Here is a 288,358-nt window from a genome sequence, read left to right as displayed (position 1 = left end):
TGGGGTTGTGATCCATGGCTTGACTGAACCTAGGTTTTGACTATGTATTTGCCAATTTCTTGCATTTCCCAGGGTGTCATGGTGTACAGTTTTGGTTTGAGTAATTTTACTTTGGGGATGATTTTGATAGCGCAGTTTGTCTCGCGATGGGAGGGTAGCACTTGGCTTTGCTGGACACTTCCGCAAGGTCTTGATATTCTCTGGGGATCTGCTCAGCGTCTGGGGTTTTGTCAGAGGTGGCTGCAAATTGTTCTGGTGTGGTCTTTGGGGGTTTTTCCTGCATGGGCGATGCTTCTATTTGCTGATGCAGAGTGGGTTGGGATCCTCATGCTATCATACAATTTGGCCTGTACCCAGGCTAAGCCATTTTGCATCATGTGTTCATTCTTATGGGCTTGGAACCATTTGTCTTTCTTTAGTGCCACTTTTAGTGCACCCTTTAAATCCTCTGCCACTTGGTTTTGGAGTTTAGCTTGTGCTCTAATTGTGACTGAAGCTGCCAGTCACCAGAATAGGATAACTGGTCTGATGACCTCTTTGCAACTGTTACATTGTGGTATCTGGATAGAGCATCTGCTAGGAAATTCTTCCCCCCAGAAGGGGGTTAAAGTACTGAGCTGAGCAAACTTATTTGGGTGATAACCTGGGGGGGGGGGGGGAGGTAGGACTTCTAAGTTTTTGTGGTCAGTCCACATCTCAAACAGGGTTTTGCTTCCCTTCAAAAAATGCCTGCAAGGTTGCCCAGTGCACTCCATACATCTCCTTTTGCCCAGCGCACTCCATACACCTTTTTCCCAAACCGCCCATCTGCACTCAGTTTCGATAATTTTTGGGAGGTATATGCACATGGCTGCAGGACCTCTTTGTTGTTTTTCTGCAGCAGCACTGCCCTCACCGGCACATCACTAATATCTGCTTGAAGAACCAAAGAAGCATTTGGGTCAGGGTGTTTAGCATCGGCTCTGCTGCAAACAGGCATTTGAGTTTTTTGAATGCCACTTGGAATTCCGTTGTCCATTTCAGTGGTTGGCTAGGTTTGGGCTTTCCCCTCCCCCTTTATCTTCAAGTTGATGATGGGGAGGGCTATCTGGGCAAAAGATAGGATGAATTGGTGATAAAAGTTTCCAAATCCCAGGAAGCTTTGAAGTTGCTTCTGGGTATACAGGAGGAGCCCACTCCAAAACTGCCTGCACTTGTTCAGGCTCTATTTCTATCCCTTAGTAGGAAATGCAGTACCCCAAATAGTCAATTTTGCTTTGATGAAATTCACACTTGGATAGCTTAGCATACAATTGAGTATTCCAGGGTTTTTTAGACCTGACCATTTAACTATGGTCTCGAATAAATCAAAATGTCATCTAAATAGACCAGGACTCCCTTATAGGTTCATGCAGTACTTTGTTTATCAGCTGCATAAATACAGCTGGGGGTCCCTGCAGCCAAAGGGGAAGAGTCAGAATTGGAAGCACCCCCAAGACAATTGAAAGCTGTCTTTCACTCATCTCCCTCCTTGATCCTAATGCAGTAATATGCTTCCCACAAGTCTGTTTGGTAAAAATTGGCTAGCATATCTTTCATTAGGGCCACTGGGTAGACATTTTCCACCCAAACAGTATTTAGCCCATGATAATCTACGCATAAACAAAGGAACCTATCCTTCTCCCTAAACAGCACCAGGGCAGCCACTTGCAGTATGAAACCATGCTCTAGGTTTTTGTCTACAGTTCCTCTAATGCTCTGGGGGTCATGGAATACAGTTTGGGCTTGGGCAATTTAGTCCAAAGAAAGATTTCTATGGAGCAATCAGTCGGGCAATGGGTGGGAGTGTGTCTGAGCCCTTTTCACTAAAAACATCTGGTAGGTTCCAATATTCTTTAGGAATCTGGGGCACTCAGATTCAGATCCTTGAAGCACTCCTTCATCGCACTCCTACCTCCCTTCTTGGCTTCGCCCTCAGAGTTTTAGGGATAGGGACCTCAAGTTCTTATTCACTTCCCCCCCATCTTCCTTCTCCAGTTATCCAATATAAGGGGGCTCTCCATGCCTGACACCACAGTAAAGTTCAATGTTTCCATATGAGCCCCTACTCCCATCTCTATGTCAGGTTCCGGGAGCTAGCAAGGAAAGAAAATGCCACAAAACTCAATTCTGGTTTGTAGTAAGTTTATCCTCTTTGCTCCGGTATGAACTGACCACCACCATCACCAAAAGCAATGTTGTGAAATGAAGTCAGGGCTATCTGCCCAGTGCTTCCATCATCATTTAACCCTTCCCTCACAGGTCCCACGTCACGACTGCCTCAGATGCCAAAGCATGCCCAGTCCGCACGCAGCTGTTTCACCTCCCAGATGCTCCAGATACCGAAGGCTGTCCAATGCACATGCGCCTCCCCACTGGTCAGTCATCCACAAAAGTGGCAGCGGCAATCAGGCCCATCTGGAATGTCGTAGCCTGCCCAGCGCGCATGCGCCCGTTCTGCCTCTCAGCTGTTCAGACATCCACGGAGGCAGCAGCAGTGTCGATGTACAAGATGGAGTCCAGAGCCGCAGGTATAGGGGTGTAGCTTGGCTGCGCAGTCCTCTATTCCCCGATGCCGCCATGTCCTGCCAGAATGGCAGCCCCGGGTCGCCAGGCATTCCCGGGCTGACATGCAGCCCCCCCACCATGGAGACAGCACCTGGAAAACAAAATAAGAAGCTGCCTGGACCCTGCACATCCCTCCCTTGGTTGGGTTCTTCCTGTGGAATTTAGCAATTAGGTGGGCTGCCCTCGCCTCTGTGCTATGCACCCAGGACACTTCCAATAGCGGATATCCTTTGCAGAGGATAAGGTATTGTCTATGCCACTTGGGTCCAATATATCATCTATTTCATAATGCTGTTCCCCTCCCCACAGTGACAGGGAGGGTTGGTGGAGGAGGATCCCCTCAAAAATAGACATCCAGACTGGACGTAGTAAGCTGCAGTGGAAGACTGGGTGGGTCTTCCTCAGTAACCGGGGGAGCTGAAGTTGTGGACAGGGTTTATGATCTTTATGATTGGGAATGGTCCAATGAATTTAGGTGCTAACGTCTTGCGGGAGACCCTTATTTCGAGATATTTTGTAGACAAGTAGACATGCTGGCCTATATGAAAGAGAGGTTGTGGGCTCCGTTTGCCTGTTGTTTATAGTCCATTTCAGACTTCTGTAAGGCCTCCCTGACCTCTGATCATACTCGATCATCATCTGTGCCACCCATTCTTGCAGCCCTAGCTCCTCAGGGGCCTCCCGGGACAGCCGGGGATTGGAACAAAATCTACTCCAGTAGCGACCTGGAAGTGGGGTGAACCCGGTGTTATTGTGGACTGCATTATTATATGCTTCTTCAGCAAAAAGGAGTAAGTCAGCCCAATCGAACTGTTAGTGCTTTACGTAGCAGCTTAATTATTGCTCCACCATTGCATTAGTTCTTTTGGCGGCTCCGTTGGTAGTGGGATGAAATGCCGAACTGAGGTTTTGGAAGGACCCTAGGTAAAAATATATGCCAGAACATAGCGGTGAATTGTACCCCTCGGTTGGAGACAATCCCCTGCAGTATGCCATGAAGGCAATATATGTGGGTGGCAAACAGTTTTGCCAGCTTTCTGGCTGACGTAAGACTGGGACAAGCCACAAAGTGAGCTTGCTTGGAAAAGAGGTCTATGACTATCCATATCACTGTATTGCCTTGGCTGTTCAGTAAATCTACAATGAAATCCTGGTCTCTGGCTGGTGTCACTTAACGTGGTACATAAGGCTCCCCTCATTTACGACCTCATACAAGAGGGTAGAGCGGACCTGGCATGCATTAGAGAGACCTGGTTGGACCCTGAGGGAGTGAACTATGCCCACCAGGCTTCCAGGTGTTTCACCAGCCGAGAGCCCAGGGCAGGGGCGGGTGGTGGTGGCGGTGGTTATTAGGGAAAGTCTCAGACCTCAGGAGGTCACACTCAGATAGGCAGGTGTGAGTCCCTTTTTGTGAAATGGGGCCTTGGAGTTCATGTGGGCCTTTTTGTTACATACCTGTCTCCCTGCTATGTTTCATCGGCCCTGCCGGAGCTGCTAAATGTGTTAGCGGGATTGGTGGTGATTTCCCCAGGCTTATGATCCTGGGGGATTTCAATCTGCATTCATTGGCGAGACATCCGAGTCAGCTTGGGAGTTCATGGCTTCCATGACGGCTATGGACTAACTCAGTTAATTCAAGACCCCACTCATAGTAGGGGACACACACTTGACCTGATTTTCATCTCTGGACAGTGGATGAATGATCTAGATTTAGGGGATATTTCTATCCAACCCTTGTCATGGTCTGATCATTTCCTCATCAGGCTTGACCTCCATACTGCTACCCCTTGCCGCAAGGAGGCGGAACCGACTAGATGGTTCCGCCCCAGGTGCCTGATGGACCCTGAAAGGTTCCTGATGGAACTTGGGACTTTTCCTGAATCCCTTGCTCACAACTTGACCGAAGCCCTATGGAAACCTGGGATAGGGCGGCCACTGGGGCCTTGGATCATGTTGTGCCTTTGCGGCCTCTGACCTGATGTCTGGCCAATTGATTAACACTATATGCAATATCTGGCCTTGACTAATTGCTAAGATAAGATAAACTACCAATTAGGGATTGATAAATACCTTTATCAAAAACTGGGCTTTTTATATCATCATGGCTAAGTTCTTGACTCATTGGAGTTTTAGCAGGTTTACATAGTTCCATTTTGAAAGTCCTGAGTAACTGATTGATCTTTTCAGTTTGTGATATTTTATATCCTCCCCTAGTCTTATCTATCTTTAAACCAAGATATTTCTTAATTTCACCATGGTGTTTTATTTTAAACTGCTTTTTTAATAGTGTAATAATCTCAATAGCCTTTTGCTCTGTTTTAGTAATTAATGCTATATCATCTGTAAACAATAGCAAAAATGAAATCATACCATCACTTTCTTGCTTAAATAAACAAGGATCAGCCATTCCAGCTTTAAAACCTATCCTTGCTAATTCCTTCACTATGCATTAATTCCATTTGTAGCCTGACTGTTTTAAACCATAAATACTCTTTTTTAACTTCCAACAATCAGTGTTGCTATCAATATTTAACCCTTCAGGTTTCTTTAAATATATAGTGTGCTGCAACGGTGCATGGAGATATGCTGTCTCAACATCTAAATGATTCAGTACATATCCATGCTTAGCTGCCCAAACTAATGATGCACGTAATGTTGTAGCTTTTAAACTAGGTGCAAATACCTCATCATAGTCATTTGCTGATTGATTGAAACCTTGTGCTACTAATCTGGCTTTATGGGTAACAGTCCCATCTACACTTGTTTTAATCTTGTAAATCCATTTACATCCTATTACATTTTTATCTGGTGGTAACCTCACATTCTCATATACCTCCAGATCTTGTAAAGATTTCAGTTCCCTGTTCATTGCTGTTTTCCAAACTATTTGCTCCTCTTTAGGATACGTGGATAGTTCATGATATGTAGCAGGAACTTTATCTACTTGACATGCTATACTAGCTTGATATCTGTCAGGTGGTCGTGTTACATGGTTAGAACGCCTAGGCAACTCAGGGCTCATCAGTGGACTCTCCTGTTGTGTCTGCTCCCGTTCTTCTAACTCCTCCTGACTTTGCACTTCCTCCTGACTTTGCACTTCCTCTTTAGTTTTTATAGCTGGTCTTTCTATTTCACCACTAGGAAATACCTGGGTGTCAATAACTACGTCATTGTTATATTCCAGTTTATCCCACTCAAAAAATTCAATAAATCGAGCACTAGCACCACCTTATTTAAAACATGGTTACTACACATCATAGCTTCACCCCACAGTGTTTCAGGCAATCCTGAATCAACTAACATGGTTCGAGCCATGGCTTGTAATGTTTGCCCCCTTCGTTCTATAAACGAGTTATGTTGTGGCCTATAAGGAGCAGAACATTTATGCTCAATACCAGTTGATCTCAACATTGTTTGAAATTTAAAGTTTGTAAACTCAGTTCCGTTATCAGTTACAACAGTAATCACCTTAGATTTCATTTTTCTTTCAGCAAATCTTAACCAATTAAAGAAATGTTGAAACTTTTCTGTCTTGTCCTTCAGTAAATAGCAGAAACCGTATCTTGAATAATGATCCATGATACTCAAAACATAACAGGCACCTCCCAAACTGGGTTTCATAGGTCCAATTAGATCAGCAAAAACAACTTCCAGAGGTTCCTTAGTTTTAAACCCATTTCGTCTGTTTGCTGGAGTAACCTTGCTTTTTTCCTGACTACACACATTACAATTTAAATATTTACTGCAAGGTTTTAACTTTACTCCTTCTGACAATTTAACAGTTTGTTGTAGCATCATGAAATTAATGTGCCCCATACGTCTGTGTAGTAGATGTATGCATTCATCATGTGGTTCCACATGATCATACACTGAGTTAGCTGTATGGGCATCAGATATTACATATAAACCATTTGTTAATTTGGCAGTAACCTTATTACCTTCCTTTTCAATGATACAGTTATCTCCCCTAAAGGTTACTACAAAGCCAATATTAACTAGAGCCCTTACTGATAATAAATTAAATTTCAGTGTAGGTATATGCAACATGGATAAACGTTCATTTACAAATGAACAATTTGCCATACCTTCACCAGATGCTTTCACCCTCCAGCCATTTGCCAAAGATACATGTTGCTTGCTGGTGGACAATTTTACAAAACAATTCTTATTTCTAGTAATGCGCTGTGATGCTCCACTATCAACAACCCATGAATCATGGCTTATTGGTGCATTTCTAGAGATAGTCAAAGTAGACATTCCTAAATAGCCATTAGCATTTTTCTTAGCTTTTCTAATATTCTAGTGTTTCGCATGTTTACAGAATCTAGCTATATGCCCCTTAGCCCCACAAGAAAAACATTTTCTAACAGTATAGGCAGTTGAAGATGACTCTTCATGTTGTGGTGGTTTCTCTCTCAGTTGTTCTTTTTCCAACCTTCTTCTCGACTCTTCCAACTGTCGTGCAGTTATGTCAGACAATGTTAGTTCATTTCGGGTTAGGACCTCAAGGGAAGATACAAAATCATCATAACTCTCATCCAGAGATCACAGAATGATGTAGACTTGATGTAACTCTGAGAAAATAAGTTCCTTTTCATGTAGCCCCTGGAAAACTCCTTTCATAAAGGTTAAATGAGCTAACATATCTCCACCCTTCAGAAGACACACCCTAAGCAGTTTACAGGTAAGATGCATATGTGCACCTACAGTATCACGTACATATATCTTCTTCAAATTCTCCCAACATCTTGCTGCAGAATTCTCCCCACGAATATGAACTAATTGTTGGTCAGTCAATGTTAAACCAATTATACATAATGCTCGTTCGTTGCATCGTTGAAACTCTGCTATCTTCTTGGCATCATCCTCGACATCTGGATTCCAAGAAGTTACGCCCGGTGGATTCTGTACAGCATCCCATAATCCCTCACTACGCAGGAGTAGGCTGCACTTCATAGACCAGGAAACATAGTTTGTTCCATCCAACCGGGTTATTAGTAATAGACTTGCTGATGGGGCGTGTGCCATCTTCTCCATAATAGTAACACTTACAAACTAAACAGCTGACTGTATACGGTATTGCATATCGACACCAACTCTCTCTTTAGCTATGTCTGGTACACTCTGGGCCCATAATCAGTGTTAAATAAGTAAGCTCCCCGTTAGGAGAGCGAGTGTGCAGAGAAGCGTAATGAGAGTGATATGGAAGAACATGCACAAACCAGCATACAGGGACACCAAATAGTATAAATAATAATAGTTTACTATGTGGAAATATAGAGGTATTCAGAGTTCAATTTACAGTCCAAGTCATACACGGTTCAGTCAGTCAGTTATCAATGTTCTCAGTTAAGGAATGATCCTTCGAACACAGTCCAGTATCAAATAATCAGTTTAGCACACAAAGCAGCTAACAGTAGCAAAAACACAGTACCTCACAATACACCGATCAGCGTCTAACAAACAGAGCTAACAGTCATTCTGGCTTCCTCTTATGGCTGCTTGAAGTAACAGCAACCAATCGCATTACAGTAGTACTTAAAGCTACAGTACTACCATCCTGGTTTATATTAAACAAGAACAATTAATCAGTGGAACAGCTTGCCTCCAGAAGTTGTGAATGCCCCAACACTGGAAGTCTTTAAGAAGATGTTGGATAGCCATTTGTCTGAAACGGTATAAGGTTTCCTGCCTAGGCAGGGGGTTGGACTAGAAGACTTCCAAGGTCCCTTCCAACTCTACTATTGTATTGTATTGTATATATTGCTAACCCAACTGTTAGCTTACATTCCTAACAGATCCCGGGTAGCTCCCTGGTTTACCAAGGAGCTCTGGGAGATGAAACGCCGGAAAAGACGCCTAGAGAGTGGTTGGAGGGCCAGCCGATCCGAATCTGATTGAACATTAGTAAGAATTCATATTAAATCCTACTTAGTGGCGATAAAAGCAGCAAAACAACAACATTTTTCCGCTCTTATCATGTCCACAGACAACTGCCCAGCCGCCCTGTTTAGGAACTGGGAAAGACCCCTTGCAGGGTAGGGCTGAAGAATTTGTTCAGTATCTGTAGGATAAAATCGCTCAGTTCCGGACAGGCTTGGACTCTGACTGGGTAGATTCGGCGAGTTGACGGGGATGAATCTTGTGGAGACAATCTAGGAAGAGTTTGACCCTGTGACCTCCGAGGGCATGGACAGGATTATGGGGAGACTTAGTGCTGCCACTTGTGTGCTGGACCCTTGTCCCTCTTGGTTAGTTTCGGCTTCTCGGGAGGTGACACGAGGCTGGCTCCAGGCTATTACCAACACTTCGTTGAGAGAGGGGTTCTTTCCCACCGCCTTGAAGGAGGCGGTAGTGAGGCCCCTCCTTAAGAAGCCTTCCCTGGACCCAGCTTCTTTAGCCAACTATCGTCCGTTCTCCAACCTTCACTTTGTAGTGAAGGTTGTCGAGAGTGTGGTAGCACATCAGCTTCCCCAGTACCTGGATGAAGCTGTCTACCTGGATCCATTTCAGTCGGGTTTCAGGCCCGGGTACAGCACGGAGACGGCATTGGTCACGTTGGTCGATGATCTCTGGCAGGCCCGGGACAGGGGCTGCTCCTCTGTCCTGGTCCTATTAGACCTCTCGGCAGCTTTCGATACCATTGACCATGGTATCTTACTGCGACGACTCGGGGGGTTGGGAGTGGGGGCACCGTTTTACGGTGGTTCTCCTCCTAACCTGGCAGATCGGTTACAGTTTGTGTTGACTGGAGGGCAGGGATCGAACCGAGGTGCGTCACTTGTGGGGTGCCCCAGGGGTCGGTTCTCTCACCCCTCCTGTTCAACATATATATGAAACCGCTGGGCGAGATCAATATGCTGATGATACCCAACTTTTCATCTCTACCCCAAACCACCCAAACGATGCCCTCGACGTGATGTCCCGATGCTTGGAGGCTGTGCGGATCTGGATGGGGAGGAACAGGCTCAAGCTCAATCCCTCCAAGACTGAGTGGCTGTGGTTTCCATCATCCCGATTTGTGCATCTTGTTCCATCTTTGATGATAGGGGGAGAAATGTTAGTCCCCTCAGAGAGGGCCTGCAATCTGGGAGTCCTCCTGGATATGCGGCTTAATTTAGAAGAACACCTGACGGCCGTGACTAGGGGGCCTTTTACCAGGTTCGCCTAGTACGTCAATTGCGCCCTTTCCTGGATCGGGATGCTCTGTGCACAGTCACTCATGCCCTCGTCCTTTCTTGCCTGGACTACTGCAACACTCTCTACATGGGGCTGCCCTTGAAAAGCACCCGGAGGCTTCAGCTGGTCCAGAATGTGGCCGCGCGGGTTGTCGTGGGTATCTAGGTGCTTCCATGTTACACCCCTTTTAGTCGGCCTGCACTGGTTTCCGGTTGTTTTCCAGGTGCGATTCAAGGTGTTAATTATGATCTTTAAACTGCTCCATGGCTTAGGCCCAAGGTACCTGCGAGACCACCTACTGCCACCAGTAGCCTCCCACCATCCAGTGCGATCCCACAGAGTTGGCCTCCTCAGGGTGCCGTCAGCCAGACAGTGTCGGCTAGCGACCTCCAGGGGGAGAGCCTTCTCTGTGGGAGCGCCTTCCCTCTGGAATGAGCTGCTCCTGGAGCTTCGCATAATCCCTGACCTCCGGTCCTTCCGACCCACCCTAAAAAGTTGGCTTGTCCAGCAAGCCGCCCTGGCCTGAACAAAATAAAATAAATGATTGATTTAATTGTTAATTTTAATCTAATTTTTAAAATGTTATTGTTAATATTAATTGATTTTGTTTTTGGATACTCTATCTAATTTCCTTTTTAACTTTTTAATATGTGGTTTTTTTAATGTTGTATGCCGCCCTGAGTCCTTTGAGAGAAGGGCGGCATATAAATCCAACAAACAAACAAACAAACAAACAAACAAATCCATGGCTACGTCCTCCCATGGTCTGACAGGAGTCGCCACTGACTGTAGGTGTCTGGGAGGTTTTCCTTATTGCTTTTTCATGGTGGCGCATATGATGCATACGATGTAACTATGCACGCAGTCCTCCATATCTTTTTTGATGCACGGCCACCAAAGCTGCTGATTCATTAGGTGTAAAGAAATCTGAAATGCCCGGCTGTCCAGGCATTATGGCAGCGTCGCAGCACTTCCAGCTGGAGAGTGCTGGGTACATAGATCTTGGACCCCTTCCAGGCAAGGCCCTCCTGTTGTGTGAGAGTGGGTCGGTTCTCCTGGAATCACTAATCGGTCGGAAGTGCGGCTTGGATGGAACAGAGTATGTCTTCCATCTGCACCTTCAGTTGACCTGTGGATGGTGCCTCTTTAGCTGGTCATGCCTGGGGTTGCAGGGTTGGTATCATAGCTTGAACTATCTCCTCCTGCCCGCTACCATGCTATGGTTTCCGAGACAGAGCATGTGCTAAAAGGTTCCTCTCACCGGATATGTACTTCAGCCTGAAATTGAAGTGTCTGAATTTCAATTTCAGCCTGAATTTCAATTTCAACCTGAAATTGAAGTGCCCACAGCACTTGTTTGGGTGACAGCCATCATGGGGTTTGGAAGGCTTCCAGGTTTTTATGGTCCATCCAGACACCCCCCCTCCCTTCCAGCAGGTGTCTCCAGGTCAGCAAGGCCCACTGGACTGCAAACGCCTCCTTTTCCCATATAGCCCATTTGTATTTGGTGTCATTCAGCTTGCGGATGTGTAGGGACATGGTTGTAGCCCCCCCCCCCCCTTTTGGTTTGCAAAAGAACAACGGCCACTGCCACATAACTAGTGTCCACATGCTACAAATGATTTGGTAGGATCTGTATGTTTCAATACTGGTTCCCTGCGAATAACGTTTTCAATTGTTCAAACGCTTGTTGACAAGGTAAAATCCATGGCACAGGATTACCTGGGCATGGCTTCCCTTTTAGATGTTTAGTCCTTAAGAGATCAATTAGCGGGAGAGCCATGTGGGCGAAGAATAGGATGAACTGGCGATAAAAACTAGAGAACCCCAGAAAACTTTGCAATTGTTTGCATGTTTTCAGAGCCTGCCAATCCAACACTGCTTTCACTTTAGTGGGCTCCATCTCCACTCCCACCTGGGAGATGCGGAATCCCAGATAGTCCAACTTTGACTTGTGAAGCTCACACTTGGACAATTTGATGTATAGGTCTGCAGCTAATAGTTTGCTAAGGACCTAATGCAAACTGAACAGGCTGACATGTTCATCCAGGGTCTTGGTGTATATCAGAATGTTGCCTAATGTCACAGAATGTCATTGCACCCCATGCAATTTTTCTGGGGTTTTCTTGATGCTTCCTGTCAGGTTCTGGTAGTTTGCAAGGAAAGAAGACACCACAAAACTCGGTTCTGGTTTGTAGTAAGTTTATCCTCTTCATTCTAGTATGAACTGACCACCATGTTCTCCATGTTGTGAAATGAAGTCAGGGCTATCCACCCAGTGCTCCTGTCACCATTTAAACCTTCCCACTGCCCTGCCCTAGCCACGCGCGCTCCACCTCTACGCAGCCGCCTCAGACACTGAAGCATGCCCAGTCCACATGTGCCCATTCCACCTCTCAGTATTAAGAGATCCTTGGAAGCAGCAGCAGCATCGGTGTACAAGACGGAGTCCAGAGCCGCAGGTATAGGGGCGTAGTTCGGTGACGCAGTCCTCCATTCTCCAGTGCCACCATCCCCCACCAGAATGGAAGCCCCAGGCCACCAGGTGTGCTAGGGCTGAGACTCTGCTCCATGATGGTGAACTTATGGCACGCATGCCACTGGTGGCACACTGAGCTATTTGTCAGGGCACACAAGGGGTTGCCCTGTCAGCTGGCCACCGCGCATGTGCATGCTTGCCAGATGATTTCGGCCTTCTTTTGAGGCCATTTTGTGAAAAACCGGCCCTATAGGCAAACCGGAAATTCAGGAACAGACTTCTGGTTTGTCTATAGGGCCGTTTTTTGCCCTCTGGAGTCTTTAGGGGCCTTCAGGGATGCCTCCTGAAAGGCTCTGGAGGTCAAAAATCAGACAAACCTATGGACAAACTGGAAGTCACCATTCCCGAACATCCGGATTCCCCGTAGATCCGTTTTTTATCCTCTGGAGGCTTCAGGGAAGCTCTGGAGGCCTCCGGAGGGCGTCGGGGGGGGGGGGGGGCTCTGGAGCCTGGGGTGGGTAAACAAACTGCACCAAAAGCAGGGGAGGTCGCACACATAGCATTCCCCCCGCTTTTGGCACGGGAGCCAAAAAAGGTTCACCATCACTGCTCTATTGGTTTGGTGACAAATGTTATGGGGGCTTCAAATGTTGGGGTTCCAATGGGAGAATATCACAGTGGAGGTGGTTGATCGATTAACAACAGATTCTACCTTCCCCCTATTCTGCTCCCATCGTCCCTATGTTTTAATTGGGCCACTGTATTTGTGTGTGTACTTAGGCTTTTTTCTTTGTACAGTTTTTGTTTTTAAGATTGCAAGCCTCCCACAGTTATCCTAAGGTAAGATGGGCAGCCAATAAATGTTATAAACAAAGAAACAAACAAACACAATATTATGAGCTTCACTCATATGAGATACTCAACTACAAAATGTACATTACAGTTTATGGTATGCAACTATTGCATCCATTTATGACAATTTTAAAACTCTACCTTTGCTATGGAGAAAAGCATAATTGATTTAAAATCACAACGTATTCTGAGATGCAATCCAAAGCATACCATGTTGGACTGTTTATTTCCATACTTCCATAATTGATCCATCTTAAGAGGTTTTAATATACAGAGCCACTTGTAAGTAATACTTCTGATGTATTGCAATGTCTGTCATTTTAGGATGTACATCATGGAAATGGTACGCAGCAAGCTTTCTACAGTGATCCCAATGTCCTTTATATTTCACTACATCGTTATGATGATGGAAACTTCTTCCCAGGCAGTGGAGCCCCTGATGAGGTAATAATATGATAAATATGTCTTTTCAGTTTCTTTTTATAATACATTCCTATAACTTTGAAATTTAGGTGATAAACTGCTCATTTTACTGATCTCAGAAAGATGGAAGGCTTGAGTCAGTTTCTAACTCTGTCAAAATCAAACTTCAGACTGTGAGCAGAGTTAGCCTGTAATACTACATTTTAACCACTGTGCCATCAAGGGCTCTTGATGATATATAGCTAGTCCTCAATTTATGACCACAAGTGAGGCCAGAATGTATATTGCTAAGTGGGAAATGTATTGGCTTTTGAATTTTGTCCCATCTTATGATTTTTCTTGCTACAGTTTTAAAGTGAATCACTTACCTATTGACTTTTGCTTGTCAGAAGGTTGCAAAAGGGGATCATAAGACCCTAGGATACTGCAAATGTCATAAATATGAACCAGTTGTCAAGCATATGAATGTAAATCATGTGACTGTGGGGATGCTGCAAGGGTTGTAAATGTGAAAAATGGTCATGTCACTTTTTTCAATGCTATTGTAACTTTGAACAGTCACTAAATGAACTGTTGTAAGTCAGGGACTACATGTTCACTGTATATATGAGAAAGAGAGAGAGGTCTGCAAGGTACAGACTATGCAGTCCACTATGTGTTGACTCGGAGACAGTCCAACATATAGTGGTAGGAAGTAAGGTGCATCAGGAACAGCATGTACTGAAAAACACAACCACATACCTGGCATAATGTACAGGAATATCTGTACAGAGTATGGGTTAGACTGTTCCAGATCCAGATGAGAAATTCTACAGAACATTGTGGAGAGTAATAGGACTAAGATCCTGTCAGGTGTCCAGATCCAGATGGACAGGCAGGTACTATCCAATCAACGAGACATTGTGGTAGTAGACAAGGACCAAGAAACAACAGTAGTGATAGATGTAGTGATGCTAAGTGACAGCAAATTCAGGAAGGAGTATGAAAGTATCAGGGCCTGAAGGGGGAACTAGAGAATATGTGACAAATAAAGGCCAAAATGGTTATAAGAGCACTCAGGGCTGTAACAGGAGTTAAGCTATATTAAGCATTTAAATGTTATAAAACTTAAAAAACAGTTTTCATCTTATTTATATCTCTAAGTATATTGTCTTAGTTTTTAGCTTTCTTCATTTCCAAACTCCTTTTTTATTCTCCAACCATTGGTAAAATACTTTCCAAATCATATAATATCCAGTTTGCTCTTTCTCCTTAATTGTTAACGTTAATCTGTTCATCTCTGCACATTCTAATATTTTCCTGATCACCTTCTCAACAATAGGAATCTCTACACTTTTCCAATGTTGTGCAAATGCATTCTCTTTATTATAAATTTCAGGTGGAATTACTAGCAGAAATGTTTCTGGCTTCAGCTCAATATGTTGTTGTATCATCTCTTCCAACCATGTCTTAATTTTGTCCAATATTTCTTTGCCTCTCCACATGTCCATGATAATAAGATCCAGGTATTTGGTGGCACTTCCAACATTTATCTGAGTTGTCTTTAAACATTTTGCCGGTGGTAAATGCCATCTGTAAAACACCTTGTACAAATTCTCTTTATATGCAGTTGGCATTGTTAATTTGTAATTGCTATCCCACAATTTCTGCCATTTATCCAATTCTATCGTATAGCCAAAAATTTTCATTGTTTCTTTTACTTATTCCTTTTCCAATTTTATGCCCAGTAAGTAATTATACAGTTTCTTTATTCACCTTTCTTCTGTTCCTGTTAGGATTTTATCTAACTCAGTTAATTCTTTGTAAAAATCCTGTAATTTAGCATCTTTCTCATATCTAGACTATATCTGCACATGAGAATACCATGTTATATCGATCCCTTGCTCACTCATTTCTTCTTTTGTTTTAAGTCCCCCTTCTTCATTCAAAATATCTTTATATCTGACAATGTTTCCCATATTAATAATATTTGGGTGAATCAATGCTTCCACTGTTGAAAGCCAAACTGGTATCCTCAAATAATGTTGTTTAATTTTCTCCTACACCAATAATAATGCATTAATGTCTCTGAAAATATCCATGTATATTATTTTTCCCACACCATGAGAATGCATGCCACCCCAATTGCAAATCATGTTTTTCAATAATGACACACATGCAAATCATGTAAGTCAATAATCTTATATTCCTCAGTACAATCCACTCTTTTATCCATGCTAGTACTTCCAGACCAATTCTTGCTTTTTTCCCTTGCCAGATATGCCATGGTGAGGAAAGGGGGAGAAAGGGAGGAGGACATTCTGCATATTTTTGGCTAGAGTCAGATCTCAGATTACTGCAGCAGACTTTGGAGGGGTGCACCTCATTGGGGAATGTGATTTATGACACAGACTGAAGGGAAGGAGGTAACAGGAGTAAAGTTCAGCTATAATTCAAAAAGGCTCAGCTCTGACTGCAAAAAAGTGTTGCCAAAATAAATGCTCCTAATAAATGACTAATTTTATTTTGAAATTTCGCTCGAGACTCATGAATCAATTAGGGTATTTTTTGGAAACCTGACAGACAGTCAGATCTATCAAGATTACCAGGTCTCCTGAATCCTGGACTCTCAAATCGCTCCCCTGATATCAGGGGTCCCTGGACTCAGGCAACCATGGCAGAAAGCCAGCTATCCAAAGAGAGTCTGATTGCAGCTTCAGACTTCAGACATCAAAGCCAAGATGCCTGTTCCAGTGGCCGAAGCAAAAGGAGATGAGTATTCAACCCCTAAAGTAGTTAAAGTTGAGCTCCACCATCCCAATGCCCAGAAAAAGGGAAGGGCCCTGAGCAAGCTGGAAAGAGTGAAATGGATGCTAGACTGGAACCAAGCCAGGCTTCCAAAGCCCCTGATGGAGCCCCTGGGGAGTTCCATAGAGCAACAGAGGGAGGAATGTGACTGGGCCACCCTCCATGAAGGGAGGCTATTATGCAGGACAAAAGAGAGGGGACGAGCAGTGGATCCTTTTGAAGTGCCAAGAAGCAGACAGGAACGCAGCCCCCCTTCTCCACCCATCAGCTGGAGGCTGAAACCAGTGCTTCTCCCACATAGCAGGCAGGCTATCCAGAGCAGACAACCCCTTCCCTCCCTCCGAACTAGAGTTGAGGAATATGGCCAGACATATCAAGCACAAGCATACAGATGCCAACAGGAGGAGGGAGGAACAGTGCTGAACGAACTGCCCCAGATCAGGGGAAAGTTTGATGGGGACTCAGACCAGTTAGCCCTAATCCTTGACTCAGCTGAGATCCACCTAGAATGCTATGGACACCTCTACTGATCCCCCAGAGCCATAGTGAATACTATCGCAGAAAGACTAGAAGGAGAAGCAAGGGAATGGCTAGAGCCCCCCCCCCCCCAACTGTAAGGCAGAGATGATTTCCTACGACTGCTAGAGGCCAGATTTGAGGAGGTGGAGGAGGACCTTTATGCGTAAGATAAGCTCAGCAACCTAAAACAGAGGGGCCGCTCCATCAAGGAGCACATCTGCAAATTTAGGAGAGTCATTGGAAGGCTACCCCCTTTACCAGAGTGTCTGTTAGTTCATTCTTTCAGAACAAGCCTGGACGGAGGAGGAGCCAACATCGCAATGATACAGACGCGCGGTCTCGATGCCCCGAGACCGCTGCTGATGTTTTTGCCGCTGGATGGTACAATCGGACCTAAACCGTCCTGTAGAGACGGTGAACAGGAAGAATACGTCTTGCTGATCTCAGGGACACCGCAAAGTCCCTGATCGATCCAAGAGAAGTTCTTCAAGCTGGCGACAAAAAGTTCAGTCCCAGACTGATGAAGTTGGGACGGTTCCAGAACGGAAGGGAAGCGGAAAGAGAAAGTGTGTCCATCTGGTGAGGAAACTTTACTGTTTTGGAAAAGACTGCCCAATTTTTTTTTTAAAGTTAAATTAAATCCAAAAGGAGAAGAAAACAAGCAGCAAAATTAACCTATATTGGATTGCTTTGGATAGTGTATTTCTCTTTGTAATTCTACTTTGTGGATTGAAGTGCTCGCAACTTTTTTTTTTATTAAAGAGAACGGATCAGTTTTTCTTCTATTTTTTTATTTTTAGTTTTTTAATCTATGGATTAAAGTCTTCTTTATTTCAACAAGGACTTTTATTTCTTACTATTAATTCCATTTAAGAACTTTGTTTCTTTTGAGTTTGAAATAATATTAGAGAGTGGGAAGTAATACTGCCACTTGGAGGCTGGAGGCTTGAGTTTTTGAAACAATGCACTTTCCCTTTTCCTTTCGATCTCACTGACTTTGTATCTCGAGGCTCTGCAACTTGTTTATAGAAAGTGATAAGAAGCAAGGGCATGGATTGTTTATACAGGTGTACTCTGAGAGTCGTACTGGCAATGGGAGAGAAAAAGAAATAGAACCTTCTTTTTTGAAGATCATAAATGAATTTGCGTTTAAGCTAATTTAATATAAGAAGCCTTGAAAGCAAGAGTGACAGTATCTACCAGCTTGCCAAAATGGCACAATATTCAAAAGAAATATTAACTTTGCAAAACATCCTGGCCGGAATTCAAAATTTATTAGAAGTAACAGAGAGAATCGAGAAGAAGATGGAAAAATTAGAGTTTATAACAGCAAAAAATGATGGAGTCAAAGTCCCAAAAATTGAAGAGGAAAATGATTACAAAGACAAGACAACTGATTACTTTACCAATAGAGTGAACGTGGTTGAAAGTGGGAAAAGGGGAGTATGGAAAAGGGAATTAGATCAACAGGAACTCTACCCCGGATTTCAAGGCATGGAAGAAGAAAAAAGAGAAAAAACAATGGATTTAAGGAGAGAAAACTTGTCAGAAGCACGATTGACAACCAAAGATAAGCTGATTAAAATAGCAGATGGAGGGCATTGAGATTACTAAAGTGATGCTACAAGCAACAAGGTGCGGAGAGAAGTCCACAAAAATTTTATTAAGGAAATAAATAGAAGATCAATTCCAAAAATGACAAAAGAAATAAGACTGCATTATTATTGGAAGGATACAGGCTGATATATGAAAGTTGATAATAAAAAATTAGTTAATTTTAGTAATTAGTGATTAGTAATTTAGTAATTTCTATAGTGCTATGTTAAATAAATAATTGATAAGGATAATAAGGTACATACATGTGTTGGTTTGATGAGAGGAAATATGATATAATTAGCAAATGAATTTCTGTTAATAAACAATAACTATAACAATAACAATGAAATGACAAGGGATATAGTTAACAATATATACTGTATATGTACTGGTTTAATAAAAGGAATTGGGATATAAATTGTAAACAGCGATTTGGAAAGGAGGATTAGAAATCTTGTTATCAAACATAATTAATTTTTACTTAGAACATGCTATAAAGGGGTAATGTTATTGGATAATATTAGAAATAATTAATGAAATGCTACTATGTGGTTGTATTTTTAATTTTGGACTATTTCATGCAAAAGGATGTTAAAACAACCACAGTCAAATGAGAAGCATGGTATGTTGATAGTAAGATATATAAAGATTTTTGTTTTAAAATATATAATGTGATTTGAATTATAAGTAATGACTGTGGAAGAGATGCATGAAAGTTATTTGTAACCAATTGACACACTTCTACAATATGATTAGTGATTAGTAATTTAGTAATATTTTAGAGTGATATGTTAAATAAATAATTGATAATGATAACAAGGTACACACATGTGTTGGTTTGATGAGAGGAAACCAGATATAATTAGTGAATGAATTTCTATTAATAAATAACAATTATAATAATAACAATGAAATGATAAGGAATATAGTTAACCGGCAAATACCTCCTCTGGCTGGCCCCCAGAGTGGGGGGGGAATGGAGATTTTGCAGTCCCTGCCACGCCCACCAAGCCATGCCCAGAGAACATACCGGAAAATGAATTTCACCACTGTTGTTGGTCCAGGAAAAGACATAATTGACACACAATCCACAGTTGTGCAGAGGCCCTTCTGGTCATGACTGCAATTTACACCCTGACCAAATCTAGGAGAACCTTAGCTTATGCACTGTATCCATCTGAGGCAGAGCAACTTAATTCAAGATAAAGTTGGCAATTCTTCATGGACCAAAGAGCCATTCTTTCATCTCAGGCTTAACAGCTTCCATGCACTGTGAGAGGGAGGTCATGGGCCGCGGCCCAGGGGTCGGGGACCCCTGAACTAGAAGGTCAGCTACACTGGACTTAATAATAGGGATGAAATGGCTGAGGGAATGGAAATTGTAGGAATTTGGGGGAGAGTGACCATGACATGCAGGTACAGGTAACTAAAGAAAGTTAGACTGGTGTTCTAGACTTTAAAAGAGCTGACTTCATCAAACTAAGAGATTAGGAAAGATTCCATGAATGGAAATCCTAGAGGGAAAAACAGTTCAAGATGGAAAAACAAGATAATAAAGAAAAAAAGAAAAATACCACAAAGAAAGAAAAACGAGATACCGGACGAAATAGTGTTCAATTTACGACCACAATTGAGCCCAAACTTTTCTTGCAAAGCAAGACATTTGTTAAGTGAGTTTGCTCCATTTGTGTAAATGTACAATGACAAATAAAGTATATATTTAATGACCTTTCTTGTACAGTTTTTAAGTGAATCACTGTAACTAGTAACATGGTTGTTAAGTGAATCTGTTTCACCATTCTTGCTTGTCAGAAGGTATACAAGGTGATCATGTGACCTTGGGACACTGCAACTATCATAAATATAACTAGTTGCCAAGTATCTGAATTTTGATCACATGACCATGGGGATGCTGCAAGTCTTGTTTTGCACTCTCAGATTTGCAAACCAGTAGGGAAGGTAGGGTATTCCCTGGTTGGAAGGCGTGGATCTCTTGGTGGAGACTTGAACAGGATTGCAAGGAGCAATCCTGTCCAAAGCCCCATTCAAGGCAGTGACTAGGAACTCAGCAGGCTTACAAAACAGATAGTGTCATGAATGTATTTAAAAGTTAAGATTGTTTATACCTTTACATTCCAATCACACTATCATAATAGTGAAGGAGGGGCATTCAAAGTTTCTACATTGGTTTGTATTTTCTCATATTATATTGTATAAGAGCTATTAAATGATTTGAAGTGCTACTAAAGAAATAATCTTATAGATATTTCCTAGATACACAACCTGTTTCATTCTTTTTCTTCATTTTCTATTTCTTAGGTTGGCATAGGATTGGGTGTTGGTTTTAACATAAATATAGCATTTACTGGGGGTCTTAATCCACCAATAGGAGACACAGAATACTTGACTGCTTTCAGGTAATTCTTAATTTTCAAATTTTTCTTAGCTTGGTGGGTCATTAGGAGTATCTGTATGTTGACAAACCACAATATTCAAATTTGTACACATGCTAAGCATAAGCCTTATGCTTATAAAAAAAGACATATGTTACATAAAGGCAAGTTTTAATGTATGAAATTTATCTCTTTATAACTTTTTTGTTTATGATATATTTCTCATGTGATATTATTCATGCTATTTATGTTAATAGTGGTTCTTTTCAAAATATATTTCTTATATGGCATTTTCACTTGTAAGTTTTGATGAGTAAGTCTCATTTTAATAAAATCAAGGCACTGGCACAGGCTTTATTTATAGAATCAGATTAAGGAAAATAATTGCTGGAACAACTGTAAAATTATCCTAAAATCCATTTTAGATAAATTCCAAGGGAAAATGTCCAGGCCTCTTGAGAATTCCTTGAGGCACCCTCCAGGAGTTTTGGGATCATACTTTTAAAAAACACTGGCCTAAAATATGCCATTATTAAAAAAAATTAAACAATTAGCAGTAATTCTAAACAAAAAGCTGCATGAGTCAGGTAGATAACACAATACAGATGTTTTTCACACACATATTTTTTTTCCAAAAAAACCCTACCCTTAATATAATGAGATAGGCAGTTTGTTTTATGTTAAGAGTTCAAAATCCCTCATTTCAAAAATTTCCGACTATTGTGCATATATCCTCTATATCTCCTCAATTCTAAACGTTATGGGACACATATAGGTAGTCCTCAACTTACAACCACAAGTGGATTGGAATCTCGGGCACTGAACAAAGCTATCACTAAACAAGGCAATCACTTGGTATCTTCACTCAATGACCACAATCCCAGCATCCCCAATAATCTCTGGGAGATAGTTAAAGAAACAGAGCGAAAGAGCTGCCTGCCAAGTTCACCTCCCCCTGTGCACAGAGCTGCAGGAAAGGAACTTGGATTTTCAGCTTCCCTCTGTAGTCAACCCTTGAAGACAAAAGGGAGTCCTCTCAGCAGGTGGCTTGCAAACTATCCACATTGATTTTCTGGGGAAACCAGCAAAGGAGATTGCAAATGATAATTGCATGCCAAGAACCCAAATAATGATCATATGACTGGAGGATAGGATTACATTTTACAAGAGCTGGAAGATAACACATTGTAACTTTGAACAGTTATTAAACTACCAATCATAAGTAAAGGTTCAAATGTACATTGATTAGAAGTCTCTCCATTATAGAAATGTATTCATTTGATTTGAGCACAGGAAACAAGGTGCGATAGCAATACCACTTCATAGTGCTCTCTAAGAGGTTTACAGAGTCAGCATATTGCCCCCAACAATTTGAGTTCTCATTTAACTGACCTCAGAAGGATGGAAGGCTGAGTCAACCTTAAGCCAGTGAGACTTGAACTGCCAAATTGCAGGCAGCCAGCAGGCAGCAGAAGTAGCCTGGAGTACTGCACTCTAATCACACAGTGAGGAATAAAAACTAGTATATTTGTTATCTTTCTCACAACATTTATTATATTCCAAAGCGAAACATTTGAATTAGGCTAGACAGCTATGCCTAAATATTCTTTGTCCAAAATAGTGTAATACTAATACTAATAGTGTAATATTAAGAATAAAAATCCACCACAAAGCCTAGGGGAGTTTTTTACCGTAGTTGGTTGCAGCCAGAGCACTTCCAAAACAATAGTAAATGCAACCAACAGGAACTAAAGAGTACTGTGTACTTTGTCCATTACAGAACTGACAACAGTGTTCCACATCCTTGAATTCACCATTAATCCTTTCAGCCCTGTACTCTCAGTGCACAATTTCATTTATTAATCATGCATCCTAATTAGATATATGCAGATGAAGCATGCATTTTAAACTTAATATTAATATTATGAAATGATTGACACTCAGCTGTACACTTTAATTTCTTAAGTGCCAATCATTTCAGTCAGGACTAAGCAAATTTAGTTGTATCTGGTTAGCGTTATATATGATCCATAGAATTTCACATGTACAATGAATAATTCATTGTTTTCTGTGCAACTATTCATAAATTTGTAGATCAATGTACATTTTTTCTATAGTTATGAAGGAAAATGGTAAACTTAAGAAGTTCTACTTTACAGTATAAGCTACAGTGTTCGTTTGTAGCTTTAGCATCTTCTCTAGTTCTTTTCTCATTCTTTCTTTATTTTTTATTTGTGTTAAAAATGCCAGTGAAGAAGAAAACCGAATAGTTCAGTATCTTGGTGAGGTACAGTAATCTGTTTTCTGCCTTTTTTTTTCTTTTGGGGATTGGCTATTCATGATGCAGAACAATAGTAATGCCTATTGCTCATGAATTTGCTCCAGATGTTGTACTGGTGTCATCAGGTTTTGATGCAGTAGAAGGTCATCCTGCACCTCTTGGGGGATATAATCTATCGGCAAAATGTAAGTTCTTTAAGGTTGTTAAATCTCACATACATTTGTTTCTGTATTTACAATTAGGACCTTTCAGCTTCAAATTTAGCAATCACTGTTCTCATCTCACTCTTTATGGAATTTGAATGGTATCAGAAAAGACAAAAATGGTACTGTTAGTACTCATTTTGCAACCACAATTGGGACCGGCAGCTCTTTTGTTAAGTGAAGTGGTTGGTAACTGGGGCTGTGACTGTGACATTTCCCCACTCCCCCACTCTTTGGAATGCTCACCTCAGCTCTAGGATAATTCTTTAAAAGTTTGTATTTACATTCTTGGAGAGGGAGGGATTATAAGAGAATAAGTAGACATACAGTGGAGAAATACGCATTGAAAACAATGAATCACCAGACCACTCTGTAAAGGGAGGGGGAGAAAAATGTGATTTCTGTGGGAAGTTTTTCCTATCCACAGATTAGAGCGTCAGAGATAGAACAGAATTGGCACATTGGATTAACTCATAAAAGTTTATTTTATCATGCATGCCACAAATTTATTAAATATCTCAGGCTACATACTTACAGAATTTCAGTATTATAATATTTCCAAATTTGCATTATTTTAGTGCATGCATTTTGTGATATACTTCCTTAATATACCCAAGTCTAAAAATTCTGGGCTGTAAACAAAGCACATCTTTTTTTAAAATGTTTTTAATATATGGGAGCACTCTGATTTTCATATAGATTCAAAAAATGAATTGATTACATCTGCATTAAAATTCAAATTAATTCTAGTCAATTTGAAGCAGACTATGTATATTATCATCATGGGAATAGGTTTGAAAATGGAGACAATGATTTGAAATATTTCTGATTTTTCAAATGAATTATTTTTTGTGCTTATTCTTATTCTGCACCAAAGGTGGGTTCCTACCAGTTCAGCCTGATTCGGCTGAACCGGTAGTGGTATGGCGGTGTGGGTCACTGGAACCAGCAGCAACCCAGGCCTGCCACACCCCTGAACCGGTTCTCCAGTCGGCATCATTGGCGCCGCCATCTTGTTTTTAAGTTCTGCGCATGTGCAGAACAATTTTAATTGAACTGCGCGCACAAGCGAACCCACAGTAAAGCTGCCAGTACCCATCCCTGTTCTGCACCTTATTCTTTTTTGCTTTTTCTCAGGCTTTGGGTACCTCACCAAACAGCTTATGGGGCTGGCTGGAGGACGAATCATTCTGGCTCTTGAAGGAGGTCATGACCTAACAGCCATTTGTGATGCATCTGAAGCATGTGTTTCTGCTTTGCTAGGAAATGAGGTAGACGTAAAATGCAATTTATGCTTTCTCATTAATTGACAGTTTATTTTTAAATATATCATGATGTAGATATATTTCTTCATTATAGTCTCTTTGAAATTACAAGAATTTTGCACCAAATCACAGTTCCCAAGCAAATCATTGTGGTGAGAGCCCTCTTTGGAAAGTAGTCCCTAAATAGATCCAGCTCCAGTTTTTCCCTTAGTTCTTTTTCCTACACCATACTAGGAGTAAATTGTCTTTTTTTTTCAAAACCTGACAGTTCAGGTTCTGTGGGTTTATTCTCACTTTACTTTTTTCCGTTTAGCATTCCTTCTTTCATCCTGTTTTCCACTGCTTCAGTTCTCCTATACTGTGAGAAACATTATGGGTCCCAAATGCTTCATTTAGGAAGTGCCAGAGAAAAAATAGGAAATATCACTACTGGATACAACTATTTGTTGTATCTTTGGCCAAAAGAGGTATTTTTGATATTCATAGCCACTTAAATTTTAACAAATAAGGCAAGCGAAACCGGTCTTCCAAATTTTGCTGTTTGGGAAATGAATAAGAGAATGTTCATTTCATACCTCAAACAGCACCTTGCTCCCTTCAAGGAAGTGCCTCCATGTTAAGAGCTCCCAGCACACAGTGTAATCTTCCTCCTCCCAAACTGCCCATCTACACTCCATCGCTAACAGTTACCTAGAGAGGTGTAGGTGCACAGCTGCAAATTCCCTTGCTCATTCCGCTGTAAGAGTACAGCCCCCACTGCCACATCTCTAGCATCTGCCTAGATGACAAATGGGACGGTCAGATCTGGGTATTTTAGGACAGGTTTGGGTGCAAACAAGCGTTTAAACTTTTCTTTTTTTATATAGTTTAACATTTGTATTGGGTTATAAGATAAAATAAGATACAAAATACAAAAGTATACAAAAGAAAACAGTAAGGAGGAAGAGGCGGAAAAGAAGCTTAGACAGCTTGCCATAGATCCAGCTAGCTAGCAGAACCCCACTGGGCCTTCAGCTGTTTTAATCATTTTCTCAACATTTCTACTAGGGCTGGGTTAACCAGGCAACTAGTGTAGTCTGAGGGCTGATAGATTGGCTTTCCAATTGGCCTGCCAATTGGATAATTAACTCTATGGGAACTCTATGGGGACCGTTACTGGCATAATTGGGCCACTTATCAAGTGGTCATCGTTGCTCAGTCCCTGGCCATTGGTTGGCAGGATCGGAGTTTCTTTGCCAATTTTGGGAGACGGGGAGAACTTGGTGACCTCCAGCCCCTTCAGCGTTGCTTCTCGGATCCATTCCTAAGGGACTGGAGATGACCATTCTCCTGGTCTTGCACTCTGCCACCTGATGCCCCTCCTGACTGCAATTGAAGCAAGCAGTTGAGTGTGGCTGCGGCGTCTGCAGTTTCGACAGCTCCCTCTTCTCCGGAGATGATTTCTTCCATCCTCACCTCAGGCGGTATTTGTTGTGCACCTGGGCAATCTCCACTTCTTCAGCCAAAACATACCAGCCATGAAGGGTTGGGGGAGGGTCTTGAAATGCAAGTGTTGTAAATGTCATTCAGCCCATCTTTGAAGCAGCTGATGATGATGTCTTGCAGCCAATCAATGAGCTGACATGTACGATCACAGAATTCTTCGGTGTACTCTGCTAACTCTCTAGGACCCTAGCTGATTGTTTTTATGCAATCACTTGCTTTGCAGTCAGCCCGGGGGTCTTGGAATCATTGGCAGAGCGCCACCATGAAGTGATTGAAGTTTCTCAGTTCCAGAGCATTTTCATTGTGAAGCATGACCATCCAATGCGTGGCAACTCCTTCTAGTACCAGGGTGACGCTCTTCATCTTAGTGCCTTCAGGGCCATACTCTGCCCTGAAGAGTATATAGGCCAAGACGTGGGCCAATTGTTAGTTAGTTTGTTAGTTTATTTTACTGTCATTGCATATGGTACAACAAAATTAAATACCGTCTTCAGTGTACATTATAACTATAAAAATAAAAACACAAACATCCATCCATTATATTCTATATAATTAAAATTGAAAACCCGATATTTCACTATACCATAGAATTCAATATAGTTACTGCCCTGGGATAGAAGCTGTTTTTCAGCCTATTTGTCCTTGTTTTTATTATCTTGTACCGTCTGCCAGATGGTAATAGTTCAAAAAAAGGGTGCCCAGGATGAGATGGATCTTTAAGAATGTTTTGAACTTTCTTAAGGCAGTGGGAGCTATAAAGCTCTTCCAAAAAGGGGAGAGGGCAACCAATGATCCTCTGGGCAATGACATAGACCCTCTGGAGTACTGTCCTATCTGCCACTGTGCAGTTGGCAAACCATACACAGATGCGGTAAGTTAAAATACCCTCTATGGTGACAGCGATAGAAGACCATCAGCAGTTTTTCATTCAGTTGTTTCCTAAGAAGTCTCAGATAGTATAATCTCTGCTCGGCCCTTTTGACCAGTGCTGCAATGTGAGTGCCCTAGGTCAGATCCTCTTTCATATAACACCCAGAAACTTAAAACTGGCCACTTGCTCCACTTGGTATCCATTGATAAGCAAGGGCTGGATGTCTGATCTATTCCTTCTATAGTCCACTATAAGCTCTTTGTTTTTATTTGTGTTAAGGACCAAGTTATTGTCTTCACACCATGAAAGCAACCATTCCACCTCATCTTGATAGGCAGACTCATCCCCTCTGGGAGATGAGTCCCACCACTGTTGTATCATCTGCAAATTTAGTAATAGTATTACTAGTGTGAGTGGAAATTCAGTCATGCACATAAAGAGTACAGTAAGGGACTCAATACGTAACCCTGTGGTTAAGAATAAGGGCTGAAGAGATATGATTACCTAATTGGATCCTCTGAGTGCAGCCAGATTAGAAATCCATAATCCAAAGGCAGATTGAATAAGACATTCCAAGATCCATAAATTTAGACAGTGGTCTATGTGGAATTATTGTGTTAAATGCAGAGCTAAAATCTACAAAAAGCATCCTCACATAGCCACCACCCACCCACCCACCCCGGTTCCAGATGAGTCAGAGCAGTGTGAAGAGTGATGGCTAGAGCATCCTCTGTAGATCTATTTCTTCTGTATGCAAACTGGTGTTTATCAAATGTATGTAAAAGACCAGAAATGATGTGACAGTAGACCATATTTCTCATCATGAAATATGATGATAGGAGTCAGTGCCTCACGCAAGATGCACTGGACTTCCCTGATCATCCAGGGCTTCTGATTGGGATAGAGCCTAATATGTTTATCCCCAGTAATAGTACCTGTGCAGTGTTTGATATAGCACAGAACAGTTGCAGTGTGTGCCTCTAAGTCAGGGTGGTAAAAGATGTCCCAATTTGTGTTTTCAAAACAATTCTGAAGTTGTTGGGAAGCATCTTCTAGACAAGATTTCACTGTCTTTATTATAGGCAGAGCCTGCCTCCTTAGAAGGATGTATGCTGGTGCTAAAAGCAGTGGTATATGGTCTGATTGTCCCAAATGTGGTAATTGTATAATCTTATAATCATGTTTAATGTTAGTATATACCAGTGGTGAAATTCAATTTTTTTTTGCTACTGGATCTGTGGGCATGGCTTGGTGGGCATGGCAGGGGAAGGGTACTGCAAAATCTCCATTCCCTCCCCATTCCTTGGAGAAGAATATTGCAAAATCTCCTTCCCACTCACTCTGGGGCCAGCCAGAGGTGGCATTTGCCGGTTGTCCGAACTACTCAAAATTTCTGCTTCCGGTTCTCCAGAACCTGTCAGAACCTGCTGAATTTCACCCCAATATGTTTGCTGATAGAATTTAGGGAGCACTGCTTTTAAATCAACCTGATTAAAGTCCCCCCACTATAATATGCACAGCATAAGAATACTTATTCTGCTGATTACTAACAATGTTGTACAAGAATCCCAAAGCTATGGTAGTATTGGCATCAGGTGGGATATAGACTGCAGTAATCAAAACCACGCTGAACTCCTGTGGAAGACATTTAACATCTGTGGTCTACATTTAAGAGTCATATATTCCAGATCCATGGAGCAGTGATTGTCTACATTCTTTATATCGATACACCAGCTTTTCACTGGCTCTTGCCAGATTCTCTACTCCTGCCGGTGAGCTATGTAGCCTTCCAGCTCAACAGCTGCATCCGGAATGAGTGAATGAAGCCAAGTTTCTGTGATTAGAAAAACACAGCAGTTCTTGATGAATTTAGTCTTTGCAATCTGTAGCCTTAATTCATCCATTTTGTTAGTAAGAGATCTTGCATTGGTAAGAAATATACTTGGAATTGAAAGCTTGTGTGGAAACTTTCTCAACTTAAAAAGAACGCCTACACGACAAACTCTCTTTCTCTTGCTGTCTCTCCGTTTTCTCCTCCTCCTCCTACTTCCTACAGGGATAGTAATCCATGGCTCCTCTAGGGGGCCTAGCTACCTGTTCAGGCATGTTATGAGAACATATAAAATCATCAGTAATAGCCTTTCACATTTTAGTCCAATTTGTAACAAGGCTTGCTGACTATAGATGTCCCTTGCCCCACAGGGTTCAACCAAGGAAAAAAATCCAAACCACACTATACACTGAAAAAAGGAGTGCCCAGCCGCATGTGTGTAGCAATCTTGAATTGCTGGTGGTCCCCATCAAACTTCACCCCAAATGATGGGGTCTTCCAATTATTTCTTCTGTTTGGGGCTACCCCTGCTGGTAAGGCAGTTCTGGTGGCCCCCCTCGGTGCTGGCCGTGCAGCTGGGGTTGTGAGGCACCCACCATGGTGGCTGTCGACATGGTGGCTATCGGCAACACTCTCCCATTGTTGTACTCTCCCTGAGTTTCCTGGGCCTCAATAGAAGTGGACTTGGCAAGGGACTCACACAACTTAAGGGTCTGGAATGCACTTCAAGGCTTGCTCCATCACCAGGTCAGCATGGTCAGTTTTTCGCCTGCCTTCTCATTGTTCTCGAACTCTTCCAGTTCCAGTTTCCACTTCTGATGCTGGACTCCACGGCTACCATGAGTGAGGGTCACTCCCTTGGAACCTCCTTCCCAGTCCTTTTTCCCAATCCCTATGGACCACCTGGATCTTGAATTACTAAGGCCTCCATCCTCTTCCACTCAGAGAGGTCCAGTCCTAGATGAGGGTTCTCCCCCAGTATTTGGCTTATTCCTGGACATTGTCTTAAACCAACATTGTGTGCATGGTCTCTATGGTAGAGTATGCACACAGGCTGCAGATTCCACTGAATGTCAGACCTGCCCCATTCGGCCCCTCAAAAAAGCAATCAAAAGAACTTTTAATGAAAGAAACTGGATGCAGTAAAGTAAAGTGGAATCTGAGGCAGATTGAGGGTGCAACTTATTTATTTACTGAGCGCTTATAGACCGCTTATAGATCCAAGGCAACGGCCTTGGAAACTGGCAAAAACTGGCTGGGAAGAAGTCTGTCCCTTTTCTGAAGACAGTCCCCCTCCCTAATTCCTAAGCAAACAGCACAAGCAGAAAAATTCCCAGCATGCCATCACCCTCTCTCCCCATAGAATAATGGCAGGACACCATAGAAGGCAATGGTAGATTTGACAATAGAAATCTTAATATCAAGCTTCAGGTCCAAGATATCTGTGATGATAGCTAAGATGAGATCGGCTGCCACCTTTGTCGCCTCCTGTAATGGCCTGAACACCTGGCTTTGATAAATGGCTTGGGGCCCAACAGTGGATCATCACACTGGAGGTGATTGATGAATCCCTCCTTCTCCCACACTTATTCAATTCCCTACCTCATTTTTTAACTATAATTTTTCTTTGAATGTAGCTCCATTTTTATTATTTTAAAAATATTTATGGATTTATGCTTTTAATGCTGTAAGCCACTCTCCTGCTACCTCACCCCGGGCAATTTTCTTGATACAAATTGCTCTGGGCAATTCACATGGGGAACAGTTAGCCACATGTTCTGGTGGCCAATCCATGTGCTGAGGGATGGGCCACTACCTTTCTATTGGATACAGCATGCAGAGAGGGTGCCAAGTGGGGCAGGCAGTGGTTTCAAGCACTAGACTTGTTCAAAAGATTGTCTGTTGTGAGGAAAGGAACGTGCTGATTCTACAGACCCATGCCATCCCCCCCCAAAAAAAAGGGAGGCCGCTGGGCTCCACCCTGCCTTGCGTGACTCCGATTTGCTTGGAGGGTCGTTTTGAGCGCTCCGAAGGCATCACTGAAGCCTCCTGACAGTCCCTGTAGCCTCCGGGGGCATCCGGGGGGGAGGCTGTTTTCGCCCTCCCCAGGCTCCTATAAAGCCTCTGGAGCCTGGGGAGGCGTCCGGGGAGGGAGGCTGTTTTCGCCCTCCCCAGGCTCCTATAAAGCCTCTGGAGCCTGGGGAGGGCGAAAAAAGCATGTAAAAATGGGGGGAGCGCCTGTAGTGCGCGCATGCGCACTGGGGGGTCGCACATTGCATTATGGGTGTGGCACGCCCGCACATGGGCCCCCTGCCCTCCCCCCACTTATGGCACGTGAGCCAAAACAGGTTCGCTATCGCTGAACTAGTAGGTCCAGAAGAGGAACAGAGCAGTAAAGAGGAGATGGAATATAGAAGCCAGGAAGAACGACAACAGAGAATAATGGAAGGAGAAAAGGGAGAAAGTAATAAGGAGGAGGAAAAGCAGCAGAGAGAGGAGGAAGTGAGCCCAAAAACAAGGAGCCAAAAAAGAAACTAGAGTTAATAAAAAAACAAAGACAGGTAGAGAATTAGGAGGATGGAAGAAGAAATTCAATTATTGTCAGTAAATATTAACGGTTTAAATTCACCAACAAAAAGAAAGTGTATCTGGACAAAATTAATAAAACAAAAGGCAGATATAATATGCTTACAGGAAACTCACATTAAAAAACAAGATATAAAATACCTGGAATGTCCTAAATTAGAAAAATTATATGCAGCATCAGCAGAAGAAAAGAGAAAAGGGATAGCAATATATGCTAAAGAGGTGATAAAGACAAATGTAATTTAATTTATGGAGACCCAAAGGGAAGAATATTAATGATAGAGATATGGATAAATCAAAAATCAGTACTACTGATAGCCATATATGCCCCAAATGAAAATCAGAAGGACTTTTATAAAAAATTACATGAAGAAATTAGAGAAATTGGAGTGAGGAATATCTGTATAATAGGAGATTATAATGCCATAGTAGGCAGTAAAAAAGATTACGTAAGTGACAAAAAAAAAAAAAAGAAAGTATAACCAACAACCTGTTTTGAGATGATGGAGGAGCTAAACTTAATAGATATTTGGAGAAAATTGGAACCAGAAAAAAAAATTACTTTTTATTCCAATCCACACCAATCCTGGTCACGGATCGATATGGCATGGATGGATGGGGAAATTGGGGCAGAAATACATACAATTAAAATATCACCAAATACATGGGCGGATCACAACCCCATTAAAATAATTTGGAAAGGGGAAAAAACTAGATGAAGCTTAAGACCCACCTTTTTCAATTATCTGGCCTGGCTCAACCATAGTTTTTTCTTATTCCTCCTGACAGTCCTTTTAAATTTTAAATTGTGTTATTATTAAGGGGTATTTTAATGGCTGATTTTTTAACATTCTTAATGTGATGTAATTGTTACCTCCTCCGTGCATGTATGTCTTTGTATATGTGTGGATTTGCTGTTTATGTGTTTGCACATATGTTTTTATGTTTTATATGTTTTATTGTACGCCGCCCCGAGTCCTTTTTGGAGAGGGAGCGGCTAATAAATTAAAAATTATTATTATTATTATAGATGGATGTTAAATTTGCAAATATTAAAAGAAAAAGAATTTATTCAAAAATGTAGAAACAAATTGGAGTTATTCCTTAAGGAAAACACAAAAGAACAGACATCTATACAAAATTTATGGGACACCATGAAAGCTTATTTCTGTGGAATTATTATACGTATTCAGCAAAAAGAAACAAAGAGAAATGGGCACAACAGAAGATATTAGAGGAGGAAACTAAAAATTTAGAAATAGAATTGCAAAATAAGCCACAAAGTGACAAAATTAGAAAGGATTGGATGTTAGCAAAACATAAATTAAATATATTAGACCAGGAAGAAATGGTAAAGGGCCTAAAACTAACAAAACAAAACTTATTTGAGCAAGCAAATAAACCGGGGAGGTGGTTGTCATACAGACTGAGAAAAGAAAGAGAAAAAAGATTAATAGATCAACTTCAAGAGGAAACTGTTGAACTACAACATACAATGGAAGATTTTTTTTCTTGTTTTCTAAGATACTTTGGTATATAGCCATGATGGCGAACCTATGGCACAGGTGGCATGCGGAGTCATATTTCCTGGCACACAAGCCATCAGCTGGCTGGCACTCAAGCATATGTGTGCCAACCAGCTGATTTTCAGCCTTTTGGAGAGCCAGAGGAGGCAGTTTTCACCCTCCCCAGGCTTCAGGAAAGCCTCCAGAGCCTGGGGAGGGCAAAAACTCCCCACCCTCTCACGGGAGGGTCGTGCGCACATGCTCAGAGCAGTGGTCATGTGCACATGTGCAGGTAGGCAAGGCGCATTGAATTGTGGGTGTGGGCATGCACGTGTGCGCGATAGCGCGTGCACGCATAGTTTTGGCACACCTTTACAAAAAGATTCGCTATCACTGGCATATAGTATAGCTATTGAGCACTAGGATTGTGCACACTTCAGAAATGTTCAAAACTTACTCATCATATACATGAATGTGGACTAAATTAGTGGATAAGCAAAATGTTATGGACATAGTAAACTGATTTTAGTAAGACATTTGACAAAGTAAACTACAACCTATTTCTTAGTAAGTTAGAAAAATCACCACCAGATGGATTCGTAAATGACAAACAGCACTCAACATATAGTCCTTAATCAAACTACATTTACATCTACATGGAAGGAAGGAAGCAGTGGGGTACCCCAAGTTTCTATCTTAGGCCCACTACTCTTCAATATAAGAATCAGAATAGACCTGGAAGGGACCTTATGTCAGGGTTCCAAGTAACATACCTATAGCAAACAAAACTCTGAAGCAAGTATATTCCTCAAAGAATAAGTCCCAAAATGGCTTCATCCAGGCCAGCTTCAAGGGCTGACACCTTGGAGGTCTTCTAATACCATCTCCTATACCATTTCAGACATCCAGTCCCTTCTTAAAAACCTCCAGTGATGAAGCACTCGCAACTTCTGAAGACAAGCTGTTTCACTGGTTAATTGCCCTCACTGTTAGGAAGTTTCCTCATTAATTACAGATTGCTTCTCTCCTTGATTAGTTTCCATCCATTGTTTCTTGTCCTGCCCTCTTTTGCATATCTTCATAAACAATTTAGATGAGGGAATAGAAAGGGAACATATCAAATTTGCAGACAACACCAAGCTGGCAGGAATAGCCAACCCCAGAAAATGGGCTCCAGAAGGTGGAGAACGCTCCAGAAAACATGACGAACGATTGCAGGAATAAGGTATATCTAGTCTAGTAAAAAGAAGAACTAGGGATAGCAGTATTCCAATATTTGAAGGGCTTAATATGCTAAGTGTTTGGTGCAGAATGCAATGCAAATGGGGAAGGTGCAGAGAGCCTGTGGGAAATTACTCCACTTTTCTAGTTTCTTATAAAAGTAGCTAAAAGTAGCTAAATCTACTTAAAATAATCATCTAAATGTTTTTAATTTTCTCAGTTACATCTCTAATAGCTGCATGCCATAAAGTCGTACATTACTTAGGTCCCATTCATTTCATTGGTCTGCCTTATATTACAGGGTTGAAAATGTCTTTATAACAGAAAGAGAGACGATTATCACAAATGGCAGTTGGATATAACTTCAAAGGATGTCAAATCACATATTTTTACTTAAATCTAAATTATTCAAACCATATGTTCATTATTTATTTTAAAAAGTGATATTCTAAATTGTATTTTTTATTATCTCAGCTTGATCCTATTCCTGAAAAAATATTACAGCAGACAGCAAATATTAATGCAGTGCATTCCATTGAGAAGGTCATTGAAATACACAGTGAGTACTTACAAACAATAGTTTTCCTTCTACATTTAGATCACGGCTTTATAGAATTCAAAACGCTGCAGGATATTCATATAACCCTTTGTGTCGTCCGTCTGTCCGTCCCCGAATTTTATCTAACCTCTGCTTGAATACATCCAGCAGAAATGTACTCAAGTAGCCAATCTGCCAATCTATGTTTACTTTTAATCTTTCCTTAACCTCAGTTGGAGCATGCCTTCCATTTTCTTTGAATAGTGTCCATTCTCTGACATGCGGTTGCAGAGGTACAAATCCAAATGTCTGAAAACTGAAAACAGTTTTCTTCTTTCAAGTCTACATTGATTCCATACGCAACTTGTGATGCAACTAAAAAATCAATTTAAAGTATATTTCTGCCAAGCCAGTAATTTCACAAAGCATACTTCTCATTTGTTTTGTCTTTCCTTTTCTTGTTCCTTTGTTCTGGTTTGATTCTGTTATTCATTCTATTGGGCAGAGTGGTGGCTCAGTGGTTAAGATGTTGGTTGGAAAGCCGGCAGCCCAGGTTTGAGACCTGAGGATCACATGATGGGGTGAGCTGAGTCCTTGACCCTGCTCCTGCCAATTTAGCAGTTTGAAAGCATGCAAATGCGAGTAGATGAAAATATATCACTTCATTGGGAAGGTAGTAGTGATCATTATGCTGGCCACATGACTGTGGAAATGTTTTTGAACAGTGCTGGCTCAATGGCCTTGAAATGGAAATGAGAACCCACCCTATTACTCGGCAACAACTAGCCAAGTAAAATCCACAGAGACACCTTATCTTTATTCATTCTATTATTTTGTCAACATTTGTGGAACTTAATAAATTCATCTTGAATTTTAGTTAATGACTTCTAGGTATTTTCTGCCCTGGGAAGCCTAATCTTTAATGAAATGTTGCAGAGGATCAAATCCTGTGGCAGTCTATCTGATAAAGAACTAAGAATTTCCTTTGAATATGATTTTTAAGACAGTTATGTTTCTATTTAATTACTCACTTTTTACTATTCTTAATCAGCCTGTCTTGGGGCACTTTATTCAATGTGGCACTTGTTGGAAACAGGTAGTCCTCAACTTACAGCCATTCATTTAGTGACCCTTTGAAGTTATGGCACTGGAAAAAAAAAAGATTTATGATTATTTTTCACACTTACAAATGTTGATCCCTAGGGTCAAATTTGGATGCTTAGCAAATGGTATTTATTTATGATGGTTGCAGTGTCCCAGGATCAAACAATTATCTTTTGTGACTTCTGACAAAGAAAGTTAACAACCTAACAACCATGTTACTAGCTTAAGAGCTTTTGATTCACTTAATATTTGTTTATTCAGTTCTGAATTTCTGTTGATCAGTTATTCCCTGACTCCTCCTTTCCAATGTTATATCTTAAATTGTCTGACAGAATATTTTTGTATACCGGATTTTTTGAGAGTATAAAATGCACTTTTTTCCCCCAAAAAAGAGAGTGAAAATCTGGGTGCGTCTTATACACTAAATTTTTGGCCTCCTAAAAGCCCACCCTGCGCATCCAGTTTTTCGCAAAAATGAACATGCAGAGGGCTTGGGAGGCCTGAAACGTGCTCCTGGGGTCTGGGGAGGGGAAAAAAGAGCAAAAAATGGGCCTGTTTTTCACAAAAGCTGGTATGTTTGCCACTTTTTTCTCATTTTTAGCCCTCCCCAGCCCCCAGGAGCACTCTACAGGCTTCCCACATCCTTGGCACGTCTCATTTTTGCGAAAAACAGGCCCGTTTTTCACCTCCCAAACACCCCCCCATGTCGCATTTTTGTCCTCCCCGGCCCCCAGGAGCACTTTGCAGGTCTTCAAACTCTCTTCCTGCCCCTTTTTCACAAAAAAGAGGGTTTGGGAGGCCTGCAGAGTGCTCTTGGGGGCCGGGGAGAGCAAAAATGTTTTTTTTTTACATTTACCTCTTCAAAATTTTGGTGCGTCTTATACTCCAGTATGTCTTATAGTCTGAAAAATACGGTAATCCGTATTCCTTATTTCTTTATTTTTTCAGGAAGTCCTTGGAACATTTCTCTAGTTCCAGTAAATTAAACAAAAATAAGTCTTCCTATTTTACTGCAGCTCTGTTTGCCCTCTTCTCTGTTATTTCCTTGTATCCCATTTATTCATTTATAAAAGGGATACAAGGAAATAGAGTAGAGGGCAAATGGAGCTGCTGTAAAATAGGGAAATATATTCTTACTTTATTTATATATATATATTGTAAAGCCCCTTAGAAGTAAGAATCTCCCTGATCTGTTTCATTTTGCCGTTTGATGATGCTTTTCTTTGTTTAATAGAAAAATAATAGTAATGATTCCATAATAGTTTTAATTTTCCTTTAGGTAAATATTGGCATTCGCTTCAACATTATTCTTCAACAGTCAGTTATTCTTTGATAGATGCACATAAGTGTGATAATGAAGAAGCAGAAACCGTAACAGCAATGGCATCTTTGTCAGTTGGAGTTAAACCACTTCCTGAAAAAAAGTAAGTTTTATTCTTCTAGTCCCTACAGTTTTCTTGGCAAGATTTTTCACAAGTGATTTACCATTGCCTTCCTAGGGCTGATTGGCTCAAGTTCATCCTATTGGCTTTGCATCTAAGGTGGAACTAGAACTCCCAACCCTAGCCTGATGCCTTTACTACATCAAACTATATCTTTGTTTTAATTCTCACTCTATTCTTTACCTCTGCCATGTCTAAAAGGCAGCCTCTAAATAGCATTATAAGTGAATATACATATATACAAACTTTTTTTTCTGATAAATCATTTTGAACACGTATTTTCATAAAACATTCCATTTCATGTATAAAAATCTAGATATGAAATGGGCTGCTTTGAATATTTGGGAAGTGTATGCACAAAATACTTCTAGAATGTTCAAAACAGCTAAATGTGTTAAGATGAACTTGAAACAATAGCAATAGCACTTAGACATAGCGGTAGCTTTACAGCACTCTTTAAGTAGTTTACAGTTCTGGGACCTCATTTTATTTTTTATTTTTTCATATATATATATATATATATATATCAGAGCAAAAATCTTATAATCTGCATTTAGCAGTGAAATTGGTCTGTAGTTTTCTACCGACATCTGATCTGAGTCCTCCTTAGGTAATGACAATGTTAACCTGCATCCATGATAGTGGGGTCTTCACCTCTTTCAACACAGCATTATAAACCTCCATCAGCATTGGAACAAGCATATCCTGGAATTCTTTATATATTTCCGCTGGCAGTCCATCCGGCCCTGCTGCTTTATTATTCTTTTGTCTTTGTACGGCCTCAATTATCTCTGATATTTTAATTCCTCATTGAGCATATCTTTTACTTCCTCTGGTATCTTTGGCAAATCTGACTTTTTCAGATATTGTAGTATTCCTTCCTTTGTATAGTCTCAGTTTTCTCTATATAATTGTTCATAGAACTTTTGGGTAATCCTTTTCTTTTCTTCTAGTTCAGTGGTGGGCAACCTTTTTTTTCAACTGAGCCAAATCTCACCAAAACCACGATTGAAATTTATTTTGAGAGCCACATTTTTAAAACCGAAAATACATAGGATGGTACACTGTTTTTAGTTTCAATAAACTCTGGCATTTGAAGCACGCAAGTCTTAAAGCTGTCAAGTTACAAGATCCTTGCATCCCTAACCCTTTAGGGAAAAAAACCCCAAGGGGTCTTCAAACCTGACAGCTTTAAGACTTGTGGACTTCAACTCCCAGAATTCCTCCTCCAGTCATGTTGGCTCAGAAACTCTGGCATTGAAGCATGCAAGTCTTAAAGCTGTCAAGTTGCAAGACCCTTGCACCCCTAACCCTTTAGAAAAAAAAACCCCAGGGTCTTCAAACCTGACAGCTTGAAGACTTGTGGACTTCAACTCCCAGAATTCTGAGAATTGAAGTCCACCAAGGGCATCAATCATATTAGCCCAGGGATCTGCAAAATTGGCTCTTAAGACTGGTGGACTTCAACTCCCAGAATTCTGAGAGTTGAAGTCCACCAAGGGCATCAATCATATTAGCCCAGGCAGGGATCTGCAAAATTGGCTCTTAAGACTGGTGGACTTCAACTCCCAGAATTCTGAGAATTGAAGTCCACCAGCCTTAAAACAGCCAACTTTGCAGACCTCTGTGTTAGCCCAAAGCCTGGCGCTGGGCAGGCCTTGCTCCCCCATTGGTGGAGCCCCAAGAAGCGAGGAGGGAGAAAAAGAGACGGAGGCCAAGGAGCTTCCCCCCCGCCCCCTCCCAGCAAAAATCTAACCGGGGAGCCGGGCGGGCAGTAGCAAATTAGCCGATCACGCCGCGTGGGCAGTAGCAAATTAACCAATCACGCGGCGTGATCGGCTAATTTGCTACAGCCCGCCCAGCTCCCCGGTTAGATTTTTGCTGGGAGGGGGCGGGGGGGAAGCTCCTTAGCCTCCGTTTCTTTTTCTGCCTCCTCGCTTCTCGTCCCCGCCCGACTTCAGGATCCTCCCTAATCATTGTGGGTCGAAAAGAAAAAAGGGAAAGGGGCGCTTGTTTTGAAGTGCCCGAGAGGAGGGAGGGGAGCGGGCGCCCGGCACACAGAAGAGCCGCATTAAAGTGAGTAAAGAGCCACATGTGGCTCGCGAGCCGCGGCTTGCCGACCACTGCTCTAGTTGATAGCAGATCTCGCCTTTTTCATCTTATAATTTATTGATCCAATTCTCTTGCACCACTCTGGTTTATTTGCATTCTCAAATAAATTTTGTTTTGCTTTTTTTATAGACTGTGCCAGTTTTGCTTTTTCAAATATAGCCAATTCATGTTTAATCAATTCCATACTTTCTTTTATACTTCTATTTTGTGGTTTCTTTTGAAGTTCACTCTCTAAATTTCTGTATCTTTCTTTCAACTCTCTTGTTTTTTGATTCTCAATTTTTTTCTTCCTAGCTGTAGCCGATATCATGACCCCTCTTATAAATGCCTTATTTTTATCTCATAGGTTTTATATGGATGTGTCTCCTGGCCACTTTTCTTTGTAGAAAAAATCTCAGTTCCTGATAGACTCTTTTAATATATTCCTGATCTTTTAGGATTGTTCTATTGAATGACCAATGATAACTGCCCTTTTGTTTTTTCCATGTAATTGAATTACATGGGATTGTGGTCAGCCCATAGATTGGGTTCTATGTCTATCTCCTTCACTTCTGAAATTAACTCCATCAACATCCAGACCATATCTATCCTTGACCAGGATTCATGTCTATTTGAGTAGAAGGTATATTGCTCTCCCTCTGGACATCTTTCTCGCCATATGTCATAGATATTTAACTCTTCGGCCATTTGGAAGAACAACCTGTGCAAAGTTCTCCTAACTCCTTTTCTCTTCTTTCCACTTTTATAGTCCAATTTCTGGTAAAACTATAGCGTTGAAATTTCCCATTAAGCAAACATTTTCGTTTCCCATCTCCTAGATAATGCTACATAATCTATAATAAAAATTTTCCTGACCTTCATTAGGTGCATATATTACAACCAGTAACAACTTTTTTTGGTTTAACATTATTTCTACAATTAATATTCACCCATTCTCATAATGATAGATTGGTTTAGTCTGGATCGTGTCTTTAACATATAACGCTATTCTTCTTTTCTTTTGATCAGCTAATGCTGTGTAAAGTTTACCCAATCTAGGATATTCCAAGGTCTGGTTCTGTTGCTTGGTTATATGGACCTCTTGCAATGCAATTATATCATAATTCAGACGTTTTAATTTATTGAAGGTTGTTTTTCTTTTCTGGGGTGAATTTAGACCATTAATGTTCAGTGATAGGATCTTGACTTCTCCTAACATGATTCTATGTGTATTTAGGTCATGTGCTTCTTGTTGCCCTTATTTCTCTCACTTCTTTTGGTTCTTCCTCTTTTTTCTCCTTCCCCTTTTTTCTCCTTTATTGTCTCCACTAGTTCCTTTTCTCTTCTTATCTGTGCCCTGAGTCCTTGCATCCTTGTTTCCAACAGTTCTCCTTCATCTTCCGCACCTCCTGACCAACAAGTTTATTGTAGAATTCTTCCGCTTGTTCCACTGTGTCTATTCTGAATTTCTATCTCTCCGATTTACCAGTATGCCCTCCGGCATCAACCATCTGAAGTTAATTTCCTATTTATTCAGCACTGATGTTAAAAATTGATAGGGCCTTCTTAGTTCTCTGATTCTCCTCGGTACCTGTTTTAGGACTGTTAGTTGTCGTATACTATTGGGTCGTCTTTTGTTCTATTCAGCGCCTCATTGCGTATTGATTTCTTAACGAACTTTACATGAACTTCCCTTGGGAGATTGTTCTTTTTTGTGTCGTTTGTCTGGATTCTATATGTCTCATCGATCTCACTGGCCATCTCATCCTTTCCTATTCCCAAAGCCTTTGCCATAAGATCTGCCATCGTATCCGGTAGATCCTCGCCTTTTTCTTTACATGCTGAAACCATAGAAATTGGGCCTCTTTCTCTGATTCTAATGTGAGCACTGTTAGCTCAAGTTCTTTGTTCACCTGGATCAACCTAGAACTCAGCTCCTCCATTCTTTACTCTTCCTTCTCAATCCTTCCTTCTATTGCATTTATTCTTTGTTCATTTTTATTAATCTGTTCCTGAAACATCAAATTTATCACCCATCTTCTGCATTTTTTCCTTTAGTTCCCCAGTGTCATTTCTTACTTCTCCGATATCCTTTTTTAATTCCTCATGTTTTCTAGCCATTGTTTCTTGCATAGCCTGTAATATCATCTCATGATCCTTCATTGAATTAGATCTTTCTCTCTGGAGCATATCCTCAGAGGATCTCTGGTTTGAGGGGCTGGTAGCCGCTAAAGACATCTGGGATGTTGGCTTCCTCCTTCTAATATAGTTTGATTTGTAATGTTTGTCATTTAAAAAAAAAAAAAGGATCCCTAATTTAGTTATTTTCCAGAACTCCCACTTTCTTCTCTCACTTGTAACTTTCTCCAGTCCTTCTTTCTTTCTTTCTTCCTTTCCCCCTCCCTCTCCTTCTCCCACTTCCTCTACTCAATAATCAATTTTAAGGAGAATTAAGGGATAGTATCATCTATATGTCAGTAGATTAATATACTACATATAAACAGCTATCAGAAGATAGAAAGAGAATGAGAGAGACTTATCAATTTATCACTAAGTGTGTGTGTGTGTTTGTGTGTATGTGTATATGTCACACTTGTAATATTACTATATTTCTATTAATCCTAGAGTAAATTCTAAGAGTGAATTCCTTATAATTATTAATTATGTTGCGATCAATCCATCTCCTTAATCAATAATGTTAATAATATCAAGAACAGTAGAGTTAATAATTTTATAGCAATAGCAATAACAATGTTTCTTTGATAGTAGTATTATAACATTAATTCCTAACCCTTAAGTTCAACCTTACATATGACCCTCCTATATTAAGTAGTTATATAAATATTCTGAATCCCCTTAGTCCATTTAATCTTCTTTCTCTCTCTCCAATCGTTTCTTTTAATAATGTCCAAAAGTTATCATCAATGTCCTCCAATAGTCAGGCCTCTGCTATCCAAGGGGTATAGCCACCAAATATTCTGCTTTCTCTTGAAGTATACGCTAGGGCCGTGATGGTGAACGTATGGCACACGTGCCACAGGTGGCACGCGGAGCCCTGTTTGCTGGCACACAAGCAGTTGCCCAGCTCAGACCCACTGCACATGCCCACTCCTCCCGCCAGCCAGCTGATTTTTGGGTCTCTGGTGTTGGCAGGAGACACGTGTGAATGTGTGGTGAGTAGGGGGAGGTCGCAGGTGCATGCGTGGGGGGAGGGGGGAGAGCGTGCATTCAGGGGGGTGGGGAGTGCGACACAGCTCTCCCATGCCCCATTTTTGGTGCTTCCCTATCCCACCCCACCCCCGGGCATGCACAGGTGATCCTTGTTTTGGTGCTAACTGACTTCCCTGTGAAGCCTCCTGGCACTAAAGATGGGGATCACTTTGGCTCTCTCCTAACAGGAGAAGGTCAGACCTCAACCTTGACTTGAAGTGGGGAGCCGCTCCAGATTTTCATTCTCCAAACGAGCTTGCCCCACTCAATGGGGAGGCTTCACAAAAAGAAAGCACCAAAGGCATCCCCAAGCTGAAATATTCCAAGCGCTATAATCACATGCTCTCGTTGGCTATTTTGAAAAAGAGATTGGGGGTTCTTCCTCCCATTCCATTGCAAGAGAAGTGGTCAGACAGGTGGGCTCTCTCAGCCACTGCCGGGTGAGGATAACTCTCTAAAAACCCTGCTTGCTCTTCTTCCCACTCCCGAGTGGGAATCACTGAGAAAGGGGCCAGGAAGATGACAGCGCTTTGCTGCAGGAGCATTTGCAAGCTACCTGAAGTTGAGCTGGCCTTTTGGCAATGCAGGTCCAGAAAAGAGCAAGAGGGGGGGCAGTTTTCTGAAAAGAAGGGAGGGGGGCCATCACTCCTTCATGCCTTTTTCCATCCAACCTTTTCCCTTCCTGGGTGTGCATGTGCCTCCTAAGTGCCTTTGGCTTGAAAAATGGAAGCAGGCGAAATTTCCACCAGCTTCTTTCAAGTGATTTTGGCCATTAAGATGGGCCACGATCAGCTTTTCTTGCCCATTTCCTCTGCCTTAAAGGGCGACATGGATGTGTACACTTGTGTGGGCTCACGCATGGATGCAGTTATTTGAGCTCAGCAGTAATAGCACACAGGGTGCACAACTTTCCAGAAACCCCCCCCCCTCCTTCTTGCTCTTCTCTAGACCTGCATTGCCAGATGGTTGGCTCAACTTCAGGCAGCTTGCAAATGCGCCTGCAACCAAGCGCCGCCACCTTCCTGGCCCCTTTCTTGGTGATTCCCACTTGGGCAAGGGAAGAAGAGGCAAGCGGGCTTTTTAGAGAGTTATCCTCACCAGCAGCAGCTGAGGGAGCCTGCGCATCTGGCTACCTCTCCTGCAATAGAATGGTAAGCTGCCTGAAGTTGAGCTGGCCTTCTGGCGATGCAGGTCCAGAGAAGAGCAAAAAGGAGGGGGGGCTGTTTTCTGGAAAGAGGGTAGGGGGGACAACAGCCATTGCTCCTTCACTGCTCCTCCACTGCTTCCCTCCCGCTGCTCCTTCCCCTAGCCATATTGGATTTGCTTGCCTCCAACCACGCTTTGTTACGCTGTTTGTTTTCATTTAGCTGCCACTTGAACTCTTCAAAGTCCAACATGGCTAGGGGAAGCAGCAGCTGGAGGGGCAGCTGGTCACCCAGGCAGCAAATGCTGACTTGCTCCCTTGAGTGACTGAGCCGGCAAGTCACTCTTGCCTTTCCCCCTGCCACTGCAGCTTCCCTTCTGGGGCAGCAAAGCTGTGCAGGAAGAACGCCGGAGAGAGAAAAGGAAGGATTAGGAATCCTTGTGCGAACGTCCGCCACCTCTTCTTTACCATCCCCCTCCCTCTGCCTAATTTGGAATGAGTCGGGGGGGGGGAGAGAAGCAAGTTCCTAGAATAACAGCAGCAGCAGCAAAAGCTGCAGACTGAAGGGCTGCTCGGGCGCACGGGGAGGCGGGGAGGGAGGCAGACACGACAGGCCAGCTATCCTCCTCCTGCCAGCCTCACTCTGGGCAGCATCTAGCATGGCAAATTTAAGGGATTTTCAAGGGCTGAATTTGCAAACTAGGGTGCATGATGTGGTACTGTGCGTGTGGTGAGGACACGGTCGAGCTTGGCTCAAACTGCTCTGAGATTGCAAGCCACCACGCCATTACTTGGGATGCTGCTTTCTTCACTGGCCCTACAAGGCAAGCCAGCTTGCGGTCCCCGAGAGGGGTGGGCTGCATTGGCAGAGCAGAGCATTTCTGTAAGGGCTGCATGAAAGCAGCAAGCTGGGCAGCTCGCTCCCCTGCAGTCCTGCCGGCTGGCATGGCTGGCTGTATGGACACTGCCTGGAGTGCAAGGTTGCCAGAAGGAGGAGCTTCTGCCGCCTCTGCAAAAGCAGGCCATTTGTGCTGGCCAAAGTTGGTCTGAAACCGGGGGGGGGAGGAAGCATGCGTGGTAGGTATGCGCATGCGCATGGGGAAAGATTCGTGGGGAGTCCGTCCATGCGCAGAGGCCGCACATTGCATTATGGGTGCTGGCACGCGGGAGTGTACTTTCAGCACGCAACAAGAAAAAGGTTAGCCATCACTGCCCTAGGGGAAAATCCAGTAGATGTCACTCTTCCATAAACTATCAAGATACAGACTAACAAAGTGCACAGTCAGTGTAAGCCATTTTAACTTCTTTCTCAGTTAAAGAAATAGTTCAATAGTTAACTTATTTCCCCCTGGAAGCTTCCATGTTATCAGAGTTATTCACAGCCAGCCCTTATTATATTAACTCCCCAGATAGTTCATAGAAGAAAAGAAAAGGTCTCCAGCCTCCGCTTCGACTCTCTGATCTTTGCTCGAACATTTTTCTCTCACCGCTACAGAGGGGGGATAGAAAGGAAAAATCCACCCCTAGTCCTAACTTCGAGCCCTCAGCCTCTTGGGCTATTTTGGAATAAAATATCTTCCACCAAGATTAGGAATCTGATAAGCCACTCGCAACTACTACAGCTTTCTCTGCTTAATCCCACTTGCTTCAGCACTCTGGGGCGGCCATTACAGATCTCCCTCTTCCACACCCAGGGTTATGAAGGAGATTTCAAGCCCAGACCACGAACTGTCCTAAGCCGTCCTAAGGTCACGCCAAACCACACTTCTTCAGTTTTCCCTTCAGGAAACCACTGGTTTACAAAAATCTTGCAAAAAAAACCTCCCAGACGCCAAACCAGGCTGCTCTTCACGGAGCTCTCTGTTCAAGCAGCCATTCATGCTGGCAGCTAGCCCCACCTCCCTGGGTCCTCATTTTACTGACCGCAGAAGGATGGAAGGCTGAGTCAAGCTTGAGCCAATGAGATTTGAACTGCCAAACTTCTGGCAGTCAGCAGTAGCCTATGGTACTGCATTCTAACCACTGCGCCACCATGGCTCATAGTGCAGAAATAGATTTGAAACAATATTTTAGAAAAATAATGCTATCTTATTCTCTGATCTAGCAAAATTCTCCACCATCAAAAGCAAAAACGCTGAAAAATTTTCACAGTTCACCCTTTGAGAGTTTGGAGGTATTTGAAGAGTTTGAGATGAATTGGTGGTAGCAGCAACATCTTGCTAGGTCTTTGTTGAACATCACCACACTTCCAGTTTGCTAAATCAAAGAGTAGTCCCTTATTCAAAAGTACACCAAATTAATACATTGCAATGTTAATGGCACTAATTGGACCTCAGCTTTAATTCATAAGTTTGAAGAAGGACAGTTTTAGCAGAACACAAATAACAGAACACAAACTGGTAAAGGTTTACAATTAAAAATCTAAAAGAGAAATAAAAAAACAAATGAAAAATCTAGGGAAAGGATTGTCCTTGTCTTATAACCCTTTGTTTAGTGACCATTCAAAGTTACCAAGGCATTGAAAACAGGGACTTATCCCTTTTATCCCCTGCAACACCATTGCAATATTGTGGTCCCATTGTGGTCCCATGGTCAAAATTTAGAGGCATGGCAACTGGCATATTTATTATGGTTGCAGTGTCCTGGAGTAATGTGATCACCTTTTGCAACCTTCTGACAAGCAAAGTCAGAGGGGGGGGACCACATTCACTTAACAACTATTTGGAGGGCCAGTTTAGTCTAAAGGTTAAGGCACCAGGCTAGAAAGTGGGAAACCATGAGTTCTAGTCCCACCTTAGCCATGAAAACCAGCTGAGTGACCTTGAGACAATCATTCTCTCTCAGCCCAACCTCCCAGGATTGTTGTTTGGAGAAAATAGAAGAAGGGAGGTTTGTAGGATATGTTTGCTGCCTTGAGTTATTTATAAAAATATTATTGGTAGGATACATAAAATAAATAAAATAATTGTGGCAAGAAAGGTTATAAAATTGGGCAGAATTCATTTAACAACTGCCTTGCTTAGCAATGGAAATAGGCTCAATTGTGGTCATAAGTCGAAGACTACCTGTATAGCATTCAGTTAGGAGAGAGGTCGAGTGATTTATAACTCACGTGAGAGATCTCAAAATGCTCATGTAGATTTAATCTTTCCACATAGAATAAATGTCTCTGTATTTGATCTGAGCCAAAAATATAAATAATGTTATTTAATAATTGACTGATCAAACCAATGACTCATCTGTATGGTTGATGTACTGTATATACAGAATTTGTAACATATGGATGATTCAGAATCTTCTAGAATTACAGCAGGAAATTTGGTCTCAAGTGCTTGTGTTTCATGGACATGACTCCCACTTTTCCAGTAGCACCTTCTGCCACCTTAGCAGCAGCATTTGGATAATTTTCTCCAATTTATTTTGTCCCCCAGTAGCCTGTTTTTTTCTTATCTCCATTAATATAGTTTCTCTTTTGTTTTTTCCCCTTTTCTTGCAAAAAGAAGCACAGCTGGTACACCCACTAGATTGTATGTCTTTTTCTTTTTTCTTTTATTTTTATGAGTGGGCAATTGTTCAACCACAACCACTCTCCCTCTACAAATGCTTGGCTTGGTTTGTTATTCCTGTTCACCATTATGTGTTCTTAGGAAACTGAGGGGAGGAGTTGTAATTTCTACTAAAATTGTTCAGCTCCAAAAGATTCTTAAAAGGAGCTGAAGGCACAGATGACCAAGTATAAGAACTTGTAAGTGAATGATAGTGTAAACAATCTATTCTTTCAAAGCAATTGTTCAGAATTTGGAATTCCAAATATGAAGCAATTTGTCTTAACAAAGTTCTCAGATCCAGACTCTAGATACTATTAATGACTATTTAGATTGCTTGGTAGAGTATTAGATAGCCCATCAAAATAATATTGCTTTGCATGCTTATTAACATTAATTAATAAATATAATTATCTAATTCTGGGCCATGCAGTTCTATTATTCTGACTCCTCTTAATGAATTACTTACAGGCTGGATGAGGAGCCTATGGAAGAGGATCCTCTTCTGTAGCATACTCCTGGTTTGAAGCGCTCCAGTGAAATTCATCTTGTCTTTGAAGGCCTGCCAAGAAGCTTTCTATTGTTATACCTGCACCCTGCCCTGATTTTCTTCCAGAAAGGCAGCCATGTTGATTACAGATTGTAATTGTATGGATTACGCTCATGGAAAACAAAACAAATTAAACGCAGGTGAAGAACAGCAATATGGATTACAGACACACTGAGTGATCTTCCTTTTTTCCTCAATGGAAGCTATAAGAAGCAAGATGCCAGGGAAGTATTTAGTTGTCAGCTTTTGCTGTTGTTTCAAAATCAAAGACTTAATATGTATGTAACAATTTTCATTTAAAACTGGTGCTTAACATTTAATTACATTCAGACTACTCAAAGTAAATTCTACTTTTGTTTCAGTATTTTTGTGGTTCTTGCGTATTTGTGAATAAGAGTTCTTCAAAACTCAGACCCTGAGGAGGGTTATTTTTCTTCTTGTGAAGGGTAAAAAGAAAACTAAGTTTTTATATATTCATTCAAATTATATAAATGTGAAGAGGGAGAGTGTAAAATAAGAAAGATAGCCAGAAAAGGGATTGGCATTGCCAAAGCCATTGGAAAAGTTTGTGCCTTTTAAAATAATAGACTGACTTGGGCAGCTATTTTTTCCTGACATTTTTGAGGAACTATGCCTTAAAGAAAAAAAACTTTGCAGCAGTACTTCTGGCAGAAAAAGCCAAGAACTGCATTCTGTAAGAAAGATTCTAGGATTTCTGCTAGCATGATTATTTAAAGCAAGCAAAGGCCAGAGCTTCTCCCAAACAGTCAACAACCTTATTTTGATTTTTCTTTCCTTGCTGTTTAATTTTTTAAAAATTAAGGTAATATGAGAAGTGTTGTTGGGTTTCTTAAGTTCATTGATTTTTTAAAAATCCAACATCATCTTCTATAGATTATGAATAACAAATTATCAATTTGGTTGTAAAGGCATGCACAAATACAATTGCAATTTTTTTAAAAAAATGGAATGCTTTTTATTAAAAGCAGATTGCATGGGATATTGCTTAATTTTTTAGGTATAAATATTTATGTACACTGTGTAATGAATAATATAAATATATTCCAAACTTAGGAAAATGACTCTTAGAAATTATTAATTAAATATTTATAATCCATTTATATTACCTATATGAATGGTGGCAACCATTGGAAATTCCTTCCAAAGTATTTGTGGATTGAAAGTTTAAGATCTAGTTAAAATGCCCATTTCCAAAGTGCAGTTTGGAACATTAAAATGCCCAACATTTTAGCCACTGGGCAGCTACTCTACATACTATTATTTAACTTTTAAGTTCTTCAGTGTTGACCCTCTTTTAACAAACAAAGTATTTCTGGTAAATATTTGTTTACTATTGCTTTATTTTTTCACAATAGTTTTCAAATAAAGCCAATTATTTGAATTGATTTTCATGTTTGGTTTGGTTTGAGAACTGTGTTTCCAGACATTATTTTCTGGACATACATAATTTTTCCTTGGACACTAAAGTTTTCTTATTTCCCGATTTTTGTACAGAAAACACTTCTTAATCTTGTGCATGTTGCAAACATATATGTATTATTTTCAGAATATTCTTTTCTCAAAAGGAAGGATTCCATAGTCACTTTTAAGATCAAAAATTGATTGTATAATTTGTCAGTTCTTCACTTGTAGTTGTTATGCTACCTAAAGTAAATGATAAACTTTCCTCTCTTGAAATTTGATTAGTATTATAAAGAGCAATGTATATTCTCAATGGCAAGGATTATTAAAGGCATTAATAATTTAAATAAATAAGTTGAAAGATCGCAATGTTCTATTGGTACAGTTAATGCTGAGCAAACACACATTACTGTGCTTGAATAATCCCTTTAAAGATTACTTCAAAATAAATAACAATAATAATAATTACATTAGGTTTTTGAGAGTGTGTTGATCTTCACCATGATCTCTTTTCTTCTACATATTTTTTAAAATGAGAGCATTTGCCCCTCTTGTGCAACTGCTTAAATTTTTAGCAGGGAAATTAGAAGAGATTTTTTTTTTCTAAAGAAACATTTTTTGGTTATATTAACTGACAGTCAATTTATAATTATGTAGTTTTGAAAAGGTTTTTTCTTTCATTCCATTATGATTGGAGTTGTGAGAATATAAACATAAATTTCAATGAGTACAGACAAGCTTTAGGAGTTTATTTAATGAAAAAGTTAATATGCAATTTTTAAAACAGACACTACATATATTAATGTTCATGCTAACCCAAATGTATTCAAAACCCAAATAGATTCTTTTTGGCATTAGAATTGCCAGGAGCATACTCAAAGACTAAAGACTTTGATGGTAAAGATAAAATGTATATTTTATAAAATGCTTTGCTGCTGTGTTCTAAAAAGATTTTTGCGTGAAATTACTTGGTTTTGTATTTTGTTAATTTACTATGTTTTACTACAATTGATAAAAATTGTTGAATTCTGTGATCACTGCAATTTCAAATCTATTTTATATTTGAACATAAAAATTGTCAGTAATTTTTTGTCACAAAACATATTAGTATGTATCAATGGTGTTAATATGATTGGTTTTAATGTTACTTTTAAGAGTATTCATTTGTTACTTTCAAATTGCTACATATTTGGAAGTGAAAAGCATTTCTAAAGTCAGAAAGAATTTTGGTATATGTAATTTGCCCCATAATTTATTAATTCCTTTTTAAAATAAATATACCATAATCTCACTGTAAGCCTAAAACTGAATTTCTTCTGCAGTTATTCTAGGAGAGAAAAGATATGCATGGTGGGAGGATGGAAATAATTTTATTTAATAAAAACATAGATAAGGGAGGGTTCTGGGCTCTGTGAATAAACAAAAAGCTCAGTCTGAGTAAGACAGTGTATCTCCAATTACAGTTTTTTTATATTCTATAAGGAAGAGGTACCTAAGTTCTACCAGCAGGATTCTATATGTTTTTTGATTAACGCAATTCTGAAGGTAAAAAGTGATTTCCTACAATTCTGTTACATGTTAAAAAGAATAATCTAAAAGTGAGTTCCATTGTATAATATAATAGATCATAATTATTTTACTTTTTACTTTCAGTACAAACAAACATTCCTTTTTATTAATCATGTACACATTCCAGTTTTCTTTTTCTAAAATTTTAGACTCACATTTTATGGGCATTGATAAATATATAAATATATTTTTTCAAGTTTCCAATAGTTTAAAAAATATGGTCTATTAGGTTGGCATGCCTTTGTATAGTAAACAGATTTTGCACGCTACACTTGGCAGCTGTGGGAAAAAGCTTTCTGATGGCATTAGCAAGATATACAAGTTGGGTAGCTTTGTGTCACACAAAAATAAGAGGCACGGACAAAGGAAGTTTCATTGATTCATCTGATTAAGGACCTATGTTTTTAATCTAACATTTAAAAATGACAAAGGACTACTTAAATATTTGTCATTTAAAAAATAATAATTGCATTTGTGACAAACCAATAATAGAATATATTGTATTTATGTGGAAATGTTCTGGAAAAAACAATGCTGAACATACAAATAAACTGCCTGTGTCAGTTTTTTTAAGAGAGGGAGGGAAAAGAATTGTGTTTTTGTTTGTAAGGGATAAGGAAGGTGCAAACCTATGCTAATTTCTGTTTATATTAAATATCATATGAAATTGGAAATAACTTTAAGAGGTAACTCTTCAGCTCAACTGTACTACTTTTTAAATTACTAGGAATTATATATAGATATTTTTACATTTAAGCAGTGATATTAAGCAGTAAAGGGACGTAGTGGCTAAGTTGCTAAGACACTGAGCTTGTCGATCAGAAAGGTCGGCGATTCGGCAGTTCGAATCCCTTGTGCCGCATAACAGAGTGAGCTCCCGTTACTTGTCCCAGCTTCTGCCAACCTAGCAGTTCGAAAGCATGTAAAAATGCAAGTAGAAAAAATAGGAACCACCTTTGGTGGGAGGGTAATAGCATTCCATGCGCCTTCAGCATTTAGTCATGCCAGCCACATGACCACGGAGACGTTTTTGGACAGCGCTGGCTCTTCAAAATGGGGATGAGCACCGCCCCCTAGAGTCGGGAACGACTAGCACATAGGTGCGAGGGGAACTTTTACCTTTACCTTATACTGTGCAAACACTATGGATTTGAACAAAACTTTACATCAGCACTAAATGAGGTTTCTTCATAGGGATAGTTGAGCTTGATTTCCTCCGAGCTTCATATTGTATTTGAGATAATTAAAAAGAATGGGCCAGGGAAAGTAATTTAACACTTGTGGTGCTTTATATTGCTGGCAACCCACATGTATGGGTTGAAAAACTATTAACCCAAGAATTTATTACAAATATGTAGTATGAAAAGTTGTAACATTATTATATTCTGCTTTATGCCTAAACATGCTCAATATATCATCAATAGCAGCTACCAGTTTACTCTGCAATTTATACAGTTTCATTTTTAATTGTATGAACCCTTTAAATTATAGTAGCATATTCTTTGTACTTAAATTTTGTTATGACTTTTTTCTTAGTAGATTTGAAATTTGGGTTATTTTTCCTATGTATCTCTCATTCCTGTTTTTTGTTATATTGTCTTACTTTTTTTAACCAGTGGTATTTTTCTCTAACCTATACCAACATCAATTTCAACTTTAATACAAGTTCAGTATTTTGTACCACATTATGACATCTTGTTATTACTGTGGTGTAAATAAAAAGATAAAATAAATTAAAAAAATTATCTGTATTGCGGTTAATAACAATTGTCTTCTCTCTTCCTTTGTCAATTTATTTTTGTATGTTTATGCTAAAATATATTCTGAAAAACTGCCAAATTTTGAGTATGTCTTGCAAACAGATGGCCCCAGAAGCAATTTCAGTTGAAGACGTTATAAAACAGGTTCCATCTTTTTCTTCATCGTGGATATTTTTTCTTGAAAACGGGATGAAAAAAATGACAGCAAAATATAGGAAGTTGATATTGTATAAAATCACAATTGAAGAAGTACAGTGCAACAGGGGGAAAATGTTGGCTCACAGAAATGAAATGTCTTCAGAAAAATGTTTACATATCCAAGTATCTATGTTAGTGAGGCTAAGTCCCTAGGAAATAAAGACCTTTGACTCCATTTGGTTGAAGTGATAGATTCTTTTACTAAGAGATAGTGGTTAGTGGTTTCAGCAAAAGCAAGGCAAGGTCTGAATATTCCCACCCAGAGGTACAAAGTTTTCACCTCGTTTGTGACCCTATCCCCTGACCGTGAGGCAATGGAATCTGGCTGCTTAGCACCTCTGGTTCCTGTCAGTATCCTCCCTCCACCCTTACACCCTTCTGACTACCCGTGTAAGGACCTGCCTCGCGCCCCCCCCCCCCTCAAAGAAGCATAGACTCTTGAAAACCTGGTATTTCAAAAGAAATTTTATTGAAAAGGAATGAAAGCACATCAACATCAAAAACAGGCTCTGGGATCCTTAGGCTATACAATCCATGATAAAGGGACTTAGGAACCCTTCCCAATGTGGGCAGCTAGCAACTTAGCTCTCAATGTCTTTTTTAAGGGATGGCCACCAGAATTGTCTTTTGATGAGGTGTAGAGTTTTCACAAAAATGTCCAGCTATCCTAGAGTTGTGGCATCACTTCATGAGATCCAATCTTTGGCTAGCAGGGACATGAAGTTTGTTTTCTACCCAGGCTAAGTTGTCTTTGAGCAAACAAATGTTTTGTGTGCTTGGAATCAGTCATCCTTAAGTAGAGCCTCCTTAAATTTGGAGACCATTGCATTGTCAGCAAGCGGTTCTTTTTTGGTTTGTGCTTGAGTAATTACTTTGGCGGCTAACTGGAGTGTTTGGAGTATAGGTTTAACAATTTCAGTCTTTTTGCTGTTATATTGGAGTTTTCTGGACAGGGCATCAGCTAAGAAGTTTTTTCCTCCTGAGAGATATTTGAGGGTGAAATTAAACCGTTCAAAGTATTGTGCCCAATGTACTTGTTTGGGGGGAGAGTTTTTGTGGGGTCTTCAGAGCTTCTAGGTTTTTATGATCAGTCCCAACGTCAAAGGGAATTTTTTCCCTTCTAAGAATTGTCTCTGTGTGAGGAGGGCCCATCATGCTGCATAAGCTTCTTTCTCCCATATAGTCCATCTTTGCTCAGTTTCTGTCAATTTTTTGGATGGGTATGCACACAGTTGCAATTGTCTCTGTTCATTGTTTTGCACTGTTCCTATTGCCATGTCACTGGCGTCTGCTTGGATGACAAATGGTTGTTCTGGATCTGGATGTTTTAGGATTGGTTCTGTTAAGAATAGTTGTTTACGTTTTTAAAATGCCACTTGGCATTCCATGGTCCAGTTAAGGGGTTGCTTTGGTTTCGGTTTCTCCCCCCCCTCCCCTTTCATCTTTAGCAAGTTTGTAATGGGGAGAATGATCCTTGCAAAGGCTGGAATGAATTGATGGTAAAAGTTAACAAACCCCAGGAAACTTTGTAGTTGTTTACAGGTTTGGGGTGGCTCCCAATCAATGACAGCTTTTACATTTTGTGGATCCATCTCTATTCCCTTGTGCGATAGCCCAGGTAGTCAGTTCTTTCTTGGTGGAACTCACATTTAGAGAGTTTTGCATAGAATTTGGCGGCTTGGAGTTTAGCGAGAACTGCTTGGACTAGTTTTATGTGTTCTGCTTTTGTTTCGGTGTAAATGAGAATGTCATCAAGATAAACCAGGTTTATCAAGATAAACCATTTATTTGTATAAATATTCATGGAGCACCTCTTTAATTAGTTCCATAAACATGGCAGGGGGCCCTTGTAGTCAAAAGGGGGGTACTTTAAATTAGTAGCACCCCAGCAGGTGTTAAAAGCAGTTTTCCATTCATCCCCTTTCCTAGTTCTGATGCAGTAGTACACCTCTCATAAATCCAGCTTTGAAAAGGTTTTTCCTTTAGTGAAGTGGGCCAGCATGTCTCTCATGAGGGGGAGTGGGTACATATTTTCCATGCTAATCATGTTGAGATTATGGTATTTGAAACAAAGGCGTAAGGAGCCATCTTTCTCTTCATGGAACAATACAGAGGCCATTATTTTTGGTCAGGTAGGTTCAATGAAACCTCTTTTAGATTTTTGTCAATAAGCACTGAGTTTGTCTAGTTCTCTGGGGGACATGCAGTACATCTTTGGTTTTGGAAGTTTAGCCCCCATTAAGATCTCAATGGCACAATCCGTGGTACGATGAGGTGGGTGTTCATCTGATACCTCCTCACGAAATACCTTGGCCAAATCCTGGTATTCTTTGGAGATGTTAGTTAGAATGTTAGCAGGGTGGCCAGCTATGGCCATTTCCCTGTTCCCTTTCTCTATCTCCCTTTCCTCTGGGAGGTTTGTTATGTGTCTCTGGAATTTTACGTTTCCACCCCTCCAGTTTACTTTAGGGTTCCACTTCCGTGGAATGGCTACATGAGCCCTAGGACTAGTGGCCATTCCATTCCTGGTGTTACTATGAACGTGAGGGTCTCACTATGGTCCCTCAGTTTTATTTGTAATGGTTCTGTGGCAAAAATGACGGGTCCCCCCCACCAGCTACCTTGCCATCTAGTTGGCAGAAAGTGATGGGGGTTTTCATTTTGCTTAGATGAATTCCCAATCTCTATGCCAGGATTGGGTAAATTAGGCATCAGGTGCACCCCGAGTCCAGTAATGCTGATACTTCCTCCCCTTTCCTTCAAGGGCTGAGGATAAATAGGCTTAGGGGTAGGGTGAGCGGTTCAATTGGGTTCCTTACCAGCGGGTCATCTTCTGGATCACTTTAGGACTGGCTCGAGTCTTCTCGGGATGCCGGAGCTCCTTCCTTTGGGTTTGGGGCAGACTGAAAGTCCAAGGCCTCCTGGCTTCCACTGCCATGCTGGCAGCTTCCACCCATCCCAGTCAGATGCAGAGGTGCAGAGACAAAGGATGACCTTGGCTTTCTAGAAATAATTTTGTTTTGGCTAGATATCATCTAACTCCATACAATCCCCCCTCCCATTTTCCCACAATAGAAAATGCATAATAGAATAATATAAAGTGTGGCAGGTCTGAGATCTGCAAGAAAATATAGCTGCAGGCCTGACAGGCAGCCTCCCCTCAGAAAAGAAACATGTCCTGTAAAAGAATAATGCAGGGGGTTAATATCTGCTAACTAACCACCTCTCCCACACCCCACCCTCAGGGGAACCCTTTGACTTATCTGGAAACTTCTCATGGAATTGTTTCACTAATTTATCACCTTCACATTCCAACTTTTCACCCATGTAGTTTCAGACAAAGGGTATCCCTTCCAATGCATTAAATATTGTAAACGATCTATATGCAGTCTAGACTCTAGAAATACATTATGAAGTAAAAAAGATATTAGATTCTAGACTCTAGAGCCGTGATGGCGAACCTATGGCACGCGTGCCACAAGTGGCACGCGGAGCCATTTGTCAGGGCATGCGAGGCGCTGCCCTGTCAGCTGGCCAGCACGCATGCGCGCGCTGGTCAGCTGAGTTCACCTTTTTAAAAGCTATTTTTCGCCTTCCCCAGGCTCCAGAGGCTTTATAGGAGCCTGGGGAGGGCGAAAAGAGCCTCCCCCGCCCCCCCCCCCGCCCCCGGAGGCTTCAGGGACCGTCCCTGAAGCCTTCGGAACGCTTAAAACCACCCTCTGAGCAAACCGGAAGTGACTTCCGGGTTGCTCAGAGGGTCGTTTTAAGCGTTCCGAAGGCTTCAGGGACCGTCCAAGGCTTCCCTGATGCCTTCGGAGCGTTTAAAACGACCCTCCGAGCAACCCGGAAGTGACTTCCGGTTTGCTCGGAGGGTGGTTTTAAGCGCTCCAAAGGCTTCAGGGACCGTCCGAGGCTTCCCTGATGCCTTCAGAGCGCTTAAAACGACCCTCTGAGCAACCCGGAAGTCACTTCCGGTTTGCTCGGAGGGTGGTTTTAAGCGCTCCGAAGGCTTCAGGGACCGTCCGAGGCTTTCCTGATGCCTTTGTAGCGCTTAAAACGACCCTCCGAGCAACCCGGAAGTCACTTCCGGTTTGCTCGGAGGGTGGTTTTAAGCGCTCCGAAGGTTTCAGGGAAGCCTCCGGACAGTCCCTGAAGCCTCTGGAGGGCCTCCGGGGGGTCGGGGGAGGCTCTTTTCGCCCTCCCCAGGCTCCTATAAAGCCCCTGGAGCCTGGGGAGGGCAAAAAAAATGTAAAAATGGGGGGTGCGCGTTGTGCGCGCATGCGCACTGGGGGGGGCGCGCGTTGCATTATGGGTGCGGCACGCCCGCACTCGACCCCCCTGCGCTCCCCCCACTTGTGGCACGCGAGCCAAAAAAGGTTCGCCATCACTGCTCTAGAGTCTAATATCTTTTTTACTTCATAATGTATTTTTCCTTGTATCACTATAGGAGGAGGTGGTTGTTGGGTCTGTGGTCTTAACTTGGACCCAGTCACAGGTTTTAGTAGGTTACAATGGAAAATGGGGTGTATTTTCCCTAGAATTCTGGGTAGACTGAGCTATACTGGTATCAAATTAATTATTTTTACTATTGGGAGAGGATCTAAAAACATTGGTCCTAATTTTTTGCTAGGCATCTTCAATCTTATATGTATATTTTGTAGAAAGAAAGACCCACACACGAAAGGGGGGTTGAAGTGAGCAGTGTTTGTCGGCTTGTTTCTTGTATTCTTCTGCTGCGGTTGCCAGAGCTTTTTTGTATCCTCCCATCCCTTTTTTAAAAGTATCTATCCATTCAGCCAAGGACATCGATGAGGGAGGTTCTCTGGGCAGTTCTGGCAAGGGTACAAATTCCATGCCACTGGTAACTTGAAAAGGAGTTAATCCAGTGCTGCTATGGACAGCGTTGTTATATGCCACTTCTGCAAATGGTTATAAGACTGACCAATTGTCCTCCTGGTAATTTACATAACAAAGGATGTATTGTTCCACCATTGCATTCCACCATTGCTGCCCCATTTGTACTTGGATGTACTGGGAAAGCTGAGCTAAGTCCTTGCGTGGATCCAATGGACTGTAGGAACTCTCTCCAGAACTTTGCGGTGAATTGGACTCCACGGTCCAAGGTGATTCTTCTGGGTACTCTGTGTAATTGGTAGATGGGTGACAAACATTTTCACTAGTTTCTTTGCTGAAGGTAATCCTGAGCAAGCGATGAAATGGGCTTGCTTGGAAAATAAGTTGCTGACTGTCCAAATTATTTTATTTCCACCGCTGTCTGGAAGTTCTATGATGAAATCCATTGCAATCTCTTCCCATGGTCAGCTGGGTTTGGCTACTTGTTGCAGTAATCCAGGAGGCTTCCCAGGTCATATTTTCATGGCTGCACAAGTGGCACAACTTTTTACGTAGTCTTCTACTTCTGATTTCATCTTAGGCCACCAAAATTGATGCCTGGCAATGTGGAGGGTCTTTAGGAATCCAAAGTGTCCTTCTAGCTTTGCATCATGGCTTCGTTGTAGTACCTCCAATCTTAAGGTGGCCGGCATGTATATTTTAGACCCTTTCTAGGCTAGTCTCTCATTGTTAAGATGTCTTTGTTTGCTGTAAGCCAAGAGTCAGTTGGCAGCACTGTTTTCATTGCAGCGGTCAGCTTGTCCTGTTTAGGATCTTTCGGCCATCTGGATTGGCCTTGGGTGGTGACTTCTGATGCCAACTGATGTGGGAGAATCACTGCATTAATTTTCTCTTCCCTTCGACTGTCGAACTGTGGCTTCCTTGATAGGGCATCTGCCAGCAAAAGTTAAAGTTCCCTGCAGGAATGTGTTTAAGTTCAAACTTGAATCTTCTCTGAAATATTGAGCCCAACAGACTTGCTTGGGAGACAGTTTTCTGGGGGGTCTTAAGGGCTTTGAGGTTTTTGTGATCAGTCCAGACCTCGAAAGACATTTTCCTCCCTTCTAGGAAGTGTCTCTAGGTGAGTAGAGGTGAGTAAAGCCCAACGGACTTCTTTCTCCCAGATGGCCCATCTTCTCTCGGTGCTGGTGAGTTTTTTGGAGACATAGGCACAAGGCAGAAATTGTCCTTTTTAATCTATTTGTAATAGCACTGCTGCTACAGCTACGTCATTGGCATCTCTGGGTGATGAATTGCTGTTCTGGATTTGGGCGTTGTAAAATGGGCTCCTGAGCAAAGAGCCACTTCAGTTTCTCAAATGCTTTTTGGCAATTCATTGTCCACCCAATTGACTGATTTGGCTTTGGCTTAGTCGGTGATGTCTACTTTGGTTTTTAGTAGTCCAGTTAAGGGCAATGCTACTTCTGCAAACACCGGAATGAATTGTCTGTAAAGGTTTGCAAATTGGTTGGTTAGGTAATCATCCCCATAGCGGTCAATGTGGGTCCAAACTCAGTTCAGATAGGCCAACTTGTCTGGACTTCCTCAAAGGCAGCCCTGAAGTGGGGTGGCGGTGGGACGCACAGGTGATGGAGGTGGCTGGGGTGTGGGAATGGGGGCAGGTGTCCACTGGAGCTGGGCCCAATCTTGACCCAGGTAGTATGTCCATCCAGGTGGCACCTGTCCTTCAGATGGCATTGGGGCTGCCCACTGGGCGGGCAGGCCTGTGATGTCTGGGAGGGCTCCTCGGTGGCCTGAGACTTGACCGAGCCAAATAATAATAATAATAATAATAATAATTTTATTTGATTAGCCGCAACCCTCTCCCGAAGGACTCGGGGCGGCGTACAATCAAACAGATAAAAAATACGCATAAGACAAACATATATACAAAAAACAGAGACATATACATATGTGCATGGAGGAGGATGGACTTAAGTGAAAGACAGTTAAAAATACAATTTAAAATCCCCTAATAAAATTACCAAATTAAAAAACCCATCAGGAGCGTTACTAAGTTATGGTCGAGCCAGGCCAGCTATTTGGAAAAGGTGGGTCTTGAGCTTGACACGGAAGGAGCGGAGGTCAGTAGTAGTCCTAATATCCGGGGGGAGGTCATTCCACAGGGCTGGGCCCACCACAGAGAAGGCTCTGCTCCTAGGCGCCGCCCCATGGCACTGTCTGGTAGACGGCACCTGGAGAAGTCCCTCTCTGTGCGAGCGGATGGGTCGTAGGGATGTATGGGGCAGAATACGATCCCGCAGGTAACTAGGTCCTGAGCCATGGAGCGCTTTAAAGATCGTAATCAAAACCTTGAAACGCACTCGATAGACCACAGGGAGCCAGTGCAGCTCGCGCAGGAGAGGTGTCACATGGGAGTACTTGGTACTCCCCATAATCACCCGCGCGGCCGCATTCTGGACCAACTGCAGTCTCCGAGTGCATTTCAAGGGGATCCCCATGTAGAGAGCGTTACAGTAGTCCAGGCGAGACGTCACCAGCGCATGGGTGACTGTGCGTAAGGCGTCCCGGTCCAATAGGGGGCGCAATTGGCGCACCAGGCGAACCTGGTGGAACGCCCCCCTGGCCACGGCTGTCACATGTTCATCCATGGACAGCCTGGCATCCAGGAGGACGCCCAAATTGCGCGCCCGCTCCACGGGGGCAAGTTGAATGCCCCCAATGGCCAGAGATGGAATTATCTGGTTGAACCGGGGGGCCGGAACCCACAGCCACTCCGTCTTGGAAGGGTTGAGCCTGAGTCGGTTGTCATCCATCCAGACCCGTACGGCTTCCACACACCGGGACATCACTTCGATGGCCTCGTTGGTGTGGTTCGGGGTGGAAATGTACAGCTGAGTATCATCAGCGTACAGATGATATCCCACCCCGAAACCACGGATGATCTCACCCAGCGGCTTCATGTATGTGTTGAACAGGAGCGGCGAGAGGACCGACCCCTGTGGCACCCCACAAGTAAGGGGGCTTAGGGTCGACCTCTGCCCCCCTGCCAACACACGTTGCGTCCGGCCGGAGAGGTAGGAGCCGAACCACCACAAAACGGTGCCCCGGACCCCCAACCCCTCCAGTCGGTGCAACAGGATACCATGGTCGATGGTATCAAAAGCCGCCGAGAGGTCTAATAGGACCAGGATAGAGGAGCAACCCCTATCTCTGGCCCTCCAGAGATCGTCTACCAACGCGACCAAGGCCGTCTCAGTGCTGTGCCCAGGGCGAAAGCCGGACTGGCGCGGGTCTAGATAATCATTCTCCTCCAGATGTCGTGGGAACTGAGAAGCCACCACACTCTCTACAACCTTCGCCAAAAAGGGAAGGTTGGAGACAGGACAATAATTGGCCAGCTCCGTAGGGTCCAGGGAAGGCTTCTTGAGCAAGGGTCTCACCACCGCCTCTTTCAAGGCGGCCGGGAGAGACCCCCTCACCCAACGAAGCGTTCACTAGGCCCAGGAGCCAGTCGCGTGTAACCTCCCAGGAAGCCAGTACAAGCCAGGAGGGACACAGGTCCAGCAAACATGTGGTAGGTCGCAGTCGTCCACGCAATCTGTCCAAATCCTCGATGGCAACCAAGTCAAACTCCTCCCAAAAAGGTTTCTCAAGACTCGCCACTGGCGTCTCGACTGGGCCACTGAAGGGGACCCAATCCTTCCGGATTTGAGCGACTTTATCCAGCAGATATTTCCCAAACTCCTCTGCTCTACCCTGTAGAGGGGCCTCCCGCGGCCTCTGAAACAGAAGGGAGCGGGACACCCGAAACAGGGCGGCAGGGCGGTTCTCTGCGGATGCAATGAGAGCGGCACAATATCGACGTTTGGCCGTTCTCAATGCCACTAGGTACGTCCTTAAATGGGCTCGTACCTGTGCTCGGTCCAATTCGGATCGGGAGGATCTCCAACGACTCTCTAGGCATCTCTTGCGGCGCTTCATCACCCTTAGCTCCTCGGTGAACCAAGGAGCCAGGGTGGATCGTTGCCGCCGGAGAGGCCGCAAAGGCGCCACCCGGTTCAAGGCCCCGGTAGTCGCATTATTCCACGCGGCCACCAGGTCCTCTACCCGAGGGCGGGTCAGGGCTGCAGGAGGTGGCCCAAGCTCCGTCTGGAACCTGTCTGGTTCCATCAAGCGCCTGGGGCGGAACCATCTAGTGTTTTCCGGTTCCGCCTCCCCGCAGCTAGGGGTAGCACCAGGGAAGTCAAGTCGGAGGAGTGAGTGATCTGACCATGATAGAGGAGTGATGGTTAAATTCACTCCTCCCAGATCACTGAACCACTGGCGAGAGACAAAAACGAGGTCCAAGGTGTGACCTCCCTCGTGTGTCGGGCCCTGAATCATTTGAGGAGGTGGTGGAGGCCTGACAGGTCAGGCTGTCAGGAAGGTAGCCCAAGACCCCCTGGGGAGACTTGGCTGCATGCTGGATTGTGCTAGTGGAAGCAGCACAGGGGTTGCTTCCTGGGTAGATTGGTCCCTCTGGGTTGGAAATGTGAAAGTTGGCTGACTGAGGTGCACCATCACCTGTCTGGATTTTTGATGCCGCCCCATGCTGCTGAGGCGTAGTTGGCCAAACTGCTCTGGCAATCCCTCCAGGGTCTGACTGTGGGTCTGGTACTTCCACTCCCCCAACTCGCTGAGGTCCAGGGATCTCATTGACCTCCTCTTGAGGATCCCCTCTTCTCTCATCAAGGCGATCGTGCACTTTCTCACTGGCTCCTGGAACACAGACCGGTAGCTGATGTCTTCCTCCACCTGGTAAAGCTCCTGGGTGGCCAATCACTTGGCATGAGCTTTGGGCCAAGCACCCACCTGGCACTCAATGTGTGACATGCCTGCTGCCACCCGCTAGGGCGAGGAGGGGAACGTTAGGCTTTCACGACACCTCCACAAGCCCCGTTGGTGGCTGCCATCTCCACCGTCCTCTTCTCCATCTTCCTTGAGTCTTCCCGCTGCCCATTAGACTGAGTAAATGGCCGGGGCTCAGGACCTCCGGATGGAGGTCTGGGTGGAGCAGGAAGTTTCCTTACGGTTTAATGGAGAGTTGGTTTAATATCAGGATTCCAAGAAATATATCCATTGCAAGCACTGTGGCAGCACTGAAGCAAGTGTGAGAATGTCCTTGGTTCCCAAGAGAGTTTTATTTTGACTACACAACCCCTGCTATCTCGAATCCCCCGCCCTATCTCTTGCTCCAGTGTGGCAGCACTGAAGGTCCAAGATGGCTTCAACCAGATCATCTTAAGGGTTGACACAAGGTTCCATTTCTAATATTTAAAATGAAAAATATTGACAGTTTTTTTTTAAATTTTTATGATTCAGTGAAATATCTTTGCATTGACTGAGCACAGGTTGTGAAAGAATTATTTGAGGGGTAGGGGGAAATTTCAGAATTTTAAATGTTTTCCCATTATAGCTACAGACAAATCTTATTCTGAATCTATTCAAATCAAATCAAATTTTGCCTGAGAATTTTAAAAAATCATGAATTCAAACAGTTGTAAACTTAAGTTGTAAACTTAAATATCAAATTCAAAACAGGTCTAGGCTGATCAACAGATTCTTGTTAAGGACATACCGACCTCCAGCTACAAGAAGCCTACCAAAACACATTCAGAAATAATTGGGCTATAGCTACACTATATTGCCAAAAGTATTCGCTCACCCATCCACATAATCAGACTCAGTTGTGAGCGAATACTTTTGGCAATATAGTGTATAAAATGTTAATTCCTGCATTTTTCAGAATTTATGTTAAAAGTATTTTTAAAAACTAAGATTATTTTATATGTGATCCTGCTAACTATTTGGAAACTCAGAAAAATCAGCATGGGTTATAATGTTCTTCTTCCATTAGTCCCTCCAGTATTATATTTACTACAGTAAGTTGTTCTCCCCTTCTAATTGAACATGTTCATTTACAATAGATTGCAATAGAAATTATGTTCATTATTATATACATATAAATAATTAAGTACATTTATGAGAATTTAACAGCTGATATCAAGCAATCAGATCCTTTGAAGAATCTTCTTTTCTGTTACACATTTTAATCCCATTTCATCCAAGACAACCGGGCTGTCAGATCTGATGAGAGAAAGGAGAAAACAATAAACATTTTTTTTAAAAAAAAAAACCCACAATGATTCAAATGTGTTTCAGGAAAAATTAACAAATCAAATACTGTTTTCTTCCTCAAAAGCCAGTTCATTAATCTCATTGCTCTTGAGCAAATTAGTGCAAAAAGCTCAACAAAAGTACTCATTTGAGGAAATACAGCATTTGATTTTAAAATTGTTAATGTACAGTTGCAATCCCATCTGTTGATTTATGCTTGATCAATCTAATAATGAAAGAAATTAATAACACAAAACATTGTTTTCTATTAAATAACTGATTTGTCTCCATTTTAAAGAGATTTCAGGCAGGACAATTCTGATTTGCACTGAAATTGACTATTCAAAGGCTGTGTCTCTGTTTTCAATAGTGTAGGAGAATATTTTCACTTGAACCTGCCTTTGATATAGTCTGAGATTTTAAAATTTGCTCAAATATATTTATTTTATAACTTTTTTGAATGATACTTATTTGAATTCAGTCAACTTAAAAATTGATGAAAATGTATGTACTTTACCAAAACAATTTCATCACCACCCTCTTGCCACCCTAGTTCCACTTTATTTAGTACCAATATGTTCTTCATGCACAACAAAAGAAACTCCTGGGATAATTTTATTACCAAGAGTAAAACTTTACTGATAAATCCATACAGGCACAGAAGAAGAAAAGCCAGTTCCGAAGTTTTGCCATGAAGTGCAGTATAATAAATGCTTTTCCTTTCCCCCAGGCTACCCAGTGTCCATTGTCCACCAATCCAGATCAAGCATTTTATTTTGGGAAAACAGTCTGCACATGAGCTAAAGTTTTCAGCTCATGAGATCATCAGCTTGTAAGATTTTCTCAAGCTGCAAATGGCTCATGTAAATTCATTTTCTCTTTCCCAGCTTCCCACACATTCCAATCATATCCCTCCCATATTTCTTTGTCAAGCTGCAAATAGAAAGAGATGTTTTGTGAGTCAACCTTGGCATTCTGACCCTCCAGAATAAAGATAAGCCTAGGAAAGAAAACATACACAAATTTACATAACACAGAGGTCCCTAACCTCCCGTTCTATTTGGGTCAGTTTGGATACCTATCATGGAACTTATGAACAAGTCTAGATTCCTTAACTTCTTTTGCCACTGCCCATTCTGCCTCTGTTAGAGGCTACCCTTTCCACAACACTAAATACTGTACCTTGTGCCTTCTTGAGTCCAGGATTTCCTGAATCTTGAAGTACTCCTTACCAGGAGTACTGACTAGGATGGGAGGAGGAGGGGGTTCAGTGGTTGGTTCCTGCTTGAACAGGGGGCTGAACTAGAAGACCTCCAAGGTCCCTTCCAGCTCATTCTATTTTCTACTCTACTCTACTCTATTCTACTCTACTCTACTCCTCTGACCTGGCCTGGCCTGGCCTAGCCTAGCCTAGCCTAGCCTAGCCAAGTCTATTCTTATTAAGTACCAAGCTACTGAAAGACTTTAACAGACTGCAATGAAATACTGGATGAAAAGCGTTTGAGGCTTTTGGGCAACTTCAGCTCTATTGTTTGCAATCTGAGTAATAGGGAAATGTCATATGTACATATCAACTTGTTTTTTGTGGGTTTCCCCGACTTTCTCTAGTGCCGTACTCACTGCAACCCATGTGGCTCTCAAAGTGTCCATCCACTCCACCAGCAATGCTGATGATGGCTTCTCTTGTGGGAGCTCTGGCATGGGGGTGAATTCCACCCCAGTACCCACCTTGAACAGGGTAAACCTGGTGGTGCTATATATGTAATTAATATATTCCACTTCTAATTGGTCTGCTAGTACTTTATATAACATCTCAGGTATTGAGTTCATGCATTCTAAGGCTTCATTTGTGTGAGGATGGTGGGTGGAGCTGTACTCCTCGGTCAGCGATAATATATTTCAAGACCCCATGTAACTGGTTTCTGTGTTGCACAAACAATTTAGTCAAAGTCTGGGCTGAAAGGATCCTGGAATATGGCACGAAGTGCTTAGAGAACAAATCAGTGATAATCTAAATCACAGTGTTTCCAGCTCTTTCTGGCAACTCTACAATAAAGTCCATAGAGGTCTCCTCCCACGGGCTGGTAGGGTCGGCTACTGGCTGTAGCAACCTGGAGGGCTTCCCAGTCTTTTCACTGAGGCACACCTAAGACAGCTAGCCACATATGCCTCTATGACCTTTTTCATCTTTGGCCACCAAAACTACCTTATCACCAGGTGGAGATTTTTTACAAACCCAAAATGCCCTCATGCCTTCGTGTGATGACTTCACTGTAGGATTGAAGCCCTTTCACTAGCTGGGATGTAGATTTTGCTCAGAAGCAGTGGACCAATAGAGAGAGGAAACATTTGTTACCAAACCAATAGAGATGAGGATAGAGTCCCTAAGCTTCATTGTAGCCACTGGAATGGAAAGGCCTTTGTGTTGGCTCCAGATTTGCAACTTGAATGGCATGCATTTTTATGGTATGAGAAGAATAAGCCACAGATATTTCTATATCACTATGTAAGAAATTCATTATTGTCTGTGCAGGATAAAACAAAAGCTAAAATCTACTTGAGAATCCCAGGATGGCTCTCAACAATCGAAGCATTTATTCATCCAAATCTGGTGAAATGTGACAAAATCTTGACATATAAAGATATTTTGAATACTGAAGGGAAACTAAAATCTAAAGAAGAGTTCAGACTGGTTTATCAGTATTGGTTTATCATGGTAGCCTCAACTGCAAATACAAGCTAGATAGGATAAAGATGCGAAAATGTATGGCTTTTATAAAGAACAGACAATCTTCGATCAGATACTGTTGAACTCCAATGAAAAATTGATTAAGAAATTATATAACTTTCTATTAAATTTGAAAATGGAAGATGAACAAGTAAAAGAAACAATGATACAGTGGGCAAAAAACTTTGGTTATAATATAGAACTGGAGAAATGGCAAAATATATGGCAAAGAAACTATAAGTTAACAATGACAACTTCTTATAAAAAAACTTATATAAAATATTTTATAGATGTCACCTACCACCTGCTAGATTAGCCAAATGTTCAAAAATATGTCTAGTAAATGTTGGAAATGTAACCAAAAACCTGGAACATATTACCATTTGTGGTGGACTTGTGTTAAAGAAAAAAAAACAACGGGAAAAATACACTTGGTTAGAAGAAATGGCAGGAAAAGATGTAGATCTTAAACCTGAACTTTTTTTCATTATGTGTATAGTACCAGAAAAAAATTGATAAACAAAGTGTATATTTAATATTGCATGTATTAACAGCAGCAAGGATTGTATTTGCTCAGCATGGGAAAAATGAAGAAATATCACTAACTAGATGGGATAATTAAGAAGATATTGGTCTGAGCAGAAATGGTCAGACTTACATTGAATATCAAACAGAAAGAAGATACAAAATACTATCATAAATATATTTATAAATATATATAAAACTAAAGTTCTTGTCAGCATCTTTCACTCCATTTGGACACCAGCTGTGCAATTCCCTGACATGTTATTGGTTTTTAAATCTGTGAATATGAATATTGAACAAAAACAAGTTTGCTATTCCAATATCTAGTTAACAAATGTAACATAATACATCAATCAGGAAACCTACATATTCTAGAATTATATGTTTACAAATTAATTATGACACTAGAACAGAACTTTATTTCAGCATTGACCAATAAAAATACAAATAAAAAGTGAATAACACAAAACTATCCCCTAATAAATTAAAACTATTAGCAACCATTTGTGGACAAAGTTTACACATAAAAGTAGCATACGTTTTGCTTCTTTTAAAATTAGGCACAAATAAATGCTATCAGAGTGCTCTGGAAATTTAAATAAAAGCAGTCATCACCTGGCACTGATTATCATTGTACAATTGACAATACAGAAAAACATAGGCTATGATTTCTTTAGCCTATGGGGGTCTATTGTAGGAAAGATTTAATGTCAGAATGATAGTTTTCTAATTGAACTAACTCTTTCACAAATGCAAAGACATGCTTTAAATATGACATTTTAAAAGGATTTTTTTCATAAATATTTATTCAAATCCATTTTAATATGCAGCAGTAGTAAATCTTTAAAAGACCCAGTTTGCTGTTGCAGATAAAGCACCACTGGAAGATGTTGAGTTCTAATGCAGCCTTAGGCACAAAACCAACTGGGTGACCTTGGGCCAGTCATTTTATCTCAGCCCAAGAAAGAGGCTAAGTCAGTCCGCTTCCAAAATATTCCTAGAAAAAATGCAGAGATTTGTCTAGGCAATCACTAGGAGGAAAGAAAGGGAAAGGGAAAAAAGAAGAGAGAGAAAGGAACGAAGATAGGAAGGAAGGAAAAGAGAGAAAAAAAGTAGGGAGGGAAAGGAAATGTACAAATACTTTCCCTAATTTCTCCAATGCTTGAACACTGATTAGATAAGCAAATCAAATAAACTAATATACAGTATTCTTTTCAGTGGAAACAAATTCATACTGCTCTCCAAAAAAAATCTTTTTGTACTTACCACTTGTATTCCAGATTGCATCTTGATGACCCTTATATTCATTTTTCATGCATTCTTGCACATAGATTTTAGGATCAGAACCTGATTTTAAGATATCACTAAGCAATGCAATGTATGCTATAGAGAGTCTGAGGGTGTCAATTTTGGAGAGACGTTTTTCATAAGGGAAAGTTGGTACATGGCCTCTGAGTTCTTCAAAAGCAGAGTTAATACTGAGCATCCTCTTCCGTTCTCTAATGTTGGCAGCATGCCTTTCTCTTTTGTGAGATTGATCTGGAATAATATTATGGGAGTTACATTGCCAATCACTTTCATCACATTGAATCAGTGAGGAATTGTCCAATTCAGCATTACCTTCAAATTGCAGAATATGGTTACCAAAGTCTGAAACTGGTGTTGGCATATCAGGAGAAAATGTTTTAAAAGGAGCAGGTAAGCCGGCAAAGGCTTCATTTGCAGTAGAATAATCAAATAGGGGATCTAGGTGAGAGAACTGGCTGAAAGAATTACCATTGACTCCAAATGGGCAATTGGATATTGAATCTTCTTCAAAATTAAAACAAGATAATTCCATTGTTGGACCTTTTAACAGCTTTAACAACTGAAAATTCATATATAATCTTCAAGTGCACAGAAAAAAATACGATAATCAAACTATACTTTTAAATAAAAACTCCAGAAAAAACTTCAAATTATGGCTCTAGCCAAGCACTTTACAGTTATACTCCAGTTTGATAAACGAAGTTGATGTGAAGCTTTAAATATCTGGAAGCTTCATAAGAAGCTGCTTTATTATTTCTTTGATATCGTGGAATAATAAGTAACTGGTTTTCATCTGACCCCTAGATTAAACATCTATTGATGTCATTATCAAGTTTGTCCTCATGTTCATTCATTCATTCATCCTTTATGTAGGACTCTACACTGAGTTGTTTTGCACCAAAAAAGGAGAATGAAATGCTGTCTTTTTAAGATGTTAGCAAAATGTTACACAGCTGATTTGTTTTTTTTTTAAATTTATCCCATTATAAAAGTGTCAGAAACATATGACTGCCTTCTTTGATCAACCAATAACACTCAGGCTTCCTTTATTTTATATGAAAAATATAAAAGGGAAAGTAATCAAGGCAAATCTCTATTCTGAACAGCTGTATATACACTATCTCTCTTGTAATAACTAGTGGAAAATCCTTATATTTTAGGGACTTTTACATTACTATTTTTTCTGAAGGTCTGCCATTTAAAAAAAATGATTTTCCCAAAATGGTCACTAATTTATTATATTCTGGGTAAAATATTAAGATGTTTGTCCAAGAAATGTGCAGTCAAGTTAGTGAAAATGGAAGATAGTTGGGAGTTTATCACAGAAACATAAAAAGGTAAGGATTGGAAAGACCATAGAACTCATGTAGTACAATTCCAACCTTTGTAGGAATCCACTATCAAATCCACTCCTCCCATTCTCCATACCAACATCCTATTATGTGGTCTGGAATCCTGATTCTTTCTCCAAATCACACGATGAGTCTTGACTCATGATCAGAATAAGGATTGGGAGAATCTGATGCTGGCATAGAGAGTAGTGTGAAGTGGAATCGAGCTCATTTGTCAGCAGCAGGAGAAAAATGGCTGAAGGTGAGCAGGATGTAACAGATCCTGTGAAATTCAGAAGGCAGGAGCAATTAGGGCTTAGTGGAATAGTGCTGGTGTAGTTGGGCTGAAATTGAGGCCTAGGGGCAATGGTAGACTAAAACTACTGAAGGTCCCAGGCAGTGGTGGGTTTCAAAAATTTTTGGAACCTACTCTGTGGGTGTGGCCTCCTTTGTGGGAGTGGCTTGCCGGCCATGTGACTGGGTGGGAGTGGCTTGCCAGCCATGTGACCGGGTGGGAGTGGCTTGTCGGCCAAGTTCAGAGAACACCAAAGGACCCCACAGTCCTCTCCCTCCTTATCTTTTTCCTTTTTGTCCTTCGACTTCTCCTCCTCCTTTCCCCACAACCTCACTCCCTTCTAGCAGTGATGATGTTACCTAGTTTGGTAATGAAATGTCTGTAAGAATACCACCAAGCTCAGAAAGCAGCAAGGATCCCACTATCCCCCACCTCCTCTTTCTCCCTTTCATTCTCCTTTTTGTCCTTTCTGCTCCTCCCCCCCCCCCCTTCTAGCACTGATGATGTTACCTAGTTTGGTAATGAAATGTCTGTAAGAAAACCACCAAGCTCAGAAAGCAGCAGGGTTCCCCTATCCCCCACCTCCTCTTTCTCCCTTTCTTTCTCCTTTTTGTCCTTTCTCCTCCTTCCCCCCCCCCCACCCATGTCTTCAGTGGAGCAGTGGCAGCCTGGCAGGCTGAGCCTGCGTCCCTTTCAGGAGCTCCACTGAGGAAAATTCTCTGGTCGCGCCCGAGCTGGTGGAGTGCCGGCAAGCGCCGTCCCGTTGCCAGGGAGACAGTGAGTGAGGTGAATCGCGTGGTTGCTCAGATCACATGGGTGCAGCACGACCGGAGAAGTTTCTATTCGGGGGACCGGAGAAGTTTCTCTTCTCAGAAATGTCTTCTCGGGCTGCGCCCGTGTGATCTGAGCAATCACGTGATTCACCTCACTCACTATCTCCCTGGCGACGGGACGGCACTTGCCTGCGCTCCACCAGCTTGGGCGCGACCAGAGAAGTTTCCTCAGTGGAGCTCCTGAAAGGGACGCAGGCTGCCACCACTCCACTAAAGACATTTCTGAGAAGAGAAACTTCTCCGGTCGCGCCCGAGCTGGTGGAGCACAGACAAGCGCCATCCCGTGACAGGGGCGGGGCAGGAACTTACTTCCGGGTTCATTGACCAACCGGATTGCGCGATCTGGTGCGATCCGGCAGAAACCCACCACTGGCCCCAGGTCTGTACTTCAGCCTAAATAACTTTATGCCCTTAAAAGAACCTGTCAGTCCTGGAGGCCATCTTTTCTTTTCGATCTTCAGGGCTGGGAAATCAGGAGAGGGGATTGTGAGCTGTTTGAAATATATAGCCATAACAACATTCTTTTCTCTGGGAGTCAAAGACATGAATAGTCGTGACTGTTGGGACAGTGGAGCAATTGAATTGTGCGATGGACATGTGGGTGCAGGGGATGGAACTTTGACTTTCTTTTAGGTGGGGAAAACTGGAAGCTTTCAGATTTGGGTTTTCCCAGATGTGCCAATATGACATCTTCAATAAATTGGAACTTTGAGGAATTGCCTGCCTTGGAGTCTTCATTGGTTGGGGGTTTTACTTGGAACCCTGACATTTAACCCAAATCTCCTTAAAAATTCTACCCAGCTCCCTGGCCTCCGGGGTGTTGTCCGGGGTCCACAGCCCCAAATGCTGACCCAATATCCAGGTGGTGTAAAGACTCATGGAAGATGGAGGAGAAAATGTCAATCATGGAGCAAGCTACTGGGACCGGTTCGAGAGTCTACCTTGAGACCATATGCTCCCCTTCTGGGTGTGTGGTGGGGGAAGCGGAGGGTGTCAAAGTGGATGGATCCTGGCTCAGCCTACATTTACCTTTATTTATTTATTTATTTATTATTTATTTATTTATTTATTTATTTAAACTTATTAGTCGCCCCCTCTCCCCACAGGGACTCGGGGCGACGTACACAAGCAACAGTTAGCACAGTGTCAGAGGAGGTAAAAAATAAATAAATAATTACAATAAATAACATTAATAGTTTAAAAACTAAAATTGACAATTAAAAATGACCTAGGGGTGGAAAAGTTGTCGAATTATGCCAGGCCGGCTAGCCGAAACAGGTGGGTCTTCAGTTTACTGCGGAAGGAGCGGAGATCGGTTGTTGTTCTAATGTCTGGGGGGAGGTCGTTCCAAAGGGTAGGGCCCGCCACAGAGAAGGACCTACTCCTGGGCACCGCCCTCTGACAATCTCTAGAGGACGGCACCCGGAGGAGACCCTCTCTGTGTGAGCGAATGGGTCGCAGGGATGTATGGGGCAGGACACGATCCCGCAGGTAACTAGGCCCTATGCCATGGAGCGCTTTGAAGATGGTAACTAACACCTTGAAGCGCACCCGGTAGGCCACAGGAAGCCAGTGCAGCTCGCGCAGGAGCGGTGTTATATGGGAGAACCTCGATCTCCCCATAATTACCCGCGCGGCTGCATTCTGGACCAACTGCAGTCTCCGGGTGCACCTCAAGGGGAGCCCCATGTAGAGAGCATTACAGTAGTCCAGGCGAGACATCACCAGCGCGTGAGTGACTGTGTGCAGGGCCTCCCGGTCCAAAAGGGGTCGCAATTGGCGCACCAGGCGAACCTGGTGGAATGTCCCCCTCGCCATGGCTGCCACATGATCTTCCATAGCCAGCCGGGCATCAAGGAGGACGCCCAAATTGCGTGCCCGTTCCACCGGGGCTAATTGTTCATCCCCGATGGCCAGCGATGGAATGTGCTGGTTGTACCGGGGTGCCGGAAGCCACAGCCACTCTGTCTTGGAGGGGTTGAGCTTGAGCCTGTTGTCACCCATCCAGACCCGCACGGCTTCCAGACAACGGGACATCACTTCAACAGCCTCGTTGGGGTGGTTTGGGGTGGAAAAATACAGCTGAGTGTCATCAGCGTACAGATGATATCTCACCCCAAAACCACGGATGATCTCGCCCAGCAGTTTCATATATGTGTTGAACAGGAGAGGCGAGAGGATCGACCCCTGTGGGACCCCACAAGTGAGGGGCCTCGGGGTCGACCTCTGCTCCCCTGTCAACACACATTGCGTCCGGCCAGAGAGGTAGGAGCGGAACCACCGCAATACGGTGCCCCCGATCCCCAACCCCTCCAGACGGCGCAATAGGATACCATGGTCGATGGTATCGAAAGCCGCCGAGAGGTCTAATAGGACAAGGATGGAGGAACAACCCCCATCCTTTGCCCTCCAGAGATCATCCACCAACGCGACCAAGGCCATCTCCGTGCTGTGACCGGGTCGGAAGCCGGACTGGCGCGGGTCTAGATAATCATCTTCCTCCAGGTGACGCGGGAACTGCTGAGCCACCACACTCTCAACAACCTTCGCTAAAAAAGGAAGGTTGGAGACAGGACGATAATTTGCTAGCTCCATTGGGTCCAGAGAAGGCTTCTTGAGCAGGGGTCTCACCACCGCCTCTTTCAAGGCGGTTGGTAAAAGGCCCTCACCCAACGAAGCGTTCACCAGTCCCCGTAGCCAGCCACGTGAACCCTCCCAGGAAGCCAGTACCAACCAGGAGGGGCACGGGTCCAATAAACATGTGGTGGTTCGCAGTCGCCCGCGCAACCTGTCCAAATCTTCGGTGACAACAGGGTCAAACTCCTCCCAGCGTGGAATCTCAAGACTAGCCTCGGACGCCCCCCCTGGAGCACTGGAGTGGGTCCACCCCCTCCGGATCTGATCAATTTTATCCTGCAGGTATTCCCCAAACTCCTCTGCCCTGCCCTGCAATGGGGGGTCCCGTTGTCCCTGCGACAGCAGGGAGCGGGTCACCCGAAACAGGGCGGCAGGGCGGTTCTCTGCGGACGCTATAAGGGTGGCACAATATTGACGTTTGGCCACACTTATTGCCACAAGGTAGGTCCTTAAGTAGGCTCTTACCTGTGTTCGATCGGATTCGGAGCGGGAGGATCTCCACTTGTTCTCTAGGCGTCTCCTGTGGCGTTTCATCGCCCTTAGCTCCCCGTTAAACCAGGGAGCCCGAGTCGATCGTTGCCATCGGAGAGGCCGCAAAGGCGCAACCCGGTCCAAGGCCCCGGCGGCCGCAGTGTTCCACGCGGCCACCAGGTCCTCTGCCCGGGAGCGGGACAGGTCTGCAGGAGGTGGCCCAAGCTCCGCCTGGAACCTATCTGGTTCCATCAGACGCCTGGGGCGGAACCATCTGGGACCAACTGGTTCCGCCTCCCCGCGGCGGGGGGTAGCGCCAGGGAAGTCCAGTTGGAGAAGTGAGTGATCTGACCATGACAAGGGCGTGATGACTAAATTCCCTCTTCCCAGATCACTCGTCCACTGGTCGGAGACAAACACAAGATCCAGTATGTGGCCTCTTTCGTGTGTGGGGTCCCGAACTACTTGAGTCAGATCCATGGCTGTCATGGAAGCCATGAATTCCCGGGCTGCCTCGGATGCCTCTCCCGTCGACGGCAGATTGAAATCCCCCATCACTAATAACTTGGGGGTCTCAACCGCCATCTCCGCGATCAGCTCGAGGAGTCCGGGCAGGGCCGTTGATGTATGGCGGGGAGCCAGGTATACTATCAACAGACCCAACTGACTCCCTGGGCCCCATTTCACGCCCAGAGACTCACAACCAGATGTCTGCGACACAGTGAATTCTCTTGGAGCCAAATCTTCCCGGATGATTATCGCTACCCCACCGCCCCTACCCTGGGCCCGCTACCCCACCGCCCCTACCCTGGGCCCTTTCCAGACCCAGGGCCCACAAGTGCTCAGAGTGCAGCGCTGGCTTCATTTCACGTGGCGCAGGATGAAGAGTGCACCTGACTCCCTTTCCAGGCCCAATCTACCAGGATGACAGCTCCTGCAGGACTCGATGCAGTGCAGTGAGTGGAACTGATGGGGCTGATGAGACCAGGCTCCCCCCACCTCACCAACCAGTCCTCAGGCTGCCACCCACCAAGCAAATCCCTCCTGTCTGGGCCTTCTACCCTGGCCGGGGGTGGGTGCAATATCAATGGATACCAGAGCTGGTGCTGCCACCAACCATGACACCACCACCTGCTCCACCAGCCACTCCCCCAGCTGCTCCACCACTGAGGTTCAGAGCAACTTTTGAAGGAACCCTGGAGAAGTTGGCTTACTTTCTCAATCGGGTCTGGTCCTACATTGACCATTATGGAGATCAATACCAGACCGACCACGATTTAATATCAGCCATTGCAGATAATAATAATAATAATAATAATAATAATAATAATAATAATAATAATAATAATAATACTTTAATTTATAGACCGCACCCTTTCCTAAACAGGACTCGGGGCGGTGTACAGTCATATTAAAAACAATGTGGATACAAAAATATAGATATACATAGATACATAGATAGACGGAGGAGGTAGGATATGTACTGTACAATAATAAATTAAAATTCGAATAAAAATTAAAAATTACCCTTAAAAACTACCCAAAATAAGATGTTTGCCAGGAGGTTGAAAGTGGGACTATAAATCAGCTAAGCCAGCTAATTGGAACAGGTGGGTCTTAAGTTTCTGTCGGAAGGAGCGGAGGTCGGTAGTAGTTCTAATATCGGGGGGGGGAGGTCATTCCAGAGGGTTGGGCCCATCACAGAGAAGGCTCTACTCCTGGGCGCCGCCCGTTGACACTGCTTAGTGGATGGTACCCGGAGGAGTCCCTCCCTGTGGGAGCGGATTGGTTGCAGGGATGTATGAGGTGAGATGCGATCCCGCAGGTAACTAGGTCCCGTGCCATGGAGCGCTTTGAAGATAGTAACCAACACCTTGAAACGCACCCAAAAAACCACAGGCAGCCAGTGCAGCTTGCGCAGGAGCCAGTGCAGCTCGCGCAGGAGTGGTGTTATATGGGAGTATCTGGCCCTCCCCATGATAGCCCACGCGGCCGCATTCTGAACTAGCTGTAGTCTTCGGGTGCATCTCAAGGGGAGCCCCATGTAGAGAGCATGTAGAGAGATGGAATGAACGAGGGGGATGCAGTGGACTGGATGGCCCAACTACATGACGAGGGTGTCCCTTGGCTGGAGGACACAGACAAGTTTGTCCAATTACTCTGGGTCCAGTTCGAAGACACAGCCAACAGGAAGGCAGCTGAAGCTCAGATCAAAATCCCGAAGCAAGCAGGCTGAGCCCCCCCCAAAAAATTGTCTGGGATTTCTGGAGGCTAACCAGGAAACTGAGGCATTGGCCTGAATCTCTTGTCATCCACTACTTCGAAGAGGCCATAGACCAGGACCTTAGGAAAGCTTGTGGCATCATGACCAGTTGCAGGACTGGTATACTATAAGCATGGTGATGGACTGAGAAATTAACCCCCAACAGAAATCCACTACAGAGAAGCCAGCCAGGAGAGTCCTAGGCCACTGAGCCCCATAGGAGCCGCCATGACTAGCACCAGTGGGGACAATCAAATGCTTCAGATGTGATCAAAAGGGGCACAGGGCATCCAAGTGCCTAGATCCCACCCCATGCCTCAACCTTGGACCTCAGCCACAGCCCAGGGAAGATGAACCCCGAGGACACCACCAGACTCAAGGAGATTCACAAGCTGTTGAGGTTCCTCCTCCTGCAGATGGAAGTGAAGAAACTCCGGCCAAAGAACCCCCTGCCGGTACCACCAGTGGTAGCAATGTTGAAAAGGACCTGATGGTAAGTGAAGCCATCCTCCCCTTTACCATCAAAACCAGAATAGGGGTGGCAGAGGCAGGAGTCCAGGGGGACATGGAAAAATAATAGACACTGGCTGCCTGATCATCCTCCCCATAGTCCAACAGCTAGGAATAGGCAAACGGCCTCTAGCCTTTGAGCAACTCGATGGAACACTAATAGGTGGAGCACCTGCCATCCTAGTCACAGAACTCATTAGACTGGAAATGGGATGGCACTAGGAATTTACTGATTCATGGTAGCCCCCAAGATGACTGAATCAATCATACTGATTAACCTGGTTAAATAAATGGGGCCCAACCATTACATGGGAGGATAGCTACTGGAAGATAAAAATAGGAATTGGTCCACTGCGACTGATTCCGCCAGACAACTGCCAACAAGTGGCTGGAAAGCGCAGAAGCCACCACAAGTGCAGAAGCCACCACAAGTCCCCAAGGAATATCAAGACGCATTTAGCGAGCAAGATTGCAACTTCCTCCCCCCTCATTGCCCAACCGATTACGCAATCAAATTTGTGCAGGGAGCCAAACTGCTGAAGTCAAAGATGTATTCCATGACACTAAAGGAAATTGCAGAATTGAGGAGGTACATTGACGCCAATCTAGAAAGGGGCTTCATCCAGCCTGCAAAATCCAAAGGGGAGGCCCCATACTAATAATTAAAGAGAAAAAAGACAGGGGGATGAGGCTTTGCATTGATTTCCATGGAATTAAGACCGTGTGCATAGAGAACACCTACTCCCTCCCCCTAATGAAAGATATGCTAACCATCTGTCAAAAGGCAAGTTGTTCACCAAGCTAGACTTAAGAAAAGCATATTATTGGATACAAATCCTGGAAGGGGACAAGTGGAAAACTGTCTTCAACTGTCCCCTAGGCAGCTTCCAGTTCAGAGTCATGCCATTAAGGAGCCCCCAAAGTTTTCATGCAGCTAATTAATGAAGTGCTGCATGAGCACCTAAACAAAGGGGTCCTAGTCTACCTGGTGACATTCTCATTTTTAGTGAGACACTGGAATATTAAATTAGTGCGGCAGGTATTGAAAAAACTACTAGCTGCAAAACACTATACAAAACTGTCTAAGTATGAATTCCATAAGTGTCAAGCAAAGGCCCCAGGGAAAGTGAAAGCAATGTTAGACTGGCAGACACCTCGCACGTGCAAGCAACTCCAGAGCTTTCTCAGGTTTGTGAACTTCTACAGGCAGTTCATCATAGCATTCACAGAGGTGGCTTTACCCCTAAAAAAACTACTAACTGGGCCTCCTCCAGTGAAGCCATGGGTGACCCAACCATTAGCCTGGACGCTGAATTGCCAGGCAGCATTCGAGAAATTGAAACAGCTCTTCACAAAAGAACCGATTCTCCAGTACCCAGACCCTGAGAGACATTTTGTGGTCCAAGTCAACTCCAGTAACATGGCTGTGGCAGAGATACTCCTTCAGAAAATCCCCCAGCTATTGCCCTGCACATACATGTCAAAAAAACTTACTGACACCAAGCGGAGTTGGGCAATCTGGGAGAAGGAAGCCTAAGCAGTCTGCTGGGCACTTCCTAGAGGGGGCAAAGGAGCCATTTGAGGTCTGGACTGATCACAAAAACCTCAAGCCTTGAAAACACCCTGGAAACTCCCCACCAAGCAAGTCCACTGGGCCCAGTATTTGACAATTCAACTGAGCTCAAATACATTCCAGGGGGAAAGAACCTGCTGGCTGACACACTATCAAGAAAACCCCATGTCAGTGTTCCAAACAGCATCCAAGAGTAAATCAAAGGCAAAGGCAAAGTATTGCTCAAAGTTCCAATTTATTAAGAGAGCCATGTTGGGACATCTGGGAAAACCCGAATCTGAAAGCTTCCCAGTTTCCCCCACCTAGTTGGAAGTTCAAGATCTTACCCCCATACCCACAGGTCCATCACATGGTCCAATCTCCCACTGCCATGCTGGCAGTTCCACCCATCCAATTATGGTTGGCTTTCTAGAAATAATTTTGTTATGGCTACAAAGTATGTAACTCCTTACAACTCCCTCCCATTTTTCCACAATAGAAAATGCATAGTAGAATAATAGAAAGTGTGGCATGCCAAGGATCCAAAAGAAAAGATGGCTGCAGGCCTGACAGGCGGCCTCTCCTGAGAAGAAAAGCATATCCTGAAAAGAGAATAATATGGGGGTTAACATTAACCACCTCTTTCCCCCCCAGGAGGGGCCTTTGGCTTATTGGGAAATTTATCATGCAATTGTTTCACTAACTTATCAGCTTTTACATTCCAACTTTTCACCCATGTGGCTCCAGACAAAGAATACCCCTTCCAATGCACTAAATATTGCAAACAACCTCTATACAATCTAGAGTCTAAAATTTTCTTCACTTCATAGCAAGTATATCCTTTCTTTACTACTGGAGGAGGGGGTGGCTGGGTCAATGGTCTTAGGTTCGACCCAATCACAAGTTTCAGCAAGCTACAATGAAAGACTGGGTTAATTTCCCCTAGAATTCTGGGCAAACTGAGCTGAACCGTAACTGGGTTAATTATTTTCACTATTGGGAAGGAACCAATTTTTGCCCTAATTTCTTGCTAGGCATCCTTAACCTTATATATTTAATAGACAAGAAAACTTTCTCTCCCACAAGGAAGGTGAGCTTGGAGTGAGCAGTGCTTATCAGCTTGTTTCTTGTACTCTTCTGCTGCCTCTGCCAGAGCTTTTTTTGTATTCTCCCACCCCTTTTTAAGAGCGTCCATCCATTCAGTCAGAGACATGGAGGAGGGGGGCTCTCAGGGCAGTTTAGCCATGAGAACAAATTCCATGCTGCTTGTAACTTGAAAAGGAGTTAATCCAGTGCTGCTGTGGACAGCATTGTTACAAGCAACTTTGGCAAAAGGTAGCAAATCTGACCTGATGGTAATCCACATAACAATGGATGTATTGTTACACCATTGCGTTCTGCTGTTCCATTCGTGCTTGGATGGAAAGCAGAACTAAGTCCTTGCATGGACCCAATGGACTTCAGGAACTCCCTCCAGAACTTGGCGGGGAATTGAACTCCACGTTCTGAGATGATTCTCCTGGGTACTCTGTGTAGGTGGTAAATGTGTTTGACAAACATCTTTGCTAGCTTCTTTGCGGATGGTAATCCTAAGCAAGTGATGAAATGAGCTTACTTGGAAAATAAGTCAATGACTATCCAAATTACTTTATTTCCCCCGCTGTCTGGGAGCTCTACAATGAAATCTATGTCAATATCTTCCTTGGCTAGGGCTGGCAACCTGTTGCAGTAATCCAGGGGGCTTGCCTGATCGTATTTTCATGGTTGCGCAAGTGGCACAGCTTTTCACATAGTCTTCCACTTCTGCTTTCATTTTAGGCCACCAAAATTGATGTCTGGTAAGGTGGAGCATTTTTAGGAATCCAAAGTGACCTCCCAATTTTGCTTCGTGGCTTCACTGGGGTACTTCCAGCCTCAAGTTCACAGGAACGTACAGTTTGGATTCTTTCCAGGCTAAGCCATCTCTTATCATCAGAATGTCTTTGTTGTCATTGAGCCAGGGGTCAGTTGGCAGTGCCGACTTCATTGCTGTGGTCAGCTTGTCCTGGCTGAGAGTAGGCTGCCATCTGGTCTGGCCTCTGGTGATGACTTTAGCCACCTTTTGGATGGGAGGAATGATGGAGTGAATCACTTCTTCCCTCCAACTGTCATACTGCAGTTTCCTCATTAAGGCATCCGCCAGCAAGTTCTTCCTGTCAGAGATGTGCTTCAGTTCGAATTTAAACCTTCTGAAGTATTGTACGCAGCAAACTTGATTTGGAGACAGTTTCTGGGGGCTTTTTATGGCTTTGAGGTTTTTATGGTCAGTCCAGACCACAAATGGCACTTCCATCCCCTCTAGGAAATGTCTCCAGGTGAGTAGTGACCACCATAGACTTCTTTCTCCAAAATGGCCCATGTTCTTTCCGTGGCAGTGAGTTTTTTGGAGACATAAGTGCACTGCAAGAGTTGTCCCTCTTTGTTCTTTTGCAAGAGCACTGCTGCTACAGCTACATTGCTGGCATCTGCCTGGATTATGAATTGCTGTTCTGGGTTGAGGTGTTGCAGAATGGCCTCCTTGGCAAAGAGACGTTATAATTTTTCAAATGCTTTTTAAAATAAATATATTAAAAATATTTTTAAAACAGACAAGGACAAACAATACATAAAGCATAAAATCATCATCAGTTATAAATACATATAGCATGTCATTTGGTTACAAATCGTTTGCGCATCACTGCTTTCAATTATATATAAAATCACAGATTGTCCATCAGGTATACATAGGTACATTATTGTCATTGTAAATCATATATTCAATTGCAATTGTTATTCCTTCATTTTAAACCAATGTTCTAAGGATTAGGTTCATGTATATACCAACATTCCATTGCATCATTGTTAGTCTATTTAGTAATATTATGTCTTTATAGTATCACCTATCTCATTCTATTGTTCTTACAATATAAAAAACTTCTCCAAAATTTTTCATTTCCAAGTTTTTTTTATCGAACCACTGATAGAACAAGTCCCATACCTTATAAAATTGTTCATCTTCTTGCCCTCTAATTTCAAATGTCAATTTACTAATTTCTGCACATTCCATTATTTTTTGAATAACTTCCTCCTGCGTTGGTATTTTCTCGTTCTTCCAATTTGTTGCAAATACAATTCTAGCTGCCGTTAAAACATTTACAATCAAATATTTCAAATATGTATGTTTCTGGTATAATTCCCAATTTAAAAAAAATCTCTGGTTTAAAGTCTATGTGTTTTTGTATCATTTTCTCCAACCACATGTGAATTTTAGTGCAGCATCTTTTAGCTTTTATGCAAGTCCACCACATATGGTAATATGAACCCGGTGTCTGATGACATTTCCAACACTTTTCCGACTTGTTCTTGGACATTCTTGTTATTCCCGTTGGGGGTAGATGCCACCTGTAAAACATCTTATACAAATTTTCCTTATATGCTGTTGACATTGTCATTTTATAATTTTGAGACCACAATTTCTGCCATTTCTCTGGTTTAATCCCATGACCAAAATTCCCCCCCCCAAAGCTATCATAGTTTCTTTAACTTGTTCTTTCTTCAACTTAACCTCTAGTAAGTTTCCATATAATGTTTAAATTTCTTTTTCATCAGTACCTATCAAAATTTTGTCTAATTCAGTCATTTTATCATTAAAAATCTTCTGTTTTATGGTCTTTGTCATGTCTAGATTGTATTTGCACATATGAAAATCAATTCATTCCTATTCCTTCCTGTTTCAGCTCTTGCATAGATTTAAGTTCACCCTCTGCATTCAGTATTTCACCATATCTAACTGTTTGTTCCTTTTTGTATATTATTGGATATGAAAAAGCTTCAATAGTTGATAGCCAGATTGGAATTTTTAAATAATACTGCCTTTTGATCTTCTCCCAGTTTAAAAACAAAGCCTCCTGTAAATAGTGTCTTCTAAAATAACCCTGTGCTTTAGTTCCCTTATATCATAAAAAAGCAAGCCATCCCAACAGTAAGTCATGTCCTTCTACAGTCAATAATCTGAAGTTCCTTAATTTATCCACTCCTTGATCCACATCAAACAGGCTGTTTTGGGGAGGTTTGCAGAGTGCAAAAACTTTTTCCCCCTTTCGGAAAGCTCTTTAACTGATTGATGAGAATTACATTAATCAAGTGCTGTGCCAGCAGAAACAAAGTCTTAGGTGCTGCAGCGATTTCCTTCTCCAGCAAATGGATAAATACACCTGGAAACATCTACCTACCTACTCTCTCTCCCTATCTATCTACTCTATTTCTCTCTCTCTATTTCTCTCTCTCTATCCCTCTACCTACCAACCTACCTACTCTCTCTCTATCCCTATCTACTGCATTTCTCTCTCTATCCCTCTACCTACCTGCCTACACACTCTCTCTCTCCCTCCCTCCCTACTGTATTTCTCTTTCTCTCTCCCCTTTATCTGCCTTCCTACCTAACTACCTAACTACTTTCTCTCTCTCCCTACCTACCTACTGTATTTCTCTCTCTTTCTCTCCCTCTCTATCCATCTATCTACCTACTTTTTTTAAAATTTGCCTCTTCAAAACCTTGGTGCATCTTACACTCCGGTGCGTCTTATACTCCGGTGCATCTTATACTCCGAAAAATATGGTACCTAGTTTTACCTGTTCCAAAAATTTCCTGTGTTTCTTTCTAATATGTACTTCCTGTAAGAATATAATGTCCAATTTCAATTTCTCGAATTTTTTGAATATTCTTCTTCTTTCTATTGCCAAGTTTAGTCCATTTATATTTATTGAGATTACTTTTATTTCTTCCTCCATGTCATTGGTTTATAGGTTTATTGATCTAGTCATTCTTAACTCCCTCTGCTCCTTTGTCTCTTTGGCCCTTGCTCCTTCTCTTAGCACTTTCTCTTCCTGTTCTTTCTCCAACTTCCCTTGCTATTTCCCATTAGCTTCTTGGCATTTGGCTCCTCCCTCTTCTCTTACCAACATTCCCTCTTGTGCTACTATATGTTGTTCATAAAATAATTCTGCTTTCTCTAGTGTATCTAGTCTGTGCCTTTGTTCTTGCCAGTTTACCAAAATCCCTTTTGGAACCAGCCATCTAAAGCTCACCCCTATCTTAATCAGACTCTGAGTCAGGAAGTGGTATTCTTTTCTTATTTCTCTAAACTTCCTTGGAATTTGCTTCAATACCACTATCTCTCTAGACTTGTATTTGATTGTGGTACTTTTTGTTGCTTGCAATATTTCATTTTTAAAAAGTTTTTTTAAATGAATCTTACATGTACCTCTCTGGGCAGGTTATTTCTCATTGCATATCTTGTATATACTCTAAATGTCTTGTCCATTCCACCTAAAATGTGTTCCTTACTCATTTCTGTGACCCCTGAGAAGATATCTCCAAATCTCTCTGCTACATTATCTCCTTTCTTCTCTTCAATGTTCTGAAATCTTAGGTAGAATTCAGATCGTTCCATTTCCCAAAATATGGTGGATTCATTTTGCTTTTTTATCAATCTATAATCCATCTCCTCTACTTTTTTCTCTGTTATTTCTGCTCTTTCTTCCACCTTCTGCAATCTCTGCTCATTTCCCCCCATCATTTCCTTGAAAATTCATCTTTCACCTTGCCTACTTTCTCTTCTACTTTATTTACTTGCTCCTTAAGAGCCTTAAGATCTGCATGCATGGCTTGCAACATACTTTTTAACTCCAAGGTAGCTTTATCTTATTGCGTTGGTACGCTTGATACTTTCTGTGTCACTGGACTGGGCAGTGTAGTTGTTGCAGATGCATATGTTATTTTTTTTCATCTTGGTGTTTGACATTGTTGTGTTTGAGGTATAATCAGATTTTATAATCCCAAAAGTAAATTAGTAGATTGATTGTAAACCTGAAGTTGCCCACAGAAGCTCAAACACCAACCTCCAATAAACCAACCCATTTTTGGAACAGTCTTCAGATTCTTGCTACCTTAATCCATTCACTTTATAATGCCAATGTGTGGTTTTAAAAAAGCAAGAAAATACAAGAAAAAGGGATTGGGGGAAAAGCACTCACCCCAACAAAAAGAAAGAAAAAATCCATAAAATTAATTCCACAATGGTAATCCACACTTCATTGCAAAAAGGCAAAAAGAAAAAAGAAAAAAAGAGAGGTGGGGGAAGAAAGAGGAAGGAGAAAGATAAAAAAATTGTGTAGAAAAAAGAACCAAAGTAGACAAGTGAAAAAAAAAAACTTTAGTCTAAATTGTCTGGTTTATCCAAGTTTCTTCTTCAGTAAAAAGAAAAAAAAGTGCACTGTCAGAAAAGTATTCTCAGCAGCCCATTATAATGTGGCAAGAGAGTGCAACACCATGCTTACGCAGCTGGTCTTAATTTTTTTCTTCTAGAAAGACTTTATCATCAGTTCAGTATTATCAGCCATAGTTCAAGGCCATTTCTTCTTAGCCAACTTTCTTGTTTCTTTTTTCTTTCCCAGCCAACTTTGTTCAGTCAACTTTTATTTACCACTAGATGGCAGTGCAAACAAATAATTCATCATATTTATCATATTTATCTTTTAAATTCACAGCTTCGAAAGCAAAGAGATTGTGAAAAGTTAGTAGAAAAACAAAAGCACAGAGTAAAAGTCTGTAAAGAGTAAAGTAAAAGTCAAAATTCCAATTTGCTTTCTAGCCCTTAAACAGTTAAACAGTTCTCAAGATCTATTGTTCCTTTTGTCTTGCTAATGGCTTCGTCTGTCTGTTCGCTCCTGGTCCAAGGGTGGGAGAGCTTTCTAATGTCTATCCCCCCATCTCCTGCCACTCTTTCTTTAAAAAAAAATCAACCAGAAGTTAAGGTTAATTACAGGAATGTTGTACTTTTAAGCAATCTTGTTATCTCACCCAGATGAACACTTTGCTGATTTTCCAAACTGCTCAGCTGTGGTAGCTCATAATAGCTACATTCCCTGATTTGGGTCCAGGAGCAATTTCAAGCAATTTGCAGGCATTTTATGGGTATTGCGGGTTCCCCAACCACACCCACTTGTGCTCCCCTCTTCACTGCCTCCCCAAGGCAGCTATGGTTAATCACCCCCTTAACACAGCAGGGAATCTGACAGTTCTTCGGAGAGCCCCCTTGGAGAACATGTCCTGTTGCTGAGATTCAGGCCACACCCTTCAAGTATATTTAATCTTGTGTGTCTTGATGTGTGCGTGCACATGTGTGTGCATATAATACCTCATAGTTCATCCTATCAAGATCATGGAAAAGGAAAATAACATATTTGTACAGTCAAATTAGTCTATACAATCTGAAAGAAATAGTGATTTGTAACATAAACCTCTATGGATATAGAGAAATTTACAGAGAATGCTAATATTATCTTCTTTAGAATCTGGCAAACCCAAATAATCTTTACAGATTAAATACAATTATTCTTAATTTCAAATTCTATATAGTGACACTAAAATGAATGATTAAGGGTTCTTGTAATTTCATGATATACGAAGAATGCGAAAAGCCCTAAATTCTTAGGTTGTGAATGGCTGTACCTTCTGTTTTACAATGACAACCTCCATCTCTCTCTCTCTATAGCAAAGTTATATATGTTAGTATATGTAGTATTTATTATATTTTATACTGTATTTTTCAGAGTATAAGACACACCGGAGTATAAGATGCACCAAGGTTTTGAAGAGGCAAATTTTTAAAAAGGTAGGCAGAGAGATAGATAGAGAGGGAGAGAAAGAGAGAGAAATACAATAGATAGGTGGGGGGAAGAGAGAGAGAGTAGTTAGGTAGGTAGGTAGATAAAAGGATAGAGAGAGAGAGAAATAGAGAGAGAAAAATAGTAGGGAGGGAGGGAGGGAGGGAGGGAGAGTGTGTGTGTAGGTAAGTTGGTAGGTAGGTAGGTAGGTAGAGGGATAAAGAGAGAGAAATAGAAAGAGAGAGAGAGAAATACAGTAGATAGGGAGGGAGAGAGAGTAGATAGGTTGGTAGAAATATAGGTAGGGAGAGAGAGGGGTAGGTTGGTAGGTAGAGGAATAGAGAGAGAGAAATAGAGAGAGAGAAATACAGTACATAGGGAGGGAGAGAGAGAGTAGATAGGTTGGTAGGAAGAGGGATAGAGAGAAATAGAGAGAGAGAGAGAAATACAGTAGATAGGTAGGAAGAGAGGGTAGGTATGTAGGTAGAAGTTTCCAGATGTATTTATCCATGTGCTGGAGAAGGAAATCACTGACTATCTGCAGCACCTAAGACTTTGTTTCTGCTGGCACAGCACTTGATTAATGTAATTCTCATCAATCAGTTAAAGAGCTTTCCGAAAGGGAAAAAAAGTTTTTGCACTCTGCAAACCTCCCCAAAACGGCCCTTTTTCCCACAAAAACGGGCCCCTTTTTCAAAAAAAGGAGGCATGAATAGCCTTGGGGAGGCTTGCAGAGTGCTCCCAGGAAGGGGGGGCAAAAACATGAGCAAAACCGGCCCGTTTTTCACGAAAACGGGCCCGGTTTTTGTCAAAAAAAACTGTATGCATAGCACTATGGAGGCTTATAGAGTGCTGCTGGGGGGGGGGGGGGAACAGCCCATTTTTTGCTTATTTCTGCCCTCCCACACCCCCAGAAGCTCTCTGAAAGCCTCCATAAGGGTATGCATGGCCATTTTAGTGAAGGAGCAGGGCTTCAGGAGGCAAAAATGCTGTATTCAATGTATAAGATGCACCCTATTTTCAGCCTCTTTTTTGAGGAAAAAAGGTTTGTCTTATACTCCGAAAAATATGGTAATCAGTTCAATTCCCCTTAATCTAGTTTAGTATAAGCTCTCTTTTGCCCTTTTTATGTTGGCTTAAAAGTCCAAATATAGGAAATTCCTGTCACTAAGTGCTTAAAGAAGAAAATGAGGTCTCAAATGAGAAGAATATTTGCAGTTCAAGATTGAAATTAGGGGTCCTTGATGCTCTCTGAGCTTGGTTATTTTCTTGCAGATGTTTCATTACCCAAATTAAGTAACACTATCAGTGGTAGTAGAGAGTTGGGTTTGCTATGTTTTACCTTCTGTCTTACTCTGACAGTATTAGTGGGAATGGCCATGGTGGTTCTTTGGTTGGGTTATTTACTGCTAGCTTGTTTGGCAATTCCTTGATTGTTGTATGGTTTAGTTCTTGATTATTGGTCTGAGGTTAATCTTGGAGTTAATCTCTGCCCCTCTGAGTACTGATTGCTAGGGGAGAGGTATTTTAACCTGTCTTTTTGTTCCCTTATTTACTTGTTAATTTTCTTTTTTGAACAGTATGTAGATGTTGCTTATGTCTATGTGCCTATATTTTGCCAATTTCTCAGAGTTTTCAGAATTTTCTAGAGTTTTGGGACTTCGCTTGGACTAGGAAGGTCATTTTCCCCGTTGAAATAATGGTTACGTTTGTCCATGTATTGTGAAATCAGATTTCATCATGGCTTCTGGCTACTAGTTGATGTTCATGGATGCATTCTAGGTTTACTATATGGCCATCTGTATTTGTTGCACCCTATATTATTTGGGATAAGCCCATAGTTGCCATAGAGCAGGAGTGTCAAACTTGATTTCATTGAGGGTCAGATCAGCATTGTTGGTTGTCTTCCGGGGACTGGAGGGGGAGAGGGGTGTGGCCAGGCTGGGCATGGCCGTCTTGACATTGCTCACATGGGTGATGCCTGTGGAGACTGGGTGGGGTTAGGGAGGGAATCCAGGGATCTCCAGTGACTGGGGTGGTGGGTGAGAGGTTCATCCAACAGCAGGAAAGGTGAGGCAAGGCAGGGGGAGGGGCAAGCAGGTGAGGCAAGGCAGGGGGAGGGGCAGATAAGATGAAAACTGTTGGCCATCACCTGCTTGCCACCCTTTGTATGCAGGTGGGATGGTTTCCAGCTGTAGCCACAGCCTGCCAGCTCCTCAGCTGGCCAACTAGAAAGGCTGTGGTGCCAAAGTGCATCGGGTGCATGAATCCAGCAAACTCTCCCACCCAGTTGGCGCATGGATTGGGGGCTGCTCCCAACCAACCCTGAAACCTGCAGTTAGAAAGAAAAACTCCTTCCCTTGGGGTGAAGTTTGATGGGAACCTGAAAAAATTGGGATTCTTTGTGGCACAAGAATGCAGGCATGATTTTCAAACCCAAGGATCCCGAGTGTGAGTGGTTACCCTAGCCCTGGAAGGAGCCACCGCCAGATGGATGGTGACCCTACATGATGCTGATGCGCCAAAACTGTGGGACTTCGACCATTTCATGATGGCCCTGTGACGATGTGTCGAGGACCTCCTCACAGACCGCAAAGCATGCAACTGCATTAAAGTTGTGAAGCAGGGATGCCGGCCAGTGGCAGAGTATACCGAAGAATTCCAAGACTTGGTGTGTCATGTGAACTGGCCATAAGATATCCTGGAAAGCTGCTTCAAGACTGGGCTGAGTGATGACCTCTACAATGCCTGTGTGACCCGAGGGACACCAAACCACGTACCTGAGTGGTATCTCACTGCTGAAGAGGCAGAGATCGACATGGCCAGGAACCAGTACCAAACGGGGTGAATGTGGAAGAAATTCCCATCCCAATGGAAGCAAGAGCCTTTCAATCCGCAAACGGCATCTTCTCCGAAACCCTCAGCCTGTTTCAAGTGTGGAAAGAAGGGGCATTGAGCTGCAGAATGCCGTTCTCAAGCACTGGCTGCGAAACCAGAGCACCCATTGGGGATTGGGGGGGGGGGGAACCTACAAAACCTGGCCAACGTGGGAAGGAAATGGCCCTGAAGAGCACGGAGATCGAAGAATCTCCACGCCCTCCCCTCTTTCAGGAGGAAACCCCAGCTTCTCAGGAAGAGGAACCATACTCATCCAGGAGCGATCCAGAGGATGAACCACTGGTAAGCACCAATTAAACTCCTTACCCTCCCCCTAAGACTGTTTATCCCCAACTGGGAGAGGGGGATAAAAATATCTGCTTTAGTGGACTCAGGGTGCACCCGCTGTTTGATCAGCCCAACCTTGGTAAGAACGTTGAGGATTAATGTAAGGAAGCAGAAAAGCCCCATAGCTTTTTGCCAACTAGATGGATCAATAGCAAGGGGGGGGGAGCCAGCTTCATTTGCCACTGAGCCTCTACAGATAGGCATCAGAAGCCACAATGAAACAGCAATGCCCGTTTACACTATGCCAGCTAAGGGAAGCTTACTACCGTATCAGAATTAAAGCGGGAGACGAATGGAAAACGGCATTTAACACCCCTCTTGGATGCTACCAATTCAAAGTGCTTCCATTTGGGCTACAAGGGGCCCCTGCAGTATTTATGCAATTAATAAACAAAGTGCTACATGAGCATTTATATAAGAGCTGTTTGGTATACTTAGATTACATTTTTCTATATACTGAGACCAAGGCAGAACATGTAAAACTAGTCCAGGCGGTTCTGAACAAACTCCGTTCTGCAAAACTTTATGCTAAACTCTCTAAATGTGAATTCCACCAAGAAAAAAATGATTATTTAGAGTACCGCAATTCACACCAGGGCATAGAAGTGGCTCCTTTAAAAGTGCAGACGGTACTTGATTGGGAACCACCCAGAACACGTAAAAAGTTACAAAGCTTCCTGGGATTCGCCAACTTTTACCGCCACTTTATCCCCGCTTTCGCCCAGATTGCTCTCCCCATCACCAAGCTTTTAGAAATAAAGGGGGAGGATAACCCAAAACCAAAGTAGCCTTTGAACTGGACAATGGAATGCCAAGCTGCATTTGAAAAACTTAAATGGCTGTTTTCAGCAGAGCCCATTCTAAAGCACCCAGACACAGAGAAACCATTTGTCATTCAAGCAGATGCCAACGATATGGCGATAGGAGGGGTCCTGGTTCAGAAAAAATGAGCAAGACCAATTACAACCATGCGCTTACACATCCAAAAAATTGAATGAATCTGAGCAAAGATGGGCCATTTGGGAGAAAGAGGCTTATGCAGTTCGATGGGCTCTTTTAACCTGGAGGCATTTCCTAGAGGGGAGCAAGATCCCTTTCAAAGTCTGGACAAATCATAAAAATTTAGAAGCCCTAAAGACCCCAAGGAAACTCTCCCCAAAACAAGTACGATGGGCTCAGTACTTTAAACAGTTTGAATTTACGCTCAGATATCTCCCGGGGGGGGTGGTAGTGATATTTTCTGGCAGATGCACTATCCAGAAAACCGCAATACAATAGTATGAAACCAGACATACGGAAACAAACCCGTGATACAAAACAATCAATTAGCTGCTAAAATAACCACCAGATCCCAGGCAAAACAAGAAACTTTAACAGACAATGACACCACCCAAACTTTTAAACAAGCTTTAGCCACCAAGGAATGGTTTTTGAGCCACAAATCCAGCTGCCTGATGAAAGATCAGGCAGCTTGGGTGGGAGGGAAGTTGTATGTTCCAGTTAGCCAAAGACTGCACTTAATGGCAAGGTGCCATGACTCCAAATTAGCTGGACACTTTGGTTTTGTGAAAACTTTACACCTAATTAAAAGACAATTTTGGTGGCCATCACTAAAAAATGACATAGAGAGCTTCCCTATTTGTGCGGGAGCTAAAAGATGCCAAGGGAAAATTCCAGGACTATTACAGAAGGTAGCTGAACCTTCAGCACCCTGGAAAGAGATTGCTATGGACTTTATTGTTGAACTATCAGAAAGTGTGGGGAATACTGTCATTTGGGTCGCAACAGACCTGTTTTCAAAACAGGCACATTTTATACATTGCCAAATGACCCCAACTGCCAAAAGTCTAGCAAAGTTATTCCTGATACACATTTATCCTCTTCATATAACTCCTCAGAGAATCATCTCCGACAGAGAGGTCCAATTCACCTCAAAATTTTGGAGGGCATTTTTAACTTTACTTGGCACCACCCAAGGATTGAGCTCGTCACACCACGCACAAACTAAAGGGCAAACTGAAAAATTGAACTTGGTTCTAGAACAATATCTAAGATATTTTATTAATTTTCAACAGGATAACTGGACTGATATTTTATCTTTTGCGGAAGTGACCTTTGTTAGATACCTGTTCTAACTACAGTGGTTTCCACAAAGGTCCTCTGTTCTGGCGGGAACAGAAGTTTAATCCTATTGGTCGAAGGGTCTGACAGCTTCCTATAAAAGGGCTGCTGTCAGACTCAACCTTCGCTGGATTGTTCTCACTTGTTGTAATTAATAAAGAGCTGTTTAAGTCTGTGTGCACCTAAGAGCCATTAAGTCTGTGTGCACCTATCCATTACCCAATCTAACAGCCTTCAATTACTCTGTGCACTCAAGCACTGGTTTCACCCCTTTTAGAGTAGCAACAGGCCAGGATTTCAGCCCCATGCCTGAACTATCCACAGAAGTACCCACTATCCTCTCACTTAAGGAGTGGATAGACACATTACAAAACACATGGCCAGTAGTTAGATTAGCTTTAGAGGAAGCTAGAGCGGCTTTTAAAATTCAAGCTGACAAGAAAAAAGTGGAAACCAAACCTTTCCATGTTGGAGATAGAGTATACTTATTTACAAATTTCCTGAAGTCATTGCAGCCATCAAAGAAATTAGGGTAAAATTTCATTGGACCTTTCCCTATCACTAGAGTCATCAACCCAGTAACAGTAGAATTACTCCTTCCAAAGACACTTGGGCAAGTCCACCCAGTATTTCACATTAGTTTACTCAAACGAGAAGTAATCTCACCACTCAGATCACCTGCACCTACACCACCTGTTCCTACCATGCTAGAAGGTGAACAACCCCTTGAAATTAAGGAAATTCTTGACTATAGGATCCACAGGGGGAAAACCCAATACTTAGTTGTTTGGAAGCATTTACCTTCGTCCCAAAATGAATGGGTAGCTAAACACCATTTCAATAGGCCCCCTACACTATTGAAAAAAATTCACTCCCAATACCCTGACAAACCTTGTTAAAATACTATGATGGAATTTCTGTTTCTATCTTTTCACAGGTGGATCTTTCCTTTTTCTAAAGAACGGCAGCATGTCAGATCCCTAGAAGTGATACTGCCATTCAATCGGGAGAAGGGGGGTCCTCAATTTATTAGCAGTGCCTGTGAAAACTGATATTTTACAACTAGTTTCCTGGAGCTAAAATGTCTGAGATCCCATCACCTTTGGGGGGAACATTTATGATGGCCATCTGGGACGTTGCACTATACTGTGTAATGGAAGATAGCCATGGTAATGTATGTTTATTCGGCTCTCAGGGCAGTTGATAAAGGAAACATCTTCACACTTGTGTATTGGCTAGAATCTGCATTCAAACAAATGGGAGGGGTCTCTACTGCTTTAATTCTACTTGCATTGCCTAAGAGAATTCAGATGTTGCTTTGACTTTAATGGCTTCCATTCTTCTTAATAAAAGGTTCCTTTTGAAATACTCTGTTTCAAGAGTCTTCACTTTCTTAAGTTAGGAGAGGAGCCCTTACACAAGACCTGGATGCAACTGTCCGAAGGTAAGTAGTAGGGTAGCTTCTCTCCCCCTATCCCCACCCTATCTTAATTTTTACCCATGCGCCTTGCCCCACCCTGTGCACCCCAGAGTGGGTGGGGTCTTAACTAGGGCTTATTTGGGGGGGCTTATATTGTGCGCATGTGTAAAAATGAACTTAGGACTTATTTTCAGGATGTCTTTTTTGGGGGGAAACACAGTAGGGGGTGAAAAATATTATGAGGTCAAATGGATCCTGTATTCTAGACAATATAAGGGTAAACTTAGTACAATGGAGGGGTTACCCAATTTCAGAAGTGAGGTCGGTAAAAGCACAGTACATGAAGGCAGAGTGATTGATAAACAGATTTCATGAAAAGTATCCCCACAAACTAGGGCTCGTAGTGAGGCAGGGAGCCCTAATGCCACTAACATGTCCTTACTGATTTCCAAGTATTGCCCATGTGTTAAGGGAAGGCACCTGTCAAACTTCGAAGTATATTCAGGCTGCTTTCACTTTTACTGCTTCACAGCTTGCCAACAGACCACGGAGGGGGGTGGGGAGGGAAAGATTGGAATGTGTATTCCACATGATAACAAGAAACTGTCTCATGGGAACCAAGAACATTCCAGTTGGTGTTCACCAACTCTTTCCACAGCAACACCTGGACATCTAATTGGACTATGTGATTTACACTAATTGGGGGGGGGGGGGAGAGAGAGAATTCTATACTTTAATTATACTGAATGGCCCGGAAATTACCCAGAGCTGGTTTTGCTTTCATTCTGTGCCTAAATGATATAATCAATAAAGTTTTGCATTAAGAGATTGGATCATCTCAACAGTGTTTGCTGGTTGGGTTCATCAGTTAGAACCTTGACAGCATTCCGCTTTTATCAATGGATACAAGTTTTTCATTCACAGGCACTTTGGCTTATTGAGAAAATTATTCTGGGCAATTTCCTATTAGTGGGAGTGTCATACCTGGAAGGCATCTTTTACATTTGGGCTTTCAGGCCTGCCATTTTTTACTACAGGAAAATGGGAAGAGGGATTACATGGCGTATGGGTGATATATAGTCAAAATAGCATTCTTTTCTCAGAGAATCAAGGCCACCTTACCCTGCACTGTGATGAGGTGACTGGGAGGCACCTCCAGTTTTGGATGGTGCCTGATTGGATCATGTGATGGACATGTGGGTGCTGGGCTAGACTTGGACTTTCTTTTGGGTGGGGAAAACCTGGAAACTTTCAGGTTTGACATCTCTAATAAAATGGAACTTTGAGGAAACTCAAGCCTTGGAGTCTTCTTTTGTTGGGCATGTTATTTGGAACCCTGACATTAATCCAAATCCTCTTTAAAGAATGCTATCCGCTCCCCTGAACTCTGGGGTGCTGTCCGGGATCCTGAACCCCAAGCGTCAACCCGAACCCGGGTGGCACAAAGACTCAGGGAAGATGGAGGAAGACAAGAAACCCATGGAGGGAGCTGCGGGAGATGGTTCAGCAATTTATGTTGAGACCATCTACTCCCTTTCCCAAGCCATGGTGGAAGCTGAAGAAGCTGCAGAAAGAGAACCCTGACAGGGAGGATGCTTGTTGGCTCTTGCTTTCTCCTTATTTTTGGGAAGGTGGTTTCATTGATTATTTTAGAAGAAAGAAGTGGGGGGCTCACTTCGTACAATTTCCTGAACTCTTCCAGTCTCAGCTTTTCAACCTATTAGATAGACCAGACTAAGACACCAAAGCTTTATAGGTCAGGACATTTATTTATTTATTTATAATTAATGTTATTTAATTGAAAAGAAATTACAATCAGAAATACAGGGTGAGGGACATATTATTGGGCAATAGATAAAGTATAGATTAAACTCAATAGCAGAGAGTAAAAGACAGCGTTAACATTTAAAAATACCACAGCAGAATTAACAAACTTATTTAAAAATTCTAAGAAAAATCAAGACTCCCACAACAATTTTATACATATTGACATTAACAAAAAAAATTAGCATATTGTGTTTTGTAGACAGGATATATCTTTCCTAAATGTACTTAAATGTACTGTATTTTTCGGAGTATAAGACTCACTTTTACCCCCTAAAAGAGGATGAAAATTTGGGTGTGTCTTATACATTGAATGTTACTGAAGCCCCACCAACCCATTGACCACACCTTCGGCCGTTCTTGGCCTCCGCGCATCGCATTTTCAGCCTCTGCACATTCTGCTTTAGGCCTGTTCCAGACTGCACAGCACATCACTGCCTCCGTGCTTCACGTTTTTGGCCTCTGTGTGTCATGTTTGAGGCCTTTGTGTGTAACATTTTTGGCCTCCACACACCATGTTTTTGGCCTCCAAATGCTCCATTTTAGACCCATTCCAGGTTGCGGGGTCGCCACAGCACATTGCCACCAATCACCACCTTTCCATGTTGTGTTTTTGGCCTCCGCACATCCCATTTTTCGCCTCTGTATGTTGCATTTTTGGCTGGTTCCAGGCATCGGGAATCAGTGCCTGGAAGCACCCAAAAACTCAATGAGCTGAGGCCAAAAACGGGGCTTGCGGAGGCTGAAAACACAGTGCGCAGAGGAAGAAAATGTGATGTGTGGAGGCGGTGATGCGCTGTGGTAACCCCCGCAGCCTGGAACAGGTCTAAAATGGAGCATTCAGAGGCCAAAAACGCAACGAGTGGAGGCCAAAAATGCGAGGAATGGAGATGATGATAGTCTGTGGTAATCCCCACAACCTGAAATAGCTGATTGGGGGTATTCTGTGAGACTGATCCATCCGCCAATCAGCTGCTTGTGCTAAATAAGGCTGCAATAACATGCTGAAGCTGTCCAGGCTGTTTGCTGCAAGGACGCTAGCCAGATGAATACCGATGGATGCTGGTAGGCAGAGGCAGCATTTTTTAAATCTTGTTTTCTTCCCCAAAAACTAATGTGCGTCTTATACTCTGGAGCATCTTATACTCCAAAAAATATGGTAACTTTTCTAGTACATTCCACTATTTTCCATCTTTTAGACCTCAAAATTTCCATTCCAACAATCTTTCCAATTTTTCATACTAGAGATATAATAATGAAGGCTCTGTATTTTTCCAAAATACAATTTACAACAGTTGTTTAGTACTGTTCGAAGTTACAACACTGAAAAAGTGACTTATGACCATTTTTCACATTTACAACCATTGTATCATCTCCATGGTTATATGATCAAATTTCAGATGCTTGGCAACTGAGTCATATTTTTGACGGTTGCAGTGTCCCAGGGTCACATGATCATCTTTTGCGATATTCTGACGAAGACAATGGGGAATCCAGATTCACAACAGCCACATTATTAACTTAACAATTGCAGTGACTCACTTAACAACTGTAGCAAGAAAGGTCAAAATGGGGAAAACTCACTTAACAACTGTGTCACTTAGCAACACAAATTTTGGGCTCCATTAGTGTTGCAAGCTGAGGACTACTTGTATCGACTTATAGCTAACCTTGCAGCAACCATCATGTACTGAACAGTTGTATTTTTAATTCCATAGATTATTCCACTAAATAATTGCAATAAACATACCGTGAAACTGTAGTTAAAGTTTCTAATATCAACATTGTTATTCTCCCTTATTACTTCACTCCAGAATCTCTATACAACCTTGCAGAATCACCATGCATGTACATATTGTAAGTACATTGTGGTTTACCATATTTTCACATTTTATTTGGGACTCTCCCAACAATTATAGCAACTTGTATGAGTAAACCATCTGTGAATATTTAAATATATTTTTTTCTGACCTTTGCTATTATAAACCATAATGTGGTATTCTTCCAAAATATAACCCATAGTGTAACTGAAATACTAATTCTTAAATCTGATTCCCATTTTTCTTTGAGAGATGGAGAGGGCGAGAGACAAAGTGAAGCCGACAGAGGAAGGGTGAACTTTCCCACTCCGGGAGCTGTGGTAGCTGGAGCGGTCGGTGCAGCAGCCACCCCTGCAATTCCTCCACGAGTTCCCCAGCCAGAATGGAAGGCATCCTCCCTGGGCATCAAGTTTGATGGAGATCCCTAGCAATTGGGATTCTTCCTAGCCCATGTCCTCACATATATGGAAGAATATGGGCAAAATTTCCTGATTCAGGGAGCCCAGGTCTGAGTCGTCACTCTAGCCTTAGAAGGAGCAGCTGAATTTTGATTGCTTCATGATGGCTCTCCGCTGCCAGTTCGAGGATCCCTTAGCTGACCGGAAAGCCTGAGACCACATCAAAATAGTGAGGCAAGGCCGCTGGCCAGTGGCTGTATACACCAGGAGTTCCAGGGCCTGGCCTGTCATGTGGACTATCCAGAAGATATCCTGGTGAGCTGTTTTAAAGATGGGCTAAACAATGACCTCTACCAAGTCTGCATCGCTCGCAGAACCTCAAATCACCTCCATGCCTGGTATGTCCTAGCAGATGAAACAGAAATTGACCAAGAGAGGAACAAGTACCAGTCCGACCAAGTCTGGAAGAGGTCCCCGCCCAAGAGGAAGAGGGAACCTACCAAGTTGCAAGCAATTGCGCAGCGCTTGACCACCTGTTTCAAGTGTGGGAAGGAAGGCCACTACACAGCCGAGTGCTGCTCAAAAACCCTGGTGAGGAAGAGTGACCATCCCATGGCTGGAAAGCCTACAAAAGCCATGCCGAAAGCTACACAGTGCTGAAATGTGATGAGGTCATAGAGATCTGCCAGGCCCCAAAACCAAGGGTGGGCACTTCGACCCCATCTGAGGAAGTTAATAGGAAATAATAGCAGGAAGTCTAATAGGAAGTAGCAGCACTCCCAATCCTGTTGGCCCCTGTGCTCGCTGCTTCTTGTATGTGAAAAAGACACTTCCAAAAATAAGTCGTAGTGCTTATTTCGGGGTCTAAAAGAAAGTAAGACCAGATTTTATTTTTGCAGAAACACAGTAGTAGTACAGGTTTCATCCCATTCAAAGTTGCCATGGGGGTATATTTTGTCCCCATGCCAGAATACCCCTGGAAGCTCCCTTTGTCAGTAAGTCTGACAGAGTGGGTAAGTTCTCTGCAAGGTGTATGGGAGAACATAAAGAGAGCATTGGCCAAAGCTAAAAAGAATCAAAAAGTACAGGCAGATAAAAATGGTCACCTCAGGGGCTCCTCGGGGTAGGAGAGGAGGTATATTTATCAACGAAGTATTTGAAGTTACAGCTACCCTGCAAGAAACTGGGTCCCAAGTACGCAGGGACATTCCCCATTGTGAAAGTGATTAATCCAGTCACAGTGGAGTCAAGCTCCCCCAATTGCTAAGAAAAATGCATCCAGTGTTTCATTGCAGCTTGCTTAAACCAGTAGTAGGATCTGGGCTGAGGCTGGCTGAGGGGAGGGCTCCTGGACTAGTATTAGTGGAAGATGAAGAGCCTTATGAAATCAAGAGAAGCTTAGATTCTAGGCCTTACAAAGGAAAATTACAATACCTAGTGTAATGGAGAGGTTTCCCAATGTCAAAGGCGTGGTGGGTGAAGGCTCAAAATGTAAAAGCCGATAAGACTAGTGAGGAATTTCATTAAAAATATCCATAGAAGCCCTAGGACTCTTACTGGGAGGGGGAGGGAGGATAAAACCGAAAAGGGGTTAATATATGTGCTTAATATCCTTCAGGTACCTTCCACTCATTAGGGGGGGTCCGACTGTCAACTTCAAAGAGAAATTGTGCTGATTTCAACCATTGCTGCTTCTCAATTGCCACAGAGATTGAGGGGGGAAGGGAGCTACCTGTGGAATGCTGGCTCCAGACAGCAGATATCAACAAGAAGCCAGTTCTATGGGAATCAAGGCCGTTCCACCTGGGTCACTAAGGCCTGGGCCATTGCCAAACAATATTCGGACTGCTGATTGGGCAATGTAATTTGAATTAATGAGGGGATGGAAATTTGAATCTTTTAACTATACAGCTATTGGGGGGGAGGGGGTAATCAGAGTTGGTTTGCTTCAATCTGTGCCAATATGATATATTAAATAAAGCTTAGTAGAAAGAGACCGGAAAGATTCATGTCTGCTTGCTTGGTTGGGTTCGTCAGTTGGGACCTTGACAGAAGACAAATTAGGAATAAAGCTGATTTCTCAAGAGCTTCACAAACTACAAGAGTTGCAAAACATATTTATAGGCTATTAGCTCCCTCAAATATGTTAATATAGGCTGTAAATGATTCAAATGATTTGTGTTTTCTGCTTGATTTAAAAGATCACCTGAAGATTCTGATTCAGGTTCTGTTCAAGAGGTGTTTCACTTTAATCAAACCATTGACAAAACACATTTTAACCTGGTTTTACAAAGGACTGTTGTGTCCAATTTTAGGAAAACCAAAACAGTCTTTTCAAGACATTTTGCATAAGAGCACATTTCCATCAAAGTAAGGTTGTCAGGCAGAGAAAAGAGATACTTTTGATTGGAGGCATCAAAGGAGACCACCTTACTCTTCTATGCTTCATTGCCACTTACAAACAAAAACAAGAACCCTTTCTTTATCATTCTTGTGTGAGAATTGGTATAAAACTGTTTAAAAAATAATAGAATACACTACCTCATTTTGATTTGACTTTTTTTTTCATTACTGGGATTTTGACTTACTTCTTTTGCTTAATCTTGCATTTTTGCAGAAACACTTCTTGCAGCAAAAAAGACAACCTTTCAGTGAGATAAACAGGAAAAGGAATGTTGCAGCCAAAAGGAGGACAATGACATCAATAGAATAGTACTGGAACCAGTTGAGGTCATGAGCTGCTGGCCGCAAATGGGGAGCTCCCTTGTGCTTCATGACAAACTCCACCCAATGAACTGCCAGATCAAGAGGTTCAACAGGTCTGTCTAAGTGAAGAGATGAAAGACGCTGAATGTTCTCTTTATACCTAAAAGTATTATTAAATAGTAAGAGTTTAATTAAAATCCTCTCCAATAAAAAGATACATAGAGAAATAAAGTACAAAAAGGCATGGTTGATGGCTCAGTCCTCTTCATATACATGATAGGGGAATAAGTGTGTCAATATCTATGCACATATAAAATCTCAAAGTTCAATTCATGGACACATCAGTGTAGTTGCATTTTATTTTACTGTTTTATTTTATTATTTTATTTTCTAAATTCATATGCTCCCTATCTCACTTTAAGAGCAAGTTTTAATAAAGAAATGGCTTTCCACTACCTTCCTTTGTGATTTTTTTAAAAAAAATTCAGGCTAGTCTAATATGGGATTTCCTAGTAACCTCCTATCCAAGTTGTTGTTATCTTTTATTCATTAAACATGAAACGCAATCAATTGAAACTCAATCAACTGAACATTTAAAAATGTATCACAAATATAATTGACTGGTGCTGATGGTTGATACGGGTTGATGCCAGCATCCTAGATATCAACCAAGTATCTTCTTAAAACGTACAATGTTCTGAGTAGCGCAGTTTTTTGCATTTCCACTGGTGTTATTGCAGAAAGCTGCAATTTCTTGATGTACTGTATTTTTCTGAGTATAAGACGCTCCGAAGTACAAGACACACCTAGCTTTTGGGGAGGAAAACAAGGGAAAAAATCTGCCTCCCAGCAATTTGCTTCCTTGCAACAAACAGCAAACAGTAGAGACAATATATACTGTTTGTGGTGTATTTCTGTGCATGTGTGCCTGATCCATAGAAATAGCAAATAATTGGAGAAATGTACATTATGGGAGAATATTAGTGCCAGAAAGTTTTCTTAAATGTAGTCACACTAACTCCTCCCAATTATTTAAATAGGTCTACTCCAAACATGACTAAGTCGGGTCTAATTAGACAACAGGACACTGTTATATTTCAGACTATACTTGTACAGAAGCTGTTAAAATTGATGTGGCTTTCTGGAAGTATGCATTATTCTCTGCTATTTAAAAGAAGATACAATAGCACTGGGCCTCTTCAGATCAAGCATTTATATGACACGAGGCTGGCTTCTGGGCCTGGTGAACGCCTCGTTGGGTGCGGGATCCTTACCTACTGTCTTGAAAGAGGCGGTGGAGAGGCCCTTACTCAAGAGGCCTTCACTCGACCCAATGGAGCTAGCTAATTATCGTCCAGTCTCCAACCTCCCATTTTTGGCGAAGGTTGTTGAGAATGTGGTGGCGCAGCAGTTTCCACGTCACCTCGATGAATCCGATTATCTAGACCCACGCCAGTCCGGCTTCCGACCCGGGCACAGCACGGAGACAGCCTTGGTCGCGTTAGTTGATGATCTCTGGAGGGCCAGAGATAGAGGTTGTTCCTCTATCCTGGTCCTATTAGATCTCTCAGCGGCTTTTGATACCATCGACCATGGTATCCTTCTGCGCCGGCTGGAGGGGATGGGAGTCGGAGGCACCGTGTTACGGTGGTTCGACTCTTACCTCTCCGGCTGGATGCAATATGTGTTGACAGGGGGGCAGAGATCGACCCCGAGGCCACTCTCTTGTGGGGTGCCGCAGGGGGCGGTCCTCTCGCCCCTTCTGTTCAATGCATATGTGAAGCCGCTGGGCGAGATCATCCGTGGTTTTGGGGTTGAATACCATCTGTACGCTGATGATACACAGCTGTACATTTCAACCCCAAACCACCCCAACGAGGCTGTCGCAGTGATGTCCCGGTGTTTGGAAGCCGTCGGGGTCTGGATGGGGGACAACAGACTCAAACTCAACCCCTCCAAGACTGAGTGGCTGTGGCTTCTGGCACCTCGGTTCAGCCAGCTGACCCCATCGCTGGCCATAGGGGACGAGCTACTGCCCCCTGTGGAACGGGCGCGCAATTTGGGCGTCCTCCTAGATGCCCGGCTGTCAATGGATGACCATGTGGCAGCCGTGGCTAGGGGGGCGTTCCACCAGGTTCGCCTGGTGCGCCAATTGCGCCCCCTACTGGACCGGGATGCCCTACGCACAGTCACTCATGCACTGGTGACGTCTCGCCTAGACTACTGTAATGCTCTCTACATGGGGCTTCCCTTGGGACGCGCCCGGAGACTGCAGCTAGTCCAGAACGCGGCCGCACAGGTTATCATGGGGAGGTCTAGATACTCCCACGTAACACCGCTCCTGCGCGAGCTGCACTGGCTACCTGTGGTTTTTCGGGTGCGTTTCAAGGTCCTGATTACTATCTTTAAAGCGCTCCATGGCACAGGACCTAGTTATTTGCGGGATCGCATCCTCCCACATACATCCCTGCGGCCAATCCGCTCTCACAGGGAGGGCCTTCTCCAGGTGCCGTCCACTAGGCAATGCCAGCGGGCGGCGCCAAGGAGTAGAGCCTTCTCTGTGATGGGCCCAACCCTCTGGAATGACCTCCCCCCCGACATTAGAACCACCTTGGACTTCCGCTCCTTCCGACAAAAATTGAAGACTCACCTGTTCCGATTAGCTGGCCTGGCATAATTATAAATGTTACAACTATGCACTCCTGGAAGCATACTCTCAACTGGTTATTTTAAGGGTAATGTTTTAATGTTTTAATTTTAATTGATTTTAGGGCTTTTAGAGCCATATTTATTCTTCTGTACAGTACTCTTAATTTTAACCTCCTCCACATATATACGTATATTTATAGTTATATTTATATTTGTATTTTATCTGTTATTTGTTGTGTCGACTGTACACCGCCCCGAGTCCCTTTTTGGGAGAGGGGGCGGTTTAGAAATGCGAAGAATAAATAAATAATAATAAATTTTAAACAGCTTCCTCATTTTGTTGAGTTGTCTAGAACAGTGGTTCTTAACCTGGGTAATATCACCCCCCAGAGGGGATTTCATTTTTCAGGGAGGCGATGGAACGAAAAGAGGGCACGAACTGGATGAAGTTAGAGTTGGGTTCATTTAGTTCGTGCTGACATGGCAGCGAATAAACAACTAGATTTTTTTTGCTAAATGGCTTGGGGCTCCTGCTTTTGTTAGGGCCTCAGTCGAAACCTTGACATCAAGCCAACTCTCAGAAAACTAACCAAAATGAACTGGGATTCCTGAGACCGAACTCTCCACTTGTTCTCCGATACCTGGGGTGCATGGAGAGAAACTCAGGCCACCATGGCAGAAGGTGGAATCTCTGAAGAAAGCCTGTTCCTGGCAACCCAGGAGGAGGTAGGTCTTACTCCGAGCCAGGGAAGTCCAGTAACCAGCAGCCCAATAGGAACCCAAGTGCAGCCGTCTCTGACCATGGAAACCGAGATGTCTGGGATGCCCGCCTCAGCGACTGAAGCAGAGAGGGATGCGTATTGATGGGAAAAAGTATCTAAAGCAGTTGAGGTTGAATTCTCCTACCCTAGCTCCCATTGTTTGAGGCGACCCATAAGTGAGCTAGGAAGATTGAAATGGATGAAGGAGTAAGAAGAGGTCAGAACCCAAAAATCCCTACTTGGGACCCGAGGTGAATCCTTGGAGCAATTGAGGAAGAAATTCGACCAGGACACCCTTCGCAATGAGGGGCTGTTGTGCCGTCCAAAAGAAAGGGGAAGAGAGATGGGGGGGGGGGGTACAATCAAACTCCCTGAAGTGAGAAGCCCGATCCAACATGCTTAGCTCCAATTAGCCAGCCCTATGCTTAAGCTCTACCTAACCACAGAGCAATCCCAGGATGCCCATGCGCACACCCTGCCCAAAAATGGAGATGCAGACGAGAATGCAGCCTTCCTTTTCCATCCACCAGAAGATAACTGAGCTTAAGGCTGCCTTCAGTGGCTCTCTCGTGCCACAAGCAAACTGCCCAGGCAGGGCAAACCCCCTCTCTACGAGCTAGAACTGATGGAGACTGCTAAGCACACCAAGCACAGGTAGAGGAGGCCCAACAAGACAAGACAGAGACAGTGTTGAATGAGCCACCTCGATTTAGGGGACCCAGATCAACTAAATCTATTCCTTGACTCCACTGGAGTCCACCTAGATTGTTATGGACACCTCTACCTATCACATAGAGCCATGGTGAATGCCATCACCATGGGATTAGAGGGAGAATGGCTAGCAGCCCTCCATAGGAGGAGAGCACTGATGGGTTTCAAAAAAAATTTAAACCTCTTCTGTAGGTGTGGCCTGCTTTGTAGGAGTGGCTTGCTGGCCATGTGACTGGGTGGGCATGGCCAACTTGTAAAATGTGGTGAAACTCACTTAACAGCACTCTTGCTTAGCAACCAAAATGTTGGCTCAGAAACTTTGGCATTTGAAGCACTCAAGTCTTAAAGCTTTCAAGTTACAAGACCCTTGCACCCCTAACCCTTTAGAAAAAAAACCCAGGAGTGTTCAAACTTGACAGCTTTAAGACTTGTGGACTTCAACTCTCAGAATTCCTCCTCCAGTCATGTTGGCTCAGGAACTCTGGCATTGAAGTGTGCAAGTCTTAAAGCTGTCAAGTTACAAGACCCTTGCACCCCTAACCCTTTAGGAAAAAACCCCAGAGGTGTTCAAATTTGACAGCTTTAAGACTTGTGGACTTCAACTCCCAGAATTCCTCCTCTCGCTCTTCACCTTGATGATGTATGGATGGGCGGGGGAAGGAGCTGGAACCAGTTCTAAACGGCACTGTAGATTTGTGGAACCTCTTCTATAGAAGAGGTTAGAACTGGCAGGAACCCACCCCTGGAGGAGAGCCCCCCAACTGCAGGACATTGATGAATTCCTGCAAGAGCTAGAAGCCAGATTTGAGGAGGTAGAGGAGGATCAATATGCGGGGATGAGATTCAGAATTTAAAGCAGAGAGGGCGACCCATTAAAGAACACATCCCTGAGTTCAGAAGGGTCATGGGAAACTACCACCCTGGTTGGAAGAGCTACTTGTCCACTTTTTCAGAGAAAGTCTAGACAAACAAATTAGCAAGCCACCACCTACCGGGAAATCCCCAACCAAGTCTCTGACTGGTTTTGAGTAGCCATAAAGATTGACTGTGGTTTGCATATCAATGACATGTGGAAGCAGCTGGGTCCCAAAGAGAGGGGACAACCAGATCCTAGTCCACCTGGCCAATGGGATACTGCGGCAACCGAGCTGGCCCCAAGACCAACCCTCCCTCAAGACCAGTTGAAATGCTACAGATGCGGAGGGATAAGCCGCTTTGCATCGACTTGCACAACTCCAGCTCCAAAACCCAAGCCAGAGCCACCACCCAGGGCGTGACTGGAACGAGGCCCCGGGTGTGCCGCCAAATCCCAAAAAGCACTCCAGCCAGTAGACTGCCACCCTATCCAGCCGTGGGAGGGGGAACTCCAGCTGACAATGATCAGGCAGGGGGATAGGAAATCGCACCTCGCAGCTGCACTGAGGAATTCACCCTTCAGTCAAAACAAAACGCATCCCAGCCGCCTGAAGTCAAGGCAATCTCCACAGAGATCCGCAATGACTGGAGAGAGAGACTTCTATGACTCATGAAATTGCTTCGTTGGGAAATGTGACTGGTGACACACCTTGGGGGGGAGGGGAAACAGGGTCAGAGGCAAGGTGCAAACTGGGTGAAGTCAGAGTTGGATTCACTTAGTTTGTGCCCACATTGTGGTCCTAATAAACAACCGGATTTTTCTTGATAAATGGCTTGGGGTTCCTGCTTTTGTTGGGGCATCAGTCGGAATCTTAACAATAGGTTTCTGCAGTGTGTTTGTCATTGGCTGCCATAGAAACGGAGAGTGGGGCATGAGAGCTTAGGATGGGGAAGTCAGCTGGTGTGTACTAATCCCATGAGAACTAAAAGGTAGGTTTGCATTCATGAATTGTGGCACTCTTCGGTGGAGTTGTTTATACTCAGTCAAGGCCAACTGTCCTGAGACTCCAGACGTGAGAAAAATACCTGAAGAGGAGCTTCCCCATAACATTATACTGGACATTGATTGGGCACTCAGTGCTGGACCGTGGGGGGAGGGATTTAAGGTGATTTTCAATGTATAATTTTTGCACGTTTTGAAACAGATCTTGCCTTGTTTTGCTGCTATCATTGCAAACTTAGTAAATGTACCTCTTCTCTAATTCAATGGAGTTGGGGGTTTCCTTTCTTGATTTTTGAATGGAGGCAGACTTGACAGTCCTCCAAGGTAGCATACATATGTGGTGTATCTCCTACTAATGAACTGCTGATTTTATTGCCAAAGTGGGTTTCTTGGCAGTGACTCCCTAGTTCAAATGGGAGCAAGTAGGAATGACACAAAACAACTCTCGGATGACCATGGACACTCCTAGGAAGAGGAATCCTGGAGGTTGCAATTCCTGGTAGCAGCTATTGGAGAGTTCAGTATCCATCTTTCCTCTCAGCTGTTCGGATTTTTAAGCACACCTTGGCTTTTAACTGCGCATTTTAAGCTTGTTTCTTTTAATTTGATTCTTATTTTTAAAAGTTAATTGACTCACAGCCTGATTTACTCTAACCTCTTGATGTATTTTAATGTTAACTTTTTTTCTTTTCTTCACTGTATATTTTTTTTGCCTGTGAGCTACTTTCACTTTCTCTATGGAAGTTGAAGGCAGCTTGTTGAATAGTGAAACTTACCAGATTGGATTTGCAGCTATATCAAGTTTCATTACAGGGTTTAAATCTTACAAAGCTGGATTTTTAAAAAAAGTTTTGATGGAACTTAACCTTTTTTTTTCTTCACACCTTCATTGTGAGAAATATTGTTTTAATATTTTGTGTGGCCATTTTGTCACAGTACATTTAACTTTTGTCTTTGAAAGGAATTGTTTTCATTGATTGTGTAATCTCAAATACAGAGAAGTCTGCTCTATATTAAAAATGTAAACAATGCATCAGCTTAAAGATAAAGCCCAGTGGGTTGTCTTTGGGGAAAAAAAGCCTTTTAATCTACAAGCTCAAATTGAAAACTCTGGTAAAAAGCTTGATAAAATTACAATTATAATTACAATTGAAGAGGATACCCAGATGCAAACAATTCTAGCCAAATCAGAGTTACAATTGGATGGACTGTATTTGAAGATGTAGCAATTTGGCTGAAAAATAGAAGGCCGATAGCAGAAATTTGAAAGCAATCTGGATTTTAGATTTAGAATTGGCAGATTGGATAAGTGATAAACTGGACTCTCTTAAGAACTGGGAAGACAATATATGTATATGTGTTTTATATTTTATGTTTTTAATAGACATTTTTTGATATTTTGTCCGTAATTGTTTTTGTGCTTGCATTTTTTCTTTTGGGGGAATTTGTATATTAACTTTCTGAATGAAATAAAAAATTAAATTAAAAAAATATCAGTTCTATATTTATAGCAAAACAATTAAATATTTAGGTATGAGCATACTGAAAGATACAACTCAGCAATGTGTTATGTAAATAAAATACATAAAGAGGTGTCTTCAGATATGAATAGTTGAGAGACATTATACCTCATCTTCTGGGTAAAGGGGACTGCTCTCAAAATGAATATTATTTCCAAATTAATTTATATTCTGAGAGGAATTCCTGTTTAAATATCAAGAAAATATGTTAAGAAAATACACTTTGTTTAAAAAATATATGGGGTTGTTCCATTTTGAGAATATTTTTACAGAAAATGCAATTACTAGATTTCAAGTGAAGATGACTGACTGACTTCCCTAGAAAGTTATCTTCTGGACTGAAGTTTCTTCATTTCACAAACAGAGAACTGAATTTCTTAAGTTTATAGGACTCTCCTGGCTTAAGTAGAGTCCTAGAGTCAGTGACAGTCTGCAAGGAGACTTTGGAGTGGTCCTCTGAAGTAGCCTGGTGAGTCATCCATAAGGTGGGAGATGGGGTGCAATCCATTGGTGGGTTTCAATTTATTTCACTAATGGGGCTTGTGTACGCACCGCCTCTGCATAGTGCAGAAGCATCCAGGTGGATGGGCAGAGCCTCCTGCCATCACCACTACCGGTTTGCCCAATCTGGGGCGAACTGGCAGAAACCCACCTCTGGTGCAATCACCAGAGGGGGCGGTCTATAAATTTAATAAAATTAAATTAAAAAATTAAAAAGCAGCCTTTTTGGAATACAGTAGAACCTCTGGTCATGAACACTTCTGACCATGACCAAATCAGGTTTTTTTGTAAGTGCCAAATTTCCTGTTGTTTGTTTACAAACAACAGCAACCCACATGTGGCAACTGCATTAATTTTGGTTAGGTTCAGGTCACAACCAAATAGGGTTGCGACCAAAGTTATGGAACGAATTATGGTCATGACCAGAGGTTCTACTGTATATTTTTGAATGGACATTTATAAGCCGTGTCTTTCACTTCTTTTTTTAAGGTGTTTTATTGAAGTTTATTATAACATAGAATGTAATAGAAAATACAAATTAAGAATTGAAAAAAGAGGGAAAAGAAAAAAAACAAAGGCAAAATATTAATATAGTTATAATTTCAACTTCTTATATTACCAATTATTGCAAGCCAATTCTATAACTTATACAATTATTAAATCTTCAAACTCTAAATTTCATCTTTTTCTATATTGAGCATAAAAACCACAAACAATATCCCAATAAAAAATAGGACCAGGTAAAATATCTTTGTTTAAAACAATTTACATCGCAATCTCAAACAAATCCATTTTTTCTTTTTGTTGTGGAAAGTTATATACAGTATATTTCTATTTACACTTATTAATCTTTGTAGACTATTATCCTTTATATTTTAAAAAATCACTGTACTCTTTCAAATACTTTAACCTACAAGAGAAACTTTTTAAATATTCATTTTAAAACACTAAACTTTTCTTTAAAAAAAATCTAAAGTCAATAAATTCTAATACCTTTTTTAAAATGTTTTAACATCCTGTGTTTCTTCGAGAATAAGACCCAACCAGAAATTAAGCCCTATTTGTTAGATTTGTTAGAATGTGACTACCCCAAAAATAAGCCTTAGTTATAAGAGCACCAGCTGTGGGGTGAGGGGGTGAGTGTAGCCAGCACAGGAGATGGTGAGTGCACAGGGGCCATGGTGTTGCACCCCCCCCGCAACTCTTTGCCTCACCTGATCTGTTCGGTGGTAATGCTGCACAACTTCATCAACAAGAGTGCCAACAGAGATACCAAGAAGAAGGAGGGGCAGGAGGAGGAGAGTAAGGAGAAGAACAATGACAAGGAAAAGGAGAAAGAAAAAAGCAAGACCAACAAAGAAGAGAAGAAAGAGAAGAAGTACCATAGTATTAGTAACCGGGTTTTTTATTTGTAAATTAAAAGTATTAAATTGCACCAGGCTGCTCCAGCTGAAGGTTCTTCCCTTTCAGTGGCTTGGGAGGGACCAAGAACTAGATGGGTTCATGGCTACCTGAAATGTGCTTGAAGCAGCTGCCGGGCACGGAATGGATGGCCCCATTTCTCTGCCTCTGCTTGTTATCAGTGCTGCCCAGAGTGATCCCAGTTGCTGCAAGCAAGCGTTGAGGGGGTCAAAAGCGAAAAGCGGGACTTGCCCACCATCCTTTGTACTGAGGAAGGTGGCGAAACATACAAAGGGCTCTTCTCTCACCTAAGTAATCTGTATTGCAAGTGGGAATGTCTATGAGAAACCCTACCACATCTCTTCTATTACTTACCTTTTATCATAAATAACAGTTTTCAGTGCATTGGACAAGTCCTTTGATGTCATTTTAACTGCATCCAGCTTTACTCCTGCTCCTCGAGACTCTATCCGCAGTGCGTTGTCTGCTTGATCTCCAAAAAGTGGTATTAATACCATTGGTACTCCATGGCAAATCCCCTCATAGATCCCATGGGAGCCCGCATGTGTGATAAAAGCTCTGGTTTTTGAATGAGCTGTTCAAGGTGAGAAGGTGGAAAAAACAAGCATGCTTATTTTTCTGCTAGCTATAAAGCTAGGTAATCACATATGATTTTTTATAAATGGAGGCATATAAATCGAAGAGTAATTGTGAAAATATTAATATGTGATTAACAACTATTGAAGAATTATGAGAGGAAACTTCTTTCCTCTTCATAATCCCCAACAGTGGATATTGTAGTATAGCTATAGACTGTCAGTTCATATATGTGTGTCCCTTGTCTGGTGGGATTTCTCCAGAACAGAATAAAAAGACCCTCTATCTATCACTATCCCCCTGTTTATTGCAGATCTCAACTCTCCTCAAGGATAGAAAGCAATCTTTTGATCACAATCTCTATTTCTTGTATTGCAGCATAAAAAGAATAACCCAGGCTGTTTTTATGTAATTAATTTAGGGATATACATGAGTGAACAGAAGAGTTTTAAACCTTAGAACTTCTTCAAAAAAATCTAGCATAGCCTATTGAAACCTATGCATTTTTAAATGAATTTTTAACCATCACTGAAAATAAAAGAAAAATAATAATGAAATGCCAAAGTACTTAAACTACAGACACCACCTACCCATTCATCCATTCTTTTTCCCTGAAAAGGCGTTGAGAAAAAATACTACTTATTGTACTCAGGAATGGCACCTTATGCTAAGTGGAAGGTGAGCTCTCCCAATCATCTGAGGAAAACAGTGTTCACAGGAAAAATTGGGTCAATTGATCAGTTTTTGCTCTGATTATATTTGTACTCTTTTGCAGGAGCAACATCAGAAATAGCCAGATTAGGTCTGATTCAACACTTTCCTTAGGTTTTAAAGGATAATATTGATACAATGTTTCATGAGGAATGATTTCGCTTTTCCCCAAAAAAACTTGGGAATAGATACATCCAAGTTTGCATTTCTTCATAGTATTTGGTATCAGCTGATGTAGGGTAATACATATAAAGTTACTCATTTTTAGCAGCATAACAGATTGGAAGCAGAATCAAAACTTAATTAAAAACAAGGCCCCTTAATTTCTGACCCAAACATACCAAGTAGATCATTCTGTGGAAGCCAATTAAACAGCTTTGTATTATTGGCAAGATTGATTGGAGCTTCACCGGTATATCTCCACAACACCTTCACAGATTAAAATATATAGCAAGTGATGAAATAAATAAATAAATAAATAAATATATTCATCTTTGCATAAATCTGAACTAGTTGATTTATTAACATTTTAATCTACAAGAAAGTTACTCAAAACAAGTATCATTTTAATAGATATTGTCAACTGAAATACCCATAATAACTTCAGTTGACAAGAATACATTTCGAACTGCAGAATATATATATAAGCTGAAAGGGGTTTTATACTAATCCAGTCTACCCCATACGTCAGCATTCCATGATTCTTTGAGGGGGAAAACCACAGTGAAAAATTAAAAACCCATGTAGACATGAAATACTGGAAATGTCAAAGTGCTGTTCCATTGCTTGTAGAGTAGCACTTCCTTTAAATTTATCATTGTTTTTTAAATGTTGGGCAGCAACTTCTAAGGAATAAATAGTGAACTGAAGATGGCTCTGCCATAAATAGAGCTGATAACCACAACAGAATGAAGAGTCAATGAGTAGACTGGCTCTTTATAATTCCTCTCTGGACAATGAGAGGATTTGAAATTTCCTACAATTGCTCCAGACTGTTCCTTGCAAGGAGACCACAAGAAATAAATCTTTGGCAAGTTTTGAATTGATCAGTGCCAAAGAAAGGACATTAGTTTTACATATTTCCTTTTCTAATCACTTTCAGAAATTGGTTGTTACTTTAATTGCTTTTCAGCTATTAAGAACCTTTGGATCAACAAGTTATAGGACCTGGTAAGCTTCCTTCAATTTCTATTTAAGAAGTTTTAAATACAAGTTCAAGAATTTAATTTTTTTAAATCAACAGCAGAAGGATTATTAGAATCTTGATTTTGGAAAATAAAAAATGGACTAAGGCAGGGGTGTCCAAACTTGGGAACTTTAAGACTTGTGGACTTCAACTCTCAGAATTCCCCAGCCAGCTTGAAGTCCACAAGTCTTAAAGTTCCCAAGTTTGGACACCCCTGGACTAAGGCTTCAGATGGATTTGAAATAAAATTTTGAAATCAATTATAAGAATCCTTCCTGTGGTAAAATGCTTTTGATTTTTTTTTAAATCATGACTAGCATGTGACTTTGAAGGTTGAATACTATAGGGAACTAGAAGGGACTAAATATTACAATTAAAAAGGGAAGAACACTTACATTTTGCTTACTAATACAGAATGGAATGAAATACTTTAACATTGGGCATACTGAAGGACATTTGGAATAATGGACCCAGAAATTAATTTTGAGAATGTTAGCTCTATAGATAGTGTTTAAAATACCGTATATACTTGAGTATAAGCCGACTCGAGTATAAGCCGAGACCCCTAATTTTACCCCAAAAAACTGGAAAAAGTTATTGACTCGAGTATAAGCCGAGGCTGGGAAATGCAGCAGCTCACGGTAAATTTTAAAAATAAAAATACAGGTAGATAACAATAAAATTGCTAAAAGTGTGTGTGTGTGTGAGTGAGACAGACAGACAGAGGAACAGAGAGAGGGAGAGAGAGAGGGAATCAGAGAGAGACTGACAGAGACGAATCAGAGACGTACTTTTAACTACCTGGCAGCGGCGTTTTGCCTTGGGGGGCTCCTCAGAACATCCCAAGACTTCGGAGGGAAGTTTACAGCCCTCCCTCGGAACGCTTCGGAGGGAAGCTTCTGCAAAGGCGAGTGACAACAAGTCTCCCAGGCTTTAATTTGCCGAGCTGTGCGCACGCGCCTGTTTTCCACGGCGTGGAGCAGCGGCGAGATTCTGCGCGGCGAGCGATGATTCCAGGGGCCATCCGGGAAGATGAGGAACGCGAGGGGGACCCTGCCCCCCCCACTGATGGCCCCCGGAATCATCGCTCGCCGCCCAGAATCTCGCTGCTGCTCCACACCGTGGAAAACAGGCACGCGCGTACAGCTCGGCAAATTACAGCCTGGGAGACTTGTCACTCGCCGGGGTTATGCAGAAGCTTCCCTCCGAAGCCCGAGAGGAGGGAGGGAAGCGGGCGCCCGGCACACAGAAGAGCCGCATTAAAATGTTTAAAGAGCCACATTTTTTTTTTTTTTGTTCACTGGAGTATAAGCCGAAGTGGATTTATCAGCCCAAAAAGTGGGCTGAAAAATTTGGCTTATACTCAAGTATATACGGTATGTTATGGGAGAGGAACACGTTTTTCCAGCAAGACTTAGACTGATTTTAACATGGATTTAAAAATAATAGGCTACAAAATGATGTGGAAAAAGATGTAATACTGGACAGAGAAAAGAAGAAATCAAGAGAGTGATCAGAATAATTTTCCTATATTGGTTTTACAAAAGAAGCTTGTTAAAGCTTTGAAGAATTTTTTGAGAAGGAATGAAGAAAATATGAAAATAAATTAAGTTTTAGAACGTTATTTGAAGACTAAATATTAAGATTGCTAAAAGTAAAAAGAAGGAATGTGAAATTTATTTGATCAATGTTAAAAAAATATGTTATCTCTGATAACTCTTAATGGACTTTTGCTGATCAAGACTGAAATGACAAGGTTTTAAGGCACTATTTGTAAGTAACTAGGATATGGATAAGCAAATACTGTAGGATATGGAAAGAAGAGATAATTTGTATTGTAAAGGTGATAATTTAATGTACACTTGTTGTGATGAAGGAAGAAGTAATTTATGTCAAGAAATTTTTGTCCAGTAATATTTATCCTGACTTTCTTTTCCTTAAATTTTATCCCATTATCCTTGTTTCTCACTTGGTTTAACAGAGGATATATCTTCATATAAACAATAGATTTTAGATTTGTTTTTCTTACTGTCTGTGGTACTGTTCCCAATCCTTCAGCAATTTCCATGGCTTTTTTAATCTGAATTTTAGAAAGCATTGATCCCAGAGAAAACACCACAACTCCATCTTTACCAGATTTCTCCAATATGCTTTCAAACTCCTATCAAAATAAAATTTCAAAGATAAGTTATTTGAAACAGTTTGAACAGTTTGACATGCAAATAATTTAGCAAAAAGTTAAACACAATAATTCAATTCAAAGATAAGAATTTATAAAATTACAATAACTTATTTGGGATATAAATCACAACACAAAAAGTTTGTGGTGGCAAAAAGTTCAGTCTAGTCAATGTTCAAGTGCCAAATAGTCATCTTTAATTCATTAAAATACATTATTATTTTCCATATCAACTATAAAATTTAATATTATAAAAGGCCAATATTTAAAATCTATGGTTGACATTTTAATAATCCATGTTGCAAGCATCAGTTGGCTTAATTATATTTTGTAGTTCAGAAACATACTGTAAATTTCTGGATATAATTTTTGTCTGATCTTCACAATTATTGGAAAGAGCCTTTTTCAGAATTCTTAAGGATCTAATCATTAGTAATCTAGTCCTTAATTCCCCCAAAATTACACAAGTCTATCTGTCTTCCATTCATTTATTTCTCTTTTTTTGCTTCTGAACAAATTAAATACGATTGTAAAAGTATTTATTAGAATAGTATCGCTTTTGTGAGTAAAGCATGCTTAAGCGGGCCAGTTTACTCAATTATCAGACTCTTTCATACTCTGGCAAATATCACTTGATAGTTTGGTATTGACTGTCCCAATTTTGTCAAAATATTTCAATCTTAATTTGACACCTTGAAGAATATATGACTATAAAAAACAAAAAAACAAACCTGTGTTAATGGATTATCCTTTGCACAGTTTATGCCCCCAATGAAAATCATATTTGGCATGATAGGCCTTGGGTATTCAAATACGAAGTCATAGCGGAGAAGCCAAATTGAAGCTTGGCTATATAGCTCCAGTACTGTCATATCTCGATGCAGGAATTCCTTGATCAAAACTTCAAATGGTGAGTAAACAAAGTAACACACCATGAACTGAAATGAGCCAAGTAAAAAATTTTTTACACGTTGATTAAATGTCATATGATCAGTACTTCCTGTATAGAATTTGGGGACATAGGAAAGTGGGTTTGGACACTTAGTTGCCTCAGAATCTAAACCACATGGAATTCCACGTAAGTAGAAAAGAGAAGGGATAGATAAATATTCAGCCACAATTTGACCACATGGAGACACTGGATCCATAACTACAACATTGAATTTGCTATCTTGAAGGTAAGTAATCAAATCTTGGTTGTACAAAAGCTGTTTGCAGTTATCTAAGTAAAACATTGTAATATTCCTTATTCTTGCAAATGTCTGAGTAATTCTTGCCAGGAAAGGCTGATGTACAAAAATCGTATAACCCAATTTTTGAACTTCTGTTGTCAAATATTCCATTGAATAGGATACAGCAAATGTTTTTACTGTGTAATGATCAGATGGTTTCATCAGCAAATTAACATCAGGAACCACAGCAACAACTTGATGTCCTCTGTGCTGAAGGCGTTCCATAACTGGTTGAATACTGAGCCAGTGACTGCCATCCATAGGTATTACCAACACTTTCCCTCCATATGAAAGTTTCCAGAAAAAAAAAGTAAATAAAAACCATGTAGCTTGCTGGCAAATATAATGAAGCATATTCTTTCTAATTATGCTGAATTTTAATCCAAAGGTGAATGAATGTAAAGAACCCATTGTTCTTTACACGAGCATATCAAACAGAACTTACTTGCATTCAGCTTTTTCTTTTCTGTAAATATTTAATTTCTTCTGCAATGAGAAGTGTAATGGAATTTTAAAACCTGGTCAAAGGTTGATTCAGTAAACAAACCTTAAGATATTTGCAAAATAACTGACTTGCTGCAAATGCAACAATACATTTTAAAATAAAGTTCTGAAGGAGGTGGCAGATGTTATCTCAGAACCATTGTACCATATCTTTCAAAAATCTTGGAACACTGGGGAATTACCTGATGTTTGGAAAACAGCAGATGTGGTTCCCATCTTCAAAAAAGGAGGAAAAAAACAGACCCAGGAAATTACAGACCAATTAGCTTTACATCAATACCTTGGAAGATACTGCAAAATATAATCAAAAAACAGATGTGTGAACATCAAGAAACAAATACAGCTATAATTAAAAGCCAGAATGGGTTTGTGAAAAAGAGATCATGCCAAACCAATCTTATTTCATTCTTTGACAAAGTGACCAAATTAGTAGACCAGCAAAATGCTGTGGAGATAAACTTCAGCAAGGCATTTGACAAAGTAGACCACAACCTACTTCTTGGTAAGCTAGAAAAATGTGGGATAGACAGCATCACCACCTGATGAATTTGTAACTGGTTGACAAACCATACTCAACGAGTACTTCTAATGATACTACATCTACATGGAGGGAAGTAAGCAGAAGGGTACTACAAAGTTCTGTCTTAGGCCCAGTACACTTCAATATCTTCATAAATGACTTAGATGAGGGAATAGAAGGGGAACTCATCAAATTTTCAGCTGATAGGAATAGCCAACACCCCAGAAGATAAATTCAAAAAGATCTTGACAGACTTGAGCAATGGGTCCTATCCAACAAAATGAAATTTAATGTGGAAAAAAGCAAGTAGATGATAACTTAAATGAGCCAGCAGTGCGTGGCAGCAGCTAAAAAAGCTAATACAATCCTTGGTTGTATAAACAGAGGCATAGAATCAAAATCATGCAAAATATTTATAAAGTCTTAAGGCCAAACCCGGAATGTTGCATCTAATTATGAAAAGGATTAGAGGGGACACGATAGCAGTATTCCAGTATTTGCGAAGTTGCCACAACTTTGCAAATTTTCAAAGTACCAGGCAGGATGAGAAACAATGGGAGAAAACTAATCAAGGAGAGAAGAAATCTGGAATCAAGGAGAAACTTCCTAACAGTGAGAAAATCAACCAATGGAACATCAGAAATTGTGGGTGCTTCATCACTGAAGGGTTTTAGAAGAAACTGGACAGTCACTTGTCTGAAATGGTACAGGGTCTCCTCCTTCAGGGTTTGGACTAGAAGACCTCAAAAGTACCTTCCAGCTCTATTCTGTTTGATTGATTGAAAAAAAGACAGAATCAGTCTTCTTTGATGCCAAGGGAAAAAAATAACCTTGCAACATTTACATAGTTTTGGCAATCATGAAATAAAATGATTAACTATGAGGTTATAATTTGTCCAGAGAGGTTTGATGAATAACAGGGAGTACTTATTTGTCAAAATCCTTCATTATATCAAACCAGCAGATCATTTCTTTAAAAATTCACAGGCTTATCATGTGTACCAGGTTTATTGTGTGCACCTTTCACATCAATCAGGAGGCTCTCCATGCTTTACATGGAGTTACCCTTGAAGAAAATCTGTAAGCTACAGCTCATAGAAAACAATTGAATAACAGAGTTGGACCTTGGAGATCTTCTAGTCCAACATCCTGCACAACCAGGAGACTCTATACCAGCGATGGCGAACCTTTTTTTTGGCTCGCGTGCCATAAGTGGAGGGAGCGCAGGGGGGTCGTGTGCAGGCGTGTCGCACCCATAATGCAATGCGCAAACCCCCAGTGTGCATGCGCGGACAGGCGCAACCCCCCCGGATTTTTCCATGCTTTTTTCGCCCTCCCCAGGCTTTATAGGAGCATGGGGAGGGCAAAAACAGCCCCCCCACCCCCTGGAAGCCCTCCGGAAGCTTCAGGGGCCTTCAGGAGGCTTACCTGAAGCCTCCAAAGCAGTCAAAACGACCCTCCGAGCAAACCAGAAGTCACTTCCGGTTTGCTCGGAGCGTCGTTTTGAGCGCTCCAAAGGCTTCAGGGACCTTCGGGAGGCTTCCCTGAAGCCTCGGGAGCAGTCAAAACGACCCTCCGAGCAAACAGGAAGTACGTTCCCGAACTTCCAGTTTGCCCGTAGGGCCGGATTTTTGCACTCTGGAGGCTTCAGGGAAGCTCATGAAGCCTCCAGAGGGCCTCTGGGAGGGGGCCGGGGGGGAAGACTCTTTAGGGGAGGGCGAAAAATGGCTTTAAAAAAGGGTGAGCTCAGCTGGCCAGCGCGCGCATGTGCTCTATACCCATGATGACGAACCTATGGCGAACCTATGGCATGCGTGCAACAGGTGGCATGAAGAGCCCTCTTTGTGGGCATGCCACCTGCCCCAGCCCAGCTCCACTAACATACATATGCAGGCGCGCCTCCTGCCGGCCAGCTGGTTTTCGGGCCTATGCTGAGGGCCAGGGCAGAGGACGCGTGAGCATGTAGGGGGTGGTGCATGTGGGTGTGTGGGTGTGTGCATTGTGCAGCAAACTCTGGCGGGAAGTGAGTGTGAATGGCCTGGCCCTGCAGTGCTTCCTTGCTCAGTTGGAGGCTTCCTTCAGCCTTCAAACAGTTGCAGGGTTTGTTTGCTTCCAGTTTGTTGCAGGAGGCTTTCCAGGGCCAAAACGGAAAAAAAAAACCCTGCACATTCCGCACCCCATTTTGAACCTGGAAAGCCTCGTGCACAAATCTAGAATGAAAGTTTCTGGGTCCCTGACTCTGCAAGAGATAGGTGCCTGAATCTGCACAATATTATAGCACCCAGGAGAGTACATTCTCGGCACTAAAAGAATTTCCCAGCCACCTCTCCCTTCTTCAAAGGCAAAAAAACAGAGAAACAAGAGAGGAGACAGATGTTTGCAAAGTAAGTGAGTTTAATTTGACTTCCTAGTCATTTGACTTCTTTGAGTTCTTGTTGTAGGAAGGGAGGGAAAAGCAGGAGGTATCTTAGTGGGTTGGGGAGGTCTTGGGTCTGTTCTATCGCTAGGACCCACATGGCCTTCCCATCCTGAAATACCTCAAGGGCACATTGGTATACTTGAATTGTGAGCTCTCAGGAAAGTATACCCTCCTTGTGTGTTGCAAACAGCTATTTCCAGTGGAGAAAAGAGGAAAAAGCAAGTGGGGAAAAATAGTTTCCTTTGCTATATTTCCAGTCTGAATTAGACCATGGAAGAGCTCTTTTAAGAATTATTGTGTATTAATAGAAAAGCAACTAACTTAGTTCTGTACTTAAATGCTAAAGCTGTTGCACATAAAAAAACAGAGGAGCTCTGATCAACTATCAGAGCCATCATTTTGAGTTATGCTGTACTGTAGTCTGTCCCCATGAAATGCAAGCATGGAATAAACTGAGCCTGGTTTGTTCTCAGTCTTTTAAGTGGCCACAAACTACTAGCAAAAGTCGCATTTGATTAAAAGGCAAGGAATAGTACCCCTTTTGCATTTCAGCATCCAAGAAGGGAGAGGAAAGGCAAAGAAAAAGAAGGAAAGAGAGCAAGGATGCAAAAAGAAAGAGGGGAAGGAAGAATAAAGAATGAAGGGGGAAGTTGTTATGAGTTGTTTTTCTAAACTAAAACCTCATTGTTCAGGTTAAATTGGCATGTTGGCACTCTGAGATAAATAAGTGGGTTTTGGGTTGCGGTTTGAGCACTCGGTCTCTAAAAGGTTTGCCATCACTGCTCTATACCATTTCAGACAAAAGTTGACAAGTCTGTTCTTAAAAACCTCCAGTGATGGAGCAACCACAACTTCTTTTTTTTTGAGAGAGATTTTTTTAAAAATTCTCTTACATAGCATTTTAAGTATACATTTACATAGTTGTTATTCTTCTGCACATTTATCATTCTTATACATTTATTATTTCATTTAATAGGTTATACAGTAATATACAATTTGGGTTGCTTTATTTACCATCCCTTCTTCCTGTTGTAACACCATCTCATTTTCCCTTTCTTTTCTCTCACCCTCCCTTCTCTCTACTTTCTTCCCTCTTCCTCTCCTTCCCCTTCCTTCGTCCCTTGCCTTTCTCCCACTCCTTTTCCTCTTCCCCTTCCTACCCTCTCTCCTTCCTCTCCCTTTCATTCTCCTCTCCTTGCCTCTTTCTTCTTTCCCCCATCTTCCTTTCAATTTCTCCTCCTTTCTTTCTTTTCTATTATTGTAGGTGTCTCTTTCTGGCCTCAGTTTATATTTCCTTGGGACGGCAGACCTAAATATAATTTGATATCATTTCTTATTCCCTTACCTTCGCTAATCTATTGTAGCTATATTTTTCTCCCCTTTATATCTCGCTTTTGGCTGTATAGTTATATATTTAATATTTTCTTTTCTGTTTTCCCCTTCTCCCTCCCCCCCCTTCTATTTATCAGTGCCTCATCTGGGTTCTATATCTTCTCCCTATTTTCTTCTCTGGTTTCCTTTCTCTAGCCAATCATAGAATCTTCCCCATGTGTTGAAGTACTCCGATTCCTCTTTATCCTTCATTTTCATTGTCAACCTATTCATCTCTGCACAATCTAATATCTTTTTTATTATCTCTTCATCTGCTGGTAGCTTATTTGATTTCCAATTTTGGGCAAATACAATTCTTGCTGCTGTAGTTACATGTATAATCAAATAATTATCCTCTTTCTTGAATTTCTCTGGGATAATATCTAATAAAAATATGTCTGGTCTAAATTCTATTTCTTGTTGTAACATTTTCTTTAACCATACTCTTATCTTAGTCCAATATTTCCTTGCTTTTGCACATGTCCACCACATGTGATAGTATGAGCCTATTGCTTGTTGACACTTCCAACAATTTGCTGATTTGTCTTTAGACATCTTTGCTAATTTTCCGGGTGTCATGTGCCATCTATAGAACCTTTTTTATGTTTTTTTTATAGGCCGTTGACATGGTTAATTTATAGTTTCTTTCCCATAGTTGTAGCTCAATCATGTGGCCAAAATTCTTTGTCCAAGTTAACATTGTATCTTTAATCACTTCTTCTTCTAAGCTAGTTCTTAAAAGGTAGCTATATAGTTTCTTAATTATTTTTTCTTCTGTTCCCATAAATATCTTATCCAGCTCTGAAGTTCCTAAGTTAAAAACGTATTCCCTTTTATCTTTTTCATATCTTGCTTGTATTTGCAATTGTGGAAACCATCCTATATCAAGCCCTTGTTTCTGTAATTCTTGTTTTTGTTTTAATTCCCCCCTTTCTTTTAAAATATCTTTATATCTAATGATATTTTTCGTACTACTAATATTTGGATGTGTCAATGCTTCCATTGTTGAAACTCACAACTTCTAAAGGCAACTATTTCACTGATTTATTTTTTCACTGTCAGAAAAATTCTCTTTAGTTCTAGGTTGTTTCTCTCCTTGATTAGTTTCCATCCATTGTTTGATTAATTTTAATCCATTGCTTTTTGTCTTGTCTTCTTTATATTGTAAAATTTTTATTGGTTTTTACAAATGTTTTGAGGAAAAGGGTAAATAGGTATAGAACATTTTGACAGCTACATCATGCGGAAGGTAGAAATCCCCCCAAATCTCACAACTTTTACAAAAAAGAAAAAGAAAACATCAAAATTTGAATAAACATTGGCAGCTTTTTGTTTTTACATTCAATCATCAATATATTCAATCATCTTTTGTATCACTTCCAGGAATTACATTATAACAACAATTGCAGTAACGTTTCAACTCATTTTTGTGACCTGAGTTTTCTGAGTGTTGCATCCTCCCCCCTGTCTGCTGGCAGAGCCGTGGCCCCTCCCTCCTTCATATCTTGCTTTTTGTCTTGTCTTCTGATGCTTTGGGAAACATGTGGTGTTCCATCACTGGAGGCTTTTAAGAAGAGACTGGACAATTTTTGTTGACCCCCTCTTCTTTGTGGCAGGCCCTCAAATATTGGAACACTGCTAACATGTTACCCTAGTTCTTCTTTTCATTGGTCCACTTAGTCACTTTGTCAAAGAATAAAATAAGATTTGTTTCGCATGATCTGTTCTTGACAAACCTGTGTTGGCTTCTGATTACACCTTTGTTTGTTTCCAAGTGTTTGAGGATCCCCTTTTTGATTCTTTTTTCCAGGATCTTCCCAGGTAATCTGGTAATCTGATTAGAATGTATCATTTTAATTAGGAAAGCCATTATCCTCTTAGTAAGAACTGTTGTCAAGATGTCCAGAGTTGTTTTGTGATCTGGTTACAAGAGGAAAGATCAAGCATTACAATAATCAAGAAAAGGGGAAAGCATTACAATAATCAAGTTTAGGGGAAAGTCAGTTTTCCTTACTGCTCTGAAATTTATTCAAATGTATTTTTCATTCATTTATCCCACTTTTCATATTGTTCTTTCCCACAGCACCTTATTATCAGTTAAATAATGAGAATGCTGCTGTTCCCAATCTTATAAACTAAAAACAAGATGCAACAAAAGAGAGGAAATAAAAATAGAACAGATAGATAAGTTTTATTTATTATTAGATTTTTATCCCATCTTTATTACTTATTATATAACTCAGCAAACAAACCTTAATACTCCTTTATCCTCCTATTTTCCCCACAAGAACTCTGCAAATTGTGTTGGCCAGTGATCGACCCAAAGTCACCCAGTCATGCCAAAGGCAGGACTAGAACTCAGTCTGTTGATTTCTAGGTGAGTACAGTACTTTAACCACTAAACTAAACAGATCTTAAGGGCATTGTGACCTGTAAAGTTAGCATCAAATGCTGCAGCATTTCATCATTTTAAATAATTAATTGAACATATTTGATTGATGAGCAAAAAAGCCACAATAAATATATTAGGACATTTTTAACTATTAGAAAAAGTAATCTTAATGCAAATAATTATAAAAGCAGCAAGCGGAACAGGTACATAGAAAATACCTCTTCTAAATTTGGATCATCTCATTTTCTAAACTGGAAACCTGTGCAAAGATAATTATATTAGCTGATACAACTTAGTAACACAAAGTCGATTGACAGCCCATTTCTTAATATTTATTGTGGAAAGTCACTACCCCCTTTCTAGAAGAATGAAATATTTTGAGGAGTATTTTAAAAAGGCAGGTTAAAATATTTCCCCTAAAAGAGAAACTTAAAAAATCTTAAGGGAGAAAACAACTTAAAGCTCCAGCTCCCTGCCCCCAGCAGATATTTTGTGCCCATTAAGAAAAACTGGGTCAGCCTATCTACAAAACAAAAGACCTTCAGCTCCAGGGTGAAGATATTAAGACTTGACCCTTCAGGACATAATAGGAATAACCCACTAAAACACAGAGCTCACTACATTGCATAATCTCCTAAGGACATGTTTCACTCTCAGAAACTTCAACCAAACTTCTTAGACAACCTGCAGAGCCAGCTATGACCCCTACATAACACCTACATGGCCCCATGGGAGCCTGACAACAGCCAACACATGTTGTTATACAGAAACAGGAAGCTCAAGTGCAAAGCCCAAGAAAAGGTATAAAACTCCCTCACTCTAAACTCCATGTGGTCAACTACCCAGAATCACATGTGCTTGGTGGTTCTGCTTCATCAATAAATGAACCCTTTTTCTAATCAGCCTCCATTTTGTCTCCAGTGCCTTTCTCCTGGCTTGGAACTGAACCAGATGGATATTTCTTCCAACACTACTTAATATCTACTTAAGATATATTTTCTCACAACTGAAACTCTTTTCCAGATCGAAAACAAAAAAGGAGAAAAGTTATAATCATCAGCGATCTGTTTGACAAATTCATAATAAGATGAAGAGCACACCTCTGCATCCATTCCTTCCAACAGTTAGGTCATATTTTAATTTCGCTCTTTGCTGTTCAACTATTCGGTAGCTTACGTCATCGCCTCCGCTCGTTCGGTCCAATAGGAAGAAAGGAAGGAGGTGGAGACTACATGCGCGTTGCCATGGTCGCAAAGTTGGGTAGCAACGACAGTGGAGGCGGAGTGCGCATGTGTGGTCTGCGCAGTACCGGGAGTTTGGGCCTTGTAGAGACTAATCTTACCGAAGTCTGCGATGCAGGGTTCCGTGATTCGGCGTACACAGGAGTTGCTGGGGCGCGTGATTCGAAAACCGCCTCTTACAGAGCGCCTTCTCAGCAAGCCCCCTTTCCGCTACCTGCACGACGTGATCGGGGAGGTCAGGCGAAGCGAAAGAGGGGGGAAAGGGGGGGAGGAGAGGAAACGGTCGGTCGTGTTTCCAGTTGCCTGGCAACTCGAGGAGGAAGCCGCAAAGGAGAGGCGTGCAACTTTGAAGGAAGGGTTGTATAGAGACGTTCCCTAAGGCATTAGACAGGTTTAGAGAGATGGATGGCATATTTTCTCCATCCCGTTTGATCCAAGGTTGCATGGTCCAAGGGGTGTGTGTATGTCAATCCCTCAAATGCTGTTCATCACGTGAACATAACAAGGATAGAAAGAAGGATAGAAAGAAAAGTTGCCGCAAACTACTGATTAAAAACAGTAGTTGCATGTACAAAGGACGGAAAATTTAGCTATCCTTACTTTTCGCTCTTGTTTGTAAAAGACATATTTTAAACAGTTTTGAAATCTCAAGAATAGAGCTATGGCTTTATAGATAAGGAAGCTCAGCATTAACATGAGTGATGCTTTGTCGTCCATCTTTTCATGTGTTGAATAAGTTTCGCTTGTTTTTGTTGAAGACATAGGCCTTCAGGGACAATTGTGTTCTGTACTGTACAGATATGAGGATTTAATTCCATCTATAAAAGTAGTTATATTATAATGTAAGAATGAACATTATGTAACATTTTGTATCCTATCATATCAAGTGTATCATTTTCAATTATCATATTTAGGCACAGGAGAAGGGAATTATCATTTAAGCAAGTATGAAATGCAAAAGATTATCTGGTTTTGCTCTATGAAGAACTGGGTGGGCTAGTGGCTGGGTTGGAAACCCAATCATATACTGTAACCTTGAGATAATTACCTAGAATTTTTCTTATGAGTACCAAGCCATTATAGTTTTTAAATAGAATATAACTTGTTTTTATATGATTAATTCAGCCAACTGTGCCTTAGCTAATACATTAAAACTACACTAAACCAATAGACTGTGATTGATATATGAATGTTACACTTATAATATTTTACGACATCATGAGTATGCCGTAAAGTCCTCTGCAAGTCACCTCACTTTTTGATAAGATGTTAAGAGGCTTAATCTATATTTATATATCCTTTATGTAATGGGAAAATGTTTTTGGAACATTATTTTTTCTGTCAACATTTTTAATTGAATTATAAATTATTATAAAATACAAAATACAAAGTAAATAGAAAAGCAGTTGAAAGGGGAAGGAAAAGGGAAGTGAGGAAAGATAAGAAAAGAAAAGAAAAAGAAGCATTGACTTCCGACTCTCTCTGTTACAGTAAAATAAGTCATTAACATCAAATAACAATTTTTTGCTTTTTCATAATAATATGAACAAGGCATTTCTACAGAGATCAATCAGTCTAATCAGTGAAACCCCAAGTCAGATTTTCATTCTTTTCCACATAAAGCTCGAAGTTCAGATGCGGTCTCCATTTAGAAACGGAAGTACTTACGTTCTTTTCTTTAATCAAAGTAGTCCATTTTGCCATTTCAGCCAACTCCATCAACTTCTGCAACAATTTGTCCATAATAGGAACCGAAGTTCCTTCCATTTTTGTGCATATTAAAGTCTTGCTGCGGTCAAAATATATAATAACAAAGTTCCAATTTCCCCCCCAATTATTTTCCATTAAACTCTAAAGAAAAGTTCCGGTTCCATTTTTATCTCCATTTTCAAATTTTTCTGTAGTAAAATATGAATTATACTCCTTTTTTTTTTTTTTTTGCTTTATCACATGTCCACCGTAGATGGTAAAACGTCTCATCTTTACTTTTACACTTGCATACCATGACATACCTTTATATATCTGGTCTTAAATACCAATGATATATTATAATCTTACAGAAATTTTCTTTCAGATTATAATTTAATGTACATTTTAAACCCTTTATCCACATATTTTCCCATTGTTCAAGCATCATATTATATCCAAAGTTCCTTGCCCACTGAATCATACAATGTTTTACATGTTCATTTTCCAAATTCAATTTCAATAACATTTTATATATCTTAGCAATAATATGTTCATCGTTACCACATAATGAAATTTCCAATTCATTTTTAACAAAGTCAAATCCATAACATTTTTTATCGAGTTTAAACTTTCTTTCAGTTGTTGATAGGTAAATCAATGGTAAACATAACTTTCTGATTCAAGTTCTTCCCTCATCTTTAATATTGGGTCACCAGAGTTGAAAGATAAAATTTTACAGTACTGATGAAAGAAATGTCCTTCTGGGTTCGGCTCCAAGTGGGGAAAAAGACACTGGAGACATGGAGGCTGCTTGGAAAGATGGTTTTAATGGTGGACAGGACCACATGGCCTGAGTCTTGAACAGAAAAGGTGATCACATGCTTCAATGTTGGTGGAGAAGAAGAGAAGGCAAAGGAAAGGCTGAAGAAGGGCTTGCAGGGATTTTTATAATCTGTTCGGCCCCACCTATCTGTTTCCTGTTCCTGTGTAAGAAATGTATTCTGATTGGCTGTCAGACTCCCATCGGCCCGTGCAAGGGCAACCCTCTAGGCTGAGTTTTGAATCCAGGTTTGGTTGAGTTCAGATGCCATGTGGTCAGTTGAGTAAAGGCTTATATTATCCTGCCTTAATCCCATCACTCTGGAGTTGAAGAGGAGAACTCTTTATTATGTAAAGTGGACTAGCTTGGCCTTCTTAATGGCCCATTGACAAAGGGGATGGGCAGGAAGCTGCAGGAATTTACTTTGTGTTTAAAATGTGTTTCTCCCTTTTTTCACATCCAGGGAAATATTCTGCCTTTTCAATATTTCCTAGGATATTTCATTTTTCTGGGAGAGGGCTGGGTGATAACTTCCAACAGTACGTCAGCCAATCTGGTTTTGCCATCATTTCTTTTCTAAAAAAGATTCCCTGTGGTGACACACAAAGGGATTACTTCATAGAGAGCTTGTTTTATATTTATTCCAAACTCTTAGTATGGCACTTCTAACAAAATGGTTATTAAAATCCATATTAACTTTACTTTCATCATTCATAAATAGCCATGCCATCCAAATCTTAATTCATGGCCCTCTAGTTCAAGTAACCTCTTATTCCGGAGGCTCACCCATTCTTTTGCCCAGATCAAACAGCATGCATCAAAATACAATTCCATATCTGGTAAGCCCTCTTCCGTCTCCTTAGCATGTCTTTGGAACATTTATTATAGGAAAGTCCTTATTCGATTGAAATTACTTATGAGTACTTGTTTAATGCAAGATGTCATTTAAGCTCAAATAAGCCCCAGGAATCAAGGAGGAAAGCAGTTGTCTCTGATTGTCTCATTTTAAATCTTTTTCTTTGCTAGTCCTACAAGTTGGAATCAAACTTTCTCCCTTTGTTAGCTGAAAAAGACCAACATAATTGCTCTTACAGGAAGTTCTCTTTGCAACCATACTCCCTGTTGACATTTTTCACAAATGAAAAAAGTCTACAGATAGTCCTTGAGGTATGACCACCATTAGGGCCAGAATTTCCAGTTGCCAAGCAACCAAATTTTGATCACATGACTATGTAAATGCTGTGACAGTTGTAAGGGCAAGGACTGGTTATAACTCACATTTTTCAGTGCCATTGTAACTTCAAAGGATAGCTAAATGAATGATTGTAATTCAAGGACTGCCTTTACTTGTTTGTATTTAATCATTTTAGAAGATAACTTTTATTTTTCTATTTAAATCAGCTAGTGTTTGGCTGGATTGTTTTATAATGCTGCTTTACAGAGCCATCCCATTCAAGAATGGTAATTAAAGGTTTTTCTCAAAAACAACCGCTAGTCATCATTCTGTAATTATAAAGCGATGAAGCCTTAAAATTGCAGGGAATATTATTGGCCTAAATTTACTTGTTTGTAATTTGTTCTACAACAGAAACATTCCTTGAATAGAATTGTGTCAAAGGGGCAGTGTATTTTAGTTCCTGTTGAAACTTGCAATAATTCAGCATGGAGTTGGACTATAAAACCTGTGAAGTCCTTTCCAGCCCTATGATTCTGTATTCTATGTTCTGAAGTAGATTTGGGGAACATAGAGAACTGTCCTTGAAATGGGAGAAAGTTACTAATGGGACTTTTTCATTAGTTTCAATTTACGCTTACATAGATTGAAATTTGGGTTGACTAGTTTTCCCATCTGCTGGCAATTGTACTTTTTTTTTTACAGAATGTGGTAGACCTATGTACTGTGAGATAGCACAAGCATAACAAATGATCCACAATATTACTATAACGAATTGGTGATCCTTGCTCTAGTTAAGGCTACAGGTAGTTGGCACTTTACAACCAGCTCAAAATTTATATTGCTAGGCAAAATGTTAAGTGAATTTTGCCCTGCGATAGTTGTTAAGTGAATCACTGCAGTTGTTAATAACATGGTTAATGAAACTGGCTTCCCCATTGACTTTGCTCTTTAGAAGGTTGCAAGAGGTGATCACATGACTGCAACCATCATAAATACATGCCAGTTGCCAAGTGAGAAAATTTCGATCCTGTGGCTAAGGGGATGCTGCAATGGTTGTAAGTGTAAAAAACAGTTCGAAGTCAGTGGTTGCAAGTCAAGGACTACCTAGGTTTTATTATCCCATTTTACTGGATAAGAACACTTTTAATCATGGCTATAATGTATTGCTCTGAATTCATTAATTTTTAATGCAAATTGAATGTATTGACGATAGAAGTTTCTAAACTAGTTAGTATTCCAATATTAGCTATGGTTTTAGAAGTTTTATATGCTAACAATAAAATTTATAAATCCTGCCAATTCTATGGAAACTTCCACTAGTTTCAATATTATAAGGAGAACTTTATTAAACTATGAAACCAAATTATATCCTAAATGTAATATGAGAATGCTATTTATTGTGGATTAATGTTGTTAGCTCTACAGTTAATTGAACCTGTGCAAATTATTTTTTATACTTTATACTTTATAAAGATCCCATTAAATAAAATTGCACTCTGTAGTGCTTACTGAAAAGTAATCAGAATTATTTCAGAAAAAACATTATAATCAAACTTGTCTGCAAAAATCAGTACAATTATTTTATTGTTTCAAGATTCAATTGCTTTTAAGTGTTATATTATGCAGCTGTATTTTATATTGTTAAGTTGTACAAAAAGTATATGCATCTGAGAGCTAGTACCATAATAACATTATCATTATTGTTTTAAAGGTAATTAGAGCAACTGGTTTCATGAAAGGATTGTATACAGAAGCAGAGATGAAATCTGATAATGTTAAGGTATGTATGCACTCATCATTTTTTAATTTATAAAATATTGTATAGATGCAATTCCATTAAATATCATTTAATACAATGTGAGAATTGTGCCAAATTCTATTTTATAAATTAAAATTTATAAATTAAAAAATTGGCATCACAATTTACATTGAAAACTATAGCTTTTATTTAACACTATATTGTTTTATTCAGGATAAAGATGCAAAAATAATCTTTCTTCAGAAAGCAATTGATGTGGTCGTCATAGTGACAGGAGAATATTTGGCAGTGAAACCTGCACGTGTTGTTGCAGGACATGAACCTGAAAGAACAAATGAATTTCTCCAAGCAATTGCTAAATGCTGTCTCAATAAGGTAAGATGTTAGTATTAATTTGTGAAATATTATCGTAATTGAATTTTAAATACAATTTCAAAGAACAGTTGAAAGAGAGGTGGTTTCAGGGGAAAGATTGGACTCAGGAGAAAAGCTGAAATGAGTGTTGCGGGGGAGAATTAAGCTTCTGTCTCTTTATCCAATGTTTTTCCTTTGAAATTCATCACTTGATATACTAGCGTGTAAGATCAATTGTCTATAATTCAACATGGAAATAATTCAACCAATAGAATGTGGACTTTATTTGAAGGATGAAGAATATATTATAATAAGATAAGATAACCTTTATTGTCACTTTTTTCTGTGAACACACTGGCACACATTTAAAAATTCTGATGCCCGCTCTCAAAAGAAAAAAAAAAGATATATTGATACATGCACTTCCATATAAATATTTTGTGTGTGTACATGCATGCGAGCGCGCACACACACACACACTGTTTCCCCCAAAATAAACCGGGTCTTATTTTCTTTAGGTGCCCAAAATAAGCACTAGGGCTTATTTTCGTGGGATGTCTAATTCCCCCCCTCCCAATTTATGGGAGGTCCACTTTTTCTGCTTGTTCATGGTGGGACAGGAAGCATGCAGTGTACCACCGCCGTGAGGTAGTGGGGGGATGGAGCTGGCTCATGTGCCTCGCATCAGCTTAGCGCGTAGCAGTGGGAGAAGAGAGAAAGCCTCTTGATTCCTCTGCATCAGTGGGGGGGTTGCTCCTGTTTTGACCTGTTTCGGCTGAACCGGTGGTAGGCTCCACTTACCCTTCTGGACACTTCTGCGCATGCAAGTGCATGCGGGAGCTCACCTGAACCAGTAGTAAGAATATTTGCAACCTACCACTGCTGTACATATCTTTTCATTAAATGTAAATATATGTGTGCATGTGTGTGTGTGTAGCGGAGCTCTTCCCGAGTCTCCTCTCCTCAAAGCAAGAATTTATTAGAGATGTCATATTGGCACATCTGGGGAAAACCCGAATTTGAAGTCCTGCATTTTCCCCACGCCAAATCAAAGTCAAAGATCCTTTCTTTTCCATTCCCATCTGCATCACATGGCACAATCAGGTCACTGTCCCAACTTCAGCCAATTTCCAGTCACTCCTCCCCAGGTGCGGCGAGACAAGAATATTTTTATGATTACATTGCCACCTCTGCCACTTATCCCCACTGCCTGGAATGGGTCAAAAATGGGACATGTGGAGGCTGAAAATGGGGTGTTCAGAGGCAGCGATAGATGAATGGTAATGTCTGCAGATGGCGCCAGCAATCCCCGCAGCCTGGAACAGCTGATTGTAGGTATTCCTGGAGGGCGATCCAAGCGCCAATCAGCTGCTCATGGTAAATCAGGCTGTGCTGAAACTGACCAGGCTGTTTGCTGCAAGGAGGCAACAGACATTTCCACCCACTTTTTTGGGAGGGAAAAGTGCATCTTATAGTCTGAAAAATATTGTGTGTGTGTGTGTGTGTATCTGTATTCATATGTGTGTAGTGTGTGTGTGTGTGTATATGGTTGTGTGTGTGTGTGTATGTATACTATGTTTTCCCGAAAATATGACCCACCCCAAAAATAAGCCCAAGCCTATTTGTGTGTGTGTGTGTGTGTGTGTAATATATGCCTTACCCCAAAATTAAGCCCTAGTGAAGGGGCGTGACCAGCAGAGGAAGCAGCCCTTCCTTTCCCTAGTCACCTCAGGGCTGCTTGGCCTTTTAATCAGGGCCCGTGGATCAGCTGAGCTATTCTGGCTACTACCTCCAGTAAGCGTGGCTGCTTTTGCAGCCAATTACGGCTGCAAAAGAAACCGGAGGCCCCACACCTTGCACCCTCCTTAGCTAATGTTGACAGACAGCAGGCAATTCCATCTATGGAACAGCTGCCTCATGGGAGCCACTCCGGCTGCTGCCTCCAGCAAGTGTGACCGCTTTTGCCATCGATTGCAGCCACAAAAGCAGCAGGAGGACAAGCGATGCGCCCCATGCACCTTGCGCCCACCTTCCGAAAGGTACTGTAGCAGCAGCTATCCACAGTTTTTTGAATATTATTTTGTCCTGACCCACGTGGCCCAGTACAGTGTCAACCAGAGAAATGGCCCATAGGCTTTCAGGATCAAAGTTGAGGCTGAGAGAAGCCAGGGTGGGGGGAAAGTCCAGTGATGCCCCAGCGCTCTTCTTTCCTCGGAAATGGAGTCTTGGGAGGGGGAAATGGCAGGCCCAGGCAGGGTGGGTATGTTAGTATATGTATAAAAAGCACAAAACAAGGGAGCCAGCAGCTGCGGATTAAGGAGCTTTGTGAAATGTTGTGCCTAAACTCAAAGGGCCATCTCGGGGGAGTAGACCTCCAGGTAAGGCCCTCCTCCTCCTCCTCTCCCCTTTCCATAGTGTGCTGTTTTTCCAAACACCCGGGCCGGGCTGAGCTGCAATTCTCAGGGAGGTGCCCCTATCAAGGCAACTCAGGCTTGCATGAACTGCTCCCACCCCTTTCAAAATGGCCACCTGTCGCTTCTCTCGGGTGCCCAGGTCCATGGAGCAGCTCTTCTGAGAACTGGGGGAAGGTAGCAGGCGCTCCAGAGGAGACAGGTTTCGGTTGCTTTTTCTGCTGCAATCCTGAATGACTGGCCTTGGCTGCAGCTCACAGGTGCACTGTCCATCGGAAAAACTGAAGTGGCGAAACGCTGCCTTCCACTGGCCCTACAACTCCAGGCGGAGTTTCAGGTGGAAGGGTTTGCTTTGGCCCTAGGCTGGAGCGGCGAGGAGGCAATGGCCCTGGCATGAAGGAAAGCTGCATGACCGGAGCCCTAGCTGCTGCAGCCTGCAATAAAATCACCATCTTCGGCGCCACTGGCATGATGGGCCTGGCCAGCCTGGCATAAGCCGTGGAGGTGGGTGAGGCAGAGAAGGGGGCGTCAGCCTGGGAGACAGAACTGGGGGGCGAGTATCGAAAGAGTAGCTCCTCACATTGTGGCTGCTGCAATTAATATGAGAAGCCCAGCCAATGTTTTGAACACGGTTAACATCTCCAGCCCAATGAGTTCTCCATTAACACTCAGCACACCTGGCAATTTACAAACTCCAGTTACTGCCCCAGTGAACATCCAGTCACTATCACCTCACCAATGAATATCCCAACACCAATGACATTAGCTGGTCTTTTAAATATAGCCCATTAGACCTGTGGACAGTATATCTTTCCTTCTCCAGGCATTGCGAACGTCTCCCCCCTGGTTAAAAAAAAAAGAGAGAGCAAAAGCTTCATGCAGTATTAAAAAGAATAGAAAAGGGGGCTGCTATGTTTTGTTTAATGGACTGCAAAATTGGCAAAATGGACTGCTAAATTGGCCATGCCCACCCAGTCACAAGATGACTTGGCCATGCCCACCCAATGACATGATGACTTAGCCACGCCCACCCAGCTGGTCCGGCCACCCAACAGTCTGAGGGACCGTGAATTGGCCCCCGTTTAAAAAGTTTAAGGACACCTGCTCTATGTAGATTAGCCTTTAGCCTAGTTATTAGCCCACCGTATTTGTCTCTCTTCCTCTTTCAATCATACTGCCTCTTCCTTTGAAGATGGTCAGCGCTGGTGGGAGACTTCCCTGCTGCAAAGACTGCCTCTCCCTGCTGCCTCCACCAGCCAAAACACCAAGCACAACACCACTCCACCTCCAGCTATTTCCTCTCTTCATCCAGACACATCCAGAGACTGGAGCCGATCTCACACCCTCCACATAACCCACCAACACTTCTGCTGCTGACACCTTCAATTGAAGCAGTCTAAAACAATGCAGACTCTCCAGAACAGCTTTATCAACAGTTCCTCACTTGGTAACTGGCGGTCCACAATAGTTTAGTATTACAATTCTGCTTTCTTATCACAATTCCTATAGAACCAAACCAGATGGCTCTTTCATCACAAAATCCCAACACTCTTGAGAGCTGAAGCAGCTGTAGCCAAGCAAGTTGCCACCATTTTGGGGGGAGGGGAGTGAATCATACAGTTGTTAAGCAAATCTGGTTTCCCCCATTGACTTTGCTTGTCAGAAGCTGGCTGGGAAGGTCACATCACATGACTCCAGGATGCTGCAACCATTGTAAATACATGTTAGTTGCCCAGCACCCAAATTTTGACCACGTTGCCGTGGGAATGCTGTGACGTCGTGGCGGCGGCGGCAGTGATGTGAAGGCTGGGCCCTGGCGAGTGCACCGTGGCTGGGTGGAGCGGCGCAAAGATGCCGCGTCCGAGGTGCCACGCAGCGGAGGCGATCCGGGCATGGGTGATGGAGACGCACATCTCGTGGCTGTTCAGGGACCGTCCCGAGGCTTCCTTGAAGCCTTCGGAGTGCTTAAAATGACCCTCCGAGCAACCCGGAAGTCACTTCCGGGTTGCTCGGAGGGTGGTTTTAAGCGTTCCGAAGGCTTCAGGGAAGCCTCCGGACGTTCCCTGAAGCCTCCGGAGGGCCTCCGGGGGGGCGGGGGAGGCTCTTTTCGCCCTCCCCAGGCTCCTATAAAGCCTCTGGAGCCTGGGGAGGGCGAAAAAAGCATGTAAAAATGGGGGGAGCGCATTGTGCGCACATGCGCACTGGGGGCGCGCGTTGCATTATGGGTGCGGCACGCCCGCACACAACCCCCCCGCGTTCCCCCCACTTGTGGCACGCGAGCCAAAAGTTCGCCTTCGCTGATCTAATATATGTATTATTACAGCAGGAATGAGGCATGGTGTATATGTCATCTACCCACCCCCGTTTATCAGACCTTTTTGAGGTCTCCATTCACACATTCTTTTTTCTTTTTTAAAGTTTTTATTAGGTAAACATTAAAAATGTTGGAGATAGTGCAACGTTTCTGGCATAGTAATTTCTGTGGAATTTTTTGATCTTACAACAATAGCAGTTTGTATCCATTACAAAGGTATGTGTGTTCAGTCAAATTATCTGCACATGAACCCCTTCCATAACATAGTTACTATCAGTACATTTACATATCCAATTCCTACCTTTCATACAATATTAATACCATATTTTCCAATTCTTAACCTATCCGTGTTTCTCTGTCCCGACCTTTTCCCCTCGTTTCTAACCATCAGTACCATTTGTCCCAGATTTCGTAGAGTCAGCCTGTCCATTTCTGCGCACATCAGTAACTTTATTATTTCTTGTTCCGGGGAGACCTGTTTGTTTTTCCAGTTTTGTGCAAAGACCAATCTTGCTGCTGTTAAGATATGCAACGTTAAAAATAATCCACCTTTGCTATATTATTCTTTTGTAATCCCAACAGAAATAGTTCTGGCCTCAACTCTATCCTTTGATTTAACATCTCTTCCAACCACTTTCTTGTCTGGTGCCAAAAGGCCCTGGCTTTTGAGCACTCCCACCACATATGGTAAAAGATTCCTAGCGCAGCATTGCATTTCCAACATTGTGGCGATAGGTTTTTATTAGTTTTGGCTAATCTTGTGGATGGGATGTGCCAACTATAGAACATCTTGTATAAATTGTCTTTATATGAGGTGGCTAGGGTTAACTTTTTATTTCTTTCCCATAAGTCTTGACAATTGTTCAAATCTATATTATAACCAAAATTCCTACTTTATGCTAGCATAGTTTCCTTTACCTGCTCTTCCATCATTGTGTATTCCAATAAGTATTGATATAGTTTTTTGATCGTTTTCTCCTCTTCTCCTAATAAAATTTTATCTGATTCTGTGGATTCTTTCTTAATGCCCAATCTTTTTTGTCTTTTATGTATCGGGCCTTAACTAGTAGATAAGCCCACCATTCTAGTTCTAATCATTCCTCATATAATTCTTTTCTATGTTTTAATTCACCTCTTTCATTTAGTATATATTTGTACGTAATTACTTTCCCTAGATTAATAAAATTCAGATGTACAAACATCTCCAAAGTAGGATGCCTAGTATCGTCCTAATGTTTCTTAGTTGTCTTCTTGGCAGGAAGCCATTTTGATCAACATGGATAAAGCCCTCCAAATTTTTTTTAACCTTTCGGCCATTATGGCCATGAATATCTTGTAATCCAAATTTAACAAAGAAGTGGGCCTATAATTTTTGATTAATGTAATATCAGAGTTCTCTTTAGGGATGAGTGTGATATTTGACTCTTCCCACGATGCCGGTATCTTTGTCTCTTTTAATACCAAATTGAAAACCTCTAATAGTATTGGCTCTAGAAGTTCTTGCAGCTCTTTATATATTTCAGATGGTAATCCATCAGGACCTGGCTTTTATTATTTTTTTGCCTTTTATTGCTTCTGCCTGTCAACTCTAACAAGGTTATGTCTTTGTTTAACATATTTTTTATGGCTTCAGGGATTTTTGGTAATTCGGCTTTTTGGAAACATTGCTGTGCTTTTATCTTCTATATTGCGTTCGTCATCCTTGTATAGATTCTTGTAGAACTCATAAGTTATTGGTTTTTTCCCTTCATTTTGATGTATTATATTTCCCTCTTTGTTTTGTAATTTCCTAAACCATCTTTTTTCTTTCTGCTTTTTCAACCTATAGGCTACCATTCTCCCTGGCTTGTTTGCATTTTCAAAGAAGTTTTGTTTGCTACTTTTTATTTGTTGCGCTAATTTCTCCTCCTTGATAATATTCAATGTGTGTTTAATTAAGTCCGCTTGTTGCTTCAATTCATGTCTTTAGGGCTCTTTTTGTAGTTTTTCCTGTATTCTGCTGAATTCCTTCTCTAGGCTTTTTTGCCATTGTTTCTTTTTTTTTTTTGCCATATAGGCAATTGCAGTGCCTCTCATGTAGGCTTTTGCCATGTCCCGTAAATTTTGAATGCTTGTATCTTCTTTCTTATTATTCTGGAAGAAGAGCCGCATTTGCTCTTCCATCTTCAAAACAAATTCTTTATGTTTTAAAATTGATCCTTTTAAGGCCCACCTCCTTACTTTCTTTTGTCCCTTCCATCTAATTTTCACTGGATTATGGTCTGCCCAAAGATTATTGTCGATTGTAATTTCTTCTACCTCTGAGTTTAATTCTGTTGACATCCAGACCATATCAATTCTGGACCACGATTGATGTCTACCCGAGAAGTATGTGTACTGATTTTTTCCCATGTTCCTTTCTCTCCAACTATCCTGGATGCCGAACTCTTCTGCCATTTTGAAAAAGGTAGTAGGTAGTATTCTTCTGACCCCTTTCCCTGTTTTATCACGTCTATAATCTAAATTTCTATCCACTATTGCATTAATACCCCCATAATGCAAATATTCTCATTTTCTATCTTCCCAATGATATTATGCAACTTCTTATAAAATTATTTTTGCCCCTCATTTGGGGCATAGATTCCAACAAGCAATCTGTTTTTGATTAATATAACTTCTAATATTAATATTCTACCTTCATCATCTTTATAAATTTGTTTTACTGCAATGTTATCTTTAATGTATACAACTACCCCCTTTTTTCCTGTTGTGATTATGATGCAAACATATTTCCCAATTTGGGGTAGGTCAATAGATGTTCCTTTTGTCTTTTTATGTGTGTTTCCTATATTATTGTTACATCCAAATTCATCTTGCTAAGTTTATTCAGAAATTTTCCCCTCTTTGCAGGAGAGTTCAAACCATTAACATTCAGGGACAGAATCGCCACCTCTTCCTGCTTATCTCTACCTATATCTGGGTTTTGTCGCCCTTGTCGATCTGGCTTCTTTTGGTTCTTTGGTCTATCCTCACCATTTTCTGTTTTTCCTCCTGTCCTGTTTTCCCTCTCTCCAGGTTGTAGCTCCTTCAATTCCCTAGCTTGTATCATTGTCTCTCCTTCTTCTCTTACTTCTCCTGTTTCTAGTTCTTCTTCACTACCAAAGTTCTGTCTATAAAATTCTTCTGCTTTGTCTGTCGTGTCTATTCTAAACCTTTTTTCTTGCCACGAGACCATAATTGCCTCTGGAATCAACCATCTGAAGTTAATATTGTGTCTTGTCAATTTGGAGGTCAGATATTGGTAAGGCCTTCTCAATTCTCTCACCTTTCTTGGCACTTGTTTGAGTACTACTAATTGCCTTTTTCTATGTTCTAGTGGGTCGTCTCTGGTCCTATGGAGTATCTCGTCTCGAATTGACTTTTTAATGAATCTGATATGAACTCCTTTGGGTAGATTGTGTTGTCTTGCATAATTCATATGGATCCTGTAGATCTTGCCCATGTGATTCAACATTTCTTCTGTTCCAACTCCTAGGGCTTTTGCTAGCAGTTCCGCCACCATCTCCGGTAGATCTTCTCCTTTCTCTTATCTTACCTTTTGGAAGTGTAGAAATTGTGCAGCTTTTTCTATTTCTAAAAAGATAACAGTTGTCTCTAGGTCTTTGTTTGCTTGCATCAGTCTCATTCATTTCATCAACTTTTTTTCTTCTTTCCCCATTCTCTCTTCCATCTCCTGTAATTTTTGTTCATTCTTCATAATTTGTTGTTGGAAACTTTCGAACTTTCCATTCATCGACCGCATCTTCTCTTTAAGTTCCCCAGTATCACTTCTTACCTCTTCTATCTCCTTTTTCAAATCTTCATGGCTTTTCAGCATCACTTCCTGCATTGATTATAACATTAATTGCAGGTCTTTGAACGAATTAGATCTTTCTCTCTGTGTCATATCTTCAATAAATCTTTGATGCGACAGACTCGAGTAGGCCAATGTTGTCTGGGTTCTCTGCTTTCTTCCTGTTCCAATTTTGGTTAGGTTTGGAATACTTGTCATTTTCAACAGCTTTTTAAACCAACCCTCCCAGTTCCTATTGCTTTTTATATTTCCCTCTACTGCACCAATATCATCATTTTATCCACTTTGTATCAAAATCTATACTGTTAATCTATTGCATATATTACAAAAAAGCTATTTAATATATAGGTGATATTCAATAGGCAATAGGTTTAGTAATTCTAGTTCCAAAATAATTTTCTTATATATATTCAGCTGTATATACCAATAGCTTTGCAACAATACCTTCCATTTTCCAAGGAATACCAAATACCCAATAGGTTTTTTGGGGTGGTGGTGATTATCCTCTATTTCAGTTACTGCTTATACTTTTTGTAGCTTTTTGTAGCTTTTTTCTCCCTGTCCACAAGTATAATCAGATATATTATTCTAAAGTCAATTTATTATTTATTTCCAGAGTCCTTATTGCTCCCTCGGTTGCTGGCAGGCCCCAGTCAACAAGATCCACCAGCACCTCTGTTTCCAAAGGCAAAAACTCCCCCTCTTCTTCTCTTTTCCAATTGCTACAAATGTTTGTTCTTTCCTTTGCCAGCAGGTGTCAGTCTTGTCTTTTTCCACGCTAGCACAAGTTCTATCTCTATCCAAAACATCAGCTTCCTCAAATTAGTCAGCACTTTCCCCACTTTTCAGCTCGTAAGGATCACGTCTTCAATTACAGCCTTTGAAGCTCCCCACTTAATCTCTTCCTTTTACACAGCCAGCAAAACATAATTAATGCAGATCTCTCATCTTCCCCACACTTATCTCTCGCCGCCCTTTCACAGAGGGGGGAATCTCCCCCCCTCTCTTTCCATCTGGGCCCCTCTCACCTCTTTTCTTTGCTAGAAATCCTCTCAGGAAGTTCTTTCCTCCGAGATTTATTTATTTATTTATTTGATTTGATTTCTAGACCGCCCCCTCTCCCCGAAGGGACTCGGGGCGGTGTACAGGTACCAAATTACAAACCATACAAATAATAATAAATATAATTAAAATCGGATTAAACTTTAAACCCCTGTACAAATTTATAAAAATTAAAACTTAGCCTAAGACCAGCCCGTGAAATTTAAAAAATACAGACTGAGGTGGGAGAGCTGGAATTAGGCCAGGCCGGCTAGATTAAACAGGTGGGTTTTGAGCTTCTTACGGAAGGAGCGGAGGTCTGTGGTTGTTCTAATATCAGGGGGAAGGTCATTCCAGAGGGTCGGGCCCATCACAGAGAAGGCCCTTCCCCTGGGCGTCACCCGCTGGCACAGCCTAGTGGACGGCACCCGGAGGAGTCCCCCTCTGTGTGAGCGGATCGGCCGAAGGGATGTGTGGGGCAGGATACGATCCCGCAAATAACTTGAGATCACTCACAAGAGGCTGATAATCAAGATAGCTTGATAATCTACCACAAGTATGAGAAGTAGGCTGCAGCTGCCAGAAAGGCCAATGCAGTTCTAGGCTGCAACCAGAAAAGGATACCATTGACATTACAGTAATCAGCTCTATACTAAATTAGTGAGGCCACATTTCCAATACTGAGTCAATTTAGAAGACAAAAAAATGCGGAAACCCTAGAAAGGGTGCAGAGAAGAGCAATAGGAGGTCTGGATGCTAAACCATACAATTAATAGTTAAGGGAACTAGGTATGTCTAGCCTAATGAAGAACAGGATTGGGGTAATATAACTGCTTTCCAGTACTCGAGGGCAGTCAAAAAAGAGGGGGTTGACTTACTTTCCAAAGCACCTGAGGGTAGCCAATAAGCAATGATTTTAAGTTTGCTGAAAAAAGAGCCAACCTGGAAATAAAAAAATTCCTGACAGAGCAAATAACCAATGAACAACTTGTTTCCTGGAATGGTGGATGCTATCTAAGGGTTTTCAAAAAAGTTTGGATAGTCAATTGGCATAAGGTTTTCTGTCTTGGGGAGGGGATTGGACTATATGACCTATGTTCTGTCCCACTACACGTTAGTCTATGTGCAGATGGACGTGCTGCTAAACCCACCTATCCTCCAATAAAATAGACTGTGAGCGTAAATCTGAATGCTTTATTGGGAGAACAGGATATTGTGAAACTGAGGAAAATAGGGATACATACAGTGAGAACCAAATATAAGATAGTCAATATTACGTTACTGCTGAATATAACAATAAATGCAAACAGTTTGAATCTCAGCAGTGATGGTCTCTGTGTGGGATGTGGGTTTGTCCTTGGATAACCATGTGCCACAGATTAAGATTGGTTGCTTTGGGTGCTGCTTTGTGCTTCTGCCTTCTCCAAATGCTAAAGGAAATGGAATCTGGCTTCTCCAAATGCTAAAAGAAATGGAATCTGGCTTCCTGGTGTGCACTTGGTTTGAGAGTACAGGCTGATGGGTAAATGGGTGGAGTCCAGAGGTGGGTTGCTCCTGGTGCAGTCCGGATTGGCCGAACCGGTGGTAGTGGTGGCAGGAAGCTGAGAAAGTCCTCTTATCTCTTTCTCAGAATGGCCGGTACAATAACATCTTCACATGCGGATTGGCTGAATCCACGTCAGACTATTGGGAGGGTCCTAATTCCTTTTATCCTAACTATGGCTTGAGGGACCTCAGAGCCTGCTTTGAATTTGCCCTGCTTCCACCCCTTTTCAATAAAAGGTTCCTTTTGAAGTAAAGAGTCTTTATTTCTTAAATGAGGGGGAGAGGCTGTGCCTTAAAACATTCTTCTTTAAGAAAACGTTCTTGCTTGCAAGCCGTGTCCATTAGGAGATGCAGATCAGGGGATTTGCTCTGTGAACTGCTCTTTCTTTCTCTGCATTTGATTTGGACAGATGAAACTGAATACTTGCTGGGGGAACCGGCCTTTGAAATGAGGAAACTAGTTTATTCTGAGGATGCAACAGTCTTTGATGTATTTGTTACACATCTTGTACCAGGATCATCTTGTAACTAACTGAATGGAAGTTGCTTTTGAAGAAATTCCATTCACCAACATTGTGGCAACAAAGGCACACATAAATCGCCAAGGGGGTACCAGGTCCCGGTCCCTCATGACGGAGGTGGAGGCGATTGGCTGGTGGGTGGAACATCACCTACAATCCATTCAGGCTGAACACATCTCCGGGGTGAACAACGTCCAGGCGGACTGGCTGATTTGCCGATCTGACTTGGCTTTCCATCACACACCCTGGAGGATTCCTCAGGAGTCAATCTCTCTCAGCCAGGGAGTGGTTACACATCCTGCACCCCAGTGGCTCAAACTAACCGTATGGCACTTGAGAGGGACCTCCTGAGGAGAGCCAACTATTCTACCAAGGTCATCAACACCATCCAAGCCTCCAGGCGACCCTCTGCCACACGGATCTATGATGCCACCTGGGCCACCTTTGCTAGCTGGTGCACAAAGCGTTGTCTTCAACCAACAGCCGCTTCACTCCCTCAAACTCTTGAGTTTCTCCAGGAGGACCTTGATAGAAGGCTAGCCGCTAACACCTTACGACGCCAAGTAGCAGCTTTGCCCACCGTGCTCTCACAAGGCAACAATCCACCGCTCAGCCGGCACCCGGCAGTACGCAGCTTCCTGCGTGGAGCATCCAACCTGAGTTCCCAGGTCATCCATCATTATCCTTCCTTCCTTCTTGCCACTCTTCTCAGGGCACTTACTTGCCCCCCCCTTTTGAGCCACTATGTCATGCATCCTTACGACACCTGACTCTTAAAACTGTCTTCCTTGTTGCCATTATCTCAGCCCTCAGGATATCGGAAATTGCTGCCCTATCTGTCCGAGATGATTTGTGTACCATCCACTTAGACAGGGTTATTCTTCGTCTCGATCCATCATTTGTACTGAAGGTTAATTCGTATTTTCACCGTGCCCAGGGAGTTGTTCTTCCAGAGTTTGTACACGCCTGAATCACCCAAGTGAGCGTCGTTGGCACACCCTCGATGTTCGGAGGGCAGTCAAGAGGTATATCAAATGCTCCGACCCCTTCGCCAGTCGGAGGCCTTGTTCATCGCTTTTCGACCGACCTCATTGGATCGAAAGGTCACCTCATCTACCATTGGGAGATGGATCAAGGCTTGCATCTCCCTTGCCTATGAATAGCAGGGAAGACTTGTTCCTTCTCGAGTGACTGCACACTCCACATGTAGTGCGGCCCCAACAGCAGCCTGGGCCACTCAGGCATCGGTTGAGGGGATCTGCAAAGCGGCGACTTGGGTGTCCCCATCATTATTTGTCAGACACTACAAATTGGACAGATTTGCATCCGCAGACGCTGCCTTTGCCAGGAGAGTGTTGCAGGCTGTTGTTTCTGAGGCACATTAGGGTTGGGTTGTTACTCTTTTTTGTTCCCGCCCTTGGACATATTTTGCTTGGGTATGTCCCTTGCTTGGACTCTCCAAGCAGCAGACAGGAAAATGACCATTGGCTTACCTGAAGGGTCCTTTTCTGTGCGCTGCAGGAGACTCAATCCCATCCTGGGGTTATCTCACTTCCATCGGATTTGTACAACAGAGATGGTTTGGACCCATCCAAGAATGGGACTGAGTTACTTGGCATTAAATTCACTGATTTCCTAGATAAACATTTAAACTGAACAGCGGGGACAGAGAATTAATTGATACAGAACATTTCTGTCCCCAGCAATCTAAAACTCATAGGGCAGCGATGGCGAAGCTTTTTTGGCTCGCGTGCCATAAGTGGGGGGAGCTCAGGAGGGTCGTGTGCAGGTGTGCGCACCCATAATGCAATGCGTGACTCCCCCAAGCAGCTCAAATATTGGGAGAGTGCTCGGAGGGCCTGGGATTCTAGAAACCCAGAAATCTTGATAGATTTTTAAAAGTCAGTTTCGGCTCTCTGTGAAGTTCCCAAGGGATAATCTAATTAATTTACGAGCTTCGAGACAAAGTTAAAAAAAACCAATTCATTTATTAGGATCAACATGTTGGCATGTGGAGCCGAAACTGAAATCCAGTTAATGGCGTCTGAACTTTACCCCTGTGTCCCCTCCCTTTTAAGGAGTTGCACAAGTTACTTTTAGTTTCAACACCATTAGTTTTCAGCAGCATAGTGAACAATAGGTTTGCTTAATGACCATGGTGTTCATATAAAAATCACCACAAAGGTGGTAAAATTGGGTTAGTCACATGAAACATTAGATATCTTATAATGTGACAAGCTATTAACTAAATCTGCTTCTCCTTCATTGTGAATTTGAAGGTATATATGACAACTAAGGGATTTGAGGAGATTCTTTCTCCCTTCCACCCACTCACCCGCCTGCCTGCCTGCCTTTGAGTCAGTATTGATTCCAAGCAAATGCCTGGACAAATCTTTTTGGCAGCATTTTTGAAAATTGGTTTGCCATTGTCTTCTTCTGAGGAAGAAAAAGTGACAGGCTTCAAGTCACCCACCTAGCTTTGCGTCTTAAGACAGGACTAGAATTCATGGTCTCCTGAATCCTAGCTTGGTGCCTTTTAACAACTACACAAAACCAATTCTATTATTGTTCATGTTGTCCAAAATTTAGTGAAAGAGAAAAACCCTGTTTTGCTTCCCCCTATTTTCTAATTCTTACCAGTAAATTACATTAATTTTTTAAATTACTTAAATGGGACTAGGAAAACAGATGGCATATTAATGTTTAGTGTAGGAGTATGGCTTAAGATGGGATCCAGTACAAAAAGACATGGTTATAATGGCGTGAGCGAGTTTATTTTAGAAGCTTTGATACCTATACTAATGAAGTGATGTGATATAATATACATGTAAAAGTATTATAATCAAAACTAGTATGTGTTTCTATGTATGTACAAAATAGGATAAAAATATAAGAAATCAAATTGTCAACTCTCAGTGTTGTCATTGGAACAGAATGAGGGGGAGTGCATCCACGCATACTGTCGGCTGGAGTCGGATCTCAGATTACTGCAGCCGGTTTAGGAGGGGTAATGTGATTTATGACACAGACTGAGAGGAGCGATGGAACAGGGTTAAAGCTCAGAAGTAAATCAAACAAAGCACAGGCTTGACTGCGAGCAGATCTTACCTAATGAAGCTCCTAATAAATCACTGGTTTTGTATTGAAAACTTGACTCTATAATTATGAACTAATTAGGGCATTTTTAGGAAATCTGACAGACAGTCAAGACTGTTTTTAAATATTGATGGTGCCTGGCGGGAACTCAGAAGACCATGGCAAAAGGCCACCTATCTGAAGAGAGCCTGATTGCAGCCTGACCTCAGACATCAAAGCTAAGATGGGCAAAGCAAGAGATGAGTATTCAACCCCTACAACAGCTAAAGCTGAGCCCCACCCCACCCTAATGCCCCAATGCCCAGAAAAAGGGAAAAGCCCTGAGTGAGGTGGGAAGAATGGAGGGGATGCTGGACTGGAATCAAGCCAGGCCCTCGATGGAGCCCCTGTGGAGTTCCATAGAGCAACGGAGGGAGGAATTTGACTGGGCCACCCTCTGTGAAGGGAGGCCATTATGCAGGCCAAAAGAGACGGGAGGAGCAGTGGATCCTTTTGAGGTACCGAGAAGCAGACGGGAACGCAGCCCCCCTTCTCCACCCATCAGAAGGAGGCTGAAACCAGTACTTCTCCCACGTAGCAGGCAGGCTACCCGGGGCAGATAACCCCCTCTCTACCTCTGAACTAGAGCTGAGGAATATGGCCAGACATATCAAGCACAAGCATACAGAGGCTGACAGGAGGAGGGAACAGTGCTCAACGAACTGCCCCAGTTGAGGGGAAAGTTTGATGAGGACTCAGACCAGTTAGCTCTAGTCCTTGACTCAGCTGAGATCCACCTAGAATGCTATGGACACCTCTATTCATCCCCCAGAGCCATAGTGAATACTATCGTAGAGAGACTAGAGAGAGAAGCAAGGGAATGGCTAGAACCCCCCAACTGCAAGGCGTGGATGACTTCCTACGATTGCTAGAGGCCAGATTTGAGGAGGTGGAGGAGGACTTGTATGCGGAAGATGAGTTCAGCGACCTAAAACAGAGGGGCCGCTCCATCAAAAAGCACATCCGCGAATTTAGGAGAGTCATTGGAAGGCTACCCCCTTTACCAGAGCGTCTGTTAGTGCATTTTTTCAGAACAAGCCTGGACAAGCAGTTTGCCCAGGTAACTGCTTACTGCGACATCCCAAACCAACTCTCTGAGTGGTTCTGAGTAGCAATAAAAGTTGAGGGCAGATTGCACACTAATGACATGAGAAAACCATCAGACACGAAAGAGAGAGGTCAACTCTACCTGAAATCGCCCGGCCGACGGGGACTCACAGCAACACAGCGGGCCCCGAAACCAGCCCCCTCGAAGTCCACTGAGTGCTATAGATGCAGGGGGTGGGCCACATGGCATCCGTGTGCATTACCCCAACCCCGTTGCAAGGCCAGAGCCACCACCCAGGATACAACTGAAATGGGGCCACAAATGGGCCACCCATGCTTCCTGGAAAGTCCTCCAGGCTGCAGAGGTCCCTCCCCACCCAGATGAAGGACGGGGAACCCCAGGCAACAACGACCAGTCGCCAGAATCCTATGAGAGTGATGACGAGGCCGAAAACAACCCAATGCCCTTTCCTTTTTCCAATACGCCTCACATCCCCAAAAACAGGAAGCCAGGCAGATTTTCAAGCCCTAATAGACTCAGGCTGCACTAGATGCCTGATCAACCTGACCACAGTCCTGAAACGGGGGATCAGAATAAAAAGACTGGCCCACCCAATCCGGTTCAAACAGGTCGATAGGTCTCTAATGGGGAGAGCCTATGCCACCCACCTGACAGAACCAGTGAGACTAGAGCTAGAGGATCACTGGGAAGTAATTCGATTCATAATAGCCCCCAAAATGACAGATGCAGTCATACTGGGACTCTCCTGGCTAGACAAGTGGGGACCAACTATCTGGTGGCAAGGGGGTACACACAGGCTTAGAATAGAAAAGGGGCCCCAACCCCTTTTCCGCCAGCAAGCAGAAACACCACCCAAGCAGGGAACTTCCCCAAAAAGCACACTAGAACATCTGGGAGCCATATCTGATGAAACCCCAGAGACCGAACATATCCCAGGGGAATATCAAGACCTTGCAGAAGTATTCAATGAGACAGAATGCAGCATTCTGCTTCCCCACTGTGAGGCAGATTGTGCCATCGAAATCACCCCCAGGGCCAAACTATCCAAACCCAAGCTGTACGCCATGACGCCCCAGGAAATGCAAGAAATGTGGAAATACATAGGCGAAAACCTAGCACGAGAGTTCATTGAGCCAGCTAAGCCACGGGTTGCAGCACCAGTCATCTTCAAAGAGAAAAAAGACGGAACTATGAGACTGTGTGTGGACTTTCGAGGGATAAATGCTGTGTGCATACACAACCTAAACCCTCTCCCCCTCATGAAAGATATGCTATCTCACTTGGCCAAGGGAAAAGTCTTCATCAAATTAGACCTTGAGAGAGGCATACTACTGAATACGGATCAGGGAAGGAGTTGAGTGGAAAACAATGTTCAACTGCCACCTAGGGTGCTTCCAAATCAAAGTGATGTCTTTCGGACTACAGGGAGCCCCAGCAGTGTTCATGCAGGTAGTAAACGAGGTGCTGCATGAGCACTTCTACAAGGGGGTCCTCGTCTACCTGGGTGACATCCTCATCTACACTGAGATGATGGGCGACCACATACCCCTGGTCCGTCCAGTACTGGAAAAACCTATGGCAGCCAACCTATACGTCAAGCTATCAAAATGTGAATTCCCCCATGAGCGACTAGATTACCTAGGCTACCGAGTGTCAAATGAGGGAATAGAGATGGACCCAGCCAAAATACAAGCCGTCTTACGCTGGCAACCCCCTTGCACCCACAGTCAGCTACAAAGCTTTCTAGGGTTCGCAAACTTCTATAGGCAATTCATCCCTTCCTTTGTGAAGATTGCCAAACCCATGACAGTCCTCTTAAAGACGGAGCCCAGGAACAAAACCTCACCCGGGACAACCTCTACAGTGGGACCTAATCTGCCAAAAGGCACTTGAAATACTAAAGGAAATGTTTGAAAAAGAACTGATGCTGAAGCATCCTGACCCCAAGCAACCCTTTGTTATCCAAGCAGATGCCAGCGACATGTCAGTGGGAGCAGTGCTACTCCAAATAAACAATCAAGGAAACTTACAACCCTGCACCTACACCTTCCACAAGCTCACAGACACAGAGAGACAATCGGCAGCATGGGAAAAGGAGGCTTTCATGGTGAGATGGGCAGTGCTAATCTGGCGACACCTGTTGGAAGGGAGCCAAAACCGTTTGAAGTCTGGACTGACCACAAAAATCTGGAGGCTCTCAGGACCCTGTGAAAATTATGACTCAAACAAGTCCGATGGGCTCAATACTTCAACCATTTAGACTTCGTACTAAAGTACATTCAAGGGAGGAGGAACTTTGTAGCTGATGCCCTCTCCCGCATGCCCCAGTACATCCTGGAACATGGGGGAACTAGCAGAGGACTGGAAAGAGCTGGTGTAGTTCCCATCTTCAAAAAAGTGTGTGTGTGTGTGTGAACAGATCCAGGAAATTATGTCAGGCTGATTGGTCTGAATCAGCCTGACATTAATACCTTAGAAGATCCTGAAAAAAGATAATCAAGCAACAGAACTGTGAACATCTAAAAGCAAGCAAAATTATAATGAGAAATCAACATGGGTTTGTCAAAAATAGATCATGCCAAACAAATCTTATTTCATTCTTTGACAAAGAGACTAAATTAGTGGACCAGCAAAATGCTGTGACATAGTATACTTGGATTTCAATTAAGCATCTGATAAAGTACACCACAATCTACTTCTGGATAAGCCAAAAAAAAAAAAATCTGGGATAGACAGTACCATCACTTTGTAACTGGCTGACAAATTGCACTCAACATGTATTCCTGAATGGAACTCCATCTGCATAGAGGATCATAAGCAGTGGGGTACCCAAGATTCCATTTTAAGCACAGTATTCTTCAAATATCTTCATAAATGATTTAGATAAGGGAATAGAAGAAGAACTCATTAAATTTGCAGACAACACTAAGCTGGCAGGAATAACCAACACCCCAGATAATAGGCAAAAGGCTTGAAGGCTAATACAAATAAAGAATGGTTGCAGGAAATGCCTACGGCTAATTAGTGAAAAGAAGAATTAGGGGTGATATGATACCATGTTTCCCTGAAAATAGTACATGTCCTGATACTAAGCCCAATCGGACTTTTCAGGACATGAGCTAAAATAAACCTGCCCCCAAAGTAACCCCCCCAAACTACTAAAATGACCCTGTTGGCCATGAACCTGACCTTGTGAAGAGAAGGCTATTGCAGTTTCCATGCCCCCTGCGGCAGTCCTCCGGAGTTGGGCCAGCCTCAGCTGATCCAGGGATTCTTCAGCAGTCCACCGCCTGGCCCGGGTGTGCACTTCCAGGTTCAACCACCGGTCTCTCACCTTGGCGGTGGCTTCAGGCCTAAACCCAGTGCCTCCCGCCTGCATGTCGGGCACCTCCTCAGTTATTCGGGAGGCCAGCCACCACCCCCAGCTCTCATGGACAGGCAGAATTCCTGTCCTCCAGAGGGAAGCACTGCCAATGCCAATCTGCAGGACAGTGGCGGGCCGATTTTGCAGCCGCAGCACTGCCAGTTCGAGTATCCCAACCATAAGCTGGAGAACTGGGGCCTGCAGCATCACCCCTACCAACCCCAGCAGCAGCATTCCTACAGCCTGGTAGAGCCTCTTTTCAACGTGTTCCAGCAGCTGCCCAACCAGCAATTGCAGCACTTCAAAGCGCCCTCCTACGTGACCTGCCCAAGAGACCCCATTTTGATTTGTGGAGTGGGGGCACAGGCATGCACAGGGCAGCCGCCTTGGAGACCCACCTGTGGCCCTCCCCTATCCTGGCCTGCCTGGGGACTTCACACCACTGGTGCCCAAGCATTTTCTGCCACCACGCATGTCTCATTTCTCATCCACCCCACCTGCCACCTGCCAGAAAACAATAAGCGCCCCTACCCAGTAATAAGGCCAAGCCCTTATTATGTGGGTCAAAAGAAAATAAGACCCTGTCTTATTTTGGGGGAAATACAGCAGTGTTCCAATATTTTTTTTCCAAAAAACCCCTCTGTTATCTTAAATGTTTATACATATTACCATCATCATACCTCCATTTTTATTTGACTATAATTGTTTAAACGTCCTTCATCATAAGATATAGCAAAATTTAGTACATAACCACATACTGGCATTTCATTTACTTATTTATAAAATCATCCATTAACATTAAATCCTTATATCCTATGCTAGCTAAACGTCCATAATATTTAATAACACAGTTTTCTAATCCTCCTTTCCAAATCACTGCTTACAATTTACATCCAGTTTCCTTATATTATACCCATACGTATATATAGATTATTATCATTATCCTTTCTTTATTTGGCTATATCCTATACCATAACATTTTTCCGTTAATGAACAAAACTTAACTGTGTCTAATTTAGTTTCATCATCATCATCATCATCATCATCATTATTATTATTATTATTATTGACCTTTATATATAATCCAAAAAGATTTCTAGCCTTCCGTTCACAGGTATCATTCAATATTCATATCCAATTATTGCTTATCATAACACTATACATTATATACAGTATTATCATTATCAATTTTTTATTTAACTATACCTATTATCGCTAAATTTCACTAGGTTTAGCTAGTAATTTTAAATTATACTCTTCCATCTATCAACCTGTATCTTTCCAATAACAAAACAATCTTATGTCCTCTGCCATTTGTGGTATCGATCTTCTGAGCTTCTTCTTAATCAGCTTTGTATGGACTACTCCTAGCAACTCCTTGCTTGTAAGATCTCTCATATAATCCTGATGCCCTCTTTCTGTTTCTTTATTCTGCTTGTCTTTAATTGTCAGTAGTGTTATCCGTATTTTTGCTGATAAAGTTTCATAGTCCATAAATTCTTTACTATTTTCTTCTTCTTCTATATCTTGCCCTTTGAAATAGATTTGCTCTCCATTTATGTCCTCTTTCAATATTCCATTCTTTGCATTTTCAAAAACAAACCAATTGTCATGGATATCAGCAAGTTTAATTGCTTTATATTCCTTTTTCACTTCAATTCTTTGGATTTTAATCCCCTCATTTTGCATTTGGTGAACATCATCAAATTTTTCATCACATTTTTCTGTTAGCTGTTCCAAATATTCCAGCTTTTGTTCAATTCTCTCCTATGTATTTGTTAGTTTTAGTAATTCTGAAAATATTGTCTGCAAGCTTACAATCTCTGTATTTTCTTGACATTCTGCCATCTTAAACAAAAGCGCTCTCGCTTGGAAGATTTTTTAAAGTTAAAACATGGATTCACAAAAGCTGTTTTTCCCCCTCTTCTCTGGTTGAAAACATGCTTCAAAGGGACATTTGGCTTACCTCTATTGCTCTGTAACGAGCCGTCAAAACAAACCATGAAGAAAGGGAAAGGTTCCGCTTGAATACACAAAGCTCCAATCAACAAAACCTCCCCGCACGTAGCGCTTTTAAGATATTTCTTTTTTTAATATCTATTTTGTATTTCAAATTAGAAAAAAAGATCCAATCTTTAAATGAATTTTTAAAAAAATACTCACAGCGATGAAAGAGGAAAGCTTTGGTCTATAAATCACAGAGAGTTACAGAAAAAAAAGGTGGAAAAAGAAGACTTGATCCGTCCGTTTTAAAAGCTTGTAAAGATTCCATCCATGAAGATAGCATATAAAAAAATAGACTATCCATTGTCCAGAACCGTTACAGGTTTAATTTCGCCGCTTGATTCTTCTATTCTTCAATTTAAATCATTTTTTAAGTTTTTATAGGCAGTCTCTCTTTTAAACCAATAAGAATTCCTCACCAGCTGGAAACACTTTCACTTTCAATTCCTTCCATTTTGGGGCCGCCCCGACTTCATCAGCCTTGGCTGGATTTTTTGTCACCAGCTTGAAGAAATTTATCTTGCTTCTTTTGGGGATTTTGCGATATCCCCGAGATCCGCAAGACGTATTCTTCCTGTTCACTGTCTCTTCGGGACAGTTTGGATCTGTTTGGACCCCCCAGTGGCAAAAGTGTCGACTGCAATCTTGGAGCATTGAGATCCCACATTGTGTCATCGCGACTTCGGCCCCACCTCTGCAGTGTTCCAATATTTGGAGGTCTGCCACAAAGAAAAAGTGGTCAACCTATTTACCAAAGCACCAGAAGATAAAACAACAAACCCTAACCCTAACCATATACTGCTGGGTGATATTTAATTGATTATCCACTAGGACTGCAAGATCCTCCTCTCACAGTTACTGTATTAAGCCAGGCTTTGTCTAATCTGTACATGTACTCTTGATTTTTCTTGTCTAAGTATAAGACTGTACTTTTCTCTACATTAAATTTTATTTTGCTAGATAGGTCCCAGTGTTCAAGTCTGTTGAGATCCATCTGGAACTTGAGCTTATCATCTAGGTCAGTGATGGCTAACCTTTTTGTCGCTGCATGCCGAAAGAGCATGTGCGCGCACATCAGCATGAATATGTGTGCCCACACTCATAATGCAATGTACACTTGAGACCATCACCCCTGTGGCCCATTTTGGGCCTAGCAGGTGTTCCTGTAGTGTCCTGGGACCAAAAATCCACATTCCCCCCCACACATGCACACGTGTCCCTCCTGCATGCCCCGCTCCCCATGCATGCGTGGCAGAGTCCTGGAAAACAGCTGGCTGGCAGGAGGCGCTCATGCATGCACAGTGGAGCTGAGCTGTGGTGACGGCTCACATGCCCGTAGAGATGGCTCCACGTGCCACCTGTGGCACACATGCCATAGGTTCGCCATCTCGAATCTAGGTTGTTGGCTATTCCTGCCAGTTTATCAGATTATGTATCATCTACACATTTGATAAATTCCCCTTCTATTCCCTCATCTGTCATTTATGAAGATATTGAAGAGTACTGGGCCTAAGACATAACCTTGTGGTCCACTGCTTACTTACCTCCATGTAAATGTAGTACCACTAAGGACTACAGATCTGGTGGTGATGCTATCCATTCCTTCTATGTAATATTCTATTTTATATTTTTATATTTTTGCAAATATTTAAAACTTGCTGTCTTTTTTTCTTTATTCTAAACATGTCTAGTTTCTTCAGCTCCAGTACTCAGACACAGTATTTGAAATGAGATCTGAGCAAAACCAAATAAAAGGAACAATTATTTCTCATGATTTGTTTCTGTTGATACAAATAAATTGCAAATCCCCTTTTGCAGCAATATCTCTCTTTTGGTTCATACATAATTTGTAACCAATGATTATTCCAAAATCTTTTCCATAAATATTATTAAGAATGTATATATTCCTCTCCCATCCCAAACCCTGTATTGATGTTTTTGATTTAACAAGGAAATGTTTTGTTAGTGTGGAATTTTAGCCTGTTTCTCCTGTGGAATTGGTTTCATCTTTTTCTCCTTCTAGGTATTAACTATCTGCTGAATTTTCTATTATCTACACAACAGATAAACATTCCCTTCATGTATTTATCCCAAGTATTAAGAAAAACATTAATTGGAGGAACTAGGATTGGTAACTGCAATACCCTGTTTAAAAGAATTCTCCAATGAAAATTGGATATAATTTTTCAAGCTATCCAGCCCATAGGCTGCTAATTACCTTGCCTCATCGGTACCTTATCAAATGCCTAGCTGAAATCAGGATATATTATGTCTACAGCATTGATACAATCAATTAAAGAGATAAAATCATTCCGCCAAGGTGTTTAGATAAAGTTTTCTTTATCTACATTTTTTCCTTTTTATTTTGAAAAGGGGGGGAATATTTGGTCATCTGGTACTTTAACAGTTTTCAAGATTTTGTATACCTTGAGTTGTAACTGCAGTTGGGACTAGAATTGCTATCACTAATGATGTGATTATAAAGCATGATGTCATGTTATAGCAATGGCAGTCCAGGCAGCCCTAGTTGTTGTAATTCCAGATGTGCAGGTTTGAAAGCGAAAGGATCTCAGGTAAAGAATGTGGAAGTGCCACAGGATGGAGGGGATTCCTGGAAGGTCCAGTAAAGACCACACATGAGTTGGGGAGGAGGTGCTGCAATATGGTGCAAACTCAGAAAGGTCAGGAAAAGGTGAATGCAGGGAAAGAGTGTGGAGTGTGGGAGCATAGGGACGCTGAGGAAAGATAATGTGAGATACATGTCTGTGTGCAAATGAGCAATGGGAAATTGGGGAAAGAGGATGTGAGATATGTGCAGGTGCAGGGCAGCCAGGGAAAGAGGGCATGTGGTGCAGGTATATATGTGAGCACAAGGAACACAGAAAAAGAGAGTGCAGTTGTGCATATGTGTGCAGAGCGACTGAGGAAGGAGAGCATAGGGTGTGTGAATATGAAAGCAAGTAGGCTGGGAAAAGAGACTTGTTGGTGTGTGCAGGGAGGTCAGAGAACGAGGGTGCTTGTTTGTGTTCCAGTGCAGGGAGTTGCATGTATTCTATTAGTTTAATGTGCATTTCTTTTATGTAGCTTTCCAGTGATGAAGCTGTTCAGAAAGTACTTGCTGAAGAAAAAGCTATTAAAGAAAAGACACTATCTTCATCTAAATCTCAAAACACAGAATCTAAAACAGAAGAATGTAGATATCATAAAGAGGTAATCTGAATAATCTGTTGTATTTAAAAAAATAAACATATAGGAGTCTATATGTTGAATAAAAAAACAAGAGAAATTGTTTTGTTTCTTTATTTACTGGGTTTCTGTGCTGATTCAGTCATAAAAGAAGCTAAGTGATAACTGGGTAAACTCAGGTTAAAACAAAATACATAAGAAATATAAAATGGTCCTTGATTTACAACAATAGTCGACCCCAGAATTATGATTTTGTGGTGGTCCTTAAGCGAAACACTGATGTAATCATCTCATTGAGCAACCACAATCCCTGCTCTCCTGATTATCATTAAGCAGAGCCTGGGATCCCTTGGGGTGAGGGAAGCCCTGGGAGGCCTTTCTAGCTCACGTATGGCCTACCTTGAGCCTCCCAGGGCCTTCTCCATCCTCTGAGGAACCCCATGTTCTGTTTCCTGCACTGTTGGATGCCACAACCTTAGTTTTCTTTCCCCCACATTACTTCTCAGTCCATTTAACTTTTCCAAAGATTGCCTTTCAGAAAGAGAAGAAGTCAATAAACTATTAGGGAAATCTTGGATTGAGAGAATTGTAGCCACTTCTGGGATAGCACAATTGGTCCTCTGTATAGAAAGGCCAAAGATTGGCCAGTTCTACCCAAAGGTAATCTTTAGAAAAGGTAAGTGAAGTGAGGCATGTGGGAGAGGCAAGCCCAAAGACTGGGGGGATCCAGCCACGTGGAAGATAGGCCCAAGCAGGGGATAGGGGAAGATGGGTGGGGGCCGCTGTAACATCTCTGTGTCAATCGTAAAGGTGGGTGAATTGCCAAGTGCCAAAATTTTGTTCATGGGATGTTGAGGGCATTGCAGCCATAATTTGGGATACAGGTCATAAGTCCCTTCATTCAGCACTATTGTAATTTTGAATGGACACTGAAAGAATGATAAATCAAGGACTACCTATAAATCAAAGCAATCTTCAGGTTATGACCACTTGGTTCAGCAACCATTCAAAGTTATGAGGGGGATTTAAGACTAGCCTGCAAAGTTACAGCTGTTGTAGTATCCCTACAATCATATAATCATAATTCAGGCACTTGGCAACCAATTTGTAATGGCAATGTTGCTGTGTCCTGCAGTCTTATGATTGCCATTTGCAACCTTCCCTGCTTGGCTTCTCACAGCCAAAATCTCACAAAAACTCGCATCACTTTTTCACCTGCTCTTGCACCCATGGCATTTGCTCATCTGTTCACATTCCATAGCTCCTGCTCATGACACCCACCTGCAGTACCTATGCACCTATCTGCACACCTGCCTGCAATCTAATGCCTGCCTATGGTACCCATTCACCCACCTGTGTTTCATAGCACCCACCTCAACTACCTGTCCATATTCCATACTGCCTGGTTGCAGCACACAACAAGCTGTTCATTTTGTGTAACATCTCCCTATGGTAGGTACCCTTCCACCACTCTTACTTGCAGCTTTCACCCACTGGCCTGCTTATCTGAGACTCCTGCCTCTTCCCAATTAATAACCCATGCAGTCCTGAGATTACACTAGCAACCAAGAATATTTGGATTGCTGTCACGAAACAATACAGTCATGTGATACCACATTTTATAATCAGATCACTTATTAACAGAAATTATTGTCAAGAACTACCTCTAGTGAACCCCAAAATCTATCCTAAGCCATAAAGGGTTTTAAGGGTGACAACTCACATTTTGAATTGCTCAAATATTTTGTATGTAATTTCATTTTTTTGTATTTTATTATTTAGGGAAGAAGTGATTCTGAAATAAAAGACAAAAGCACAATTCAGGACCAAAAAGTCAAAGAAGAATTGAAAGAGGAAGAAAGCAAGCAAAGAGAAAATGAAAAATATAAAGATTATGAAAATAATCCCAATAATTTTGATAAAACTGTTAATGAAAGTGAAAAACATGAAAAAGAGAGAATCAAAAATAAATTACCCAAATCAGGAAGAGAGCCAGAGAAAATTAGAGACAAAGAAAAAGGAGAAGTGGAAGGAGAAAAAGAATGTGATAAAGAAAGAGACAAGGAAAGGAAACAATATGAGGGAGGGAGAGAAAAAGAGCGATTACGAGAAAAAGATAAACCTAGAGACAGGGATAAAGACTATGAGAAAGTCCGAGACAGGTGCAAAGAAAAAGACAAAAGGAGGGAAAGGGGTAAAGATATAGAAACAACACGAGAAGAAAGAAAAGACAAAATGGACAAAAAGGTAATGTGTAACTAATTGTTAATGATAATTGGAGTTAGCAGACATGTTGAGCAAATTGATGTAAAAATAATATTTTAGAGTCACTAGGTGAAATGGGCAAATAGGTGTAAAAATTAAGTAAATAATTTACTCAAAAATTTAACTTACCACCGAGTTATTTAAAGTATGAACTGCAGTCAAATGGATACAGATGCATTTCTAAATATTAGTTTTAACAAATTCTAAGGCAATTCTTTTGAAAGACAAAACAGTTGTAGGCTAGCTATAGTATCTTTTTAAACATTTGTTCTTATAAAATACATGATTCGATCATTCTATTATGATGAAAAGTTCTAAATACATTCAGAACTTTCATTGTTTATGTCATGTAAATAGTAAATATCATAAAAGTCTTTTGGAATAACTAGTATATTACTTTTTAAACATAGAAATATTATGACATATAGTACATCAAATAAATAATGAAAGCTCTGAATGTACTTAACTCTAAGAGAACGATGCAATCAAGTTAGCCAGTATTTCACTGGGAGATTTCTTAATTGTTCCAGGTTTATTTGGTTAGCTCTTATTCTAGTAATGTGAGATAATTGAGTATGGTCTTACATTACAGATAGTTCTCAATTTACAACAGTTCATTTAGTGACCGTTTGAAGTTACAACAGCACTGAAAAAAGTGACATAACCATTTTTCACATTTATGATTGTTGCAGCATCCCCATGTTCACGGGATTTACATTCAGATGCTTGACAACTAACTCGTATTTATGATGGTTGCAGTGTCTCAGGGTCATGTGATCCCTTTTTGCAACTTTTTGACAAGCAGAGTCATTGGGGAAGCCAGATTCACGTGTTACTAATTTAAGAACTGCAGTGGTTCACTTAACAAATCTGGTGAGAAAAGTTGTAAATGGGGCAAAACTCACTTAACAAATTTCTCACTTAGCAATGTAAATTTGAGGCTCAATTATAGTTGTAAGTTGAGGACTACCTGTATTGATTTGTAATAAATTAATGTGACAACTTTGAAGAAATTAGTTCAGATTGCTATATAATCATTTCGGCTTTGATATGAAATATAGTCACTGTGTAACAGTGATACTGTGTATCAGTTAACTTTCTGGGACTAAGAATTGTGTTAAATTAATCCGTGGACTAACTTATATGAATCTGAAATCCATTGGGTTCATTAATAATGGGGTTTGTTGATTCAGACTTTGAGAGCAGAATTTTATACATGTAGTACTGCTTATTAGCACTTAGCAATAGCACTTAAGATTTATATACCGCTTCATAGTGCTCTTACAGCCCTCTCTAAGCGGTTTACAATGCCAGCATATTGCCCCCAACAATCTGGGTCCTCATTTTACCAACCTTGGAAGGATGGAAGGTTGAATCAACCTTGAACCGGTGACATTTGTTGTTGATGTTTTAAAGAATTTTATTGATTTTTAAACATTTATGGGAAAAGGTAAGGGGATACATAGAAAATTTTGGCAGCTCCCACACTAGTGATAGAAATCCATCCAAATCTCACAGTTTTTACAATTTTAAAAACAAAAGATAAAAGATAAGCAGAAAACAGAGTCTTATTCTATATTGTCAACCATGTGTTCAATCATTTTTCCTTTGTCACTTTCTAGAATATCAGCAATTACTATTATTTCAAATACTTTTATTTTTGTGACCTGAGCCTTTTTGATATTGCTCCTTCCTCCCTGTCCCCAGAGGGAGCCATCGCCCTCCCCCTTCCTTCTTGACTTGTACCTTGCTATCCTTTTCACTACCTTCGCTGTGTTCATCCTCTAGGAGGGAGAAATGCTTTTTAATGAAGGCTTCAGCCTCCTGCTCTGTATTAATTCTAATCCTATTTCCCTCCCAGAAGATCAACATTCCCTCTGGCAATAACCATCTAAACCAAACTCCTTTATTGTATAATTTCTTTGATAAGGAGGAATACTTCCTCCTTCTCTCTCTTATCTTTTTCGGAATCTGTTTAAGAATGGTAATTTCTTCATCTTTATATTTCAGTGGTCTCTCCCTTTGGGCCCCAAGCACCTCATCCCTTGTGGTCCTCCTTAGGAATTTAACATGTAGCTCCCTTGGAACATTATGGCTTCTAGCATATGCTGAATTTATCCTATAAACCAGGTCCATGTCCCACCACAACTGTTTTTTGTCTCTCTTGATATATTCTGCTAAAATTGTACTCATAATATCCTTAAGGTCTTCATTTTCTGTCTCTGGTAGGTTCTGGAATCTGAGAAAAAAGGACATTCTTTCAAATTCTATTTTTGCCAAAAAGTTTTCCAGGTCTACATTTCCCTTCCAGATTGCTTTAACCTCTTCCCCCAGCCCAGCCACTCCCTCCTCCAACACCACAATTCTCTGTTTATTTTCTGCAATATGATGTTTAACGTCTCTGAGTCCTCTTTAAGCTCTGTCATTTCTTTTTTCAACTCATTTTGACCCCTCATAAGTTCTTGAAACATTTGAGAAACAGATAGTTCTTTTGGGCCCTCTCCAGTCCCTTCTTGCTGTAACAATGAAGTAATTTTCGTTTGCTGCATGCTTGGACTGGAGGTGGCAGATGAGGGGGCCAAAAATGACTTGCCTGTTGGTGGTTTCTTAGGCCCCATTTGTCTAAAATTCAGAGATGTGTATAAGTTTTTTTCAAAGAAGATGGCGTCCGAGGATTGCACAGCTGTGCCGATCCCGAGAGGCAAGTAAGTCCGAAAGCGAAAGTTAACTCTCCTTCACAGTTCCAAGGCACCGAGGCAAACCAGAAAAAAGAAGATTAGATAGTCAAAGTTCAGGAAGACCACGTAGCAGGGGAGGTCCCGGTCTCCCTCAGAGAGAGTAATAAAACAGATCCAAAGGGAATTTTTTTTCTTGAAGGTAGTTTCAAAAGGCAGACTTCATTTATAAATGCAAAAACAAAGAAGGGCGGATGCCATCTTGGCTCCTCTTTTCACAGGGAGAAGAAACAGAGATCTCTATAAAGCTTTTTAAAGGAAAACAGCTCAGCAGTCATCTCTAGTAATTGTGATAACAATCTTTCTCACTTCGTTGGTTCAAGTGACGAGTCAGCCTTTGTTCTCTCCAGTATAGAGAGGGATAGTTCAAATGCCGCTTAATCCAAGGGGGATAGAGAGAAGAAACACCCCCCTCTAATCTTCATTCAAGTAAATTGAACACGAATTTACAGGAGTCTGCTGCTTTTCCTTTAATAATGATCGAAGAGATCAGGATGAATCCCCCACCACCAGGATCCAGCCGCACTTCTCCAGATAAGCTCCTTCCTCCGGCGCCATTCGGTGAAAGGGCAGACAGCCCAAAGCTGTCCCACGCCCCCCCTCCGCTCCCCGACTCCTAGGCGAAGCTGAAAAGCACCCCCGCCGGCTGCTGCTGATTCCCGGGGGGCTTCAGCAAGCCGCCCTTCGGCAGGGGACCCCTCCAAAGCCCCCTGTGCTCCTTACGGAGCCAACTGGGGAGACGAGCGGCGAACAACACGTCCGTCGCCAGCAGGAACCGGAAGTGCTCGAACCGATGACATTTGAACTGCCAAACTGCAGTTAGCAGTCAGCTGAGGTAGCCTGCAATATTCCACTCTAACCACTACACCACATTGGCTCTTATTGCTGACGATTGTCACAGAAAACTATAAAAAGGTAATTTAGGTAGTCCTCAATTTACAATTATCAGTTCAGCAACTGTTAAAAATTACAATGGTGCTAAAAGAATGGTGGTTATGACCATAGTTCTTGGAGTTCTGGCCATCCAGCACCCCCTTGGATATCAGACCACAATCTGAGAGCTTGGCAACTGGCTTGCAGTTGCAAACCACTTGCAGCACCCCATGATCTTTTGATTGCCACATGCAAACTTTCCTGCCAGCTTCCCAGGAAAGTAAGTGAAGAAGTTGACAGGGAAGATTGCAAGTCACTGAGGCAAGTCTCCCCCTCCTGTGCATCTTTTCCTGCCCTTCTGTACTGAAGCTACATTGGCTACTTCGTGTTCCTCCACATACCCTTCCTGAGCCTTGCCATGGCTCCCTTATTCACCCCCTCAGATCCCTATGTGCCCTTCCCCAATCCTTGCTGTGCTTTGTGCTTTGCATTTTATGACTGCATTGCTTAACAGAAGTTCCAATCCCAATTGCCATCATGAATTGAGGACTACTTGTATAATCTGTTAATGATTCTAGACATTTATTCTCTCTTCTTAGACCACAGGATCTGAAGAGATTATTGCTAAAAAACTAGCAGAAAAGTCTATAAATAAAGATCAAGCTGAATTTGATAAAGAAGTAAGTAACAGAAAATATTCATTTTACATGTTACTGGTATATTAAGCTGTTACCTTCTACAGACAAGTGACAATAAGCATGTGTGGCTTATAGTTTGAAACATGTATGCAGTGGTGAAATCTAAAAATTTTCCCTACCGGTTCTGTGGGCATGGCTTGGTGGATGTGGCTTGGTGGTCATGGCCAAATCAACGTAACATGTTTGCCCTTATGACCAACAAAAAAGAAAATATTCCAATTATTTAGTGCATTTAATACTTAAATAACAATAATGAAGAATACTTATGTACGAATAGTTACATAAGAGCAATAAAAATGTTGTCTTCAATGCACCAATGATAATAGTGACCTACAAAAAGAAGATATACCATGATATACAAATTGAACCATTTAATACTTAAATAAGAATAAAAGAAGTACACAAAACAATAAAAGAGGTACAGAAATACTTATATAAAAGTGTTAGTCATCTTTCACTTTAAGATGTTTCCACATTGATTTCTCATTGGCACTCTCCTCACTTCCACTTTTCTTGATCTTGATTCTGGGATCATCAGTTGAGCGATGGTAGCCACTTTCTCACTGTAGGAATAGGGTCCCATTTTGGAAGAGGTAGGCCAGCAATATTGATTGTCATGAGGTTGGTTAGAAACAGTAAGGTGACCTGCTCTCTGAACATATGAAGTTCATTTTCAAGAAATCTTAAAAGCTTCTGCAAAACTGACAGCAATTGTTCTGACAATATCTTTTGCTTTTTTAACACTGTCAGGAATTGCGTAGTTCTATGAATCTTTTAACACATTCTCCACAAAATCTCTGTAGTCATTGATGTTAATGTTGCAATTGAAAATGTCATCAAATGTGCGCAGTTGTTCCTCCGCTGCTGTCCATGGAAGTACTACTTCTGAAAAATCCCAGTACTCTGGCATCAAAAATGTAGAAATTGTAATTTATTAATGGTGTCTTGCAATTGGCTACCTGTTTTAAAATGTTCACAGTCCATTAGTCTTTTCTGCAAATTTGTTATGATGCTTCCTAAAAGTCTTTCCCAATGAAGTCCAACAAATCGATGATTTTCCACAAAGTCTATGTTTTTGAAGATTTCTGAAATAATTAGTTTGTCAACTTTTCTTTCATATGGACCCTTTCCTTTTACAAGCAGTTCAAATGCTTTCATTGATCTTCTCACCAGTTTCTCAGCCTTTATGATGTCCATATTGCTTGCTTGAAGTGCAGTTGAAAAAAGTGAGATTTCTTCCAGAATGTCAATCATCAACGCCAAATATTTTTAAAAATATTTATTTTCCAGGCGGGCAACCGTACTTGAGTATTTTGCATTCGCATGAAAATACTGATCTAGTACTGGATAAACACACCATACAGATTGCCCTTAAACTATAGGTAGTCCATCTTGGCCCAAAAACTCTACCAATCTTTACGATGCAAATGTCAAGTTCTTCAGATATTTCATCAAGTTCAATTCGGTTCTTATTGGATTGCTGAAAAATAGAGCATATCTTATCAATAAATATTTTAAAATGATTTACTTGCTTTATTTCCTTTATGGCGTCATCTAACACAGGTTGGAGGCGATGGTTCAAGTACTGCCATATGATGATGTTTGAAAACTCTTTTGTTATCATGGTGCTCACTCCAGATTTTCTCCCAAGCATAACACTGGCACCATCAGAGCAAAACGCTATTAATTTTTTTATTTCAACAAGCTTGACAAAAATTGTTGGTGGGTTCTCTGAGTCCTCAACTTTCACAAAAACTATCAAAACTGGTTTGCAGGATACCGTTGAGGTTTTGTCAAGGATCAAACATATTTTCAGGTTCTGTGCAATGATGCTGGAAAACATCTCAGTTTTAATGTCGCTAGCAATGCACTCAACTATTTTCACAACTGTTGGCCTTAAATGCAGTCCTATTCCCAGATCTACTCGATTTTCAGCTTGCAACTCTATCAATTCTTCTATGCTTGAAATTGGTCTACATGCTTTTGCCAGGCTGTAAACAGTTTTGAACATTTTAGAAGTGGTGTCTAAATGCTTTCCAGGTATCTTCTCCATTGCTTTTATTATAGCATCCTGCTCCCCATGTTTGACGTTGTGTCTACAAATGGTGTGCAATTTCGATGTGAAGTGTTCTCTCATTTTCCGTAGAGACGCCTGCTGCATTTCCTTATTTTTCCCAGCTGGCTCAATCTTGAAATGCTTCCATTCTTTGGACACATGAATACCACTCTTATTGCAAGTCATGTTTTGCACAGTACTTGCAACCTAGTTTCTTGTTTGACACATCCAATCCTGGTTACTTTTTTTGGAAGTTGCTGTATTGCTGCAATGTCCAACAGTCAGGGAGAATGAATTCAATTTCGGGCTTGGGTGACTCAATACTTGGCTTGCTGCTTTCTCCGAGTCCAAGTTAAAGTGGTGGAAGTGGTGGTGCTTGTGGTGCTTTGGATGGTTTTGGATCATCCAAGGTCAATTCTGATGGTTGTTATTACAGTTTTGGTTTCTTGGCCAAGAAACCAACCAAAGTTTGTTGCCTTTTCATCCTTGCTGGTAAAGGCTGCTACTGCAAAAGGAAGAAAAAGAGGTTTTCCTGATCGAGGCTTCTGATCGAGCAGGGGTCGGCGAACCGAGTAGCTAGGCTGCATTGCAAAGATACCTTATATAGAGGATGGGTGGGGTGGAAGTGAAGCGCTAAGCGGCCGGAAGTGAACCACCAAGCAGCCAGAAGCGGTAAGGGAGCGAGTGGGCAAGTAGGCAAGCGGGCAGCTGGGCGAGGGCAGGGATTTCTACCCCCAGTTCAGAGAACCATGGCCTATCGTCACTATCGGTTCAGGTGAACCGGGCCCAACCGTGAGGATTTCACCCCTGCATATATGTTAAAAATACTAAAAATGCAAAGATTGGTTATGAAGTTACTTTTTCATTGCCAATATAACTGCAAATAGTTGCTAAACAATGCAGTTGCTAAATGAGAAATCCCTGTAATATAAAATTAGAAGTTTATTATGTAGGAACCTGCTCTCCTTTTTCTACACGTAGTGTTTATCTATTGAATACAAACCTGTAAATTGTGGCTTTTGCAAAAGCAAGAGATTAAAGCAACATGCATGAAAGAGAACAAAAGACCTGAGAAGTGATGTTTAACAGTTTGTGAACCCTGTTGAATTTGCAGTATTTCTGCATAAATTTGATTTAAAATGTGATCTGTTCTCCACACTTCATAAAACTGGAAAAAGAGAACTTGATTAAACAAATGAAACCAAATTATTATGCTTGTTCATTTGTCAATTAAAGAAAACAATCCTCAGTTGGTAAAGCAAAATATATCTCTTATTTTCCTATGCTGGAATGACCACATTGTTTTTTTGCCCTCTGAAAATGGAAAAAAATCTAAAATACATGAATACTGTGTGTGCGCGTGCATACATACAGTACTTACTTTTATGTAATTTTTTCAGAATGAAAATTCTGCAAGATTATCGAAGCAGCATGCAACAAAAGGACCAAAACAGCGAAACAAAACTTTAAGTGAAGGTAATTAAAAAAAACTTCCTTGATTTATTACTTCTTGAGAATTTGGAGTATGATTCAAAATGTAACAGTTCTAAATGACATAGAGGCATTCTTCACCTCAAGTTGGCTCTTCCATTTTGAGGAGCCAGTTATGTTTTTGATTTTTCCTGACTAGTTCTGTTTAGAGACTGAATAGTTAGAGCACGGGTCAGCAACCTGCAGCTCTGGAGCTGCATGTGGCTCTGTCATCCCTCTGCTGCGGCTCCCTATTGCCAGACAGCATCACAATTTTGAGAAGAGCTTTCGGTTTGGGGGAAGGGAACAGGACGCGCCAGGGGGAAACTCTATGGCAAGGGGCGGGTTTTCTGGTCAGCTCCACAATTGATAGGGCTTTCGGTTAGGATAGGTAGAGGAAAAAGGATGTCGTGCTAGGAGGAGATTCTTTTTTGGGGCTTCCAGTTGGCTCCGGAATTGAATGGAGGGCTTTCAGTTAGAACCTTTGCGACTCTTTGAGTGTTTAATGTTGCCGACCTTGAGTTACAGCTTCTAAGAGACCAACTCATTTGTATTTTATAAGCATTTATTTGCTTCCCCCCCTTTAATCTCTATTCTACCTCTCTCTTTTTCTCTGTGGAATCTTTGAGGCCTTTTCTAATTAGTTGTTTACTGAGAAGATAACATTTTTAGTACTAGAAGGGAGATGGTGGGATTTGCTCTCTGTTTACACACAATACAGGTAGTCTTTGACTTATGACAGGCCACTTAGCAACCATTCAAAATTACAACAGACTTTCCCAAAGTTGCAATCTGGTTTCAAAGTTATGATGGCTGCACCATCCCCACAGTTAATCACTCTTAAGACAGACTGCAGGGATGTTGCAGTGTTCATCCACTCCCGGCTGGATCTCTATAGCCGCTCATCTACCCAGTGGAGATCAGGCATGTATAGTGCTGTGAATCTGTTGGAGCTTGCAAGCCTCCAACTTCCTTCCTATCTAGCAATCAAGGGAAGATCAGAACAAACAGAATTTGTAAACTCTGGCATAGAAGGGGAGATTCCACCCAAGGCCTTGCAGGACTCAAGCATGTTCCTGGATTCAGCAATAACTAACTTAATGATTTATTTCTTCATATTCTGAGTGAAACACCTAGCCCTGCCGGATCAGTTTCTTAATCTCATGTCCAATTCCTCCTATTTTGCAACAGATTCTATTCCTGATACTATAGAGCACAGGTGTTAAACTCGTAGCATCATGTTGCCATCACGTGACATTTCATGACATTTTCCCCCTTCGTGGAGCTAAGGTGGGCATGCCCTGCACATGTTGCATCCGGCCAATGAGCTGCCAGTTTGACACCCTGCTATAGAGCCTTTTTACCCAAGGAGCCTCCATTTTTTAAAGATGGTTCCATTTTTTACAAAGGTTCTGTTTATTTCTACAGTTTATGGAGCTAAAAATATGGAGGCTCCTTAAAAAAACCTTTCTGTTAAAAGAATACAACCTGTTCCAAAATAGGAGTTTGCCATGAGACTGGCTCTGTAAGGAACTGACCTTACAGGGCCAGGTGCCTCAGAAACTGCAAACACAAAAAGGTAAATTTGGTATTGCTGGGCTCTGCAGCAGGCTTGAGTCCTGCAAGTCATTGAGTGGGATCTCCCTTTCTATGCCAGAGTTTGCAAACTCCATCTGCCCTGATCTCTCCTTCCAGGCTGAAGTTTGCAAACGTTGTATATAGTAATCTACCCTTGATTGCTGGGTTGGAAGGAAGCTGAAGTATCACAGGTAACCCTGTAAGAAGTGTGACACAGGTTGCCTCAGGGGGTGGAAATAGCCTTGGGAGGCTTGAGGCAAGCAAACCTGTGCCTGTGTAGGCCTCTGAGGGCTTCCCCCTGAAGCACCCTGTGCTCTGTTGAAAACCTCTCCCATTCATTTAAAGTTTGCATCAGGGAGAGCAAGGAATGGGGTTGTTAATTGAGGTGGTTTCACCTAATGACTGTCACAATATAGAATATAATTCTTTATTGGCCAAGTGTGATTGGACATACAAGGAATTTGTCTTTGGTGCATATGCTCAGTGTACATAAGAGAATAAAATACACCCATCAAGAATAAAAAGATACAACACTTAATGATAGTCAAAGTTACTAAACAGTTTTTCCCAAATGCGCTCTGCTTAACAACTAATTCCCACAACACTGTCAATAATTTACTAAGAATGTATTACTATTCTTCTCTTCCTTCCTAGTATCTATCTCTCCACACTTATGACTATAACCACGTTGCTTGTATCTTTCAATTTATATTGTTTTTATTTGTTTCCAATTATGATTTGATAGCTTATTAGTAACCTTGACTATCATGTGATCATAATGGGCAGAATCCATTACAGTCATATTTCAAGGACTACCTGCAGTTGCTCTGACAGACTTGGTAGGTGTATTGTTTTCTCCCTAGTAGTTCCTTGATTAGACTATTGTTTACTGCTTGATTGTTTGTCTGAGTTGTTAATTCCTTGATTGGGGTATACCATATTGCTTGATTATTTGTCTGATATTAATCCTGGTGTTAAACTCTGTTAGTGACTGATTTGCCTGAGTGCCAAGCTTCCAGGAATTCTCTAGCATTTTTTGGATTTAGCTTTGTCTATGGATACTAACAGCTTTCCAGTTGAATTGATGGTTAATTTATCCATATGTTGTGAAATTAAGAAATTTTGATCATGTCTTCTGCCTGCTAATTGATGTTCATGGATTCGCTTTATTAATCTTTTCCTTATCAGTTCTACTTAGTGGCTGTTACAGTCCTTACAGGTATAGTATCATAATAGAGCCTGCCCATTATGCATTTTTATGCCTTGCCATTGATACTGTCTTAATTCCAGGTGAAAATGGTCCCAGCTCTAGAACAGAGTTACATCTGTGTTGCATTTAGAAACATCCTGAAATTGATTCTTTGTCCATTACTGAAGAGTAGACTAACCCAACCCATTCTACTCTGTATACAGGTAGTCCTCGATTTATGACCACAATTGAGCCCAAAATTGTTGTTAAGTGAGACACCCATTTTACTCCATTTTACAACATTTCTTGCCACAGTAGTTGAATGAATCACTGTAGTTGTTAAGTTAGTAACCTGATTGTTAAGTGAATCTGGCTTTCCTGGAAATCTCCAGGAAAAGGTGATCACATTTGAATTTTGATCATGTGACCATGGGGATGCTGCTAAAGTTAGAACTGTGAAAAATGGTCTTGGCACTTTATTCAGTTCCTGTCAGCCTCTGTTTTGGTTACTTGCTTAGGGCTGCTTTGCTACGCTTGCTTACTATTGGCTGCGATAGGAACGGGGGCGGAGGCATGGTATTGGGGAAGGGAATAATATTGTATTGGAGGAGTATTGTTCTCACCATCTTCTGCGCATGCTGGTGGCTGATGTGTGGGCTTGGTCAATGCCAACCATCTCACATACCAACTTGATGAGGCTGTTTGAAGATGCACCCCACATGACACCTTAGGGAGTTGCAGATTGGACACTGGGTTGGAGAATTGGGGGGAGGGTACTGGGTAAACATTTTTACGTCCCACAAAGGCATCGAGATGGACCCGGCAAAAGTCCAGGCCGTTACTGATAGGGCGCCCCCTCGCACCCGCAAGCAATTGCAAAGTTTTCTGGGATTTGCAAATTTTTATTGTCAATTTATTCCCTTGTTCGCTAACATCGCTCTACCCATTACAAATCTTCTAAAATCTAAAGGAGAACCAAAACCTAGGCCAGGGAAGCCTTTGAACTGGACTGGAGTATCAAGCTGCTTTCGAGAAATTAAAGCGACTCTTTGCAACAAAGCCAGTTTTGAAACACCCTGATATGGATGTGCCATTTGTGGTACAGGCTGATGCCAGTGACGTGGTGGTGGGGGCAGTATGACTTCAAAGAAACACTGATAGCAAATTGCAACCGTGTGCTTACACCTCACATAAGCTTACAGTGACAGAAAGGAGATGGGCCATATGGGAGAAGGAAGCTTTTACTGTTAGATGGGCTTTGATGACATGGCGACATTTCCTGGAGGGGGCGAAACACCCTTTTGAAATATGAACTGACCATAAAAATTTAGAAGCCTTGAAAATCCCCATAAACGTCACCTAAACAGGTGCGTTGGGCACAACACTTTAACTGGTTCAATTTTACCCTGAAATACATCCCGGGGGGGGAGGGGAGAACTTTATGGCTCTGCCCAGGGGCTAAACTCCACCCACCATCCTCAGACTAACGGAGCTTGTGAACGGATTAACTCGGTTTTGGAGCAGTACCTCCGATGTTTCAGCAATTATCAACAGGATAATTGGGCTGAACTGTTACCACACGCAGAGGTGGCGTACAATAATTCGGTACACAGCAGTACCAGCATGACCCCTTTTAAAGTTGTGTTTGGTCAGTACTTTGTGCCAATTGCTGAATTGCCTCAGGAGAAACTGCAAATTTTGTCCTTGTCTGAATGGGGTGATCAACTTCGGCAGTTTTGGCCCATGATCCGCAAAGTGTTAGATGCGGCACATCAGGCTCACAAACGACAAGCGGATAAGAGAAGGGTTAAACCGAAAGAGTACCAAGTTGGGGATAGAGTGTTTTTGTCCACTAGGTTTCAGCAAACCACCCAAAAGTCGAAGAAGTTGGGGCCGAAGTACGTAGGTTTGTTCCCCATTGTAAAAATCATAAATCCGGTATTGGTGAAGCTGGACCTGCCGAAAAACCTTAGCAGAATTTATCCTGTGTTTCATGTGAACCTGTTGAAATCAGAGCATACTTCTTCCTTTTGTCCGCCTCAACCTTCATCACCGGTCCCTCTTCTTATTGAGGGAGAGCAACATTTTGAAGTTAAAGAAATCTTGGACTCCAGATAACATAGGGGTCGCATTCAGTATTTGGTCTCCTGGAAACATTTTTCCCCTTCCCAGACTGAATGGGTTGACAAATTTCATGTTAGAGTTCCCAGACTTTTGCGGACGTTCTACACCAGTTATCCTGATAAGCCTTGATTTTATAATAGATATATATGCTATATTGTTATTTTGTATTGTTTTTCCTCTCTCTTTTTCTCCAGGGATGATATCTCTTTCTGAAGGAGGGCCGGATGTCAGTTCTGTTTTAGTTACTTGCTTACGGCTGCTTTGCTACGCTTGCTTACTATTGGCTGCCATAGGAACGGGGGGGGGGGAGGCATGGTATTGGGAAAGGGAATAATATTGTACTGGAGTATTGTTCTCACCATCTTCTGCGCACGCTGGTGGCTGATGTTTGGACTTAGTCAAGGCCAACCGTCTCACATACCAACTTGATGAGGCTGTTTGAAGTTGCACCCCACATGACACCTTAGGGAGTTGCAGATTGGACACTGGGTTGGGGAATTGGGGTAAACGTTTGATATGTATATGTTCCCCCCTTTCTGGCTCAGATCTTGCTTTCCTTTTAGCTGCTTTCACTTCATATCTAGTAAAAGTACTTTATCTCTATTAAAATGGAGTTGAGGTTTTTCTTTCTTGGATATTGAAGGAGGCATGCCTGACATTTCCATTGTAACTTTGAACGGTCACTAAATGAACTGTTGCTAATCATACCCAATTCCTGCAACCATTCTTTCATATGTTTTTGTCTCCAGGCCTTTAATCATCTTAGTTGCTCTTCTTTGCACTTTTTCCACAGATCTTTTTTGTAATGTGGTGACCAAAACTGGATGCAGTATTCCATGTGTGATCTTATTAAGGATTTATAAAGCGGAACTAATACTTCCCGTGATTTTGATTCTATACTTCTGTTTATACAAGTAAAGATAGTATTAATTTTTTTGGCTGTTTTCACACACTGCTGGCTCATGATTAAGTGATCATCAACTAGGACTCCAAAGTCCCTCTCACAGTTACTATTTCTGAGCCAGGTTTTGCCTACTTTTTACTTGTATCTTTGGTTTTCCTTACCTAAACATAAAGTCTTGCTTTTTTCCCACATTAGATTTCATTTTGTTGGATAGGTTCCATTGTTCAGGTTTGTCAAGATTAAAGATTCAAAAATTATCCCACCCCTAAAAGGGCCTAATGGGGAAGTCTGTAACGATGAAGCTGTTAAGGCCAACCTCTTCAATACGTTCCCTCAATTTTAGTTTAAAGCCCTCCTGATAAGTTAGCCAGTCGTTTTCCAAAAACATTTTTCTCAGTTTTTGTGAGGCAGCCCATCCCTTGCCAGAAGCCCATCATGGAGATAGTAAAGACCATGTTCCAGGAATACAAAGTTTTTTTGGCGACACCAACACTTCACTTTCTAGAATTCTTTGTTCTCTTACCGGATACTTAATTTCTATGTGTTTAATATTTAATGTTTGTACTTCTGCTTCTGTGATGTTTATAAACCACACAGAATGCTTGACAGTGAAATGGAGGGCATCTAAATTTAATAAATAAATAAACACTAACGTTATACATAATAACGTTTTATAGTATTCCAATTATATGGAATACAGGCATTTAAAACATTACAAATGAAAAATTACAGATGCACTATAATGGTTGTCCCAAAGGTGTTTTTTCAAGAAGCAACAGAACTTTCTGGTTTTTCTTTGAAGATGTTTCACTTCTCATTCAGAGCTGAAGAAACTTCTTGGATGACAAGCAAAACATCTTCAAAGGAAAGCCAGAAAGCCCAGTTGCCTACTGAAAAAGCACCTTTGGGACATCCAAGACATGGATGATTGAGAATCTCCATAGATATATGTGCTGATTTTTTATTTCTCCTTTTTTTTTTTTGTACATTGGCCATTTCTTTATCTTTTGTTTCTATTGATATGCTTAAATATAATGACACTGACTATTTCATGATAGTGCTGACATACTTTTTCATAATACTGCGGTACCTTGAGTGGAAATTGCTTTTAAAATTATGAAACATACTACTGAATTCGGTCCTAATCTGAATCTACTACATAATTCTTCACTGGATTTTTTAAACTGCTTTCAACACTTTTCAACCTAAGTGATATGCTGTCTGGATAGTTTAAAAGCTATGCTATTTTCCCCATGATCAAGATACAGTATCTTGGTATTGGTGGGAAGGTTTGTTCATGTACACTTGACTCTTCTGTCCTCAGTTTTGTGTACAACAAACAAGTTATTTGATCTACTTAGTCTGAAAAATAATATGTTTATTTTGCAGGTGAATCATTCGGTGATACAGGTAATAAGCTTTTATGATATTTTCCTTTCAGTATTGAGAAATTTAGATATATGTTTTATTGTAATTAAAATTTAAAAAAAATGTCTACCAGTAATCTATACTATACAGACTATATATCATGATGGACTTGATTTCTATATAGTATTTAATTTAATAAATCTATTTGAGTAAGACAAAGAACAAATACTGCAGATATTTCCTCAAAATGACATCATAAAATTATTTTTATTCCACAGAGGGAGATGTTCTGAATACTGGTACAACAGAAAAGATTTTTGAAAATAATGAATTTACAAATGAAATTCCATCTCAGATCACTCAAAGGTCTGACTATATATCCTTTCTTTCATTACTAACATTAATAACTGATATTATTCATGTTAATAATCAAGATATATTACAAAGTCAAAATATTCTCATTAAACTATAATATTTAAAACTTTAATATTTCTTAATTATCACAATGAAGTACAAAGCATCTGAACTTTTGGAAATGTCCAGCCACCTTAAGGTGTTTGTAAAATCTGATGACAACCACTCTTGGTGCTAGATTATATTAATGCTGGTCCCATCCAACCTAACATCATCTTTCTCTATCTGGGACAATTTGCAGATAATAAATTCATGCTGACAATGTGCATGTAATTAGGTACTTTGTTCATATTGAAACATACTGATGATTTTGTGTTAAACTTAAAACTGCTAATACCTATGTAAATGTTGATAATTTTCTATTTTTTTTTTTTGTAAAAGTTGTGAGACCTGGGGGGGCTTCTCTCCCCCGCACGATGTAGCTGTCAAAATGTTCTATAACCTTTTAACCCTTTTTCCCTGTAAAACTGTTAAAATCAATAAAATTTGGACATTAAAAAAAAAGAGTGTATAGCCTGTTTAGATCAAGAATAACAAGTGAAAACACTTGTATTGCTAGAATTTATTTTTAGAATTTAAGATTGCAATTTAAAGTATGTGAATCAATCTAAACTTGTTTAGATATATTACAATTGAAAGATTTATAATTCAGATACATTAATAAAATTTGCTAAATTTGCTAAAACACTGACATATATATGAATAATTTAGAATGTTTTGTTATAAAATGAAGAAAAGATAATAAATGAACTAATGTACATTTGATAGAAGATTGGTAATATAATATATAACTCTTAAGTGCATACCATAAAGATATCCTGTTGAAAGCAGTGAAAGATATACAAACATAAATACTTGGTAAATTCTTTTATACTGTAAAAATATTTAAAATGAGACAATGATTGCATAAAGGTATGTTGTTGCTAAGCAGATAATCAAGAATGTAAGAGAATTAAGCTTATTGAAAATAAATAAATATTAGTCGCAATTGAACATATGCTGCACAATGAAAGTGAGGTTTTTGGCTACATTGGATGGAAAAACTGGGACTGTATATGTAATTGAAAATGCAGATGCAAAAGCACTTGTAACCAAACGACATGCTGTATGTAATGGATGAAATTTTTTTAATGTTGTCTTTTATGTTTAAAAATTTAAAAAAGCATGTGGATTTTTTTTTTTGCTAAATTCTCAAAAGTGCATTTATATCTGAAATTAAAGATATATGCAGAGGATGTTTGAAATTAATTTGTAATTATATAGAAATAATAGCAATAACAGTAAATAGTAATTGCTTATTATTAAAACATTTTTCCCTACTTAACAGAAGGCTACCACGACCCAGCAGTGCACGACCAGCTCCACCCCGTATAAAACATCAACAAAGTACAGAGATTTTAATTCCAGAAAGGTAGGGACAAATTATGAATAATGAAAGATCTTAATATTACTGATATACTTAACTATTCGCTGAGAGCCAGTTTGGTGCAGTGATTAAGGTGTCAAACTCGATTTCATTGAGGGCCACATCAGGGTTATCTTTGACCTCGGGAGGCTGGGTGGGTGTGGCAAAGGTGGGAATGGCCAGCTCGACATCACTCGTAGTGGTGGCCTGGGCAGGGCTGGGGGGATTCTTTGTCTCCAGTGGAGAAAGGCGATACCAGGGAAAGGGCCAAACTCTTGTCCTCCAGAGGAGCCTCCCCGTCCCTCTCAGGCCATGTGTAGAACCCCTGGGCAGTGGCGCAGGCTGTCCAGAGTCCTAGGCAGTGGAGGGCAAGCACCCAGCCTGGCCCTCAAGCTCCTACAGCACTGGGACCCCACAGCCCATCCCAGTCCCACTTCCCCGAGGGGGTGCCTGACTATGCTTACTTCCTCCTCGAGGCTGCTACTGCTGTGCTCACTCTCCTTGGCCAAGTTGCTCATGGTGTGTGCGGGAGGGCAAAGTATGTGGGTCAGAGGGAGGCCCACTCCCTCTCCACATGAGGAGACCCAGCTTTGTAACCAAAGCATGCTCAGCGATACGATGGGAGACCAGCAGTGTCAGGAGGAGGAGATGAGAGGATGGCGAAAAGGCAGCAGGGCTGCTGGTGGCCAAGTGCTAAGCAGGACTTTCCTCACACTCTCTTTCCCTGTCATTGTAATCTTCCTTCCTTTCTCTCTTCTTTTTCCTTCCCTCTTCATTTTCCTTTCTTTCTCTTCCTTCCCCTCTTACCTTCTTTTTCCCGTCCTTGCTCTCTTCCCATCTTTTTCTTTGTCTTTCTCTTTTTCCTTTCCTGAGGGAGGGGATGGGGAAACATTTCTCAATGCCTCCTTGACTTGTGATCAAATGCCACTTTTGCTAGTAGTTAGTTTTGCTAGCACTGCTAGTGAAAACGGAGCTCAGGAGGGATGCATGCAGCCCTCCCAAGCTCCATTTTCAGCTGCAATGGCCTCTTACAGCACTTTACCAATGAAAATGGAACTCAGGAGGAGGGCCTTCTGAGCTCTGTTTTTGGCTGTGACTGCCTCCTACAACACAGCCAGCTGCCACCAGGTTGCAGATCAGCGCCGGGTTGGCCTGGGCCGGGTCAAAGCACCTTTGCTGTTTCCAGGGTGGCCCCGCAGGCCAGATCTAAGCATCCCACAGGCCCATGGTTTGAAACCCCTCGATTAAGGCATCTGGCCAAAGACTGGGATGTTTTGAATTCTAGTCCCTCCTTAGGGCACAAACTCTGCTGGGTGATCTTTGGCCATTCATTTTCTCTCAGCCTTAGGAAGGAGACAATGGCAAACCACTTTTGAAAAACCTTACTAACAAAACTGCAGGGACTTGCCAGGAAGTCTCTGAGAATTGGACATGATTGAACGGAAGAGAAAAAACTATTCTATAATATATCCAATTAGAAAACACCAACTAGTTTGCATTATTGATTGTGATTGCTAGCCAATAATCTAATAAAAAGACTCTCCATTTCACCATTTTTCCTGATTGTTTGAAAATTTTAATACATACCATTTGCAAGCAAGATCAACAAAATATGCGTTATAGTTTGCCTTTCTGTTTCTTTGATTATTTAGTACGATTATACTATCCAAATATATATAATAATATATAATAAAGGGTTAGTAATAATAGCTATAGATTCAGTGGTTCAAACATATTCTATGGCGTGCATAAATGAGATGTTGTTCACATTGAATTTTGGGGGATAGTACCTTTTTTCTCTTAGTACAGTTTTGAGCTTCATTTAGCCACTAATAGCTGATGGCTTGAGCTACAATCAATGCCAGGAAGTATCTTAACCGATGCAAATGAATCTTTCCAGCATTATTAGTATAAAATGAAGTCTGTATGATTTTTATGTTGTCCATTTGGTGTTGCCCATGTGTATAAACATCACTTGTGTTGAATAAACCACATGTTTTTTATGCTGAGAAGATTTTCCTGGCAAAATTACACTAGGCAATTGCCAGCTTCATTCCGTTCACTTAGCCCAGACTTGCCTCCTATTCTTGAAACTTTTTCTGGCTTACTTTTGTATTGTAATTGCCCATTATATACAAAAGATCCATTTTTGGTACATGTTAGAGAGACCATTGAAGCTCGTGGTAAAAAGTTCAATTTCTTTGTCATTTGAATCTACAGTTAGAGCATAGATTTGTAGTCTGATGATATTTAGTGCTCAGTGATGGGATTCAAAAATTTTACTACTGGTTCTGTGGACATGGCTTGGTGGTCATGTGGTTGGGTGGGCGTGGCTGAGTGACCAGGTGATTGGGTGGGCATGGACAACTTGATGTCACTCATGTCAAGGGGCACCTTGGCTGGCCTCTCCTCATCTCAAAGTCTCAACGAGATACTGGGTGTGGAGGGGTGGCCCAAGAGGCCGGTTGGCACTAAGTTTAAACCATTTATTGCTAAGCAAAATGAACTGTCTGTATTGAGGGGATGTCTGCTGTGGGGGGAACCGGGTCATTGTTCCACCCAAACTGTGAGTTGCAGTATTGGAAGCTTTACATGTAGGGCATCCAGGAATTGTCCCAGTGAAATTTTTGGCAAAGAGGTACGTGTGGTGCACATTGACTTTGCAGGCCCCGTGCACGAGCAAACTTTCCTCCTAGTTGTGGATGTCTACTCGAAATGGCTAGAAGTAGTCTTCATGACCACCACCACGGCAAAGGCAGTCATCAAGGTGCTACAGAGAGTTTTCTCCTCTCAAGGCCTACCCGATGTTCTGGTTTCGAACAACAGGCCCCAGTTTACGGCCATCCAATTTGAAACCTATTTAGCAGAGCAGGGAATCAGACATGCCCTGGTCACCCCATTCCATCCGGCTGGCAATGGTCAGGTGGAGAGAATGGTGAGATCTGCTAAAGAAGCCCTATCTAGGATAGGACCTGGTGATTGGCAAACCCGAATTGATCAATTCCTCCTTGTACAGCACATCACACCAAGTGCCACCACAGACAGAAGTTCCTTTGAGTTACTAATGGGTCGCCGGCTAAGGTTTCCCTTTGACTGACTGCACTCAGACTATTCGACCAATTAATTCGACCAGTCAACTACGGTCATTTAGAATAGGGGATCGAGTGTATCCCCACAACTATGCTGGGAGTGTTCTCTGGGTTCCTGCCACAATTTTTGATATTACCGGCTCTCGCTCTTACTGCCTAGAGTTCGAGGATGGTAGGAATTGGAAAGGGCACATTGACCAATTCTGAGGCTGACTCAGCCACTCCACTCTTAGGCAACCAGAGGTAACTCCTTCTTGAGTTAGCCAAAGCCCTACCCAAAAGGAGCAATCATACACTCCTTCCACAGACTTCTGAAACCCAAAAGACCCAGAGCACTTATCTTGGGAAGTTGGAGGCCAGCGGCGAGTTCCAGGCGAACCGGTTCTAAGAACTCCAGCCACGCCTCAGGGAAGTTTCCAGACGCTTCCATTGGTCCAGAGAACCAGCAGGTCCATCCGACCAGACCGATGCAGCAGCTCCAACAGAATTGCGCAGGTGTGAGAGGGTTCCCAAATGCCCCACCTATCTGCCTGACTATGTCACTGATTGGGTTAGCCCAACTAAGAGGGGAGGGGTGTAACATATTGACATTGGAAAAATAGGCTCCACCAAAGTCCTCAGTTCTGGTGGGAAAATACTCAAAGCTGATTGGCTGTGCCATCTGACAGCTCTCTATAAAAAGGCTAGCTGTCAGACAGGCCAGTGCTGGATTTGTAAATAGTTGTCTAATAAAGAGCTGTTGTTTGTCACTGAAGCCTGAGTCCTGTCTTGTCCATTTACCCAATCTAACAAAACTCACTTAAGAACACTCTTGCTTAGCAACCAAAATTTTGGGCTTAATTGTGGTCATAAGTCAAGGGCTATCTCTGCCTTCCTCTGCATGGCAGCCTTGTTCTAGTAAATTCCTTCTCCTTTCTGGCAATTTTCCTCTGTTAGAGGCACCAAAATAATCCAGATGATATAAGGTTTCCTGCTGGAGCAGCAAGAAGTTGGACTTGATGGCCTCCAAGGTCCCTTCTAACCTGCTATTCTATGATTCTGTAAGGATCTCCTGCTGAAGCAGGGGGTTGGACTAGATGACCTCTAAGATCCCTTTTAGCCCTAGATTGCTGTGCTGTTTCAAGTGTCTTCTGAAGCCACATCTAGTGCTAGGGTTTGTGGTCCTTCCTTCCTTCCTTCCTTCCTTCCTTCCTTCCTTCCTTCCCTCCCTCCCTCCCTCCCTCCCTCCCTCTCTCTTTCTCTCTCTCTCTCTCTCTTTCTCTCCCTCCCTCCCTCCCTTCCTCTCCCCCTCCCTTTCTTCCTCTCCCTCTCTCCTTCCTCTTTATTTTTCTTTCTTTTTCTTTCTTGTCTTTCTCTCTCCCCTCCTTCCTGTTTCTTTTTTTCTTTCTCTCTTTCTCTTTCTTTGTCTTTTTTTCTTTCTTGTCTCTTTTTTTTAAAAATAAATTTTAATCATAAACACTTTTTTGAAAAACGGCATTGTCAGGCTAACATTGACATACAAACGAATAACAATAATAATAATAATAATAATAATAATGATATAGTAACAATAGTAATAATATAACCAAAAAGCTTTTAGCTAAATTTCTTCTTACTATCATTATTTACTTTCTTATTTTCAGTACTAACATTTATGATCTTACTTTTCTCCAATTCCTACCTTATTATGCGTAAAATTAAGTATGTAGTCCCTTTATCATAGCCCTCTGGTGGTAAACCTAGGAACATGTTTCTGGTTTCAACTCAATATTTTGTTTGATTATCATTTCCAGCCAGTTTTGTTTTTTCTCCTAATATTCTCTTGCTTTAGTACACGTCCACCACATGTGGTAATAGGTACCTGGGATCTGACTGCATTCCCAACACTTAGTGGACAGTTTACTAAACATTTTTGCCAGTCTTGGCAGGTGGCAGATGCCACCTGTAAAACATTTTATAAAGATTTTCTTTGTAAACTGAAGCCATAGTCAATTTGTAGTTTCTGTCCCAAAGTTTTTGCCATTTTCCTAATTCTATATTATAACCAAAATTGTTTGCCCAAACAATCATCGTTTCTTTAACTATTTCTTCTTCCACTTTATGATTCAATAAGTAATTATATAATAAGACCTTTAAAAAAGTGCTCTTCAAAAGCACTTGGAGGTTGTAGTTGGTCCAGAATGTTATGAGTTATGCTAAATGTTATACCCAGCAGACAGTTATGGGTACACCTTTGTTCATTCATGTAACTCTTCAACTCTTAAGGAGTTTATATAGACGCCCATCTCACCAAAAGCAAGTCTGGGCAGCATATAATAAAGCAGTCAATTAAAAAACAAATAAAAACCTAAAGCATCACAGTAATAAATGTGATAAAAAAATACTAACCATAGATGAAGGGGGAATAAAAATAGCTTCCTTAGTATTATAACTCATAAAGTAGTAAGTTCTTCTACTTATATTAATACAGTACTTTTGTATTTCCATTTTAAAGTATATTTATAATTAGTTTTATCAACTGTGACTTGTTAAGTTTGTAACTGTCAGAAACAATTTTTTTATTTACCAAGTTACAAGAAACTACCAGCTCCATGTTGACAGATGAGAAATCAATTGTATGAGTCTAGGGCTGTGGCATTTTGCTGGCGTCTACTTGCATAAGGTGCAGGTTATTCAAGGCAGGTAGAAAGCTACCATGTCCAGTGTAGTAGCAGATAGAAGTGCTTGATGTGGTTTCAGTTTTTTGAAGAGGAGTCCAGTCTAGGTCATTCATATATGACAATTATGATAAGTAAAATGGAAATTGTACTGCAAAGAAAATGTAGTTTGACTCAGCTACTCCACTTTGCCAGATGTTCTTAAAATAGGGGGAATTTTTTTTTGGAGAATAAAATAGTATGTTTTGAATTTCCCTCAAATTTCTACTTTAGGAGGTTGTGTCCTTGAATTTTACAGCTTTTTAGATAGAGCTTGGTTTGGAAGAAAGATTTATTTTCTGCCTTAAAATGATTATCTGTGACAATATCTGAATTATTGCTCTGTTCTTGTTTTCTTATAGAAATGGCAGTGCCAAAATGGTATCAAATGTTATTATAGATAAAGAAGAAGAAGAGGATGACCAGTTTATAGTGAAAGCAGAACAGCAGCTACCTGAAATAATAGAACTGAAAATGGTTAGTTTATGTGCTTTCTTATTTAAATATGAAAACGTTAATGTGTTGTTAACTGTTTTGCTCTCATTTTTTCATGGGATTTCAGTAGGTTAGTTACCATTTTATGTCTGGCTGTTGAAAGTTCAAAACTAGACTACAGATGGAGACATTTTCCAATCTTAGTTAATCTAAGAAGATTTGCAGTTATCTTTAGAATGGTATACTGTATATACATAATCTTAAGCACTCAGGGCAGAAAAATGTGGAAGTTACACAGTGGTGGGCTGCAAATTTTTTAACAATTGGTTCTCTGCCCTAATGACTGGTTGGGTGGGCATGGCTGGGTGGTCATGTGACTAGGTGCAACAGTCGCAAGTGTGAAAAACAGTCATAAGTCATTTTTTTCAGTGCTATTGTAACTTTGAATGGTCACTAAATAAACTGTTGTAAGTCAAGGATTACCTGTACAAAAATACAAAAAGCTTTTTTGCTTGCAAAAAGCTGCCCTAAATACCAATTATTAGATTAGAAATGGGGGAATACACACGGAATGAGTCACAGCTGTCATGGAAACCTAAACCATTCTGTTTGAATACCTTCAGTAATACCTGCAACTCAGAGTTACAAATCAGGCAGGGTGCCAGAGCACATTGAAGAATTAAAATATTTAAAATGCAGCCAACTCTTGCTCATAAAGTGAAACCCTTTAGCTCTCATTTAAGCTCTCCAGAAGGTGGTTTTGCTGACATCTGCTGTGGGCTATTAAGGAAGGTGGGGCTTTCTCCCTCTAAGTAAACATGTTTCTCCATTTCTCATCCAGGGAAATATATTCTTTTTTAATATTTCTCAAAATATTTCATTTTTCCAGAAGAGGGATGGATGCTAACTTTCTACAATTGGTGCCATATTACTATGCCATATTGTCATGAGAGCAAACTACAAATTGGAAGAAGGATCCACTTATTATCAGTGAGCAATCATGTGCCTTGGCCACTCCAAAGAAATGCAAGAGACTCCTGTCCCAAAGGTGCTTTTTCAAGAGGAAACTGGACTTTCTGGAAACCAAGAAAGTCCAGTTGCCTCTTGAAAAAAGCACCTTTAGGACAACCACGACCTGGATGACTGAAGAATCTCCATAGGCAAGAGACTCCTGTGCTCAGTGAACTGACAAAGCACCCAGGATAAGCAATTATTAGATCCGTTTGCACCACTTAAAGATACCAGCTGGTCTCACAAGATATCCTAAGTCAAGGGTCTGCAACCTTAAACACTCGAAGAGCCATTTGGACCCGTTTCCCACAGAAAAACCAATCTTGTCAATATTACAATATACAGTGAGAAAAAAGGCTATACTAAAAACAAAACATCGGGAGCTACAAAACCTGCATGGGCATGGCCAACCCGATGTCACTCACTCCCAAATCACATGACCTACCCTGAGCCACGCCTACCCAGGTTTTGTGGCTCTCTGTTTTCTTTTCTATGGGGAACAGGCATCTCTTTTTTCCCTCCCCATCTCTCTTTCTTCCTCTGCCTCCCTCCTTTTCATCTTTTTCTTTCTCTCTCTCCCCATCTCTCTTCCTCTTCCATCTTTCTTCCCCTCCCTCCTTCTCATCTCGTTCTCTCCCTCCCTCTTCCTCTCTCTCCCTCCCTCCTCTCTCTCCCTCTTCCCATCTCTCTTTCTCCCTGCCTCTCTTCCCCCCTCTCCCTTTCTTTCTCCCTGTGTTGAGAAAAAAAGATGCAAATTAACTGCCAAAGATTTGAGAAGAATCAAACATGATGCTACCAGGAACCCATTATCCTCCAGTACTGTCATATTCCAGAACTGCAACCTACCTGCCCAGAAGTACAAGGTGTTCAGTGTTCAGAGACATGGCCAAGGTAAGGAAGTCTGAAACCCGATCACCACTGAACAAGACACATCAGTTGAAATGGCAAAACTGGACCAAGAAATATCTAAAGACAGATTTTTCAAAGATTTTATGGACTGATGAGATTAGAGGGACTCTTGGTGGACCAGATGGATGGGTCTGTGGCGTCTAAGTCGAAGTGAAGCTCTGTGCCCATTACTGATAAGTAATGGACACAGAGCTTCACTTTGACTCAGAGGCCAGCAAGGTGGAGGTGCAGTACTTGTATAGGCTGATATTATTAAAGATGAACTAGTTGGACTATTTCAGGTTGAAGATAGACTCAAAAGCAACTCCCAAACCTACTTCCAGATTTTAGAAGACACTTTCTTCAAGCAGGAAAATAGTCTATACAGGAAAAAGTCTGCATCTTTCAAGAAGGCCATGATTTTTATGCAGGACAATGCTCCATCACATCCATCGAAGTACTCCACTGCGTGGCTAGCCAGTAAAGTCCTTAAAGATGAAAGAATAATAACATGCTACCCTTCCTTACCTGACCTAAACCCTATTGAGAACTTGTGGGCCTGTAAAGTCCTGCCTCTCCCTCCTGTTCAAGAAAGCACGGACTCTCGAAACTTTAGCATTTCAAAAGAAAACTTTTATTGAAAAGAAGTGAATGCAAGACAAGGCAAAGCAGGGTCTGAGTCACTCCCCCGGGCAATTCTGTTAGGATAAAATGGTTAGAAACCCCTCCTCTCAGTTTGATGTTGCCCAACATAACTACATTTCCTTAGAGTTTTGCGTAAAAACAAGGTGGAACAACAACTGATCACATCCTTTTACCGGTCCACAATAGAAACCATCCTCACTTATAGCATCACAGTGTGGCATGCCAGTTTGACAGCCATGGATAGAAAAATATTACAGAGGGTGGTGAACACAGCACAAAACATTATCCTCTGATACCACTAGATGAGATTGCTAGGGCTTGCTGCCTTAGAAGAGTGAGGAAAATCCTCAGGGATGACTCACATCCTGGCGGCACTTCTTTATCCCCCTACCATCAGGAAGGAGATATAGAAGCATAGCCAGCTGCACAAACATGCTGAAGAACAGTTATTATCCATGGGCTGTCAGATTCCTGAATATATGAAATAACATCATAACTACGTAGTACGGTGGACTTGCAGGGCTGGTGCAACATGTAACATGATCACACTGTTGCAATAGGACTAGGCATTGATTAATATGATTTGTTGGGTTAGGGATTTTCTGTCTTCACTGTGAGTTATATTGTGTTGGGGGGGGGTGCTCAACCAATCTCATTGTACATATCGTGTGCACTTCCAAATAAATAATTATTGAATGAACCAATCCACAGGTGCGAAGATGGCGTGGAAACGATCATCATGAGAAAGAGATAAAGAGTCGTTCCCATGGCTTCTTCTATGAGGCTTCCAAACTGGGAGAAAACAGATGACCCCCCCCCCCTTTGTATATTTTCCCAAGATAAATCAAAGCACAGGGCAGAATAGGTGACAGGGTAAAAGTTATAAACTAGGAAATTACAGGATACTTAGGAAATAGGATGAGAGCAATAAGTGAGTAAAATAATCCAGGGTCTCCTCCGCAGTTGAATGGCAGTAGGGATCTGACGTGCTTTCCCCCTTCAAAAAAAAATGAGGGGATTACCTGTAAAATAGAACAGAAAGATGAACATCATAGAGTTAGTTTGGTTTGTTAGGATACTTCGAGTGAAACCTTTTCAGCAATGCAGAGACCTTAACATGTTTCTTAGCTACCCACTCATTTTGTGAAGGAGGTAAATGTCTTCAGGAGACTAGTTATTGAGTTGAACCTGGTGGGTGCAGGAGTCAATGATCTCTTGATTTCAAAGTGTTGTTCACTGTTGTCAGGGCAGCCTCCATCAGTAACCAAGAAAGAAACCACTCAATTCCATATTTCAGAATTAAGAGTACTCCTACTGGTTATGAGTAGATAGCAGCTAGCAAAGCAAGATCTGAGGCAAAAGCGTGCATAATCATAGATATCAATATGTGACCCAACTCCCTCCCCCTACTAACCCCATCCCCCAGTCCAATCCGCACACCCCACAGGTGTCATGTGGGCTGCAGCTTCAAAACCCATCATCAGGTTGGTATGCCGGACAGTTGGCCTTGCCGGCAATTCCACTATTTGCAGCATGTGCAGTAGATGGTGAGAAAACCATTCCCTTCTTCATTCAGTCCTGTGCTTAAGCTTCCCCTCCCAAATACCATGTTATCTCCCCCCTCCCCATTTCAATGGCAGCCGAAAGCAAGTAGCAAAGCAGAGGCTGACATCTGGTGTGGAAGGGGTTGGGGCCCCTTTTCTATCCTGTGGGTACCCTTTTGCCACCAGATGGTCGATGCCCACTTGTCTAGCCAGGGGAGTCCCAGTATGACTGCATCTGTCATTTTGGGGGCTATTATGAATCGAATTACTTCCCAGTGATCCACTAGCCCTAGTCTCACTGGTTCGGTCAGGTGGGTGGCATAGGCTCCCCCCGTTAGGAACCCATCGACCTGTTCGAACTGGATTCGGTGGGCCATTCTTTTTGCTCTGATCCCCAGTTTCAGGACTATAGTCAGGTTGATCAAGCATCTAGTGCAGCCTGAGTCTATTAGGGCTTGAAAAGTCCACTGGCTTCTCATTTTTGGGGCTGTGAGGCATATTGGGAAAACTAAAGGGTGAACTGTCCTCTCACCATCGGGCCGTTTTCTCCCTCGCCCTCATTGTCACTGTCATAGGATTCTGGTGACTGGTCGTCATTGCCTGGGGTTCCCCTCCCCTTCGTCTGGGTGGGGAGGGACCTCTGCAGCCTGAAGGGCCTTCCAGGACACCTTGGTGGCCCGTTTGGGGTCCCGTTCCAGTCATGCCCTGAGTGGTGACTCTGGCCTTGGCATCGGGGTTGGTGTCATGCACGCAGATGTCATGTGGCCCACTCCTCGCATCTGTAGCATTTTAGCAGACTTCGAGAGGGGGCTGGTCTCAGGGCCTGCTGTGTTGTTGTGGGTCCCCGTTGTTGGGCAGTTTCAGATCAGGTTGACCTCTCTCTTTTGTATCCAGTGGCTTTCTCATGTCGTTAGTGCGCGATCTGCCATCTACTTTTATTGCTATTCGGAATCACTCAGAGAGTTGGTTCAGGATGTCCCGGTAAGCTGTTACCTGGGCAATCTGCTTGTCCAGGCTTGTTCTGAAACAGCCACTCTGGTAAAAGAGGTAGCCTTTCAATGACTTTCCTAAATTCATGGATGTGCTCTTTGATGGGGCGGCCCCTCTGCTTTAGGTCGGTGAGCTCATCTTCCGCATACAGGTCTTCCTCTATGTCCTCAAATCTGACCTCTAGCAGTCGTAGGAAGTCATCCTACGCCTTGTAGTTGGGGGGCTCCCCTCTTGTGGAGTGCTGCTAGCCATTCCCTTGCTTCTCCCTCTAGCCCTTATGTATTCACTATGGCTCTGGAGGATGAGTAGAGGTATCCATAGCGTTCTAGGTGGATCTCAGCTGAGTCGAGGAATAGGGCTAACTGGTCTGAGTCCTCATCAAACTTTCCCCTGAACCGGGGTGGTTTATTCAGCACTGCTCCTCCCTGCTCCAGTCGGCCTCTTTATGGTCACGCTTGATATGTCTGGCCATAAGTGTATAAAAGAACCCTTCCCACTTGAATGGCAGTATCACGATAGGGATCTGACAGGGCCCTTCTTAAATGGGAGATTTATTACAGTGAAGGAAAATAATACATCTCTCTGAACAGCGACTGGGAGGCTGTGATTCCTGCTGCACAAAAAGTTGATTGTCAACAGATCAAGAATGACAGACTCCATGAATAGAAGGCTTATGACTGTTATTGAAGAGAACAGTGCCTACAGTGGTCACTTATATTTTTTTTCAAATGTCAGAAATGTTTGTTTATAAATTTTTAGATGTTTGTTTCTTATTCCCACTTTAACAGATGAAAATAATCAAGTGAGATGGACATTTTTCATTTTTCATTTAGTTGCATAATAATTCTGCACATTAACAGTTGCCCAATAATTCTGCACACATAAATATTTTCTTAAGAAAGCCAAAAACTCTCTTTTACTTCCTTAAATATTCAGATCTGGGATTTAGTAACCTTTTGGATTGATCGAGAGCACTGTAGTTTTTCAATAATAAAATTAACCCTCAAAAATACAACTTGCCTAATTATTATCCAGGGCACCTGAGGGTAGAACAAGAAGCATGGGTGGAAATTAATCAAGGAGAGAAGCAACTTAGAACTGAGAAGAAACTTCCTGACAGTTAGAACAATTAATCAATGGAACAGCTTGCCTCCAGAAGTTGTGAATGCCCCAACACTGGAAGTCTTTAAGAAGATGTTGGATAGCCATTTGTCTGAAACGGTATAGGGTTTCCTGCCTAGGCAGGGGGTTGGACTAGAAGACCTCCAAGGTCCCTTCCAACTCTGCTATTGTATTATTGTATTATTGTGCACAATAATTGTTACAATCATCTTCACAGATCCCCCCCCCCTGGTTTCTGCTCTCCACATTGATGTGAGGGACAGCTACATACAAAGCTTCCTCCATAGTAGAGTTTGCTGTACAGAATACCTAATATCCTCATTACCTGATATTTCGCAGGGTTCCAAGAAACACTCACAAAGAAAGACTTTCTGAGAATGTTATTATGGCTACACATTGCTTAATTCTGTATAATCCCCCTCTCCCATTTTCCCACAGTAGAAAGTGTGGCAGACCTGAAATCCAAAAAGGAAAAGGTGGCTTCCAAGTCTGACAATATACTTGCTAAAGCCTACCACTTCCAATGAATTTGCTTTATTAATCAATACCATATTTTTTGGAGTATAAGATGCACCCAGAGTATAAGACTCACCAAGGTTTTGAAGAGGCAAATTAAAAAAATAGTTTTTGCACTCTGCAAACCTCCCAAAAATGGACTGTTTTTCAGGAAAACGGGCCCGTTTTTTATCAAAAAAATGGGCATGGATAGCCTTTAGGAAGATTATAGAGTGCTCCTGGGGGCCGGGGGGGGGGAGCAAAAAAACAGCCCATTTTTTGCTCATTTCTACCCAGCCCCCAGGAGCTTTCTGAAAACTTCTTGCAAGCTATGTACAGCCATTTTGGTGAAGGGGGTGGGGTTTCGGGAGGCAAAAAATGCTGTATTCAGTGTATAAGACACACCCAGATTTTCAGCCTCTTTTTTTGAGAAAAAAATGTGTATCTTATAATCCGAAAAATATGGTAATTCTTTATTCAGTTATTACTGCTGACCTAATTTATTACCAAATTATATAAGCATTATTATTTCCTTAGTTTCTGTTATTTTGTTTTTATTGGTGCATTTTTGGTATATAAACATAACAGAAAATTATGTATGAAAAAATGAAAAGTATATGTATATCCGTATATGCACATATGAAAGAAATTGTTATTTATGAAACAGAAGATGAAGCGATTTCCAGCACATTCTTAAAATCTGTTATGAAAAGTTTACAATGAGGATAGTTAGGTAAAATTATTTTCTGCAATTACATACTTTTGGATTTTACCTGTTGAATGAACTAATTGAACCTTTAACATTTTGGACACCTCTTAAGAGCCTAAAATATGAATAATTCCTTCAAATCTTGTTAGGATAAATGGATGTTTATTATGTTCTTAGGGTAAGAGAGAGGTGGTTAGTTCCAAGTATTACTCTTTCTGAAGTATTCCAAGTTCCAAGTATTAAAACACAGCAATTTGTTGATCACAATAATAGAAACCTTTTTTTCTGTAATTCAGAAACCTTTCTGTTTATCTAATTTAGGAGGCAACAGTAGAGCTTGAAGGAGATGAGAAACATGGTAAGTATTTTGTTCAATAATATTTATTAATCCATCATGTAGCTAAATTTCAGAAAACAGAACTGACTTAGTTGAAAGTCATATTTTCTTTAGCTCTGCATTTTCCTACTTTTGATAAAGTTCCTTAGATAGTTAGTTTTTTGTTCACCCCTTTCTATTATTTAACTACCGTATTTTTCGGAGTATGAGACGCACCTTTTTTCCTCAAAAAAAGAGGTTGAAAATCTGGGTGCGTCTTATACATCGAATACAGCATTTTTTTGTCTCCCAAAGCCCCGCCTTCACCAAAATGGCTGTGCATACGTTTATGGAGGCTTTCAGAGAGCTCCTGGGGCCTGGTGAGGGCAGAAATGAGCAAAAAACGGGCCGTTTTTTGCCCCCAGCAGCACACTATAAGCCTCCATAGGGCTATGCATCCCCAAAAAACACTCTGCAAGCCCCCCCCCCCCCCCCAGGCTATTCATGCCTTTTTAAAAAGCAATTGGTCAGAAGGCTGCTTTAGTTCTAGAGCCATGATGGCGTGCCACAGGTGGCACTCAGAGCCATTTGTTAGGGCATGCGAGGCATTCCCCTGTCAGCTTCAGCGTGCATGCGTGCACTCGCCAGCTAACTTTGGCCTTCTTTTAAGGCTGTTTTTCGGGAACTGACTTCTGGTTTGACCTTATTGCCTTAGGGACCTTAGGGAAGGCTCTGGAGGGTAAAAAAACGGCCCTATGTCCAAACTGGAAGTCTGTTCCTGAACTTTCGGTTTGCCCGTAGGGCTGGTTTTTCGCACTCTGGAGGCTTCAGGGAAGCTCCTAAAGCCTCGGGGGGGGGGGGGGCAGGAGAGACTGTTTCTGCCCTCCCCAGGCTCCTAGAAAGCCTCTGGAGCCTGGGGAGGGCAAAAAAGCCCATGTGTGTGTGTGTAGAACTGGTTGCATACAAATGCATACGGGGGGTAGCACTTGCATGTGACCTGGGGTTCATGTACATAGCATTATGGCTGTGGGCACACCCGTGCATGACCCCCACTGTGCTCCCCCCACTTTCGGCACACAATCCAAAAAAGGTTAGCCATCACTGTTCTAGAGGAAAATAGCAACCTTTTTCAGACATAGAAGTTCTTAGGGTGATTTTTCTTGGTCAACCAGCCCTGAGAATGGAAATGATAGTGTTTCATTTTCTTCATTGGTATATTATCCGACAAATATAGATCAGTAGAAGAAAGAGTCATTGCAATGGCACTTTCCAGCTTTACGAGCATTGACAGGTTTGGAGAACTCTTTTTTGATTGAAGCAATCCTGTTTGTATATAACAGACACTAATTGTTTCAATCAACATGTATAAGGGAAATCCTTTCAGTCACACCTTTTTGTCATCTCATTAATTAGAACATCTAACTCATTCCTTTCAAAGACTGATTATCCTAGGGATTTTCTGTACTTTTTCTAACAAAGACAGTAACGGTTCACTATGTTAAATGAAATTATGACAGAAGGTTTGCTCAAGGTGAAAGAAATGACTCTTGACTGTAATTCACCCAACATTATAGAATGCACAGTCCCCAGGAATAAGAATCCCCCCTTGGGGATTTTTCTGAAAAGCCTCCAAAAAACATGCCTTTAGTTGGTATTAGACTGAGTCGCCATTTTTCATTATTTTATACAGTTTTGATGATATTTAATTTCTTTTTATGGATTTTCAATTTTAATGTTTTATTGTTAACAACCTAAAGCTGATTGAGATGGTATAAAATTATATAAATGAATGAAAAAAGATTCCAAATGAATATTCTACTTTAAGTGTAATTGAGATAAATATGAGGGGTTCTTGGTGCTCTCTAAGCTTGGTTGTCTTCTTGCAGATGTTTCATTACCCAAATTAGGTAACATCATTAGTGCGATGATGTTACCTACCCGTATTTTTTGGAGTATAAGATCCCCCTTTTCCCCTCAAAAAAGAGGTTGAAAATCTGGATGCATCTTATACACTGAATTCAGCATTTTTTAAAATATTTTTTTTAATTTTTAATTTTCAAACCAAACACAACACATTCTTCTTTACATACTGTAGAAAGTGTATCACTTGGTTACAAAAAGGCTTTCGTGCATCTCTTCCAAGGTCAACAAATAAAATTCATATTAACTCAAATATTTTAACTCAGATATTTATACATGTTGCCATCATCATACCTCCATTTTCATTTGACTATAATTGTTTAAACGTCCTTCATCATAAAATATACCAAGATTTAATACATAACCACATACTGGCATTTCATTTATTATTTCTAAAATCCTCCAATAACACTGAATCCTTATGTCCTATTCTAGCTAAACATCCATAATATTTAATAACAAAGTTTTCTAATCCTCCTTTCCAAATCACTGTTTACAATTTACATCCAGTTTCCTTATGTTGTACCCATACCTCCGGACGGTCCCTGAAGCCTTTGGAACGTTTAAAACGACCCTCCTAGCAATTCGGAAGTGACTTCCGGTTTGCTCGGAAGGTCGTTTTGAGCGCTCCGAATGCGTCAGGGAAGCCTCCGAACGATCCCTGAAGCCTTCGGAACGCTTAAAACGACCCTCCGAGCAAACCGGAAGTGACTTCCGGTTTGCTCGGAGGATCGTTTTGAGCGCTCTGAAGGCTTCAGGGACCGTCCGGAGGCTTCCCTGATTCATTCGGAGCGCTTAAAACGACCCTCCGAGCTCGGAGGGTCGTTTTAAGCATTCCGAAGGCTTTAGGGAAGCCTCCATACGGTCCCTGAAGCCTCTGGAGGGCCTCCGGGGGGGGCTGTGAGGCTCTTTTTGCCCTCCCCAGGCTCCTATAAAGCCTTTGGAGCCTGGGGAGGGTGAAAAAAGCATGTAAAAATGGGGGGGGTCGCGCCTGTTGTGCGTGCATGCGCACTGGGGGGTCGCACATTGCATTATGGGTGCGGCATGCCCGCACATGCCCCCCCTGCGCTCCTCCCACTTGTGGCACGTGAGCCGAAAAAGGTTCGCCATCGCTGTCCTAGAGACTTGCCAGAAAATGGAAAAACAAACTAAACCCCCAAATCAAAGAGGCACCAGAGCCCAAATGTGTAGTCAACATGTCCAGTCATCCACTATCCATGGCAAAACACAATATTCTACAGAAAGGCCTCAACTGTGACACAGATGATGCCAATCAATTGGACTTCTTTGCAGCCTTAGAAGGAACATTTGAAACTGCTAGACTACCCATAAGAGATTTATCACATAAACCACCATACCACAGACCAGAAGGAAAAAAGAACAAAGTCAATTTACAGCAAAGGACAGAGCAATCCTCAAAAGCCTAAAAAAGGACTAGACCAGCGATGGCAAACCTTTTTTGGCTCGCGTGCCAAAAGTCGGGGGAGTGCAGGGGGGTCGTACACAGGCGTGCGGCACCCATAATGCAATGCATGACACCCCCCCCAGCGCACATGCGTGCATGAAAGGCGCAACTCCCCCCCATTTTTTGCATACTTTTTTCGCCCTCCCCAGGCTCCAGAGGCTTTATAGGAGGCTCGGGAGGGCGAAAGCAGCCTCCCCCACCCCTCTGAAGCCTCCGGAGTGGTGGTTTGTCTGTAGGACCGTTTTTTTGCACTCCACACGGCCTCAGAAGGCGGGGAGGCTGTTTTTGCCCTCCCCAGCCTTCTATAAAGTCTCTGGAGCCTGGAGAGGGTGAAAAATGGCCTCAAAAAAAGGATAAAGTAAACTGGCCAGTGCTCGCATGCCCGCTGGTCAGCTAATAGGGCAACGCCTCGCCTGTCCTGACAAATGGCTCCATGTGCCACCTGTGGCACGTGTGCCATAGGTTCACCATCCCGTGACTAGACTATCATCTTCCCACCAGAAGACAAAAGAACAAAGTCAACTTACAGCAAAGGACAGAGCAACCCTGAAAAGCCTAAAAGAGGACAAGACTATCATCTTCCCATCAGAAGAGAAAGGCCAAACCATAGTTATTAAGATCAGATCACAAAATATATACAAAAAGTGAATTATTAGAAGAAAATAAACTTACCAACCAAAAAGACAATCAGATCAAGAGAACTCTCAGTGACTTACCAAGAAATCCAAATTACTAAAGAGCAACACTGGTGAATGAGAAGCAGTCGACCTGTCTCTCATGCTTCTAGCGATGCCCCAAAATACACATGCCTGATATACCTCTCCCTCCAATTGTTACCATTACCAGAGACCCCTAGCTACAAGATCACAAAAAAACTAACAAAAACACTTGGGCACCTTACTGTTGTGATCTGCCAGTGGCCTGCTGAGCTGGCAGCAGAGTCGGACAGCGAGGAGGTTGGGGAGGAACATGGGTCAGTCCTGCAGTCTGGGGAAGGCTCAGATGAGAGCTCTGCATCAGAGGCAGAGAGTGGGCCAGAGCCATCTGGGAGTTATGTGCTGCCTCTGGAGCCTGCAGAGTCGGACAACAGCGAGGCAGAGGACCAGGCTCCCCATGTACTCAGTGCGCGCATGCGCAGAGCTGCCAGAAGGCAAGAACAGTTAAGACAGAAGGGACTACTCAGGAGTAAGGCTTGGAGGTCATTGGCCCTTCCCATAGGACATAAAGCAGGAGCAAAGGCACATGAACCTTTTCAGGAAGCAACTTGCTTCATGCCGTTTACCTTCTGAAGCTCAGTTCTGACTATTTGCTCTGTGTGGTCTTGCCAAGCTAATTGCCAATTAAGTCTTTGGCAGCATTTCCAGGAAGATAAAGATGGGTGCTTATCAGCCTTATCCTGAAGGACTTTTGCAGCCTACTGTACTCTTTACAACTATTTGGGACTCATTACAGGCTGTGAATGAACATAATTCACAGCCTTTGAAATAAAAAAAGGGTTTTTGGGACTAAGCGTGTGCTTTTTACTGTATTAGGAAGCCTAGGTCAGAACACTGACAAGGGAAAGCATACATCATCATTCCCTATTACAATGCCTTAAAAAAATTAAAGATGTGGCAATAGATAAGGTCAAAGTCATGGTCTCATTTGATATCACAGCCATTTTCAGGTCCATAGACCTTGAATTAGCCAAGAATGACAACATTACTCTACATCACACCTGGCTTAACCAAATATACAAAGATTGAAATATCCAGGTTCATGGGTATTATCAACCTCTGTCTAATCATATACCGGTTATTAACTTTGTGTGCAGTTTGGTGAACTGGCTGAATCACCATGTCCGGCCCCGCCTCACCCAGCCTCTCTTGAGGCAATTTCAGCATCTCTACGCTCCTCTAACTGGCCCCCTGCCCCCTCCAAGCAAGCGATGGCGCAGGCAAAACCCCAAGGCAGTTCTGATGAGGCGCCCAGAGGGGGGCTGCAGCTATTAACCAGGCAGCCAATTTAAGTGCTTGAAGGACCCCATCCAAGGACCCTAGCTGGCATGGGCGCTGTGTGGCAAGAAACGCAATGTAGAAATGCGACTGTCAGGCCTGCAGCGGGTTCCTTTTGGGATCTTTGGCCTCACTAATATTCTATTCTACTATGCTGTTTCATTAGTGGGGAATTGGGAGGGGGAATAGTAAGGAGTAGAATGTGATGTTGTCAAAATAAAATTCATTTCTAGAATCCAAACTCATCCTTTGTCTCTATACCTCTGCACCTGACCGGAACTGGATGGGTGGAACTGCCAGCATGGCAGTGGAAGATTGGACCATGTGGTGGACTTGTGGGTGTGGGGGCAAGATCATGAATTCTCAACTGGGTGGGGAAAACCCAGGAAACTCAGATTCAGGTTTTCCCAGATGTGCCAACAAGACTCTCTTAATAAATTGGAACTTTGAGCAATACTGTGGTTCTGTGGGTGTGCCTTTGTGGGCCTGGCTTTGTGGGGTCATGTGACTGGGTGGGTGTGGCTACATAAAGTCCAAAATATGTCTCCACCAGCAATTAACACCCAGATAAACATAGATTAATACCAAGAATAACTTCAGACTGAACAATCAAGAAGTAAACAATGCTCCATGAAGGAACTGCTAAACAAACTAACAGTAAACAGCCCAACCAAAGAACCTGCAAGACCACCTCCACCAACACTGACAGGGCAAGTGTCGCGCCTGAAGCTGACTTGGCTGTGGCTATTTTCTTTAATGCTTTTGTTTCTATTGGCGATTCTTTTCACATGACTTCAGGTTGACAAAGCCCAGAGTTGAAGAGAGGGATAGAGTTAGATGGGGCTTTAGATAGCCAAAACAAAATAGCTCTTTATGAGTCAGAGACATTCCAACGGCTGGCCAGCCAGAGGAGGAAGAGAGAAGTCACCAAGGACCCTTTATACAAATATTTTCTTTATGAAAGAAATATAGATGTTGATAGGCATACTGCTTTTAATTGAAATAAAATATCAGATTAAAAACTAAACAAAATAAATTTAAAGACCAAATCTAAATAAAATTCAAAAAAGAATTAGATCTTAAGGTCTGTCTACTGTCTGTAAATCCTTTTTGGAAAATGTAAGATATTTAGTGTTTACATTCACAATGATGTGTCCAGATAAAAAATTGTTAAAATAGCTAGTAAATGATAAGTAGTTTATATTGAATATTTACCCTTTTTATAAGATTTTATAAAGCACTCTTTTATATTAATTTTTTATTCAAAGTATTTTCCCACATTTTAAATGCCCCTTGGAAATGGCATTTAATGTATCAGTATTATCATATTACAAACATGATTATTAACATGGGAATGGAATAAATTGCATATTGCATCAATATAATTTCTATACAACGTGTATACAATTTTATATGTTTAAAATCACTAGCAGGGATAATTGAGTGAATGGTGGAAATCAAATAATAGTATCCTCAAAGAATTGCCATCTTACCATCACAGCCCAGAAAAGATAAAAATTATGTTGTTATTGTAGAGGAATAGTATACCATCTATAAATTATTTTCATGGTACTTCTATAGGACGTACTGAAATAAGGTTAGGACAAAATATCTTATTTCAGTGAAAGAAAATTAAATCAATTTCCTTTTTTTCTTTTTATAAAATACCTTTGCAGTTACTATATTAATGTTACTCATTTTCAATAGGTAGCCTTGTCCAAAGAATATTGGAAGCAAAGAAGGATTATGAATTGTCACAGTTGCAAAAATCTGCTGAAAAGGTAACTTGCAAATAAACTTTAAAAAATTGATTATGGCAAATTTTTACCTCTTACTCTTCATTGGTATCGCCAATAATAATCTTTTTTTAAATATTAAAGCAGTGGTTATCATTGATATATAACCAAATAAAGTATTGTTTCAACAGCATTTATTTTAATACTTTGGTGTATGCCACCCAAAGTCCCTCTCTAAGAGAACTAGGCAGTTCAAAAATCCAGTGAACAAATGGAAGGAAGGAAGGTTTAATGGTTTAATGATTTAAACGTTGTCTACAATTCTTCTCTAAAGAGAAAATCCATTGACTTTACCTGACTAGAGTTTGAGGCCCTTTTGAATCGTGGAATTAAGTTGAATAAAAATGGAGGTTAGCAGGAGGTTATAGGCACTCTGACTGATAATATGTTTTTTCAGTATTTGAATGGTCAATTTTATTATTATTTTTTAATTTTTTAATTTTGTTTATAAAATCATATCATCTTTGCAACACATTTTACATCTTTTACATATTCATTGTGTTACTTTTGTCTGTACATGTAAATCTTAGATAGATAGATAGATGATAGATAGATAGATAGATAGATAGATGATAGATAGATGATAGATAGATAGATAGATAGATAGATAGATAGATAGATAGATAGATAGATAGATAGATAGATGATACATACATACATACATACATACATACATACATACATACTTTGTTTTTGTGTATCTTTTCTATTAATTCCATATATAACATCCTTTATATACCTTTATAGGTGAAACTCAAAAAATTAGAATGTCGTGCAAAAGTTCATTTATTTCAGTAATGCAACTTAAAAGGTGGCCTGAAGCCTCGGGAGCAGTCAAAACGACCCTCCGAGCAAACAGGAAGTCACTTCCGGTTTGCTCGGAGGGTCATTTTAAGCGCTCCGAAGGCTTCAGGGACCTTCAGGAAGCTTCCCTGAAGCCTCGGGAGCAGTCAAAACGACCCTCCGAGCAAACAGGAAGTCCGTTCCCGAACTTAAGGTTTGCATGTAGGGGCGTTTTTTTGTGCTCCAGAGGCTTCAGGGAAGCTCATGAAGCCTCCGGAAGGCCTCCAGGGGGGGAAAAACATTAATTATGTATGAATTGTTTTTCTAAATGAAAACCTTATTCAGATTAAATTGGTGGGTTGGCACTCCGAGATAAATAAGTGGGTTTTGGGTTGCGGTTTGAGCAATTGTTCTCTAAAAGGTTTGCCATCACTGTGTTAGGGGAAATGGCGTGGGCAATGGTTGGGGCAGTTCGCCAGGGGCTCTCTTTCCCCAACCGCTGCAATCACCAAATACAGTATCCCTTGGAGAGTGGTGCGACGTGAGCTGTGGATGTTTTGACTCGCTGCAGCCAAAGCTCCTCAGGCACTGGTGTTAGCCCAGCTTTCTGGTGCACAGGCTGCTCCCCCCATGACCCGAAAGAACCTGCAACTGAGACACCGGCTTGGTCGGCGTTTTCCCCTGAGGCCAGGAGAAGTGTCTATCCCGCTTGTGAGGCAAGCCAGAAAAGGCCATGGAACCCCTAGCCAGTTGATGTCACTCGAGTTGGAACTGGGGAGCAGGAAGCATTGGGGGGGCTTCTCTCCCACACCTGCCATTCCTCCCCACCAACCTGCCAGAGTGGCACTGGCTAGGTGTCAGCTGACAGGACTGCGGCTCTGTACAAGCCTACAAGGTGAAGCAAATGGAAGGCTACTGGGATCCAATGAGGGAGAGATCCCTCCCCCACCAGACACCTGCTGGATCGTGTGTCCTTTGCCAGAAGCAGTGCAGGGGTGAGGACATAGGGGAAATCTTTCCTGGCTGGCCCAGCTGCCCGATAGGCCTGCAGGGACCAACGGCGACACCAGCGGAAGCTCCGCCCCAGAGGGGCAAGACTCCAGATGGGAGGGGCCCCCACTTCAACCAGGGCCTTGCTTCCCCTACCAGTCCATCTGCCTGCAAAGAAATGACCATTTCCAACCCTGAAGCAGTACCTCCCAACTCCATCGTGCAAAGCCTAAAGTCACATGAGAGAGCGGAAAAGGAGAGGTTTGCCAAGCATGCAGTAGCGGCTCAAACCCTTCCCCCAGAAGCCGAGAAGAACTCATCCGATCCCATTGAGGGAAGCAGCAGAGATGACACAATGGTCAGTGAAGCCACCCACCCTTTCGCCATCAAAATCCAGATAGTAGTACTGGAGACAGGAGCCCAAGAGGAAGCAGAGGCAGTCATAGATACCGGCTGCACCAGATGTCTAATCAGCCACCCCATAGTCAAGCAGCTAGGCATACTCACATGGCCCTTAGCACATCCCATCCACTTTAAGCAGGTCAATGGCATGCTAATCGACAGAATCCCTGCCACATTGGTCACAGAACTGGTCCAGCTAGAGATGGGGTGTCACTGAGAGCTCATACGATTTATTGTAGCACTCAAAATGAATGAGACTATTATACTGGGGCTTGCCTGGCTGGACAAGTGGGGACCAACCATTGCTTGGGAGGGCAGTTATAGGAAGTTAACCATAGGTGTCAGCCCCTAGACCCAGGCCAAGTCTCTATAAGACACAACGACAATGACAGCCGTAAGCTGCTGCCCCCTCAACCAAGGTCCCGCCTGAATGCCTGCAAGTACCAAAGGAGTACCAAGACCTAGCGGGGGTATTTAGTGAAGAGGATTGCAACTTTCCCTCCTCACCGCCCCACTGACTGCACGATAGAGTTTGGGCCGGGTGCTAGACTAAACCAAAGATGTACTTCATGACTTCAAAAAAAAAAAAAAAAAGGAGGAACTGAGGAGATACATTGACACCAACTTAGCTAGGGAGTACATTCAGCCTGCGAAATCCAAGGTGGCTGCCCCAGTACTCTTCAAAAAGAAGAAAGATGGGAGAGGGAGGAGCCGAAGTCGCTACGATACGAGGTGCGATGTCAATGCTCTGAGATCGCAGTCGACACTTTTGCCACCGCGTGGTCCAAATGGACCTAAACCGTCCTGCAGAGACGGTGAACAGGAAGAATATGTCTTACTGATCTCAGGGACATCGCAAAGTCCCTGAACGATCTAAGAGAAAGTCTTCAAGCCGGTGACAAAAAATCCAGCCATTTGGCTGACGAAGTCGGGGCGGCTCCAAAACAGAAGGATATGGAAAGAGAAAGTGTTTGGAGCTGGTGAGGATATGTTATCGTTTTAAAAGTGACTGCCTATAAAAAACTTAAAATAAATTTAAATTTGAGAACAGAAGAAATAAGCAGCGGAATTAAATTTGGAATGGTTTTTGACAGGGGGTTATCTTTGTTTTTGAATGCTATCTTCACGGACAGAATTTATGTAAAACGAACGGATTAAGCCTTCTATTTTTCTTTTTTTCATTTCCTTCTTCTATTCTTTTTCTTTTACTACTCTCTGTAACTTACGGTCTAAAATTCTCCTCTTTCATTACTGTGGGTATTTTTCTAACTCATTTAAGAATTGGACTTTTTTTTCAACTTGAAACACAAAAAAGACATTTTAAAAATTGCAACATTGTAAAACACTGCTCCTTCGGAAGCTAGAGCTTTGTGTATTGGAAATGAAACACTACTTTCTCTCACTGACTATCTTAGCTTGGCACTTCAAGGTCTTACTGCTGGTTTACAGAGAGTGATAAGAAGAAAAGCACACAAATATTTATTTGAGGTATTTCTAACCAGAGAGAGGTGAAGATGAAATGATTATTGTGAATTAAAGTCTAACCTTTGTTAAAAACTTCTAAACTAGAATAGCAGTGTTTATTAGTTGGAAATAATGGCACAATTCCAGCAGGAGAAAGAAGCTTTAAGTCTGCAAAAGATATTCTCAGAAATACAGAAATTATCAAATACACGTGAGAGGATTGAGAAGAAGTTGGATGATTTAGTGCATTTAACAGCAAAATATGACGGAGAAGTTGAAGATGTTCATCAAATGGATAAAGTCGCAGTTAAAATTAAAAAAACCAAAGAGGAAAATTAATATAAAGAAACTAAAACTGCTGATATATATGGTGATTGGTTTGTCTTTGAAAATGGAAAGAATGGAACATTGAAAGAGGAATTAAATGGAGGGGAAACTTACCCCAGATGGCAAGATACAGAAGAAGAAATTTATGGATCTAAAGAGAGAAATTTTATTAGCAATAGTTTTGATAACACCACCGACAATTAAAGATAAGCGGATTAAGGAAACAGAAGAAGGGCATCGAAATTACATGAGAGATTTTATAAGCAAAGAGTTGCTAAGAGGAGTCCATACAAAATTGATTAAAGAGAAGATAAGAGGACTGGTACCACAAACAGCAGAAGATATGAGACTGTTTTGTTACTGGAAAGATACAGGTTGATAGATGGAAGAATATAACTTAAAACTAGCTAAACATAGTGAAATTTAGTGATAATATAGTTAAATAAATAATTGATAATGGTAATAATGTATACAATGTGTAGCGTCATGATAAGCAATAATGGGATTTGAATATTGAATGGTACCCATGAAAGGAAGATTAGAAACCCTCTTGGATTATATATAAAGACTAATAAATAAAAAAAGAACATAGTCAGATATAGTTAAGTTTTGAATATTAGGGAGAAATGTTATGATACAGGTTATAGTTAAATAAAAGAGGGATAATGATAATAAGGTATATATAGGCATGTGTACAACATAAGGAAATTGGATGTAAATTGCAAATAATGATTTGGAAAGAAGGATTAGAAAATTTTGTTATTGAATATTATGGATGTTTAGCTAGAATAGGACATAAAGATTCAGTGTTATTGGAGGATTTTAGAAATAGTAAATGAAATGCTAGTATGTGGTTATGTATTAAATCCTGGTGTATTTTATGATGAAGGACGGTTAAACAATTATAGTCAAATGTAAATGGAGGTATGATGATGGTAACGTGTATAAATATCTGAGTTAAAATACTTGAGTTAATATGAATTATGCTTGACTGTGGAAGAGATGCATGAAAGCCTTTTGTAATCAACTGATACACTTTCTACAGTATGTAAAAAAGGAAGATCTTGTGTGTTGTGTTTGTTTTGAAAATAAAAAAAATATTAAAAAAAAAGAAGAAAGATGGAGGGATGAGGTTCCGTGTAGACTTTTGTGGATCAACACCATGTCCATGGAGAACATATATCTTCTGCCCCTAATGAAGGACATGCTAAACACTTGTCCAAAGGCAAAGTCTTCACGAAGCTGGACCTGAGGGAAGCCTACTACCACATCCAAATTAGGGAAGGGGATGAGTGGAAAACGGCATTCAACTGCCCGCTTGGTAGTTTCCAGTTCAAAGTCATACCATTCGGCTTGCAAGGAGCTCCTGCAGTATTTATGCAGCTAATCAACGAAGTGCTACATGAGCATCCTGTACCAAAGGGTTCTAGTCTACATGGATGACATCATATTCAGTGAGAGGAACACATGAAACTAATGTGACAAATTCTGAAGAAACTTCTCACTGCCAAGTTGTATGCAAAATGGTCCAAGTGTGAATTCCACAAAACCTCTCTGGACTAACTGGGCTACCAGATATCCAGCAGAGGAGTAGAAATGGACTCAGGGAAAGTTAAATTAGTCTTCTACTGGCAACCCCCATGTACTCAGAACTCACTTTTGCAGAAGTCACCCTGCCTCTAACAGAACTGTTGAAAACGGGGTCCCCTCTGACAAAGTAAAAGCCAAATCAACCGCTCGCTTGGATAATGGACTGTCAAAAAGCTTGACAGTTGAAAAGGCTCTTTGCCCAGGAGCTGCAACACCTCGAACCAGAGCAACCATTCATCATACAAGCCTATGCCAGTGATGTAGTGGTAACAGCAATACTACTGCAAAAGGACTCGAAGAAGACTCCTGCCTTGCGCCTGCGTGTCAAAAAAACTTAACAACACTGAGAGGAAATGGTCAAGTTGGAAGAAAGAGGCCTATACAGTCAGGTGAGCTCTTCTTTCATGGAGACACTTTTTGGAGGGGAGAAAATTGCCATTCGAGGTCTGGACTGATCACAAAAACCTCGAGCCCTGAGGACCCTTAGAAAGTTATCTCCCAAACATGTCCGCTGAGCACAATACTTCAAGCAGTTCAAATTTGAATTAAAGTGCACCCCAGGAGGGGAAAACCTGTTAGCTGATGCCTTGTCAAGGAAGCCGCAGCTTGAGAGCCATCAGGAAGAAGTAATCCATGCCATCATTTCTCCTGCGCAACCACCAGAGACCAAGCCAGACCACCCAACAATGGGCAAGAGAAGCTAACCGCCAAGTTGAAAACAGCACTGCCTAACGATCCCTGGGGCACTGACAACAAAAACATCTTGACATGCGAGATGGATTAGCCTGAAAGGGATCCAAACTGTACATCTTGGCCAGCTTGAGACTAGAGATGCTACAACGCAGCCATGATTCAAAGTTGGCCCACCACTTCAGGGTTTTTTTTGAATTTTTTTTATTGTTTTAAATAAACAAAAACACAAAAAAAGAATCATCCTTCTTTACATCCTGTCGAAAGCGTGGTGATTGGCTACAAACAGTTTTCGTGTGTTTCTATCATAATTATTACATATATTTCCTTCCCATTGAATAATACATTTTACATCTAAAATCTTCATACATTTTACTATCAATACACCACCATTCTCATTTAACTATAATTATTTAAACATGCTTTTATCTGGTATCATTTGCATTCAAAAACACAACCACCCACTGGCATTCATTGGCAATCTCAACCAACCTCCTATAACAGTACATCTTATATTCTAAGAGAAAAAAAACAATTAATAAAATATCTAAGCATTTCCCCCCCTTTCTCCCCCCCCCCAATTCACCATTTAAAGCTTTTATACAATTGCTTTTACCAATGCCAACACATGTAAATATCATTAAACACTATCCATTAACATTTCTTTAATTATTATTGCTTAATTATAATTAAGAATTATTTATTATATATATCACATCTCCTCTCATCCGACCCAAGAAGACTTACATTTTTATACATAATCTAAGCAAGGATTTGTTAATCAGATTTATAAGTCTTTTTCCCAGGTCCCAATTTGCAATTTATATCCAAATGGCTTTTACTAGTCAAAATCATTATTTCATTACTATTATCATTATTATTGTAGGTAACTAAGGATTATTTACTATTTATGTCAACTCTCCTCTCGTTAGACCCAAGAAAAATTTACTTCTTTATAACAAAATCTCAAAAGTTTATTAATAACATTCATAAAAAAAATTTCCCCCAGGCCCCAATTTGCTATTTATATCCAAGTTGTTTTTACTGATTAGAATTATTATTTCATTATTATTGTCATAATGTATTACTTTTTAATGAATAAACATTTAAAAACAATCTAAAAATGTCTATAAAATATTAAAGTTCCTACCTATTAATCACCAATAATAAATTAAATTTTTTATTATCAACATTCACTATCAACCTGTATCTTTCCAGTAGAGAAACAATCTTGTCCCTTTTACCAGTTGTTGTGTCAATCTTTTTATTAATTCCTTTATAAGGTTTTTATAAACTTTTCTCCGCACTGTTTGAAAGATCTCTCAAAAAGCCTCATTGCCCTTGAACTGGTATTAAAATTAGCATGTCTCTGGTTAAACGTACTTCTGAAACAGTTTCTCTTCTTAGTTCCATCATCATCACTTTTTCCCCCTCTGTGTCTTGAAGAAAGGGATAGGACTCCTGCATATCAGATTCACTTTTCCATATTCCCTTCTTTCCATTTTCACCCAGGTTTGCTCCATCATTAAATTCATCTGTTATCTTATCCTTGTCTTCTTCATCTTCATTCATTTCTTTATTTTTGGGGACCAACTCCATCATCCTTTGCTTTAGGAGATAGTAGTCTATCCAACTTCTTATCAAATCTCTCATATCTTTCCTATAACTTTTGAATTTCAATCAACAAATCTTGAAGACCCAGTATTCCCTCATCTGAAGATTGATACATGTTTCCAAACGAAAAAAAGCAGGGAGAAAAAAAAAGAATTTCCTTCCCCTGCCAAGAGTGTTTTTAAAAAAGGCACCTGTAAAAACAACAGTGCCCTTGGCTTCTTATCAAATTGCACAAATAAGCTGCAAAGCTCCAAAAACGAAAAGTTTTTCTGTGACCAAATACATACGGTTAAGAATGCCTAGCAAGAAATTGGGGCCAAAGTTTTTAGGTCCCTTCACAATAGTCAAAATAATTAACCCAGGGAAAATACACCCAGTTTTTTATTGTAGCTTGCTGAAACCTGTGATTGGGTCTAGTTTAAGACCTCAAACCCAACCACCATCTTCCCTATTGTAATACAGGGAGAAACGCATTATGAAGTGAAAAAGATACTTGACTCCAGATTGTATAGAGGTCGCTTACAATATTTAGTACATTGGGAGGGGTACCCTTTGTAGGAAGCTACGTGAATAAAGAGTTGGAATGTGAAATCTGATCAGTTAGTTAAGCAGTTCCATGATAAATTTCTGGATAAGCCAAAGAGTCCCCTTGGATGCACCCAGATTTTGAAGAGGCAATTTTTTTAAAAAAAGTTTTTGTGCTCTGCAGACCTCCCCCGCAAAAAAGGGTATGCATAGCCTTTAGGAGGCTTATAGAGTGCTCCTGGGGGCTGGGAGGCACAAAACGGCCTACTTTTAGCTCAGTTCCTCCCTACCCAGCCCCCGGGAGCACTCTGGAAGCCTCTGAAAGACTATGCATGGCCACTTTTGCAAAGGGGCAGGGTTTCAGGAGACCAAAAATGCTGTATTCAGTGTATAAGATGCACCCAGATTTTCAGCCTCTTTTTTGAGAGAAAAAGGTGTGTCTTATACTCCAAAAAATATAGTATATTCCACTGGAACTAAGCAAACATTCAATATATCATATTCCATATAATAACCGCAGCCAGAATTACATTTGCTCAGAATTGGAAACAGGAAAACATTCCTTTGAACATTAATGATAATAAAAAAGGTGCTCAACATGCAGCAATTGATAAATTAACCATGGACTTAAAAGATAGGAAACAGAATACTATAAGATCTGGAGTAGGTGGTACAATTGGCTAGAAATTGGATACAAAATTAATTCATAAAGAGTACCTAGGAACAATAGTAAAGTGAAAAACTGTACATACCCATAAACATAGCAAATAACGCTAAAAGTTAAAGGTGTTTGTGTGTGTGTAACATATAGCATGTAATGTATAAAAGACTATAAAACTGAAAAATTTGTAAATAGAATGGATACCGGTATCGGAATGCTGTGAAGATTGGAAATGCTGTTTTAAAGTTTAAAAAGGTTTAAATAAAAGTTATTTAAAAATAAAATAAAAATAAAAAGTGTATTCCACTGGGTTTACTAACACTGAGGAACATTAAAGAGAGTTAACAATACTATAGTCCCTGGAGGGCGAACCTATGGCACGCATGCCACAGGTGGCAGGGACGTGGAGCCATTTGTCAGGGCACGCAAGGCGTTGCCCTTTTAGCTGGCCAGCGCACATGCTCGCCCTGGCCAAGTTACTTCAACCTTTTTTTGAGGCCATTTTTCACTCTCCCCAGGCTCCAGAGGTGAAAAACAGCCTCTCCCGGAGGCCCCTCTGAGGCTTCAGGAGCTTCCCTGAAGCCTCCAGAGCGCAAAAAACCAGCCCTATGGGCAGACCGGAAGTTCGGGAACGGACTTCCGATTTGCTCGTAGGGCCAGTTTTAGCCCTCCGGAGCCTTCAGCAGCCTTCAGCTTTGGAGGGCAAAAAATGACCCTACGAGCAAACCGGAAGTCACAACTCTCTAGGTTGACTAGTTTGCAGACTTCACCTAATGTAAGAACCTACCTCAGCTACCTTCCCAAGAAAGTAAAACTCCTGAAACAGTTTACATTTCAAAAGGAAACTGAGAGAGAGTGATTGCAGAGAAGTCAGGCAGAATCTGAATTCAAGCATGAAGCATTAGGCTCAATTTTCCCCTCAACCCCCATCCTTAACACCTTGTGTCCATCTGTAGCCAATTAACTATTGCAAAGGTGTTATGAGAATATCTGAGGCTGGATAGTGAAAAGAGATCTTGAGTACCCAGCTGGTACTGGCAGAGAGGGAGTCTGCAGATAGCAATAGCAATAGCAATAGCACTTACATTTACATACCAGTTTACAGAACATTACAGCCCTCTCTAAGTGGTTTACAGAGTCGGCATATTGCCCCCAACAATCTGGGTCCTCATTTTACCAACCTTAGAAGAATGAAAGTCTGAGTTGACCTTGAGCCAGAGAGACCCAAACTGCCAAATTGCTGGCCACATCTCTCCCCTCAATTCCCAAGCAGTTACAGCAAAGTGAAAGCATGCAAGTCATTCCACCCACAGGGCATCCCCCACCCTGCTTCAGAATGGCAGCATTCCGATAGGGAACTGACAGTTGTTTAAAAATTTACACTAATTAATCACCTACAACTTTTGAAGGAAACTGTTCCACTGGTTAATTGTTCTCACTGTCAGGAAATCTCTTCTTAGATTTCTTCTAAATTGCTTCTCTCTTTGATTAGATTCATACATTGCTGCTTATCCTACCTTCTGGTGCTTTGGAAAATACATTGACCCCTCTTCTTTGTAGCAACCCCTCAAATAATGGAACACCGCTATCACCCTTAATCCCCTAATCCTTCTTTTCACTAGTTATACCTAATTTCTGCAACTATTCTTCATATGTTTTAGTCTCCAGCCCCCTTAATTATCTTTTTTTATAAAAAGTTTTTTATTAGATAAACATTAAAAACATTGGACATAGTGCGACATTTCTTGCATAAATGTTTCCATGTATTGATTAGATCTTACAACAATTACATTTTATATCCATTACAAGGGTGTATGTAGTCAGTCAGTTGATCCTTTCTTTTATATAATTACTAATCATACAAATACTTATCCAATTCCTACCTAACACACATTCTTAATATCATATTTTCCAATTCTTAACTTGTCTTTGTTTTTCTGTCCCAGCCTTTCCCCTTCATTTCTAACCATCGGTATCATTTGTCCCAGATTTTGTGATATTCCATCTCACCCTTGTCTATGAGCTCTAGAGTCAGTCTGTCCATCTCTGCGCACGTCAGTATCTTATTTATTATTTCTTGTTCTGAGGGAGTCTCCTTATTTTTCCATTTTTGTGCAAAAACCAGTCTTGCCACCATTAAAATATGCAGCTTTAAATATAGTCCACCTTTGCCATGTTTTTCTTTGGTGATCCCTAGTAGAAATAATTCTGGCCTCAACTCCATCCTTTATTTAGCATCTCTTCCAAATACTTTCTTATCTGGTGCTAAAACGCCCTAGCTTTCGTGCATCCCCACCAAATATGGTAGAAGGTCCCTAGTGTAGCATTACATTTCCAACACTAGCGATAAATTTTTGTTAATTTTAGCTAATCTTGTGGGTGGGATGTGCCACCTATAGAACATATTGTATAGGTTTTCCTTATATGAGGTAGCTAAAGTTAACTTTCTGTTTCTTTTCCATAGGTCTTGCCAATTGTCCAAATCGTGCAATTGTCCAATATGCTGTAACCAAAGTTCCTACTCCATGCTAACATGGTTTCCTTTACCTGCTCTTCCACCATAGTATAATCCAATAGATATTGATATAATTCTTTTTATCATTTTCTCCTCACCTAGTAAATTTTTTATCTAATTCTGTAGATTCTTTCTTAATATTCCATTCTTTTTTATCTTTTATGTATCGAGATTGGACTTGTGAGTAAGCCTACCATTCCAGTTCTATTCCTTCCTCATATAATTCTCTTCTAGATTTTAATTCACCTCTTTCATTTAGTATCTCGTTATAAGTAATTACTTTCCCTAAATTAATAAAATTCAGATGCACAAACATCTCCAACATCGATAACCAATTTGGGGTTTCCCTGTAGTTTTGTTGTTTAATCCTTAACCACACATCAAGTAGAGCTCGTCTTATATGGTGCCTCTGGAAGTACTGGTGGGCTTTATGTTTTCCATCCCATACGAAGGCATGCCACCCCCATTTTCATACTGTGACCTTTTAACGCTAATAGTCTTCTATTTTTAAGTCCTATCCAATCTTTTACCCATGTTAGTGCTGCCGCTTGATAGTATCTTTCCCAATTGGGCAATCTGAATCCTCCTCTTTCTTTAGAATCCTGTAAAAATTTCAATTTAATTCTTCCCCCTTAATTATCTTTGTTGCATTTCTTTGCACGCTTTCCATAGTCTCAACATCTTTTTTATATTGTGGTGACCAAAACTGGATGCAGTATTCCAAGTGTGGTCTTACCAAGGAATTGTAAAGCATTATCTTGATTCTATCCCTCTGTTAATGCAACCTAGAATTTCATTGGCTTTTTTTGGTGGCTGCATCACACTATTGGCTTATATTTAAGTATTTGTCCCCTAGGACTCAAAGACCCCTCTTGCAGTTACTGCTATTGAGGCAGGTTCCACTAATTTTAGACATTCGGTTTTTCTTGTCTAAATGTAAAACTTTTCTTTTCTCACCATTGAATTTCATTTTGTTAGGTAGGGTCCAATGTTCAAGTCTGTTGAGATCCTTTTGAATCTTGAGCCTATCTTCTGGGGTGAAGGCTGTTCCTTCCAGCTTGTTTTTTTCTGCAAATTTGATGAGTTTCCTTTCTCTTCCCTCATTTAAATTGTTTGTGAAGATATTGAAGATACTGGGCCTAAGAAGAACCCTGGGGTACTCACTGCTTACTTCCCTCCATGTCGAAGTTGTTTAATTAAGACTATACATTGCGGTTTGTCAGCAAGTTACAAATCCATCTGGTGGTGGTGATGTTTATTCTACATTTTTTAGTTTACTAAAAAGTTGGTTGTGGTTTACTTTGTCAAAAGCCTTACTGAAACCCAAGTATCCTATGTCCATTGTTTTTTGTTGGTCTGCTAACTAAGTCACTTTGTCAACGATTGAAATAAGATTTGTTTGGCATGATATCTTTTTGACAAACTCATGTTGGCTTCTGATGATAATTTTACTTATTTCTAGGTCTTTGCAGATTTGTTCTTGATTCCCGGGTATTGATGTCAGACTGATTGATCTGTAGTTTCCTAGATCTCCCCCCCTCTTTTTTTATAATTTTTTAATTTTTTAAAAAATATACATTAATATCAACACATGAACAGTGAGCCACCTGGGTTTCATTCATTTGAATACAAGTAGTAGTGATTGTTTTAATATTATTTGTTATTTAAATCATACTTACGTAATTGCAATGTTACATACATTTTGCATTAAAATATAGGCCTTCATTATTTAATTGTTCAACATTTTAGTTCCACATTCTAATAACAATAGCAATATCATGAGAACATACATAGTGTCACCCATCTCTCAACATCTAATCTTTATATCTAGCTATTACTTTTAATATATTATATAAAATATGCATAATAATATTTCCCCCATTTCTTGTGTCTGCCTCTATTCTAGCTCCTAGTAAAGCTAATCTTGTGTTACGAAACATTTCCTCTATCCATCATCTCTTGTCTGTTTTAATATTTTAATTCTTATCTGTTTTTTGACTTGCCTCCCAAATTCCTCCCTTGGGTCTTCTTCTCTATCTACATCTTTCCTGTTTAACTTAAGTATTTTTCTCACCTATACTATCTTTTGCTGCCAAGCCTCTGGAGGATCTGCCCAACTCTCCATTTTCTTTTCAAAAATATCATTCTGTTTATCCAGTATCATTTTTTTGTCTTTTAGCAAGAATTTTCCCAGAATTGCTTCATATGTTTTTATTACCTTCTCCTTATTTTCTATTGCTTATGTCTGCATTATATTAAATTACAATATAACATGATCAGTCACTCTCCCTCAAAGTTCCCACAATTTAAATTCCCTCTATCATTTCATCTTTGTTAGTCCAGTATAGCTGACCCTCCGATTCCCTCCGTTACCTTTTGGATGACAATTTTGTCAACTAGGTTTGTAAGGAATCTTTCAATCTCCCACTTGATGCATTTTGTTTCCCTATTGATGTCAGGGTAATTAAAGTCCCCTATTACTACTGTGGTATGTTTCCTACATACATTAGTTAACTGATTAGCAAAAAGTTCATCTATTTCTTCTGCTTGGTTAGGTGGCCTGTAGTTTACATCTATGGCAATATCATTCTTTTTTGTTTTATATTAAGCCATATGCATTCAAGGAGGCTTTCATCTTGGTTGTATGCATTTCTGTAGATGTATAGTGACCTTTTTTACATATAATTGAACTTAATATCTTCTTTTGTTATGCCTGTTTCTTTTGAACAATTCATATCCTTGTAGCAGTACATTCCAGTCATGAATTTCATCCCACCAAATATCAGTGGTGGCAACTATATCATAACTGTCCTCATAACTTAGTACTTCAAGGTCACCCTATTTTTTCTCCAAACTTTGGAGAATATAAGGATCTTTATGGCTGACCCTGGGTATACTTCATACGTCTTCTGCTTTATATCTGAGTTTTCCTCCTTCCTACCATTCGCTACCTCCTTGATTATCTTGGGGTTTATGCTTAGGATTAGATCCTAAAATGCTAAAGATTGGCCACCCTTCCCCCCTCAGTTTTATTTTAAACCCTTTCAGATAAACTTTCCAAATGCATTCTTCCTGCTTCTTGTGAGGTGCAGACATCTCTTGCCAAAAGTCCTTCATCTAGGTACTGCAGACCGCGATCTAGAAATTCGAAGTTCTCTTGATGGCACCAACCCTTAAGACAGTGGTTTATTTCTATAATCCTTTGTTCCCTTGTTGGATGTTGATATTTTGTCAATAGATGAAAATACCACCTATGCCTCTAATTCCTTAAATGTCTTGCCAAACTGCTCATAGTCTTGATATTGTTTTCAGATTCATTGACATGTCATTCATCCCCATATGAACAAAAAGAAAGGGATAGTAATCTTTGGACTTTATTATTTTAGTAAGGTTCTTGGCCACATCATTGATTTTCGCTCCAGGGAGACAACATACTTCCCTACATTGATTGTCTGGTCTACAGATTGCTGATTCCTATCACAAGCACTTGCCCTTTTTTTCCTGGGAAAGTCTGGACTATTTTTCTTCCTGTCACTTGATGATCACTTGATGTCCCTTTTCCAGGTGTCTGAATGCTTTCTTCCAGAAGGAGGATAGGAATCAATTGCTCAGTTCCACTGGGGCTGCACTGAACTGGACATCACTAGTCAACAGGGACTTGGTTGCTGTTTTCTTGGAAGAAGAACCGTCTAAGACCCTCATTGAAATGCCACTACTTAAGCCTGTGGAACAACGTGTTACTAGATCCACGACTAGACAAATGCTAGAATCTCACAAGCAGGGGAACCCCCAAACACAATGTGCCAAGAAGGAAGCTAAGAAGCAAATTGGAGCCATGGGAGTAAGAGCAGGGCCAAAGATTAGTCTTGTGGAGAGAGATCTTCAGCAAATGCTTTCAACGCTCCAGATCAGACCCAAATATGTTTAAGTTATTATCTTGGAATATGAATGGATTGAACTCTCCACAAAAAAGGAAAAAAATATTTTATTATTTGAAGCAATTTAATAACGATGTTGTTTGTCTTCAAGAGACTCATATCAGGCTGAAAGACCAGAAGTACTTAGTGAATTCAAAATTGGGAACATTGTATGCTGCCTCTAATTTGGTAAAGAAAAATGGAGTGGTGATATATATAAACAAAAGATTCCCAACCAAGGTTATAGAGGCAGATGACAGTGGTAGATATATAGCAATTGAACTTGATACAGACTTTGGTGCTATTTTGGTTGTAGGAATTTACGCACCTAACCAACAACAAGAAAGTTTTTATAAGATGCTCCATTTAAAAATCTTAGATTGGAATTTTAAGAGTATTTTAATCATGGGAGACTGGAATGGAGTGATCTCTCCAAGGATAGATAAGAGAATAACGACTAAATCCACTACCAAATTACCAAAGGCTTTTTTTGACTTACAAGATGACTTGAAATTAAAAGATGTTTGGAGGACACAACATCCAAATGAGATGGACTTTTCTTTCTACTCAGATAGACATAAATCCTTTTCAAGGATTGATTTTTTTTTGTTAACACCGGATTTACTTCCTAAAGCTAAGAAAACGAAGATATTCTCCAGGATACTAACTGACCATAGCCCGGTGTGGTTAGAAATTGAGTTAGGGAAGAGGCCAAGAAGGTCTTGGAGAGTAAATGAAAATTTATTTAGATATGAAAAAAATGTTGATGAACTTAAAAAACACATGAAGGAATTTTTCAGTTTTAATATGAATAAGGGTACTCCCATTGAAACAGTTTGGGATGCAAGTAAAGCTTACATGCGTGAGGTCCTGATACATATGAATTTCAAACATAAACAAATTAGACAGAAAAGGAGAATGGAACTGGAAGATGAAATAAAAAATAAGGAACAGTTATTTATAGCAACCCCAAAAGATGAGGCGCTCCAGATGGCGATAAAGTTGTTGAAAGATCAATTTCAAATGCTTATAGCAGAACAAACAGCAACCAACCTACAATTTGCTAAACATAATACTTTTGCTAACGCTAATAAACCTGGTAGGTGATTGGCTTATACCTTGAGAAAGAATACGAATGATAGAATTATTGATAGAATTGAGTATGGAGGGAAAACGGTATATCAACAAGATTTGATTAAAAAATCATTTGTGGACTATTATGCTAAATTATATGTACAGGATAATATACAGAACAAGTCAGTAGATGATTTTTTGGAAGGAAAAAGGGTTGCTAAAATACCCGTGCTTCAAAAGGCAAATTTGGAACGTCTGATAACTGCTGATGAGATTACTTTAGCTATAAATCAACTTAAACTAGCTAAGGCTCCAGGGACTGATGGCTTGACTGCAATGTATTATAAAACTTTACAACTGGAAATGATTGAATATCTTACACAACTATTTTGTAATATACAGCACGGAGGTAAAATACCCTCCTCATGGAAAGCGGCTTTTATATCATTGATACCCAAACACAAAGAGGGCCCTAAGAAACCAGAGGATTACAGACCGATATCTCTTCTGAACACAGATTATAAAATATTTGCTAAGGTACTAGCCAACAGATTGATGCCGGTTATCCAAGAGGTTATTCATCATGATCAAGCAGGATTTATTGAAGGCAGACACATGAAGGAGAATGTAAGGCAACTCATAGACTTAATTGACTATCTTGATAAGAATAAGCAGATCTCCGCAGTGCTGGTCTTCTTGGATGCAGAGAAGGAGTGACAGTTTTATTTTTTTAATAAATAATTTTTATTGAGCTTTTTACAAAACAAAACATAAAAACCACATTCTACATCCATTCTTCCCATTCCTAAGGCATCGATATATCCCATTTTGTTTATTGTCATACATACTTTCCATTTGTTTTACATTTGCTATTTCCTTTTTATATTTATAATTCCTATAACCTAATGTTACACACAGACACACACATATATATTTTACTTTCATTCGTTATTCCTGTTCTTTATTCTAAGGTGACCAACTTTTTTACAATGAAAAGGAGGACAAAACACGTTCTATTGTCCAAAATGCTAAGGTGACCAACTTTTTTACAATGAAAAGGAGGACAAATAAATTGGAAAAAATATATCGTAAATAAAAGAAATATTTTATTCATTGCAACAATAATATACTAAAATATGATATATGCATAATAAAAACATTTGCAACATTTTATATTGTAATTATGCTTACATGCCTGTTAATTATTATTTAAATGAGTACTTTTCCATTGAATTAATATTTTTTGTCAATGTATCATCTTCTAACAATATATTGGAAATATCTGAACAAGAAATATCCTTCATATTGAATTTTACAGCAAGTGCTGCAGCTAGAGTATCAACATTCAATCTTGATTTCTCACTTGTCGAAAAATCATTGGCAATTGAAAAAAACTCTTTCAACTGCTGCATTAGTTCCAGGGCAGCACAATGTAAATTGAACAAGTATAAATAAATGTTCACATGGAATATGTTCATTTTTGAAATGGCTGAAAATATCCACCCATCTTTTATCAATTTCAACATGTTGATTTTCCCATTGTATTAATTTTTCAGAATTTAAATATACATTCAGTCTTCTAATTTCTCCAAAGAGACAATTGTCATCTATTTTAATGTCTAGCATTTCTTTAGTTAAAAATTCAACACAAGATTCAATATCTGTTCAATATACTTGCGATGAAGTAAAAAAAAACACCATTAAAAACTCTTTAATAAAATACGTCACATAACGCGCAACAGATTAGCCTTCAAATATCAAAAAGGAGGACATGTAGGAGGACACTTTTCGAGGGAGGACAGAACTTACAAAAGAAGGACTGTCCTCCCTAAAGGAGGACGGTTGGTCACCTTATTTATTCCATACTGTATGGTATTCTTTACCTTCTTTACCTTACAGTTCAAAAGTTAATTTGACCATTTCCGTGCAGTCCATTACGTTTTTAATTATCATGTTTTCGGAAGGTATGCTGTCTAATTTCCAATTTTGAGCGTATGTTATTCTTGCTGCTGTCAATATATGTATTATAATTAATTTCGTTTGCAAACATTCCTCTAATTATCCCTAACAAAAACATCTCTGGTTTAAATTGAATTTGAAGGCCTGTTATTTATTGTAACCAGGTTCTTATTTTACTCCAATATTTCCTCACTTCCAGACATGTCCACCACCTGTGGAAGTATGAACCATGCTCATATTTACATATCTAGCATCTGGGGCTCAAATTTGGGTAAATTTTTGCCAATCTTGCCGATGTTAGATGCCAATGGTAAAACATTTTATATAAATTTTCTTTGTATGAGGCCGACATTGCCAATTTCTAATTTTTTGTCCACAACTGTTCCCAATCCCCTAATTGAATGCTGTAGCCAAAATTCCTTGCCCAAGCTATCATGTTTCTTTTATATTCTCTGGGTGACCGTTTTCATTGGTCTGTTTCATTTGTACAGGTTCATTTACAGGTTCATTTCTTCTGATAATTGTTTCTGTATTGTACAGGTTTATTTCTTCTGGTAGTTGTTTCTGTATTGTGTTCAGTTTGGATACAGTTTTCTTCCTTTGATTGGAATTTCTTGTTTTGTAGGTTGAACCTCAGAGTTGGCTAGAGTTGCTTCTACATCTTTTACTCTTTTTTCAAGTAGTTCATTTAGTTTACATTAGGTACATGTGTAATTTGGGTTTTCTATGAGCATGAGTGCCTACATGGAACATATTTTGCAAATGACAATAACATCAGTCTCTTTTTTCATGACTATGTTTCTTTGCATGACTAATTCATCTAAAAATTAAAAATTTCCAAACTCTTCAAAATGGACCTAGGGGCTCAGATGCTGATCTTTTGCATACAATTGGCCATGAAAAAAGTCTCGAAAATGAAGGAAGATGAATTGTTGACTAAGGGAGTCATGTTGACATGAAATACTTGATTTGCTTTCCAAATAAGTAATGGCCAATTGGGCTGTACCTCATAAGGACTGGGGGGATATATTAAAAATGTTTGATTATTGTATTATCCAATGACATAACTTTTGTTAAATAAGCATATCATTTTATTTCTCTGCATTTGATATTATTTACTTGATTTATATTCCATGTCTCTTCATGAATGAGCACTATTTCACTGATGCTTCTAAAACACATTCTTTCAGTCCTGTTACTTTATTTTTCCCATTGATTGATATCTGAACTTTTTAAAAACTCTTAGGAGAAGCCACTTTTGTCAGAAGCAGCAAAGAGAAAGGAAAAAGATTTAGTAACTAAAGAAATAGAGAAATTTCGTGGCTCTATTCAGGCCCTTTGTCGGAGTGCTCTCCCTCTTGGTAAAATAATGGACTATATTCAAGAAGATGTAGATGCCATGAAAAATGAGCTTCAGATATGGCAGAATGAAAATAAAGAACTTGAAGAGACCCTGAGGAAGGAACAAGGGTAAGAATCTTTTAAAAATTTGAATAATTGCAATAAAAGATTAGATTAATCTAAAGATTCATAGCGTTTTATCTACAAGACAAATCTGAATTGGATCTGTTTCTTTGACTGGATGTGCAAAACTGAGAAAGAGGGCAGACTAGAAGAGATCTAACACTTTTGTAGAAAGTGTTTTGTATGTGGGACCAGATCTACCAGATCTATCTATAAGTAAGCGCAAACATGTGGGCTCTTTTGTTTCTAGGAAGAAAGCACAGTACTAGGTTGAACATTAACTAAACTGCTTGCCTCCCACAATTCAACTTTGCAGCAGGCAAAGAATAAATGCAGTAGCGCTCTACCATCCCAAGCCTACCTGCAGTTTGAGCCAGATAGCCTTCTAGCCTTATCTGCAATTTCCACTTAAAGTTGAAGACATATTCTCTACAATATTCCTGTTGTTTTATTCTTAATGAAGGATGTAGTTGTTTTCTTGCGGCAAAATGTTAGTTATTAATTCTGTAATTATCGGAAGGGATGATAAAATAAGTACTACATTTAAGTATTGATAGTCTGTCACCCAACATACTGTTGAATTAACTGTAATCTAGCACTAACTACTAAGAGGTAGTTTTCTGTAGTGGATAAAGGCACCAGGCTAGATACCATGATATTATTGAGTTCTAGTCCTGCCTTAGGCATGATGCTATCTGAATTACTTTATGCCAGTCACTCACTCTGAGCAAATGCTGCCAAGAAAACTAAATGGATTTGTCCAGGCAGACTCCTGAAATCAAGCATACATATGTGCATATGTCCACATGTGCGTGCAGCGCACACACACACACACACACACACACACACACACATCATACAAACTATTTGATACTGAGAATTAATTGGAAAGAATTAAACATGTGAAGCATGAAGAATACCTTTATTGTTACTTGTAAAGAATAATGGTAAAGAATACCTTTATATTGTTACTTGTTAGTGACCTTTGTTATGACACAAATTGTATAAAACAAAACATTATTGATCCATTTGCCCATCAGCTGTATAAGATGAATCCCCTTCATTTTACAGTCTAGTAGAAAATACTTTAGAATACTTGCTTAAACTCTTGTTTTAGTTCAATCTCAATGACTTTCTTTTCTCCTTTACTTCCCAGCTCAGTAAAATTTCAAGATAACTTTATTACAGTTAGTTCTCATCTTACAATCACAATTGAGCCTAGAATTTTGGTTGTAAGTCATGGTCATTAAATGAGACACCAATGCTGTCTTACTCAATGAGCACAATAATTGCAGTTGTTAAACATCTGTACACAGTACTTTGGAGGTGGGAGAGAAGTCTTGGGAGCCCCAGTTCCCACTGGCATGCAGAAATCGGACATGGACTTGGCCTTTGCCAGCTAGGCCCAGCACTGCCTTCTCCCTTCCCACCCACCCATTCTTGTTCCTAGCCAAGCCTTTAAAAAGATTCCCTCTCTAGCCTTAAGAAAATTGCCTTCACTAGCTCTGCAGCTCAGCCTTACATTCTTGTGAGCAGCTGCAAAGGAAGGAAAAAGTATGTGGACCTTGGGTGTGTTGGGGCAAAGAAGGCGGGGTGGGAGGCCAGGCTTCTTGGGAGGGGGGAAATCTTGGAGTTGGGAGGAGGCAAAGGATTTCACCCAGCTGGCCTAGCTGTTGAGGCATGCCGGGAGTGAGGGGGTGGTGGAACAGGCTTCCTGGGAGTAAAGAGAGGTAGCAGTCCATGCAATGCTGGGTATAGCCAGCAAGGTGTCCTGGTGTGTGGAAGGTTTCCATGTGCCAGAGCCTTGTTGTTCAAGATCTCATGGTCCACAGAGGGATGAGCACTCCTGCAGTCATACTTATGCAGTCATCCAACTCAGTAAGTTCAGCAAGCACCTGAATTTTGATCACATGACCACAGGGGCATTGTCCCGATCAGAACATCGGGCAGATGTCATCACTCCGTTTCTTCAATGCCTTTGTAATTTTAACAGACCTCAAACAGTTGTAAGTTGAGGACTACCTGTATATACTGCTGTGAGCTCATTTTCTTATCATTTCTTTGAACCAAATGTAATTATATAAGAGTATCCAGAGTAGATTTACATTAGTTTTACAATGTATAGTTTACTGTTTTTATCTTTTTCAGAATCACAGATGGTGTTGTGGAACCCTTAAAAATAGAACTTACTGAGTTGGATCAATTGATCAAAGATGAAGAAGACAAGATTTATACTAAGAAAGCTAATGTTTTAAAAAACAATGAAAAAATTCAGAAGATGGTTCATATTATCAACTCAAGAAGGTGAATAGTGGAAGGCTGGAACTTATTACATTGTTTTCAAATAAAATTACAATACAATAGCTTATACAATTTCAAGAATTTATTTGAACAATTGTGAATGGTTTTCTTGGAATGGTTTTCTTGGAAAATACTAATTGTAGTTTTTAAAGTGCAAATATTTACTGTATTTAATCTGTTGTTGATGGTTCTTCTGCTACTTTAATATCAATAGCTCTAATTTGTGGCTTTCTGTAAGACCTTTTTCTTTACACAGAGTATGGAATTTGAGAGGGTTGCAGTTGTGATTATCTTATAATTCTTGAAAAATTTGTATAGGAATTCTTGCAGGTTCTTGCAGGTTTGGGAAAAAAACTGTATATCTTTGTGGTATCGTAAGGAACAAAAAGTAAGAAGTTGACCCCATAAGATAATTTGTAATGAAATTCTTACAGCTCAAGATAAAAATGCCGTTTACGTCTGTTTATTTAAGACATCTTGTAACATAGAGAAAATAAGATATTGATCTGAACATTGGTTACATCTATAAGGCAAGATACATTTGCAATGTACATTTATACTCTACTTCTCTCTATCTTGCTTTCTCTCATATTCTCAAATTAAGTCATTCCGAAAGAATTAGAATATGGAAAATGCATACATTTATGCTTGGGATTGTGTATTTGATGTTCCTATATAGTTTTAAAATGTCTTTGCTGTATTTATTTTATGGATTCATAAATAATGGAAAACTTGCTGACCAACTAAATTATATGGTTTCTAGAACACTAACTTCATCTAATGCCATCTTAGATTTCGGGAGGAATGTGTATGCACAAATCTTTAAAAATACAGCACCTCAGTCTAGCATGGTAATGCTTGTTCTGAGAATACTTTTTCTAAGATTCTCAACCTTGTGAAGTCCTGTATGTTTATAATTACCATTTAAAAATAGTACAACTCAAAAATAAGGATTTCCCTTTCCAAAACTCAGATTCACACTTGGAAGATACCTGAGACTAACTATCTTGAAAAGAGTTAGACATCTGTCTTCTGTCTGATAATTTGATGAATATAAATATAAACTGAATGTTTTTTGTTTTTTGAAACTATACTATTTGTTATTGAATTTATTTAAGAAAATTCTTTTTTCCATTTGGAAATTATTTATTTGCTAGTGAAGTTATATTTCTCATGGGTTAAGTATACTTTACTAGATGTGGAGCAGAAAGTTAATTTAATACGTGCCTATTGAAGGGAAAGGATTCATTGATTAATAAATAAATAAATAGAAGAGAGTCCTTATGGTTTGGGAAAGTGTGCTTATTGCTATATTTAAATTTCTACCATACATTGTACTATATTTTATCCATATGATAAAATTAATTTTATTTAATTTATTTAATGATTAATATGCATTCCAAATTTCCAACTATTTCCAACCATGTGTACATATATCTCAAATTAAATATTATCAAAGTAGAATACATGTTCACTTTCCTTAAACTATGGATCTGTAGTTTTAGAAAAGGGATAGTAAAAAAAATTGGATGAAATATATTATCATAGATGTTTTTATGCTAAAGTTGTCATTCTTTATAAGCTACATATTATTACAATACATTTGAAGCTTAATATAACATCTGAAATTTCCTTTTACTTTCTATGTAGATCTCTGTAAGATTATTGTGATATATAATCCTACAACTCTTGTTACAAGACTCATTTTGTATGTCAATTTTATCTGTCAGAGAAATGTACAGCATAAAATATCATTTATATTTTATGTGTGAAGTTCCCAAGATATGACCTGATTAATTTATGAACCTCGAGACAAAGTTTTTTAAAAAACCATTCATTTATTAGGCTCAACATCTTGGTACGATCTTCTGTGGAGCCGAAACTGAATCCCACTTAATGGGGTCTGAACTTTACCCCTGTGTCCCCTCCCCTCTGCCTGAAGTCATTAATCATATTCGCCAACAAGATGTTACAGCAGGGGGAGGAGCCGAAGTCACGACGACATGAAGTGCAATCTCAATGCTCTGAGATCGCAGTCGATACTTTTGCCACTGGGTGGTTCAAATGGACCTAAACCGTCCTGCGGAGATGGTGAACAGGAAGAATACATCTTGCTGATTTCAGGGACATCGCAAAGTCCCTGATTGATCCAAGAGAAGTTCTTCAAGCCGGTGACAAAAAATCCAGCTATTTGGCTGATGAAGTCAGGGCGTCTCCAAAACGAAAGGATATGGAAAGAGAAAGTGTTTCCAGCTGGTGAGGAATTTTTACTGTTTTAAAAGTGACTGCCTATAAAAAAAACTTAATGTTAATTTAAATTTGAGAACAGAAGAAATAAGCAGCGAAATTAAATTTGGACTGGTTTTGGACAGTGGGTTATCTTACTTTTTAAACGTTATCTTCACGGATGGAATTTATGCAAGCCTTTTAAAACAAATGGATTAAGTTTCCTTCTTCTATTTTCTTCTTTTACTACTCTCTGTAATGTATGGACTAAAATTCTCCTCTTTCATTACTGTGGGTGTTTTTCTAACTCATTTAAGAATCAGACTTTTAAAAAACTTGAAATACAAAAAAGATACAAAAAGAAACAAAGAAACTCATTGTAACACTGCTACTCAGAGGCTAGAAGTTTGTGTATTGGAAAACGAAACACTTTTTTTACTGATTATCCTGGCTTGGCACTCCAAGGTCTCACAGTTTGCTAATAGAGAGTGATAAAAAGAAAAGCACACAGATGTTCCTTTGAAGTAAAGGTGAAATGTTATTGTGATGTTTAATTCTGTTAAAACCTTCTAAGCTAGAATAGCAGTGTTTGTTAGCTGGAAATAATGACACAATTTCAACAGCAGAAAGAAGTTTTAAGTCTGCAAGATAATCTCAGAAATGCAGAAATTATCAGATATACATGAGAGGATAGAGAAGAAGTTGGAGGTTTTAGTGCAACTAACAGCAAAATATGATGAAGAAGTTGAAGATGCTAATCAAATGGAAAAAGTGATGGTTAAAATCCTAAAAATCGAAGAAGAAAATGAATATAAAGAAATTAAAATTGCTGATATTTATGGCGATTGGCTTGTCTCTGAAAAGGGAAAGAATGGAATACTGAAAGAGGAATTAAATGGAGGGGAAATCTACCCCAGATGGCAAGAAACAGAAGAAGGGAAAACAAAAGAATTTGTGGATTTAAAGAGAGAAATCTTATTAGCAATATCATTGATAACATTACTGACAATCGAAGATAAGCTGATTAAGGAAACAGAAGAAGGGCATCGAAATTACATGAGAGATTCTATAAGCAAAGAGTTGCTAAGAGAAGTCCACACTGAATCTTTATGTCCTATTCTAGCTAAACATCCATAATATTTAATAACAAAGTTTTCTGTCCTTCTTTCCAAATCACTGTTTACAATTTACATCCCATTTCCTTATGTTGTACCCATATATATATGTGTGTGTGTGTTATTGAATATTATGGATGTTTATCTAGAATGGGACATAAGGATTTAGTGTCATTGGAGGATTTTAGAAATAGTAAATGAAATGCCAGTATGTGGTTATGTATTAAATCTTGGTATATTTTATGATGAAGGACATTTAAACAATTATAGTCAAATGAAAATGGTGTTATAATGATGGTAACATATATAAATGTCTGAGTTAAAATACTTAAGTCAATATGAATTATGCTTGATGATTGTGGAAGAGATGCACAAAAGCCTTTTGTAACCAACTGATACACTTTCTACAGTATGTAAAGAAGGAAGATTTTATGTGTTGCGTTTGTTTTGAAAATAAAAAAAACTTTATAAAAAAAAGAATATGAGACTTTACTCTGGCTAAAAGTATGCATGGAATTCTCCCTTCTCAAGTTGATAGTAGTCATGGAAATGCTTTACACATTGACATCCGGCTCCCCTCACTTCCTGAAAGCGACCTGTGTAAAACAAAGCAATTTGAGTACAGGTGTACAACAGGATGAGTTCCTCCCCCGGGCTTGCTTGGATTTTCTGCATGGAATTTTGCTATAAGGCGATCAGCCTGGATTTTTCACCCAAGATGCCTCTGATAAGAGGTAACCCTTCCACTTGATTAAGTATTGGAGTTGTCTCCTGTGCCACCTTGAATCAAGGATTCGTTTAACTTCATAATGGGTTTGTCTCCCTATGACCATAGGGCCCGGGGGCTCCCGGGGTAGTGGTCTCAGAGTGGATCCAATCATGGGTTTTAAGAGGCTACTATGAAACGCCGGGTGTATCTTCTCCAACAATCGAGGCAGTTTCAATTGCACTGTGACTGGGTTGATGATCTTTACTATGGGGAATGGTCCCATAAACTTTGGCCCCAGTTTCTTGCTAGGCAGTTTTAATCTCAAATATTTTGTGGAGAGTAAACCTTCTCTCCCACCCGGAATGGCCGTTGCGGAGCCTGATGTTTATGTGCCTGTTTCTTATAGGTTTGTGCCTCTTTAGCCAGTGCTTTTTTGACATTTTCCCAGGTTGCTTTCAGCATCGACATCCAATCAGTCAAGCTGACTGAGGAGGGGGGATCCCTTGGATACTCAGGCATTGGGACAACGTCCATGCCGCTCACTATTTTGAACGGCGTGAGTCCTGTGAACAGCATTATTGTATGCAACCTCAGCAAAAGATAAAAGGTCTCCCCAATTGGACTGCTGATAGTTCACGTAGCACCTCAGTACTGCTGTACCATGGTGTTCAGTCTCTCTGCTGCACCAATGGTGCTCAGATGAAAAGCTGAACTAAGACCCTAAGATGACCCAATGAACCGCAGGAACTCTGTCCAGAACTTAGCTGTGAACTGGACTCCTCTGTCTGAGATAATTCTTCGAGCTACTCCATGCAGTCGGTAGATATGCTTCACAAACAGTTTAGCCAGCTTGTGAGCCGAGGGTAGTCCACTACAGGGTATGAAGTGTGCCTGTTTGGAGAACAGGTCTATTACAGTCCAAATCACCGTGTTTCCACCACTTTTTGGCAACTCTACTATAAAGTCCATTGCAATCTCCTCCCACGGCCTCATTGGCTCTGCTACTGTTTGCAGTAGTCTGGGGGGTTTTCCCGGTTGTCTCTTCATTGTGGCGCAGATGGTGCAACTTTTCACGTAACTATATCTTTCTTCATGCCAGGCCACCAATGATTCCCCATTCACGCAGGAAGCACTGGAATTCAGCACATGAGAATTGTGGCCCATTGTCAGACACAAGTTCTTCACACGCTCCATGTCTTGAAAGCATTATCTTGAAAGCCCATATGACTGTTGACACTTTTAGACTTCCCAGCTGCACTAGTTCACAGTATTTGCTGTAGTAGTCTACTATCATCAGGTAGTGGATGTCTTCAAAATGAAAAATATCTGTAGCCAATCTCTGCCATGCCCGTGAAGGAGCATTCCACGGTGTAAGAGGTTCTTTCGCATTGTTTTTTTTTTTAAATGTCTGGCAGGTGTCACACTTCTTTACAAGTGTTTCAAAATCAGAGTCCAGATGAGGCCAGTAGAGCCCCTCCCGTGCTCTGCGCTTACACAAAGTATAATGCCCAAATGTCCCTGATGAATTTGTTCCATTACTTCTGCCTGCTGTGACTTAGGAATAAGAATACGGTCACCCATGAGTATGATATCCTCATGAATGGATAGTTCATCTTTCACAGGCCAGAATTCCTGCAGTTCAGGACACAGCTTCTTGCGTTTTTCTAGCCAGCCATTGCACATGACACGAGTTAGTTTCTTTAGTACTTTGTCCTGTTTGGTGTCTTGTCTTACTTTCTCCAGCCGTACATCTGATATTGGCATGTTCACTAGTACTGTATGTACCTGCTCTTCCAACTCAGGTTCATCCTTGGCTTCATGTCCTTCTAAAAACACCCTTGACAGGCAATCTGCCATTGGAATTTCCTTCCCAGGCTTATACTTCACTGTGAGATCATACTGCTGTAATTTCATAACCATTCGCTGCAAGCGTGGAAGTGTAGAAGCTACCGGTTTTTGTAGTATGTACTCCAACGGTTTGTCAGTTTTGACAACTACTGGGCGACCATATATGTACTGGTGAAATTTCTCACATCCATTCACAATGGCCAGCATCTCTTTCTCAATTTGAGCATAATTAGCTTGTGTTGTGGTCAGTGCATGTGAAGCATATGCCACAGGATGTCCTTGTTGAGTCAGTACAGCACCTAGCCCAAACTGGGATGCATCCACTTGAAGCACGGTGTCAGCATTTGCGTCGAAGTATTTCAGTATTGGCCCTGGATAGTTAGTGATCATTTTTTTCACTTTGTCAAAAGTCCTTTCCATGTTTGCATCCCAACACCAAATGGTATCCTTCTGCAGCAATGCACGTAATGGTGCTGTCTGTTGAGCGAGGCCCTTAGAGAATTTAGATAGATAGTTGAAAATGCCAATGATGTCTCCAGTTCCTTTCTGGAGGCTGGTGCCTCCATGTTAAGAACTGCTGTAATCATCTTTGGATCAGGCTTCAAGCCCTCTTTGGCTAGTAGATGTCCAAAATATGTCACTTCTCCTACCCCAATTTGCATTTTATTTGGATTGAGTTTATGATTTCTCTCACGACATCGATTGAGCAAAGCAGTAAGGTTTCTGTCATGCTCTACTTAATCCTTACCATAGACCAACAAATCATCAACTATTACTTCAACACCCAGTAGACCAGCAATCAGTTTGTGTTATTTCTTTTGAAATATCTCCTGTGCCGATGCTATGCCGAAGGGCACCCTTGTAAAGCGCCATCGACCCGCAGGGGAGTTGAAAGTAGTGAGGTGACTGCTGGCTTCATCAAGACACAATTGCCAGTAACCAGACTGGGCATCTAATACACTGAACACTGTTGCTCCTACTAGCTTGTATGCTATTTCCTCCATGGTGGAGAGGTTGTAGTGTTCTCTCATTATTACTTTGTTCAAATCACATGGGTCAATGCATATGTGAATTGCACCTGTGTTCTTCTCCACCACGACCATAGAACTGACCCATTCCGATGGTTCAGTGATCACCTTTACTACTCCCAACTTCTTCATTCTAGTGAGTTCCTGTCTAACTTTATCCACAAGAGTTAGAGGTATTTTCCTTGGGGCATGGATGACAGGCGTGTACCCACTTTTATATGTATGTGGCTTATGCCTGGGAGACACCCCAGGCCCTTGAATAGATCACAGTACTCACGTTTAATGTCAGCTTCCATCAGACCTCTATGCCCACCATCCACAGTCATTATGATCTTCACAAGTCCAATCTCTTTATTTGTTTTGAGACCTAGCACGGCTGGGGCTTGCGTTTCTATCACAAACAATTGTAAAACCCTTTCAGATCCCTTGTAGGCACATTTTACATGACAGCGACCCATTACTTTCAGCTTTTCACCACCATATCCCATTAATTTCGGTAGGTTCTGAGTCTCTAAGGGGGATTCATTCCTGAGATGTTCCAGATATCTGTGGCTTGGCACACAATTTACTTGTGCTCCAGTATCTATTTTGAATGTAACTGGAATTTTGTTGGCCCCTAACTGTAATGTTACATTGGCTTCATCTGCAGACTGATGTGCTTTCTATATCAGGGAGCAGTCCAAGTCTGACCCTGCATTGTTATCATTATCCTCTATGGCAAGTACAGCCCGTGTTTGTGGCCTTCCGGTTTGCAAAGACAATTTACATACCCTGGCAAAGTGTCCTCTCTTCTTGCATTTGTTGCATATTTGCCCCCTTGCAGGACAGACACTATTTTTGTGGTGCATATTTCCACAGTATCCACAAGCTGCTTCTCTGTTACTTGTTCCAGTGCCATAGGTGCCTTTTGTTGCTTTGTGTGCCCTTGACCATATCTACTACTTTGACTTTCTATAGCATTGATCTGGTTCTGTGTTCCTTCCAGTATCTGCATATCCTTTCTTGATATTTCGTATGCTCTTGCAATCCTTACGGTTTTCTCAAGATTTAAGTCTTCTTCCTGCAACAGTTTTTCCTGCACTTCCTTAAACTTACTGCCCATCAGAATACGGTCTTTAATCATATCTCCAGCATCATAAAAAGCACAGTCTTTGGCAAGCAAGTGCAGCTGGGTCACCCATTCATCCACAGATTCACCTTCACACTGGTTTCTCTTATAAAACAGTTTTCTCTGCACTGTGGAGTTGGGTTGGGTTGCAGTATGCTTCAAACTTTGCAAATAGTACCTCTTTTCTTTTTGTCCTCTGCAGTGATCTCCCCACTTGCTTGCCAGGCTCTGCACACATCACATCCTTTCTCTCCCACAATGTTAGAAAGTGTGCTGACTTCCGGTTCCGGTTGTTGAGAGCGACGGGCGTGCTTTGCTCGCCCTGCACACTCTTGGTGGGTTCCCCTCGATCGGGGGGGCACAGGGTGCCTTGAAGAGGCGCCCTGCTGAAGAGGCGGCTGGCTGGGGGCCCCCTGCATCGGTGGCGGCCGCGGGGGGGCTCCTTGCATTTCCCTAGGAGCCAGGAGGCGAAAGGGGGTGCGCGAGGAGCTTCCATGCTCCCGTGCGCTTTCGCGTTGAGACAGCTGGACGAGTTTGACAATCTGAAGGCTACAGCTGCAAGGTGGTGAGATGGGGACGCTCCCTGATTCCCTTTTTAACTTTTAAATGAAGGACTGCCAGCTTTTTAAAAGTTTTCAATCGGTTTCTGGGAAGTGTGATTGGAGGGAGGGGGATTTCCCCTCGGAAAAGCGGCTTTGGACTGCTCTCTACTCTTGGAGGAGGAGAGAGAGAGCCCTAAAAAGAAATCACACTCATAGCAAGCAAGCAGAGGAATACCCTGCTGCAATTGTGAAAGAGAAGTGATTATCTGATTCTTTAAAAAAAAAAACTTTGAAAACTTTTGGGTTGTTGCCTTTTGATCCCGGTGCTGGCGAAGCAAGATGGCACACTTCCGTTGTCTTTACGCAGTTTGAAATTTGACTCCACCCATGGAAATTACTGGCATTTTGTCTTTGTCTCCATGACACTCAGAAATATCTTTTGTTACACTGTATCCTGGACTTGGAATAATTGATTTTATTGTCTTGATTTGAACTATAGAAAAGGTCCCTATTACTGTCTGGACTGCCTGCCTCGTGATCCCTCTTGGCTATCCCCTTTTATAGTTGCCACCTCATTGTTTGGACACAGACATCTCTGAGCTTCTTTAAAATGGCACCGAAGAGACCACCACCTGGGAAACCAGGCTTTGCTGGTTCTGCTCCAACATCCTCAACATCCAGCCCCAGCGGACAACAGACATTAACATCGCTATTACAACCCAAAGCCCCTGAGGAGAATTTAACCCACCAGTTACTTCAAAAGCTTTTAAAGGGGCAGGAGGACTTAAAAAATCAACTGAAAGAAATGAATGAACAGCTCAGAGAGAATCAAAACCAAACGGCCCAAAATAAACAAAGACTAGAAGTTTTGGAGGAGGGGACAGCTGAGATGAGGGGGGAGGTTAGGGGGGTCCAGAGAGGAAACTTAGAACTTGAGAACAATCAGATAAAAATGGAATTTGAAAGGATGCCTTTTTTCCTTGGATTTCAAAATGTAATTGAGACTGATGATGAAGATTTGAGGGAGATCATGACAAAATTATTGGCTGAATATATTAAAAAAGACAGACAGCAGTTGGGTTGGGATATTGACCTGGTCTATAGAGTTAATTCAGCTTACGCTAGAACACACAATGTTCCAAGAGTGGTTCACATTAAATTTCTTAGAAAGACTACAAGAGATGAGATTCTGAGTGCACAAAGGGGGCAAATGTTAAAATACAATGATAGAGAGATAGTCATCCTGAAACAAATCCCAAAGAAAGTTAGAGATAAAAGAAAAAAATATTTGCTTTTAGCGAAAAAACTATTTGAAAAAGGGGTTTGGTTCCGGTGGCTTTTGCCAGAAGGTATGCTGATATTCTGTAATTCTATAAAAAAAATGTTAGAAAGTGTGCTGCTTTCTGCTGATTAGTCCATTTTTCTGCATCAGGTCCTGCAAACACAAGCTCTATCAGCTCCCACCACTTTGACCAGTTTTCAGATATGTTCCCTGACTCCAAATCCAGGGAAGGAATGTTCTTTGTGTTGCTGTTTGCTGCCATGACTCTTCTCACCCCGCTCCTGGTACCATGTGATGATTTGGCATAAAGTAAAGGCAGACAGCAAGGAGCTTGAACTAGAGGCTTGTGTTTATTCAGCAGCAGCCATCTTAAAGCTACCTTCTGCCTGTTTCCTAACCACCTTAAAGAGCTAGGCATAACAATTGAACTTGAAATATAGCATAAAACATACACATCATTACACCAGGTAGTCTAACCGTGCACGGTGGAATTCACATTTTGATACCTTGATGTACAGGCTGGCTGCCAGAAGTTTTTCCAGTACTTGGCGGACCAGAGGTACATGGTCGTCCATGGTCTCAGTGTAGTTGAGGATGTCATCTAGGTAGACAAGGACCCCCTTGTAGAGGTGCTCATGCAGCACCTGGTTTATTAACTGCATGAATACCGCTCGGGGCCCCTGTAGTCCGAAAGGCATCACTTTGAATTGAAAGCTCCCTAGGCGGCAGTTGAACGATGGTGGCCAGATGATATAGCATGTCCTTCATGAGGGAGAGGGAGTATAGGTTGTGTACGCACACCCCATTTATCCCTCAAAAGTCCACACACAATCTCATAGTTCCATCTTTTTTTTCTTTGAAGAGGACTGGTGCAGCGACCTGTGGCTTGCCTGGCTCAATGAACCCCCTTGCTAGGTTTTTTCTATGTATTTGCGCATCTCTTGCATTTCCGGGGATATAGGGATGGCAAGGCTCCTCTAGTGGATTAGGCTTTGGCGCTCACCCTGGTCTTGCCTTCCTCAACTGAAGACCTCCAGATCCCCCCTTCCAGCCTTGTTTGACCCCCCACAGGAGGTAGAGGATGAGAGTGTTGTATGTGGAAGAATGGAGGAGAAAGTTTGCAGGAAGCTAAGGTCCCCTGAGTCCAACTTCTGCCTTAACAAATCTCTGGAGAACAGGATGGGGTGGTGGGAGAGCTGCATGAGGGAAGGCTGCCCAAATGAGCCAGCATCCTTATCACATATAATTGTAAACAGGGATTCTCTTTCAAGGGCCAGCCTCCCTCATGCAGGACCAAGGAGCACTACTCCCTTGCCTCCTCTTCTTGCTCTCCAGAGATCTGTCAAATCTGGACTCGGAGGAAACTGCTTCTTCCAAACGTTCTCCACACTTCCACACACAGCAGCAGCCAGCATCTACCATCTCCTGCTTTGCTGGAAGGGGGCACCAGACAGGGAAATTCCAATGATGTCTAGAATTAGGAGAAATGGAGAATTGGTGTTAGAACTAAATTCAGCCAGAAATCTTTGTTTCCTCCAAAAACCTCAAATGTGAAAAACAAACACATATTCATGTTCCCCTGTTTCTGGAAAGCAGAAAACCTATTTCATTTTTCCCTGAACCTAAAGCACATAAGAATTGGTAAAGGTAAATGTTTCCCTCACACATATGTGCTAGTGTCAGGCCTGCAGTTATATTCCTTTTTAGGATCTTTGGCCTGCCACACACTATTATTTCATTATGCTGTTTCATTAGTGTAGTAATTGGGAGGGGGAATAGAAAGGAGAATTGTGGAATGTGTTGTTGTCATTCCTTTCTAGAAGCCCAAGGTCATCTTTTATCTCCGCACCTCTGCATCTGACCGGAACCAGCTGGGTGGAGATGCCAGCATGGCCAAAGAAGATTGGACCGTGATGGATTTATGGGTGTAGGGATAAGATCATGAACTTTCAACTGGGTGGAATCCCAGGAAGCTTTTAGGTTTGGGATTTCCACAGATGTGCCAACATGTCTGTCTTATTAAATTGGAACTTTAAGGATAGCTCTGCCTTGGATTCTGATTTAATTCTGCATGATATTTGGAACGCTGACAGCTAGTTGTTCCCAACTCTAGGGGGCGATGCTCAACTCTGTTTCAAAGCCAAAGAGCCAGCACTGTCCGAAGACATCTCCATGGTCATGTGGCTAGCATGAGTAAATGCCAACAGCGCACGAAACACTGTTAGCTTCCCACCAAAGTAGTCCCTATTTTTCTACTTCCGTTTTTACATGCTTTGGAACTATAGGTTGGCAGAAGCTGGGATTTGTAGAAAAGGGGAGCTTGCTCCATTATGCGGCACTAGGGATTCGAACTGTCAAACTGCTCACCTTTCTGATTGACAAACTCAGCATCTTAGCCACAGAGCCACCACATCCCATTCAGAAGAATTGGTATTAGAGCTCAATTCAGCCAGAACAATTGGGACTTGAGACAGAGCTCAAATTTGAAAAACAAAATTTGCAGGAAAGCCATTTTATTTTCTGATCTGAGGTTTCCATGAGGAGTTTCCTAAGGCATATCCAGGATTGGCTATCGAACTCAATTCAGCCAGAAGACTTGAGTTTTGAGACAGCTGAAATTTGAAAAGGAAACACATATTTGTGTTCCCCTGAAGGCAGAAAAACCACTTCATTGTCAGAGCCAAGGTTTCTCTGAGGAGCTAGGCTAGGGCATAGAATTGAAAATAAAGCTCAATTCAGCCAGAAAACCTGACTTCAAGAAAGAGTTCAAATTTGATAAGGAAGCACATATTTATGTTCCCCTTTCTCTGGAAAGCAGAAAATGTCATTTTAGCCAAGGCATGTTAGAATTGGTGGTAGAATTCAGCAAGAAAACAACTTTTGAGACAGTTCAAATTTGATAAGGAATTGAGACAGCTCAAATTCAAAAAACAAAAAAGTGTTACGTTGTTTCTGGAAAAAAGAAAAACCACTTCATTTTTCAGATCCTAGGACACAGACATAGAATTGCTATTCAGCAGGGATCCTAGGCTATTCTGGGGAGTTACGCAAACCATACCTAGAAGTGGAACTCAATTCAGCCAGAAACTTGATTTCTGACAGCTGAAATTTGCAAAGGAAACATATTCTTTTCCGGGTTTCTACTGCCTGGGGAACATGAATATCCGTATCTTTTTCACTGAGCTGTTTCTCAAAACTCGTTTTCTGGCTCATTTGTTCTCCCAGCAGTTTTTAAATATGCTTTGAGCTAACTCTGCAGAGAAAGCTCACGTCGGAAAATGAAGTATTTTGTTCTGTTTTCTACACCTAGAGGAACATGAAAGTTACTTTTATAAATCTGAGCTCTGGGTCAAAACTCAACTTTTCTGGCTGAATTGAGTTCTACCGCCAATTCTGAGATCTAACTCCTCAGGAAAACCTCGCATTTGAAAAGGTTCTTGGACATGCTTTGAGCTAACTCTTCAGAGAAACCTTGTCCAAAAATGAAGTATTTGTTCTTGCTTTCTACAGCCAGAGGAACCTGAATACATGTTTCTTTTACATATTTCAGTTGGTCAAAACTCAACTTTTCTGACTGAAATTCTACATTGAATTCTAAGATATGCCTTTTGGTTAACTTATGGAAAGGTCAGATCTGAAAATGGTTCTTGTGCTTTCAGATATTGTAACACTGATTTGCTTCTTTTTCAAATTGTCAAAAATCCAGTTTTTTGGCTGAATTGAGTTCTACCACCAATTCTGAGATCTACCTCCTCAGGGAAACCACACATAGTTGGATTATAAAACTGAAAAGTTGAATAAGAAGTTAAGGAGAACACTGCCTAAAACATTCTTTACAATGATGGAGGAATTAAGTCTACAATATTTATAGAAAAGACGACACTTGAGAGAAAAGCAATATCCATTTTACTCAAACAGACACAGGTCGTGGTCAAGAATAGACATGATTTGGACAACAATAGATCTAATTGCTAAAATACAAAAGGTTGATATAGAAACAAGTATATGGGCAGACCACAATCCAATAATAATAACATGGAAAGATCAGAGAAAAAGAAACACATATTGGTGATGTCCTGAGTTGGGAAAGCTGAAACACCACACTATTCTGTGATCTGAGTTTTCCCTCAGGAGTTAGACCAAAGCAGAATTGGCAAAAGAACTCAATTCAGCCAGAAAACGTTAGTTTTGACCCAGAGCTCAGATTCCCACAAGAAACACATGTTGATGTTGTCCTGTCGGGAAAGCTGAAACACCACTCCATTCTGTGATCTGAGGTTTCCCTCAGGAGTTAGACCAAAGCTTATCCGACTCAGGACACTAATAATACGTGTTTCTTGTTCGAATATGAGCTCTGGGTCAAAACTAACGCTTTCTTGCTGAATTGAGTTCTTTTGCCAATTCTGAGATATGATTTGGTCTAACTTCTTGGGGAAAGCTCAGACGACCGAATGGAGTGGTTTTTCATCTTTCCTGACTCAGAATACCAGTAATATGTGTTTCTTGTTCGAATGTGAGCTCTGGGGCATCTAACGTTTTCTGGCTGAATTGAGTTATTTTGCCAATTCTGAGATACGCTTTGGTCTAACTCCTGAGGGAATGCTCAGATCACAGAATGGTGTTTCAGCTTTCCCAGCTCAGGACAACACAAATATGTGTTTCTTGTTGGAATCTGAACTCTGTCAAAACTAACATTTTCTGGCTGAATTGAGATTTTTTCCCATTCTGCTTTAGTCTAACTCCTGAGGGCAAGCTCAGATCACAGAATGGAGTGGTGTTTCAGCATTCCCGACTCAGGACCACACCAATATGGGTTTCTTGTTCGAATCAGAGCTCTAGGTCAAAAGTAACTTTTTCTGGCTGGAGTTCTTTTGCCAATTCTGAGATAAGCTTTGGTCTAACTCCTGAGGGAAACCTCAGATCACAGAATGGAGTGGTGTTTCAACTTTCCCAACTCAGGACAACACCAATATGTATTTCTTTTGGGAATCTGAGCTCTGGGTCAAAACTAACATTTTCTGGCTGAATTGAGATCTTTTCCCATTCTGCTAAGGTCTAACTCCTGAGGGAAAGGCCAGATCACCGAATGGAGTGGTGTTTCAGCTTTCCCAACTCAGGACAACCCCAATGTGTTTCTTTAAAAAAAAAAAATTAAACATAAAACACAACATAAAAAATTCTCATCCATTACATACAGCATGTTGTTTGGTTACAAGCTTTTGTGCATCCATATTTTCGATTACGTATACAGTCACAAATTTTCCATCTAATATAACTAGGTACCTCACTTTCATTGTACATCATATATTCAATTACACTTAATATTTATTTCCTTTCAGCGAACCTAATTCCATGTATCTCAGAATTGGCAAGAACTCAATTCAGCCAGAAAATGTTAGTTTTGACCAAGAGCTCACATTTGAACAAGAAACATATTGGTGTGGTCCTGAATCAGGAAAGCTGAAAAACCACTCCATTCGGTAATCTAAGCTTTCCCTCAGGAGTTAGACCAAAGCATATATCAGAATTGGCAAAAGAACACAATTCAGCCATAACACATTAGTTTTGACCCAAAGCTCAGATTCCCACAAGAAACACATATTGCCCTCTATCACCCTTACTATTTGTCTTAACATTAGAAGTCTTAACAGAAAGATTAGAAAAGAAGAAGAAATAAAAGGAATGAAAATTTAAAAAGAAGAAAACAAGCTACAAGCGTTTGCAGATGATTTGGTTTTTATCCTTGAAGAGACAGCACCCAAATTATTAGAAAAAATAGAGGAGTACAGAAAAGTAGCAGGCTTGAAAATAAACAAAGATAAAACAAAGATTTTGATAAAGAACATACCATTAAGACAAAAGGAAGAGTTGGCGGAAGTTTTGCACAACAAATTGCGACTAACTTGATGAAATGGGAAAATCTACAACTATCAATGAGAGGAAGAATCTCTACAATTAAAATAAACATTTTATCCAGAATCTTATACCTGTTCCAGACAATTCCAATCAGATTGGTCAAGGACAATGAAACAAGAAGATAGAATGCAAAAAATTGCTGAAAGAGAGGAACAAAGAGAGAAGAAGGATGAAGAACTCGACAGTAGATTGAGTGAAATAGAAAAAGAAAGCAGTGCGATAATAGAAAGGGAGATGGAATGTTCTGAATATTTCTTAAGATTTCAAAATATAATAGAAGAAAAGGGAGAGAATCTACCACAAATAGTAATTGAAATTTTGACAGATGTGTTAGAGATACCCCAAGAAAAGATGATGGATGGCATGGATGAGATATTCCGGGTAAATACAAGATATGCAATGAGAAATGCTCTTCCAAGGGAAGTCCATGTAAGATTCACCCCAAAAACATTGAAATTACAAATTATTGCAGAAAACAAGAGACAGAAAATTGGAATACAAAGGAGATTGTAATCTTAAAGCAAATCCCAAGAAGAGTGAGAGAGAAGACAAGAAACTATCAATTTCTGACTACAATCCTACTTAAAATAGGAGTTAACTATAGATGGCTGATACCGGAAGGTCTAACATTCCTGTGGAGAGGACAAAGGTATAGAATTGATACAATTGAAAAAGCAGAAGCCTTCTATACAGAACAACTGAGAGGAAAGCCTGAGAAGTCTGGGAAAGAATAATTATTGGTGCAACTCTTAGACACACCCATAATTGAAACTGAGAAGATGGAAGGTGCCGTAGGTGGGATTGATATTGAAATAGGTGCCACAGGGGGTGTAGAGATCGGAGAACAATGGGAACCAAGATCAACTAGAGCCATACATCCTATATATAAAACATAATGATGGATGAAAAAAATACTTACAATTAATATAAATGGACTTAACTTGGCAATTAAAAAAAGGAAAATATTTCACAAATTAGAAAAGTTAAAATTAGACATAATTTGCTTACAAGAAGTACATATTCAACAAAGATATGGTCACTTATTAGTACAACCAAAACATGGAATTTTTTTTACCTCTTTGGCTGACTGTAAGAAAAGAGGAGTGATCTTTTATATTAAAGACAAAATTCCAGCGAAACACATATATACAGATGAAGATGGAAGAATTTTGATGGTGGGAATTATAGATAATACTAAGAAAATACTCTTAATTGCAATTTACGCATCTAATAAAAAACAAGATGAATTTTATAAAAAACTCCACAAGAAAATCTGTGACTTAGACTATGTTGATATTTGTATGATGGGAGATTTTAATGGCATTGTAAATCAGAACATGGATTATAAATCACATAAAACAACAAAACCAAATAGAAAAACACTCCCGAAATCCTTATTTAAGATGATGGATGAAATAAACTTAAAAGATGTCTGGAGAGAAAGAAATCCTATAAAAAAACAATATACTTTCTACCAGTGACATGCGGTGAGGTTTATGGCTGGTTAGGCACTGACACAGTGGTGAATTTCAATTTTTTGTAGACTTGTGGACTTCAACTCCCAGAATTCCATAGCCAGGCATGCTCAGTTCCGATTTAAAGCGACAACATTTGTTTTTCTCCTTTGCGAAAGAAGTTTCCTTCTTTCTTTTTCTTCTCCCTTCCCCTCCTTCTTCCCTCTCTCCCTCTCTTCCCCCTCTCTCAAACACACACACACACACAAACACACACACAGAAAAGTTGGATTGGACTATTTTTCCTTCCCCCTCTCTCTCTCACTCTCAAACAAACACACACACACACACACACACACAAATAAAGATAAAACAAAGATTTTGACAACATACCATCAAAACAAAAAGAAGAATTGGCGGAAACCTTGGAGATGCAAGTTACAAATAAAGTTAAATATTTGGGGATTTTTTTAACAGCCAGATGTCGTACTCTCAAAGAGGATAACTATCTTAGATTAAAGCAACAAATTGCAATGGACTTGATGAAATTTTGAAGATTTAAATAAAATGGTGTTGAAATTTATACGGCGGGAAAAAAGCAAGAATTAAACTTAAAGTGTTGCAAGATGCTAAAATAAGAGGAGGGCTGGGCTTACCCGACTGGGAGCTATATTATCAGGCAACAAGTCTGATGTGAATTAAGAAATGTATAATGTTAAGAAATATTAGGCTTTTGAATTTAGTGGGTCACGACTTGCTGTTGGGATGGCATGCATTTTTATGGTATAAGGGAACCAAAGCACATGGTTACTTTAGAAGACATTATATAAGAGAGGCTTTGTTACTAAACTGGGAAAAGGTTAAGAGGTTACGTGTGGGGTTAATTGGTTATTAAGTAGTTGGCAAACCACATTGATTAATCAGTCAAAATCCACATTCCTTCCTCTTAATCCTTTTGCTTACACGTAGACATCACATTCCATGCAGCAAAATATTAACTAAGTAGAGAGTCACGTATCTATATCATGAAGTGTCCATGAGGTGTCCATGAGGAAAGCATGCATCTGTAAACCAATCAATAGTTGCCAAGTGGATTTTCTGTCCAATGAGCTTTTACTATTCTGAGAAGTTTGACAATAAAAGGGAGCCCCGAACAATGCCCTGGGTGGGTGCATTCCCATCACAACCTTACTCCTGTCTACGTCTTCTTTTCTACGTTACCAACATCTGGTGACCCCGACGTGATCTCCTATACTCATTTGGCTGGACAAGCCCAGGTGCACCTCAGCGAACTTCGCTCCCAATTTTTCATGAGTATGGGGGGGTGGAACTGTCAGCTCCGCAGAAGGTTCATGCTAAAGAGCTGCAGAAATTACTTAAATGTAATGAAGTGACAGGAGTTAGTCTACGTAAGTTAGAAAACTTAATAGGTGAAATAGGTTGTCAATGTCCCTGGTATCCCGAGGCAGGTACTTGGGAATTAGGGGACTGGATAAAAATTGGAATACAATTGCACACCAAGCCACAAGCTCCTATTCAACATTTATTGTTGTCGAAAAAATGTAATGATATAATAGGGAAGGTGAGGACTCATAAACTCCAGGCGCCAACTATGTTTTTTTTAAAAAAACAAAGTTTTATTGGTTTTTTTAAAATTTACAAGGAAAAGGGTAGTGGAAAGGTGTACAAATTTTGGCAGTTGCAAAGTGTGGTAGACGCCCCCTCCCTCCAAACTCATAGTATACATCTGAGTATAAATCATTAATACATAATCATATATAATCAGCATATTAGTTCTATTGGTACTTTCAATCAATTTAATACATAGTAATATATAATCCACATGTTAATTCCATTACTACTTTCGGTCAGTTTATATCAACGAGATTTTCTTATTCATTTTTGTGATCTGAGCTTTCTTGATATTGCCCCTTCTCCCCCCGCTGGCAGAGCTCCGGCCCCTCCCGTGTCCTGTGTGACCATTGTGGTGTCTTCTGTTTTTTCTAGGTTCGCTTTATTTTTTTCCATAAAGGCCTGTGCCTCTATGGGTGTGTTAATTCTAATTCTTCTCTCCTCCCAGAATATCAACATACCTTCAGGCATCAACCATCTAAACCACACCCCCTTCTGGTATAATTTATTCACTAGTTGCGAATAATTTTTCCTTTTTTCCCTAATTTTCTTGGGGATCTGCTTCAAGATAGTTATTTCCCTATCATGGTAAGTCAGGGCCTGCCCCCTTTGTATACCCAGAATTTCATCTCTTGTGCTTTTTCTAAGAAATTTAATATGAACCTCCCTGGGTACATTGTGTGTTCTGGCATAGGCTGAATTCACTCTATAGACCAAATCTATCTCCCATTCCATCTGTTGTTTTTCTTTGTGTGTGTATTCAGCCAAAATGTTTATCATGATGTCCCTTATGTTTTCATCATCTGCTTCCATCACGTTTTGAAATCTAAGATAAAAGGACATTCTCTCAAATTCTGTTTTCATTTGTTGGGTATCAAGTTCTTTGTTTCCCTTCTGCACCGCCTCTACCCCCCCTCTCCTCCGCCACCCCCCCCCTCCACAAGATCCAGTCTCTGTGAGTTCTTATAAATTTGGGCTTGGTTCTCTTTAATTTCTTCTTTCATTTCCTTTAATTGTTTCTTAATTTCCTCTTGTCCCTGTAGTAGTTGCTGAAACATTTGTTGCCAATCCATCTCTGTACTTTTAGGTTGCATCAGGTCTGTAATCTTTGATTGTGTAGCAGGACTGGATGTTGCTGATGTCGGGGCAGAGGTACCAAAGCCAGGCTTTCCAGGGGGTGGTCTTTTAGGAGACATAGTTTATGGAATAAAGAGTTCAGTCAGTGTAGAGAATGGACAGCTCAGGCGCCAACTATGTTGAGGCCAGTGGAACCTAGTTCCCTCACTGCTCCGGTATCCATTTTCTCTACAAAGAAGCCAATTGGAGCAGTCTGAGCAGGATTTCAGGAAGAACAGAAAAAGGGAAATCTCACAGGACAAGAAATTGCAGAAGGGCTTCAAACCTTTCCAGTGGTACAAACAGTTGATCCACAAGGCCAGGCACAATATCAGTGGAATCCATTACCATATCAAGTGTTAAGAGAATTGAGGAAAAGTATCACTGAAATGGGATTATGTTCTACCTATACGGCAAGCATGCTGGAAGGTATTTCTAATGGTTATCAGTTGATCCCACAAGACTGGAAAGATTTGTTTAGAATGCTTCTTACACCCACACAATATGTGGTTTGGGACTCAGAATATCAAAGAGAGGGCATACATGCCAGAAACAATTCAGGTGGGCAGTACATACCAGATCAATTATATGGAGTTGGAAATTTTTCTACTGTTCAACAACAAGTTGTAGGTACACCTCCACAAGCCTATTCAGTTATAGGTCGATGTGTTATAAAGGCTTTTCAGAGAGTGCCAGTGTCAGGAAAACCTAGTAAATCTTTTTCATCCATACGTCAGGGTGCAGGAGAGGCTTATTCTGATTTTATTGATAAATTACAAGAAGCCATCCAATGGCAAATAGATAATGAAGAAGCTAGTGGGGAAATTAATGAAACGACTAGCTTATGAACATGCTAATGCAGATTGTTGTAAAGCATTGATGTCTATTATAAATAAAGGGGAATATACTTTAGCAGAAATGTTGAAGGCATGTTCAGACATAGGCACACATGCTTTTCAGATGGATGCCTTAGCAGCTGCATTACAGAAAGATCAATTTGGCAAGCCCAAAGGAAATTGTTTTAATTGCAAAAAACCTGGACATTTTAGACAGCAATATCGAGCTCTAGGTGGAGGAGTTTATAAAGGCAATGGACCTGGGGGGGGGGGGGGCAAGGTGCCAGACCAAAAGCAGTTTGCCCTAAATGTAAAAAAGGATATCACTGGGCAAACCAATGTAGAGGAAAAAACAATAATCAGGGAAATTAGATTTCGGGCTCACAGCAAGCCCTGGCCAAATTGCTGCCTCTACAGTTAATAATTACAAAGGAGCTACAAACTGCAGTGCAGGAATTGATTTAATTAATCAGGAAGACAAAATATATGTTTTCCAGGAGTTGTTATCTTAATGCCATCTCAATTGAAAGGTCCCTTGCCTGTTAACACAGTAGAGCTGGTGCTTCCTCGCTCCTCTGCTGGTAAGCAGGGGATTTTTGTAATCCTCGGGGTTGTAGATTCTGATTATGAAGGAGTCATAATGATACAATTTGAAACAAATATGCTCATGACTTTAAATAAGGAGGACTCTTGGGCGCAATTAGTAATTGTTCCATATGTATTACCAGCGGGTGGTCAACAAAGGGTTAGAGGAAGTGGAGGATTTGGGTCCACCAACCCTCCTCATTCTCTACACCCTAGTATTTTAGCTGTAACTCAATCAATTCGGAATGAAAAACCAAAACGTACATATTTGTTAAATGACAGATCATTCGAAGGAGTCCTTGATTCTGGTGCAGATGTCTCAGTCATATCTACTGACAGTTGGCCCAACGATTGGCCCACTACAGAATCACCCTCCGTGTGGGGAATAGGAGGACCTCAAGCAGCTTGAAGAAGCAAAAATTGGCTTACAGTAACAGCCCTGGATGGCAAATGCACTGCTCAGTTAAAACCTGTAATTCTTCCCATCCATGTAAATTTATGGGGAAGAGATCTGATGCAGCAGTTTAAAGCAGAACTAATTATTCATGATTAAATGGTAATATAGCTCCCCCTACTGCTCTTCCTTTGGAATGGCACTCTACTATACCGGTATGGATTGAACAATGCCTTTGACACAAGAGAAACTTACAGCATTACAAGAATTAGTAAAAGAACAATTAGCTGCAAAACACATTGAACCCACCACTAGTCCGTTTAACACACCAGTTTTCGTAATAAAAAAGAAATCTGGCAAATAGAGACTTCTTCATGACCTCCGTGCTATAAATACCATATTAACACCAATGGGGCCACTTCAATGTGGTACACCAAATCCAAATATGATACCAAGAGAGTATCAAGTTATGGTGATTGACCTAAAGGATTGTTTTTTCACAATTCCATTATGCAAAAAGTATAAACCTCATTTTGCCTTTACTGTCCCAGTTATAAATTCAGAAAAGCCAACGGAGAGATATCAATGGACAGTTTTACCTCAAGGTATGCTAAATAGTCCAACATTATGTCAGCACTTTGTATCTAGAGCTTTAGAACCTTTTAGGAAAAGATATCCTCATCCTATAGTTTATCATTACATGGATAATATTTTAGTCTTGGCACCAAAGATTCCTTTAAATTGGTTACCTGAATTGACTCAAGATCTTGCAGTTTATGGATTGCAAATAGCACCAGAAAAGGTACAAGTTAAAGAGCCTGTGGTTTAGTGGCTAATACATCTGCCTAATATGTAATACAGCCCAGGTTCAAATCCCAGTAAGGGTATGGCTAGCTGATGAGAGCTAAATAGCTTGAAATGGATCTATACTAGTCTCCCTTTATTTATTTATCAGCACAAAAACAACACAAATATAAAAAGGCAACATTAAAAATAAAAATATGGTTTTCTGCCTGGATGGTTTTCTGTAATGAGCCGAAGGACAAAAAGAGGGAGTAGTGAGCTTCCTCCCATATTTGGGCATACCAGGGGTTGTAACACAAATACATACCTATTTCCCTGGCTCAGCTGATAAAAGGAGGAGAGCCTGTGGCTTAGTGGATAAGACTCCTGCCTAATATGTAATACAGCCCAGGTTCAAATCCCAGTAAGGGTATGTCTAGCTGATGAGAGCTAAATAGCTTGAAATGGATCTATACTAGTCTCCCTTTATTTATTTATCAGCACAAAAACAACACACACACACACACACACACACACACACACACACACAGAGATATATATCTCCCCACCAGAGCCAGTGTTAGTGCAGGGACTGCTGGAATATGAGGTGGCGTGCATTGTGGATTCACACGTCTGCTGGGGACATCTACAATATTTAGTGGACTGGAAGGGTTATAGTCCTGAAGACATGTTCTGGGAGGAAGCCAATGCTGGGCATGACCGTAGAGTGCTCCGTTGGTTCCACTGTTGCTACCCACAGAAACCTGGTCTGTGAGGCTCTTGGAAGAAAGTCCATGCCAGGGAGGGAAATAGTGTGATGACTCCCCTGGATGCTTCCTCAGATACCTCTCCAGATGTCAGCTCATAGAAGAAAGAATCGATTACAGGCACATCTGAAGGGGAGCTGATCTATGGCTATGAGCAGCCATCTGAGAGGGATTTGGCTTAAGCACAGCTGCACAGGACAGCCCTGAGGCTTCAGGTGGGGAAAACACAAAGCTACAGCCTTTCAGTGATGAAGATGAGTGCCTTCTGCACTTTTCTGAAACTTTCAAGTGCCTTGTGGACTCATTGGCCATTGCTCTGTGGACTAGCATCAGTCTGCTTTTTGCTGAACTTAATTGGGACAGTTCTAGGTTTTGGATGAAGAGAATTGTTGGGAAATATTAACAAACCCACTAAACCACTGTTATGTGTCTGTGTGAATGAGCAGGACAGCACAGTTTCTAAGTTGTTTGGGTAATGGACTTTGCATTTGCACCTTCTCCTTCTCTATATTCTTTTGTTTGGCCTTGGATTGGATTGGTGCATTCACTTTTAGTCAACACACCTTGGCTCCCAACCCCCTTCACATTACTCATATTTCAATCTCTCCAGTCCCCTGCCCCTTACTAATGTCAGGCTGACAGATGCATTGCAAAGTTGGTAGAATAGCAGCCATGATATCAAGCATATAAGCATGTATTTTATAATCAAATGGGAAACCTGTAAAGGCAATTCAGAGAAGTTTGACTTTTATTTTCTTTGCACATTACATAGCTAAATTTGATTAATAACAAAATCCAAAAACCACATTTTGGCTTCATGTGATATGTAAAAGTAGCCACTATCTGCCTTTCCGTAGCTCAACAAACATACCATCACCATCAATTTTAGAAACATCTTGAATTGATTCAGAGTCAAACACTTTCACAGAGAGCCACAGAACCTCTCTAGTTCTCTTTCAGTACTGGCTTTGTTCAAATGTAATGCATATCTCTATTTTCTGAAGATAAAGAGCTGTAGTCTGAAACTGCCAATTTAATAATTAAACCACCTCTTTTTCATAATGACAGTTGTGCTCTTTTTCTTTAGTGGTTTATTTTAAACAGGGTGTCATCCTTCCAATTAATGAACTCACGGCAGTCAGGTTTGCTCAGGTACAAGAAGGCCTTTATTGAGTACAATATGTCAGCATTTAGAAAGGTGAAGCTAGGTCTAAATAGTCCTATGCTCAGGGATAATTAAAAGAATAAGATCCCCCCCCCCCCTGTGTCTTTTAGGTCATATAGGCCAATCAAGTCAGCCACAGGTTCCTACTCAGCTCCGACAGATGTCCATTGACGTGACCTTGGTTCACACGCTGGCTGGTAGATGTTTTGACTAGCAGCTGAGGCACTACATTCCTAACTTTCCCCATCCCTCCCTCCATGAATGGCAACCAAGAAATGAAGCAGGAGTAAGCATGAGAGAGAATGGCTTCAGCTGAAGTTGTTTTGCAGGTTGATACAGTGAGAGCTTGGAGGCTGGCCTACTCCTTGAATTCTGCTGTTTCTGGGAAGAAGACTTAGTTATTTAGTGAACTCTTTTATAAAATAAAACTATAGGACAGATCATACACTGGAGCAAAAGGAATCGGAACTCAAATTATCTTTTAATATATTTGTGTAAGTTTTCTACAAAATACAAGTTATTTATATACTGTTGTTGCTCTTTTCTACAAATTCTATTAAAATTAATCATTCTAACTGAATAAAGTAGACCAGTAAAGCTGCATAAGCAATATCTTGTGTTCTCTCAAAATATGGTTTGTAATAGCTATATAATACATTAAAAAGTACCTCTGATTCTATATTTCACATTCTGAACAGATTTAAAGTTATTACATGTGTACCTTGAACAACATAGGTGCACCAGCTTCTCATACAAAAGTAAAAACTTTTTAAAAAAGTAAATATTTTCCATATGACAATTCTCTTTTTTCTAATTAGAACTGCATCTCTAGCTTAATAATAACTAGATGTTATGCAGAAATGCAACAGGTAGTGATGGAATCCTACCGGTTTAACAACTGGTTCAGTGATTGCACGCTTCACATGAGGAGTTTTGAGAAAACTTGCTTTCCACATTACTACTGGGGAGGAAAACAGCTGTGGCGCGGCAATCCACTCTGCCATGCTACTCAGCTGAGAAGATATAGGTCAGTAAAGTGCAGGGGCGGGTGAGCGGGCCCACTTGATCATGGGAGCAAACCAGTTCACTCCCAGCTGATCGTTGGAGTTACCAATTCAGGTGAACTGGTCTGAACCAGTAGAACCCCACCCCTGGCAACCGGCAATTGTTTTTCCTAAAGTGATGAGAAAAATCCATTCCTATTCATTTCTCCTTATCGTTACTAACAAAAGTTAAAGACAATTCCTAACATATAGCCAAATTCACATATACATATCCTTCATTTATTAGCTATAGTAACTAAGAATTGCTAGTGTATGTGAGCAGACTATCACAGAATGAGTTTTCCTATTTCCTGATATTAAACAATACAAATTACTCATCCATTCAGTCAAGAGTTGTCAAGTGCAGAAGATCATGTGATCTGTTCTAAAATACTTTGGCACCAAACACATACTTGTCCTCACAAACACAATGCAGCAAATTTGCAGTTACTAAGAATAGTCAAAGGGCTGTTAAGTGAGGCATAATACCTGGGGTCCAATTAAAAAAACCAACTACCATAATAGCCACTCACTCTCAAAATTATTCCATATTACCTGTTTTTGAAATACTGCTTTTGTACAGACATTTGTCCCTGATACTTTCTGTGATGAATGAATGGCTTCCTTCTAATGCTTTTATTTTAAGATCTGCTGCTGGTACAAAATGGCATATACTATACAGTATTTCATGTAGTTAATTAGTGGGGCTGCAGGCAGAAGCAACCATTTTAAGCCTTTTAAACTGAACTTGCACCTACTACAGTAGTGGAGATGAGGTCTTGTGATACAATCCACTGTGGGAAGTTTTTCTGCACAAATGCCATGGAAGTGCCAGTGGTACTACTTATTTTGCATAATTCAATTTCATCAGTACAAGAGAATATTTAAGTGGCTGCTCGACTATTACTTTTCTCTTTATTAGTGGGTTGATATAATGAAACATTTAGATTCCATCTGAGGTTCCATTCACAGAAGGCTCAGAAAATTGTCACCTTTAGTAGATTTGTGTCACATAGTGATGGTACCAAGCAAATGCTATTCTGCCATTTCACTGGATCTGGGATTAGTAAATAAATGACATATACTTCTAGAATCCAATGGCAACATGTTGACTAGAATTAAAAGGCATGAGGCATGTTGACAAATGCCAGAATAATAGAAATAGTAATTATTCTTTTACTGCTATGCAAGATACAGCTGTAAAGGAAACCATTGCTATCGGGAAAAACTGAAAGATGAGAATTCCATATATGTCATATGCAGGGTTTCACTAAGGAATTCTAAAAATTACATTCTTTCCAGAAAGAATATTATTTCTGAGGAAGGAAGGAAGGAAGGAAGGAAGGAAGGAAGGAAGGAGAAGAAAAAAAAATGTACGGTTCAGCAAATTAAAATTTAAAAAAGTAAGGGAAGGTGGGAAGGCTCTAAAAGAATTTGCTGAGATCTTGGATAGCTACTACCAGTCAGAAAAAACAGGACTGGGTAGGATGGACCAATGCCCATACTTCAGGATTAGTTATACACACCTACTGCCAAGGAAGTTCTAGATAAAGCTTTTGTCTAGAATTTTTATCTGTTCTATAGTATTTTTCACTTAACAAAGCAGTAACAGAGTTAGAAGGGACCTTGGGGGTCTTCTAGTCCAACTCCTGCTCAAGCATGTGACCCTATACCATTCCAGACAAAAGGCTGTCCGGACTCTTCTTAAAAGCCTCCAGTAATGGAGCACCCACAACTTCTGAAGGCAAGCCGTTCCACTGGTTAATTGGTCTCACTGTTAGGAAATTTCTCCTTAATTCTAGGTTTCTTCTCTCCTTGATTAATCTCCATCCATTATTTCTTGCCTTGCCTTCTGGTACTTTGGAGAATAAGTTGACTTTATCTTCCTTGTGGCAGTCCTTCAAATATTGGAACACTGATATCATGTTACCCTTCGTCCTTGTTTTCAGTAGACTAGACACTCAATTCCTGCAACTGTCCTTCATATATTTTAGCCTCAGACTCCTAATCATCTTTGTTGCTCTTCTTTGTACTCTTTCCAAAGTCTCTACATCTTTTTTTATCTTATGGTGACCAAAACTGGATGCAATATTCTAAGTGTGGTGTTACTAAGACTTTATAAAGCGATATTAATACTATTATATCAAGAAAATAAAAGAATTGAAATGGAAATGGGCTGGTCACACAGCAAGATGAACTGATGGCAGGTGGACAAAAGCAGTCATAGAATGGATCTCACTTATAAAAAGCATCCACAAAAGAGACTTAAAACAAGATGGATTGATGACATCATCAAATATTGCAGTCCCAATTGGCAATTCACATAATCTTGATTCTATCTTTCTGTTAATGCAACCTAGGATTGTGTTGGCTTTTTTGGCTGCTGCCACATACTACTGGCTCATATCATCCAGTAGTTACTGCTATTTAGCCAGGTTCACCTAATCTGTGCCTCTACATTTGGGTTTTTTTGCCTAGGTGTAAAACCTTACTTTCTCATCACTGGATTTCATTTTGTTACCATAGATAGGGCCCAGTGTTCAAGTCTGTTGAGATCCATCTGGATCTTGAGGCTATCTTCGGAGGTGTTGGCTATTCCTGTGAGTTTAGTCTCATCTGCATCACTAAACTGGCAAGAATAGCCAACACCCCAGAAGATAGACTGAAGATCCATCTGGATCTTGATAGAGCCCACTGGGCTCAGTGTTCAAGTATATCTAGCAAAATGAAATTCAATGGTAAGAAAAGTAAGGTTTTATACTTACTCAAGAAAAACCAAATGTACAAGCACAAATTAGGTAAAACCTGGGTCAATAGCAGTAGCTGTTAGAGAGATCTTGGCATCCTAGTGGACAATGACTTAAATATAAGTTATAACTTATATATTCAAGTATAACCCTCCAATATTTTTCTCTCAATTCTGCTATCATCTCTTTCCTGTCTCCAATGCTACTTCACTTTGATTTAAAATTTAAATAACAGTTGCCTGTTGGATAGCTGTAATTTTGGCACAGCATTAAGACTCACTTAAAATGTTACATGATAGCCACCAACTAATTGGTGGGGGGAGGACCGGGGAATAGAAAACCAGCCCTAAGTATGCATTTAGGATGGATGCAGGGGTGTCAAACTGGATTTCTTTGAGGGCTGGATCTGCATTGTAGTTCCACTCTGTGGGATGGGGGGGAGCAGAGGGAAGACAGAACAGATGACTCCTGCAGCACCCTACTGGACAAAATGGGGCATGGGGAGGGGTGCACGTAGCCCCCTCTACCCCATTTTTGGCCTGAACAGTCTCCTGCAGCACTTTACTGGCAAAACGGGATGCAGGGGGCCTGTGTGCATCCCCCGTGCTTTGTTTTCACCCTCCATGGCCTCCTGCAGAACTCTGCTGGCAAAAACCAGGCTGCGTGGAGGCCCTAAATGGGGCATGGGAGATGCACATGGCCCGTTTTAGCCAGCAGAGGCACTGCAGGCCGGTCCTTTGGTATTTCCAAGCTGGCCCCACGGGCTGGATTTAAGCACCCCATGGACTGGATCCAGCCCGTGGGCCTTGAGTTTGATACCCCTGAACTAAAGAGATATTGGACAAAATCAGGGAATGAAGATATTTTGAATATCAGATTCAATCACATTTAGAACAAAGTTATAACTAGTTGCAGCCATGGAATGGAATCTGAAGCAGTGAGAGATGATCCAAAGTTGCCGTTTAGAACACTAGAATTTATTCCTAATTCTGCTGTTTGATTGGATCCTCCCAATCTAAACCTAACATAAATTTAGATTCTCAATCTGCAGTGTTATATTCTCAGTCTCCTTGCTGTGGAACAGCTGTCCTGAACAAGGTTTATGAAACAGAGATAAACGTTGAAGTAATGACCCTCCTTCCCATTTCAATAGCAGTATAAATATTTAGTTGGGCAAATTCTCAATATATTTCACCCCATCTACATCTCATTCTGAAAGAAACAGAATGTTTTTCTCACACAAGACAATGGTAACTTTTTAGAATATGTAATGAGCTATGAGAGGAGATGGAGAGCAACAGGAATTTGGCAGAGAAAGTTGAAATAGACTTCAGAAGAGCATAAGCTGAAGAGAGAAAGGGCCAAGGAGAGGGAGAGATTGCTGACTGAGTGCTACTGATTACCACTATGTTGGTGACTAAAGCTAATTGGCAACTGTGAGCAGTGTTTATTGCTGACCCTTGTTGAGGCAGCTTCAGAAGAGATATAAGGAAACCATTTTGTTATGTTATGCATTTGATGAGTGAGTAAATATGAGGAACAAACAGGAGTTTAATAAAAAAAAGTTCTTTCCTTTTTTTCCAATGCTGATCAGATTTTATAGAAAATGTTGCATCCTGCTCAGAGCACTATGTCTTAGGAAAGACAGTCACACTGACAAACTAAAGCAAGTCTAGAAGAGTGGATAATCAGGTGATTAGGAGCCTGGAGGAAAAAATTACAAGAAATAGCTGAAAATGCCTGATATATTTCACTAGGAGAAGATTAAACAGACATGGTAGCTGTTCATATATTTGAAGAATCATTGTTATGTAGAACCCTTTCAAAGTTGTTCCAGAATACAGAACTATGGGTAAATAAAGTTGGATCCTAACAGTGAATACAGCAAATGGCCTCAGGAAATAGTAAATTCTTCTTAAAGGAAGTGTTTAAACAGACACTGGGATACCAGGGATGCTGTAGTGGTGGACACCTATACTGAAGAAGAATGGACTAGATGGTCCAGAAGGATCCTTACTTTCTATGATTCTATAGTTTCAGTGTCTCCTCCTCTTCAGGTAAGTGCATAAGATATACAAGTGGTGAGTTCAATTTATGGTTATCCTCTAATTTTGCAGAGAAACAATCAAACCTTATAAAGAATAGACTATAAGTGCAGCAAATTATATTAATTATCTGCTAGCAATTTTCTGTAGACAAGCTGGCTTTAAACTGAGTGGGAAGTCACTGAGAAAACAAGTATTTTGTATGTGTATTTTAAGGCGGGTTTTGGTTAGGACTTATATAAAGAGTCCAAGGTTAAAATAACCCAGAAGCAGGTGCACAGGAGGATCTAAGTATTAACATCTCAAAGATGACCTATTGATATGAAAGGTCCCTGTGCTTGTGAAGCATCCTTTGAGACTGGAATTGTGTGTGAAAAGGTAAATCTGGAATGGGTTTCCAGTATAATCTCAGTTCCTCTTTGTTCTTCTCATTTCTACAGTTTCCTGATCACTGAGAATCAAGTGTGTTTTGAGATTGGCCCTTTGCTCGTTGACAGGATGGTCCTCGAGGTTCATCAGAGCGGCGGAGGCGGCGTGCTGGCAGGCCAGCCAGCTGGCGGCAATTCTCCTCTAGAAACAGGCCAGAGAAAGAAAGAGCTAATCATTTGACACATGCAGCTTCATTTGCAAGAATCATTTTATGGATCCATAGCATTAAAATCATGAGTAAATATGAATTGGGGGAGGGGGCAGCCAATTCAATTTCTAATTATTACTACATATATTTTAAGGATAGTTTTTAATCTGTGAGTTTCACAGGCACTTGTCCCAAAGTCTGTGATATTTCATTTCCATAAAAGTCTGCCAGGTTTTAGGGAAAACAAATAGAAATATATTATTTTAAACATTTTTTTCTGTATGTGTTTTAAGCATCCTTAATTTTCTTTCTTGTCATAAGGAATACCACAACATTCAGAGCAGTTTGAAAATCTAATGTTTTTCTTTGCTGAGCACTGTTCCATTTCAATTATTTTTATATCTGTTTAGGAGTATAGTACACTTCAAATACACTTAGAACCACGGTGATGCAACAGTGTATTATCTAATAATCACCTAAACAAATTCTGGGTCTTCTTCCCCCACACCCTCCAGCTTCCTGTGTCTATTCTGCACATTTAGCATTTCTGCATCTTCTCCCATTTGTTAACAGGCTTCTTAAATTGTTGACTGACAATTGAATGTTACCAGAACCATATGAGATGCAGTGGCTCAGTGGCTAAGACGCTGAGCTTGTTGATCAGAAAGGTCGGCAGTTTGGTGGTTTGAATCCCTAGCATCGCATAACGGAGTGAGCTCCTGTTACTTGTCCCAACTTCTGCCAGCCTAGCAGTTCCAAAGCATATAAAAATGCAAGTAGAAAAATAGGGACCAGTTTGATGGGAAGGTAACAGCATTCTGTGCTCCTTCAGCATTTAGTCATGCCAGCCACATGACCACGGAGACGTCTTCAGACAGCGCTGGCTCTTCGGCTTTGAAACAGAGATGAGCACCGTCCCCTAAAGTCAGGAATAACTAACATATATGTGCAAGGGAAACCTTTACCTTTACTTTTACCTTTACCCTTACCTAGAACTATATAACCATACAGCTCTGATATTAATGACTTTTCGTAATCATTTCTTTCTATGCATTTTTCTAATATTGAATTTTTGATAAAAAAAATATCCTATTTTGTCATGTCACTTACCTTGCATGGCTTCATCTTCTTTGCAAACAATACGAGAGCAGATCTCCTTGTTTATTATGTATGTCCGACGGACACTGCCACCAGCAGTACAGAGGACAAAAAGGACAGACAACAAAAACAAAAAATCTCTGAGAATCAAGCATTTAAATAGCAAACTATTATGGATACCTGCTGTAATTGCTAATTGCTCACCGAGGGAGATCAGAAGTGGAAGGCAGCAATAGTGGGCGAAGGCAGACAGGCAACAATGGTGGGCAAAGGCAGGTTAGCAATGGCAGGTGAGCAGGTGAGATGAGAAATGAAAGGACTGGACTGGATGGGAGGGAAGAGGCGGGGCCAGCCAGTGATGCGATTTGCTGGTTCTCCGAACTGCGCAAAATTGTAACAACTGGTTCACCCGAAGTGGTCCAAACTAGCTCAATCCCACCCTTGGTTGGAATGGCATGATGGGATCGTGGTGACTGAGCTTTTCTTACTGCATCCCTCCTTTCTTGCACTGATGCCAACCAGATTTAGCAAGGCTTCTTTTGAACATGGGTTAGGTCTCTTCAAGAAACAAGTTCCACATCAACTGGAGCTAAATAACAGCCAAGTGGCATTTGAGGGGTGATGGGGGGTGTTCAGTGAAGCGGCAGAGAGCAAGTTGGCTTTTTCCTTTTTCAAAGTCATGTCTCTAAGCTGATATGTTCTGAGACACAAAGGGGGAAGAGTCTAGTGCAGGGGTGTCAAACTGGATTTCTTCAAGGGCTGGATCAGCATTGTAGTTCTCTGTGGGATGGGGAGGGAGCAGAGGGGATACGGAATGGATGCCTCCTACAGCAACCTGCTTACCAAAATGGGGCATGTAGGGGCTACATGCGGCCCCTTTCATCCCATTTTCAGCCTTATGGAAATACTGGGAGAATATGAGGAAGTAGCTGGATTGAGAGCGAACAAGGAAAAAACCCAAATGATAGTTAAAAACATGTCAAAAACACAGAAAGACGATTTGCAGAGAATAAACATCCAGATAGCAAAGAAAGTGAATACAGCTAATGACAAGATGTATAACAATAAAAAAAAGATAACTATAATAGACTAATTGACCAAATTAAGATGGATTTGGAGAGGTGGAAAAATTTGCAGCTTTCCCTCATGAAGAGAATTGCAACAATAAAAATTAATATCTTACCAAAAATACTCCTTTTATTCCAAAACATACCCATAAGATTAGAGAAGGTTTTTTTTTTGAAAATTTGAACAAAACAATATCTAAATTCATCTGGCAAGGGAAGAGACCTAGAATTAAATTAAAACTATTACAAGAATCCAAAGAAAGTGGAGGGTTTAGCTTGCCTGATTGGGAAAGATATTATCAAGCTGTTGCACTCACAATAGGTGAGAGAGTGGATAAGCTTAAAGAATAGGAGGCTACTAACTTTGGAAGGGTACAATAGGCAAATAGGATGGCATGCTTGCTTGTGGGATGGTAGACACAGGGCTCACCAGTACTTCCAGAGGCACCTTGTTAGACAAGCTCTTCTCAAGGTTTGGATAGAAGTAAAACAACAGAATTATATGGAAATCCTGACTTGGCTCTCTATGTTGGAGGTGTTGGTACACTCAAACTTTATTAAAGAACTACAAGAAGAAGGAGTAGAATTGGAATGGTGGGCATATCTGCAAATTCAATCACACTACATGAACGATAGAAAGGAATGGAGTATCAAGAAAGAATTAACAATGGTAGATAAAATGTTATTAGGAACGGATGAAAAGGTGATAAAGAAAATTTACCAATATCTATTGGAATATAGAATGGTGGAAGAACAAGTGAAGGAAACTATGGTAACATGGGCCAAGAACTTGGTTATAACATTGGTCTGGACAAATAGCAAGATCTATGGGAGAGAAATAGAAAAGTAACACTAACCACTTCATATAAAGAAAACTTGTACAAAATGTTTTATAGGTGGAATCTTCCTCCCACAAGGTTAGCAAAAATGAATAAGAATCAATCTCCGCAGTGTTGGAAATGTAACTTGGCTTTAGGATCTTTTTATCATGTGTGGTGGTTATGTACAAAAGCCAAGGATTTTTGGCATCAGATAAAGACATGGTTGGAAAAGATGTTAGACCAAAAGATACATTTAAAACCAGAACTATTCCTATTAGGAATAATAAAAGAAAAATATAGTAGTGACATATTTAATGCTGCATGTGATAACCGCAGCAAGATCAGTATATATACAAAATTGGAAAAACAGAGATGCCCCCACTGAAGAAGAGGTAATAAAGAAAATTTTGATCTGTGCAGAAATGGACAGACTGACACTAAAAATCAAAAATAGAGACGAGACAGAATATTATGAAATTTGGAATAAAATGTATCAATGGTTGGAAATGAGGAAAAGGAGTCAGAACAGAACATTTTGAGGATTGTAAAATTGGAACTGGATAATACATAGATAAATATATAAAGGAGGATAAGAGATGTGTTAATAAGATTAATAGGCTATATATGATAAGTAGAAACTGTATTTGTTGTTATGTTAAAATATATATGAAAATGACAAAACCAGAAAGGTTGCCCTATGTCCAATTGTTTTAATGTTTATTCAATAAAATTATAAAAAAGACTGCATACCCTGAGGGGTGCTGCACAATCTACAAGTGTGGTTCCAAGTGACCAGTGAAGTGGAGATCAACCTGATGGAGTTTTGACAGCATGCCACACTGGAGACCTTGTAGAACACCCAAATGATGGCTAGGTCCCACCATCATGAGCTGGTACAAGGAAAAGTAGTGAATGTGAAGAAAAGGCACTAATTGGCAAGAGCTAGCGAGAGTGCAGAGTTGGCCACATGGCTGCAGTTAGAAAAGTGAAAGCAGAAATCATGAATATACTAAGAGGAGACAATGGGTTAGAGCCACTGGTTTTTAGTGAAAAGAAATCAGATGTGCTTCTACCTCACCAAGCTACTGACTCTGATAAAAATCATGCCAGGAATCAAACTACCCAAGCCAAAAATGTACTCTATGGACCTCAGAGCGATGGATGAGCTCTAAGCGTTCATTGACTAGAATTTGGCGAGGGGGTTCATCTAGCCAATGAAATAATAATGGCGGCCACAGTGCTTTTCAAAGAAAATAAAGAAAAGTTCTTTAGGTGATGCGTAGATTACAGGGGGCTAAACTCCATATATGTAGAAAACATGTACACCCTCCCCCTGATGAGGGATATGCTGGGCTATTTGGCAAGAGGAAAAATCTTCACCAAACTAGACTTGAGTTTGTATTTGAGAGGTACTACCAAGTCAAGATTAAGGAAGGTGATGAATGGAAAACAGTGTTCATTTGTTCCCCAGGCTGCTACCAGTATGAGTAATGCTATTTGGGCTGCAAGGGACTCCTGCCATGTTCATGCAACTAATAAACAAGGTCCTGCACAAGCACCTGTACATTGGAGTCTTGTTGTACTTAGATGATATATTAATATACATTGAGACCCCTGAAGAACACATGAAGCTGGTCATGGCAGTACTCAAAAAACTACAGAAATCCCAACTTTATGTGAAGCTGTCTAAATATGAGTTTCATAAGACCTACCTGGACTATCTGTGGTACTGCGTCTCCAATGAGAGAATGGAGATGGATTCCCAACAAGGTGAAAACAATAATGGAATGAGAGACCCCCTCGAATTAGGAGGCAGTTACAGAATTTCCTGGGCGTTGCAAACTTTTACCGCCAATTCATTCTCACATTTGCCCAGATAGCTCTACCAATTACCAATTTTCTGAAAACCAGAGGGGGTGGGTGGGACAAAACCCAGCCAACCCTTGGATTGGTCCCTTGACTGCCAAGACACTTTTGAAAAGTTGAAGTGCCTGTTCTTGGCGGAGCTGATCCTGAAACACCCCAACCCAGACAAGCCATTCATAATACAGGTTGATGCCAGCGATGTAACAATGGGGCAGTCCTACTCCAAAAGAATGTCAAGGGGGAATTACAACCTTGTGCCTATATGTCTCTCAAGCGGTCTGATACTGAAAGGTGCTCGGCTATCTGGAAAAAGGAGGCTTCTACAGTTTGATAGGCTCTCCTAACATGGAGACAGTTCCTGCAAGATCACGTTTGAGGTCTGAATGGATCATAAGAATCTAGAAGCACTGAAGACCATCACCCCTCCAGAAACTATCCCCTAAGCAAGTGATGGGCTCAACACTTTAACCTAAGAGTGTCAAACTTGATCCCATTGGGAGCCGTATCAGGATTTTGTTTGTCCTTGGGGATCAGGGTGGGCATGGCCTGTGTCAGCCCTGGAAGCCATCTTTTTCTTTGGATCTTCAGGGCTGCCACACTTAGTGCTCTGAGAAACTGGAAGGGGGGGGGGGGAATTGCATGGAGTTGCAGCCATAATAACATTCCTTTCTCTGAGCGTCAAGGACATTCAGCTTGCACCTGGAGTGGCGTGAGTGGAAGGCATCTCTAGTTGGGATGGTGCATTGATTGGACCATGTGATGGACGTATGGGTGCAGGGGAAAGGACTTGGGCTTTCTTTTGGGTGGGGAAAACCTGAAAGCTTTCAGATTGGGGTCTTCCCAGATGTGCCAATATGACATCTCTAATAAAATGGAACTTTGAGGAACTTCTAGCCTTGGGGTCTTCTTGCATTGGGGGTGTTACCCTGAACCCTAATATTAACCCAAATCTGCTTTAAAATTTTAACCATCTCCCTGACCTCTGGGATGCTGTGTGGGGTCCTGAGCTCTGAGTGCTGACCTGACACCAGGTGGCATGAAGACTCAGGGAAGATGGAGGAGATAATTGCGACCACAGAGGGAACCACCAGGACTAGTTTGATGGTCCACATTGAGATCCTCTATTCCCTCTCTGAATACGTGGTGAAAACAGCAGAGGCTACCAAAGCAGAATGCTGACAAGATGCCCAGCCCAAAGAGCCGGCACCCTTCCAGGCCACTCAACCGGATCTCTCTCTGTGGGGAAAGACTGTGGGAGCCATGCCACCCCAAGAGTTGCTGACCAGGATGATGCTGCAGGACAGCAGATGGGGGTCAACAGAGCAAAGCAGACCCAAGCCCTCGAACGGAGAGCACCGGGACTGGCTGATCTCAGCAATACCAGAGTTGGTGGCTTTCTGCCACCGATGTGAAGCCAGTCGTTAGTGGGTGTACCAGTGCGGTTCAACCAACTCAGCATGGGCAGCATCATGCAACCTCCTAATACCGGCCCACCCAGCTGGGTTTTGGCTCAGCCCACATTCACCTTTCTGGACCAGGGGACCACAGTGGCATTGAGCCAGGCATCAGCCTGACTTCACTCAGTATGAAGTGGATTGTGCCCTAGCCTTCCCTGTCGGGCCCAGTCTATCAGGATGGAATCAGAATGGTGCAGCAGCAAGGCCCATTAGGCTAATCCAGTACAGTGTAACAAGGACCACCATTGGGACTGCCAAGACCCAACACCCCTCCTCAGCTGCTGTTCCTCCGATTTCTTCCCACTGTCCAGATCCCCCTATCTGGGCCTTCTATCCTGGCCAGGAGTGGCTTTAATACCATTGGACACCAGCTCCAGTTCCACCACAGGCACCAGACCCGCAGCTGCTACTGGTCTTGCAACCAGTTCCATCAGCCGATCCTGCTCCACTGTTTAGAGTGACATTCACCAGGACCCCAGGAAAGTTGGCCTACTTCCTCAATTGTGTTTGGTCACACATTGATGGGGACCAATATGAGACCGATCGGGACATGATTTTGACAATTGTGGATGGCATAAATGAAGGGGAGGCAGCAGAATGGATAGCTGAACTACACAATGAAGGGGCCCCAGAGCTAGAATATGCAGATTAGTTCATCCAACTTCTCTGAGGCCAGTTCGAGGACACAGCCTACCGGCTAGAAGTTGAAACCCAGATCAAAGTGTTGAAGCAAGCAGGCTGGCCCCCGAATGACTTAGTGTGGGAATGTTGAAGGCTGGCTGGAAAACTGAGAGACTGGCCTGAATGCCTCCTCGTCTACTACTTCAAAGAGGCCCTGGACCCAGACCTCAGACAAGTGTGTGGCATCAGGTGCATTCTGAAGCATATACAAGCCTGATACAACACAGCAGTGGCCATGGATCTTGAAATCCATCCCCATCGAAAGCTGACTGCAGAGAAACCAACAAAAAAACTCCCACGCCTCTCCGATTTCAGGTGACATTTGATGGGACCACTGGAAAGCTAGCCTATTTCCTAAATTGAATCTTGGTGCATATTGACCAATATGGAGATCAATACCCTTCCAACTGAGATCTGGTTTTGGCCATAACAGAAGGGATGAATGAGAAGAGGCTTCCGAATGTGTGGCGGAACTCCATGATGAAACAGCTCCTATATTAGAAGACGCTGATGGATTAGTTCAACTGATGCGAATCTGATTTAATAATGTGGCCCAGCACGTGGAAGCAGAAGAGCAAATCCAAGGGTTGAGGCAGGCCATCCGTCCCATGAAGGAATTAGTTGGGAGTTTAGAAGACTGGCTGGAAAGTTACGGGACTGGCCAGAGCGACTCCTTGTGCACATATTCAAAGATCCCTTGATCCCAAACTGAAAAAGGCATGTGGCATCTGAGGGGTGCTGGAGTGCATCCAGAATTGGTACACTACTGCAGTTATTCTGGACAACTGAAAGTCCACCCCATCAAAAGCCTACCACCAAAAAGCCTGCCAGAAGACATCTGGGCCACCGATCCCAAATGAAGCGAGCAATAAAATGGAGCAATAAAATACTACTGGTGTGGTCAACATGAGCACAGAGCATCGGAATATTTGGCCCTGGCCCCAGTCCCACAAGCATGCACCCCAGCCACCACTGGAACAAAGAGGGCCCCACAAAAACTACCCAAAAAGAGTCATCTCACCCAGCAAATGGAAGAAGCCTCTCCCCAGCTTGAGCAGATGGTGACTGCTAGACAGTGAAACCCCTCCAGGCTCAGAGGAGGAAAAACAGTGAAGACGAACTGATGGTAAGTGCAGCCATCTGCCCCTTTGCCATCAAAGCCAAACTTACAATACCCGAGACAGGGGTAGATGGGGAGGTAGAGGCAGTTGTTGACATGGGCTGCACCCAGTACTTAATTAGCATGTCCATTGTAGAGCAGCTGGGCATATGCACAAGACCCTTAGCCCATCCCATCCATTTTGAGCAAGTTGATGGGATGTTAATTGGAGGGACCCCGGCCAAGCTAATCACTGAGTTGGTGAGGTTGCAGATAGGGTGCCATCATGAACTTCTCAGATTCATCATAGTGCCGAAAATTAATGAATCAATCATCTTGGAGCTTGCATTGCTGGACAAATGGGCACCCACCATAAAGTCGGAGTATGGCTCCTGAAAGTTAACCCTAGGCATTGGACTGCTACCCCCCCCCCCTCCTGTGAAGCCAGAAGGCCAGCCGGGGACCATCAGGCCCCTTAAGGCAGACAATCCATGTTCAACTGCCCCCTTGGTAGTCTCCAGTTCAAAGTCATGCCATTTGGCTTACAAGGGGCCTCTGCAGTTTCCATCCAATTAATCAACGAGGTGCTGCAAAGCAAGCGAATGAACCTTCAGCCTGCCGGCTGGCTTCTTTGTTCCCCCTTGCTCCCGAGACAGCCTTCTGGAATGGCAGCAGCACCACATGTGGCTGCAAGAGGAAGAGAGGCTGGGTGAGACCCAGATGCTTTCAAGCTCCCCTCGTCTCAGAAGCATTAAACTTGCACTCTCCCTTCTCTGCTAGCAGCTGCCCCTTTCTCCCTCTCCCACCTCATTGTCAGGAGATCCCGTGTGAAAAAGGGGGTGGCAGCTAGCAGAGAGTGGTTGGCATGTCAAAGCTGACTCGCTTCATTATTGCCTGCACCTGATTTCAGCTCATAGTTTGCAAAACAGAAATGGGTGGGGGTTGGTAAATGCATAGAGTGGGGGAGGGCTAAGAGATGCACAAGAGCCTTCTGCTGCCTGAGAACAGTTACCCACCAAGGTCAAGTCCTGAGAACTGTTCAAATGACACAGACTCTATCCCTCTCTCTCTATCCCTCTACCTACCTACCTACCTACCTACCTACCTACCTACCTACCTACCTACACACACACACACACTCTCTCCCTACCTACCTACTGTATTTCTCTCTCTCTCTCTATCCCTCTACCTACCTACCTACCTACCTACCTACCTACCTACCTACACACTCTCTCTCCCTACCTACCTACTGTATTTCTTTCTCTCTCTCTCTATCCCTCTACCTACCCACCTACCTACCTACTCTCTCTCCCCCTACCTATCTATTGTAATTCTCTCTCTCCTTCTATTTTTCTCTCTCTATCCCTCTGCCTACCTACCTATCTACCTACCTACCTACCTACCTACCTACACACACACTCTCTCTCCCTACCTACCTACTGTATTTCTCTCTCTCTCTCTACCCCTCTACCTACCTACCTACTCTCTCTCCCCCTACCTATCTACTGTATTTCTCTCTCTCTCTCTTTCTATTTCTCTCTCTCTATCCCTCTACCTACCTACCTACACACACTCTCTCCCTACCTACCTACTTACTGTATTTCTCTCTCTCTTTCTCTCTCTCTCTATCCCTTTATCTACCTTCCTTCCTTCCTTCCTTCCTTCCTTCCTTCCTTCCTTCCTTCCTTCCTTCCTTCGTTCGTACCTACCTACCTACCTACCTACCTACCTACCTACCTACCTACCTACCTACCTACCTACCGTATTCCTCTTTCTTTCTCTCCCTCTCTCCCTCTTAGCTATCTACCTACTTTTTTAAAAATTTGCCTCTTCAAAACCTTGGTGCATCTTATACTCCGGTGCGTCTTATATTCTGAAAAATACAGTATCTATAGTTATCTAAATATGTTGTTGGGCTTTTTTTTTTTTTTTACTTTATTATCTACATACTATAGATGTACTTTCATGGACAACTGAAAGGAGGAAATGCCTCACATGCTTTGGCCAAGAGTGTGATAGGCAACAGGCTCTTAAGGGGCTGCCACAAAGAAGAGGGGGAATGTATTTTCCAAAGAAGCAGAAGGCAAAACAAGAACAAATGGATGGAAACTGAACAAAGAGAGAAGCAACCTAAAACTAAGGAGAAACTTCCTGACAGTGAAAACAATTAACCAGTGGAACTGCTTGTCTCCAGAGGTTCTGGGTGTTTGATCACTGGAGGTTTTTAAGAAAAGACTGGACAGCCATTTCTCTGAAATGGTATAGGGTCCCCTCCAAAGTCCCTTCTAAATGTTATTCTGACACCTTTCCCAGATCCTCCATTCAGATCCAAAATGTGGCTGTGATAGTTAATCAGAGCTCTTCTGTTTTTTATGTGCAACAGCTTTAGCATTTAGGATCAGAGCTAAGTTAGTTGCTCTTCTATTAATACATAATTAAAAGGGCTCCCCTTTAGGGACCCTGCATGCTCTAATTCAGAGGTCCTCAACCTTTCTGGCACCAGGGATTGGTTTCATTGAAGACAGTATTATACCATGGACCTCTGTGTGTGTGTGTTTGAGATAGAGGGGGGGAGGGAGGGGGGAGGGCGAAGACAAGTATACAGTTTGGTAAAGAGGGACAGACAAAAGTGGTAAATTAAATAGTGGGTGGGCCGCACATGGAGTAAAATAAATGTGGGGTTGCCACTAGATGATTTTGCTCCAGTCCAGAGGAAAATCAGAATAAATACACATGGAAGATTTCACTAGAAAGGGCTTTCTTTTGCTCCAGGAGAAAATCAGAATAAAGAACTGGAAAATAGAATAGAATAGAATAGAATATTTATTTCTTAGCCGCACCCTCTCCCGAAGGACTCGGGGCGGCGTACAATAAAACATATAAAATACATATCTGGACAGGACATACATATAACAAAGACGTATATAAGACGTATACAAGGAGGAGGTAGGCTGATAGATAAAAAACAATTAAAAATCACAATATTTAAAAACCCCAATAAATAAATTCAATTAAATTACACTAATAAAAACCCGTCAGGAGCAATATAGTTAGATCATGGTTGAGCCAGGCCAGCTACTTGGAATAGGTGGGTCTTGAGCTTAACTCGGAAGGAGCGGAGGTCAGACGTAGTCCTAATATCTGGAGGGAGGTCATTCCACAGGGCTGGGCCCGCCAAAGAGAAGGCTCTACTCCTAGGCGCCGCCCCTCGACACTGTCTGGTGGACGGCACCTGGAGGAGTCCCTCTCTGTGCGAGCGAATTGGTCGCAGGGATGTATGGGGCAGAATACGATCCCGCAAGTAACTAGGTCCTGAGCCATGGAGCGCTTTAAAGATAGTTATCAAAACCTTGAAACGCACCCGATAGACCACAGGAAGCCAGTGCAGCTCGCGCAGGAAAGGTGTCACATGGGAGTACCTAGTACTCCCCATAATTACCCGCGCGGCTGCGTTCTGGACCAACTGTAGCCTCCGGGTGCATTTCAAGGGAAGCCCCATGTAGAGAGCGCTACAGTAGTCCAGGCGAGACATCACCAACGCATGAGTGACTGTGTGTAAGGCGTCCCGGTCCAGTAGGGGGCGCAATTGGCACACCAGGCGAACCTGGTGGAACGCCCCCCTTGCCACGGCTGTCACATGGTCATCCATGGACAGCCGGGCATCCAGGAGGACGCCCAAATTGCGCGCCCGCTCCACGGGGGCAAGTTGAACGCCCCCGATGGCCAAGGATGGAATTAATTGGCTGAACCGGGGAGCCGGTACCCACAGCCACTCCGTCTTGGAGGGGTTGAGTTTGAGTCGGTTGTCATCCATCCAGACCCGTACGGCTTCCACACACCGGGACATCACTTCGACGGCCTCGTTGGGGTGGTTCGGGGTGGAAATGTACAGCTGAGTATCATCAGCGTACAGATGATATCCCACCCCAAAACCACGGATGATCTCACCCAACGGCTTCATATATGTGTTGAACAGGAGTGGCGAGAGGACCGACCCCTGTGGCACCCCACACGTAAGGGGGCTTAGGGTCGACCTCTGCTCCCCTGCCAACCCACGTTGCGTCCGACCGGAAAGGTAGGAGCCGAACCACCGCAAAACGGTGCCCCGGACCCCCAGCCCCTCCAGTCGGCGCAACAGGATACCATGGTCGATGGTATCAAAAGCCGCCGAGAGGTCTAATAGGACCAGGATAGAGGAACAACCCCTATCTCTGGCCCTCCAGAGATCATCTACCAACGCGACCAAGGCCGTCTCCGTGCTGTGCCCGGGACGGAAGCCGGACTGGCGTGGATCTAGATAATCATCTTCCTCCAGATGTCGTGGAAACTGATAAGCCACCACACTCTCTACAACCTTCGCCAAGAAGGGAAGGTTGGAGACAGGACGATAATTGGCCAGCTCCATAGGGTCCAGGGAAGGCTTCTTGAGCAAGGGTCTCACCACCGCCTCTTTCAAAGAGGCCGGGAGAGACCCCTCACTCAGCGAAGCGTTCACTAGGCCCAGGAGCCAGTCACGTGTAACCTCCCAGGATGCCAGTACAAGCCAGGAGGGGCACGGGTCCAATAAACATGTGGTGGGTCGCAGTCGTCCACGCATTCTGTCCAAATCCTCGATGGCAACCAAGTCAAACTCCTCCCAGATCGATGTCTCAAGACTCGCCACGGACGTCTCCATAGGACCACTGACAGGGACCCAATCCTTCCGGATTTGAGCGATTTTATCCTGCAGGTATTTCCCAAACTCCTCTGCCCTACCCTGTAAAGGGGCCTCCCGCGGCCTCTGAAACAAGAGGGAGCGGGACACCCGAAACAGGGCGGCAGGGCGGTTCTCTGCGGATGCAATGAGAGCGGCACAATATTGACGTTTGGCCACTCTCAATGCCACAAGGTACGTCCTTAAATGGGCTTGTACCTGTGTTCGGTCAAACTCGGAACGGGTGGATCTCCAACGACTCTCTAGGCATCTCTTGCGGCGTTTCATCACCCTTAGCTCCTCGGTAAACCAAGGGGCCAGGGTGGATCGTTGCCGCCAGAGAGGCCGCAAAGGCGCCACCCGGTTCAAGGCCCCGGTAGTCGCATTATTCCACGCGACCACCAGGTCCTCTACCCGGGGGCAGGTCAGGGTTGCAGGAGGTGGCCCAAGCTCCGTCTGGAACCTATCTGGTTCCATCAGGCGCCTGGGGCGGAACCATCTAGTGTTTCCAGGTTCCGCCTCCCCGCAGCGGGGGGTAGCACCAGGGAAGTCGAGTCGGAGGAGTGAGTGATCTGACCATGACAGGGGAGTGATGGTTAAGTCCCCTCCTCCCAGATCACTCAACCACTGGCCAGAGACAAAAACAAGGTCCAGGGTGTGTCCTCCCTCGTGTGTCGGGCCCTGAATCAATTGAGTCAGGTCCATGGCTGTCATGGAAGCCATGAACTCCCGAACCCCCTCGGATGCTTCTCCCACCGATGGCAGGTTAAAATCCCCCATCACTAAGAGTTTGGGGGTCTCAACCGCCACCGATGCGATCAGCTCGAGGAGTTCAGGCAGGGCCGCTGATGTATAGCGAGGAGCCAGGTATACTATCAGCAGGCCCAACTGTCTCCCAGGGCCCCATTTCACAACAAGGGATTCACACCCGGACATCTGTGGCACAGTGGACTCCCTTGGCTCTAAATCCTCCCGGATAATCGCTGCTACCCCACCACCCCTTCCCTGGGCCCGGGGCTGGTGAAATGCTAGGTAGTCTGGTGGGCACATTTCCACGAGGGGTAAACCTCCCTCGTGGCCCAGCCAGGTCTCCGTTATTCCCGCGAGGTCCGGCTCCCCCTCCAAAATTAGATCATAGATGAGGGGGGCCTTATTAACGACGGACCTCGCATTGCATAGCAACAGCCTCAGGTCCTGGGTCTGCAGCTCCTGACCACCTAGAACGCGGGGGTTGGTACGAGCGACCGGGTGTAACCAGCATCCACGGTCTCCCAACCGACTATGAGTTCTTAATCTGTCCTCGTATCTGCCCCTCCCTACGACCGTTGAAATCAGCGAGCCCTGTAGAGGAACGATATCCTCCCCCTCCTCCTCCCTTCCGCTCCTTCTGCTCGCGACCACACCTGAAGACCTGGCTCTCTCATCGCTCCTGACCTGACCCACCCACCCCCAACCCCTGAACCCCTACCCCTAAAAGTTTTTTAAAAACAATTAACTTTTTAATTAACAATTAACAAAAAGCCTTCACAGGAAGAGACTTTTTTGTTCTGCTCTGGGAGAAAATTAGAAGACACAGAGAAATCTTCACTGGAAGAGGCTCTTTGCTTTTGCTCCAGAGGAAACCCCCAATCAAAGACCTGGAGAAGCAGAAAGAGGGTGACTGATCACCAGCTGCACTTTTCTATGGTTCAGCACAGTGATTCCCTTCTAGATTAGTCCTGTGATTTTCTGCTTCTAAGAAAGAAAGGAAAGGAAGGTGGGGGAGAAGAGACAATTCTAACTCACCCTTCCAGCAAAACAAACCAAAGATCCAGCACATTGAGGAAGTGCTGAGAAAACCATTAAAAAAAACCCCAAGAGATCAAACCAACTCAGCATAGCACAATGCCTCTGTTGGAAGGATTTTCTGGTCCATTCTAGTGGGAGAAGCCAATGATGAAAGATTCGAAGACAGCAAGCTACCGAAAAGCAGGTTTTATTACAGGAAGGCAATACAGTGACAGCAAAAGTGACTTCAGCATTCCTGCCTTGCAAGGTGGTCTTCTGGGGTCTCGAGTCTAAATTTCTACATGAGTCTAGTTTTATACATTTTTTTCTACCCTGGGCCAATGTGAATTGATAGTTCTTTCTATTTGAATTTGAATTGAATTTGAATTTATTGAATTTATAGACCGCCCCCTCTCCCCGAGGGGACTCGGGGCGGTGTACAGACAGCAAGCTAAAAACCATGTACAAAATAATAATATAAAGTATAAAAAATAATATAATATAAAGTATAAAGCAAAAAAGTATCTTCCCCATATTTTTCCAATAGAATATCTCATTATCTGACATTTTTTCACCTCTTTCTATTTCAGCGAGGCCCATAAACATTTTAGTATATTACTTTATATGTAACATAGGCCATCATTTTAAAAAGATATGCTTCATTGAATTACAATTTTCTTTCAAAGCATGTTAAATAATATATAGCATCCAAAGTGCTTTAACTTACCATTATTCATTAGAAAATTCCAGTTAGGTTATTCATATACATGTAGTCTTTGCTTAATGTTTATTCATTCAAAGTTATAAAGTACTGAACAAGAGGGACTTACAAAAGGTAAGTTCATAGTTGCAGCATCCCCAGTCATGTGATCAGGATCTGGGGGTTTGGCAACCAGCTTGAAATTATGACATTGCAATGTCCCATGGTCACATGATCATCCTTTGCAATATTGTGTTAGATATCTGTCCAGGGCTTCCCTTCCTGCCTCAAGAGGTACCTCTTTTGTCCAGTTTCTATTTTGGGAGATAATCCTATCGGGGGCAAGGCCAAGAGTTCCTGTGGCTACCTGATTTCTATTTTTTGGAAATAATCCCCTCCGAGGCAGGGAATTTCTATCATTTATAGACTCTATATTGTCTGAGTTCTCGGTGGCTTTCTTCAGGGTGAACGCTGAGCCTGTTTGTTTATCCAGCCTTGCAACACTTTACCAGGTGATAAGTGCTCTTGGCTGAATGCCCAGACATCTAGTTAAGCTCCTTAGACTTTCCCCTGCTGCTTGAGGGAAAGGAAAAACAGCAAGAAGTGTTGGTTTATTATTCTATTGTGTTTGCTTGCTTTTCTGGTGTTAAAAATATGGTAAAGATATGATAAAAATATGGGAGCTTCGCCCGGGTGGAGGGGCACCAAGTTAAATCTTCTGACGCCTCTTTGCAAAGAAACCCAGAGCATACAGTCACTCAGCTTGCAAAGCTCCAAGCAGTGAAAGCTCTTTAAGAACACACACACACTAAACCACGAAAAGCAAATGGGATGTTGCAAAAACACATAAGGTATTCTCGGGCATTGAAACAAAAGCAAAAAAGTCCAATTGAAGTGAGCCGAGCAGTCTTGGAAAAGGTGCAGACAAGAGAGAGATTCCCTCGGAGACCCAGAGCTTAAGGTGACATTCCGCCACACACAAACATTGACCATCAGCTATTTCTTACTTCTGCTTAGGGCAAATGAGACTAAGACTGACCATCAGCTGTTTCTTAGCTCAGCTGAGGCATGGGAATCCACTCTGCCACACGAATCAGCTGAGCTAACACAGAATATAGGAGAGGGGAGGCAGGTGGGTGGGCAGGTAGGGAGGGGAGGGGGGGGTCAATCAAATTCCAATCACTTGGAATACTGTATCTAGTTTTGGTTGCCATGATGTAAAAAGGTGTTGAGACTCTAGAAAAAGTGCAGAGAAGAACAACAAAGATGATTAGGGGACTGCTGGAGGCTAAGACATATGAAGACTGGTTACAGGAACTGGGTATGTCTAGTTTAATGAAAAGAGGGACTAGGAGAGACATGTTAGCTGTGTTCCAATATTTCAGGGGACGCCACAAAGATGAGGGAGTCAAGCTATTCTCCAAAGCACCTGAGGGTAGGACAAGAAGCAATGGGTGGAAAGTAATCAAGGAGAGAAGCAACTTAGAACTAAGGAGAAATTTCCTGACAGAACAATTAATCAGTGGAACAACTTGCCTCCAGAAGTTGTGAATGCTCCAACACTGGAAATTTTAAAGAAGATGTTGGATAACCATTTGTCTGAAGTGGTGTAAGGTTGTCTGCCCAAGCAGGGGGTTGGATTAGAAGACCTCCAAGGTCCCTTCCAGCTGTGTTATTCTATTCTACTCTATTCTGTTCTGTTCTGTATTGGGGCTAAGAGTGAACTGAATTGAGTTGGATATGCAGAAGGTAAAGAAGAAGTCCATTCACACAATCCCATCCCTTTATCTCCCAGTTTCCAGACTTTCAATAGAAGTTCTCCACCCAATCTGGGACCCTTCTGTGTTTGGCTACTGGATCATGCAAGGATATACTGGCATTTGAGCAAAGGAAAGTACAGTTTTGCTTCAGACTTCCAGGTAAACATATGAAGACTCAGGAAGCAGAGAGAAGAACTAAATGCACAAAACAGTTCTCTATGCAGGTGCTTAAGCAATCAGTTGAATACTTGACCTCAGTTACAATTAAATCCTAATGCTTAGCTCCATTCTTTGCCTCAGATCCCTATTTTTTATAAGCTATAACAATTTACCTAGATTTACAGATTCAATAAAGGGAATCAGTTCAGCAATTTTTAATTTTAAAACCATTTCTCAAGATAATAAAAAATCAACTTCATATTCAGAGCTTTCAGTGTGTGTGTGTGTGTGTGTACGAAGATACAGTTAATATCTCACCCATCTTAACTGTTGAAAAATGAACAATTTGAACTTTGGAGTGTAGGGATAGCAAACCTTTAAGACTTATATCTGCAGAAAATGTCTACATAAAAATGAACAGCCAGTTCTACCTAAGTTCTTTTAAAAATGGTATATGTTTGGGAGAAGAATTTTGCCTATCAACAATATCCCATTAACTCTTTCTTGTTACCTCATTATTTTGTTCATAGGAATTAAAAACAATCAGATTCACTAATTTGCCAAAACTACCATGCAACACAAAATAGCATCAAACCTACTTTTCATAATTTAATCTAAAACAGTATGTTATTTTTTCTTAACAAATAATATGCTTAGATTTTTCTCCTACCTTGTGACACACAAATAACTGATGCACTGCTTCACAGGCTTGTGAACAGAGTACAGACGTGTGCAAGGAAACTGCTCTTCACGGCATTCTGGGAGCAAACCACAATTCCAATAAATGATCTCAATCACATAAAAATGCCTCAAAAATGGTTGCCAGATAATATTACAATCGCATTAAATATTTGCAATCCACCATGTTTAAATAAACTGGAACCAATTTACACAAGTGTGATTTTTATTTGCACGCTGAAATTGTAACCTGTTACTTAAAACGAACAAAAGTTTATTTTAAATAAAACAAACAAATACTGAGTGGAGGCATCTTCAAAAAAAAAAAGGGGGGGGGGGTTGTAGATCCTGGAAACTACAGACCAAGCAGCATGAGACCAATACCTGGGAAGATCCTGAAAAAGATAACCAAGCATTTCACTAATTTAGTCACTTTATCAAAGAAGGCAATAAGGTTTGTTTGGCATGATCTGTTTTTAACAAACACATAACATAACAAAACCATTTTAGGAATCATCCTGTTCATTTCTAGGTGCTCATAAATACTCTGCTTAATGATCATTACCAGGATTTTCCTGGCTATTGATCTCAAGATGATTGGTCTGTAGTATATGTTGAACAAAGACATAACCTTGTTAGAGTTGACAAAAACAATAAAAAGGCAAAAAATAATAAAACGTCAGGTCCTGATGGATTACCATCTGAAATATATAAAGAGCTGCAAGACCTTCTAGGGCCAATACTATTAGACATTTTCAGTTCAGTATTAAAAGAGGCAAAGATGCCGGCATCGTGGGAAGAAGCAAATATTACACTTATCCATAAGGAGAACTCTGATCTGATGCTAACCAAAAACTATAGACTCACTTCTTTGTTAAATTCAGACTTCAGGAGAACTGCGTGCCTCTACTACCTCAGGATTTTTTAGGCTTTTAACCCTCGCTTAACTCTGCTCGAGCGATAATAAAAAGCCTAAAAAGTCAGACTAGATGAGGCATGCAGTTCTCCTGCCTCATAGTAGAGGGCGCTTTTTAGAGGCTTTTTTAAACAGGCAATCATTCACAGTGAGGCAGCAGCTAGCTAGCCTCGCCTCAGCACTCGCCTTTTCCCGTTTACATTTTTTTCCTTTTCATGATGAAAGTGGTGAGGCTGTGCCTCCCCTGCCTCCCCTGACTGCACGTCACTGCTTGTTAGTTAGGGTCCAACGCTCAAGATGTCAAGACCCTTCTGAATCTTCACTCTATCTTCCAAAGTGTTAGCAATTCCCCCCAACTTGATGTCATCTACAAATTTGATGTGCTCTTCTTCTACCCTCACATCATAAATGATATTGAAGAGCACTATCCCTAAAACAGAACCAGAGTTACCCCCCTGCATACTTCCCTCCATGTAGATATAATTCCATTGATGACTACACACTGAATGTGGTTGGTCAGCCAGTTAAAAATCCATCAGGTGGTGATGCTATTTATCCCACATTTTTCTAGCTGACCAAGAATAGACTGTTGGCCTACTTTGCAAATGCCTTACTGAAGTCTAAGTATAGTACATTCACAGCATTTCACTGATTTAGTCACTTTATCAAAGAAAGCAATAAGGTTTGTCTGGCGTGATTTGTTTTTTAACCAAGACATAATAAAACAAAAGCCTTTTAGGAATCATCCTATTTATTTCTAGGTGCTCATAAATACTCTGCTTAATGACCATTACCAGGATTTTCCTGGCTATTTATGTCAAGCTGATTGGTCTGTAGTTTCCTGAATCCATTTTTTTTACTCTTTTGAAGATTAGAACCACAAATTGCCCTTCCTGTCGATATCGTATTTGTAATGTATTTGGAAAGAAATGGCAAATTTTGTTCCAAACTGATTTTAGAGAAAGTTAAAATAAAATTTCACTCTGATCACCCCATATTGAACTTACAGGGATATTGTTGCCATTGTTAGCTATTCTTAGGCATCCGAACATGCTGATTTTATTTTTATGTAACGATAATTTTTGTAACAAAAATGTTATAAACATAACTAGTAAATGATGTGTTTCCTTTAAAAAAGGTAGATGAATTAAACATACCCTATTAAATTATAGAATAAATGTTTGAATTGCCACAAGTCATTTTTGTTCAAGAAACTGCCCAATGTCACTTGTTGAGATGATAAGACATAGGCAGGCAGGCAGGCAAACAGAAGCAGACAGACAGACAGATGATACATAGATGTAGGAGAGAGAGGGGGGGAGGGAGGGAGGGAGAGGGATACTTCAGCTTTAGAAGGAAAATCATATGACTTTCATGGGATACCAAGGAAGAAGTGATAAAAATAAACTTACCAGGAGATGTTGGACGAATATCAACTGGAACAAAAAAGGGAGAATTATAAAATTAAATTCATATTGATATAAAATGCTATTTACTTCAAATGCTGTCAGCTCAGTGAGCCAGGTGGATGCATCCATAATAACACCAGGAAGGGACCTCATTTTGAGGGAGACTTTTTGGGGGGCAAATAAATCAAATACATTAAAACAAATGCCAAAACTGAAAGAATCCTGCCAAATATTTAAATATTTATTGATTATTCAGTTTATAATGGAAAAATATAGTAAGCATCTCAATGTTATTTATCAATCAGTTCAAACAAAATACAATGAATATTTAGCAGCACAAACTGCTGAGGATATTTTGCAACTGGGTAACCTTGCCTGGGATATTAGTAAAATTACATTTAATTATTAATTATATGGAAGTTTATTATTAAAATTAATTAAAATTAAATTAATTAAAATTAAGTAAGTAAAAGTAATTAAATTTATAATTTAATCAATTAATTAATTTAAGTAAGTAAAATAATTCAAATTAAATTAATTAATTAAGATTAAAATTACATTAAATTCTTATCGATATAAAATGCTATTCACTTCAAATATTGTCAGCTCAGTGAACCAGGTGGATGCATCCATAATATCACCGGGAATGGACCTCAGTTGGAGGAAGACTAGAGAGTTAAATCTAGAAATCAATGCGAAAGCTGGGCTATATATTATATTTTAAGGTGATTTCACAGATATTCAATGTATATTTCTATACCATAGAGATAACATATTCTAAATTAATGTGTTTAATTTAAATTTCAAATGTAGAAATAACGTTTCATGTTCAAAGTCTAAATTCATAACCTAAATGTGAATTGACGAGTTACCCTAGCTTTGTTCCTCTTCTCCCACTAGATGACAACAGGCAGCAGGAAAACACCCTACAGTTATTCTTCCTTATTATGTACTGGCGCTGGACAGAGGGGAGAGGGGAGTTGACAGATGGGCAGGTCAGCAGGTTTAACTACTGTATTTGTTAAAATTTGTTTCAGGTTCTGACTGACTAAAAGTGATAGATGCCTTGTGGTGGCAGTGTGGTGAAGTGAGGGGAGCTTCAGTTTTTGCCTGACTATCTTTCTGAGAAACCTACACAGACCTTTTGCCCAGACATAGGAATGACCTTTTAATCATTTCCTGAGCATGCAACCACATATATCTCAAACTCTACCACAGTTGAGACAGTGCAAGGGCAGCTTAAAGTGCTACACACTGGAAATGATATTTTGTTGTGCATCAGAGTGTCACTTTGGTACTGACAATTTTGTGGCTGAATTCCCATGGGGCAATCTCTTCAATCTGATTCTCAGGCCTATTTTGGCTGCAGGGGAGAGCTGGCACTTCTATATTCTTTTTTATATAGATTGGTCAACTGGATCATCTGTAGACTTTGGAATTGACCCTATGTGTGCTGCATGTGCCAGGCTTAACAAATGTAGGATTAGAAGGATTCATTTGTTGTGCTCCTATAGTAGTGATGATGAACCTATAACAAACATGTCAAAGATACCATGCAATAACATTTTGGATGACACACAAGTGTTCACTAACTCCCAACAATACCATTCTCAAAAGCATGTCCTGTTCTTATGTGATTTTCCGAGGCTGTAGAGACCTCAAGAGAATGGATCTACTCTGGAGCAATCTTGAGAGCCTCCAAAAATTACGCAAGAATGGGGCATGATTTGCCTCATTTCCAGAGGCTGAAGGGGTCACAGAAGAGCATTCTCTGAAACCACTTCAACGAAGGTCTCATGCCACCAATAGCAGCCTAGGGTAGGCCAGAGAGGTATGTCAACAGGAAAGGACAAGGTCTAAAGATAAGCAGTACATGGCAGGTTCTTGAGAGCACTGGGCTGTGGACAATCATGCCATTCCCCATGAATCACTTCCCTTGGGAACAGTATAAGGTGGTTTTTTGGGGCAGGGGGTTCAGCTGTGGCACTAGTGGTGAAATTGAGGCTTGAGCCCCTCTTCAGGCACAATTTCAGCACTGCCAAGTACCATTTTTCAAGATGGCCTAGATGGAGGTGAGGGGAGATAGAGAATTGTTTCTCTTTTGTTCAGGGGTACTGGGTGACACGCCAGCAGAGTCAAGCTGGAATTTTCTGAATTTTTGACACGCTGAGCCCAAAAGGTTTTCTATCAAGTTTGTATAGCTTGCCTTCTTAGGGAAACCTCATCCCAATTCCTCAGACCTGAACTGATGTTTTTAGAGTTTACAGCTCCTGCTAAAACCTTCACAATTGATCTCCATTTCTCAAACTGCAGCTCTTCAGCAGCTGCATAGTGGCTACTATTTGGATGGCAACTAGCTGGCAGCAAAAAATACTCAGACCTTAAAGTTGTTTCTGTGGTTTAAAAAATGCAATATATGGAGTAACCAGATTGTTGTCCATTCGGCAGAGCTGGAATTTCAGCTGAGGAAACTATCAATCACAGTTATTAGAAAGTTGCATGCTAAGCAGTATGGACAAAACAGTATAGCAAAAGAGGTGTGTGGATGTGGCCATTCACTGCACCATAAGTCATCTCTGTGAGCTTGTCATGGAATCTGTTATTAGGACAACTGGTGGCTGGCAAGCACAATGGGGGTGGGGGATTAATGATGAAGCAGCGCAAAGCATTGCTCACCCCCCCCCCCCCCGTCATCTATAACAGCCAGCCCCAGAAAGGAGAGTTTGTCTATAGTGTAACAAATAACAGGCATTTGGGAAGTGGGCAGTTGTGTTGTACACTGGAGCATCAAACTGAGTAACCTCTTTTCACAAACTGTCAACTATTTTTAACTGGGTTATAGGTAAGATTTTTTTTAAAGTATCCTGGTGAACAAGTGACAGACCTAGGAAAGAGATTAGTCAGAGTTGTGCTCTTTTGATGTACCACACTGCCTCTCCAGCACTTCTCATTTGTAAGTTGAGCTGATGATTCTGTCAAGGCCAGATCTTCAAAACAGAGCTCCACTTGAATAACTGGCAGGTATAGGGGAAGATGCAGGCATGAGTGACCCAGACTTCATTAAACTTGAATCTTCATCACTGGAGGCTTTTAAGAAGAGATTGGACAGCCACTTATCTGGAATGGTAGGATCTTCTGCTTTGCAGGGAGTTGGACTAGAAGATTTTCAAGGTCCTTCCAACTCTGTTATTCTGTAATCTTGTTAAACTGCATACTTTGGAAGCCATACATGTAGTAAATGCAGTACATGAGTCAGTCCTGATGCTTACCATGGATGTAGAAAAAAATAGGAAGAACTCACCTAAGTCATTGTCTGGATCTGTGTGTGATTCCAGAGGCCCTGAAACAAGAGGCAATGGGCTTGGAGTCATCTGTTGCACAGTATGCAATAATACAGCAGTGACAGTAATGAACATCTGACTAGCACGTTAGCATATTTAGAGGTAAGTCAGATGTGCTGATGAAATCTTATTCCCATTTTCATTTTATTGCCCTTAGGAAAGCTCTACTTTTTAAATTCTGAAATATATCTAGAATATTCATGCTTTTGTATTGCAAGTGACTCCTGGTCTGAATGAGAAAAATAGAATAAATAAAGACAGCAGGAAAGGAAGAAATTAAAAGAAAAAAGGAGTGGAGCAAGAGAGGAATTGATATCTTCCCCAAACCATGTATGCCAAGACCCTTTGGAAGAACCTATGATATAAGTGATGTAAAGATTTGCATTGCAAATATGCCTTTGGGCAGGCTGTTAAAAGAATAAGTGACCTTAACCACAATTTGTGAATAACAATTCAGAAAAATGAAAAAGAGAACAAAGCTTTTAATCACTTGAATCATTAAGCTATGCAGTGCAGTTACAAGAGGATAAAGTGGATTAAGAAATGAATTATGAAACCTGGAGAGAAAAAAATGAGATCATCCTCCAGCTAAGCCTGATTGAAATCAGAAATTTAGTAGCAATTTTCAACCCAAAATTCAATTGCTAGGGAAAAGCTTTCATCTTTAACAGTTTGACCAACTTCAGTTCAGACCTCCAACTGTATGAATTGTAGAAAACAGAACAGATAGTACAAGAGAATATAGAGTAGCTGCCCCTATTTTCAACTCTCAGCTCCGAACGAATCTATGGATTTACAATGAAGCCAAACCCATAATTCTTCAGAATGAAGGATTCAGTTATTTGAATCATTTTTTTTTAAAGTGTGGTGTGTGTGTGTGTGTGTGTCTTTGAGGCAGTCTTGATTCCTGGTGATTGCCTAGATTAGTGCCTGAAGCTTTCTTGGCAACTTTTTCAGAAATGGCTTTGCCATTGCCTCTTTCCTGGGGCTGGGAGAAAGTGACTGACCTAAGATCACCCAGCTGGATTTGTGCCTCCAGCAGGACAAATACTCCTAGTCTCTAGATTTCTAGCTTGATGCCTTGGTCACTATATCAAAATATCTACATTATATCAAACAAGTTAATATATTATGTATAAAACTAGGTCAGAATTTTCATACAGTCACACATCAACTTAAGCATTACTACAAAATCAATCAAAATGTACCTGTTGTTGTTTGAGCAACAACTCCCAGCAAAAGCCACTCTAAATAGAAAGAAAAAAGTTATTTCTTATTTGTATACATAAACATAAAATAATTGTTACAAAAAAGCCATGGTTCCTTTCCCCTACTTTTTGGGTTATAGAACTACATTAATTTTGTATAGTTTAACTTTCAAGGTAAACTGTAGGATTTGGTTCACGGAGCTGCAAGGAACAACATCTATTCCAAGATACCTAGAAAATATCACAGTTAAAGCTAGATATGACATAGATAGACTGGACTGGATCTTATAATTTATTTTTTCTTTACATTAAAATATATGTAAGGAGGAGGATGCGCTTGCTCATTTTATGAGGGGAAAAGCATAGTGGGAAGATGTGTTAGTTCTCTCCACTTTGATACTTGCAAAAGAAGGAAAGTGGTCAAGGATCATGACCACAATATACAATGATGCAAAAGACATAATTTTCTTGTTAATAAATGTTTGATGGCCATATACTTATGAGAATAAATTTCTCTAATCAAAGTTAGCATTACTGCAGAGTAAAATAGCTAACTCTCTTCTCCCTATCTCAGTAATAGTTGCCAAACATAAAAGTCCCCATATTTATGTTGAATTCTGAAGAAAAAGCAAATTTTGAATTGTGCAACAATTTTGTGTTAGGTGATGTGGCTCAATACTGAATAGAAGCAGAGGTGGGAGCAATTTGAAATGTTCATATTTGGCCAATAGAAGCAGGCTTGTAGGTTCTGGGGTGCTATAATTTCTTTGGACTATCTGCCGGTGTGCTTTTTCCCCAGCTCAAATGTCATAATCTACACTTTTAAAAATAAATATTTATTAAAAACACCAAAGAATTCGCAGCTCCAAAAAAACAAAAACAAAATATGAATTCAGCAAAGATATCCTGGAAACTATTACTCCTCAGAAAAGACATTTTGATGGGCATGTGTAGGCACTACTCATCCTGTATAGGGTGAAATTATAAAGCAGAATTCTGATGAGAATTCAGGGACAAACAAAAACCACAGCTATATATTGTTTTATATCAGTTTAATCATCATATGTTCTTGCATGAATAATTAGAGTTGTTACTGGGTGATAAATCTAAGCATTTTCTGTTTGAAATTTCCAGCCATCCCATAGAACAGGTCTCAATGATTCCTTAGAAAAAAAATGCTTAAAATAAATATTATACTGAAAGCTCATATACAGTTAATTTAAAGTAGGTCTATGGATATAATCATTAATATCTGAGACCATGAGTGAAGCAATAGAGACAACACAAGGAAGATTTACACATAATATTAAACCATGGTTTATTTACTATGATTTTTGAATAACCTAGCATTGGGATAACAAGCTTGTTAATGCATTAAGCATGTTTTATAAACCACAATATCATGGCTTACACAAAGTACTAAGTCAAATCAAACAAGGCACATTATGACAAACTTAACTTGTGAACTCAGCCACAGTTATAATGTAAAGATACAAGTTCACAGCCACGCAGGACCCCAACTCAGTTGCCACTAGATTCCTTTTCCCTACAGAATCTGTTGGGAGAAGTTAATGTATATCATTTGTAAGATGCAAATAACAAAGAGAGCTTTTTTCTTGAAATCTGAATAACTGCTGATTGTTTCATTTCCGTATGTAACAAAATAAATAGTAACTGATAATTCATTTGCACAATATACTGAGTTGTAGGGTGGCTTCTCTGATTTGGTATGAACACACACTATATAAGCTCACAAGTTTATCTAAGGAAGATTGGGGCTCTTGCAGGTAAGGCTCAGGCTGTGTAAACATTTTGCCTCCTTCACATTTTGTGCAGGGAAGTGGAGAGATGATATAATAGTCCACGTGGATTTTCCAATCTTTCAATCCATCATTTTTCCTACCATAGAAAATACACTAAAGAGAAAAGGAAAGACAGCTGCTCCATAATCTGTAGTTTAGTAATTCTACAAATCTTGCCTCTGGAGGTAGTCGAATTAAATACATGCATACATACATACGCACGCACGCACGCACACACATACACATCATTGGCTAACACAAATTTAATGTGGATCAGAAGAAGTACTTTGCCAGTGTTACATTACTCACCAGATGGTAGGACAACAATAACCAGGAGGCACAGCAACATCTGAGTTCCACAGGCCACCATCCCTGCAAAGTGAGAAAGAAAGACAATAAATGGAAGTTACTTACGTACATCTTACATATCCTTCCCTTTCACTCACTGATGTACAGCAGCAACTGAAGGTTCCTTAATCTCGCTTCTCAACTGCTCAGCTGTTCTATCTGAAAACCAAATAATTTGAGTTCTTTTCCATCCTTATCTCCTATCCATTTATTTTCTGATTTTTGTTGTTAATTATCTGCATCATTTCCTACAAAAATCATCCTCTGTTTTTGGGACACAACCCTCTCCACTCACTGCTGTCCATGGACTCTGCTTCTTTTCACTGCAGATGTGTTTCTTTCCTCTTCAACTAATCCCCTATTTTGGCCAGAGTTCCTAACCACTCCCAAATGTTTTCATTTGGCTTGTCTTCAAATTTTAATTAAGAAAAGTTAGAAAGCTTCAATATCATCATCCCAATGGAATGAGGAGAAAAGTGTGGGGGGAGGAATCTTTCCTACCATGATATCATTCCAGAATGTATTGTAACTGCAAAGACTTCAGCGCCTCCTATTCCCACTGGATGAAAAATAGACAGGAATGGAGTCTTTCTGTCTCCCTGACATGCATGTCCTGGTTCACCCTGCTCTTGGAACAATAAAGAAGCATTTGTTTTTCCAGGAAAATTCTCTCCTATACAACATGACCTTTTCCTGAGAAAACATACAAATAAACCATAACTGGTCTTAAGACAGGAGAAGAAGCCATGCCTAAGCAGTGGACCAAAAAGACAAATAAAATGTTAATAATTTTAATCATAATTAGTATTTTAGTTTCACAGAGACCACTATTGGAAATTTCCATCTTAGGGACCAACATGTTTTGGGATCAGAGAATTATTCTTTCCATCTTGATATTCACATTATTTGCTTGTTTTGGGTTTTTTAAAGAAAAAATATACGCACTAGAATGGAATGGAGCTGGAAGGAACCTTGGAGGTCTTCTAGTCAAGCCCCCTGCTCAAGCAGGAAAACCTATACCATTTCAGATAAGCGACTGTCTAGTGTCTCCTTACAAATCTCTAGTGATGGAGCACCCACAATTTCCAAAGGCAAGCTGTTCCACAGATTAATTGTCCTCACTGTTAGGAAGTTTCTCCTTAATTCGAAGTTGCTTTTCTATTTGATTAGTTTCCAACCATTGTTTCTTGTCTTGCCCTCTGGTGCTTTGGAGAATAATTTGGCCCACTCTTCTTTGTGGCAGCCCCTCAAATACTGGAATATTACTATCATGTCACCTCTAATTCTCCAAATCATGCAGCTGTTCTTCATGTTGTCAATTCTGGGCTCTGGGCACTTTCCAAGATAAAATAGTTTTAAAATAAAGTTAAATAAGACAGCATTGAATCAATAGCTTTAAAAGATGTGGGAAAAAGACCAATAAGGAGTGAACCTCCAATATACTCCATAATATGAGCTCTAGTCCAAAGAAATCTAAGTTAGTGCTTGATTATGCTCTGCCTTTTCCAGATGTGAGGATGTGGATTTTCACTGCCAAAAGGAAAGGTGAGAATGGGTTGCTCAGGTGGGCATTTTCTTTTTGGGGTAGGGTATCAGAGCCCTAAAAGTGATGCTTCCATTCAATTGGGAGGATGGGGGCCTTGGAGTCGATTTATTAGCAGTGCCTGTGACAACTGATATTTTACAACTGGTTTCCTGGTGCCGAAGTGCCTTGAGATCCCCTCACCTTTTGGGGGAATGTTTATGGCCATCTGGGACGTTGCACTTTAATGTCTAACGGAAGATAGCCATGGAAATGTATGTTTATTTGGCTCTCAGGGCAGTTGATAAAGGAAACATCTTCACACTTGTGTATTGGCTAAAATCTGCATTCTAACTAATGGGAGGGGTCTCTACTGCTTTAATTCTACTTGCATTGCCTAAGGGGATTCAGATATTGCTTTGAATTCAATGGTTGCCATTCTACTTAATAAAAGGTTCCTTTTGAAATACTCCGTTGCAAGAATCTTCACTTTCTTAAGTTAGGAGAGGAGCCCTTACATAGGGATTTGAAATGATTCTTTTTCTCTCTATTTGGCAATACTGTTCACTGAAAAACTCATTTATATGAACACTTTTCCACTATATTTTTCAGGTATTTTTCTATATTTTCCATATTTTAATTTTTTTATGTGAAAGACAAGGCTGTATGTGTGTACATATGGGTATATGTGTAGAATGAGCTCAGAATAATTTTTAGTGTGAAAAAAATTGGCAGTTAAGGTGTATACATACACTCATGATCCCAAATATATATTAGAGTATAATATATAATGAGGCTTGCATGTTTTTCTAAAACAGTTGTTTTGGGAGAAAATAGGAGGAAGAAACCATGAGTGTAGCTTTGAAAGAAAAATAAGATATAAATAAAGAAATAAATATCACTGACTTGTTCTGGAAGCAGAATATCTATTTTATTTATTCATGCATTTAATTTATTAAATGGTAATTTATATCATCCCCCCAATCCTGCTGTGCTGCCTCATGATGGTGGCAGTGGTGTTCCTGGGAGGGATAAGTAAAAAATGTCAGGAGTTGGGAATTCCCAGTAGGGTTATCCAAGGCAAAAGCAAGCAGGCACCTACATTTGGCAGAATTGACACAGGAAGATTCTGGAGGCAGAAGATCAATGTAGTGACAATGGCAAAGACATACATACTGTGTGAGAAAACACTCCTGTATCTTTAGAAAAAAAACTCACATGGATGGAAAATATATAATGATTGATGACATACAATAGTGCTGGATGACAGGGCCTTCAGGACAGGACAACCCTTCCAAGACGGAGTGGCTGTGGCTACCGGCGCCCCGCTTTAGCCAATGTGTTCCATCTCTGGCCATTGGGGGGGAACAACTGCCCCCAGTGGATAGGGTACGCAATTTGGGCGTCCTCCTAGATTCCCGGCTGTCGCTAGATGATCATGTGACGGCCGTGGCTAGGGGGGCGTTCCACCAGGTTTGCCTGATGCGCCAATTGTGTCCCTTACTGGAGCGGGACGCCCTTTGCACAGTCACCCATGCCCTAGTGACTTCTCGCCTTGATTACTGTAATGCTTTCTACATGGGGCTCCCCTTGAGATGCACCCGAAGGCTCCAGCTGGTCCAGAATGCAGCCGCGCGGGTTATTATGGGGAGTACTAGGTACTCCCATGTAACACCTTTCCTGCGCGAGCTGCACTGGCTACCTGTGGCCTTTCGGGTGCGTTTCAATGTGTTGATCGTCATCTTCAAAGCGCTCCATGGCTCAGGACCTAGTTATTTGCGGGATCGCATTCTACCCCATACATCCCTGCGACCAATCCGCTCTCACAGAGAGGGCCTCCTCCGGGTACCATCCGCTAAACAGTGCGGGCGGGCGGTGCCTAGGAGTAGGGCCTTCTCTGTGATGGGCCCAACCCTCTGGAACGACCTCCCCCCCCCGATATTAGAACCACCTCTGATCTCCCCTCCTTCCGCAAGAAACTCAAGACCCACCTGTTTCGAGTAGCTGGTCTGGCCTAATTATAATTATAATCGTAACTGTATTTAACATCTATTACAAACCTTCCTGGATGGCTTTTTAAATTTTATATTGGGGTTTTAAACGGGTTTTAAATTGTTTTTTAAGTATTTAAATTGGTTTTGGGATTTTATATACAGACAGTGTGTTGTGTGTTGTTTTGCTCTATGTCTTATGTTATTTTCTGTTGTTTTGATTATGAATGGTCTGTACACCGCCCCGAGTCCCTACGGGGAGAGGGGGCGGTCTATAAATTAAATAAACTAAACTAAACTAACTAAACTTCAGATCTAATGATACTCAACATGATACTGAGGAAGATGTAAGGATCTTTCAGAGTAATAAGGGTATTTATAATGTGGCTAGATTAAAGCTTTCAGGGCATCTAGCTGCCATGCAGAAGATAAAATCCAAAGCTGCAAAAATAAAACTATAATAGAAACCTTGACTGTAAAAAGTATGAACGTAGGAAATCTCAGTACAATGAAAAAGTGAAATGAAACAACAAAAATTGACATTTTAGGGACCACTGAATAGAGATGGACTGAGATCAGACACTTTCAGGCACATCATTTATTAGAACATAAAAAACAAAGAAGAAATTCTATTGTTTTTATAGTTAGGAAGGGTATAGAAAAAAATAGTACTTTATTACAATGCAATCAGTGACCAGGCTGGCACTAAGAGGTCTATGAAAATTAGAGGTGTCTGTAATCAAGTGTATGTGAAGCTACAAAAACTATAAGCAAACACAAAAATGAGGGACTCATTTAGACTAGAGACAGAACCCAATTTTCATTCTTTTTGAACATGACTGAATCCCTGTCCTTAGACTTGCTTTGCATGCATAGAAAAACAAAACAAATAAGAAAGGCAAACCAGGAATAAAAATCTGTGGTTACAAATCTGGATACAGATGGAGGCTCTGGCAGTCAGCCAATCAGCTGGGAGATCATGTAATGACATTGGTTAAGAGCAAAAAAGCCAGATGCTTCTGAAGCCAAACATCCTCCCTTTGGCTGCTTCTTTGGGACAGGCGGGACCAGGCTCTAGAGAGCAGGAGAAGAATGGAATGTGTAGCGGTGGGGGGGAGGAGGAGAGGGGCATTTCTGGGCTTCCTTTACCTTTCTAGCAGCTAAACACAACCCAGTAGACGATGGTCTGGTGATGAGAAGGGGGTAGGGAGCCAGCCACCACGAAGGTGTGTCAGATTTATAAACTGCTACTTCCCATCTAATATTTCACCTCACTTTTTCCTTGGGTTTGAGCCAAAGGTTTTACAGTTTTCCATATGTGTCTCCAGCTGAGCTATTTCTCCTTCTTCTGCTTCCTGAAAAACAACCAAAGAGATCATTTGTGCTGGGCTGATCTCCCAGAATCAGCAAATGCTTCTCTGCTTGCTTCTCCTTCTGGCTTCGTTCCTGGGCTTACTTTAGGTTCCACTCCAATTGCTTCTCCACTTGCCTTCCCACCCACCCATCTGTCCATTTACTGTGTTCTAGGCAGCATCAACCGTGCATTTTTCCTGAAATGCTTGCAACATTAAATATATAGTCCAGTGCAAAAGGGTGGGGGCCTGGAAGCAATGCTTCTTGATTGCTAGCTGCCCTGAACTTCCAGAATATCCCTGTTGAAACAGATACTTTTCCAAATTTCCTTCTTTATAGCTGTTCATAGGCTAATCTATAGCAAGCACAAAACATATAAAGTTAGAGAAGAAAGGAACAAATAAAGCTCACCAGAAGGCAGGGAAAGAAAGGATCAAAAGAAGGCAGGGAGGAAAGGGATAATTATAGAATATTCCATTACAGTATAAGAACGTACCTTGCATTTAAGCTACATACAACACTGAAAATTTTAAAATTTGACATTTTAAATAAACTTCTAGAACTTTAAATTTTAAACTAGACATTTCCCCCTAAATTTTGAAATTTTAAATGATCTATTAGAATATCACTTTTCTAAATTGGACATTTTTCTCTTTTAAAAATCTGTGGTAAAACCTTCTACATTTTCACAATTTTTAAAATCCACTCATGGAAAAGAAACCGATACTACTGTGATCTGCAAAATATGTTCCATGTACATGCTTATGTTCATAGAAGACCCAAACTATATATGTACCAAATGTACGCAAACTGAGTTACTAGAAGAAAAAGTAAATGGTCTAGAAGAAAGTCTAACCACTTTGAAACTAAACCTACAAAATGAGAGACCCCAAACCTTGCAAGAAGTATATGCCCAAATTGAACATTATAATTAACAAACAACTTCTAAAAGAGTTGACCCCTTAGAGGAGGAAGGCAGATGGAAATATGTCACTCATAGAAAAAAAATACAAACCTAGTACAAAATCCCTGTCTAACCCAACCCACTCTGATGGAGCCCCACTGGTGCTGAGCAATCAATTTCATAGACTCTCCCTGGAAAAAGACATGCAGACACCTGGAAAAGAAGCATCATCAAATGTCCCTAAAAGTAACATCATCAAGTGTTTCTGTGACAGATAGAAAAATACCCCAAACCTCCCTAGGAAAAAAAAAGGTAAGTGTTGGTGATAGGAGATTAAATTATCAAGGAAACAGAAGCAGTCATCTGTAGACCAGACAGTCAGTCCATAGAGCTATGTTGTCTCCCTGGAGCAAAAAAAGAAGAAGAAGAAGAAGAAGAAGAAGAAGATGTGGCTGACATCCTAACCAAAATAATAAAACCCACAGATTATTACCCTTTTCTACTACTACCTGTTTTCCCAAAAATAAGACCCAGTCTTATTTTCTTTTTGGCTTGAAATAAGCACTTGGGCTTATTTTAGGGGAGGTCTTATTTTTTTTACATATAGGAGGTGGTGAGCGCGGGGGCCAATGGGAGTGGGAGCGCAGCTACTGCTGGCCCTGCCTTCTCTGTCTCACCATCTGCTTCCCCCATGCAACAGGCCAAGCCATCGGCATGCCCTGGCCTTCACTAGGCCAGGCAGGAGCAGCCTAGCAGGGTGGCTGAGAGTATCACTGCCAGGAGGGTGAAGAGTCCACGCGAGGCCAGCAGCAGCATGAGTAGCCACTTAGCCACTGTAAGACTTGTGGATTTCAACTCCCCGAACTCCCCAAAGCACCCCTTTTTCCTGCTGATCGTCATTTCCTTCTGCCGAAAACACACGGAGAGAGGTGTTAAAAGTTAACATTTCAGAAATGTTACCTGCGGAGGTCTCCCAGTGCAATGTTCTGCTTCAGAGCAAACAGGAAATATATCCAGAGTCAGACATAAAGATCTCAAATGCTTATATACAAATGGAAACTGTTTGGGGAACAAACAGGGTGAACTTGAACTATTAATACACGAAGGTAGATATGACATAGTTGGAATCACTGAAACTTGGTGAGATAAAACCAATGACTAGAACATACTAATAGAAGGATACAAAATGTTCCAAACAACCAGACCCCAGAAAAGAAGAGGTGGAGTTTCACTATATGTAAAAGACCACTATATTGCTACAGAAATGCATGAAACCAAAGATGAAAACCTCTTAGAATGCATATGGGTCAATATAAAAGAAAAAAAGAATGACATGGCCATAGGTGTATACTACAGATCATCCAACCAAGCAGAAAAAATAGACATACTTTTTGCTAACGAATTAACAAACATATGTAGGAAACACACTACAATATTAATGTGGAACTTCAATTACACTGACATCAACTGGAAGACTAATTCTGCAATAAGTGAGAAATCAAATAGGTTCCTGACCAACCTAGCTAATAACTTTTTTGTCCAAAAGGTAGAGGAGGGAACTAGAGGGACAGATTTAATTTTCATGAACAGAGAAACAGTGATAGAGAGAGTTGAAACTGCAGGAACCTTGGGTGAGAGTGACCATGTCATACTGAAATTCAATATAATGCAAACACAAGCAATAGAACACAATGATACCAGAGTCTTAGATTTTAAAAGAGGTAATTTTAATAAACTCAGAGAGAACTTGGGAAAGATACTTTGGAAGAAAATCCTAAAGGGGAAAACAACTCAAGAATCTTGGGAAATTCTGAAAAATACGATCATAAAATCCCAAACCAGCACAATACCACTGAGAAAGAAAAATAAGAAATCCAAGAAGAAACCAGCATGGTTGCACAACGATCTCTCTGACAAATTGAAAGACAAAAAGGACAAGTACAGAAAAAATGGAAAGAAGGACACATAACTAAGGCAGGATATCAGCAGATAGCCAGAATTTGCAAAGATGAAGTCAGGAAAGCAACGGCACAGAATGAACAAAGACTTGCAACGAAAGTCAAAGATAATAAAATAAGTTTTTTCCAACTTTGGTGGGCGATATTACTTTTTTCAAGGTTTTTTTTGGAGGGCCCTCTTTGTCCCATTGGTGGCTGGGGTGCAAGCTTGTAGGACTGGGCCGTGGCCAAGCATTCTGATGCTCTGTGCCCATGTTGGCCAAACTGTTAGCAATTTATTGCTCCAGCCGGTTTTTGGGTAGGTGGCTCGGCTTGCTTCGTTTGGGTTCAGTGTCCCGGGGTTTTCTGGCTGGCTTTTCAGTGGTTAGCTTTCGGTGGGGGTAGAGGTCATGGTCCAGAGTAACTGCGATGGTGTACCAACTCTGGATGCACTCTGGCACCTCTCAGATGCTGCCCGCCCTTCTCAGTTCAGGATCTATGGCATTCTTGAACGTATGGACTAGGAGTTGCTCTGACCAGTTTTGTACTTTTCCAGCAAGTCTCCTAAACTCCCACACTAGTTCTTTTGCAGGACACCTGGCTTGCCTCAACCCTTGGATTTGTGCTTCCACTTCCACATGTTCAGCCACACTGCTAAATCGGATTCGTATCAGTTGAACAAATCCATCTGCGTCTTCTAATTCAGGAGCTGCTTCATTGTGGAGCTCCGCTACCCATTCGGACACCTCCCCCTCATTCATTCCTTTCATTATAGCTGAAACCATTTCCCAATCAGAAGAGTAATGATTTCCATATTGGTCAATTAATGTCGCCCAAAATTGGGGAGGTGCAGGAGCCAGTGGGGCTGGCGCATGGATTTGCACTAGCAGTTGGGCAGGCACTTGGGACTGGAACCCCCCCTTTGTGGTGCTAACCTCGGCGGCAGCTGCTGGGCACAGACCAGCTGGGGAATTGTGTCTTGGGGTTGGTATGCTCCAGACATCTGCATCAGTGCTCTCTGCGGAAAAGGGCTGGTGTCCACTAATACTGCACCCATCCTTGGCTGGGGTAGAAAGCCCATCCTGGTGGAATTTGACTCATTGGTGGCAATTCCACTTGCCAACAATTGGTTGGGGTTTGGAATCCCTCCAAAGGTCTGCTGGGGGCTGTTCACTGGCTGGCTAGGTTGACCCTCCCCCCAGCCCTCTGCACCCCATGGTTAAGGGGAGCTGTCATTGGTCCTATTCCAGCGGCGAGGTTCTGGGCTGATCCGCTTTTTACTGTGTGGAAGGAACAAGTATCTCCACTCCAGGGCGCTACAGAGTCTCGACCTGGGAAGGTGAACGTTGGCTGGGCCAGAGTCTACCTGAGGGGCTCAATGCTAAGGCAAGGAGTCACCCCACTCATGTTAAACTGCCTGAATTGATCTGGAAGGCTGGCCAGCAACTGACCAATGACTGATGGTAGTGGGAATCCCTAATCTTCAGAGCACCGGATTGGCATCCTTTTTGGCAGCCTCCATTTGTGGGCCGAGGCTGATCTCACACCTGTCTGTGCCTCCAACAGCATCTCCTTAGGGTAGGTGACTCCCACAGCTTTACTTTGCAAGGTCAGCTCCAGCTGCAAGGTTTACCCAGGAGCTGGCTATTTGTGCCGTGCTCCCAGCTGGTGTTCCCTCTCCATGGCCTCTGGAGCTTCCACCACAGCTTGGGGAGGCGAGTAGATGGTCTCGACATAGATCACTGAGCCATCATCTGCCGCTCCCTTTGTGGACTTCTTCTTGTCCTCCATCATCTCTGAGTCTTTGTGTCACCTCGGTTTGGGTCAATGCTGGGGCTCAGGATCCCAGACAGCACCCTGAGTTTCAGGGTAGCTGGTGAAGTATTAAAGGGGATTCAGGTTAATGTCAGGGTTCCAAATAGCATCCAAAAGTTAATCAGTCTGAGAGAAAGGATTCCTCAAAGTTCCAATTTATTAAGAGAGCTATGTTGGTAGGCTCTCTTCCACGTTTTCCCACCCAGTTGAAAGTTCAAGATCCTGCCCCTACACCCACAAGTTCATCACATGGTCCAATCTTCCCTTGTCACTTCCGGTTTGCTCGGACGGTCATTTTAAGCGCTCCGAAGGCGTCAGGGAAGCCTCCGGACGGTCCCTGAAGCCTTCGGATTGCTTAAAACGACCCGCCGAGCAAACTGGAAGTTTTAAGCGTTCCGAAGGCTTCAGGGAAGCCTCCAGACGGTCCCTGAAGCCTCCGGAAGGCCTCTGGGGAGTGGGGAGGCTCTTTTCTCCCTCCCTAGGCTCCTATAAAGCCTCTGGAGCCTGGGGAGGGCGAAAAATGGCTTTTAAAAAGGTGCAGCTGACAGGCAGCACCTTGCGTGCCCTGACAAATGGCTCCACGTGCCACCTGTGGCATGCGTGCCATAGGTTCGCCATCACTGGCCTACATCATCTTAAGTTTAGAAGATGAACAATTCCTGAATGTAGCTAATTTAAAAACTGCAAAGGAGGTTTGGCTGAAACTGGGAAGTGTACATGTGAGTGCATTAGCATGCAATATTGTGCAATTATCGAGACAATTGTACAGAGCCAGACTCTGGAGGACTCCTTACCACAGGAGAATGTGGAGAAACATTTGCTGCAGAGGTGGTATTCAGTCAGTTCACACCAGTTCGCATGAACCGGTGGCGGTCATTTCCCTGAGGTCAGAGAACCAGTAGTGGTAGCTGGCTGGCCACGCCCCCCAAACCAGAATCCCCGGCCTGTCCCTGGTCACTCACCCCACCCACCTGGTCTCTGCTTTTCTTAAAGGGGGTGAGGGCTGACTTGAATTTCTTGGCATTGTTCTGTGAGGTTTCTGGCACAGTCCTTTATGCTAATACTTCCGACAATGCCTTGATGCTTTTATTCCAGTAGCTTTGTCTATCCTGTCCTTAGGATTAGCAAAAAAACTGGTTTTATCTGCAATCTTTTGGGGGGAAACTGTTGTTATTCTTTTGGTGTTTTCCTGGCACTGTCCTAGTGGGGGGGGAGGCATGGTGCAATGTCCTGCAGTTATCTACACATTAATACTGATCAAATACTAACAATGTTTGAATACTCATTTTAATGAACTTTTCTTATATAATTGGTGTTTTGTTTCATACTTTTAGATTTCTAACTTCTGTTTCTGATAGTCAGCCATTGATAAAACAAATCTTAGATTAAAAACTATTCAAAGCCTTCTCCTTGATTTTAATTGTTATTTTATTCATTTCTGTACATTCTAATATTTTTTATTCATTTTCATATCTTTATTTTTCCACTATTGTGCAAACACATTTCTAGAAGCTGTTAACGTGTAAAATTAAATATGTATTCCCTTTGAAATGCCCAACAAAATATTTCTAGTTTTAAATCCATATGTTGCTTTATCATTGTTTCTAACCATGACACCACTAACTCTTGAATAGCTACTTATAGTGACCTAAGTACTGTACCTAATTCATATACTCCTCTTTTTTGAACTGAGAAATAAATTTCAGAAAAAGAAGTCAGTATTGCTCTGCGAATCTACCTATGAAATTCATTCTTCTTGGTCTAACTTCTTAGATGGAAAACTGTATCTTTAATTACGAAATTAATTTGAATGACTACAGAGATTTCATGGAAAATGTACTAAAAGATTCAAAGAACTATACAATTCCTGACACTATCAAAAAGGCTAGAGATATTATCAGGACAATTGCTGTGAGTTCAGCTGTGGTGGAAAGGGGTTTTTCAAAAATGAACCTCAGAACAAAGAATCCACCTAACTATTCCAAACATAAGCAATTTGATGACAATTAGCATGATTGGCCTACTTGTAACAAAATGGGATCCAATTCCCTCCATCAAAAAATGGCTCACAGCACACCATCACATGGCTGATGATCCAAGAGTGAAGAGTAAGAAAAGTGCAACTGAGGAGGCTGCAAATGAAAGAACGATGTGGAAACATCTTAAACCAAAAAATTACTAACACAAGTAAGTACTTGAGTGTATCTCTTTCATTGTGTTATTCTTATGTAAGGTGTAAGTGCATGCAATTAAAAACTTCCTTTCTGTATCTCTTCTTTGTGCAGGTCATTCATTGGGGAAAGGTGGTCAGTGACGTTGAAGACAGGCACAACAGCCATCTTTCTTCTGTAAGTATTTGCGTGTAGCTGTTTTATTGTTTTGTATGCTTGTATCATCCTTATGTAGTGCGTGCAATGAAAGACTTCCTTTCTGTATCTCTTCTTTGTGCAAGTCATTCATTAGAGCAAGGGTCTGCAACCTTAAACACTCAAAGAGACACTTGGGCCCATTTCCCACAGAAAACAAAACACCGGGAGTCACAAAACCTGGGTGGGTGTGGCCAACTCAATGTCACTCACTCCCACCAAGTCACATGAGTACCCCCAGCCATGCCTACCCAGGTTTTGTGGCTATGTTTTCTTTTATATGTGATGGGAAACAAACAAACAAACACACACACACACACACACACACGAATGGAAGTCTGTTTGATTTCAGAAGAAAACAAATGTCATTTTAGAGAAAGCCATGAGGAGAAATTCCTGAGGGGCGGCTCAAGGAGCAGAGAGAGAACAGCAACAGACAGCATGTCTGCAGAGACGATGTCTGCAGAGAGCAGAGTAACAGAAGAGACCAGATTACAGCCCAGTAAAGATTTTCTACAAAGAAAGCAACAGAACAGCAGTGTCTCATCTGTGGTGATAAGACTCATTTGAAGAAAGACTGTTTGCAAAGAAAAGATACAACAGATAGACAGGCTGCTGTTGCAAAAGTTAGCTATTGTAATAACAGAGACAAATGTTTACTAGACAGTGGGGCTAGTCAAACAATTGTTAATAATTCAAAATTGTTTTTTCAGAATGGATCCAGGTGGAGGAAATGCAGTAACCTTGGCGAATGGCCAGAAGGCTAAAGTCATTGGAAAAGGCAGTGTGGTGATTCCATGTCTGAAGGAGAAGTTTAGTAACATATTGTGTGTGCCTGAAATGGAACATAATTTACTGAGTGTCTCTAGTCTAGACCAAAAAGGGGTTGAGACCACATTTGTAAATGGGAAGTGTCTTATAAAGAGAAATAGGAACATATGTGCATAGGGCATAAAGTAGGATAATCTTTATGTGTTGCAGGGACAAAAGTTTCAATGTGCCCGAACATTTGGAAATGTGGCACAACATGATTCATGCATTCATCTCTTGCACAGAAAGCTTGGCCATGCCAGCTTCAGAGTTCTGCAAAGGTTACAACAGTTTGGAGAAGGGTTAAACTTAAAAGGGTGTAAGGGATACTTGGATTATCTTGGTCATCAAAGTCCAAGGCATTCCCAGTAAGCAAAAGTAGCACAAGGCAGACAACAAGAGCTCTAGAACTGGTACATGCAGATTTGGTGGGGCCAATGCAAGCCAGTTTGGGAGGAGCAAAGTATGCACTGGTCATTGTAGATGATTTCAGCAGATTTGGTTTCTGCTAGTTACTAAAGAGTAACATAGGGGTGCTAAAGAAATTTAAGCAATGGATAAGCTTCATAGAAAGGAAATATAAACAACAGGAATGTCAGCTGCAAACTGACAGGTTCAAAATACATGTCAGCCACTTTTCAACAGTTGTTGGGACAGTTAGGAATAAAACACAGACACACAAATCCGTATACAGCAGCTGAGAATGGCATGGCTGAGGGACGGAATGGTGTGTTACAAACAATGAAGGACTCACTGCTGGTGGATTCTGGTCTGAGCAGGTCATATTGGGGTGAAACCATGTTGACTGCTAATTATTTAATCAATAGGCTATAGAGTTCCTCAATTAATGATACTCCAAATGCAGTGCTATATGGGAGAAAGCCATCTCTGGCACATTTAAGGGTTTTTGGAAGCAATGCATGGGAGCATATTCCAAAAGGAATCAGGATAAAAGGTCAACCAAAGGCTAGAAAGTTTAGGTTTATAGGTTATGAGCCTATCTCAAAGAGCTATCATTTTAGTGATGGGAGCAGAAGTATAGTGATTTCCAGGTCTTCTAGCTTTTCAGATCAAATTGGAATATAATTGATGCCAATCTTTGGAATGATCCATATAGTGACCCCCTTAGTGATGATAACTAATTTAGTGTTGGTGTCAGTGTTCAGGGAAAAGAAACTGAAAAAGAGCAAGAAAAGGAGTCAGGAGAAGATGTTGAATCAAATATGAAGCAAGAGAGGGTTGAGACACAAGAGCAGTCAATGCCACGCAGGTCAGAGCGATGGAACAAGGGGATTCCACCTTACAAGTATTCTGCTAGTAAAGTTAAGGTGTGTAATGTGTGGTATGAGCCAAATAACTATCAGGAAATATTGGCATTATCCAAAATTGAACAAGTAAAGTGGAAAGAAGTCATGGACAAAGAAAACATGCACTATGATTAGGTATTCGCACCAACGGTGAAGAGTGAAAGCATAAGGTTGACACTAGCATTGGCAGTGACACATGGCCATAAAATTTGGAATTTTGATATAACCACAGCATTCCTCAATGCAGAATTAGAGGAAGAAATTTACATGGTTCAAGCACCAGGGTAAAAGCAAAAAGCCTAACACTGTATATAAATTGAACAAGGCCATTTATGGGCTGAAGCAGTTAGCCAGAAATTGGAATATCTGTTTAAATATTGCACTGAAGGGTCTTGGGTTCAAGAGTTGTAAGGCTGATGGTGGCATATATACTGGAAAGATACAAGGTGGGGATTAGCAATTATTAGCATTTGTAGATGATCTCTGATTCATTGCAAAATATCTGTCACAGAAAAAGGAATTTGCTAATTAATTAGAGAAAAAATGTATTAAAAGATTTGGGGAAAATAAAAAAAACTATCTTGGTGTAGAGGTAGAGAAATGTGGTTATGTGCTCAGTCAAAGAAAGAAAATTGAACAGCTGTTGGAGAGATATAACATGAAGGATTGTAATTCTGCTACAACACCTATGAGCACAGATTTTCACAACAATTTGGGTGAAGACAAAAGTGAAGTCTGTGATCAAGAGAAATATCAGTCTGCAATAGGGAGTTTGTTATATCTGTCATAGTGGTCCAGACCAGACATAGTTTGTGCAATAAGCATCTTAAGTTACTTTACT

At 41.2% G+C, this 288,358-nt stretch overlaps 4 protein-coding genes across 21 annotated transcripts in view; 2 read left to right on the top strand and 2 right to left on the bottom strand.

Annotated features, from left to right (window-relative positions):
• The window catches only part of HDAC4 (histone deacetylase 4), a 318,456-nt gene extending 270,687 nt beyond the window's left edge, over positions 1–47,769 (top strand). For all 13 annotated transcript variants that reach the window (XM_081945679.1, XM_081945681.1, XM_081945680.1 and 10 more), the window contains 7 exons: positions 13,421–13,540; positions 20,741–20,838; positions 23,162–23,280; positions 24,436–24,569; positions 34,537–34,621; positions 36,984–37,128; positions 47,608–47,769. In XM_081945679.1, the coding sequence (XP_081801805.1) occupies positions 13,421–13,540; positions 20,741–20,838; positions 23,162–23,280; positions 24,436–24,569; positions 34,537–34,621; positions 36,984–37,128; positions 47,608–47,647 (741 nt within the window). In that variant the 3' untranslated portion in view covers positions 47,648–47,769. The remainder of the gene's footprint in view (positions 1–13,420; positions 13,541–20,740; positions 20,839–23,161; positions 23,281–24,435; positions 24,570–34,536; positions 34,622–36,983; positions 37,129–47,607) is intronic.
• A 50,412-nt stretch (positions 47,770–98,181) lies between these two features.
• Positions 98,182–123,006, bottom strand: LOC309388416 (UDP-glucuronosyltransferase 1A1-like). Of its 6 annotated transcripts, none has more exons than XM_081945697.1 (7): positions 122,914–122,992; positions 115,053–115,093; positions 114,107–114,313; positions 113,226–113,357; positions 110,352–110,439; positions 109,078–109,297; positions 98,182–99,461 (listed from the first exon to the last, which is right to left on the bottom strand). In XM_081945697.1, exons 2-7 carry the CDS (start codon positions 115,056–115,058, stop codon positions 99,164–99,166), a joined length of 951 nt encoding a protein of 316 aa, XP_081801823.1. In that variant the 5' UTR covers positions 115,059–115,093; positions 122,914–122,992; the 3' UTR covers positions 98,182–99,163. The 6 variants fall into 6 exon arrangements, with proteins under 6 accessions (XP_081801823.1, XP_081801825.1, XP_081801824.1 ...); XM_081945699.1 differs by having other exon boundaries at positions 115,053–115,090; positions 122,914–122,928; XM_081945698.1 differs by lacking the exon at positions 122,914–122,992 and adding an exon at positions 122,032–122,064.
• Positions 123,007–123,112: 106 nt separating this feature from the next.
• On the top strand, positions 123,113–217,001 carry TRAF3IP1 (TRAF3 interacting protein 1). Its single transcript, XM_081945685.1, has 15 exons — positions 123,113–123,289; positions 128,452–128,520; positions 128,713–128,874; positions 153,174–153,299; positions 155,058–155,522; positions 159,748–159,828; positions 163,303–163,378; positions 170,557–170,577; positions 170,814–170,901; positions 172,277–172,360; positions 178,481–178,595; positions 186,279–186,315; positions 193,360–193,433; positions 213,206–213,429; positions 215,572–217,001. The coding sequence occupies exons 1-15, from the start codon at positions 123,167–123,169 to the stop codon at positions 215,729–215,731; spliced, it is 1,905 nt and encodes a 634-aa protein (XP_081801811.1). The 5' UTR covers positions 123,113–123,166; the 3' UTR covers positions 215,732–217,001.
• Positions 217,002–240,208: 23,207 nt separating this feature from the next.
• On the bottom strand, positions 240,209–273,795 carry MFAP5 (microfibril associated protein 5). Its single transcript, XM_081945706.1, has 8 exons — positions 273,611–273,795; positions 273,474–273,536; positions 271,363–271,401; positions 270,115–270,153; positions 266,817–266,840; positions 264,481–264,568; positions 247,753–247,826; positions 240,209–246,635 (listed from the first exon to the last, which is right to left on the bottom strand). The coding sequence occupies exons 2-8, from the start codon at positions 273,532–273,534 to the stop codon at positions 246,514–246,516; spliced, it is 447 nt and encodes a 148-aa protein (XP_081801832.1). The 5' UTR covers positions 273,535–273,536; positions 273,611–273,795; the 3' UTR covers positions 240,209–246,513.
• Positions 273,796–288,358: the final 14,563 nt, after the last annotated feature.

Source organism: Natrix helvetica (genome assembly GCF_964273705.1).
Source record: "Natrix helvetica genome assembly, chromosome: 2".
NCBI lineage: Eukaryota > Metazoa > Chordata > Lepidosauria > Squamata > Natricidae > Natrix > Natrix helvetica.
This window is presented reverse-complemented; position numbering and strand designations above follow the sequence as displayed.

Bases quoted from the DNA above. Each gene is read 5' to 3' on its own strand.
- MFAP5 (XM_081945706.1), bottom strand. From the start codon at position 273,534: ATGGTGGCCTGTGGAACTCAGATGTTGCTGTGCCTCCTGGTTATTGTT. The intron at 247,827-264,480 runs GTAGGAGAAAAA...TGCTGGTGGCAG, and splicing joins AGTTATTTGTGTGTCACAAG to TGTCCGTCGGACATACATAA. The intron at 246,636-247,752 runs GTAAGTGACATG...GCCTGTTTCTAG, and splicing joins AGAAGATGAAGCCATGCAAG to AGGAGAATTGCCGCCAGCTG.
- TRAF3IP1 (XM_081945685.1), top strand. From the start codon at position 123,167: ATGCAGGGTTCCGTGATTCGGCGTACACAGGAGTTGCTGGGGCGCGTG. The intron at 163,379-170,556 runs GTAATTAAAAAA...TTTATTTTGCAG, and splicing joins AAACAAAACTTTAAGTGAAG to GTGAATCATTCGGTGATACA. The intron at 178,596-186,278 runs GTTAGTTTATGT...TATCTAATTTAG, and splicing joins AAATAATAGAACTGAAAATG to GAGGCAACAGTAGAGCTTGA.
- LOC309388416 (XM_081945695.1), bottom strand. From the start codon at position 114,961: ATGCTTCATTATATTTGCCAGCAAGCTACATGGTTTTTATTTACTTTT. The intron at 110,440-113,225 runs GTAAGAAAAACA...TAATCTGTGAAG, and splicing joins TGGGAACAGTACCACAGACA to GTGTTGTGGAGATATACCGG. The intron at 109,298-110,351 runs GTATGTTTGGGT...CACCTTGAACAG, and splicing joins TCCACAGAATGATCTACTTG to CTCATTCAAAAACCAGAGCT.